The following is a 210,007-nucleotide window of genomic DNA, read 5'->3' as shown; positions in this document are numbered from 1 at the left end:
TTAAATTAGAGTCTCATTGTGTTTTTTTGGATTAAAGTTGAGAGTGAGGATTTAGAGTAGAGTGTAGTTTGGGGAAAGGATTTGACGTGTTTTAAAGGGTATCTTTAGGGGAAGAATGTAGTTTTAGAATGAAGAGTGAGAATATTGGTTTTTTTTTAAGTTGTTTAGTCCTATACAGTGAAAGTTGTATTTGAAGATAAACCCCCGTTATCCCACATTTTCCCCATTTCATCGTATGGAATAAAAGAACCTGGGTAATATAACTTGTGTCGTCTGCTTTAGTGTTTGAGTTCAGTACGAAAGAGGAAAGTAGATGGGCGCACGGTTACATTAGCATAATGTGTAATTGCCACAATTTACAGAGTTTAATTAAAAAAAAATGATGCGATAAAAATCAAAGTGAAAACATTTGTTTTTATACTGATACCTTATTTACCTTGTGGCTTGTGTGCCTCAGGTTTAGGAGCGGCTCAAACGTCCTCTGCTCCTCAGTCTGCAAGAAATTAAGCGATGGCCTGAAGGAGAATAGAAAAAGATCCTTTGTCAGCACCCTGTGTATGTGTGTGGGTGGGTGTGTTAGATAAATAGGTGGGGTGGGGGGGAGGTGCAATAGCTACCACGCCTAATGCAGTCTGCAAAACAAGTGCAACACTTCTACAGAGCTTTTATGATACAAACTACAAAGCTTCAAATAAGAAACACATTACAATCAAATGAAAGCTGAGCCTGTCATTGCAAAATAAGGAATATACAACAATCCAGTGGCATGTAAAATATTGTTCCTTCAGAAAGATGGCTCTGACAGCAGAAACAATTTAACTTGAAGTTTGAGTCCAAAATTATTTCTCTACATTAGTGAACGTACTTGCAGTAATACCCCTCACACATGAACTATTCACAGACTGAATAACAGTGTGTTCCCAATGTTGCTTCCGTGTATCGGTTAGATCCATCTCGGTTAGATCCATCTGCAGAGTACGGATTGTCATCCGTTTAATATTAAAAAGGAAAAACAATCAGAACTTGTCATCAGTGATCAACCTACCTTGCAAGAGTGGGGTGAAACACTCACTTCCTGCCAACATGTCTGCAAAAAAAAGAGGAAACAATACCAATGGAAGCTTAAAATGGTTCTTTTGTTCAATATGTGTACACGTGCTTCATTTCTGGGGTGAAAGTGTAAAATATATTGTTGGATTGATAGAACAATATTGCCTCAAGTTCACCGCACCAAAAAATACTTATCAATCAACATTGTCATCACTCGATCAGCTGTTCCATCTCTTTCATAAGTGTGTGTGTGATGGTGTGAGCGTGTGTGTGTTTGTGTACGTGTGTGTGTGTTTGTGAACAAGCGTTGAAAAACGTATGTTTACCTTGCTCTAGATCTACCGACTTTCGTAGGCGGAGACTTCTCTGCCGTGACAGCGGCTTCGTTTCCAGTGATGTTCCTAGGACTGGAGGGCAACAGGACAAAATGTCCTGAATCAAAAAACTAATAGGACATCATGTCCTGACTACAAAAAAACAATAGGACATTCAGATCAAGCGAACCAATCATGGCACCTAACCTTTTTAGATGACTGAGAATATATGAATAAAGGCAAATAAAAACTGAACAGTTCCAAATTTATTTTAATATTTTAAATGCAACAGTGTTCAGTAGGTATAGGGTTACTTTCACACACACAAACACATGCTTCAGAATGTCATAAGTGATCTTTCACACACGCACTGACACACACACACACACACACATACACACACACACACACACACACACACACACACACACACACACACACACACACACACACACACTGCTTCAGAATTAATGTCACAAGTGACAAGTGATCTTTCACACACTTCAGAATGTCACGCGTGATCATTTTCAGTGAGCTTGAACAGCTACTTTCGTTTCTTGCGTCTCTTCCTGAGGTTGTAGATCTATTGGCTCACCTTCTGAGGCTTCAGTCTCCGACGGGGCCGAAGGCCCTGCAACTTGACTGTCCGTGTCGTCCTTTTTTAAAAAAAAAGCCACTCAAAAGTGTCTGCCCTTTTCCCACGCAAACCTTTTTCTTCGGCGGCATCTTTGCAGAAATGTGGCGGCGGAAGTAAAGTGTCGCTGTCAAAAGTAGCGAGAGTTGTGGCTCTTGTAATATTGTTCGGTCGAGAGTTGCGTCCCTTGTGTTATTGTTCGACCGAGAGTGAAAATTGAAGTTCAAGTAGACCCCGATTCGAACTCGTTTTAACGGGGTTTGATACTTCAGTTTGTACAGATTCTTCTTGCAGTGACCGCTCTAGACGTAATACTATCGGACAATGACCGCTGACTTCGCGATCGGATCGGACATTTGACGGGACAGAGGTGTTTGCAATCGGTCATTTTACAACCTAAATCGGTCTATGACCGATGACCGAAGCCTCGGAACATCACTGGTTTCCCTGGCAGAATTCAACATCTTGTACAGATCTGCCGGTGATTTTCATTTCCTCCGCTTCTAGAGTCACTTGATCCACAGATTTAACGAACATTGAATGTTCTTTTAGTTCTTGTGACGGAAGTAAAATCAAGGAATTAAGTGGGCATTCCTGAGTCCTCTGCTGGCTTCATGTCCACAAAGTAAATCGCACAAACTTGCAGGGTTTGGGGGGTAGTTTATTACTTTGAAGAAGAACAGCTAGTCGTCGCTGCCCGTTCAGCATTCTTCGCGCGACTTTTGTTTTGCAGAGGAAGGCATATGCAGTTTTTTTCCTGATGAATGTTGCCAGGGTGCACAAACTGAGAAAGCATTCCCGATTTTCCACAATTTTCTACTTCTTTACAGTCTTTTGCACAACATGATTTATAACTGCCGGTGTACGTCTAATTCATGATGCCAACCAGCTGGGTCAAAAGTTACGTTCGAGAAAATACTCGTTGAACTAAGTTCCAAACGAATGTCAAGGCCAGTTCTTGACTGGTTTTGAACTGAAGTTGGGCTCCAAATGAAAATAAACACTTCCTCCAGCTGCGCGACCCATTGATAACAACAGTTGGAACTGGTAGGAAGATGAACAGGTCTTGCGAACTGGCTACACACTGTTACGGTTCAAGTTTAAGTTCAAAGTAAACACTCAACTGAGGTTGCAGGTAATGGCGGACTTGACTTCCTTCATAACCAAATTTCACTCTTCTGACAAAAAAACGCAAATGCTATGTTAAACCGGAAAATACGTAAACCGGAAAAGGAAGCGCATCAAAACCAAAATGGCAGCCCCCATGAAATACGAAAGGTCACGGAAAAAAGTCGTGAATATTGGACATGAATTGGTTTATACGATTTGAGTTTTTACGCCCTCACGGCTTTTGATGTATGCGTGTTTAGGTGGTATCAGCCATCTGCACTTATGGTAGAATGACCAAGATCTTTAACGTGCCATTGTGGTGACACGGGGGTGGGAGATGGATACCGTCTCTGGGTCTGCACATAAAGTTGACCCGTGTCCGTCCCGGCACGGATTCGAACCAGCGACCTTTCGATCACAAGTCCAGTGCTCTACCACCTGAGCTACCCGGGCCCCCATGACGCCATTCCAGCCCTTTTTTCTATGGAATGCCTTTTGTGTCTAAACAACAAAAATCAACATTTGCTAATTTTCCTATAATTAATTTTTTCTCAATTTGTTCAAGGATTTAAAGATGTCATCCTGCGGATTTTTAAACTTCACGAATTAAACTACCCAAAACCATTAAAACATTTTCCGAGGTATTTTTCAAGGGGTTATTTCCCTGCCGTAGGACTAAAATAGTAATATTATGAGTATGTTTGGCTTGTGATGGTGATGGGAAGGTGGCAATTGGTTTGAATTTGTGAAATATTCTTAGTGGTGAATGGATTGATACAGGTCACATAAGGATCAAGTTTGTTTCAATCATTTGGACGTGAACGTTTTCTTGAGCATTATTTTATAAAGCTGGAGCAATATATTTTTTTTGGAGGGGGGGGGGGGGTCAAAAGTAGTGGAATCCTCCTTTTGAGACTTACAAAACTCATGGACATGACGAAGGAGAGTCGTATAAAGCATTTGATTTTCTTGTTAAATCTGTTGGTGAAAAATCGATTTTGATGACAAATTTAATGAGCAAACTAATTGACTAATATTTACGCTGCCAAGCTGAAATCAATCCCATACTTTAGACTTTGTCGAGATTGCTTGACCAACATTTCAATCAATTTGATTGAACAAATAAGGGCGTGACAGCGCTGCCTCAACTTCACAAAAAGACGGATATGACGTCATCAAAGACATTTATCTAAGAAATGAAAACACACGTCTGGGGATGTTTGTGAAATTTCATGAAGATCCGTCCAGTAGTTTTCTCTAAATCGCTCTACAAACACACACACATACACTTACACACACCACCACGACCCTCGTCTCGATTCCCCGTTAATGTTAAAACAATAAGTCAAAACTTGACAAAATGTAAAAAGGCCTCAGGTTCTGGGGGGCGTTGCCCCCCAGATTTCCCTGCCGCCGTGGACTCTAGCCTTTCAGGTTTTTCTCTTTTTTGTTGGTTTTAGCCCTGTGTGCTGCATGACCGCAAAAGTCAGATGTCTGTTCTGTGGCATAACATTCCGGTAGTGTGTGTGCGCGCGCGTGTGTGGGTGTGTGTCTATCTCTGTGTGTGTGTGTGTTCGTGTGTGTGTGTTTAATGTGTGTGTGTGTGCGAGAGTGTTTATTGTGTGTTTATATGTCTTTGAATATGTGTTTGTGTGACAATGTTTCTGTGGTGTGCGTCTATGTATATATATATATGTTTGTGTGTGTGTGTGTGTGTGTGTGTGTGTGTGTGCTTGCATGTGTGTGTGTGTGTTTTGGTGGTTGATTGGACGCTTGCGTGCCTGATTGTGTGTTGAGCAGCTCCCCAAGACGGCCTTACCGGCGGGCGTTGCACAAGTCCAGCTAATACATGCATTGGAGATCATGCTGTTTGCAATAGCATACACCGGCGATGTGTCTGTCAGAACGGCTCTCAAATGGAACCACACAATCTTCAGTGCAGTGCGTACACCCCCTTGCTTTCAATGCTGAGGCATTCAATGTGATTGTAGCTTCTCATGATTTGACTTAGATATTTTCTGTAGATGACTTCGAGTGCATTGCGATACAAGCAGTCAATTATTTACCTGATGATGATGATGATGATGATGATGATATTTTGTACTGTTTTATATGACATTCCAGAAAAAAAGGCAGGGGAATCATGCGAGACTGATGATGAATGTGCAGCTGGTAGATCTTGTGACTCTGCTATATATGAAGTCTTATATCGCGGGCGTATCTTCAGACTCGGACTCAAGGCGCAGGGACAATGCAGTGAGTGAAGTAGGCCTACTCGTGTGTATAGTTGTAAACACACTCTCACTCACACAACCCCGCCCCAACGCACAATCTTGGGAACAGTGGTTCACACACATATACACACTCACACACGCTCGCGCGGGTCCAAGCGCACATACATTGTTTAAAAAAATAATCTTTGTGAATCACATTCGGAGGATACAAAATTAATGATTGCCCAACTAGTAAATTAAGTGGGCCTATCAGTAAATGTGCAAAATGCTTAACTGGGCACACAAAATTCAATATATTTGTTCAGGGATATGGTCCATATGTTAAACATCAGTATTTCAGTTGTGCATTTAAAGATGTTTTGCCCAGTAATGTTTAAAAAAAAATTTGGAGCAATATTTTGACATTTTTGAGGGTTTTGTGTGCAGTGGTCTGAGATTTACATAACGTCATGACCACAATCAAGTATTCTTATTTTTGAGGAGAAGAACGACAGATCTTTAATTGCATGTATGTTCCTGGTCAAAACACTGCTGTTTAGGTTTTGCTTCATTCTCTCTAAAAGCATACAAGCTTCTTTTATTTTTATCGATTTTGAGCAGAAATCCATAGCTAACAGATTTGAATTATTCTCAATGCATGAATAACTAAAATATATGTTTGATGTCGTTGTAGACGATCCAAATACATGAACTCACGGTACCAACGTTTGATGATGGTCAATACAAAAAAAGATGCTAGGTAAGCACACAATAAATCTACCAGCAGTTACTTAGAGAAAACTGCTTATTTACAGTAACGTGGATTATGTCACAAAGAAACTTTGTTTTATCCAAAGGCAGCTAATTGCACTTCAAACCTTGTTAGCGAACATTTGTTTCAGGTTTGCTGTTGGGAGAATCCTGCTTTGGTCCGCTCAGTAATAACTGTGGAACAGAGGCTACATGCGACACTAACTATGAATGTAGTAAGTAGCATTGACTTTCTTTACTTTAGTCTTTCAGACCCACCTGAGCAATCAGGAAAGTCTTAGTAATGAGCAGTGTCAGGCTGTCAGTAATGCAGGTTAAAAAAACAAACACACGTTGAGGTTTTCTTAGATTTGTTATAATGTAAACCTTCCAATTGCTGATGACTGGTGAGTTTTCATGATCTTCAACCAAGGCAATAATGTGGTTTATTCTGTTCAATTTCCAAAGTAAACATTTGAGTGTTTGAAAATATCCATTGAGCTATCAGTAAAATACTGTCCTTTTTTTTTTTAGTGACTTCATCAAGGTATGACGTCATAGTGTCTGATTTGATTTAAAATCCTATTGTCTAGGGTATTAAATTTTAGTCTGAACTAGCCTATTATGGAATCATCAAGTATGTCATTGTGACATGTCAGTCACAAGAGGTCACTCGCTCAAGCGTTTAGGTACACTTTTTGACTCACATTAGTAATCGGTAATTCCTCGTAGGGAGCAGTGTCTGTCTGTGAACACACACAAACTAAACGTTCAAGTTATCACGAATGCTTTTGATGCTAAAGATTTCATACTTTTAGGGGTTCACGATCTCCCGACAAAACCAGTCAGTTAGGTCGACCCTAGTCTAAATGTGGTGTCACAGCGAGGTCATGTTCGATTTATGAACTCGCATGGTTTTGAAGCTAGAGCTTCAACACCGCGCATTTCTAGGGTGTCATGTTATCTGACCCAGCTTTGGTTGAAATTCGTGACATTTTCCATTTTTTTCGAGAAAAACAAAACAAAACAGAAATCGTCGCTAGAGTGCTAATGATTCACGGCCTTCAACTTACGCAAAAAATTATGACAATTGATAATACAAGTACCCTTGTGTCCTTGACTCTGATAATTAGGTAGTGCCTACCTGACGTGCTTTTGTGTGTGTCTTACATGATTATCCGTGTGCTGTTACAATATATTGTCCGGATCTTGGCAGTAAGTGTTTGAAATATGTAGAAAAAACTTAAAAGCAATGTCCCTTTTTGGGAATGTATTTCAGAACTAAACATAGATGGAGACTGCAGTGACGAACGAGTGGTACTCTGCAAACAAGGAACCTTCTGTGACTGGCTGAAGAAATGCCGTGAGTATAACTAACGTCTAGCTTGTACAGCAACAGAACGTCCAGGGGTGAACTTTAATCCTACTACCTCTCTATGAAATCATAAGTTCAACATTACGTAGCTTTTTGACTTTGGTTTGGAGGGTAGCGGCGATGTTGTTTGTTTTGTTTTTTGGTCGGTTGGTTACGTGGTTTCTGTTGTTTGAACTTACCGGGGGTGGGGGTGGGAGGAGGGTCGTTAACAGAGAAACGAACATATTTATGCACAGCTCTGTGGTGGTATTCTCGTTTCATGTTGTAAGTTTGTGTTATAAGATGTGTTTATCCTACATGCGTGAATGAGACTACTCATAAGATAACAATATCGTCCAATATGCGTGATGCCAAATGTGACCGTAGGCGTGCTGAGCGCAGGTATCTCAAGACTGGTCTTACTGTTCATAAACAAATATTTCAAGGAGCAAAGGACATTGTAACTAAGTTAGTACACGCAGCAAAGACAACCTTCCTCCAAACCCAGATTATTGCCTGCGATTCAAGCAAAAAACTGTTCGATATTTGCAGCCGGTTGACCGGCCGCAGTAAGGTATCCCCACTTCCCACTGTTTTCCCCGCTAGTCAGCTGCCAGATGATGTATTTAGTGAATACTTTATCAAGAAGGTTTCAGATATTCGTTCTGAACTTGATCAGATGGGTGCACATTCTGCTTCCTCCAGTCATGTTGATGTTCCCACTGATTGTTCTTTTACATCATTTCAGCCAATCAGTGAAAAAGACCTTAAATCCATTATTCTGAAGTCAAAACCAACAACTTGTCCACTTGATGCCATACCCACACCACTGCTTTGTGAGAATCTTGATGTGTTGTTGCCAACTCTTACTCAAATTGTCAATGATAGCCTGTTATCTGGTGTTTTTCCATCATTGTTCAAAATTGCACTTGTCAAACCACTTCTCAAAAAACCTAGTCTTGATGTCAATATTTTGAAAAACTATCGTCCTGTATCTAATTTATCATTCTTGTCCAAAGTTTTTGAAAAGGTAGTTTTGAAGCAGCTGTTGTCATATTTGAACACCCATGATTTGATCTCGCACTCTCAGTCCGCTTATCGCCCTTCTCATTGTACTGAGACAGCCCTACTTAAAGTAATCAGTGACATTCTGTCTGCTCTGGATGGTGGTGATGTGTCAGTGCTTACCCTACTTGACCTTTCTGCAGCGTTCGACACGATTGATCATGTCACGCTTCTCCATAGACTTCAGACTCTGTACAGCATCTCCGGTCCACCGCTGGCATGGCTCGAGTCCTATCTCATTGGCAGGACTCAGCGGCTGTGCTTGTCGATGATGGCCAGATGTCTGCTCCAGCCCCACTTTCTTTCGGCGTTCCTCAAGGTTCAGTACTCGGTCCCATCCTTTTCATCATGTACACTAAGCCCCTCTCCACACTGATTCAAAACCATTCTGTCTTAAATCAGTCTTTTGCTGATGACACCCAACTGTATAAACCCAGTCCCCCTGCAGAGACACATTCCGCCATCCAGACCATTCAGGCATGCATCACTGATGTTAAATCTTGGATGATCGATAACAAACTTAAGCTGAATGATGATAAGACTGAAGTCTTACTGAGCAAAAAGAAGAACACTACATTTCCCTCTCCCCAACCCGTTTCTGTTCAAGTAGGCGACACCGACATTCTTTTCTCCCCATCAGCTAGAAACCTTGGATTCACCCTTTCATCTGACATGACCCTTAACAAACATATATCTTTAGTCTGTAGAGCAGCTTATTTTGAGCTTCGTAAGATCAGCACCATTCGCCACACACTCTCCTCTCAAACAACTAACACTCTTGTCTGTGCCTTTGTTCTTTCTAAACTCGACTACTGCAACTCTCTTCTCTCTGGCTGTCCTCTGTATCTCCTGCATAAACTACAAAAAGTCGAAAACTCGGCAGCACGCCTCATTCTGAAAGCACGAAAACGAGATCACGCAACACCACTTCTTCACACACTGCACTGGTTACCTATTCAAGCCCGCATTGACTACAAACTGTCCACCCTCTGCTTTAACTTCTTTTCTGGCTCGTCTCCTGCTTACTTCTCTGAACTCCTCACCGTCTATTCTCCAGCAAGACAACTCCGTGCCTCCTCTGACTGTCGCATCCTCACCATTCCACACACCAAAACCAAAACATACGGACAACGCACTTTTACTTTCTGCGCACCCACACACTGGAATTCTCTCCCTTTTCACATCCGCCACTCTCAGTCACCCCAAGCATTCAAACGAGCACTTAAAACGCACCTCTTCAAGAAATACAACCCCTGATTTTGTTTTCTCAGTCCATCAGTAGGCTACATGTAGTGTATTTGTTGTTTTAGTGATAATGTGATAATGTGTATACACATTTAGGGCTGTTTTTCAGTATTAATAACATGTTCTGTTTGATTAAGGGTATTCAGCTGGTATTTCCTTGTTTTTACTACCTATTTTATTCATGTTTTTATTACTTAATTAGTGGAAGAATCTGTTGTAATGTATGTTTGATGGTGTATGCTTTTAGTCAAGCGTTGCTGACTATGAATGTAGATGTAAATGCTTGTATAACTGTGTTTGAATTTTAAATGTGTCAAGCGCAAAGAGCATAATTGTAAAGTTATGATGTTGCGCTATATAAATGCTCATTCATTATTATTATTATTATTATTATTATTAAACCACACGTGTGGATATCATGTAAATGAGGTCATGTCAAACTAGTTTGGCAGGGACCTGCTTTTCGACTGCTAATAATGCTAGTCACCAAGACAAAAGTCATTGTGGAAACCCTTCAACGCTGTGCGTTTTCTCCTGGTAAAAGTTTAAGAACTTTCACGTCATGCTACACTTTCTAGAGTGACGTGTCTTTGCTTTGACGTCAAAGATTGGCACGAGGGTTTGGAATAGAAGAGGTTCCAAAAGAAGCGTATTCAATTTGGACGCCTCCACTGCGGTACGTTTTGAGTAAAATACACGTAAGTACAGTATGTGAATAATGAATGCTACATGGCTTGTTGTGTCGAACCAGATTTACACTCCTTGCTATATCGAATAGTAAACAGCTCGCTTTCGCTCGCAGTTCAATATATTCCAACATTTTGATGATGAAGTATCAAACAAAATGATTGAAAATAATTCAAATCGGCAGATATAGCGGACATACTCATAGTCATCATGTTCGTCTTGTGTCCTTTTAAATTAGGATTGAACATTGGAGCGAATTGCAGCGAGAACGCCGAATGTCCAACAGGAGCGTTGTGTGAACAGCAGACATGTGAATGTCTGCCAGGCGCCGCTACGGCGTTTGAGGTCCTCTGTGGTAAGTAGCTCACACACGCACGAGCACACACACACACACACACACATCCACGCAAACACACACACACACACACACAGGGCCGGACCAAATGAGTTGTAAGGGGGGGGGGGGGTTCCTCCTTTTTTGGGGGGGCAAATCAGCGAAGTGGCAAAGCCACAAGCGCGCGCCTGCAAAGCAGGCGCGTGAACTTGGGGGGTTGAAAAATGGTTAAAATCTGTGCAATCTGGTGCATTCTGGGCCTTGTTTTGAGGGTTAAGAGCAGCATTGTTTTGGTGCTAAAACTAGTAAAAGTCAAAGCAAGGTACATGCTTTTTCCAGGGGTGGGGTTCCGGAACCCCTGGAACCCCCCCCCCCCCCCTGGATCCGGCCCTGACACACACACACACACACAGCCTGCTATGCACCACATTGTGTGGCACAATGAGACAACCTATTCTGTTGCAGTCCCACAACCTGCTTCAGTTGCAATTCCTGATTCTAATCTGACAACCAGCCTTCGTACATGGAGTGCGAGTGCTGTGCCGCGTTATACCGTATTTTGTTATTCTGTGTTGGTTTGCGTTGTACTGTACAACAAAACAAGCTTCATGTGCGGAACCAGTGTTAAATTGATTTGTGTTGAATTATATGTTACCAAACTGTTGTGTATTGCATTATATAGTATAATGAGTCTCCAATCAAACCTGTTTTACACGCAGAACCAGAAACAGGCAGAGTAGGAGCATCGTGTAATGCGGTCGACAGCCCCTGCAATTTAGAAGGAACTCAGTGTCTGGACGGTGTTTGCGCCTGTACGGGCGGTCTGAACACAACCCAGACTTTTACCTGCTGTGAGTACATCTGCATCAAGACAGGGCCCGGGTTAGACGTTTAACCTTACACCTTGAAGCCCGTCCTTAACTGGGCGAAGTCGACTACGCGAAGTATACTTCCCGAAGCTGGCCGCACGAAGCTTTAGCACTGAGTTTACGGTAAAAATCTTCACATAGCCGACTTTGCGCTCAATTAAAGACGCTGGCTTTAATCTATCAATGGGTGTGAAAACATCGCAAGATTTGAACTGAGAGAATGTTGTAAAAGGCAAGGCTAATAGCCACATACTGACGACCTTATGTTAAAACATGTTTTTGTCCCGATAGGCCCTTTAGTCTATGGAAGGTTATGAATATAACGCAATATATTAACTGAGGTAGTGCTCTTAAGTAAGCGAGACCGAGACACACAATCAAGCAGAAGCGTATGTCAAAGCAGTCTTTTGTCGTTTTAGGTCTTTTAGATCTCTGATCATTGGTTTTGATGAAAACTAGGCAGTATTTTAACCTACACCAAGAAGACAGGCATAGAAGCGACACTATGATGAACTCATTTTGAAACAGCCTGTTGTCGTTACAGGTCCTATGGATCTGTGACTGTTAAAGGTAGTACAAATTATTATGCAGGATTGCTATGATGTATAGTGAGAACTCCCATAGTGTAAAAGGATGGAGTTTGCCCAAGAATCCGTTGCCTGCATAGGTCTTATAGATCTGTGACTATGTATGGGCGATACACTTTGCGCAGGAGTTTCCTGCTGTCCGTACCTCTCCACCGTCTAGACTCAGCCACAAATATTGCACACATGTTAACTCATTGTCTCCCAGGTACGGATATATCTGTGCCCACTCATATGGCTCTATCTGCCAAGGTACGGATATATCCGCTCAGACTGTTAGCTTCAGTCGCTTCCTGTAACGTCGATCTAACGCCTGCATTCCAGCGTGTTGATACACAGTTACTACACAGTATCTACCCTTTTGACTGACCTGCTGCAGCACAGCTGGTCTGAGGTAAAAAAAAACTTGGTCAATATAGGTGGGTTAGAAAGTGTTAAAGAAGAGTTTAGCGGTTAAAGGCCCTTTTCCAATGTATGTGTTATTTTCGAAGTGTATTGAAAGTGTGCAGAGTTTGACGTATTGTAAATACATCTACATCAAAACAGGTCTGTTTTAAGGTCACTGTAGGGCAGGGTCAAGTTCAACTCATGACCTACATCTGGTTCAGCCTGGTCAAATGTGAAGGTCACTGTGGGGTCGAGTTGTGGTCAGAATGTAGGACACTATGATTTGTTGGAACATTTTTTATTGAGGTACAGAAGCAAATAATGTTTCCATCACTCCTAATCCTTTTATGTATAATGAAAGTGAGTAATATGAGCATTTGCTTCTTTTGTGTTGCAGTTGGTTTACGTGCTTTGAAAGCGACCAGTGAAGCAATTGGGACAAGTAAGTGCACAGAACTCTTCCCTGTTTTAAGAACATCATCTGGAGTCGCCAATTTTCTCCATAAACACCATATACCTCATTTGGGTGCCACAAACAGCCAGCTTTGTCTACTGGTGTGCTTAATTGAGAAACGAAAATGCAGAGACAGCCCCATAGAAAACCAAATACCTAGCTGGCTACAAAAAAGGTTTTAGCTGGGTTGGTTTTAAGCTGTAGTACAACAGGAGATATGAGCTTTAAAAACCTTTACACAGCCAGTCAGGAAACAAATCCGTCGATTAAGGGTTTCACATGGGGTCGCGCGTATTAACCTAACATTTTGACATCGCAGAAATGTGCAGAAGGAATTAAGAATCCCGTAACAGCTAGTGAGACCTGTATTCACGAAGCATAGGTGCACGTGTACGTTAGTCAGATTACATATTTTTTAATCCGTTTGAGCTGTTTTCAAAGATGTTTTTAATTGAAGGAGCACGCATACTTCTTGGTTTGAAACCTCTCAATTAATCTCTCACAGACAAGAAATAGGAGACCCCAAAAAAGGGATTTCTCGAACAATGTCTATCATATGGTTTATAAACAAAGATCTTGTTTTAATGCTTGAAATTTTAAATTATTTGGAATAACATTTATTTATGTCTTATAAAACGGTCATACACCGTACACGTAAAAATCCACTCGTGCACAAATACGAGTGTACGTGGGAGTTTCAGCCCACGAACGCAGAAGAAGAAAGAATGTATGCCTTATGAACAATTTGCCACCCATTAGTTTTTTACAACGTGTTCAATGACGTATGGTATGTATCAAATCAGACGAAGTTGAGAACTGTGAAAACCTAGAGCCGTAGATATCACTACGAAGCCGTTTTAAAGTGTAACTAAACAGACATTTTGAAGTGTCAGCTTTACTGAATTGCTTTATGTTTTGTCCAAGTATAGACCTGTAGAAGCGATACTGGACGATTTTTCCAACGTTTACTGTGTTTTCTGATTTACTACGATTTTTTAAAAGTGTTGAACCCATTTCAGATTTACCTGATTATCTGTTCTTGATTTGATACTTCCAAAGAACAAGTGGTACTTTGAGTTCCGGTTTTATGTTTTAACCAATCAGAATTTGGTTCCTAAATAAAATCGTCTGCTGCCTGTCCCAGCAGAGTCGGCAACAAGCACTGCTTGCCACATGTGTGATGTTACCAACAGAAATAGCCATAAATTGGGCAAGGTAGCAATGTAAATGAATTGGATCTGTGCTTGTACTGCATCTCTGGCCTTTGAATTCACTCCAAATGTACTGGCTCAGCGTGAGAGGCAACATCCTGTCGAAGTCGTAAGCACGAGGCTGACTGGGAGATTATTATTCGAAGAGCATGCTGAAACGGATTGTAAGTACAATATTTTACATGTTCTCGACATTTCTGTTGATCTTTCCTTAACTTTAATTGTTTCCTTGATTTAAAACCCTAGGGCTTGTATTTTCAGTTGTGATACTAAGCACGTATCTTTACCACAGTATCCGATCACTTCACACTTGAATTTTGGAATGATGAAGTGGAATTATTTCTGGATCTAATTTATTCCTTGTTCCCCCCCTCTCGATTCCTTTTTTCGCCACATATGTATTGTCGTGTAAGGGGGTAGATGCGTGTACTGGCTGATTTTTTTTTATTTTTTTACTTCGGTCAGATACAGATGATTGGAAAAAAAACTTGTCAAGGATTTCAGAATTTAATAGATCTGTTCGAAGTTTTTACGGGATGGGTCCTGTTACAATACTGACTGAATGTGCCCAAGATGAACTTTTGATTAAACATACACACACAAATGAATCTCTTGAGTTTGTTATACGGCGAATGTCCAGTATCCAAGGGCAGATCAATTCACTTTGGAGGGGGGGGGGTTACAAAATGACTGCGAAGATACAAGTTGACGGCGCCGAAGGCGCCCAAGCCTCTAGGGGGGTCCGGGGGCATGCCCCCCCGGAAATTTTTTTTATCCAAAGAAGCAAAATAGAGCTATCTGGTGCATCCTGAGCCAATAAATTACCTCTTTTTGGGGGGGTGGGGGGGGGGGGGTTACGTAACCCGTGTAACCCCCCCCCCCCCCCCCAGATCCGCCCTTGAGTATCTGTGGTATGTTTTTATACTGTTTGATTGAATAGACTGACGTGCATTCTCTCGCAAATGTGCGCGCGTGTGTGTTTGTCTGTGCCTCAGACTTATTAATCAAAGATGATGTTGCACATTGCAGATCTATGCGACAGGAGCAAGTGGACAAGACAGCTACATTTGTCTGAGCGAAGATCCAACGGTAAGCTCTTTTAGCCGAAGACAGCAAGCCTGGGTGCATGCATGCAAGCTTCTATCATGTTCGTGTGAGTGCTGCAGGGCTATTAGACGACTTTTCATTATTCTTGATTTGGAGATCCATGCAGGGTATTAGAAAGTGCAGAATATACACGTTTGAACAAATACGATGTGTGTTTGCTCTGAAAAAAAGAAAAGACGCAACAAACAAACATTGTATTTGTTTAAAGTATCACAAATATTAATTTTTATTACCTGTATCTGCATGTTTTGATAATGATGAAGGGTAAATTACTTTGACGTGTGCTTTTTTTTTTAACCACACTGATAACGAATGATAGAAACACAGACACACTTAATAACATATCCACAAAAATTGTGACAATAAATGTAAGCTGAACAATGCCTGCAACACATTTCAGGCCTCAGAAGGAAGTAATTATGAGATTCAGACAGAGAGAGAAAGCCCAACACGAAACCAGTTGTGACATTTTTTATTTCATTATGTAATATTAAAAACACGACAACAACGTATTTCCTGTACTTAGTTTCGTGCAATTATGGATTGCAAAGTATGTCTAATTGAGTGGCATAAAGAGGCACAGTTGCATGAAAAACCAACTCGGATCTTGACTAGGATCAGGATTTTACATGGACACAACCTAGAATTTAACATCCTGGGGGGAGGGGGGTACTGCGCCTTTCACATCAAGATGTAAAGATCTCTTTTAAATAATACTTATTAGAAGGGAACAAAATCAAACAAACTACAACAATCGTTCTGAGGGGAGAGAATTACCTCTTCCGAAGAAATTACCTCCCTTGCTTTTCTTGTCGTGACTTATGTAGAGTAAAGTGAATAGAAAGTGAATCAGTCAGTAACAAAAAAACCCACAACATTTCTTAAGATCAATGAGGAGTCTTGAAGTATTTGTCAATGTTAATCTTGTATGCATAACAAACAATATATTACGGATTGATAATTAAAGAAAATCGTCTCTTCTACAGGGTTGACCCCCCTAAAAAGGACACCCACAACCATGCAAATTACTTCTACATCTGTTGAACCAATTATTTTATATATGGTATTCATTAACTTCAGTTTATGTTCTGCCTTTCCAGTAAGTGGCAATTTTGTAAATTGAATGGTCTGACTTTTGTGCAATTTTAATTTTTTTCTCCAAATTCGGGGGTCGACTAAACAGAACGAGTTTTGACATTGAGCGGTAGCCATTTTTACCTAATTTAAACCCTTCAGGCTTTTACCTTTTTGATTATTTTGAATGTCTGAGTATGTAAAAACATCCCCTTCAACCCCCAGGCTATCGATGACCTGAAGAAAGCATGCAGTTACAGCTAGGTTCAGGGCAATCCTCAGACACGAAAGCGTTGGTGTCATTGGTGATGCAAAAGTTAGATAATTTAACCTACAAATTTGCCACTTTGTGAACTGCACATGCATAAAATCAAGTTTAAGTATGCTGAATATGAAGTTATCCAGTCAATTGGTGTAGAAGTTATAGCATTTCTGTCAGTTAACAGTATTTAAAATCTCTAAAGTAAAATCTGACATATTCGAAAGTTTTGCATAAACACCCAGACAATTTTTACGATACTCTCCTAAGCTTCTCCACTTCTCAGCCCTGTCTTGGAAATGAATTCGAATAAGGCAGTCAAAATAACTTAGTTTGGAGCACCCATCAATCAGAATAAGCATTAACTTTTGACACAGGAAATATCTTCTACCGAAAGCTCTCCTGGTTTTATTCTACATTTTTCCTGCATAATGGTAACAAATTTAATGATAAATCTAAACAACGAAGTGACTGTGGTAAGATGAACAAAGTTAAAAAAACAAAGGATTACTGTAAATGGTTTACGAATCGAAATCTAAACAAGTTTTAATGATAAGTAAAATGATAAAAAAATAAAATAAAAAAAAGCTAACGTCCTCGCATTTGTCCAGAATTATTCCATGTTTAACATGGGAACAGAGGGATAATTGGTCTAAAGAATTTTTAAAAAGGAGGGTTAGGGACTATCTGTATGCAATGCCCGCTATAGGTGAAAGACTTTTGTGGAAGCCATGGAAGAATGCATCGCTGTTGTGCTGGTTCAGCTTGAGGTCCTGTCCTAGGAATATCCTGCACACACAAAAACACGACTTTTTAAGCCACTTATGTTGCATTCCGTGACATAGCTTTGTTAAAACCGTGTGCCTGATAATAATGACAGATTTTGTTGATATACATTTTTTTTTAAGACACCCCATATAATATTGTTTGACAATCTCTTTCAACATAGTTTACGAATCACCAATGTGTATACAAACGCAAATAACCCACAGGTCAATAAATTACTTTCCAGAGAGAGAGAGAGAGAGAGAGAGAGAGAGAGAGAGAGAGAGAGAGAGAGAGAGATTAAAACTAGAAAATGAGTGCTATATAAAACAAGGATAATCTCTGTCAAATCTTCGCTTGTACCTGCATGGTGTTTACTGCGCTATATACACAACCTGTTTTATTTCATTTATTTATTTTTATTTTTTGGGGGGGGGGGGGGGATGTTTTGTGATGAGGGTTTTTTCAAAGCCTTTACTGCTTTAGTCATTGAATCCACCCGACTTCGATTTATTGTTCAGTGATGGGTAATTGTGTGACCAACTATGTAAGTTAGTGATTGTTCTGGCTTCATACAATGACATTGCATTAATTTTATAAGTGTATGTGTGTGTGTTTCAGGCAAAAGCTGATATTACAGTCCTAGTTGTATGCAGTACCTCTGCTTCTTCGTTCAGGAATCAAAGTATACAATCTAAACCGATTATTTTGTTCAATAATGTTCAGCTTACCATCCCGAAGAAGGCAGTAACGTGCCGAGATATTGATTATAGATATTAACGTACCTAACCTGGTTACTGGTGTGTTTTCTTTTTATTTCAATAATGTAAATGTGTGACAACTTGCAGGGTACTTGATGTTCAGAGCAATTTTTCTGGCAAAAGACCTTTTATGGATCAAAGAAAACTTTTGTCATGGTGCACAAGTCAATCAATTTGGTTGATAAATAATTTGTGCTGCATTTTCCCTGGTTCCAAAACGTAGTATGTATTACCACATGTCCTTACCTGTCATTGGCATCACATGATTCTCTGCAAGCAGTCTTTTGTGGAAATACGTCATTTAACACTTGCACTTATAGTAGGTGGCTGTGGAACGGTAGACATGCAACGACAACGAACAACAAAAGATAAAGTGTGGAGTACACTCATTTTTCTTAACATACGCTAAGTTCTCTGAGAATGCTCCAAGTGAAAATCAGGGGTTCCTAGGCCTGATATCACAATTAAACAGCTTCTTCTCAGAATCAGGAGAGAAAAAACTGTTATATGGCGAGATGTCGTGACAAGAACAGACAGCAGCAGCAGCAACAACAACATTGCTAAATCGTCGCTTTAACAAAATTTCATGTTTAGCATCGCAGACAAAGCACGGCTACTGATCCGACCAAAGCCACACTTCATGCACGATGGGCACATTGTTATGGCCAGCTTGTTAACGTGCGCATTGTGTATGTTTTACATAGAATTGAATGTGTTTGTCGTTGTGTCTGTCAGTTACTCTGTCATCTATCCTAGTCGTTTGATTTAGAATAAAGCAAACTTATTACAATGACGATTTTCTTCGGTTTTTGATGAAGGATTGGCATCAAGACTTTTCCTATTTTCCAACTCTGCCACCATACACTGGCCGTTCAGGTCTGCATGTCGACCACATGGTGTGTGATCAGATTTTTTGGACATGTTCACAATGCTTACATGACCACCAAATGGAAAATCAGTTGGTATTTGTTATGTTTTTGTGTTAGCACAATCTTCATACAAGTAAACAGAAACAGTTTTGTTGCAAACAGAGCCTTCATAAGAAAAAATGCTTCTAAGTCAAAATACATACCCTCTTTTTCGTATTGCGTAAAATATACCCATAAATTCTGGACATCATATTTTTATTTTTTTCACAACAATGAAACCAAACTTTGGCATATGTTTTAGCAATATATTCACAATAAAACCTATGAGTTTGAAGGCTGCATCTTTTGTTTATTTTTGAGAATTTTTTTGCAAACCCATGCAAATGGCCAGTTTCTGGGGAGAGACTGGGGAGATAATGGCCAGTATAGAAAGAGTTAATAAGTAAACTAATGTCAGAAGTAGGTATTTACCTTGTTTGCCTTCGCGTTCTTGATAGCCCGCTGCAGCATTTGTATCACTTCCCTTGACATTCAAAACGCCAATGTATTTCTGAAAGGAAAATAAAGATATTGACCGAAACATCACACAAGTGGTATATCATATGCTAGGTTTTGTTTACAGTGCCTGTTCTACGACCACATCTGACTGTAATTTAAATAAAGAAAAACTGTATCCATTTATTACTTCTCTATTTGTGTGTGTTTGTGTGTGTGCAGGGGCGGATCACATCATTTTTAAGGGGGAGTTTCCAAATTTCTTTTAGGGACAATTTGACGACGCGAAGCGTTTAGTTGAAGACGCGAAGCGTTCAACCTCCTTGGGGGGGGGGGGGGGGGGGGGGTTCCGACAAATGTTGATAAAAACAAGGAAAATGGATCAATCTGAGCCAAGAAACATCCCCCAATACACCTTCCAAAAAAGTAAATATATTAAGAAGAAAAATTTGAATCACAACAAGGACAATTGATCGATCTGGCGCAACCTGAGCAAACTAATTAGCCAACTTCTTTCCAAAATCGTCACTTGGAATACAAAGGCCGGCTCAGTCCTAAGTGGTCCGGAAACCCCGGAACCCCGGCCCCCTCCGGATCCGCCCAGTGTGTGTGTGTGTGTGTGTGTGACCGATGACCGTCTCTAAATTCTAATCGTTGCGTTTGCATGGTAATAAAGTTTTAATACTGGCTATGCCCATGAAAAAATATCATTTCTTGTTCATGTCATTGTGTGTGTGTGGCCAGGACCGTTACTTCTGCTTGCCTCGACGTCTTCAGAAAAGACACAAAATGCCAGCAGGCGTATGTTCTTGGAGCACTCAGTATGCCGTCATCTGCAAACAAATAAATACAAATTATTCAATTGTGTAAATAAAGAACAATCATTTTAATATTACAACAAAAAATTCATATAACTGTAGTCTTCACCAGAGACAGCATCCACTACACTATCTTTAAATAAAACTGCAGTACAAAATTGAAATACTATAAAACTTACCCCCACTCAGATCTATTTGGGATTATTCAAGTTTCAACCATGAAACGATGCCGGTTTGGACAGATCTGCTAGTTTGCCGCTGAAACTGAAATCAAAGGCGATCTTCAGAACTATTTCTAATCTTGTATTTGTGATTAATATAAAATACTGATCTTCCCAATAGAAGCTGATGTGTATACACATGACCAGGACAAGGTATTTTGTTACAGGGCATTTACGCAGACGTCGCAGTTCAAAATATCGTTTTAGATCTGATTTTGTACAGCAGCCTGTGTGATTCAGAATCGTCTGCCCTTTTTCGGTTTAACATTTTATGGACGATTCCTATGAGACTGCTCAATCATAACTGATGACAAATTCAGAAACAGATGATGGTTTCAAGTAGGCTACAGTAATGATTCGTTAAAAATGTCAAGCCACTCGTCGATCATTCACACTCAAAGAACCCAAGCCAAATCTGCTCTGGTTCCGAGCAGCTTTTTCCAACTGAGACCCTAATTGTTACGCATCTGCCGCGAAAAGATAGACCACAAACAAGCGGCACTGTACCATGCTTTCGTTTATGTTGCTAAACAGATTAAATGTGCATTGTAAATGTGCTTACAGCAAAGAAATGCATCCTTACTTACCACAAAAATACTGGTACCACATTCATCGCACTTGTGTCTTCTTACCAAAACCTATCGATATGTTTGTTTACGATATATTGGTAATTACTAACCGTTAACTATTTTTCAAAAATCTGAAATGACTTTTAAGAATCAAAGAAAGATTCGCTAAAACGGTTGACTTCAGAAAATAAGCAATATTTTTCTGAACCATGAAATAAAAATCGAAAACTCCGTTTGATCTTTTATTTTGGTAGATTGATGACAACAGCCGGAACTGAAAGTACCAGAACCAAAAATTAAGGGCATTAATCAGGTAAACTAAGAAGATTGTCGTTCCTGGCGCGCACTTCACATGCCCGTCAAATAGTGTCCGAGTGAGAGAAAAAAAATTTTTTTTTCGCAGTTCGACAGTATATGAGGCCCTTCTTCATATCAAAGTGTAAAGGTTGCTGAACGATGTTTTTCCTTTTTGCTTGTTTAGTTACACTTTAAGGAAATCAGTGATGCATTCAGCAGGAGAACCACTAGCTTATCTCTATGTCTCGGCTTGCCAAGCCCTTGGGGAGAGCTTCATAGCACCCCATTATTGCCGCTCAAAGTCTGTAGGCGCCCCCCCCTCTCTCTCTCTCTTTCATTCTCTTTCTTTCTCTCTCTCTCTCTCTCTCTCACACACACACACACACACACACACACACACACACACACACACACACACACACACACACACACACACTTAAAAAATACACGGGTTAACAGTTCTGAGGCTATATTGGAATTCGCGCGCGCGTGTGTGTGTGTGTGTGGGGTGGGGGGGCTGTTTGTGTGTGTGCGTGTTTTGTGCGTGTGTGTGTGTGCGCGCGCGTGTTCGTGTGTGTGTGTGTGTGTGTAGTTGTGTGAGTTATTTGGTGAACATGATTTTCTTCATTTTAAAAACCACATTGCTTCGCTTGTAGGCCACCTTAATATCATCATGATTTCCCAGGCCAATATTTGCAATCAGAGTATTCTTCAGCTTAGACACATCTCACAAGAAGTGTACAACCTGGCGTTCTGTTTTCTTGTTTTGTGTGTATAGATTAATTGCATACTGGACATCAGTTTTTACCAGTGACACCTTTACCCTTCCGTGACATTGATTCCGCAAAGAAACCCGCCCTTAAAAATACAATAACAAAAGGATGTTATAATAAATTATAATAATAAGAAGAAGAATACAAATAATAAACACTTGAATCGCCCCTTCTCGCCAGAGCTCATGGCGATATGCACTAGCAAACACACACACACGCACACATATACGTACACACACACACACACACACACACACACACACACACACACACACACACACACACACACACACAGGTGGAATGTGCCCAAGTAAAAGAAGCGGAAGGATATAGTATTACGTATGCAAGCCTTGACACATCTGTTGCGGTGCACAAGCTGAAAGGAAGGTATGAAACATTGAGATGAGAAAAGGATGCCTTCATGTTGCAGCCTGGCTTGTGACCAGCTTGGTAGCCGCTTTGATCTTGACCATTGCTTTTATGGTTGGTTTCGTACACTTCCGGGGAGAAAACAAAAAGAGTGAGTAATCAGTGAGTCATATTATAGTCAGCACATATCGATCTAGGTCCTTTGTCGCTGCCCTACACGCCACCAGGCGTGAAAGGCAGTAAGTAAGTACATATCGATCTGTTCATATGCGTATAACCAGAGACTGCCTACGTGACTGCGATGATATTACACAATTCCACGCAAAATACGTGCCGACCTAAATCACAGAAGCAGGCAGAGAAGCACAGTCGCTGGGCCTTCGTCCTTTCAATGTTGTGTGCTGCTCTTGTTCAAGAGAGCGTATTCTTCCGCCCTTTGCCACAGCGAGGCTTCTTTCGATTTGAGAAGATTCTTCTCATCCTCGGTGTTAGTGACATGTAGCTTATCTTCTCCACATTACCAAATGATGCTAAATTTCCTGCGGCCAAAGGCAGAAGTATTTTTCTGACAAAATTGCATGCGCCTGTGCCACAGTGACTGGGTCAGGCTGTACCTTCTTTCCACCTGAGAAGATTCTTCTAATCCTTCATTTTAAGTGACATGCAGCTCATCATCTCCACATTAACATAATGATGATTTAGCATAAAATTCCCAGCGGCCAACAGAACACACAAATGTTATTCCGATAAAGTACCAGCTAGATCAACATTTGGAAGTCAACTGATTCGATCGACTCTGTCATACGTAGCAGACGACACGGGAATGCGACTTTTCTTTTCTTTCTTTCTTTATTTGGTGTTTAACGTCGTTTTCAACCATTCAAGGTTATATCGCGACGGGGAAAGGGGGGAGATGGGATAGGGGAAAGGGGGGAGATGGGATAGAGCCACTTGTTAATTGTTTCTTGTTCACAAAAGCTGGGAATGCGACTGCATCAGCTCAGTAAATTAATGGTTTTCGCATTATTATTTCAAGGCAACAACTATCGGAATCGAAAACGTGTAGGGTTCAGAACGTTGTTACCATGTGATACACTTACTGCCAGCCTCCCTCATGAGTTCAGATGCAACACGACAAATTTACTTTTGGAAATGCGACTGGTTTGATTGCCCTAGCAGACGACATAAAACCCGCTTTCAAACGCTCAGCAAATTAACATGTTGGGCAAATGTGAATGAAAAAACGATGGGGATATAATACGTGTAGGGTTCAGTGCATTCTTACCGTCCATATTTATTACCAGATTCCCCGATGAGTGTACATAACACGAGAAACATTTATTTTAAAAATGAGCTAACACTCGAACAGGCCCGGGAGTCGAATCAGGAGGTGTCACTCTGCACAGTCAATCGGTCGAAGAGCGAAGGTTTCGAGTCGCAAACAACTAATCTCACAGTCATTTCTTCGAGTTTAAATGAGGTCTCTATGAAAGAACTTCACTTTTTAGATTAATGCTACACTGGAATTTACCAACAGAAATTAAAACAAGAGTTCGTGTGTGACAGAGAGCACGAGAAACTTGAGACAGCACACACACAAGTAGATGCAACACGACCTGGTTACACTGTTATGCCTATCCAAATGCGCGAAGCAAAATGTGCGTTGTAAATCTTGTTTTTTCTCTTGCGGTACTGACAATATCGTTATTGAAACTATCACAATGCACTAAGAGATTAGAGCAAATCTCGAAAATTATTATTGAACTCACCGCTACGCCTATAAATCTCTTAGCGCACTGTGATGTCTCAATAATTTTAATAATAATAATAATGATAATAATAATAATAATAATAATAATAATAATAATAATAATAATAATGAACACTAATGAATCGCCCCTTGTGTGTGTATGTGTGTGAAATAGTTTACACATACTATATCAGCACGCTGTATAATGACCTTATTTCCGTTTTACAGAAACAGAGGAATTGAGAACACAAAGGTAAGGCTGGCACGTACACACTGGTCAAAGCTGAGCTCACTCTACTCTAGTGATTATTTTTATCACCAGACAATTTTTATTTGATTTATCATATTCATCCCTTCATTATCCCATAGCTTGGAAATTAGAATCGCTCTCCTCCCAGTGGGAAGCAACAAGAGTTTTGCTACCCATGTATTCGCGTGTTTATGTGTAATCCGCACTTCTAGCAGAATGACCGAGATAGTTCGCATGCCACTGTGTTGACACGGGGATGGGACATGTGGCTGAGTCAGTCCATGGAGTTGACACGTTTTTGTCCCGGTCATGAATCGAACCCGTGACCCGAAGCTCACACGTCCTTTGTTCTACACACTCAGCTACCGGGCAGAGTCTTTGTAATGAGCAGTGCCAGGGCGTGTGTGCAGTACTGGCCATTGATTTGATCATACTTTAGCCTGTCACGTTTCAATATATCACAACAGGTGATTATGAACGGTTAGTTACTACTAACTAACTAACCACACCACGAACCACTCTCGCTGTCATACAAATAAATAGAATCAACAAAAGTATAAGTTTCTGACGCCTGTTTATATATTATCACCCCACCTCCCTCGAGACTTCACTCCAAAAGATGTTTTTACGTTCAAAACGTAAACATAGGTCACTGACAAAAAATGCCAGTTAAAGATTAGAAAATGATAATAACACGCTGATCCCGTGTATAGATAGGAAATATAGCTGTCTGTAAAAAGCGCTGGTTAAATGCAGTTATCACAACCCACGTCGTCACCACTCAAATATAATCACAAATAGTAATAGATGACTTGGTGATAAAAGGGCGCAATGGCACGGTACACTTAGCTTTTTGCCACTGAGTGGGCGACCCGTAAATAGTCCTTCCCCACTACTGCTTCGTTGATTGGAGTGCCGGCTGGCGTGAAACGAAGCAGGGAATCGTGGGGAAATCAGGCGCCTCACTCAGCTGCTGAAGACAACGGGTGGTCGTGTAGGTGACGTCACTGCCTGCCGGAAGACCCCTGCAGACGGTGACGGCCTCACCGGCTATCCCAGCAGCATACAGCAACACCGCATCACCAGGTTACAGCCTACAGCTCCGCGAAGACAAGTCGGTAGACGTTGGTACTGCTGAATCCCGCGTAGACAGGTATAAATGGGTAGGAAATAGGCTGCAACAAAAAGCATTGGTGCACTAAACATGCCACGCAACCCCTCACCCTCCACCTTCAAACATGTCACCTTTACATATTTCATCGAGCACGTGGCCTGCACAAACGGACTTTTAAAACAACAAATCAGCTATTTTCCTTCCTTCTCTCCATATCTGCAAAAACCATATACAGATTAGTATTTTAGCGTCACAAAGAGCAAATTATGCGCTAACCTGGAAAGAACAACAGAGAGTATTTCATTCCACAAACACAGACTCGTCAATCGCGTTAAATAACGATGTATTACCTCAACAGCCTATGTAGGTAGCTCTCCTTTAAGCGAATCCGCTTCCTTTGTATGGCTAACGTCCGTCAACGTTTTAGAAGCCACACCCCCGGTACTGAGTTTATCTTCTGTGTTGAAATTCTCCAACCCTCAGCCCAGAAACACCTGACGCCTACGTCGTCAAAACATATATTGTGGCGATAGGCGGTGACTCCTCCCTTGTCCCAAGAGCCCTCCTGTACTAATGCAGAGCAGGCACGATGACATCAAAAATATTACCTCGTGTTGAAATCCTCCAACTCTTAGACGAACAAGTACCGTCTCCTATGGTGCCTATGTTAACGTGGGCCGTTTCAAGTTCTCCCCAAATCACCTTGAAAACATCACGTGACTCCACGTGTCCCGTATCCAGTTCAGTCACAGTCGATTTCGCCAAGCAAGCAAAATCACGCACGTGGAACTCCTGCAAAACGAAATCCCCGTGGTTCGCTATGCTTTGTCAGCGGTTTCATACCGTCACCCCGACTCAAGCACAGGCGCTTTCCATCACAATTGGAGATAGGCACTCGACAGAGTGTTCTTATCTCCAATCCATGTCACTAAATCGTGACAGCCTTTCAACTATTTTAAATGACCTCTTTTTGATTTACTTCTCTTTGCCTCTGTTTAGCCTGTCTGTCTCTCTCCATGACTTTCTCTCTCTCTCTCTCTCATGACGTGAAGTCGTAAAAGGTAGCTTAGTTTGTCTCATAAGTGCAGTGCTTTACTCATTAGTTGTCCTTTGCTGATCGGCTGAATTAAAGAGTGTGCGAAAGGCAGTTGTAGCACAGTCACAACGGGCGCGTGGGTGTTACATAATCAGACTTGTCTTTTTGTGCAGGAGGGAGTCCATGGTACAGTTGAGAAAGCTGTCTGAGGAGGTGGATGCGCCGAATGATCCTCAAAACGTTGGATCAGCCTCAAGATTTGAGCCGGCAATGAGCAGTTCTGACGCATGGTCCGACACTGTCTGAGTCCAACATAGACCCGTCTGGTTCCGACTTTGCGTCCCAGACTACCAGCATGTTTGAGTCCACCACCGTCGATGATCATGATGAGAGAGCTCAAGTGGACGGACGTTGTTAGCAAACTCTTGTCAGAAGCATAGTTAGCAGGCGCTGGTTGGAGAAAACTCTTGACAAATGCTTGGTAGAGAACACCGTTTGCAAACACTTGTTTCAGTTCACTGTTGCTAAGCACTTGTTGCAGTTCACTGTTGCAGTTCACTGTTGCTAAGCACTTGTTGCAGTTCACTGTTGCTAAGCACTTGTTGCAGTTCACTGTTGCTATAAAGCACTTGGAGAAAGCTGTCGGCAAACACTTGTTATAGAAAGCTTTTTGCAGTACACTGTTGGTAAATACTTTGCTTCTCAACTGGAACACCAACCTTTTGTACAAACAATTTCTATCGTTTGTGGTTTTTGTCACGTTTCACTATATCACTTAAGGTGATTATGAACCGGTTAGTTACTTCTAACTAACTAACCACACCACGATCCACTCTCGCAGTCATACAATTTAATAGAAACAACAAAAGTATAAGTTTCAGACGCCTGTTTATGTAATAACTCGCCACCTCCCTCAAGACTTCACTCCCAAAATGTTCTTTTACGTTCAAAACGTAAAACCAATGGTCACTGACAAAATGCCAGGTAGAATATAGAAAATTATAGTAACACGCTGATCCCGTGTAAAGTTAGGAAGATATAGCTGATCTGCCCAAAAGTGCTAGTTAATGCAGGTGTCACACACCCCACGTTGTCACTACTCGAATATAATCACAAATAGAAAAGATGACAACGGTGGTCAACGGGGTGCAAAGACATGGTGCACTTAGCTTTGTTTTGCCACTGGGTGGACGGCCTGTAATTTGTTCATAGTCTCCACAACTGCTCCGTAGAATGTAGTGCCGGCTGGCGTTGTTACGAAGCAGGGAAAAGTGGAGACATCAGGCGCCGCACCCAGTCGCTGGTTAGCTGGTTAGCCGGTTTGCTGGTTAGCCGGTTAGCTGGTTACATCAGATGATCCCGGTTACAGCGTCTGCAGCTAACAGTGTCCCGCAGATAGGCAGCCAAACAGAAGATAGAAAGGCTGCAACAGAAAGCACCGGTGCACTAAACATGCCAGCTACCCAACAACCTCCACCTTTAAACATGTCATCTTTACATATCTCATCGAGCACGTGGGCCTGCACAAACGGACTTTTTACAACAACAAATCAGCCATTTTCCGTCCTTCTCTCCATATCTGCAAAAACCATATACAGATTAGTATTTTAGCGTCACAAAGAGCAAATTATGCGCTAACCTGGAAAGAACAACAGAGAGTATTTCATTCCACAAACACAGACTCGTCAACAGCGTTAAATAATGATTTATTACCTCAAAAAGCCTATGAATGTAGCACTCTCATGGAAGCAAAAACCGCTTCCTCCCTGGAATGGCCTCTGTTCGTCAACAGTGACACACCATCCAACCTCTTGCCGAATACTTTATGCGGTGAAGAACCATCCCCGCACGGCAAAGAGAAATTGACGACTCGTCCTCAGCAAACATGTAACAGCGAAAAGGTGGTATCTCGTTGAAGTTCCATTAGAGCCCTAACTGTGCTAGCAGAACGGCACGTAGATAGAAGTGAAATATCTAGTCGTGATGAAAACCATCATACTCTAAGGACGCAGACACCGACCCTTCTCCTCTTGCCGCTGATTGTCAAGTGTCCAGTTATCATGTCTCAAACAGACAACCTTGACGAAAACACGTGACTAACCTTGTCACATATCAAGTTCAGCTATCGACAATTCTGCCTCGACAGCAGAAATCACCCCGTGAAATCCGAGCGACACAATATCCGTATTTGTCCTGCGCTCTCAGCAAAACTCTGCCGTAGCCCAGACTCACGCACAGGCACTTTCTATCGTAATTGACCAAGAGAAGGCACCCCACCGAGTGACACTTTCTTGATCCATGTCACTAGATCGTGACAGTTTTTTAAGCACACTTAAGTTGTGCTGCAAATGAACACGCGGCCATAGCCACAGGCTTTACTGATCGTTATGCCAGTTCCTAACTAACAGAGAATTGTGCTTTGGAACACTGTTGACAAACACCTGTTGGAGTTAATTGTTGGTACAAACTGTTACAAACATTATATTTGCCAATAACTTCACAAAGATTTTTTCGGCGCAGTCTATTGCTTAAAACCCCTTCACTGCCACAGTATAACACCATTTTGGTATTGCTGTGGGCAAGGGCAAAATGTTGCTTTCTTCGGAAGGTTCACTTATCTGTTCAATGCTCGATCATTTATTGAGATATCTTAGATCTTTGGCATGTGTTTTGCTTATACCCTTGGCTATTATGTGATAACATGATCATTGGACTTTGTTTGTGATTGTTATAGTAAAAATTGATATAACCATTTTTGTCAAAAAAATGACTTTCCGGACTTACACACACACATTGCAGCACGTAAAACACTGCTAAAACTGGTGTCAAACATCATGTACTCACATTACACTTTTACAGCACATAAAAGTATTCTTCTGTGTGGTAATCTATAAATCACTTCTTGTAGAGCTTCCAGAACACTGTATCGCTTGAAAACAGGTCTACGAGTTGAGGTCCGACTTTCGGCCGCCATTTTGATTCCTATAGATTGGTTCGACACTTCTAAGAAAGTTTTCGCCATGTGGTACTAACTTATCCGAATGGACAAAGGGAAAGAACTGTGCTTAGTACCCCTACAAGCAGTTTTCAATAGTACCTCTCATTTTGTTTTCAGAAATTTCGCTGATGTAAATGCCACGTACCTAGTACGTGTATGGGCGTATGACAAACCGAAAATGACAACATACCTAGTACGAGCTGGACAGAGAAGGGGTTAGCTAATACGCCCTCACTCTGCCACGACCAGGTATATATGAGCTCGCTGTTCGGTAACGCTTGTTTGTGCACTTTATTTGTTTATACATCTGTAAGAAATGTTTTTGCAAACACTTGTTGCAGAGTACTGCTGTTATAACGTGAATTGATTTTGGACCGACTTCTGTCAGTGAGAATTAGGTGAAAAGCCGGTGAAATAAACTTGTTTAAAAGTGAACATTTTTGTGATCCATCGAGATGGTTGGTTGCTTGGTTGTTGTTTCTTATGTCTATTCAACCTATTTGGCTGTTCGGGCCGATTTATTTGTGTATCCTTTCTCAGTGGAGTGTGCACGTTAAAGATCCCACGATTGACAAAAGGGTCTTTCCTGGCAAAACTGTATAGGCATAGATAAAAATGTCCACCAAATACCCGTGTGACTTGGAATAACAGGCCGTAAAAAGTAAATATTCGCCGTAATGGCTTGAGATTTACAGGTCGATGTGAATGCGTGATGTTTTGTGTAAAAAATTCCATCTCACACGGCAGAAATTAATATGTAAATCGCCGTGAGCTCTTGTGAGAAAGGGCGATTAATAAATGTCCATTATTATTATTATTATTATTAGTGTCTCTGTGTTTGAAACTTGCATGCAGGTTTATCACAGGAAAGTGAAGAAGGTTCCAAAAAGCTAATTTCTTTACACACTTGTAGTCCGTGATCTGAGTGGACCAAGTAGGTGAATTGTTATCATTTGGAAATCCTCCATATGCTAAGCTGCTTTGTGAAGTAGAGTACCTCTGCTATCCTAAACAGGCCCCAAAAGAACTTCTAATGGCAGCCTTCATAACAGAATGTGTCTCCAAAGGGGGTCACAGTCACTGTCTGCAAAAATGCTCGACTTAGAAAAAGGGGGTTACTTTCTAAAAGACACATAATTCTGCTCACAATGCATTTTTGGTGTACAAAGTCTGAAGCAAAACTAACGGCATATGTTTGAAGTGTTGACTCATCGCAAAAAATAAAGTCAATGCCATGACGTCATTGTGCAAATGACGTAATGTTTGTGGCATGTAATGAAAAAACGAAAATCTATGTTCCCTTCTTTTTATATTTAGTCAAGTTTTGACTAAATATTTTAACGTAGAGGGGGGAATCGAGACGAGGGTCGTGGTGTATGTGTGTGTGTGTGTGTGTGTGTGTGTGTGTGTGTGTGTGTGTGTCTGTCTGTCTGTCTGTCTGTGTGTGTGTGTAGAGCGATTCAGACTAAACTACTGGACCGATCTTTATGAAATTTGACATGAGAGTTCCTGGGTATGAAATCCCCGAACGTTTTTTTCATTTTTTTGATAAATGTCTTTGATGACGTCATATCCGGCTTTTCGTGAAAGTTGAGGCGGCACTGTCACGGCCTCATTTTTCAACCAAATTGGTTGAAATTTTGGTCAAGTATTCTTCGACGAAGCCCGGGGTTCGGTATTGCATTTCAGCTTGGTGGCTTAAAAATTAATTAATGACTTTGGTCATTAAAAATCTGAAAATTGTAAAAAAAAATAAAAATTTATAAAACGACCCAAATGTACGTTTATCTTATTCTCCATCATTTGCTGATTCCAAAAACATATAAATATGTTATATTTGGATTAAAAACAAGCTCTGAAAATTAAATATATAAAAATTATTATCAAAATTAAATTGTCCAAATCAATTTAAAAACACTTTCATCTTATTCCTTGTCGGTTCCTGATTCCAAAAACATATAGATATGATATGTTTGGATTAAAAACACGCTCAGAAAGTTAAAACAAAGAGAGGTACAGAAAAGCGTGCTATCCTTCTTAGCGCAACTACTACCCCGCTCTTCTTGTCAATTTCACTGCCTTTGCCATGAGCGGTGGACTGACGATGCTACGAGTATACGCTCTTGCTGAAAAATGGCAGCTACTTGACTAAATATTGTATTTTCGCCTTACGCGACTTGTTAAGTTTTATTTAAGTCCCCACAAAACACTGATAAAGGAATCGTGTGCTGTCCCACGTTTATACATCAGTAGGCTACATGTCGTGTATTTGTGTATTTGTTGTTTTAGTGATGATGTGATAATGTATATAAACATCTAGGGCTGTTTTTGACTCACATGCGAAGCAAAAGTGAGTCTATGTACTCACCCGAGTGGTCCGGACGTCCGTCCGTCCGTCCGGAAAACTTTAACGTTGGATATTTCTTGGACACTATTCAGTTTATCAGTACCAAATTTGGCAAGATGGTGTATGATGACAAGGCCCAAAAAAACATACATAGCATCTTGACCTTGCTTCAAAGTCAAGGTCGCAGGGGCCATAAATGTTGCCTAAAAAACAGCTATTTTTCACATTTTTCCCATTTTCTTTGAAGTTTTTGAGATTCAATACCTCACCTATATATGATATATAGAGCAAAGTAAGCCCCATCTTTTGATACCAGTTTGGTTTACCTTGCTTCAAGGTCAAGGTCACAGGAGCTCTTCAAAGTTGGATTGTATACATATTTTGAAGTGACCTTGACCCTGAACTATGGAAGATAACTGTTTCAAACTTAAAAATTATGTGGGGCACATGTTATGCTTTCATCATGAGACACATTTGGTCACATATGATCAAGGTCAAGGTCACTTTGACCCTTATGAAATGTGACCAAAATAAGGTAGTGAACCACTAAAAGTGACCATATCTCATGGTAGAAAGAGCCAATAAGCACCATTGTACTTCCTATGTCTTGAATTAACAGCTTTATGTTGCATGACCTTGGATGACCTTGACCTTGGGTCAAGGTCACATGTATTTTGCTAGGAAAAAGTGTAAAGCATGTGAGTCGTATGGGCTTTGCCCTTCTTGTTCAGTATTATTGATAACATGTTCTGTCTGATTAAGTGTATTCAGCTAGTATTTCTTTGTTTTCACTACCTATTTTATTCATGTTTTTATTCCTTAGTTAGTGGAAGAATTTTTTGTAATGTATGTTTGATGGTGTATGCTTTTAATTAAGCGTTGTTGACTATGAAAGTAGATGTAAATGCTTGTATAACTGTGTTTTAATTTTAAATGTGTCAAGCGCAAAGAGCATGTGCGCGCCTTCGTGTGCGAGGCTGGTACTACAAATTGTTCATACGAAATGACAAACACAGGTTACAAGCGATAACGCGCAAAAATACTGGTTTATTACTTTACATCTGATACTAGGTATCGGTAATGTATATTGAGTTACAGTATTACGTATTGCGGTAAAAAACTAAACAGAAAGGAAAAGAGAAAAGAAAACAAATTATTAGACATCACATGGCAAAAGTATCAAAAAAGCATAAACAAAACGCAAGAAACAAAAAAGGGAAAAATAAACAATCACAAGACAGGCGAAAACAGACAAGAAAGTTACAATACCAAACACTCGTTGGTTAATCCTTTAACAGTAATAAAGGATTACGTTTCTTACGTTAAACAATACAATAAACACTAAGAATACTCAAGAAACTTAGCATAAATACGTTTAAATCCAAAATGGCTACTTTCAGGAGAATACAAAACGTTGACTCATCAGGCCAGGAAACAAAGCAAACCGTCATACTAAAAAGTCTCTAAACGACAACGTTCCTGCGTTAATCAAAGTCACAAACAAGATATTTCCTCATCCAATTTCCCCCAATAGCGTTATTAGAAATAAGCTCGTTTACAAACGATCACCATAGACCGCAAGCTCTTTTACCTAAATTCCTTTAACGTAAGGCTAGGGTAAGTCAGAGAAAACGTTTCACTTCGAACTTCGTTAACCATAGAAAACACAAGTTATCATTATAAATATTAGCGACTTTCTAGTGTCTACAAATCATTGCTGTACGTTTCACAAAACTAGAATAGTTGAACACACAATAAAGAAACACTACAACACGTCAGACTTCCAACTCACGTTATACATAAACAACTCACAAAGTCATTACAAAATGGCGACCAAAATACAACACAAACAAGTAACAACAAAATTACCTTATGCGCTGTGTGGGTTGACCAGAGTACCAAAACTGTAGCCTCTCAACGAAGGGCACAAAACAATTCACACTTGAGATACAACTGTCTCCAAAAACATTACGTTGACGTTCAAACATAACAAGAAAACACTCCATTGGTTTACTTGTTAACCTTCATACGTTTGTAGAACAAAAAACCATAAAACCCTCAGATCGACTGAAGAGAGAAAGTCAGACAGTAATATTTATAGAAAACAAAAACCTAACATGGAATAGTTATTCAAAGGTAAAAGGTCACCATATTGACCAACCAACAACATTCCTAAATCAGTAACCGATCACGCACTTCGTGCATGCTCAAAACTTAAAACGGTATATTTTACAGAAAGAAGATCAAGGAACTAGCTGACATTAAAAACTAAAAACACGTGAGTCACACGTATTCTAAAGCATACAACGCAGTTTCGCAGGGCTCACACCAAAACCAGGACACGGAAAAGAGCACGTGAATCTTACGCTATTCTAAAACTAACGACGCAGTTTTGCAACGCTCAGACCAAAACCTGGTCACAACAAGGAGCACGTGAGTCACACGTAAAAATAGTTAAATAACGCTCCACAAAAACAGGTCACAACTAGGTGCCAAGATAAAAACACGGTTTACTTGCTTTACACCGTAAAAGGGCTGAAGCAAACGTAATCACAATAAACAAGAGGCGAAGCCTTCAAGGCTCACGTAAGAAATCGACAAACAGTAACACAAACTCAATCACTCCGTCACACACACACACACACACACACACACACACACACACACACACACACACACACACACACAGTAAGCATAGGTGAAACTGTGCAAGAAAGCGAGACCCTGGATCTGCCAAGTAGTCTCGGCCCGCTCACAATAACAATGACCGAGACTTTCAGTAATTCCTTTGCGTGACGTCTAACCCTCTTACGTCATAATGTGACGTCTTCAAATAGTTTCTATCACACACGTCAAACACTTTTGACCGAGACTGACGTAATCCATAGACTCGGAAATGTTAAAGTTTCTATCACACACACACACACACACACACACACACGCACGCACAGACAGACAAAGTTTATCATCGCATAGGCTACACTTACGTGAGCCAAAAATAGATGAATGCATGCCACATCGGCATGCACAGAGCATAGTAAAGTTATGATGTTGCGCTATATAAATGCTCATTTATTATGATTATTATTATTATACATCAATTGTGACTAAAAGTATGAAGAATTTTGAAAGTCTGACCAAAGCGTTTCCACAGAATCGCCACTTCTTTAAAGCAACGGCTTGGTTAGAATTACATGCCTACATTTTGGAATTTCAATGAAAACTTGTTTTCACCAAAATAATAAGTTAAGAAATGTTTAGAGAGAAAATAATATATTTATTTATGTAGTAATGGTCAACTTGTTGCATGAGCTTTAGATTCTTCTGGTTCCTTAGCTGTTTAAGGCCAGAAATGGGACGGAAGTTTGGTTCAAAATCGTGTTTTGGGTTCTAAGCTTTATCAGGTAATTTGAACATCATATTATAATCGTTGTGTAATGTCATTTTGTCGTTGTCAAACTCTTTGCTGCAATAAAATGATTATTTTCATAATATGTTATAAACATTCGACACCATTTTGAACAAATGTTGACGCTGTTTTCTCAGAATCATTTTTTAAATCATCAGTGCCGTCATTCGACACCATTTTGAACAAATGTTCACGCTGTTTTCTCAGAATCATTTTTTAAAGCATCAGTGCCGTCATTGGGACATATTCCATCTTCTAGACTTACTGTCCAATCTTCTTGCTCTCTTTTGTATTTTCACCAGAAATAGTGTCTTTGTGCAGTAAAATAGAAACATTTTAAGAATTACCCAGGAATGATTTTTAGAAATCTGTCAAAGTACAAAAACTTGCCTATTTCATGAGATTTAATTTGTGCTTATAATATCAACCAAAAAATCAAATCTGTTCCTAAATTTGAAAACTTTGCTCTGATGTTGCATCCTGGGACCTTGTTAAAATAAAACAAACATTCTACAAAGTTCTCTCTTTATTTTTCTGGAAGAAGGATCGGTCTCAAAAAGTACATGTGTTATCAAAACAAGTCACAACAAACTTCCATTTTGACCAAAAATTCATACTAATATAACTTTTACGGACAGAACATTTTTTTCCTGAAGATTTTGATCAAGAACCTTGAAACAAAACTTAATTTCCGTGCCATGTCTGCCCTTAAGCTGCTGTTTTGTCCTTTAGTTAAGCTATCTTTAAGAGTCCTGTAAAAACAAAAGTGTGTGTGTGTTTGTGTGTGTGTGTGTACTTGCGTATGTGTGTGTGTGTGTGTGTGTGTGTGTGTGTGTATGTATGTGTGTGTGTGTGTGTGTGTGTGTGTGAAAATGAGAGAGAGAGAGAGAGAGAGAGCGAGAGAGAGACAGATAAAACATCATTCCTAATTCGTAACGTTGTAACAATATGAAGGAAATAGGGAAACGTATAGTACACTTTTGCTAGCAAACAAAGAAGGGCTAAAACCTGGGTTTTTTCTTTCTCGTTTAGTGTGTTGTCAATTTGGCAGTTGTCATCGCCTCATCATAATACATTGTTATAAACAATATCACAGTTTTTATAACCGCAACACGGTGGCCTAGTGGTAAGGCGTCCGCCCAGTGAGCGGGAGGTCGTGGGTTCGAACCCCGGGTCCTACCTAAGATTTTAAAATTGGCAATCTAGTGGCTGCTCCGCCTGGCGTCTGGCATTATGGGGTTAGTGCTAGGACGGGTTGATCCGGTGTCAGAATAATGTGACTGGGTGATACATGAAGCCTGTGCTGCGACTTCTGTCTTGTGTGTGGCGCACGTTAAATGTCAAAGCAGCACCGCCCTGATATCACCCTTCGTGGTGGACTGGGCGTTAAGCAAACAAACAAACAGTTTTTAGAGGGAATATGACACTTGCTTATTGTTCGGGACACTCGCTTATTGTTCGGAATCATCTAAATGCTGTTAAGATACTACATGGTGGCCGTCGCGATATAACCTTCGTGGTTGAAAACGACGTTAAACACCAAATAAATAAAGAAAGAAAGAACTACATGGTGGAACTTTAAAGGGTGGCGCGTATTAAATACCTATTTTCATTTCACTCCTATTTTTGTCATTCAAATTGTATTTAATGTTCATGCAAATTGTAGAAAATGACGAGTTCATCAGTTTCGAGATATAGGACAATAAAGTAATGAAAATGGGAAAACACTGAGAAACAAATGACAGACGCCAATTCGTTTTTGCAAGCGAAGCTTTAATGAAAGGCTGTTCAAATGAAAACTGCTCGTTGTGTGCATAAATGTATGTATATGTGTCACGTTTCAATATATCACATAAGGTGATTATGAACGGTTAGTTACTTCTAACTAACTAACCACACTACGATCCACTCTCGCAGTCATACAAATAAATAGAATCAACAAAAGTATAAGTTTCAGACGCCTGTTTATGTAATATCACGCCACCTCCCTCGAGACTTCACTCCAAAAGATGTTCTTTTTACGTTCAAAACGTAAAAACAAGTGGTCACTGACAAAAATGCCAGTTAAAGTACAGAAAATAATAATAACACGCTGATCCCGTGTACAGTTAAGAAAGTTGCTGATCTGCCTTAAAGTACTAGTTCATGCAGGTGTCACACACCCCACGTCGTCACCACTCGAGTATAATCATAAATAATTATAACAGATGACTTGGTGGTAAGAAGGGTGCAAAAGACATGGTGCAACTTAGCTTTTTGTCACTGAGTGGGCGGCCCGTGATTAGTCTATAGTCTCCACAACTGCTCCGTCGAATGTAGTGCCGGCTGGCGTAGCAACGAAGCAGGGAACAGTGGAGACATCAGGCGCCACACTCAGTCGCTGAAGGTCCTCCCGTAGTCTACCAGAAAAAGTAGAGTTGTAGCTGGTAGGACGGCGACAGCGACAGCAAATCACCAGTACATCAGGTTAGCAGGTTACATCAATGCCGCGGACGACCTGGTTACAGCATCCCGCTCAGCATAGCACGTAGTAGATATACGTAGGCAGTAGAAAACAGCCAGCAACGGAAGATATGAAGAAATGAAGAAAGGCTGCAACAAAAAGCATCGGTGCACTAAACATGCCACGCTACCCCTCAACCTCCACCTTTAAACATGTCAACTTTACATATCTCATCGAGCACGTGGGCCTGCACAAACGAACTTTTACAACAACAAATCAGCTATTTTCCTTCCTTCTCTCCATATCTGCAAAAACCATATACAGATTAGTATTTTAGCGTCACAAAGAGCAAATTATGCGCTAACCTGGAAAGAACAACAGAGAGTATTTCATTCCACAAACACGGACTCGTCAACAGCGTTTAATAATGATTTATTACCTCAACAGCCTAATGTAGGTAGCTCTCTCTTTTAAGCGAATTCGCTTCCTTTTGAATGGCTTCCGTTCGTCAACAGAAATACCGCCATCCACCCTCTTGCGCTGAATCCTTATGCGGTGGAAAACCTTCCCCGCACAACGAAGAAACTTTGACGCCTCGTCTGTCAGCCAGCATGTAAACAGAGAGAAAGTAGTCTCTAATTGAAGTTCCTTTAAGCCCTACTGTGCAAGCAGAACGGCACGTTGACATACAGTGCAGTAGTTAATGTGATGAAGACCATCAAACTCGTAGGAAAATAAGACACTGACTGCTCTCTCTAGCCGCTGAGTTTCGAGTGTGCCGTTAACTTGTCTCACACAAACAACCTTGACAATATCACGTGACTCACCCTGTCACGTACCCAGTTCAGTTACGGCCAGTTTTGCCCTGACAGCAGAAATCACCCACGTGAAATCCGTGCAACACGAAATACCCGTGTTCGCTATGCTCTGTCAGCTAAAACCCTCAGCCGTTGACAGAAAACAACAGGCGCTTTCTGTCGCAATTCGAGAAAGGCACCCGACAGAGTGACACTTTCTCGATCCATGTCACTAAATCGTGACACATCTCCCCTCTTCAAGACGAAACCTCGGTTTCGCTCCCAGTCATGTTCTCCTCTACAGCCCGAGAGAGAAAATCAGCTCCAACATTGTTGGCGCCCGGAATGACGCGTACCGTGAATTGGTACGGTTGGAGGATCAACGCCCAGCGCATAAGTCTGGCGTTTGCCAACCTTGCAACCTGAAGATATTGCAGAGGTTGATGGTCCGTCTCCAGACAGAAAGGTCGTTCGTAAAGGTACGCCTCGAACTTCTGGATGCCCCAGACGATGGCGAGACACTCGCGCTCAACCGTTGCATATGCTGCCTCGGCCGATGTCAGCTTACGGCTGGCGAAGCAAACAGGGTGCAAAAACCCCTCTGTCTCCTGAAGCAACACTGCCCCAAGTCCTTTCCCTGAAGCATCTGTCCTCAGCACGAAGTCCTTCTTCAGGTCTGGTTGCCGGAGTATAGGCTGACTGGTGAGTCGCCTCTTCAATGTGTTGAATGCGGAGCTGCATTCATCAGTCCACACTACAACGGTTGGTTGTAGTTTCTTGGTAAGGTTGGTAAGTGGAAGTGCGATTTCGGCGAAGTGCGGGATGAAGCGTCTGTAGAAGCTGGCAAGGCCCAGGAAAGACCTGACTTCTTTCTTCGTGCGCGGTGGCTCCGCCTCCCGAATCTTCTGAATCTTGTCGTCCTCTGGAACGAGCAATCCCTCGCCGACAACATGACCCAGGTAAGATAATTCCCGAAATCCCAAGTAGCACTTTGACGGTTTAGCTCCCAAATTTCCGTCCTTCAACCTTCCGAACACGTCGCGCAGGGTGTCGAGATGTTCAGACCATGTCTCAGTCGCGATCAGCACATCGTCGATGAAACTGCTGATGTCCTCGCGCTTCAATGGTTCCAAAAGTTTCCTCATCATGCGAGTGAAGACGGCTCCTGCATTCTGTAGCCCAAAAGGCATGATTGTCCACTGGAACTGGCCGAATGGAGTGGTAAATGCAGTCTTCGGGCGATCTTCCTTGGCAACCGGAATTTGCCAGTATCCCTTTGTGAGGTCCAATTTGGAGAAATACTTGGCCTTGGCCAAGTGACTGAAGAGGTAGTCTACATCAGGCATGGGTTCTGCATCAAACGCCGTAATCTTGTTCACCTTCCGGTAGTCAACACAGAACCTGACGCGACCATCCTTCTTCTTCACAAGTACGATCGGTGAACTGTAGGGAGAGTTTGCTGGCTCGATGACGCCTAACTTCGTCATGTCGGCGATTTCCTTCCTGACCACCTCCTTCTGTGCATGAGGCATAGGGTACTGCTTCGTTCTCACTGGCTGCTTCTCCAGCAAGTCGAAGGTGAATTCCTCCAGATGCATCTGCAGTGGTATGTCAGTTAGAACGCGTGCTGCATCCTCCAGGATTCCTTGCAGGTCCGTTTTCTGGTCGTCCCCAAGATCAGATGATATGTGTACATCGGTGTAGTCCTCACTGGTCTCCAGCGGACAAACTGGTACACGACATCATCCCTGTTCATCCGTCGTTTCGTCCATCATGACAGCAACCTTCTCTGTCTCTTTGTCTTTGTCCTTCTCCCTGAAGGCAGTCCTCTCTATGTAGGCGCGCAGCAGGTTGGCGTGGTACAGACGTGCTTTCCCGTTCATGACGATCCTGTAGTCATTCTGGCCCACCTTTGCTGTCACCTCAAAAGGTCCTTGCCACTGCAGTTGTAGCTTGTTGTGTTTGACAGGTAGAAGTAGCAACACTCGTTCTCCAATCTTGAAGCTGCGCGGCCGTGCCTTGCGGTCGAATCCTCGCGCGTAACGCTGTGCTGCTCTTCCCAGGTTTTCTTGAGCCAGTTTGCAGGTCTCTTCAATCCTGTTCCTGAGTTCTACGATGTAGGTCGCTGTCGTTTGCACCTCCTCGTCAGCTTCTTCGTCCGTCCAAGCCTGACGCAGGATAGCCATGGGACCGCGTACCTGTCTGCCGTACAACAGCTCAAATGGGGAAAAACCCAAGCTCTCCTGAGGAACCTCGCGGTAAGCGAAAAGCAGTGCTGGGATGTACCTATCCCACGTGCGTGGTTTCTCCTGAGCTAGCTTCCTCAGCATGGTTTTTAAGGTACCATTGAACCTTTGGGTACATCACGAAGCGTCCCGGTACCGAATCGTCCCGGTACCGAAGCGTCCCAGTACCGAAGCGTCCCGGTACCGAAGCGTCCCGGTGCCGAAGCGTCCCGGTACCGAAGCGTCCCACTTAGTGCTTCACATAGCCATGAGCCCCCATCACATTTTTGGGGGGGGATTTACCACTAGTTTTTCTGGAAAGCCCATTTACTATGAAGACTCATGGCACTTGTTTGCCATCTGAGCTCCTGCATTTTCTTTAGTTATGCCCTTATATGTAACCCTGCCCCCAAGCTGCTATTGGAAAATGGGGGTAGGTCTCGTCTGAAGCCCTTTTCACGACCTAAAACTGTCCTATATCAACAAAAATGATACCAATGGAAAGGAAATTGATGCACTGATAATGTTACATTACATTACATTATAATTCTGGCAGCAAATTCTGTTACTTCCGGTTTTTATCACCATCTTAACCAATATTTCGGAAAAAAATGAAGCATCAACCGCCCCGTGGGGTAGTCCAAGGATGCAATATGATTGTATCAATAATGTCTACTCTACTCTTTTTTTGGATTTGCATGTGAATAGGAACAATGCTATATGCAGTTTTGCAAAAAATACACATCATTAAAGTTCTGAGTTGTAACGACTGAAACCGATGATTCCTCCTTTTGACTTTGCATGTCTGTTGATAGTCTGTTCTATTGTTTGATCGACTGGGTTCCGGCATGCAGGTACGGGAGATCTTGAGACGCTGAATCCCCCAGCTTTCAGCAGCTGCGTGGCACTTGGGTGACTGCTTCAAGTTCAGCATTTGGAGAAAGTAGATTGTGACATACCTCGCGTAGTTTTGGTGATCTGTGGCGAAGAGAAGGGGTGCCATGTCTTGAACGCAGGTAAGGTGCAGGTCAAAATCATTTTCTTTTGTTGCACGGAGCAGGCGAAGTACAAGCCAGATCCTCTCAGCATACATAAGCCATAACTGGCTAGTTTTGCCCATCTCGCCATTTAAAATACACTGCCGGTACTTGGTGTATGAGTCGTGCAACTGAATGACAGAATCAAGTTGCATGATTGCCTCTAAGTCAGGTCTGCTTGGATCCTTCCCCATCTCAGCTACTTCTTCAAGCTGATCTTTTTCAGCCTGATTGTTCATGAATTTCTCCATCAGCATGCGTTCCAAGGCCTCCAGCACTGTCTTGTGCACTCGAAGAGCGCGATTGTAGTGCTTAGACATCATCACTGCCTCAATGGAGCCACTTGCGCATATTCCATGACGATCTCCTCGAGACCTGAACCTCTCATGAGTTTGCCCAAAGCACCCAGGAATGAGCAAATGAGGTGGAAAACCCCAAGGCGGACCACCACATTGTTGATGCGTTGATCTTGCCAAACAATCATGCAGGCTTTCTTTGCCACTGCCAAGTCAAACGTGACCAAGGTGCACTCCTGGTCTACTTCTTTGGTTGCGCACTGTGACAGATGAAGAATGTGCTGAACTGTCGCGTTGTCAGTGACTGGATGGAGGACTGGAGGCATGTAGTCAACAACAGACTGCTCTTGTATGGCTTGCACTTCTCTCCCAGTTAGTGATATCCATCCTGCCCATCCTGGAATGTGCGGGTCATTCGCACACTTACGCCGAGCAAGGATCAAGAGAAAGTCAGAGAGTGAAGCGTGAGTCACAACTTCTGACACAGAAATAGTTGTGTCCACCAAGGTGAGCTTAGGCTCCACTTTCTGCTTTGCATAGCAAGGAGGGAGATCTTCAGGGCTGAACTCAACACTGTCACGGCTTTGCTCAGGACGCGCATCTCCTGTAGGTGGGACTGATTCAGAGACCTCCTGAATGACAATGCCGTGTGCGGAATGTGTTGTACCAGATCCCGAAACTGTTTCTTCCTGCAAGTCAAAATTATCCCAACAGAAGTGGGTCACAACATTGTTCTCTGGACGAATGGTAGTTGGCAGCAGGCTGCTGTTTTGCATGATCTGGTGACACACGGCAGTTTCATCTGCAGTACGCCTCCGTGGGATATACAGTGCCTGAAACGATTCAGCATGCTGAGCAACTCTGCACTTCCTGTCAGATGTCTGACTGCTGTTGCGAGTACAATGTGTTTGGGCATTTTACACTCGTTGGTCGATACGGCATAACAGATGTCCTGAGCTATTGACAGCCCGATCCTCTCCTTTCTGTCTGAGGTTTCTTTTCGCCCAGAAAGCATGACCTTCAAGAAATTCAGCAGGACTGGAGGTGGCAGGATCTTCTGGGATGTAATGAATGAGACCGGTGGTGGCCAGGGACATTCTTCTGCTGAACGGTATGCCTGGATGATCAAACGCCTTAGGATATGGGCCGCCTCTTCTAGTCTCCTCTCATCAGATGCTGCCGCCTCAAAGGCTTGTTCAACAGCCTGCCCAACTGGCAACTCTGAGGAATAGACAAGCTCACTCCGAAAATTTGGCCTCCAGAATTTCAGACTCTCACCAAAATGGCCCACAGTTTTCTTCTTCAGGTGATGAGTTTGGAAATCAGGGTTGCAAAAGTCAGGGTGTTAGTCCTGCATATAGGTGCAGTATCTCTCCCGCAGCATGGTCATTCGTTCAACGTGGTGCCTGTTGATGATTGCATCTTCAATGTAGTTGCAGATGTACTGAAAGGCATCTGAGCATGCCTTCATATGTTCTTTGGAAGTTGCCTCTCGCTGTTCATGCCTCTTACGACTGCGCACAAGATCACGTCGGCATGACTCATGGAAGTATGCTTCTCTTGCCAAGAGATCCACCTGGACTCGTGCCATCAGTTCAACATCTTGTTTCTCACTTGCTGCCGTCTTGATAGCCTCCTCGGCAGACTTTGTTTCACATCTCACAAGTTTCTCATGATGTGCCTTGCCACTTCGTGCCCCCTTGTACTTTTGGTCACAGATTATGCACCAGTCACGAGGAAAAAGCGTTCTGGTAGAGTCTCCCATTTTACGTCGTTTTTTTCCGGGATGTTGAGGGCTGATCTGTGTCGTTATCATCACTCACATCCTCAGGGCTGCTTTGCTGGTCATCATGACTTCTCTTTCTCAAATACTTCAAGTTTGTGAATGACTGGTAGCAGCGTCTATGAAACCCATGAAGAGTATCATCTAGTATGTCAGGGAACGCATCCAGGACTGCTGCACATTTTGAATCAAGTCCTGCTGTCCTACGCAGGCGGCAACATTCCACAAGTTTCTCTTTTGTCTGCTGACTAAGTGGCTTCACTGCTGGGTCAAACCTGACCTCAGGGCAGTGGATGATACACACCTTTTGTGCAGTTTCTGTCCGTCTTGGCTTTTTCTTGCGCTTGAAAGATACTGGTCGTTTGTCACTCATTCTGATGTATTATATCTTCAGTGCATCAGACGAAAGAAGTATGATCTGCAACAAAAATCTCCTGCGAGTTGAAGAGAGGTGCTGTGTTGAGGGGGAAGTTCCTACTTTCTTTCTTTATTTGGTGTTTAACGTCGTTTTCAACCGTTCAAGGTTATATCGCGACGGGAAGTTCCTACTGCTCATTAGGGGATAAAATATATTACCAAAACGTAATACAAGTATGATGATGAGTTTAGATTTTCTATTAAAAAAACCCAAAAACATCCCCATCTTTAGAAATCAAAGTGCAGAGCCGACTCGATAAAGATGTATCTGCGGCTAAGTAAATCCACATCACAATAAAATGCCATATGCTGAAAATATTTGTTTATCTTAATAAGAATAACTTACAGCTTCCACATTGAAACAAAACCAAATGATTATTGATATTATTATGGATTATGTGATGCTAATTCTAGCCCTGCCCCGAGAGGTCAAACATAGGGCCCAAAGAGGGAACATTTGCTTACCGGAAGCGTATGTGGAAAACACAATAAAATGCATAATGAAACAAAAAAAACTCACTATATGACAACACTGATATACTGCCTTACTGACAATATAAAAACATTATAAATTAAATCATTTGTGTGGCTGTTGTGAGCTTCTGACTAACCCTACCCCCAAAAGTTAAATATAGGGTGCAAAGAAGGAAAATCCGCCTATAAAGTGTGATATATCTGAAAAAAATGCAGGAGCTCAGTTGGCAAACAAGTGGACTTTGACTTCTGGCATGAAATCCTTCCAGGAAATCCAAGTGAGAAATCCCCCCCAAAAAATGTGACCTTTCACTATGGCTATGTGACGCTATAACTATAACGCGTCACAGGGGTACCGGGACGCTTTGGTACCGGGACGCTTCGGGACGCTCCCGCGCAGTAGGGCACGAAGCGTCCCGGTACCGAAGCGTCCCGGTGCCGAAGCGTCCCGGTACCAGTCACCACGCACATCCTCGGCTCGCATGCCAATGTATTTATAAAGCAAAGGGAATGCCTGTAATTCACACAGAGCAATCACTTGGTCTTAAACGTGCACAAGACAAAAACTTTCATACTGGGGGAGCGAGCCAGTCTGAAGAGTACTCGGGTCCAGCGCGAGCGTTTTTTATTACCCAAATGAACCCAAACAAACCCAAATTAACCCAAATGATACAATTTAAAAGTCGGAGGCAGAACTGAAAAGACTGACTTTTTCCGACGCTCACGCTTAGTGAAGCCAGAAAGCGTGTGTGATAACAGACATATCCCTCTTGTGAACGGAAGCCTACGGACTTTTCCCCCGAACTTGTCCACACGGGTACAGTATTTCCAAATTGGTGTGTTGTGAGTACAGATCTAAAGTAAAGTTGGGGAAAAGTTGGACAAAAAGTGATTTTTTTTACCGAAAGCAAATCAAGGTCTGTGCAAAATTAAGAAAATCAGTGAAGTCAAGGTCAAATCAAGGTCAAGATTACATTTAAAAAAAAATAAATATGGTTAGTCAAGTCAAGGTCAAATCAAGGTCAACAAGGGCGGATCTGGGGGGGGGTTACACGGGTTACGTAACCCCTCCCCCCACCCCCCCAAAAAAGAGGTAATTTATTGGCTCAGGATGCACCAGATAGCTCTATTTTGCTTCTTTGGATAAAAAAAAATGCCGGGGGGGGCATGCCCCCGGACCCCCCTAGAGGCTTAGGCGCCTTCGGCACCGTTAACTTGTATCTTCGCAGTCATTTTGTAACCCCCCCTCCAAAGCGAATTGATCCGCCCTTGGTCAAGGTTTAAAAAAAAAAAAAAGTCTAAGTCCTGTGACGCGTTATAGTGGGACGCTTCGGTACCGGGACGCTTTGGTACCGGGACGCTTCGGTACCGGGACGCTTTGGTACCGGGACGCTTCGGTACCGGGACGCTTTGGTACCGGGACGCTTCGGGGTGTCCCCGAACCTTTCCACCAGTCCGTTGCACTGAGCATGGTAAGGAGTGGTAAAGTGCTGCTCAAGCGATAGCAGTCGTGCTGCCTCTGCCATCACTCCTCCCGTGAACTGAGTGCCTCTGTCGGTGAGAACTTCTGATGTAATTCCCAGCCGGGACCACATGGTAACCAGTGCTTCAGCTACTCGCGTAGCCTATTTTATGGCTGTTTTTTGCGGTGAAACACAGTGTTTCCCACAGCCGTGGTTAGGACAGAAGTCCTCGGACCCTTCCCCCCCAAATTCCAACAAAGTCAAAAATATGGAGAAAAATCCAAGTAAAACAAGACCGTAGAAATGTAACCTGTTACAGAATGCGAAACAACAAAGTAGAGAACACTGAGTAAAACGAATAACAAATCCGCTAACCCCGCTCAGCTCTCTGCAACGGAAAACTCTGAACGAACATCAACAAAGATTCACAAACAAAGGAAAGGGAAATAATCACAGTTAGCGCATACAGTAGCTCACAAATTACAATTTACATTTCCTGCAAGATGTGAATCGCATGATCAAAACTATACAGAACAAGAAGGGCAAAGCCCATACGACTCACATGCTTGACCTTGACCTTTACTTGACCTTCAGGGTCAAGGTCAAATAACTAAACCTAGCAATGACATCATACACTAAGAACTGCTTTACACATTTTTCCTACCAAAATACATGTGACCTTGACCCCAAGGTCAAGGTCATGCAAAACAAAGCTGTTAATTCAAGACATAGGAAGTACAATGGTGCTTATTGGCTCTTTCTACCATGAGATATGGTCACTTTTAGTGGTTCACTACCTTATTTTGGTCACATTTCATAAGGGTCAACCTTGATCATATGTGACCAAATGTGTCTCATGATGAAAGCATAACATGTGCCCCACATAATTTTTAAGTTTGAAACAGTTATCTTCCATAGTTCAGGGTCAAGGTCACTTCAAAATATGTATACAATCCAACTTTGTAGAGCTCCTGTGACCTTGACCTTGAAGCAAGGTAAACCAAACTGGTATCAAAAGATGGGGCTTACTTTGCCCTATATATCATATATAGGTGAGGTGTTCAATCTCAAAAACTTCAGAGAAAATGGGAAAAATAGCTGTTTTTTAGACAACATTTATGGCCCCTGCGACCTTGACCTTGAAGCAAGGTCAAGATGCTATGTATGTTTTTTGGGGCCTTGTCATCATACACCATCTTGCCAAATTTGGTACTGATAGACTGAATAGTGTCCAAGAAATATCCAACGTTAAAGTTTTCCGGACGGACGGACGGACGGACGACTCGGGTGAGTACATAGACTCACTTTTGCTTCGCATGTGAGTCAAAAAGGGTAGCTCCAAGCAGAAAATAAGTCGAGCACTGACAAGATTATCTGCTCTTAGATATCCTTAATTGGTGGTCTTTATCAGTTGGAAATTAACTGAGTAAATCCCGGCTTGGCCCCCATGTGTCACGTTTCAATATATCACATAAGGTGATTATGAACGGTTAGTTACTTCTAACTAACTAACCACACCACGATCCACTCTCGCAGTCATACAAATAAATAGAATCAACAAAAGTATAAGTTTCAGACGCCTGTTTATGTAATATCACGCCACCTCCCTCGAGACTTCACTCCAAAAGATGTTCTTTTTACGTTCAAAACGTAAAAACAAGTGGTCACTGACAAAAATGCCAGTTAAAGTACAGAAAATAATAATAACACGCTGATCCCGTGTATAGTTAAGAAAGTTGCTGATCTGCCTTAAAGTACTAGTTCATGCAGGTGTCACACACCCCACGTCGTCACCACTCGAGTATAATCATAAATATAACAGATGACTTGGTGGAAAGAAGCGTGCAAAAGACATGGTGCAACTTAGCTTTTTGCCACTGAGTGGGCGGCCCGTGATTAGTCTATAGTCTCCACAACTGCTCCGTCGAATGTAGTGCCGGCTGGCGTAGCAACGAAGCAGGGAACAGTGGAGAAATAAGGCGCCACACTCAGTCGCTTAAGGTCCTCCCGTAGTCTACCAGAAAAAGTAGAGTTGTAGCTGGTAGGACGGCGACAGCGACAGCAAATCACCAGTACATCAGGTTAGCAGGTTACATCAATGCCGCGGACGACCTGGTTACAGCATCCCGCTCAGCATAGCACGTAGTAGATATACGTAGGCAGTAGAAAACAGCCAGCAACGGAAGATATGAAGAAATGAAGAAAGGCTGCAACAAAAAGCATCGGTGCACTAAACATGCCACGCTACCCCTCAACCTCCACCTTTAAACATGTCAACTTTACATATCTCATCGAGCACGTGGGCCAGCACAAACGAACTTTTACAACAACAAATCAGCTATTTTCCTTCCTTCTCTCCATATCTGCAAAAAACATATACAGATTAGTATTTTAGCGTCACAAAGAGCAAATTATGCGCTAACCTGGAAAGAACAACAGAGAGTATTTCATTCCACAAACACAGACTCGTCAACAGCGTTAAATAATGATTTATTACCTCAACAGCCTAATGTAGGTAGCTCTCTCTTTTAGGCGAATCCGCTTCCTTTTGAATGGCTTCCGTTCGTCAACAGAAATACCGCCAGCCACCCTCTTGCGCTGAATCCTTATGCGGTGGAAAACCTTCCCCGCACAGCGAAGAAACTTTGACGCCTCGTCTGTCAGCCAGCATGTAAACAGAGAGAAAGTAGTCTCTAATTGAAGTTCCTTCTGTGCAAGCAGAACGGCACGTTGACATACAGTGCAGTAGTTAACGTGATGAAGACCATCAAACTCGTAGGAAAATAAGACACCGACTGCTCTCTCTAGCCGCTGAGTTTCGAGTGTGCCGTTAAAGGCACAGTGCAGCTCACAGCCTTCGTTTTGCGTTTTTGTTGCAGCTGACTGCATTTACAGTTCAAAAATCCTCCTATGGTAGTAAAACAAACCCAAAACTACCCAACGACGACATCTGTGAAGCTCGACAGTTTTTTGTTCACGCGAGTGCATAAATTAACCTAGTTATTATGGTGGTGTTTGGTCGGAGTTCGATTCAACTAAGTGATTCCGGCCTCCATTTTGTTTTACACAAACTCATGATGATGTCTGACATAGTTTGCTAGTGACGTGTCTTTTTGTGCATGATGTGATCTACCTGATCTAAATTTAGATCCAAAAATAGGTCAAGACCAGCCGGGTCCGAGTACGAAATTAATTCGTAAAAAAAATCGCAGTTCTTGACTCTTTGGGTGCAAGTCAATGAAACTTGGTAGTTCTTCTAACAGATAGCTGCCTGAGGTATGACTATCACGTGACTCACCCTGTCACGTACCCAGTTCAGTTACCGCCAGTTTTGCCCTGACAACAGAAATCACCCACGTGAAATCCGTGCAACACGAAATACCCGTGTTCGCTATGCTCTGTCAGCTAAAACCCCCAGCCGTTGACAGAAAACAACAGGCGCTTTCTGTCGCAATTCGAGAAAGGCACCCGACAGTTTGACACTTTCTCGATCCATGTCACTAAATCGTGACAATATGTATAGAGAGCGTTTGAAAAACTCGCAGTATACTGTATATTTGTTTGCAAAGGATTTACCAAGTTTTGTGAATGGCAAATGCTTCTTCCGCGAGAAAACCCAGAGCATTCCGCGAAGAAAGCCAAATCAAGTATCTACCCAGAAATTCATGTTTTGTTTAGCTAGCTTGCGTTATACACGTGCTATTCTATTCTTAATGATGCAGGTGTCGATCGCAAACGCGGTCAAAAATGGGAGTTTTTCGTCATTTGTAGGGGTATTATGACAAAAAGGGCTGTATTTCAACAATACATTAGTGGATTGCTTTGAAACTTTTAGAATAACATACTCGAGACGTACTTCGAGCAAAATTTGGGATCGTTGCATGTATTTGTGCAGATTTGACGCAATGTTATGGAAATTTTTTTAAACTCATCATTGGTTTGTTCCCCTGTATCCCAGAAAATCATGACTTTGCAGGTCTACAGATAAATGATTGATACAGATAATGTCGAAGTCTCATTTGTGTGTAACCACTGGCGTGAATTTGCTAGTCATGCAAACACATGAAAGAAACATAAACGTTCACGCTGTTTCGCACTGAGACCAGTTATACGTACTATTACCGCTGCGTGCCTATCAAAACATCCTGCGGTCACGCTTTGCTGGACATGGCTGTGACACTATCATCATCCCCAAAGTATCAAGCGTCTTTACATGCCTAGCAATCTTTCTTCAGTGCTTATACGCATCTAACACTTTTTCATTGTGTGCATCAATCATTTGTCTACAGACATGGGAAGTCATGATTGTTTTGGACGCAAGTGAGCAATCCAATGACGAGCTTAAAAATATGTTTTAAAACATTGCGTCAAATCTGAATAAATACGTGTAACGATCCCTACTTTTGCTCGAAGTACGTCTAGTACGTTGGTAAAATATTCTGCCAGTTTCAAAGCAATCCGCGAAGTTATTGCTGAAATAGGGCGCTTTTCGTCAAAAATCCCGTTTTTAACCGCTCGTGCGATCGACCTTTGCATCAGTGGGTATAGCATAGCACACGCAATACGCAAGCTAGCTAAACAAAACAACCTTTTCTGGGTAGATAATTGATTTGGCTTTCTTCTCGTATGTAAACGTTTCAAACAATTGTCTATTGTGATTTTTTTGTTCGATTTTTAATTGGGCCCCTTCATTTTTGTCCAGTCGATTTTGAGGGTATCCTTAATTGAGCGGCGGTCACGTGATACCTGTAAACGAAATCTGTAATCCGAAAGGTGATCCAGATGGTCAAGTGAACGGCCTTTACTGGCATATAAAGTTTGGATGAAATGACACTGGAAATAATGCTTTAATTTGTGTTCGAAATCTGTTGCAATCATTTTTTGACCAAGTTTATGAAAGCTATGAAGAGGGTCAGCATCTAATGTTGTAAGATTTAGGCAATATCTTTGACTTTTCGAAAGCGGCATACAACAAAGTATATATGAGTATGAAAAACTAACGTATGTGATGATTAAACACGATTGTATGGCAAACGTTTCTCCAGCTTTGGAACATATCCCTTGATTTGTATTGACGTTAAAGCCTGTGACGTCATTTGTAAGATTTAAGTAAAACTACGTTGACTCCTTTTTGTTTACATGTATTTGCGGGTTTTCGGTGATCAACAATAACTATAAACTGAAATTGTAGTCGCAAAAGTAACAGAGTTATTCCAGTTTTAAAAACTATACCCCCATTTTTTAAGACCATACCAGACACTAACATGACATCATTCAATGACCGAATTGCACATGATGGCTGCCATTACAATAACTAGAAATACCCAAACCTAACACATTGAAGGTTAAACTTGCTAAAAACAACAGAAACACTTTTTCGTTCAGATCAGGGACTATTGTTATTTCAAATCTTATCAAAAATCCTGATCTTTAAAAGTTGTTCAAGCGGTACTTTGCATGCTCTCATTGCGTATTAACGCTGCCCTACACGCCACCAGGCGTGAAAGGCAGTAAGTAAGTAAGTAATTGCGTATTAAAGCCTGGACAGAATCTATGATGATTGACACTGTATTTCACACGGGAGAAAGAGCCAGATGTAGGACAATTGAACCTGCCTTTGCGACCACCGCTCGATAACGACCACCTGCCCACAAAGACCACCCCAAAGGATCTCCGACAATTCTTTTGGTGCAGCCTTCAATATCCCTTTCATTAGCGACCACCTGTCTATAACGGTCCTGTGGGTGGTCGTTACAGACAGGTTTGATTGAAACGTAAGTGAGTGATTCGGCCGTTGATAGCAGGATAGCTACAAGCAGACTCTTTCATTTCAAGGGACGTAATATAGTATAGAAGGCACAACTTGTTTACGACAAAAAAAGAGTTTCTCCCCTTGGACTATTCAGCGCGCATGATTTCACAGCAGAAAAAATGTTTTTGCTTGATGAAGCCCAGTGACAGTACAGAAAAGAGAAGTGTCCCATGTCTCATCAAATACAATAGTCCACCAAACACTTTAAAATGTACCGGATTTCTGTGCGTGTGTGTGTGACTGTGTGTTTTGTTTTGCAAAATGGGGTTTAAACATAATGTTCTACACACACAAACAAATGTGCGCACACACATGCAGAACTTGAATAAATCAATAAATAAAATGTAATTTTTGTGGACAAAAAGGATGTTTAAACATAATGTACTGGAGCAAAAGACAAACATTCACTCACCATCATACACAAATAAAAAGTAAAATAAAATGTAAACTAAATAGCATGCTATCTTTCTATAGTTAAGGCATCTGCCCCCCCCCCCCCCCCCCCCTCTCCGCCAAATAGAGTATCATGACTTATGTTTCTTATTCAGTGTAGGAGATCAGGGGGACTGTTTCTGGTTGAAAGGTAACTGTATTGAAAATCAGCTGGGTTTAATTTGACTAATGGTGCGCGACTTGTCAACTAGCAATGAAGAAACAAATTCGATATTGAAAAAAATAGTGCATATTTAGAGAAAAATTGGTTGTTGTTTTCAAATTATTTGATAGCTCTATAGAAAACGGGTGGGTGCCTTGGTGCGTGTGTGTGGTTCTTGTGGGCGCAAAAGCCTGTCTACGATCATGAAAGAGGGGGGGGGGGGGGGGCGGCGCAAGTTTACAAATTTAAAAAGATGAGAAAACAGTAAGGAGCGAGACGGACACAAGGAAAACAGAAGATTCAGAGATAGTCATTGCGTGTAAGTATGAAAGTATGAATACACACAGGACCTCACCAATCGACTAAAACAACCCGGTTCCCGCGAAAGAACACCGAGACTAACAGGCCTGGAGCTGACTGAGAAGTGTCACCAGAGAGTCCAATGTCTGTGTCCAGTTCGCAGAGAGGTCAGGTTTGGGCGATGGACTTTTGACATCATTCCCAAGACCCCCCGACCGATTTCAGATTAGTTTCTATCCATGCACAGTTCTATGATTCCGCCCCAGATAAGAACCGACCGATATTGGGATGCTTGGTATGCATGTTGAGGAAAAGACGGTATGTAATTTTGAAGATTTTGATTGTTTAAGACAAGAGTCCTTCCGTTGAAATGATAAGCATGTCCTCAATCGACCACTGCTGCCCCTTAGGACGTTAAATCTCAATTTCATCGTGAAAACAGTTATAGTGACTACCTCGGATTTCTCAAGGATTTTACGTAGGGTAAGAACGGCGTCCTCCAACTCGGACACATACCAACAATCAAGAAGCCTGATTACTTCCTGTGCAGGTTTCCATATTTTGTTCATGAATTAATAACTGCTCCTTCTGTTATCATGTACAACACAGTAACCGCTCAAAATACTGATAACACTACTACTTATGTTACTGTTGAATATGTGATGCCTCTCCTGTCAAGACAATATGACCGTTTTCAGTGTTAGCGCTATTGTTATTGTTAGTCCAACACAACGTTTATGAAATGTGTGTGCATGGGCACTGCTGGTTCCGGTACAACTATTGTAAGCGCTGCCATTGTTTATCATATTCGTTAAACAAAAAAAAGAAAAGAAGAAGAAAAAGGATTGCAATAATTATATTTCACACGAAGGTTCTGCTCATAAACAGTACGTGTAACTCTTTGACATTGTTGTCGTTGTTTTTCATAATTGCCTGACATAACATTTTTGTATGGAAATCGCTTGTAGGCACTGACGTGACAAAAATTGTTTGTAATTCATGAGAAAATAAAAATAAAAAAAGAAGAGAGAAAGAAGAAGATAGAAAAGAAAAAAGAAAAGCAGAAAAAAAGTTAAAAAAAGAAATAAGAAGATAGAAAGAAAAGAAAGAAAAGAGAGAAAAAAAGAAGAAGAAAAAGAAAAAAAGAGACAGAAAAAAAAAGAGAGAAAAAAAAGAAAGAAGAAGAAAAGAAAAAAAGAGACAGAAAAAAAAAGAGAGAAAAAAAAAGAAAAAAAAAGAAAGAAGAACAAAAGAGAAAATTAAAAAAAAATTTAAAAAAATTAAAAAAAAACTACTGTAAGGGCTGCCATTGTTTATCATCTTCGTTAAAAAAAAAAAGAAGAAGAAAAAGGATTGCAATACCTAATTATATTTCACACGAAGGTTCTGCTCATAAACAGTACGTGTAACTCTTTGACATTGTTGTCGTTGTTTTTCATAATTGCCTGACATAACATTCTTGTATGGAAATCGCTTGTAGGCACTGACGTGACAAAATTTGTTTGTAATTCATGAATGTTTGTCCAACAATTTTGTTATGAAAATAACTTTATGGACGTGTTGTTGTCATCAGCATCACCATCGTCACTGGCTTGTAGCGTTGTTAATATCACTCGTCTCCATCTTTAAACACAAAGCCTTGCCCCGTTTCGTTTTCATGTGCGCGGTCTCCATGACGTCATTTCAAGGTCGTCATGCAGAGCTTCCGGTTACTTCATGGAATAAGGTAGCACCGAAACAACTGGTCTGGAATAATATTCCATGGTGTACCTGCGTCAGACCTGCCTACCCTTACGATTTGGGCGTAATTTACTACGATTTTTATTCCAAACTACGCCACTACGCTTTCCGCGATGGAAATACGATTTTTAAGAAACCGAAAGTACGATTTTTCGCATGAGACATTGGAGAGTCTGCTCCTCCTGAAATCAAGATCAGGAACCTTCGGCACCAGGCAGTACAGCCAAGCAGAACTTGGCAGATTTAAGTCATGCTATTACAAGTCTTTGAAAAAGCCCTCTACCTCCAAATAAACTCTATATATGCTCATTCAGCAAACTCTTGATTACACTAATGGTGGAGCGCTGGTTATGTGCGAGGCTGATTTTTTGAGATGTGTAATCACATGACATATTTTGCTTTCGTCATCCTAGATTGTTTCAATCAGTGTAGTTTCCCAGTGCTGTGTTCTAGGGTCGTTTTGATTGACTTCACATCCCCCCGCGGGTTAGGGGGAAGAATTTACCCGATGCTCCATCCCCAGCATGTCGTAAGAGGCGACTAACGGATTCTGTTTCTCCTTTTACCCTTGTTAAGTGTTTCTTGTGTAGAATATAGTCAATTTTTGTAAAGATTTTAGTCAAGCAGTATCATGTAAGAAATGTTAAGTCCTTTGTACTGGAAACTTGCATTCTCCCAGTAAGGTAATATATTGTACTACGTTGCAAGCCCCTGGAGCAAATTTTTGATTAGTGCTTTTGTGAACAAGAAACAATTAACAAGTGGCTCTATCCCATCTCCCCCCTTTCCCCGTCGCGATATAACCTTCGTGGTTGAAAACGACGTTAAACACCAAATAAAGAAAGAATTGACTTCACAATTTGAGAAAATCAATGACATTTTATTTTTGCGAAGCAACTGAATATGAACAGAAAGTGAGCAGAAGAATGTTTGTGTCCTGCAAGACTTTATGAACAACTATTTCTCCGTTGGGAGAAAAATGAGGATGTCTACAGGCAAGGTAGTGTCATATATATTCTTTATTTTGGGTTCTCCTTTTAGTCACACCCAACGATGGCCGTTACTCTTGGCAACAAAAAACTACTCTTTCTACCACCAGATTACTCTTTTTGGCTGGGCTCATTACTCCTTGTAATTTTTGGGGTAGGCAGGTCTGCTGCGTAGTTTTGTGGTCGAAAGCAGGGCCGGACTAGGCGAAGAGGAGGGGGGGGGGGGGTTGCCAGTGGTGGCCCAGGGGGATATTCCCCCTGGCGGCAGGGGCGGATCAGTTCATTTTATGACTGGTTTTTGTCAAAAGTATATTGTGAAGATATGGGTGTGAAGGCGCGAAGCGCCGAGCCGACGGCGCGAAGCGCCTAGCTTGCTAGGGGGGTCCGGGGGCATGCCCCCCCGGAAAGTTTTGAAAAAAAGGATGCAAAATGGTGCAATTTGGTGCATTCTGAGGATGATCATTACCAGTTTCAGGCAGCAGATTTTGTCACTGATTAATACCCCAAAAATTGAAACTCAATGTAAAATAAAGAAATGCCTACCTCATTCAATATTTTTATTTTTTGGCTGGGGGGGAGGGGGGTCCGGAAACCCTAGAACCCACCCCCCCCCCCCCCCCCCCGTTGTGGGGGTCAGGGGGCGAAGCCCCCTGAAGCTGACGGGTAGGTCATATTCTGAGATAGGAAAATGGTCGCTCCTTGCATAAAACGGCATAAAATAAGCAATAATAAAAAAAAATTAAATAAGTAAGGTACATGTTTAGGCTAGGGGGGGGGGGGGGGGGTTGCGCAACCCCCATAACCCCCCCGGTAGTCCGGCCCTGGAAAGCTCTAGATTATGCGTATAAAGGAGAGTACGGGGCATCTGTATATGTGATTGTTTGTGTGTGTGTGTGTGTGTGTGTGTGTGTTTGTTTCTGTGTGCTCCTGTGTGTTTGTGCGTGTGTGTGTGTGAGTGTGAGTGTGTGTGTGTTCGTGTGTATGTGTGTGTGTGCATGTGCGTGTTGTTAGCGTGTGTGGTGTGTATGTGTGTGTGTGTGTTTTCGGTGGTAGCTGCCAGCTCTGCCTTGAGCTTTTTCTTTGTCCATCTGACCTTAGCGTTGTAGTAATAACACTATAAACTGTACATGTCCAAGCGACACACTGTGTGGGAGTAAGGAAGTGAATCAGTTCAGAAGCATGGACGTATAGAATCTCTTGACTCTCCCAAATAGCTCGTCTTTTGTTAAGGAGACAAGCGTTGTATAACTTGACATTAGCCCAATACTATGCGGTTTGTGTGAGTCAGTTTTCATGATCATATTCATCTTGAAAAAAGTCCAAGTCTTGCATAAGTATGTGCATAGCCATACACGCTCCATATGTATGGAACCCAGATACGCCATGTCCCCGCAGAATTCCGGCCGGAATTCCGCGCGGACTTTTGAGCTATTCTCGTCGTTGATTGGTCAGAAATTCCGCCCGAACTTTTATTGTCCGCGCGCAATTCCGGCCGGAATTCCGCCCGGACTTTTGAGCTATTCTCTACTCACTAAAAACATGGAATGGGAATTTACCGGACACTCATATGTAATTGCTTTGAAATCAAGGGCGATAACTCAAATTCTTCAAATCGCAGGATTACAAATAGCAATGGATGTTGCGCTGTTAATGGTGATAGATGTGAATGCGATCATTGCCAAGACCCATGTATCATAGGTGCTTGAAGAAGACATTTTCTTACAGGCAGAATGTTTAAACTAAACAGAAAAATACAGATTTTAGACAGATCTGTACGCAATTTTGCTCGCTATGTGGGCATCTACTTCTTTAGATACGTACTGAAATCAGCAACTGTCCTGCTTCCTTTGCAGACATGAATTGGGTTGTTGTTGTTGTTTTTGGCTCACGTAAGTGTAGCCTATGCGATGCTAAACTTTGTCTGTCTGTGCGTGCGTGCGTGCGTATGTATGTATGTATGTATGCATGTCTGTGGTAGAAACTTTAACATTTGAAGACGTCACATTATGGCTTAAGAGGGTTAGACGTCACGCGAAGGAATTACTGAAAGTCTCGGTCATTGTTATTTTGAGCGGGCCGAGACTAGTTTTTTCTTCGAAATCGGCCATTGGCAGTCGTGTCCCTGTAAGTAGGCTACATGCAGACAGACAGATCTAGATCTAGTGTCTCGCTTTCTTGCACAGTGTCACCACGGACCTAGAATGTAGGTCCGTGGTGTCACCTATGCTTACTGTGTGTGTGTGTATGTGTGACGGAGTGATTGAGTTTGTGTTACTGTTTGTCGATTTCTTACGTGAGCCTTGAAGGCTTCGCCTCTTGTTATTGTTGTTGTTGTTGTTGTTGTTGTTGTTGTTGTTGTTGTTGTTGTTGTCAGAGATGTATTTTCTGGTTTATTTTTGGCTGGTATAGCATTTTATTCAAGTAAGGGTATGTATGTTTGTCATTCGATGTACACGCCTTGTCAGACCTTTTTTGACAAGAGCGTAAAGGAAGGACTGTTGTTATGAATGTGCGGCATCCTTTTAAAGTACAACTGGAAAGAGGTGTGAAACGACACAAATGACTCATTTCATGCGCCATCCGTTACTCATCAGACTGCTAGTTTGTTTGTTTGTTTGTTTGCTTAACGCCCAGCCGACCACGAAGGGCCATATCAGGGCGGTATCAGACTGCTAGATTTTCCTGTTAAGACCAAGGTCACAAAGAACAACACTGTTCCGAGAATATCTGCTCGGGCGTCAGAAAATACTGTTACAAATTATATTTCTTTCTTTTTCCAAATCGGGGAGAGGGTGAGGTGGGGGATGAGGCAGCGTTTCAGATGTGTGTGTGTGTGTGTGTGTGTGTGTGTGTGTGTGTGTGTATATGGGTATGTGTGTGTGTGTGTGCGCGCGCGCGCGATCATGAGCACTTTTCTGAAGTGTGTACTGTTTGCAAGAACCGCTTCCATGAAATAGCTGTGTTCACACTCACACACGCGCGCGCGCGATTAATGGTGGTTCTTTGATCCGACTCTCTTCCGATCCCACTGTGTTGATGTCTCTATCTAAAAGTCCGTGCAAAACGTGTGCCGAACGTTTGCGATAAAAGTCCGGGCGGAATTGCGCGAGGACATTTTAACATCGATCCGATTCTATTCCGTTTCAACTTTTTAAAATTTCTCGATCTAAAACTCCGGGTGGAAAGTGCCGAACCCATACGAGCGTTCCCGATAAAAGTCCGGGCGGAATTGCGCGCGGACATTCTATTCAATCAAAGACGAGTATAGCTCAAAAGTCCGAGCGGAATTCCCGCCGGAATTGCGCGATGAATTTCTGACCAATCAACGACGAGAAAAGCTCAAACGTCCGCGCGGCCGGAATTCCGCGGGGACATGGCGTATCTGGCGTTCCATACATATGCACCGTAAGTAATGTACCGTCTCTTTCATCTCTGCTTTCTGGCGGAGAGAGTCGACTTCATCAATTAGCATTCATTAGCATGTGATAACAATCTATAAGTCTCTTTCGTTTCGACTGGGAGAGAAGAGACAGAGACAGACTGAGAGAGGAACGTACGAGTGTTAGCAATAACATAACTTGAGCCTAAGCTAAAAGAAAAATCCTTGAAATTTGGTGCATTGGACATATTAAGTTAGCTCCATTTCTTGTGACAAATTCTAGAAAATTAATCAGCAGATGTAACTTAATCACTTTACATCCATGTGGGGGGGTGCAGTGGTGTTGCAAACAAATCAGAAGCTGAAGCCTTGTGATGTTAACAACTGATACTTTAAAGACAGGAATGATGAGGTATGCTTGCTAAGGAAGAGTTACCTCCCTTCCGTGTGTATATATTTGAAGAGTTATTGATGTGGGGTGACAGCAAAACCCCATTAAAGGTAAGTTTATGAACAGTTTAACGATAGACAAAACACAACCTCGCTTCACAAGAGCGTTGTAGTTCGAATCACTAGCCTTTGTAGTGAAGAAAAAGACGACAGTACTGTAGTTTGAAAACTTATCTCTTATCTCAGTCCTGGTGGTTTGATTTTGACCAAGGGAAACTGTTTTATTTGGATTTCTGACTGCATCTTTGCCAACGAGTGTGTTTACTGACTTGAAAGACAGGATGGGTCCACTCGCCATCGATTACAGAACTTGTTAAAAAAATAATGTCTCGACATGTATGTCTCTCTCTCTCGACTGTACACAGAGATAAGAACAGCCTCGCTTTCACCTAGGTCCTGCCTAAAAACAATGTTCAGACCTCATGTTCAGACTCGGCGTAATGATTCCGAAAGGACTACTTTTTCGCGGTCAAGTTCAGTCGTCCGCATACTCGAAAGTGAAAAAAAGATTAAACGTTTTGCTGCAGTATCGGAGGATGAACTGTCGAAGAAGAAAAAGAATCTCGTGCCAACCACTTCGCAGAAGACCATCCGAGTTGTCCAGAAGAAGTTCTGAAACACGTCACGTTCCAAATCAAAAGACGACATGCTATTCTCTTACGTCACTATTCTTGGTTTACGGTACCATTCGGCGGCTTTGCTACGAGTATGCCATGGTCTTGGTTGGCCGAGACCTTAAGGTGGAATGCGAGTGATTAGGTTTGTTGATTTTGCTCGGAGAGGTGGTCCGTGTTCAAGCAAGTTTCTTTCTTCTTTGAAAACAAAAACCCTAAGACCAGTGAATGTCGAGATATATATGTTAATTGGATCTGTGATCCAAACATGCCTTTTGGTCAATCTCGATGGCAGTTTATTCCACTCGCCCTACGGGCTTGTGGAATAAACTACCATCTCGATTGACCAAAAGCCATGTTTGGATCACAGATCCAATTAACGTATAATATTTACAGAGGAAGTGATCAGCAGTCACAAGTCACGTGACTGCTGAGAACTCAAGGAAAATCCTTTTTCTGACAAATACTCCCAGGCTTTCAAAGACTATGTCGTTCGGTTACCGTGACCAAGACTCGAACTCTCGAATATTTAAACAAACAATGACGTCAAGGTGTGAATTTTACTACTATTGCGTCATTATGCTCAACAACAATTTTCCAGTTTGCTGAAAGATGGCGGAACAAACTTCAGTCGTGTTTTTCGCAAGAAAGCAGTACGCTTTGATGCCATGAATTTAGGATTTTCGCCTGTACTGCTCGTCGGAGCAGCTATTCTGCTGAATGACTGTGCTGGTGAGTTTTGTTATGAGGGAGCAATTAAGCCTCCGCTAGTCTCTGAGATAATAAGAAACATTCAAAATGAACAAACGACGTTCTCTTTTTGCACTCCATTTCTACGCTTCTTGTTCTCTCGGGTGGGATGCTTAAATTGTTCCGCATTGTTCCGCATAACTCTAACTGGTGATTATATTAATAGCAGAAGTGAAAGGTGACTGCGCGTGAGAGCGAGAAATAAAAAGACGAAAAAGAAAATTGTACTCGCATATTAACGAAGGCAAGAAAGTCACGATTCTACTAAACAGTTTCCTTGAGGGGGACATAATAGTGGAAGGGCGCTGGTTCTGAGCGACGCTTAGTTCTCGAGATAGGTGTGACCACATGACGTCATTTATACTTTCGTCGTCGAAGATCTTTCGTATTTCAATCAATGTCATTTCCCAGTTCTGTGTTCTGCGGTCGTTTTGACTGACTTGACAAGTTCAAGTTGAGAAAACCAATGTCTTTTCATTTTTGCGAAGCAACTGAATTTAAAAAAGAAAAGAAAGCGCGCAGAAGTATGTTTGGGTCCTGCAAGACTTTATGAGGGCCCCAAAGGGGGGGTATCATCACGATCACGGGAAGGGAAATTTTAGCTTTCACGATCACAGTTACCTTGATTTTTGTTTTCACGATCACGAACACCAGTGGCAAATCACGGTCACGGTAAAAGTTGCATGTACAGAAAGCACGTGTCAAAGTAAACACAACCACACGCTCCTCTGGATCTATTGTTTATTCAACACAAAGTGAGAACTGTTGCACTTTTTTATTATTATTTTTTTTAATTCTCTTTCATACACACATAGAAATAAATATGATTTGTGATCAGTAACAAGAATGTTGTTTTCATTGTTTTCTCTCTCTCTCTCTCTCTCTCTCTCTCTCTCTCTCTCTCTCTCTCTCTCTCTCTCTCTCTCTCTCTCTCTCTCTCTCTCTCTCTCTCTCAGCCACAAGCCTGAGCCTGCGAAGCAGGCGAGCCAACTAGGGGGGTCCGGGGGCATGCCCCCCCGGATTTTTTTTCAAAAAACGGTTAAAATCTGTGCAATCTGGTGCATTCTGGGCATCATTTTCAGGGCTGTAATAGTGTTGTGATCTTGTTAAAAAATCCCATTTTAGCTTCCCCCCACCACCATTCACCACACCTCCAAACTGGTGAAAACAACACTACTGTGCGATGGCTTCATTGAGACCGGCGCCCGGTCGCGTTGCGCGATATTCACACGGATCGTTTTTGCGGAAATGTTTCAACTTCACCGGAATAAATTTGACTTTACTGGATTTTGAAAACGGCTTTATCGGATTTCCGGCAATTACCGGAAAAGTAGCATGCCTGACAAAATCCCCAACGAACATGACTTTGATCGTCTTTGACATGAGGATCAAGTGACCCAAACTGGCACGTCTCCCCGCCATTGTTTCTGAATTTAACCCATTGTTGATATTAAAGTTTACAGGCGCTAAAATAAATCCAAGCTTAATGCAAAGAAGCGACAATTAGAATCTATGCCAAGCGTGTCCACGTTGCTGGGATGAAAAACACATTTATAGTTTCGGTTTTGGCTACACGCAGACTCGATCTCGAGCCAGTCGAGGTCACACTGAGCGAGTGACAGCCGGACGTGGCAATGTCGACAATGTCAATGATCTCACTCCAACTCAAAGATCTTGAACAAATTTCAAGATCTTTGCCTACATTCAGAACAGTCATAGAGCAACATAGATCAACATACCTTGATATTTCGTCTTCGGAAAGACCGACCCGTAGCCTGACCTTTCCACCAAGTAAGGCATTCTCGCCGCCTGCTTTGGTCTGGCTTGAATCCACAAAATATAACAGAAGTTCGATGACAGTACCGCTGCACGCCTTTTTTGATCTTCGAATTCGAATTTGACTGAATGCACTCAAAACTTTAGCACGAAGCCCTTCCATTGGATGACGTTTGGCAGACTTTTGCAATTTGCCTTCTGATTGGATCTCTTTTTTGTGTGATTGGTTCTCTTAAAGGGAAGCAATCGCTGTCAAAATCATATTTCTGAATGTGTTGTTGCTTTCCTTCAATTGGGATTGGCTCCTTGACGAATAGAGGATCATAGAGTGATACAGCTGTGAAAAATGTACGTTGAAAATAAAATGCTTTGCAATAATGCCCATCACGATCACGAAAACAAATGACGATCACGATCACGAGACTTGATTTTTTTGTCATCACGGATCACGGACAAAGTCCCATCACGATCACAGAAATGGAAATTTCGGCAATCACGGTCACAGAAAGGTCAAAAAACGCCAATCACGATCACGATTTTAAACCCTTTGGGGCCCTCCTTTATGACCAACGATTTCTCCCTTGAAAGAAAATGAAGATGTCTGCATTTCGTCTGCTTTGAAGGTAGGTAGATTTTACAGCGCACAGGGTAAATTGCAAGTCGTATTGGACAAGAATGTTGTTATTCTTCTTTCTTCGAAGTACCATAGATTTGTTCTTGGCCATATTTTCGAGCTGTGCATTGTTATATTATGGGAAAAACACGTTTAAACGCAAATTCGCAAAGAAATTTTGATAATTTGCTCCGGAACTGCAACGTCGATTTGCCAAAACAAACAAATTCTGGCTCAATATGCGGTAACAGGCTGGAAATTGTTGTGTCCATTGTGCGAACAAAAGACTGTCAGATGTGACTGAACATAGGACAAACCAGGCAGATAAAATTGTGTTCACCTGTCAGCAGGGGCGGATCAGTTCATTTTATGGGGGGGGGGTTCAAAAGTATATTGTGAAGATATGGGTGTGAGTCGACGGCGCGAAGCGCCTAGCTTGCTAGGGGGGTCCAGGGGCATGCCACCCCCGAAAATTTTGAAAAAAAGGATGCACAATGGTGCAATCTGGTGCATTCTGAGGATGATCATTACCAGTTTCAGGCAGCAGATTTCGTCACTGATTAATACCCCACAATTTGAAACTAAATGTAAAATAAAGAAATGCAGACCTCATTAAATATATAGTCTTTGCTGTCACTCAGCACTAAGCACCCCCCAAAAAAACATTTTTTTTTGTTTGGCTGGGGGGGGGGGGGGGGTCCGGAAACCCAAGAACCCCCCCCCCCCCTCGTCCGCCCCTGGTCAGTGCCAGCACAAAGAAGAACTGTTCACATCAAAAAAGTGTGGAAAAGTGTATGAGGCAAACAGGCTGTTTCCACTTGCAATCTTCAATCAATCAATCAATATGAGGCTTATATCGCGCGTATTCCGTGGGTACAGTTCTAAGCGCAGAGATTTTTATTTTATTTTTTTAATTTTTTTTAAATTTTTTTATTTTTTATTATTATTTTTTTTTTTATGCAATTTATATCGCGCACATATTCAAGGCGCAGGGATTTATTTATGCCGTGTGAGATGGAATTTTTTACACAATACATCACGCATTCACATCGGCCAGCAGATCGCAGCCATTTCGGCGCATATCCTACTTTTCACGGCCTATTATTCCAAGTCACACGGGTATTTGGTGGACATTTTTAGCTATGCCTATACAATTTTGCCAGGAAAGACCCTTTTGTCAATCGTGGGATCTTTAACGTGCACCCCCAATGTAGTGTACACGATTTTCTCCCTTTGGAAAAAATGAAAAAGCAGCCGAGCGTTTCTTGGGTAACATGAACATGCCACACCCACCTCACAAAAAAAGTTGGGAGAATCACAAAAAGCAGATATTGAAAGCCACAAAGTCTGTCGCAAAGAAGTCGATGGAAGAAGCTGTGCAAGAATTGACTGATGCACAAGGAACAGATGTAACACTTTCAGTGGACGGCACCTGGCAACGCCGTGGTTTCATGGTGGCACACAAAACACAAATGAAGCCTTCCATCATCTCAATTTAGACATCGCCGCATTGATCTGGCCGTTGCAGATGCAACGATAGTCTACCATGATGAAGAGAGAAAGAGACTCGACATCTTTGAGGCACTTGCCATTGAACCAGGACATTATGCTACTTTGTGCTTCCAAAAACTTGATTCCTTTAGAATAACCGGCTACCAGGATCCAGCAGTTGCGGCGCAGCAGCGACGTTAGCGTCACGCTGCGTGCATTGGATAACGCGCAGTTGAACATGGATATTGAGGAGAATTACTTAGCAGGGGGTCATGAATAGCTGTGGTAAGGGAATTAAAATGATTTCTGAAGGTCCTTATTAAATACTGACAAGCATGTGCATGTTGTTCTTCTGTTGTTGCATTTATGACACCTAACACATATTTAACCACACTTTAGAGTTGATTTTCTCAAAATCGCGTTTTCGAACATGCACAACAGCATTGTCAAGATATTTCTAAAACAAATAGACAGAATTACTTCAAATTTTCTACAGATATTTGTGTGATGTTAATGCACAGTTTAGACCTCAGCCATGTGCCTAGCTGATAAATTGCACTTTTTTGAAAATGTACAATTTTGGGATTTCTTTACATGCAATAAGTCATTTTTTTGTCAAATCTCGACCAAAGCTGGTGGTTAAAATCATAGATATATTCATAATAAACATCCAGGCTAATTTTAAAGTGGCCAGTGCTATTAGTTTTGGAAATATCTTGACAACCCTAACACAATTTTTTTTAATACCGTTTTTCGTTACAATTGCTAACAGCCATTTAATCAATGTTATGGATGAAAATCATGTTTTGGCACTATATATGTGCTTGAACAAGTAATGAAACCATCATTTAAAACAATCAGAACCAAAATTGGAGTAAAAGTGCCATTATGACAATTAAAGAAAAATCGTGATTTTTAGTGTTCAAACATGGTAGTACCTGAACAGAAAGAAGAGCTGCAGGTGCCACATACCAAAACAAACGGACAGAGGGAGCAAGTTTGCTTCATATTTAGCGAATCATTGCTAACTTAATTGCCTTAAACAAAGAATGGTCCTGACTTGTATCTCCTTGCCTCCCTCGCGTTCAAGTGCGGCTGTAAACTTTGACATGGTTCAGTTTTAAAGTTGTTAAAAAGGGATAAAATCCAAGACAAATGGCCCTCGGGTTGTTTCCAAATGTATACCATAAGATTCTGCGTTACAAGTAATGCTACCGCGCAGAAGTGTCACCTACACTTTGCAAAAATAAGTGCCTCAAAAGCTTAACCAAATGTCGTAAATAGGACAGGAAAATCAATATTTGTGAGATTGGGTCCACTGTTTTACTTTCCTTGTTTGTGTACGCGAAGCGGTTACTAGGCAACGGCCGTCTTGCCGTCGGAACTACTTTTTGTTTCGAACACCGGAGCCTCGAAGCGCATTCACCCACTTTGATTAAAATAATTAATGATTGTGGTACGTTTTAAAGTTAGTCGTGCCGTGCCATAATTGTACTAATTTTCAGTCAGCGGTTTGGAGAAGGCTGACATGGAGGTCCAGCAAAAGCACGGAAAAGCGAAGGAGAGAATAATACCCTCAAACTATCTTTTCATTCTTTTTCAGTCGACGGGTTGGGCCACGCTAGCATGGCAGCCCAACAGACGCAGGGAAGAGTGGAAGGAAAACTAGATCCCAATATCACAGAGTTATCTCCGGCGCCAGTGGATTGGTATGGTCGGAAGAAAATCACTGCACGACGCCGTTCGGAAAAGGATCAGAGTGAGGTGTCACCCACTCCAAGGGCAGTAACTGAGAGACAATTGAACAAAAAACCGACGGTCAACACTCCTTCAGAGGTATTTGAACAAGACATCTGGCACGGTTGTTCCTCTTCAGCTTTAAAGAATCGCGGCCTAAGAGAGTGGTTTTCCCGCTTTTTAGACATCAGTGTAAAATGTATCTGCGTTCACCGGTGTAACACGAAATTTGTACTCCACGAAAAATTTACTCCGGAGTAAAAATTTCGTACGAAATTCTTACTCCGAGTAAATTGTTCGTACGAGAAAAGAACTCCCCAAGGCACGAACAAATTACTCCCTCCACGAAATTTTTACTCCCCATTTTTGGCTCACGTAAGTGTAGCCTATGCGATGATAAACTTTGTCTGTCTGTGCGTGTGTGTGTGTGTGTGTGTGTGTGTGATAGAAACTTTAACATTTCCGAGTCTATGGATAAAGCTCGCATAAGAAGATTACGTCTCGGTCAAAAGTGTTTGACGTGTGTGATAGAAACTATTTAAAGACGTCACATTATGACGTAAGAGGGTTAGACGTCACGCAAAGGAATTACTGAAAGTCTCGGTCATTGTTATTGTGAGCGTGCCGAGACTAGTTGGCAGATCCAGTGTCTCGCTTTCTTGCACAGTTTCACCTATGCTTACTGTGTGTGTGTGTGTGTGTGTGTGTGTGTGTGTGTGTGTGTGTGTGTGTGTGTGTGTGTGTGACGGAGTGATTGAGTTTGTGTTACTGTTTGTCGATTTCTTACGTGAGCCTTGAAGGCTTCGCCTCTTGTTTTTACTTCCAGTAAAAATCTCGTAGGCGAAAATGGGATGCGGGCGAAGGGATAATACCAATATGTGATCTCGCGCAAACGAGTGTCGCGCTACCCTCCCTCCACCCCATCTACCACCAAGACTAACAGGCAGGGGCGGACGAGGGGGGGGGGGGGGGGGGGCACAGGGGGCACGTGCCCCCCCCCCCGAAAAAAAAAGAAGAAGAAAAAAAAGATTTTTCTATGCTGATTCTATGACCATTTCTAAGTTCAAATGGCACCAGATGGCACCATTTTGCTTCTTTGGGCAAACAAATTTTACGGGGGGGCATGCCCCCGGACCCCCCTAGCAAATTCGGGCGCTTCGCGCCCATCACATTCACTTTCGATTCAAAGTGCCCCCCCCCCCCCCCCCCCCCTTACAAAGCAACTGATCCGCCCCTGACAGGGAACCAGGGAGTATACATATCGTACACCTGGCATGGGAAGTTAAATTGCTCGTGTTAGGGTGAAGTAATTTATTCGTTTTTTATTCGTCAGGGCAGTAACATTTGTGTACGAAATGTTTACTCGGAACTCACCTGTCGTGGGGAGTAATTTTCTCGTGTTATGGGGGAGTGCTTTTTGACTCACATGCGAAGCAAAAGTGAGTCTATGTACTCACCCGAGTCGTCCGTCCGGAAAACTTTAACGTTGGATATTTCTTGGACACTATTCAGTCTATCAGTACCAAATTTGGCAAGATGGTGTATGATGACAAGGCCCCAAAAAACATACATAGCATCTTGACCTTGCTTCAAGGTCAAGGTCGCAGGTGTTGTCTAAAAAACAGCTATTTTTCCCATTTTTCCCATTTTCTCTGAAGTTTTTGAGATTCAATACCTCACCTATATATGATATATAGGGCAAAGTAAGCCCCATCTTTTGATACCGGTTTGGTTTACCTTGCTTCAAGGTCAAGGTCACAGGAGCTCTTCAAAGTTGGATTGTATACATATTTTGAAGTGACCTTGACCCTGAACTATGGAAGATAACTGTTTCAAACTTAAAAATTATGTGGGGCACATGTTATGCTTTCATCATGAGACACATTTGGTCACATATGATCAAGGTCAAGGTCACTTTGACCCTTATGAAATGTGACCAAAATAAGGTAGTGAACCACTAAAAGTTACCATATCTCATGGTAGAAAGAGCCAATAAGCACCATTGTACTTCCTATGTCTTGAATTAACAGCTTTGTGTTGCATGACCTTGGATGACCCTGACCTTGGGTCAAGGTCACATGTATTTTGGTAGGAAAAATGTGTAAAGCAGTTCTTAGTGTATGATGTCATTGCTAGGTTTAGTTATTTGACCTTGACCCTGAAGGTCAAGGTCATGTAAAGGTCAAGGTCAAGCATGTGAGTCGTATGGGCTTTGCCCTTCTTGTTTCGTAAAGGGAGTAACATTTTCGTACGAAATTTTTACTCCGGAGTAAAAATCTCGTGGGAGTATTTTTCTCGTGTTACACCGGGACATTGAACAGATACTACAGCTCATCATGTAAAACCAAGCTGTTTGCTGCATACGGTGAGGATATAACTGACCTTTCTTGCATTAAAAGTAGTTTTCACGTGAACAGCTGCATCACAAAGAACTACACCTGAACGCGCCTGTCTAGTTTATTTTCACGTGAACGGCTGCATCACAAAGAACTACACCTAAACGCGCCTGTCTAGTTTAGTTTCACGTGAACAGCTGCATCACAAAGAACTACAGCTAAACGCGCCTGTCTGGTTTAGTTTCACGTGAACAGCTGCATCACAAAGAACTACAGCTAAACGCGCCTGTCTAGTTTATTTTCACGTGAACAGCTGCATCACAAAGAACTACACCTGAACGCGCCTGTCTAGTTTAGTTTCACGTGAACAGCTGCATCACAAAGAACTACACCTAAACGCGCCTGTCTAGTTTAGTTTCACGTGAACAGCTGCATCACAAAGAACTACACCTAAACGCGCCTGTCTAGTTTATTTTCACGTGAACAGCTGCATCACAAAGAACTACAGCTAAACGCGCCTGTCTAGTTTATTTTCACGTGAACAGCTGCATCACAAAGAACTACACCTAAACGCGCCTGTCTAGTTTATTTTCACGTGAACAGCTGCATCACAAAGAACTACACCTGAACGCGCCTGTCTAGTTTATTTTCACGTGAACGGCTGCATCACAAAGAACTACACCTAAACGCGCCTGTCTAGTTTATTTTCACGTGAACAGCTGCATCACAAAGAACTACACCTGAACGCGCCTGTCTAGTTTAGTTTCACGTGAACAGCTGCATCACAAAGAACTACACCTAAACGCGCCTGTCTAGTTTAGTTTCACGTGAACAGCTGCATCACAAAGAACTACACCTAAACGCGCCTGTCTAGTTTAGTTTCACGTGAACAGCTGCATCACAAAGAACTACAGCTAAACGCGCCTGTCTGGTTTAGTTTCACGTGAACAGCTGCATCACAAAGAACTACAGCTAAACGCGCCTGTCTACTTTGTCATAGCTAAAAAGAGCCCCCGGGGGACTTTTCAGGGCTATGCAGGGCCTCCGGAGGACTTTTTCAGCTCTAAAAAGGTCCGCCTTTACCGATCAAGCCTCGTTTTCGATTGGCCCCCTACAACAATTTTACCTACATCTTAGCTTCCGCTTCTTCGCCTTTGCAGCATGAACATCTCCACATTCTTTTGGTGACGTCACTATCCAACGTCACAAAGGCGTTGCGAAGCGGTCGAAGTCATGGACATGATCCCCGAGTATAGATCTATGGGTCGAAGTTCATATAATTGTTTCTTGACTCAATTTTCTCTCAGTGGTCATCTGGGCCACGTGATAATACAGTGTAATAACTAGCCTAAATTGCTTTGAAAAAAAAGGGGGGGAGCAATCTTGCTGTACGGGGGTGGGGGGGGGGGGGGGGGGGCAGTCGAAAAAGAGACTTCGTTGCTAAAGGCGGGCCTTTTTAGTGCTGAAAAAGTCACCCGGAGGCCCTTAATAGCACTGAAAAGTCCCCCGGAGGCCCTTTTTAGCTTTGAAAAGGTCCCATTGGGGCCCTTCTCAGGGTTGGGACGAAACGGGATATTACACCGGGTCCGACTAGGAAGGAACTTACGAGACTGGAAAAAGTTTACATTTGAACCTCCTCAGACTTGTTTTGATATTGGCAAACATGTGTCTGGCCACGGTAGTAAAATAATTGTCCTCCTCTGGACTAGATTTCTCTGGTGATACTCTCTCCCCATTTGGGGTAGTAGATTCCCTTTGAAATCTCGGTCTCGTCCGAGGAAGATCTCATTTTCCCAATAGGAGCTGTCTGTGAAAGGACACTTTTCTCTCTCTCTCTCTCTCTCTCTCTCTCTCTCTCTCTCTCTCTCTCTCTCTCTCTCTCTCTCTCCCCCCCCCCACCCCCGTACAGCAAGATTGCTCCCCCCTTTTTTTCAAAGCTCTATGGAATTCCATACCCCTACCCCTCCGAAATGCCTCTTCTGTGAAAACGTTTAGGCGCCAGTTTCATTCCCGCTTAATGGGTAAATAGAACACTTTTCATGTCTGATATTTTAGTGCTTTTTACATTTAGTCAAGTTATGTTTGTATTTTGATTTGTTCTTTATGTGTATGTATTGATAATGATATATACATGCGAATGATTGGGACAATTCCTCCCCACATTTGTTTTCTCCCTTTTGTTATTAGTTGTTTTGGATGTTTATATGCAATGCATTATTGCAACTATCCTGCAATTTCCAAACTATATTGTTTTTCCCATTTTTGAATGTGTATACAAAACCATAACCCTTTTCTTATTACTATTTACATTATGTACGTCTGTAAGTAACAATAACCTTGTCAAATTTACTATCTATATTATGTGCGTCTGTATTGAGTGTGTGTAGAAGGGACAGGTTGTAAGATTAGGCTTTGCCTAAACCCTGTATCCTTTTGTAGTAAAGTTCAGTTTCAGTTTCAGTTTCAGTTTCTCTCTCTCTCTCTCTCTCTCTCTCTCCCTCTCTTTCTCTCTCTCTCTCTCTCTCTCTCTCTCTCTCTCTCTCTCTCTCTCTCTCTCTCTCTCTCTCTCTCTCGTGCTTCTGCTGAGAGATTTTTGAAATCTCGGAAGTAAATCTCTGCTGACTTGCAGTTGTTTGTTTCACAACTTTGATTGTATATATATATATATACAGATTCTTGTTACAGGGTTATTCTTGTTCAGTGTTGCAATCGGCTCCGAAAGGGTTTGATTCTCCAGTAGGCTGTCTGTGAAGAGTTCTTTCTAGATCTAATTCTTACCCCCTCCCCACACCTCTTCCATTACCTCTAGTGTGCTCCCTGCTTTCAAAATTCCACGTTGGAATGTAGGCGGCGGAGACACACACAGAGTAAAGGATGACCTCCCTTGCTCATGACGTAATTTCTCTGCATTCTCGCTCTTGACGTCATTCTATATTTAACTTTTCTTCAAAAGTACAAGCGATCGAGTGCACATTTTGGCATTTTTAGCAGCGCTCTCATTATAAATTATATTGTAATTCAATCAAGTTTGCGTTTTAATGAAACAGATCCTGTGATTGGTCAGAATGCCCCAACTCATTAAAAATTACCGGTCATTAATTGTCGATAACCACTCGCTAAAAAATCCATTAAAGTGTAACTAAACAAGCAAAAAGGAAAAACATCGTTCAGCAACCTTTACACTTTGATATGAAGAAGGGCTTCATATACTGTCGAACTGCGAAAAAAAAAAAAATTTCTCTCACTCGGACACTGTTTGACGGACATGTGAAGTGCGCGCCAGGAACGACAATCTTCTTAGTTTACCTGATTAATGCCCTTAATTTTTGGTTCTGGTACTTTCAGTTCCGGCTGTTGTCATCAATCTACCAAAATAAAAGATCAAACGGAGTTTTCGATTTTTATTTCATGGTTCAGAAAAATGTTGCTTATTTTCTGAAGTCAACCGTTTTAGCGAATCTTTCTTTGATTCTTAAAAGTCATTTCAGATTTTTGAAAAATAGTTAACGGTTAGTAATTACCAATACATCGTAAACAAACATATCGATTGGTTTTGGTAAGAAGACACAAGTGCGATGAATGTGGTACCAGTATTTTTGTGGTAAGTAAGGATGCATTTCTTTGCTGTAAGCACATTTACAATGCACATTTAATCTGTTTAGCAACATAAACGAAAGCATGGTACAGTGCCGCTTGTTTGTGGTCTATCTTTTTGCGGCAGATGCGTAACAATTAGGGTCTCAGTTGGAAAAAGCTGCTCGGAACCAGAGCAGATTTGGCTTGGGTTCTTTGAGTGTGAATGATCGACGAGTGGCTTGACATTTTTAACGAATCATTACTGTAGCCTACTTGAAACCATCATCTGTTTCTGAATTTGTCATCAGTTATGATTGAGCAGTCTCATAGGAATCGTCCATAAAATGTTAAACCGAAAAAGGGCAGACGATTCTGAATCACACAGGCTGCTGTACAAAATCAGATCTAAAACGATATTTTGAACTGCGACGTCTGCGTAAATGCCCTGTAACAAAATACCTTGTCCTGGTCATGTGTATACACATCAGCTTCTATTGGGAAGATCAGTATTTTATATTAATCACAAATACAAGATTAGAAATAGTTCTGAAGATCGCCTTTGATTTCAGTTTCAGCGGCAAACTAGCAGATCTGTCCAAACCGGCATCGTTTCATGGTTGAAACTTGAATAATCCCAAATAGATCTGAGTGGGGGTAAGTTTTATAGTATTTCAATTTTTTACGGCAGTTTTATTTAAAGATAGTGTAGTGGATGTCTCTGGTGAAGACTACAGTTATATGAATTTTTTTGTTGTAATATTAAAATGATTGTTCTTTATTTACACAATTGAATAATTTGTATTTATTTGTTTGCAGATGACGGCATACTGAGTGCTCCAAGAACATACGCCTGCTGGCATTTTGTGTCTTTTCTGAAGACGTCGAGGCAAGCAGAAGTCACGGTCCTGGCCACACACACACAATGACATGAACAAGAAATGATATTTTTTCATGGGCATATCCAGTATTAAAACTTTATTACCATGCAAACGCAACGATAAGAATTTAGAGAAGGTCATCGGTCACACACACACACTGGGCGGATCCGGCCTTTGTATTCTAAGTGACGATTTTGGAAAGAAGTTGGCTAATTAGTTTGCTCAGGTTGCGCCAGATCTATCAGTTGTCCTTGTTGTGATTCAAATTTTTCTTCTTAATATATTTACTTTTTTGGAAGGTGTATTAGGGGATGTTTCTTGGCTCGGATTGATCCATTTTCCTTGTTTTTATCAACATTTGTCGGACCCCCCCCCCCCCCCCCCCCCCCCCCCCCCCCCAAGGAGGTTGAACGCTTCGCGTCTTCAACTAAACGCTTCGCGTCGTCAAATTGTCCCTAAAAGAAATTTGGAATCTCCCCCTTAAAAATGATGTGATCCGCCCCTGCACACACACAAACACACACAAATAGAGAAGTAATAAATGGATACAGTTTTTCTTTATTTAAATTACAATCAGATGTGGTCGTAGAACAGGCACTGTAAACAAAACCTAGCATGATATACCACTTGTGTGATGTTTCGGTCAATATATATCTTTATTTTCCTTTCAGAAATACATTGGCGTTTTGAATGTCAAGGGAAGTGATACAAATGCTGCAGCGGGCTATCAAGAACGCGAAGGCAAACAAGGTAAATACCTACTTCTGACATTAGTTTACTTATTAACTCTTTCTATACTGGCCATTATCTCCCCAGTCTCTCCCCAGAAACTGGCCATTTGCATGGGTTTGCAAACAAATTCTCAAAAATAAACAAAACAAGATGCAGCCTTCAAACTCATAGGTTTTATTGTGAATATATTGCTAAAACATATGCCAAAGTTTGGTTTCATTGTTGTGAAAAAAAATAAAAATATGATGTCCAGAATTTATGGGTATATTTTACGCAATACGAACAAGGGGGTATGTATTTTGACTTAGAAGCATTTTTTCTTATGAAGGCTCTGTTTGCAACAAAACTGTTTCTGTTTACTTGTATGAAGATTGTGCTTACACAAAATCATAACAAATACAAACTGATTTTCCATTTGGTGGTCATGTAAGCATTGTGAACATGTCCGAAAAATCTGATCACACACCATGTGGTCGACATGCAGACCTGAACGGCCAGTGTATGGTGGCAGAGTTGGAAAATAGGAAAAGATGCCAATCCTTCATCAAAAACCGAAGAAAATCGTCATTGTAATAAGTTTGCTTTATTCTAAATCAAACGACTAGGATAGATGACAGACACAACGACAAACACATTCAATTCTATGTAAAACATACACAATGCTCATGTTAACAAGCTGGCCATAACAATGTGCCCATCGTGCATGAAGTGTGGCTTTGGTCGGATCAGTAGCCGTGCTTTGTCTGCGATACTAAACATGAAATTTTGTTAAAGCGACGATTTAGCAATGTTGTTGTTGCTGCTGCTGCTGTCTGTTCTTGTCACGACATCTCGTTTTTTTCCCTCCTGATTCTGAGAAGAAGCTGTTTAATTGTGATATCAGGCCTAGGAACCCCTGATTTTCACTTGGAGCATTCTCAAAGAAACTTAGCGTATGTTAAGAAAAATGAGTGTTCTCCACACTTTGTCTTTTGTTGTTCGTTGTCGTTGCATGTCTACCGTTCCACAGCCACCTACTATAGCTGATGGGGTCTATGTCGACCAAAAGAATGGGATTCACTGTAGGTCGAGTTCCTGTAGGTGGATTCTCTGTATACCTAAGACTTTAAAATTGACAATCTTGTATACAGGGAATACCACAGGGTGTAGTTCCTGTAGCGTTTTGCTAATATCAATGAAAGTCACGTGATGCTTAGCGACATCGTTAGAATTTGATGTTTTTCGATCTTTTTTTTTAATATTTCTTAGAAATTCGAGTATGGTTTGCAAGTTTTATTGAAAAACTGCACCCTGTGGGATTCCCTGTATACTAGATTGCCAATTTTAAAGTCTTAGGTATACAGGGAATCCACCTACAGGAACTCGACCTACAGAGAATACCACTCTTTTGGTCGACATAGACCCCATCAGCCCTACTATAAGTGCAAGTGTTAAATGACGTATAATAATTTCCACAAAAGACTGCTTGCAGAGAATCATGTGATGCCAATGACAGGTAAGGACATGTGGTAATACATACTACGTTTTGGAACCAGGGAAAATGCAGCACAAATTATTTATCAACCAAATTGATTGACTTGTGCACCACGACAAAAGTTTTCTTTGATCCATAAAAGGTCTTTTGCCAGAAATATTGCTCTGAACATCAAGTACCCTGCAAGGTGTCACACATTTACATTATTGAAATAAAAAGAAAACACACCAGTAACCAGGTTAGGTACGTTAATATCTATAATCAATATCTCGGCACGTTACTGCCTTCTTCGGGATGGTAAGCTGAACATTATTGAACAAAATAATCGGTTTAGATTGTATACTTTGATTCCTGAACGAAGAAGCAGAGGTACTGCATACAACTAGGACTGTAATATCAGCTTTTGCCTGAAACACACACACATACACTTATAAAATTAATGCAATGTCATTGTATGAAGCCAGAACAATCACTAACTTACATAGTTGGTCACACAATTACCCATCACTGAACAATAAATCGAAGTCGGGTGGATTCAATGACTAAAGCAGTAAAGGCTTTGAAAAAACCCTCATCACAAAACATCCCCCCCCCCCCCCCAAAAAAAATGTAAATAAATAAATGAAATAAAACAGGTTGTGTATATAGCGCAGTAAACACCATGCAGGTACAAGCAAAGATTTGACAGTGATTATCCTTGTTTTATATAGCACACATTTTCTAGTTTTGATCTCTCTCTCTCTCTCTCTCTCTCTCTCTCTCTCTCTCTCTCTCTCTCTCTCTCTCTCTCTCTCTCTGGAAAGTAATTTATTGACCTGTGGGTTATTTGCGTTTGTATACACATTGGTGATTCGTAAACTATGTTGAAAGAGATTGTCAAACAATATCATATGGGGTGTCTTTAAAAAAAATGTATATCAACAAAATCTGTCATTATTATCAGGCACACGGTTTTAACAAAGCTATGTCACGGAATGCAAGATAAGTGGCTTAAAAAGTCGTGTTTTTGTGTGTGCAGGATATTCGCTAGGACAGGACCTCAAGCTGAACCAGCACAACAGCGATGCATTCTTCCATGGCTTCCACAAAAGTCTTTCACCTATAGCGGGCATTGCATACAGATAAATTCTTTAGACCAATTATACCTCTGTTCCCATGTTAAACATGGAATAATTCTGGACAAATGCGAGGACGTCAGCTTTTTTTTATTTTATTTTTTTTATCATTTTACTTATCATTAAAACTTGTTTAGATTTCGATTCGTAAACCATTTACAGTAATCCTTTGTTTTTTTAACTTTGTTCATCTTACCACAGTCACTTCGTTGTTTAGATTTATCATTAAATTTGTTACCATTATGCAGGAAAAATGTAGAATAAAACCAGGAGAGCTTTCGGTAGAAGATATTTCCTGTGTCAAAAGTTAATGCTTATTCTGATTGATGGGTGCTCCAAACTAAGTTATTTTGACTGCCTTATTCGAATTCATTTCCAAGACAGGGCTGAGAAGTGGAGAAGCTTTGGAGAATATCGTAAAAATTGTCTGGGTGTTTATGCAAAACTTTCGAATATGTCAGATTTTACTTTAGAGATTTTAAATACTGTTAACTGACAGAAATGCTATAACTTCTACACCAATTGACTGGATAACTTCATATTCAGCATACTTAAACTTGATTTTATGTTTATGCAGTTCACAAAGTGGCAAATTTTTAGGTTAAATTATCTAACTTTTGCATCACCAATGACACCAACGCTTTCGTGTCTGAGGATTGCCCTGAACCTAGCTGTAACTGCATGCTTTCTTCAGGTCATCGATAGCCTGGGGGTTGAAGGGGATGTTTTTACATACTCAGACATTCAAAATAATCAAAAAGGTAAAAGCCTGAAGGGTTTAAATTAGGTAAAAATGGCTACCGCTCAATGTCAAAACTCGTTCTGTTTAGTCGACCCCCGAATTTGGAGAAACAAATTAAAATTGCACAAAAGTCAGACCATTCAATTTACAAAATTGCCACTTACTGGAAAGGCAGAACATAAACTGAAGATAATGAATACCATATATAAAATAATTGGTTCAACAGATGCAGAAGTAATTTGTATGGTTGTGGGTGTCCTTTTTAGGGGGGTCAACCCTGTAGAAGAGACGATTTTCTTTAATTATCAATCCGTAATATATTGTTTGTTATGCATACAAGATTAACATTGACAAATACTTCAAGACTCCTCATTGATCTTAAGAAATGTTGTGTTTTTTTTTTGTTACTGACTGATTCACTTTCTATTCACTTTACTCTACATAAGTCACGACAAGAAAAGCAAGGGAGGTAATTTCTTCGGAAGAGGTAATTCTCTCCCCTCAGAACGATTGTTGTAGTTTGTTTGATTTTGTTCCCTTCTAATAAGTATTATTTAAAATAGATCTTTACATCTTGATGTGAAAGGCGCAGTACCCCCCTCCCCCCAGGATGTTAAATTCTAGGTTGTGTCCATGTAAAATCCTGATCCTAGTCAAGATCCGAGTTGGTTTTTCATGCAACTGTGCCTCTTTATGCCACTCAATTAGACATACTTTGCAATCCATAATTGCACGAAACTAAGTACAGGAAATACGTTGTTGTCGTGTTTTTAATATTACATAATGAAATAAAAAATGTCACAACTGGTTTCGTGTTGGGCTTTCTCTCTCTGTCTGAATCTCATAATTACTTACTTCTGAGGAGCTTACATTTATTGTTACAATTTTTGTGGATATGTTATTAAGTGTGTCTGTGTTTCTATCATTCGTTATCAGTGTGGTTAAAAAAAAAAGCACACGTCAAAGTAATTTACCCTTCATCATTATCAAAACATGCAGATACAGGCAATAAATATTTGTGATACTTTAAACAAATACAATGTTTGTTTGTTGCGTTTTTTCTTTTTTTCAGAGCAAACACACATCGTATTTGTTCAAACGTGTATATTCTGCACTTTCTAATACCCTGCATGGATCTCCAAATCAAGAATAATGAAAAGGCGTCTAATAGCCCTGCAGCACTCACACGAACATGATAGAAGCTTGCATGCATGCACCCAGGCTCGCTGTCTTCGGCTAAAAGAGCTTACCGTTGGATCTTCGCTCAGACAAATGTAGCTGTCTTGTCCACTTGCTCCTGTCGCATAGATCTGCAATGTGCAACATCATCTTTGATTGATAAGTCTGAGGCACAGACAAACACACACGCGCGCACATTTGCGAGAGAATGCACGTCAGTCTATTCAATCAAACAGTATAAAAACATACCACAGACGTGGTGGTGGGAACTGGACATTCGCCGTATTACAAAATCAAGAGATTCATTTGTGTGTGTATGTTTAATCAAAAGTTCATCTTGCGCACATTCAGTCTATATTGTAACAGGACCCATCCCGTAAAAACTTCGAACAGATCTATTAAATTCTGAAATCCTTGACAAGTTTTTTTTCAATCATCTGTATCTGACCGAAGTAAAAAAAAATCAAAAAATCAGCCAGTACACGCATCTACCCCCTTACACGACAATACATATGTGGCGAAAAAAGGAATCGAGAGGGGGGGAACAAGGAATAAATTAGATCCAGAAATAATTCCACTTCATCATTCCAAAATTCAAGTGTGAAGTGATCAGATACTGTGGTAAAGATACGTGCTTAGTATCACAAATGAAAATACAAGACCTAGGGTTTTAAATCAAGGAAACAATTAAAGTTAAGGAAAGATCAACAGAAATGTCGAGAACATGTAAAATATTGTACTTACAATCTGTTTCAGCATGCTCTTCGAATAATAATCTTCCAGTCAGCCTCGTGCTTACGACTTCGACAGGATGTTGCCTCTCACGCTGAGCCAGTACATTTGGAGTGAATACAAAGGCCAGAGATGCAGTACAAGCACATTAGTTAGATCCAATTCATTTACATTGCTACCTTGCCCAATTTATGGCTATTTCTGTTGGTAACATCACACATGTGGCAAGCAGTGCTTGTTGCCGACTCTGCTGGGACAGGCAGCAGACGATTTTATTTAGGAACCAAATTCTGATTGGTTAAAACATAAAACCGGAACTCAAAGTACCACTTGTTCTTTGGAAGTATCAAATCAAGAACAGATAAGCAGGTAAATCTGAAATGGGTTCAACACTTTTAAAAAATCGTAGTAAATCAGAAAACACAGTAAACGTTGGAAAAATCGTCCAGTATCGCTTCTACAGGTCTATACTTGGACAAAACATAAAGCAATTCAGTAAAGCTGACACTTCAAAATGTCTGTTTAGTTACACTTTAACAACCTGCTGGCGAGGCCCATTGATACAACCTCAACTAGTCTCGGTTAGCTTTGAGGGTCATTTTACAAGTAGGAAATATGAAGGCCAACGAAATACCGAGACCATAAGGTATGCGAAGTGATGACGTCGAATACGTGACGTAAGTTGATGCATGAATTCTTTCGGACTACGTCAGTCAATTCCAAAGATCGCTTTTGTGATGAAAAGAATTTGTTTTAGAGTTTGCTGTCCAGAAACCCGTCAAAAAAGAAGGGAAAATGTGTGTGAAAGAAAACAAAACAGGAGCAGAGTGATACGATAGGAATACAGAGACATATTTCTTGGGACTTGACCCTTGCAGGTAGGTGGACTAAAAGTAGTGTGTGAACAGAACAGAACCAATTCTGTCTGTTTACAACCGCATGAAAGCAGGAAAGAGATCGTCGTCAGATTGAATTACAATAACATTAACATGCTTCCATTTGAAACTTCTCGGTCTTCATCGTGGATTGACGCCCTCCCAAAGTCTAATTGAAGCCCTCCGTCGCTTCGCTCCGTCGGGCTTCAATTTACTTTTGTCGGGCGTCAATCCCCGATGAAGACCTCGAAGTTTCAAAATTAATGGAAGCATGTTAATGTGTAATTATCGCATTTTTGACTCACATGCGAAGCAAAAGTGAGTCTATGTACTCACCCGAGTCGTCCGTCCGTCCGTCCGTCCGTCCGTCCGGACGTCCGGACGTCCGTCCGTCCGGACGTCCGGACGTCCGTCCGTCCGGACGTCCGTCCGGAAAACTTTAACGTTGGATATTTCTTGGACACTATTCAGTCTATCAGTACCAAATTTGGCAAGATGGTGTATGATGACAAGGCCCCAAAAAACATACATAGCATCTTGACCTTGCTTCAAGGTCAAGGTCGCAGGGGCCATAAATGTTGCCTAAAAAACAGCTATTTTTCATATTTTTCCCATTTTCTCTGAAGTTTTTGAGATTCAATACCTCACCTATATATGATATATAGGGCAAAGTAAGCCCCATCTTTTGATACCAGTTTGGTTTACCTTGCTTCAAGGTCAAGGTCACAGGAGCTCTTCAAAGTTGGATTGTATACATATTTTGAAGTGACCTTGACCCTGAACTATGGAAGATAACTGTTTCAAACTTAAAAATTATGTGGGGCACATGTTATGCTTTCATCATGAGACACATTTGGTCACATATGATCAAGGTCAAGGTCACTTTGACCCTTATGAAATGTGACCAAAATAAGGTAGTGAACCACTAAAAGTGACCATATCTCATGGTAGAAAGAGCCAATAAGCACCATTGTACTTCCTATGTCTTGAATTAACAGCTTTGTGTTGCATGACCTTGGATGACCTTGACCTTGGGTCAAGGTCACATGTATTTTGGTAGGAAAAATGTGTAAAGCATGTGAGTCGTATGGGCTTTGCCCTTCTTGTTACTGATCACATGACAAAAACAGCTTTTGTCATTGGTCAACTAGGAAAATTGACATCGCGCAGGAAGTTCCTAGTGAATTTGACATCGCACAGGAAGTAGCTTTCCAATTCTAATTTTGAAGAATAAAATCTCACCTGAAGGAAACAAATGTCTCCCTTTATTTTAAATCACAAATTCATAAATGAAAAGTAATTGAATCAGAAAGATTAAGCTGTGCAATGAATAAAATCAAACTTTTCCCACCCAGCTTTAACAGAGAAGTAGTAGAAAAAGAATGTTACAATCTTACCGACTGAGGTAGTTGGAACAGCCATATAAACAAAGCTGACCTTGAAAGTACCAGTAGTGGCAGTACTTAGAAAACTGTGAGATCTCTTGCAGTGTTTCAGCGCACATCACTCACAAAAAGGCAGGAAATGAGCAGCCGATTTAAACAGTTCGCACCTGCATGAACCATTGTCCACCTTTCTTAGTCGTAGCCATACAACATCAACCGAACAACTTTCAGCATCTTTTACACAGTCACAGCGCCGTCGGAGGACGCCATTTTGGATGTGTCGTAAGCGAGACCCAGGCTGAGCTTCGTGACAACATTATTATGAAGTCCGCCGATACCGACAAATACCTGGAAGCTTTCTTGGGCACAAACAATGAGCCAGAGGACTTCGCTGATACTGCCTGGCGCACTTCAGTTCCTGCCATCGTTCAGAACTGCCAAATCGAACAGTCAAAAAGAGTACGACTGAGGAAGTAACTCAGTGGGACATTCTTCGCTGTTCCTTCAAACTGGCAACTCCACTGAACTTGTTAGCCTTTGTTGGTGATCTGTTTCGACCGTATATTTTTGTTCTTTTTTCATTATAAATGCCTTATTTTGTCTGAGAAAAAGAACCAGTTACTGAAAAATAAAAGTAAGAGTCCTAGTTACGAAAGCAGGAAAAGACAACCCAACATTTCCAACATTAAATACAAGGCAGTAGCCTCCCTTGCGTTTGTCTGACTTCTTAGCCTCGGCTACTGTTCCGAAATCGAATGCGATAAAATCGTTATCGTTAGATTTGACTGTGATATCAACATTTATCAGTCTGAATGTCTCGAAAGGCTGAATCATATCAGATCTCGGCTTACGCCTCGATCTGATATGATTTCAGCTTTCTCGACATTCAGACTGATAAATGTTGATATCACAGTCAAATCTAACGATAACTAATATATATTAATTCCTTGCGCCTTTGGATTCGTAATCCGATTATTAATGAAGTGAGAGGGGAGGGAAGCAAGAGAGAGAGAGAGAGAGAGAGAGAGAGAGAGAGAGAGAGAGAGAGAGAGAGAGAGAGAGAGTTTTGGTTATTGACTCACTTGAGTAATTGATGAGTCTTAGGATTCATATCATGATATATGTCCGTCCGTTTGGGTCACAGCGGGGTCATGTTTGTTTCATAAAAACTTAACGTTGAGGTGATCTCGGATGTTTTTGAAGCTAGAACTTTGATACTACAACAACACAGAACGTGAGGTAAGTCGGCAAAGAAGCTCCCAGTGTGCTTTCCCGTTTTGGGTCGCCATTTTTGCTAGCATTTTCACAGTAAATTTAAATATACCACATTTTTTGAATGATCGTGGTATTTTCTTTGATTTTGGTGATTTTACTATCTCTCTGTCATGTACTGGGTGCTTTGTGACGAGTTTCTCCCCTAGACTGTATTGAAACATGTGTCCGTGTGAGCCGACCCCCACTTATCACCAGTAGCAAAAAACAACTCACATAACAAGAATGTTTACTGTCAGTCAAATATTCTTTTTTTTTTAACCAGCTAAGTTGCAGACTTCATCATAAGTTTGATTGTAATAAGAGCTTATCGTGGCATGCTCTCTTTTAGGAGGGAACAGGGACCCCACCCGCGAGTAATTCGTCACCAGAGAACAAACAAACGAATAACCAAAACGACCCCAACAACGCAGTCTTGGCACACGGCGCTCCCAAGGTGCAAGCAGATACCTACTACAATGTGTCGTCGAAACGAGAGGGAATGACCTTGATCTGGACACAAAATCAAGCAGCAACTGCAACACCGGAAAGTGTCAGGGATGGAGGTCGTCATAAAAGAAGCCGAGATACATGTATGGACAACAGGGCTGGGCCTCGTGTATTTGCGGGAGCTTCTTCCAAACACACACACACACACACACACACACACACACACACACACACACACACACACACACACACATACACGCACACACACACGCATGCATACACACACACGTGCACGCGTACAAACACGCCTTTCACTGAGAGAGAGAGAGAGAGAGAGAGAGAGAGAGAGGGGGGGGGGTGCTGAGGTCAGGATGCATTAATGTCTAAAGATTAACAGGGGGGGGGGGGGGGGGGGGGGGGGAAGAGAATAAAGAAAGCAAATAATAAAAAGATGACCTTACTCGTGCATTTTGTCAAAGTGAAAAGTAATTATTAAAAAGTATTGTAGTTGTAAAATTGATTGATTTTTTGTGTGTGTGCAGATGGTCCATACGGAAGAAGTTGTCAATGCAAAAACTGTAATATTTACCGCTCGAATGTGCAGAGAGGCAATCTAGGTAAGGTTTCCAACACAAGTGTGTTTGTGTGTGTGTGTGTGTGTGTGTGTTTTGCTGCCAAGCACATTGAGCTGTTACAAGGGAAGAAATAATCTTAATTGTTAGTAACTCTTGGGCCGACTTAGGCACCTATAGGAGAGTATAAGTAGTGAGCAATCGGTCGTCTTGCAAGTTTGGTTGACCCTCGAAAGATTTCAAAGTCGTAACGGGGTCACATTTCCTAAAACATCATTATTTACCTGATGGAACACACACGCAGTAGGATTCAACAACATTAACATGGGTAGGATTCTTCCGGTATATGCCGGAAATCCGGATTCGATTAAGACCTTTTCTTTTTTTCTCTCTTTTTACATGATTTTTTGAGTAAATGTTTTAACATTGACGGGGAATCGAGACGAGTGTCGTGGTGTATGCATGTGCGTGCGTGTGTGTGTGTGTGTGTGTGTGTGTGTGTGTGTGTGTGTGTGTGTGACGAGGGTCGTGGTGTATGCATGTGTGTGTGTGTGTGTGTGTGTGTGTGTGTGTAGATCGATTCCGAAGAAAATACTGGGCTGATCTTCATGAAACTTAACAAAAACATCGTCCAGATGATATACCCGGACCATTTTTTTCTTTTTTAGGATGTCTGATGACGTCATATCCGGCATTTAGTGAAATTTGTGAGAAAACGTGCTATCCTGCTCAGCGCAACCACTACCGCGCTGTACTGGGTTGTCAATTTCATTGCCTTTTCCACGAGCGGGGGACTGACGATGCTATACGGTCTTGGTGAACAAATGCAGTGCGTTCAGTCTCATTCTGTGAGTTCGACAGCTTGACTAAATGTAGTAATTTCGTCTTACGCGACTTGTTCGTTGTTGTTGTGTGTGTATGGTTCGGTTGAGGTTGGAGGTTCTTCAAGATTCATGACATTTTTCAGTCCCACCCATGCATTAAATGCCTCTTTCAAAACACCAGCCCTGAAAGTCAAAAAAATGATGTACTAGCCTTGGGCTAGTAATTCTGAACATGTACTAGCCAGAGAGCAAACTTTACCAGCCAAACCAACAATGTTTCAGACACTTTACTCGCATTTGGCGGGTAGATGAACATTTCTACTCGCCAGTTACATGTTTCTACTCGCCACTTTCAGGCCTGAGCACTTGAATGGTTCTTTATCATGCGTAAAGCACACAGCAGTTCTCGTGGTTTATTCAATCACCGAGCCATCGGGGCCCCGTGTTACCCACTTTACGGCATACATGACCTTTTTGGTCGTTTTCGGTCTCAAAGCGACTCTAGATCTGAAATAGCACGTTTTTGTGTGCCTCTGCTGTTAGATATACAACTACGAGTGACACAAACCGAGTGGCGGCGGTTAACTTAGAAAAAATTAAGGAGTTTGCAAAAACTTCGTCTTCTTTGGTAATGGTAAGATGCAGCTCATGTGATGTGATAGTAGCCCTGTCGCGGCAGTGCGTTTTTAAGCGCAATCCTCATTTTACATAGGCAAATCAACAAACAATATCGCATGTTCGGAAATCGCAGTTGCGTGGCATTCCAAAAAAGGGGAAAGTTGCATGGTTTCCGGTACTTCCGCGCCATCACATCACTGAAGTAAAAAGAGCTGCATCTTACACGCACAATTCAACGTGTACACCCAGCTCGCATGACCTGCATCCAGGCTCCCTTTTTTCAAACGAATGGAACTGACCTTGTCCTGTGGATAATAATTTGTTCATGTTTGTCTCACATGCTGTCAATTTATTAGGTCTAGCGCCATATCGATCGAGGTTTCCAATCCGTATCTTTACGTCCAAGCAAAATAAATTCTTTGAAAAAGCTCGCTGTCAATGGAGAGCACCTAGGGTGTTCCCTAGCAGTAAACGTTTGAACTAAAAGGGTGTTTGTACTGAATGTAAAAGCCTTGCTGTGTCTGTGATCGGAAACTGATGGATTACGGGAGGCGGGGTGGGCCTTTAAATAAAAACAAGTCGCGCAACGCGAAATTACTACATCTTGTCAATCTGTCAAACTCACAGAATGAAATAGGCCCTTTGCCGCAACTAAATGGGAGACAACACAGCCCTAAAAAAAGTATAAGTTGTGAGTTATTTCCCCTAACTTCGGGCAAAAGTCTTCCCGAAAACAATGGCTGCTCATAGCGACAGTGGACGGGACTTTTCTAAATTAAACTGTGAATCTCTTCGGGAATACCTCAAAGCAAGAGGGATTAGTGCCACGGGTTATTGCAAACAATCTTTGGTCCGACTTGCCACCTGCGCCAGCGGATTATCGCTTGAAACTGACCCTGATTCGTCCAACGTTGACGTGGCCAGCCAGGTCAAATCAAGTCTACAGGGCTTGAATTTTCCGGTTCTTGACCCCTTCACGCTACCGTTTTCTGATGATTTTAGTTCGACACCAATGATAGGCCTGATCGACGTTTTCAACTATCTGATCGACAGTAGGACTGACTTCGATAAGAAAGCGACAAAGGCGTACAAAAGCTACGAAGATTACAGACTTTTTCACGATGGCCATGTTTTGGAACTCAAGTGCTGGAACAACGAAAGGTTTTGCTGCTACCAGTCCCGTGTAAAGCCTACTCAACGACAGAAGACCTACATCTTGACAGATGCATACAAGCTGTGGATCATCGCTGATCGTGATGGGGACATCCACTTGGCTTATTGTCAGTGTCCTGCAGGGTATGTAGCCTACTCAACTGATCTTGTAGCAGCCTTCATTGTACTGAATAGATCTACTCAAGTTACTGTAATGATTTAACATTACGCTGCTAAAATTAACAAGAAGGGCAAAGCCCATACGACTCACATGCTTGACCTTGACCTTTACATGACCTTGACATTCAGCTAAACCTAGCAATGACATCATACACTAAGAACTGCTTTACACATTTTTCCTACCAAAATACATGTGACCTTGACCCAAGGTCAAGGTCATCCAAGGACATGCAACACAAAGCTGTTAATTCAAGACATAGGAAGTACAATGGTGCATATTGGCTCTTTCTACCATGAGATATGGTCACTTTTAGTGGTTCACTACCTTATTTTGGTCACATTTCATAAGGGTCAAAGTGACCTTGACCTTGATCATATGTGACCAAATGTGTCTCATGATGAAAGCATAACATGTGCCCCACATAATTTTTAAGTTTGAAACAGTTATCTTCCATAGTTCAGGGTCAAGGTCACTTCAAAATATGTATACAATCCAACTTTGAAGAGCTCCTGTGACCTTGACCTTGAAGCAAGGTAAACCAAACTGGTATCAAAAGATGGGGCTTACTTTGCCCTATATATCATATATAGGTGAGGTATTAAATCTCAAAAACTTCAGAGAAAATGGGAAAAATGTGAAAAATAGCTGTTTTTTAGACAACATTTATGGCCCCTGCGACCTTGACCTTGAAGCAAGGTCAAGATGCTATGTATGTTTTTTGGGGCCTTGTCATCATACACCATCTTGCCAAATTTGGTACTGATAGACTGAATAGTGTCCAAGAAATATCCAACGTTAAAGTTTTCCGGACGGGGGGGACGGACGGACGGACGACTCGGGTGAGTACATAGACTCACTTTTGCTTCGCATGTGAGTCAAAAACAATAAATAGAACACCAACATTGTAAAATGGTTAAATTATATTATCCATTTCATTTTGCAGATCTGATGGTGCATGCAGACATATTGCAGCAGCTTTGTATGCTATAGAAGACCATGAGGTGAAGTCAGTCACAGATGGACCTGCTGTCTGGGTGAGGCGCAACACTGCCTGTGAAGAAGCTGAAAGGCTGAACATGCTGCCCCAGATTAAAGCCAGGTAGGTTAATATAATAATAACATCCTTTGTGTTTTACTTTTAGTCACATTGTGGTTTTGTAAAGCGTGGCTGGTTGCTGTGTGCAGACAGACACTGGTTAGCTTAAACATTTGCACATGTATGTTATGTATGCATAATATAGGAAGGTGAAGAAAGTAAATGCATACATGTACACATATACACATTCATTTTCCTTACTTGCAGGTATGATAACAGAGTTCCTCGTAAGCTTCCGTCTGCAGACAACTTTGATCCACGGGCTTATGAAGACAGAGTGCATACTGCTGAGAAGGAAGCCTTGTTTGCTGAATTACTTTCCAAGGTACAGTTGCATCTCTAGTTATGTTGTCAGGCGAAGCAGACAACATATTGGATTCACTTGTACAAAAGTGCATCATCACAAAAGTATGAAACGGGCTTGTAGATGCTTGGGATGCTGAAGCATTTATTAGGGTGTGGGGAATGCAGTGTTGCAGTGGATTCACACCCATTCAGCCCGATGTCACACAAATGAAGGCTTGTCCAACAGGTTTGGTTCCGCAAACGAGGTTTTAATTGGTTGTTGAACCTGTCGAAAACTGTTTCGACCAAATTTATTATCATGGCAAAAAACATCATTCATACAAAATCATTTACACAAAAAACAATCAACACTGGCAGCAGCAGCAATCAAAGGGTAAATTTCAGAAAACAAAATTGCGTTTCAAGTTCAGATAAATCAACCAATTTGGGTGAAAAAATATTCAATGTCCAGTTCAAGTGAAAATCATGTAATTGTTCTAAATAAAGGGTGAAGTAATCCACCAAACCGTCGACATGTTCAGTTGATCACTCCACAAAGCAAACACAACAAAATGCTACCAAACTGTATAATTTTCACTGTGTGTTCAATTTAATTCAAAAATAAATCATGGTCTGAAATTACAATGACATAGCAGTCATCCGTTCCAATATCAATATCAAGAACAATAAATAAATCAAATTATATTTTACCCCAATGATCGCATTTGCCGACAGGATGATATTTCAAAAATTCATTTCAAAAAGCGCAATAAAAGCGCAATAAATTCAGGCTGTTCAGTCACATTTCATATCAAATCACAAAAGGATACCAAAAAAAGGGTTCTCATTGCGGTCAGCAAGATTGTCTTTATCCTTTTTATAAAACTTTAAAACTGGCAATTAAAATTAGTTCATAAAAAGGCAGAAAAACAAGCACAAAAAAGGAATAACAATTTATCACAAAGAAAACAAGAAAAAATGTTTCTATAAAGAAACTTGACTCAAAAGGGTTTTAAGTTCAAAAGGTCAATTGAGAATTCAGAACTTTTCTTATGCCAATTCCATAGTTTTATACTTTGAGAGAAGCCAAGCATTCTTGTGCCAAACTTAGTTGAAAAACAAGTCAAATCATAACTTATGCGCTACAAGGCACAAAAACAATAGAAAATTCAACACCTTTGTTTTCATCATTCCTAAAGATGCTGACCACAATTTGACACTGTTCTACCACTAAATTCTAGCCTATTTTCTGTCAATTCGAGACTAGCCTAATAAAACTGGATTTTATTTCTAGGCTGCAAGGCTAAACTAAACGTAAAAAGTAAAAGTTTACCTATTCCTGGCCTGTGAGACTTCGGGTTTACGGAGATAACTTCTGAGTCTTCATAACTTCTGGAGATTCTTCTTCTTCATCTTCGGTGTGTTCTTCTAAGTTCTTGCTACTCTCGGCGAATTCCTCAGTGGGTTCTTCTTCAGACAATTCAACTTCAAGGGACGACCCTTCGCCTACCAGCTCGACACACCAACTGAATTCTAAGTTCGTTAGATGCAGAGACTCAGAATTCTTCACGTGACAGAGTTCACTCACAAAAAAATAGACCGATTTGGAAAGAGCGTGACACCGAGAGCGGCCTTGAAGGGGAGCGGCTATTTTTAGTAAAACGTAAGTTTGCGTAATGTCAAAAAACAAAGTCTAGAGGTCACAACTTCTCTACCAGAGGTTATAAAAAGGGTGCCGTTTCTACTAAAAATAAACAATTAATTAATGGTCAAGATATGCGCTGATCTAGATTTTAGGTTTTTACTATTTCCATACCACTCTCACTAACACCTCCCTCCGAATCTCTCCATTAAAAAATCTCGGTGCAGCGAACCAACATAAGAATCTCAAGATCCACGCAAAGCACGTGTGGCCACCACATGCAGTGTCGTCGAGCAGCAAGTTCTAGGTTACGATTCTATAGGCCTACTTTTGCAAAGGCCTACGATCCAAGGAGAGAGAGAGTGGAGGTTGGGGATGAGAGAGAGAGGGGGGTAAAGCGGGTTGCTATGCCGGCAGGCACAGGGCTTCAGTTTTTGAGTCACTTGAGAAAAAGTGACTCTATGTAATCGGTCAGTGTTAGTCTGTCCGGCCGGCCGGCCGTCCGGCCGGCCGTCCGTAGACACCACCTTAACGTTGGACTTTTCTCGGAAACTATCAAAGCGATCGGGCTCATATTTTGTTTAGTCGTGACCTCCAATGACCTCTACACTTTAACGATGGTTTCGTTGACCTTTGACCTTTTTCAAGGTCACAGGTCAGCGTCAAAGGAAAAATTAGACATTTTATATCTTTTCTCGGAAACTATCAAAGCGATCGGGCTCATATTTTGTTTAGTCGTGACCTCCAATGACCTCTACACTTTAACGATGGTTTCGTTGACCTTTGACCTTTTTCAAGGTCACAGGTCAGCGTCAAAGGAAAAATTAGACATTTTATATCTTTGACAAAGTTCATCGGATGTGATTGAAACTTTGTAGGATTATTCTTTACATCAAAGTATTTACATCTGTAGCCTTTTACGAACGTTATCAGAAAAACAAGGGAGATAACTAGCCTTTTCTGTTCGGCAACACACAACTTAACGTTGGGCTTTTCTCGGAAACTATAAAAGTGACCGGGCTCAAATTTTATGTGAACGTGACTCATTGTGTTGTGAATAGCAATTTCTTCCTGTCCATCTGATGCCTCATATAATATTCAGAACTGCGAAAGTGACTCGATCGAGCGTTTGCTCTTCTTGTTAAACGTGTGGTGGTAGAAGTTACGTCAGCCAAACAGAGGGTGATTCCCATCGCTATTTTTAACATTCTCTAAAACTGAGGTAGAAATTTCCTACCCAGCATTCCACGGGTCTAAAATCAAATCTGAGAACATGTTTGAGGGCTATGAGTATGACGCCTAATGGGTAAATTAGGCTGTGAAGGGAGGTAATCTGAGACACATGACGTTTACAGAGGATAAAGAAAGGGTTTGACTTTTGTTATGAAGCACTTTTGCTCGTATTACTATTAATGCTACAAAATTGACTATAATTGGTTACAAGGCTTGTTTAGTAATACTAGTTGTAACTTTTGTAATATTAGTGCATGTTGATGTTTGCTTCTGGGTTTTTGGGGTGTGTGCGGGGGGGGGGGGGGGGGGGTGTTGAAGGGTTGGAACATGGTTATTACTGGTACTGCAGGGTTTGTGACTATACTGTTGTTTGTTCCACAGTTATTTTAAACAATTAAAAATATAATATAAATTATATTTGTGTATTCTGTTGTCTCGCAGGAGCTGCCCGATGCTGCAGTGCTAGAGTGCTTGGTTGACAGTAGCCAGGATCCAAGTGAGACCACTGATGCAGATGAACAGCTTCTGCAGCATTCTGTTGCAGCAAGGACCAAGGATATCACTTCACAAGGCGACACAGATCGTGACTTTGATTGTGTTGTTGATGCTCTGTGTTCAGAGCAAGAGACGCTGCAGCGGATTGAGAAAGCAACTCGCGGACAGAATAACAATCCGCTGTGGTACGTTATGAGGCAGGGCCGTGTGACTGCCTCCGACATGAAGCGCGTCTGTTCTAGACACACCACCCTGTGTGGGAAGCCCGACACAGACTGTACAAAATTAGTAGATCACATCCTGGGGAAACGGACAGACTTTGACACTCCAGCTTTGGCTTGGGGAAGGAAGAAAGAGAAAAAAGCAAGAGAGCACTATTGTCGCGTGGAGAAAAAAAAGCATAAAAACGTTACACTCAGTGAAAGAGGGTTACAGATTTCCAGTAGAAAACCCTTCTTGGGATGCTCAGTAGATGGTCTTGTATCATGCTCTTGTACTGGTCACAGTGAGAAGTTGATAGAAATCAAATGTCCGTATGCACTAAGAGAGCTGTCACCCAAAGATGCCGCAAGGCAGAGAGGTTGCGAGCTGAACGTAGACAATGGGAGCTGGAGTCTCAATGAAAGGTCTCAGTACTTTCACCAAATACAAACACAGCTGTTCGTGTATGGTCTGAGTGAGTGTGATTTGGTGATTTACACAACAAAAGGGATTATCATTGTCCCTGTGCAGTACAGTGAGAAGTTTGCTGTGGAATTTGTCCGGAAGGCAGAAGATTTTTACAAATCCCAAATTTGCCCTGCATTATTGTGTGTTAAAGCCTGAAATTTGTGACCAGTCTGTGTAACCCTTGGTAATGATTGCATTCATAAAGAAAATGAATTGATTATTGTTCTTTTTGAGCGGTGTTTGCATTCAGATTCACTATAATTATAGACTTGATTGTTGAGCACACTGCTGGTTGTGCTTTATTCAGTCTCTGCAGCAGAAAGTAAATAAAGCTCCCTGTGAGCTGCACAACAGCATCACACTAATTTTACTATGTATTTCGCTGTTTTTGTTTGTTTGAGTGATTTGGTAAAAAAACAACATGAAAACTCCATTGTAGCGATAAATGTATAATTATGTAGTGTAGCGTAAGCAGTGAAAGAGTGTTTAGTCGTAGATTTTGTTTATGCATGTGTACATCTGAAATCCTGACCTGAGTATGCAATACATTTTACAGAAAACAAACAAGTGATAGTTTGCTTTTGTTTTGTTATTTTTTGAGTATTTAATCTGATCCGAATTTAATAATACACCATTTAATATAGCGCAATACACTGTACTATAAACTAAAGTTAAAACTGAAAGCATAAATTAATATAAGGCCTAAAAAAAAAAAGGTGTGGTTACGGTAACCCGACCTACCCTATTTTTAGGGGCCGACCCTATAACTTTTTATTACATAATTTGTCAACAACAAAAAAAACAACACAAGAAAACGAGTGCAGAAAACGCCATGAAAGCGAAAGCGCCCGAGTCGCACACTTATTTCCCTGTCAAGTAGGTTTAATTTGTACACATTAGAAAAAAAAAGTTAAAAAAAAAAAAGTGATTGCCTACCTTCCTACCCTATTTTTTTTGGCTATGTTACCGTAACCACACCTATTTTTTTGTTGTTGCCTAAACACAAAAAATAGTTCACAATAAAGCACTTTACAACTGCATCACAGGGACTCTTGGACCGAAAACCAGGGCAAAAATCTGTCCACATGGAGATGTTGTTATTCACAGGATTGTTGCTATTCGTAGGTGTGCTGTTCACAGGTTTCACTGTACATGTAGTACGTTTCAAGGCTGGGCTCCAGTATATTTTGTCTGGGTACGAGTCACGGCTACTGGTTCTGGTGCATGATCAAAGTCTAGTGTGCTTTCCAGACAACGCTTCTGATTTTACCGACACAGTGGTTTCTCAAGATTACACAAAGCCGCAGCTACAGTGACACACATGTGGACCAGAGGATTCAGGGGTGCTGGAATGGTCTCGCTAAGAAGTCGAAACTGCTTAAGACGGCCGATGGCCCGCTCTACGTGGATTCGAACAGCAGCTATCCTACGCGTTTTTGTCACTGCTGATTTTGCCATTTGTCTGCCATGAGCAAAGGGTGGGATGTTTAGGGTGGCTTTACGCAGCGTGACAAGGTCCCTAATTAGAAAACCCCTGTCGGCCATTACATCATCTCCAGCCTCTAGCATCTCCAGAAAACCAGACATCTCAACAACTTTTCTGTCAGATATGGACCCTGTCCATATATCAGACACAAAACTAAATGCCCCACGCGGTGTAACGCCAACAAGACACTTAGCGGTATTCCTGTGTTTGTAACTGGAATAAGTTTTTCTCTGCACAGAAGGTAGTGAGGGTTTCTGAAGCTGAAACTCTGTGCAATCAATAATCACACGTGTTTTGGGGAAAAATCTAAATGCTCGAGGCAGTCTGGAAAGAACACGTGCTCGTGTTGGCCATTTGATCAGAAAGCAAAGTTCCCGTGATAGCATATGAATCCACGTAATGAAAATCCTGCTTACCAATGATGAGGACACACCCATCAAGTCACTCAGCATGTTTACCTCTAGTGCACGTCGAAGACGCACCAAGACAACAAGAAGTTCTTCCTTTAAAGTCAGAAGTCTCTGTGTCCCCGTCTGGTCTCGGCGGTTGGGGACAACGCCATCAGGGCCAGTCTCTTCACCCCTCCAGTATGTCATCCTGGAGGCAACATTACTGACAAAGTTAAGAAGAAGTCCAAACCCCACCACAGTGAGACCCGTGTAAAATGTACACGTCTGGTCATCCCTGAACACGCTAGCTTTGAACACGGTCCTTTTCAGCTGTTTGAGACTGCCCATGAGATCGTCATCGCTGAGTTCATTAAAAACAACATCGCCTGCACTAAATCTCGGTGAAGATGTCAGGTCGGTCTGTGTTCCTGTTGTTGTCATCAGCTGCTTCTTGAGGTTTGGTTCCCTTTGCAGCACGTGTCGCAAGAGAAATGGTGTCCTTGGAGCTGCTCTGTTGATGGGCTCCTTGGTTGGTGTGACATTCTGTTCCTGGTATGACGTGACATCACTTACTTGCTCCCCTTGTCCAGCAGTGGCACTGGTATTACTGGTCACCACAGGTTCTGAACACACACAAAACAAAGAACAACTATGATTATCATGCAATATATGACTAGGCCTATTGAACGAACTGACACTGACTTGCCACAGTGCACAATCGCAGCGGCAGTTCACAGTAAAAAAAAACAAGAGGCGAAGCCTTCAAGGCTCACGTAAGAAATCGACAAACAGTAACACAAACTCAATCACTCCGTCACACATACACAAACACACAGTAAGCATAGGTGACACTGTGCAAGAAAGTGCGACACTAGATCTAGATCTGTCTGTCTGCATGTAGCCTACTTACAGGGACACGACTGCCAACTAGTATCGGCCCGTTCAAAATACCAGACATATACACACACACATGCACATACATACAATGATACATACATACGCACGCACGCACAGACAGACAAAAGTTAGCATCGCATAGGCTACACTTACGTGAGCCAAAAAGAGGACAGTTTGACTTTGTTTTTCTCCTCGGAAAGGTTAGCCCTAGGCTAATCTGTGTTGATCATGGGTTTTCTTGACGGCCCCATTTGAGCATACTAATTTATACAGGCCTACAAACAAACACAGACAAATAATAGATGCCATATAATCCTGACCTGTCGGTGAAAGCACTGCAGATGATTCAGATCTGGACTTCTTGCTGCTAAAAACACCGATGTCACTGGCAGTAGGCCTACCAGTCACCACAGATTCTGAAAACACACAAAACAAAGAACCATAAACATCATGCAATATGAAATACCCTAAATAAACTGCCATTAACTCGCAAATGTGGACTAACCTAGCATGCTAGTAAACAGTTATGAAATTAATACAGAAAAATAAAAGCCTGACCTGTCGGTGTGAGCACTGCAGACGGGTTTGATCTGGCCGGTTTCTTGCTGCCAGAAGCTCTGGCATACTGTCGTTCTTTAGGGCATGGCCGCTTTTTGACTCACATGCGAAGCAAAAGTGAGTCTATGTACTCACCCGAGTCGTCCGTCCGTCCGTCCGTCCGTCCGGACGTCCGTCCGGCCGTCCGGAAAACTTTAACGTTGGATATTTCTTGGACACTATTCAGTCTATTAGTACCAAATTTGGCAAGATGGTGTATGATGACAAGGCCCCAAAAAACATACATAGCATCTTGACCTTGCTTCAAGGTCAAGGTCGCAGGGGCCATAAATGTTGTCTAAAAAACAGCTATTTTTCACATTTTTCACATTTTCTCTGAAGTTTTTGAGATTGAATACCTCACCTATATATGATATATAGGGCAAAGTAAGCCCCATCTTTTGATACCAGTTTGGTTTACCTTGCTTCAAGGTCAAGGTCACAGGGGCTCTTCAAAGTTGGATTGTATACATATTTTGAAGTGACCTTGACCCTGAACTATGGAAGACAACTGTTTCAAACTTAAAAATTATGTGGGGCACATGTTATGCTTTCATCATGAGACACATTTGGTCACATATGATCAAGGTCAAGGTCTCTTTGACCCTTATGAAATGTGACCAAAATAAGGTAGTGAACCACTAAAAGTGACCATATCTCATGGTAGAAAGAGCCAATAAGCACCATTGTACTTCCTATGTCTTGAATTAACAGCTTTGTGTTGCATGACCTTGGATGACCTTGACCTTGGGTCAAGGTCACATGTATTTTGGTAGGAAAAATGTGTAAAGCAGTTCTTAGTGTATGATGTCATTGCTAGGTTTAGGTCAAGCATGTGAGTCGTATGGGCTTTGCCCTTCTTGTTTTTCTTTTCAAATGCTATTTTTTCCACTTTTGATGCCAGAGCTGGTACTGGATCAGGATGAATTGGCGTTGGTCCATTCCCCGCTACAAAATGTTTGGAACAAATATAGGTGTCTTTCGTCACGGAATCCTCGGTGAAACAACCGGCGCCTTCTGCTGGCCGGCCGCACGCTCTCACCCACCGTTTACATTTCTCTTTATCCTTTCTTGGCTGAGGAAAATAAATGAAAGCGACTCCTTCTATCTTCGACCGGCCATAATGCCTTGAGTCGCTTTTGCACAGTCCATACGCACACGTTTTGTTGACCATCTCTTACCGCCCGCCACGACACTTTGCCCGAAAGCGGAAGTGGAAGGTCAACTCTCAAGGCCGCGGAAAGAGGCCTATTGAACGCAAACTTTTATATTGACCGTTTTGTGCTGAAAGGATGGAAGTGAAGAACAAGAAATGTATGTGTTGGTATTGTTCAATGGAACCTTGTAAGGGCGATGTTTCTCACTTTTCATCTTTTTCCTTGGTATCGTCAAAACGTTTCCTTGTGTTGCCTCTGCGGGTTCATCTTGTATTAATTACTGCATCCGCCATGTTGATTCATAGCTTAACCCAACACGTTGTGCTTGTAACTTTTAAAATACCCCAAAATTAATACGCAGACATGAAAAATATCCACGCAAAAAAAAGAAAAAGAACAAACGCTTCCATAGTAACACAAAGTGACAGCACACTCGAGTCGATGATAATACTAACCTTCCCCGAAGGATGTCTTCAATGGCGGACGCGACATTCACGTTTTTGTTCAACTGTGCATGTGCAAGCACATCTAGTATATTTTGCAGTTCTCAATTCAAATGAAATCCCTCATTTGGCAAGGGCCAGATGTAAGAAGCAATTTTGCTTTCTCTATTGCCCTCAAAAATGAACATTCTTACAGTTTGTCTGTCTGTCTGCCTCTCTTTCTTTTTGAAACAAATATTCTTAAGAAACGATCTTGTCGTTTGACCTGGCATGCTTAGATATTTTATACGTTGTATGTTTTGCAGTGAACATTGCTGTGAACCAACCTGCCACGAGCAGCTCAATGTATGGGACACAGGAACCATGCTTTGCGGTGAACGGCCGAACAAGTGGAGATATGCGTGACAGGGGAAATAATTACCCAAACTGCTTCCACAGTGCATCAAACGACAATGCCTTTACCTGGTGGTCAGTCGACTTGCAAAGCGAGTACACCATAGCAGAAGTGGAAGTATACAGAAGAACACTGGATAACTATCGTAAGTATTTGACGTCATACGCGTACTAAGCTCCCATTTCTTTCATTTTAGAGCACAAGGTCTGGACTTATTTTGTGCAGTGTCGCTTACTTAAGAAGTGTGCAGCGTGATATTTGCAGATTACAGTACATACAAGTTGTGATCAAATGATCGAGAATTAGTATTTTACTTGTAGAAACTATAAAATTAACAACACAGAGATGGTTTTGGTATGAAATAAACGAAGACTGTTTCATTACTTACACAATCAAACAATATGACTGTAAACCGTCTCCCCTATTCTCAGTTTGACAATGACCGCAAGAGACATCGGGGCTCCAAAAAATTTCAGTGTCACACTTAGCTGCGCGTAATATTTTTTGATTAATCATTATGCCTTTTACATTTAGTCAAGTTTTGACTAAATGTTTTAACGTAGAGGGGGAATCGAGACGAGGGTCGTGGTGTCTGTGTGTCTGTGTGTGTGTGTAGAGCGATTCAGACTAAACTACTGGACCGATCTTTATGAAATTTGACATGAGAGTTCCTGGGTATGATATCCTCACACGTTTTTTTGGATAAATGTCTTTGATGACGTCATATCCGGCTTTTCGTGAAAGTTGAGGCCCTCATTTTTTAACCAAATTGGTTGAAATTTTGGTCAAGTAATCTTCGACGAAGCCCGGACTTCGGTATTGCATTTCAGCTTGGTGGCTTAAAAATTAATTAATGACTTTGGTCATTACAAATCTGAAAATTGTAAAAAAAAAAATTTTTTTATAAAACGATCCAAATTTACGTTCATCTTATTCTCCATCATTTGCTGATTCCAAAAACATATAAATATGTTATATTTGGATTAACAACAAGCTCTGAAAATTAAATATATAAAAATTATTATCAAATTGTTTTTTCGAAATCAATTTAAAAACACTTTTATCTTATTCCTTGTCGGTTCCTGATTCCAAAAACATATAGATATGATATGTTTGGATTAAAAACACGCTCAGAAAGTTAAAACGAAGAGAGGTACAGAAAAGCGTGCTATCCTTCTCAGCGCAACGAATACCCCGCTCTTCTTGTCAATTCCACTGGCACTGCCTTTGCCACGGGCGGTGGAGTGACGATGCTACGAGTATACGGTCTTGCTGCGTTGCGTTGCGTTCAGTTTCATTCTGTGAGTTCGACAGCTACTTGACTAAATGTTGTATTTTCGCCTTACGCGACTTGTTTTTTGGTTCCAGTGGTTGAAAAGAAGCCGAATATGGCAAAGAACGTAAATTTGTTTATGTTGTTACATTTAAGCTTTTTTTTAACTGGGATTTCTCGAGAAATGTGGTGACATTTAAGTGTTATGATCTATGTTGGCATATTAAGCTACAGTGAATCCGGGTTAATTTCATACACAGTTTATACTATAAGAAAGGCCGCTGAATAAGCACTTAAAAAGAACATTTTATTTTTATATTTTGCCAGGGATGTTCATACTAATTATGATTTGCTTCTTACTGGTGGCACCCCTGCTGGAGAAAGATATTCTTAATTTGGCCTTAAATATGGACTGACAGGCTCAGCAGTTTAGCTGGTGGTAAATGCTGACAGCATTACGGAAACAAAAACCCGTGAACTTTCTTTTATAACTATATTATTGCACAATTACTGCTTCTGAAGATTACAGTTGACGAGCAAAAAGGCATTTTGTATGTTATTGCTTTCAGTACATTTGACGAAATAGTTGAATGTTCTTCCGCTTTGACCTTTTATTTGAGTTAAGATTATTATCTTGCATACTGCCACACTTGTTTAACATACTCAATCCACTAGCAATCGACTAAATGTCCTGGCTTTGTCAGAGCGCAACAGTGATCCGTGGTAATCTGGGTCACTTCCCTCCTGTATTGTTTCATGCGCGCGTGTTTTCACAAAATCGGCTCAAAAGGCATTGTTCTCTAAGGAGAAGGATGTCGTAGGCTGAAATTGCAACCTTTTATTCTAAAATAGCTCCATTTGCAGATGTCAAAAAACACAAGTTTGTTTCAAAAACTTTTGTTTTCGAAAAAAGGGCAGTTACTCTCGTCTGGTCAGCGCTGAAAGTCCACGAAATGGGGCACTGGCCTTTGGCTAGTACTTCTCATAATTTACTAGCCAGAGAGCAAAGTTTTGTATTTTTACTCGCCAAACCAACCATTTGTTTCAGCAACTTTACTCGCATTTGGCGAGTAGATTTACATTTCTATTCGCCATTTACATGTTTCTACTCGCCATGGCGAGTCAAATATTCGCCACTTTCAGGTCTGCTGGTTCGACCAAAGGGAGTTACTTCACAAATGAAACACGTTCCTCAGATAGAGCAATTAATAAGCTTTACATTGATATATAATATGCCATAACTTATCTGTGTTATTAACATATACCACATGTTTGAAAATTCTCAATAATTACTTCACAAACTGTACGCACTATCAAAATGCAACTCCTGGGAATGCCAACTACGTTTTATCAATGTTTACAGGAGACGCTCTCCGCATGCAAGGGATTGTTATTACCATCAACGGGATGGTGTGCTACACATACCCAACTTTAAACAACAAAGCAGCTTTAGCGTCAATACCACGTACGTATGAAATGTAATAGACACGATAGGGGAGATTGTTATGAAAATAACAACACCGATTAGAGTAATATAACAATCATTGGACAGTTGTCAGCAAGCACAGGGTGACTTGACTAAATGTAACAAGTGTGAAAAAATGAGAGAAATCAATCGGACAAACTTTATGATACAGAATGTTTGTTATGATGACATGCAAAGCATATCTTGTAAACCAGGGGTTGGAAATTAAATGTGGTTTCTGACTAATGGTTTAAACAGTGTTTATGCAATAATTCATAGATAATTCAACATAATACATGTAAAGGATCAACAACAAGCTGACAACAACTAATCATGGACAATCACATGACCTCTTTTGCCAGTGCTATTAATCTCTGGTTTACGTTTGTTGTAATGATGTACGTGTTTCAATTTGAATTATTGTCACGTGTCTTTGGAGGGTTCCACTGTAATGAAATATGACGAAGGCGAATCCCTTAAGCATTTGCGTTCCCTGTGGGTTTTTTTTTTTTTATTGAGTCAGAAAATTGGTGTCACTTTACAGGTCTTAAAATCTGAGAAAACCGGGTCTTCAAAGAGAGGGACTCTTTTATCGGGGTTTCTTAAAAGGAGGGTTCCACTGTAATGGGACATGATATAGAGGAGTGTATAAGCTTTTGTTGACTCACCTGAGTAATTGGTGAGTATTAGGATTCATGTGTGTCCGGTGGTATGGTCTGACCCTGGACAGAAACTTAACGTTGGAAGTTTTGTAACCTAGACTTCTGAAACTTTGCAGGCTTTTAGAGTTTGATGATCTCTCGAAGTGACCCCAGTTTGGTTGACCCTCGTCAAAGTTTGGGGTCACAGCGGGGTCATGTTCGTTTCATAATAACTTAACATTGACGTTATCTCAGGCGTTTTCTCTCTCTGGTTGACTCTATTCACATTGTGGGGTCACAGCGGGATCATGTTTGTAAAAGCTTTACATTGCGGTTTCCTAAATTGTTTTGGGTGCAAAAGCTTCCAAATTTCAGGAAATTGTAGGTGTTGTTAAATCAGCAGACATAACCATAATTTGGCTTGTTTTCATCAAATGTTAGTGTCCCAGCATGAAAATGTTTGCTGGAAAAGATGTTTTGATGTCATTCTTTGATTTGGTCAGTCTTGGCTAAAGGCTCTTGGTGATGACATCATGTTATGATGTCATAGTGTCAATAATGAGGTCACTCAAGTGTCTGAGTATACATATTTTGTCTGGGCTAGCCAAAACTCAATTTGGGAAAGAAAATGATTAATTATGATGATTCTGTTAGAACAAAATCTCTTTTTTCAAAAAAAAGTTGGTGGATATTGAGTATGTCAGGCTAGTGATGGTGGTGGGAAGGAGGTAATTGGTTTGAATATATGAACAGCTCAGATCATGGCTCCATAAAGTGTTGCACTGATGGTCAAAAATAAAGTACAAGATATTGCACTGTAAGTGGTACTACACTGCATTTAGGAACCTACGCTAACATGATGGCGCGAGCTTCCATTCAAATTTAGTGAAGGCAACGAAGGTTCGATGACGTCATCCAATAGTCACATCACAGAAGGAAATGTACAAAGGCTGAACGTAGCCCATTTTAGCTCGACTTATTAGACAGATAGGCTTGAGGAGAATGATAATAACAAAGTTATTACCAGAGTGCAGACCTCAATGGTCGTAAGAACGCACAATTTATTGTTTCCGGAAGTATCTTTCGATAATGGGGCAGACAACTCCCGTAAACCCTTCGAGGCTTACTTCCCTTCTTTGTTGTTAGTTTAATGGCAGCGTAGAGACTTACCATTTTGTTCTTCGGCCATGCCATATGCCGCTCTTCAGACAAATCTGCTTCAGTTGTTTGTCTCCATCTAAATAACTATGCCACTTGAATTTAGCAGAGAAACATTTCATTTTGGCTAAGTGACAGCAGTCTGACGTCCGCTCGATAGCTGCATGTGAACGTAAGTAACAGCTGTTCGTCAGCCATGAAACTAACGACAATAGAAGGGAAGTAAGCCTCGAAGGGTTTACGGGAGTTGTCTGCCCCATTATCGAAAGCAGCTTCCGGTTATAACCATCAGAAAACAATAAATTGTGCGTTCTCACGATCATTGAGGTCTGCACTATGGTAATAACTATGTTATTATCATTCTCCTCAAGCCTATCGGTCTAATAAGTCGAGCTAAAATGGGCTACGTTCAGCCTTTGTACATTTTCTTCTGTGATGTGACTATTGGATGACGTCATCGAACCTTCATTGCCTAAGCTAAATTTGAATGGAAGCTCGCGCCATCATGTTAGCGTAGGTTCCTAAATGTACTACACTGTTGCTTAGTGTCTGTAGAAAGCTACAAGGTGAAAATAGAGAAAGAAAAACACGATTCTTGACTTTGATGGGCTTTTTCTGCTCGTAAACACACATTCTTCTCAGCATGCCCCATTATTGAGTTTAAAACACCAATTAAATTTGTTTTGAATAAAACTCACAAGTTTACAATAAGAATTTAGAGACCTGTATCAATTAGGTATATCATACTTAGTTTGACTTTTGCAAAACTAAGTAATTACACATTTGATTGAATCAGTCAGACAGACGGAGACATAGAGAGACAGACAGAGGGCAAACAAAAATCTGAGAAAGAAACCCCTTTAAAAATTTTACCATGTTAGAAATAAAAGGTCGCAAGGGGAAGCCATAATTTATCACCTTTCAGTATGACGTCATGAGGGTGTTCCACACTTGAAATGACGTGTTTTTATCATCTTATCGGCTGCAGGGAGCTTGGAAGTATAATTTCCATTCAACGATCCAAATTGTTTAAGTTTGGGCATATTTTCGACGTCAAACACCATGAAACTATATATTTTTGGAATCAGAAAATGATAAGGAATAGACACAAGTTAATTTTAAGTGTCTTTTTCCATAAACAAAGATAGTGGTTATTTATCGGTTTTCTTAATTTTTAAGCATAATTTTCAATACAATACAACAAAACTATATAGTTTTAGATACAGGACGCAATAGGGAATACGCCAATATGATTTTTCTGTTTCAAATATTAGTTTTTACAAAATTGAAAAAAATGACATATTTTGAACGAACATTTCAATAACAAAAATTTAAGGTACCAAGTTGAAATGCAATCCCATAATTCGACCTAGATCTAAGATTATGTGATAAGAATTTCGATCAAATTGATAAAAAACTGTAACGGTGAAAGTGCTGCATCAACTTTTTGGCAAACGGGAAACTATGACGTCATAAACTGTCCTATCAATAAACGGAGAAACTCTTCATGAGAAAATCCCCTCAACAATATTCATATCACATTTCATAAAGATCCACTCAGTAGTTTTTGAGATATGATCCGCAGTGTGAGAAAAAAATAGTCTAAACAATCTCACGCCCATAACGCTGTGATATGACACTCATTTGGTTGTGTTCTGCCGATACTTTAATGTTTTTTCTTCTTAAAACACACTATGATAGTAGCCCTACCCAATGTCTATGCTAAGAATGACTGGTCTGTTTTGTCAATGATTTTGCTACAGTGTGAGAACAAATAAATCTAAAAAATCTCACGCCTATAACGCTGTGATACAAAACTCATTTGGTCGTGTTCTGCCGATACTATAATGTTTTTCTTTCTTAAAGGCTGACATAGTCCTATTTAATTAGTTTAAGTACTTCCATGGCTTTTCCCATCGTTGCGGGGATGTATAAATTAAGCTTCCTGCAAAGTTTTAGGTTTGAAGTCCTTACCAATTACGAGAAATAATTAATTCTTTATTGCATTGTTTAGCAACAGTTCTCCATGACTTGGGCTATTTTTAGACCGTTGACGTCACTTCGTGACGTTTCGTAAACCAAAGATGGCGTTTGAGACTGTTCTGTTTACATTCGACACTATCAACACCACTTTCCAATACTGAAATAATTTGTTCTGTGTTCGAAAGCTACAGCCAATCGTTATTACATCCCCTTATAGGTACAGTTTTATAACATTTTGGCACATGTAAACAATATGAACTAATTAATGAACGCTACGAATATGGCAGCCTTTAATTAAAACACACTATAAAAGTAGCCATTCCCAATTGCAATGCTAAAAATGACTGGTCTGTGTTGTCAATGTTTTTTTCTGCGAGAATGCGATCTATCTCTTTGTCGCAAAGACCGTATGACACGAAAGTTTTTAGCGGAAGAAAAATCTGCTGAGTGCAATTACGTTTCAGAAGATAGTTGGTTAAAACAGTTTATCACTCAGACACACAAAAGGACACTATAACTTTATTATTCAGGCCTCATTTGCTTTCCTTTGTCATGTATGAAAGTACTGGCCTTGGTTGAAGAAGGGGACCCGTCGCGCTGCAACACATTGGTCTCCATGTTCCGCCGTGTTTTGTGAATAAAACGTGTTTACTACCCACACATACAAAACGATGCTGTTGGTTCTTTTTATTTTCTTATTTTTTGTGTTATGCTTAGCAGTTTAATATGCTTTGTTTTCTTCTCAATTCAATGGATGGCTATAAAATAAGCATTTAAATGTGAAGGTGGTAATATTACCCATGATCTGAGCCGTTATGTGAAATATTCTTAGTGTTGAATTGATTGATACAGGTCACATAATGATCAAGATTGTATCAATCAGTTGGAAGTAAAAGTTCTCTTGAGCATCCGTTTATGAAGCTGAAACAGCTTTTATTTTTGTGTGTGTGGGGGTTATAGGTAGTAGAATCCTCTTTTTAAGACTTACATAACTCTCATGGACATGACAAAAGAGAGTCGTATAAAGCATTTGCTTTTCTTGTTTTTCTTGTTCTAATGCAGATCAACAAACAGTGAGGTGTGTTGAACCCCTGAGAGGCCGACACGTGATGTTACAGAAACGGGTTGGGATACCAACAGAGAATGATTACAAATTTATACAGATTTGTGAAATACAGATCTATGGTAAGTCGATGAAAACATTTTGGAATCATTCACTGTACTTTGCACACTTGACATCAAGGAATCAACAAATGTTAGCTTTGAGTGGTATGTCGATTTAGACGTACATCTAAATGACTACGACTCCAGTGTGGTGTATCTAGTGTACACATTGTTATAAATGACCCAGGGTTCGGTTGATTCTAGTCATATGTCAAGGTCATCGTGTGGTCGATTCCGTGTCTGTAAGTGGAAAATTATCATTTTCGTGAGACTCCATCGAGCTAGAGCAGCAGATAATGTGTTTCTGATCAGTATTCCACGTACAGAAGGACAGCGGAATGAGCATTTGCCCTTCCTACTTTAAAGGCACACGGATCACTGTCTCAGATATGTCCATGCTATTTCTTGGGATAAAACCATCCCTGCACGTGTGACTGCATAACAAAATCCAACAGTCGGTATTCTTTTTGTTAACAGTGGGAAGTTTTTTGTGAATAGATTTCTCAATAGACACTTGTCCAGTTTGGATTTTGAGTTGTGGAATATGTCAAAGGGGAGGGGTGGTCTTATCCTGGACAATGCCTTGGCAGATCTGAGATAGTGAGCCGAACGTATTTTGTGGGAAACACGATCCTTCGTGACAAAGACCGGCTGGTAAATGCAAGTTATTTGGAGGATACATGCCGAGTCTCAGTGAATATCAAACATAATGGTTAGCGGATCATGGAAAATGCGAGCTTCAGCGATTTTTGACTCACATGCGAAGCAAAAGTGAGTCTATGTACTCACCCGAGTCGTCCGTCCGTCCGTCCGTCCGGACGTCCGGACGTCCGTCCGTCCGTCCGGAAAACTTTAACGTTGGATATTTCTTGGACACTATTCAGTCTATCAGTACCAAATTTGGCAAGATGGTGTATGATGACAAGGCCCCAAAAAACATACATAGCATCTTGACCTTGCTTCAAGGTCAAGGTCGCAGGGGCCATAAATGTTGCCTAAAAAACAGCTATTTTTCCCATTTTTCCCATTTTCTCTGAAGTTTTTGAGATTCAATACCTCACCTATATATGATATATAGGGCAAAGTAAGCCCCATCTTTTGATACCAGTTTGGTTTACCTTGCTTCAAGGTCAAGGTCACAGGAGCTCTTCAAAGTTGGATTGTATACATATTTTGAAGTGACCTTGACCCTGAACTATGGAAGATAACTGTTTCAAACTTAAAAATTATGTGGGGCACATGTTATGCTTTCATCATGAGACACATTTGGTCACATATGATCAAGGTCAAGGTCACTTTGACCCTTATGAAATGTGACCAAAATAAGGTAGTGAACCACTAAAAGTGACCATATCTCATGGTAGAAAGAGCCAATGAGCACCATTGTACTTCCTATGTCTTGAATTAACATCTTTGTGTTGCATGACCTTGGATGACCTTGACCTTGGGTCAAGGTCACATGTATTTTGGTAGGAAAATGTGTAAAGCAGTTCTTAGTGTATGATGTCATTGCTGTAAAGGTCAAGGTCAAGCATGTGAGTCGTATGGGCTTTGCCCTTCTTGTTTGTAATATTAACTGAGACTATGTGTGTATCATATTCATTCCTCCTTTCAGTTTGTTCAGCTTTTTAAAGAAAAAAATGTGTTTTTATGCCACAGTTTGACCGAATCCTAATCACTCTGCCAGTCTACCTGCAAGTGAATAATGCGTGGATGTATATCCATGAAAATCATTCAATTCTGCCAAGGCTTCACAGCAGTTTATTTGGTGTGCAATAAAATCAAGTACACATGTATGCCGTTGTTCTGCTGAGGCGACAAAGACAGATAATGTCGGGTTCTTTTCATGCTTTGGTATCGCTAAGGACATTTTCATTCGTCGTATGCCTTCAAATTCAAGGATGTGTGCATTTGCTTGTGTGTGTCCTGAAACGAAATATAGTCAATGGTTGACCGACGGGTTGCAGTCTTTTTATCGAAGTAACCCAGTGTGTAGAAATCCAGAAGGGGAACAACTCTAGTCTCTACACAAAGAAGGAGAGTAACTTGCCTTGAGACCTAGCTCGCGCCGATGGTGCAGTTGCACAAGGTAGATTTCGATCAAGAAAACAACCGCACACATGAATTTTACATTATATTTCGTGTGTTCAAACCTGTAGTTGTTAGTTTAATGCGGTATGTCAGTTTAAATGCGGTATGGTAGTTTAAATGCGGTATATTTGTGTTGTCTGCTCTAGAGATGTATATTTTATTTTGAGCGTTTGGACATTTTCAGTGCTAAAACTAGTAGTGTCCACAAAGTGGTAGCTTCTCAACCCATGAGCTATCGAGGATTCAGGCTTTTTGCTGGGTGGTTATTGTTATGGTTATTATAAGGTTATTGTTTTGGTTGCTTCCGGTTTACAGAAGAAAAGAAGCAGAGGGGAGAATAATGTAGCAATAATTGCTTTCCCCCAGTGTTTGATAAGTCTTCGCGACGGTACGGGGATCCACGAGACAGCAAGGGCACCGCATGCCCTAGGGATTGCCTGTGTGATAACTTCTACGGATGTAGCAGACGCGGTGAGTATATATTACTTGCCGAGTCAGACTGTCTCTCTCTCCCTCCATCTCTTTTTCGCTGTGTGTGAAGCCCTTTGATGCAGGTGTGTTTGTGTGGTGTGTGTGTGTGTGTGTGTGCTGTCTCTCTCTCTCTCTCTCTCTCTCTCTCTCTCTCTCTCTCTCTCCCCCCCCCCCCCCCCACACACACAGGGGGGATCTCGCGAGATCTTAGAGCAACGGGGCGGAACATTTAGAGCTCCCGATTTAACTGTGAGTAAAAAATTAATATTCCCTCAAAATGCCAGCTGATGGACTCCCAACAGCTCTGGAAGGTACCCTGGAAGCCCTGCACAAAGAAAATAGCGTCTGTTCCCGGAAAGTATCCGCTGAAGGAACGAAAACAACAGTCGTCCTGCGACTTGTGTCAGCCTCTGACTCGGACCGGCCAGCCATGACTCAACATTTTCGTCGAAAACCGCCAAGCCAGCTTCAGCGCGACAGGCTGCGAGCCGAAGAACGAAAGAAAAATAAAGAAGAAGATAACCGTGTCAACACATTAAAGGCAAGTCATGACATTTCTTCACTGATAAATCCTACCCTTGTTTCGCTATCTGAAAGAAATCAACAACAGCATCGGCTCGAATGTGAAAGTGACACGCAACACTGTGACAGTGACATTTTTGCACGTGCTGCACGCACTGATGACAACACGCCCTCTGAACGTAATAACAATAAACAGGGTGAGGCTGAAGCTGTGATATTGTCGCCACGGGCCACTGAGTCACGTGGTGTGTCTGTTTTGGATACCTGGCTGTTGAAAACACAGTCTCGGACCAGAGAAGTCACAGAAACACAGGATACATCGGAGAAAAAGGCATCTGACCTAGGTTACAGTCTGTCGGCCGTAAAGGAGTATGTGTCGGGACTGAAGGACCGATGAGCTGTGCGTGCAGTGAAACATGTTATGTACACAGAAACAACTCTTTTCGAAGGATGGTTGGTGACAACACAGATGACAGACAATCACTGCTATGTGAAACTGACGATTTCGTGTTGGTCACCGATTGCAGCACCGACAAAAGTCCAGGCACGTACTGGATGATCAAGCAAGCAGCTCGCCACATGATACGAGAAGAGAAGGAGTACCTCGACAAGCTTCGCCATGGGTCACCCGTCGACAGGAGAAAATTCGCCGATCAACTCCGAACTGCGCTACACGAAGTGTCTGTTCTCCGGCTATTCGATTCGGATATCGTATCGATGTTGTGGGTGTGACTCGGGACTTTTGTTCTCATCATGACATTTTGGAGAACGGTGTAAATTGAATTACACAGAACAAACGGACAATACGAACACTGACGTGGAAACTACCGTGTCGGGAAAGGGATGGAAACTGTAAATCATCCCTATGATCGGTGCATCGTTAAACGTTTCATGTTTTCGAAACTATGTGTACACCGAGTTCCCTTCCCCTCCTTCCCCATTGCAAGGGGCCGATGGCCTGGCAATTAAACTTTCGTATTCTCACACACACACAAACACACACTGTCTCTCCGTCTGTCTGTCTGTCTGTCTCTCTCGCTCTGTCTCTGTCTCTATCTCTCTCTCTCTCTCTCTCTCTCTCTCTCTCTCTCTCTCTCTCTCTCTCTCTCTCTCTCTCTCTTCTGGCTCGCGGATTCAAACACTGTTCACGCCCCAGGTAGTTTTACCAATTCTTTAATCAGAAGTGAAGTTAAGTGAAGACGGTAAAAAACTGAAACATATGTAAACAAAAGAAACCATAAGAAAAAGTACAAACTAATATGAAAAGAATCAAAACACAAAATCGCAACCTCTAAACCACCGCAGTCGCGACCGAAAAAACCAACGCTTGGTGGCAAATGGGGTACACAAAAAATCGAATTATCCAATTACACAACTGGAGCACTGGGGCCTTCGTTCCGAGTCGTTTTCTTTTACCATAACTTAAAACCAACAAAATACTACATCGACCGAAGTCGGCACGCTTCTTACTTCTACTATAATTCCTACAACAACACTAACAACACTCTCAAATGAACAAAATCACAAATTCAGAAAAGTAAACCAGATCTACAACAAGGAAAAAATGGCGGAATAGCTCGACAACCACGTGGAAGACTGCAAATCTTACTCTACCAAAAAATGTATGTCAAGAGTGATCACACAAATGATTACAACCTCAAAACCAATGTAAATCATACTATAGTCGGATCCTTTATTAAAAGAAATGAAAATTACTCACACTTCGTGGGCCACCAGACCTCTTTAAAGAGAGGAAGAGAGAAACCGTCCCGCCAAGGACAGATTCAGGGGAAACTACTAAGTAAAAATTTACAAAGCACAATGATCTCCCTTATACTTCTAGAAGTACATATTCTTTCAACTGGAATAAACGAAACGAAATTAAAAGAAGATTAAAAATACTGTCGGAGACAGAACTCTCTCTCTCTCTCTCTCTCTCTCTCTCTCTCTCTCTCTCTCTCTCTCTCTCTCTCTCTCTCTCTCTCTCTCTCTCTCTGTGTGACTCTCTCTCTCTCTGTCCATCTGTTGCTCTGTGTGTGAAAGGGATACTACCTGAAATAAATGCACTCAGATTGCGCCCACTATCCAAAATCCGTTGGAGCGGAGGGCACCTTCGGTAAAGTGACGACCCTGGTGGTTAACTTGGGCATGATAGTGTCGGACAAGCAGAGTGGTGACATGATGGTTCTTAGGCATGATCAGAGGGTGCGTGCTCAAAGGTCCAAGGATCACTGTCGCTTCACGCAGTCTGCCACCCACTCGAAGCAAGCCGTCTTGGTCCAAAAAGGGGCAAAGGGAGAGGATTTGACTTGATTTTGAGAGTTTCTTTCCCTGCCGCAGACACTGTATCTCCTCCGGAAAGATGATTGCCTGAACACTGTGGATGATGAAATTCTCTGTCAATTTATCGTTTTTGACACCACCATGGTGAGCGCAGCGATGCCAACCCGTGCAAGTGCCGTCAGGAGAGTGGAAGCTAGCGCTGATGTGCTTGAGAGTACTGAAGGCTCTCACCAATGCAGTCCACTCCGAAAACTTTTCAAACCGGGATGAGAGGGTTGAGGGGTGAGGTTTGGAAGATACCTCGGTCTTGCAGACCTGTGGTCTAATCTCCTTGTCAGCATCAGGTGAGATTAATGGGGAGGTTTGTAGATCGACGGGTGTGGGTCTATTTTGTAGGAACTCACTAGGGCCGCCAAGCCAGACCTGCAGTTTCTGACCCAGGTTCTCCGGTGAACTCCTTGTTGCCGCGTCGGCAGGGTTGAGGTTGATGGGCACATGATGCCACTGGTCTGGGGATGTCAATCGCCTGATCCTTTTCTACTCTGTTAGTGACGTATGTGAAGAAACGTCTCTTCTCATTCTTTATGTAACCGAGCACGACGTTGCTGTCAGTGTAGAAAGTCACAGTGGGCGAACTCAAATCAAGCTCTTGTTCAATCAACTGCCATATCTCTGTGGCAAGAACCGCACTGCAGAGCTCCAGGCGAGGGATGGTGTGGCCGCTAAATGGGGCAAGTTTGGCTTTTCCCATCACAAACCCAAGGTGAAAGCCTTGTTCATGGGGCACCTGAACGTAGGCCACCGAAGAGATAGCCTTCTCTGAAGCATCGCAGAAGACGTGGTATTTAGCATCGGGTGACTGGGTAAGGGATGTTGGAAGAAACATGCGAGGTGTTTCGAGCCCTTTGATGTCTTGGAGGGACTGCTTCCACAGATCCCAACGGTGGTGGAAGTTGTCTGGGATGGGTTTGTCCCAGGCCTTGCCATCTGGAGATACCTCTCGCAGGAAAATCTTGCCACTGATGGTTGCTGGAGCGAGGAAACCAAGAGGGTCATAAATCCCGTTGATGGTGGATAAGACCCCTCTTCGAGAAAAATCTCCATTGGAAACCTGGGGGGAAATGTCAAATGTATCTCTTTCCAAGTTCCAGCTCAAACCCAAACATCCATGAGTTGGTAAGGGGTCAGTAGGCTGGAGGTTTTGCAGCTCCGTGGACAGTTCTTCTCTGGGAAAGGCTGCCAAAACACTCCTGCTATTTGAAACAACCTTGTGGAGATTGATCCCGCCGGTTTTTTGAAGCTCTCTTTGCGTGCGCTGCATGAGGTGGACAGCTTGGTCGACTTCAGGAACGGAGGTGATCCCGTCGTCAACATAGAAGTCCCGCTCGACGAACTTCTTCACATCTGGCGCACTGTGGGCAATGCTCTTCCGGAGGCCGTAGGTAGCAACCGCTGGAGATGGACTGTTGCCAAAGACATGGACACACATCCTGTATTCCACGAGGGGTGCGTCAAAGTTGTTGCCTCGGTACCAAAAGAAGCGTAGGAGATCTCTGTGTTCTTGGTCAACGAAAAACTGGTAGAACATCTGTTCTATGTCCCCAGCTATTGCCACTGCATCTCTGCGGAACCTCAGCAGAATGCCAAGGAGGCTGTTTGTCAAGTCTGGCCCAGACAGCAGCAGCGAGTTCAGAGAGACGCCTTCGAAGGTCGCTGACGAGTCGAATACACCGCGGATTTTGTCAGGTTTTTTGGGGTGGTACACTCCGAAAAGTGGAAGGTACCAGCAGTGTCCAGCTTTACCCTGGGGGACCTCTTCAGCGGAGCCACTCTTCAGGATCTTCTCCATAAACTGGAAGAAGTGTTCTCTTTTTACGTGGTTCTTCTTCAGTGATGCCTCCAAGGCCTTGGCACGACTGACAGCTTGGGACCGATTGCAGGTGGGGATTGGTTTTTCCGATCTCAGGGGGAGAGGAGCCGACCAACGCCCTTCTTCATTTTGCTTGAATTTCTCATCCATGAGAGCCAAAAATGCTTTGTCCTCCACGGACAGCCCAACCTTGTCATCTTCTGGCGTTCGCTGGAAAACTTCAGCTCCGACATCTTTGGCGACGTCGACCTTCAAGCTGAACGGGCAAGGTTCAAAAATGGTCGTTCTTCCATCAATGACGTTCGTCTTGGCAACTCTGATGGTCGATGGTCGGTGGACTTTGTTGAGGCACACATCCCCGATGATTACCCAGCCAAGAGGCAGTCGCTGTGCAAATGGCGATTTCGGTGGGCCAACAATTTGCTCCAGCACGTGGTGGGCTTCAGGGAGGTCCCGTCCAATCAGCAGTGCGATGGGGATTTGTTGGTCGAGAGGAGGGATTCTTTTCCTTATGCGTTTGAGATGGTCATGATGTTGGGCCACTTCAGAAGAAGGGATTTCTGATCGATCGCTTGGAATGGTGTCGCATTCAAGTACGTGGGGCAAGGTCAAGGACCTTCCGTCAGTGGACTGGACAGTGATGTTCCGGAGCTGACGACCACTCATCGCCTGTGTTCCGCCGCAAGACGTTAGCTGATATTCAATTTCACTGGGGGACGAGCCTAGCTGATCCATCAGCTCCGGCGTTGCCAGGGAGGCATTGCTTTGGTCATCCAAGATCGCATAAACTTGGATCCCCTTGGTCTTTTCAGGGGGAAAAACTTTGACCTTCACCACCTTACCGCATGATCTGCTCAGGTGACCCCCTTTGCACAAGGTGGTGCACTTTGCGGACACCTCTCCGCCATGCTTTTCGATGGGATCCAGGGATGCTGATGGTCTGTCCTGATGCATGGTGGTGTGGTGCCTTCCAGAGCAGACACTGCACTTGACCGACATATTGCAGTCCTTTGCCCTGTGGCTGGTGGAAGAAAGGCATCTGTAGCACACTCCTTTCTCTTTCAGGGTTGCCTTCTTCTCACTAAGTGATTTTGCTGCGAAGCCTTTACACTCCAGCAAAGAGTGCCTTGCGGTTGTGTGGATTGGGCAAAACTCGGGTTTTGCTTCAAGGTTGGTCTTTCTGGAGAGCACTGGCTTGGCCTTTTTGTCATTCTCCAAATTGAAGGCCGGGTCGTTCTGAATTGTGGCGCAAGTTTTAACGAAGTCCACAAAAAACTCAAAGGGGGGGAATGGGACGCGGTGATCGCTTTTGTATGTCGCTGCACGCATGACCCACTTCTGTCTGAGGTGGTGAGGAAGCTTCCGTACCACCATGTTGACCCCTGTAGACGAGTCGTAAAGGGCAAACAGAGGGGCGAGGACAGGGTTCATCTTGGCTGACAAGATTTCTTCGAGGAGGTCGCTCAACTCGTAGAGGCTGCGCTGATCTTTAGAGATAGGTGGAAACTCCTCCAGCCTTGCCTTCAGGCATGCCTCAATGAGCTCAGGTGAGCCAAACCGCTCGTCCAGGCGCTTCCAGAGGAGTTGGAGTCCTCTCTGAGGATTCCCGATGTTGGCAGACCTCAGGCTCTGGGCATACCTCTTGGACTCTGGTCCAAGGTACTTGGCCAGGAGGTCCAGCTCCTCGGCAGGAGAGACATCCAAGTCGAGCATGATGGATGTAAAACAGTCTTTCCAAACGTGGAATGACTCCGGGCGTTCATCGAACGGAGTCAATCGATGAGTCAAGAGATCCCGCTTTATCCAAAACAATGAGGCAGCGTCATTTGATGACTGAACTGGTAGGGACGTGTGGTTCTGCCTGGGTCCAACTGCAGATCCCTGTGTATTGAGGCGGGAAGAGGCTCTGGAAAGAGTGGGAGATGATGCGTTAGACGGCTGGCTGTAGGCATCGTCGTTCGACAATCTTGGCTCGTGCCATCGACGTTCGTGCGTGGTAGACGTGGAGTAGTCCTGGAGGGCGGGCTCCTTCTTGATCGTTCGTTGAACAGTGTGGAGGCTGGGCTCGTCCCTCAGCCTGAGGGCGCTCAGCTCCGCCAGTTCCTTGGTAAGATAGGCTTTCCTTTTTGCCAGCTGGTACTGTTCCTCTGCAATCTGCAGCTCGAGTTCCACCTCTGCCAGTCGTTGGTTGGTGACGGAGAGGGTTCGGGCTCGAGCAGTCTTTTCTTGAGACATCATAGTGGCGAAGTTTTTTTACTATCCTGGCTCGCGGATTCAAACACTGTTCACGCCCCAGGTAGTTTTACCAATTCTTTAATCAGAAGTGAAGTTAAGTGAAGACGGTAAAAAACTGAAACATATGTAAACAAAAGAAACCATAAGAAAAAGTACAAACTAATATGAAAAGAATCAAAACACAAAATCGCAACCTCTAAACCACCGCAGTCGCGACCGAAAAAACCAACGCTTGGTGGCAAATGGGGTACACAAAAAATCGAATTATCCAATTACACAACTGGAGCACTGGGGCCTTTATTCCGAGTCGTTTTTTTTACCGTAACTTAAAACCAACAAAATACTACATCGACCAAAGTTGGCACGCTTCTTACTTCTTAGTCAGTCGGCTAAGGACCGTTTTGGTTACTTTTTGGCGTCACGTTAGCAAACACTTTTTTCTGATAGATTTTAACACCACAACACTAAATCGAAAGTTTTGGGGCAATATTCCAAACCACCGGTGAGAAAAACGTTGGTTTGTGTGTATGTTTTCCTTCTTTGGCGTTACTATTCTTGTTTTGAGGGTTGGGTTCATAAAACGGACATAAAACTTAAACCGCTTGACAGAAATTATATAACTGTAAATCATTCGAAAGGGAAGGCATTCATGTACACGTTTGTGCCACTTAAAATGACGTCATTATCTGTTTGTTTTTGTGAAATTGACAAGAAGAGCGGGGTAGTAGTTGCGCTGAGAAGGATAGCACGCTTTTCTGTACCTCTCTTCGTTTTAACTTTCTGAGCGTGTTTTTAATCCAAACATATCATATCTATATGTTTTTGGAATCAGGAACCGACAAGGAATAAGATGAAAGTGTTTTTAAATTGATTTCGAAAATTTAATTTTGATAATAATTTTTAAATTTTTAATTTTTAGAGCTTGTTTTTAATCCAAATATAACATATTTATATGTTTTTGGAATCAGAAAATGATGGACAATACGATGAACGTAAATTTGGATCGTTTTATAAAAAAAAATATTTTTTTTACAATTTTCAGATTTTTAATGACCAAAGTCATCAATTAATTTTTAAGCCACCAAACTGAAATGCAATACCGAAGTCTGGGCTTTGTCGAAAATTACTTGACCAAAATTTCAACCAATTTGGTTGAAAAATGAGAGCGTGACAGTGCCGCCTCAACTTTCACGAAAAGCCGGATATGACGTCATCAAATACATTTATCAAAAAACTGAAAAAAACGTCTGGGGATATCATACCCAGGAACTCTCATGTCAAATTTCATAAAGATCGGTCCAGTAGTTTAGTCTAAATCGCTCTACACACACACACACGCACATACACCACGACCCTCGTCTCGATTCCCCGCTCTACGTTAAAACATTTAGTCAAAACTTGACTAAATGTAAAAAGGAGGAATAATTGCAATCACACACACACACACACACACACACACGCACGCACACACGCTGGCACTCATACACACACACACACACACGCGCGCGCACGCACGCACGCACGCACGCACGCACACACACACACACACACACACTCACACACACACACACACACACACACACACACAAAGACATACACAAACATACCGACAAAATGACAGACATACACACAGTGAGACAAACCGACACAGAAACCCCCACACATGCACGCACGCACTTATGTACGCAAACAAAGACGTAGAGATGCTTATAGAGAAACACTTACGCAACCAAAAAAACACGCACACAAACACACAGACAGACAAACTTCATTCTTGGTAGAGAAATGCATTTCTTTCTGTATTGCTTTCTCTTTAAGTGCACCTACCTCGCACAGAGAGAGAGAGAGAGAGAGAGAGAGAGAGAGAGAGAGAGAGAGAGAGAGAGAGAGAGAGAGAGAGAGAGAGAGAGAGAGAGAGAGAGAGAGAGAGAGACACACAGACAGACAGACAAAGACACAGAGAGAAAGAGATAGACAGACAGAGGGAGAGACAAACAGACGAACACACAGACAGACATAGACAAACACACAAACAAAGACACACAGACAGACTTCACTATTGTATGTGCAAGTAATTTTGTTAAACCACACGTTACGTTCACCACTGAACGTGAAACCATGTAAAACGTTACTATCTCAGATAACGGCACTGACGCTACCGGAAATAGAATTTATCAGTGAAATTCTACCATCAATTTAGTAATCGATGCGATGTAAATTATCCTAAAACTGTGGTATGATCACGACATCGTTTAGCATTTAGGATCAAATGGTGCCAATGTGTACACAATGCACTAATCACAGACAACAGTTATACACTTTACGTACATGTAACTCTCCAACTGACATTGTCTGCCACTTGAAACAAATGACTTTCGAAGGAAAATTAACTCCAATATATAAATATTATGTATGATTTTTAATAATTACTTGCACTTTTTGAAAATAAAGCTTTTTCTACGATAAGGTGTTTACCCCCTAAATGTATAAGTCATCCGGTAGAAAAACCGGAAGTATCGTGTACTAAGCATATGTATATGTTTAAAAAGTTAATTGTGTTAATGTAGAACATCTTGCCTATGTATATGTTTAGGTTTTGAATACTTTAGGGGAAAACCATAGCCATTATTCATTCATCTTCAACTAACACCCCTAATCTCAGGGCACATTTTGTTAGTGGGGGTAGGGTTTCAATCAGTCAAAAATCACTTTCATTCAATATTTTCTGCCATTTCAAATACATACACGTAATTGCACAATTTCTTGAATTTTAAGATGCTTTAACTGACTATACCAAGAAAACCTGCACTTTTTGTAGAATTAGTTTTTTGTCCATGATTTATGTTTAAAAATGTCAATTTTTACGACAAAAAATGCTAACGGTTGCCTCACCAGAGGACACGTACCAACGACGTGAATCGTGTCTGCCAATTAAAATGCATATATTTTGAAATAAGGGGAATCATAACATATTTCACTGTAAAGTGTCTCACTCTAATACCTTCTGGGTTCATTGTGTATTTGGTTAAGTGAATTGCAGATAAGTTTTTTTTGAAAATGAGAGCTATACATATATTTTATTAAAACTGAAACTGGTGGAGTGAAAAACAGACCTGTTTTGAAGAAGTCGTACTAAAATCATTTATGGGCTTGAACTTCACAGTTTGCATGTTATCTTTTAAAGAAAACCCGTTTTCATCACTAACAATGACCTAATTTACACATACATATCGGTCGGTCATAGTCGCGGTTTTTTTAGAGAGGTAGTGTACAAAATGTCGTTTTGTACGTTTAAATTACATGTCCATTATTTTAGTCATATATCAATCAATAAATAAATGCGCATACTTTTATTAAACGTTACTTTCACTTTAAGATCGCTTCTAACATTTAGTATAATTTCTGACAAATGCACGCTATGTAATAAATTGATAATATTATGGACGCCATGTGGTAAAACCGGAAGTTGAATTATTTTGCGATAGCAAAATCCTTTTACAATGATCACTTTCCTTTTATATTAAGCTGATCTTTAACGTTATGGGTAAAAATCTAACAGATTGAACCAAATTATCCTTTTTCAAGCCTGTGTATGTGTAAACTCTTTTTTGCTTCGACCCGGTTCGGTTTTCGGAGTTGATTCAAAATCATCCATTATGTATCTTATGTGACTGTTGTTTTCCTCGGTAAATTAACAATTGTTGATGTAAAATAATTCTAGCTGTGAGAATAAACAATTTTCAAGATGTTTTTGATTGCGGTTTCAACCAGGCGTTCAGTTAGCTATACATATCGATTGAGAAAATGGCATTTCCTGTTTTGTCGTCCGCATGTTATACAGATGTTGTTAAAAATAAAACTGTGTATACGAATTAGGCATTTTACTTGCTGTCTGATGGCAAAAATCTTTAGCTTTCGTTTAAGGTATAATTTGCTTATATCCGTATGCAGTCAAGCGGTACATGACGGTTTGTTGTAACCTACCCCCTGCGTCATGGCTGCATTTTTGCAGAATATGGGTCATGTTACAAAAACGCTTCCCATTCTTAGGTGGTTGGGTTTAGCCATTTGTCGTTTACCGAACTGTGGCTGCAAATAAAACGAACTTTCCAAAAAACATAATATCTAATGTGACCACCAAAAGTAACCTTTCCACTATAGCCAGCCAGGTGACTATACTATAATTCCTACAACAACACTAACAACACTCTCAAATGAACAAAATCACAAATTCAGAAAAGTAAACCAGATCTACAACAAGGAAAAAATGGCGGAATAGCTCGACAACCACGTGGAAGACTGCAAATCTTACTCTACCAAAAAATGTGTGTCAAGAGTGATCACACAAATGATTACAACCTCAAAACCAATGTAAATCATACTATAGTCGGATCCTTTATTAAAAGAAATGAAAATTACTCACACTTCGTGGGCCACCAGACCTCTTTAAAGAGAGGAAGAGAGAAACCGTCCCGGCAAGGACAGATTCAGGGGAAACTACTAAGTAAAAATTTACAAAGCACAATGATCTCCCTTATACTTCTAGAAGTACATATTCTTTCAACTGGAATAAACGAAACGAAATTAAAAGAAGATTAAAAATACTGTCGGAGACAGAACTCTCTCTCTCTCTCTCTCTCTCTCTCTCTCTCTCTCTCTCTCTCTCTCTCTCTCTCTCTCTCTCTCTCTCTCTCTCTCTGTGTGACTCTCTCTCTCTCTGTCCATCTGTTGCTCTGTGTGTGAAAGGGATACTACCTGAAATAAATGCACTCAGATTGCGTTCAAAGTTATACCATGGGATAATGCGTTACAAATGATACCGCGCAGGAGGGCTGTCTTGCCTTTGAGTTGTTCTTTGCTACTGGTGACAAGTGGGGGTCGGCTCACACGGACGCATTTGTCAACACAGTCTAGGGAAGAAACTGGCCACAAAGCACCCAGTACATGACAGAGAGATAGGAGAATCAACACAATCAAAGAAAATACCACAATCATTCAATAAATATGGTAATCAGGGGTGGATCAGTTAATTTTATGGGGCGGGGTTTCCAAAAGTATATTGTGAAGATATGGGTGTGAAGGCGCGAAGCGCCGAGCCGACGGCGCGAAGCGCCTAGCTTGCTAGGGGGGTCCGTTCACACGTTGCAGCGTTCACTCGAAGATATTATTTTTCAGATTATCACTTCTGCATTGTATCGCTCAGATCAATGTAGCCTACGTACTTGGGGCAGATCTGAATTTCACACTGGAAGATGACGAAGCGGTCTTCTGAGTTGAGAACCACATGTTCTTTGCCGACAGAAATCACGATGGGACAATATAATGTTACGCAGATTGTGTTGAAGAGATGTTTGCAGATTATCGCATCTACATTTTATTGCTCAGATCAATGCACGTAGATGGGGTAGATCTGAATTTCACACTGGAAGACAACAAATCGGTCTTCTGAGTTGAGAACTACATGTTCTTTGCCAACAGAAATCACTATGAGACAAGATTGTGTTGAGGAGGTTAAATACTGACTGACTTTATATGCAGCGTTTCTGGCTCCTATACCTGGATTTTGTAGAGAGGCCATTTGATCGTGATGATATCCGTGTGTTTTAACTTTCGGATGTAAAAATTGTAAACTATCATTCAGTTTAAGTTACCGTTTCGACGGTTGAAAGTGAATCACGCCGTCAAAAAACGCAATTTTTGAGGGTAGGCGTGGTCACGGACTTGTGACGTCATACCCAAATATTGCTCAGATCAAAGAAACACATTTCTGAGCAGAAGAAAGACTGATCTTCAAATACACGTATATTTCTGACCCAAAACCTGCTGTTTAACATCTGGGCTAAACCACTGAAAAAATATCCTTAACTTTTGGTGCTCAGTGTATTCGAAGTCATGGTTTTTTTTTTTAATGGATGTAAGTCGCCAAAATGATGGGTTTCATAATATTTCCGTGATTTTTCATAACATCTGTGTCAATACCTTAAATGGTACAACATTCTACTGCCATTTTTTAAAATTTGTACCTTCCGTTTTTGTCAGGTCGATTTTTGGGTTACCCTTATTTGGAAGGCGGTCACGTGACCCCCGTAAAAGAAATCGTTGAGCCCAAAAACGTGCCAGACAACCAAGTTGAAAACATTTCATGACATAGAAAGCTTGAATAATATGACACGGGAATTAGTGTTTTAGTTAGGTACGAACATGTGTGCGGAGCTTCTATATAAAGTTGGCCAAAAAATTATTGCAACAAATTTCAAACCCAAATTAAAGCATTAATTCCTGTGTAATTTAATTAAAGCTGTATATGCCAGAGAAGGCCGTTCACTTAACCTTCAGGATCACCTTTCGGATTAAATATTTATTTTACATGGATCACGTGACCGCCGCTCAAGTAAGGGTACCCTCAAAATCGACCAGACAAAAAAGGAAGAGCCGAATGAAAAATCGACAAAAAATCACAATAGGCAAAACTTTGCAACTTTGACATACGAGAAGAAAGTCAAACCAATTATCTACCCTGAACAGATTATTTTGTTTTGCTACATTGTGCATTTCGCGTGCCATGCTATTCCCACTGATGCAGGTGTCGATCGCAAGAGCGGTCAAAAACGGAACGGTTTACGTCAATTTTTATGGGTATCATGTCAAAAAGCGCTACATTTTAGCATTGACTTGGTGGATTGCTTTGAAACTTTCAGAATATGTTACCAACATACTAGAGATACTTCGTGCGAATGTTTGGATCGTTAAGGTTATTTATCCAGATGTGATGCAATGTTTCGGAAAATGTTGTTTAACTTGTCATAGGATTATTCACCTGAATCCCAAAAAAATCATGACTTTGCATATCTATAGATAAATGATTGATACAGATTCTGTCTAAGTTTCATTTGTGTGTAGCTGCTGGCGTTAATTTGCTAGTCATGCAAACTCATGAGGAAAAAATGGAACGTTCACGCTGTTTCGCGCTTACAGCTGTTATCGCTGCGTGCCTCTTAAAACATGCTACGGTCACGCTTGGCTGGGTATCGCTGTGGCACCAGAATCATCGCTTAAATATGTAGCGTGTTTACTGGTCCAGCAAATTTGCGTCAGTGCTTACACGCACATAACACTTTAGCAGTGTGTGTATCAATCATTTTTCTAAAGACATGCAAAGTCATAACTTTTTTGGACCCAAGGGAACATTCCTATGACAAAATGAAAAACTTCTTTCGAAAAGTTGCATAACATTTTTACAAACACCTGTAACAATCCATCATTCGCTCGAAGTATCTCTAGTATGTTGGTAAAATATTCTAAAAGTTAGTTTCAAAGCAATTCACCAAGTCATTGCTAAAGTGCAGACTTTTTTTGTCATGATGCCCCTAAAAAATGACGCAAAAAGTCACGTTTTTGACCGCTCTTGCGATCGCCACTTGCATCAGTAGGAATAGCATGGCACGCGAAATACGCAAGGTAGCAAAACAAAACAATCTGTTCATGGTAGATAATTGGTTTGACTTTCTTCTCGTATGTCAAAGTTGCAAAGTTTTGCCTATTGTGATTTTTTGTCGATTTTTTATTCTTCCGTTTTTGTCTGGTCAATTTTGAGGGTACCCTTACTTGAGCGGCGGTCACGTGATCCCGGTAAAATAAATATTTAATCCAAAAGGTGATCCTGAAGGTTAAAAAGGCCTTCTCTGGCATATAAAGTGTTAATAAAATGACACGGGGATTAATGCTTTAATTTGGATTTGAAATTTGTTGCAATAATTGTTTGGCCAAGTTTAGATGTGTTGGTGGTTTCATTGATAGGTTATACTATTTTGCATGCAGATGTACTTATATATATATATATATATATATATATATATATATATATATATATATATATATATATATATATATATATATATATATATATGTCAGTTCTTTAAGTTTAGTGCTCTAGTGTGTTGTGCATACAAATATTAGGGGCGGATCACATTATTTTTAAGGGGGGGTCCAAATTTGTTTTAGGAACAGATCGTCGATGCGAAGCTCTAAGTTGAGGGCGCTTCCGAACCTCCTAGGGGGGAGGGGAGGTGAGGGGGCAAGCCCCTCCCCCCCCGGAAAATGTTGATAAAAACAAGGAAATTAGAGCAATCTGGTGCAATGTGAGCCAAGAAACTTCCCCGAATACACCTTCCAAAAAGTTAATTTAAGAGGACAAATTTGGATCGAACAAAGAAAATTGACCGACTAGGTCAACCTGAGCCAACAAATAACCGAACTAGCTCCCAAAACCGTCATTTAAAAAACAAAGGCCGGCTCCCCCCGGAATTTGTTTGATAAAAACAAGGAAAATTGATAAATTTGGTGCAATCTGAGCCATCATTCTTTCTTTATTTTCAAATTCCTTTCTTGATTTGTGTTTAATTTTTTTGTTTTTTACAATTTTTGTATATTTTTTAGGCTGGGGGAGGGGGAGTGTCCGGAAACCCCGGACTCCCCCCCCCCTGGATTCGCCCCTGTATATGCCTCTGGACGTGTAGGATGATTCTTTTCAGTGCTGTACGATTGTTTAAACACACACACACATGTACACATGCAAACACACACACACACACAAACACACAAGCAAACACACACACACACACACACAAGCAAACACACACACACACACACACACACACACACACACACACACACACACACACACAAACACAATCACTGCATACATAATTAAGTCAATGGTTTCATTTCAGTGCTGTTCAATGTGGCGCACAAGAAGATGGCCACAGCAGTGTGTGACCGTGATAGCCAAGTCACTGTTAACGGGTTCGTGGATTATCCGTCGTACGCTGATGTGCGCAGGCACTGCATTACTTGCTCAGTCTCGGCAACCCAGAAAAAGTAATGATACAGTTAATACTATTTTCTCATATAGCTTTATTAACATACCACAAAATAATAGTCGCAGGGCGCTTTACAAATATCCCAAAAACAACATTGGACATTCAAAATCAACTATTAGCATATATATACAGGTTGGCTAATAATTATTAAGAGTTAGTATTTCGCTTGTACAAGCTGTAAATTTAACAGCACAGAGATGTTTTTGGTACTGCAATGAAAGAAGGCTATTTTCTCTGCTTACATTACAAAATATGACTGTATCTCGTCTTCCCTTTTCTCAGTTTCACAAGGACTGCATGAGACAAAGCGGCTACAGAAATTGTGTGTTACACCAACTGAAGTAAAGACAGCTAGTTGTTACTTGAAAATGTGAAAAGCGGACAGGCAGGCTGGCCTTGGGCCTGGGGCCCGGTAGCTCAGTTGTTAGAGCACTGGACTTGTGATTGGAAGGTCGCAGGTTCGAATTTGGGCTGGGACGGACACGGGTCAACTTTATGTGCAGTCCCAGAGACGGAAGCCATGTGCCACCCCCGTGTCACTTAAAAGATCTTGGTCATTCTGTCATAAGTGCCAGATGGCTGATACCACCTAAACACGCATACATTTGTGTATCTTGTCAAAAGGGCGTAAAATTCGAATCATATTACCCATATCTTTGTGGCATTCCGTTTGTCAAATAATTATTTGGATACTTTTTCATGTTTTTTTCACCAGTTTTAGCTAAATAATCATTATTTAGAAGCTCATGTGCTAAATAAGTAATTGTTTATAAACAATGTAAAAAAAATTCTAAATAATTTTTTGTTTACGTAAACCATTCATTGTTTACGTAAATAATTCATTGTTTACGTAAATAATTCATTGTTTACGTAAATAATGTATTGTTTATTTGTTTACACAAATAATCACTTATTTCACAAAATAATATTTTTTGGGTGGATAAAGTGAGCAGTTGCTAAATAAATCATTGAGATATAATGCATTATTTAGCAGATTCGCTAAATAATTAAAACTGCTTTCCCTAAACAATTCATTGTTTAGGGAAAGCAGTTTTCATTATTTAGGGGAATCAAGAATTGACTTCTAAGCTTCATGTTTACATTTAGTCAAGTTTTGACTAAATGTTTTAACATAGAGGGGGAATCGAGACGAGGGTCGTGGTGTGTGTGTGTGTGTGTGTGTGTGTGTGTGTGTGTGTGTGTGTGTGTGTGTGTGTGTGTGTCTGTCTGTCTGTCTGTCTGTCTGTCTGTCTGTCTGTCTGTCGAGCGATTCAGACTAAACTACTACACCGATCTTTATGAAATTTGACATGAGAGTTCCTGGGAATTATATCCCCGGAGGTTTTTTTTCCTTTTTTCGATAAATACCTTTGATGACGTCATATCCGGCTTTTTGTAAAAGTTGAGGCGGCACTGTAACACTCTCATTTTTCAACCAAATTGATTGAAATTTTGGCAAAGCAATCTTCGACGAAGGCCGGGGTTTGGTATTGCATTTCAGCTTGGTGGCTTAAAAACTAATCAGTGAGTTTGGTCATTAAAAATCGGAAACTTGTTATTAAAATTATTTTTTTATTAAACGATCCAAAAACAATTTCATCTTATTCTTCGTCATTTTCTGATTCCAAAAACATATAAATATGCTATATTTGGATTAAAAACAAGCTCTGAAAATTAAAAATATAAAAATTATGATCAAAATTAAATTTCCGAAATCGATTTAAAAACAATTTTGTCTTATAGGTTCCTGATTCCAAAATCATATAGATATGATATGTTTGGATTAAAAACACGCTCAGAAAGTTAAAACGAAGAGAGGTACAGAAAAGCGTGCTATGCAGCACAGCGAAACCACTTCAGCGCTGAACAGGCTTGTCAGTTTCACTCCGTTTTGCACAAACGGCGGACTACGGTCATTGTGAAAAAATGCAGTGCGTTCAGTTTCATTCTGTGAGTTCGACTGAGCTTGACTAAATGTTGTATTTTCGCCTTACGCGACTTGTTTTTCTTTGTGTATATATATATACTATAATTCAATACAAGGTATCTCCAAACATTATTTATCAGAAAATGTTCGTAAATTTGTTTATTTTACAAGCTGAAATTGCCGTACGAAAAGAACTGAATGCGAAAACAAACAAAAGGTCAAGGTCATGACCGGGAGTGTTTAGTGTTTGCATTCTCTCCCTTGAAGTTGTTGAAAAAAAGTTTTCCGTCCTAAGTTTTCTGTTTTGTCTCAACAAAAACGTTCTCTTTCCGCAGCAGGACCAGGTCCGCCAGACAGAATGCCGCATATGGCATCAGCAGCAGCGCGTGAAAAAACTTACAAAATGTCTCTGGTTTCAATATTATCGTTCCTTTCTGCTCCCTCGGCCATTTTGAATTCCTTCGTGACGCAAAAATTCTCCGTAGTTTCGAATATGTTTTTACTTTTCTCTTTGAAATGAAACGATTAAAGGAAGAGAAATGGAAAGACAGGCATGTTCTTGGGACATAAACAGAACAGAGAACATAAGGGGAAAAAACTGTGTTTCAACAACTTCAAGCAAGAAAATGCAAACACTAAACACTCCCGGTAAGGAAAAACCTTAATTGACCTTGACCTTTGACTGTGTTTGAGATCAGTTATTTTCGTACAGCAATTTCGGCTTGTAAAATAAACAAAATAATATCCAAACAACAGCTATTTTAAGATAAGAGTGTGTGGAGAGACCTTGTATTCAATTATAGTAATCACTGAAAGACATAAAACTTAGTTCAGAAGCGAATCCTAGAAACCCCTAAATAATGGAAAATGTGTTGGCTAAACAATTCATTGTTTACGTAAATAATTCATTGTTTACGTAAATAATGATTTATTTAGCAACATTGCTGATTGTTTATAAACAATGTAATATAATTCTAAATAATATATTGTTTACGTAAACAATATATTATTTAGACGTATTTTACATTGTTTGTAAACAATCAGCAATGTTGCTAAATAAATCATTATTTACGTAAACAATGAATTATTTACGTAAACAATGAATTGTTTTGGTAAATAATGAATGGTTTACATAAGAATTTGTTTATTTAGAATTGTTTTACATTGTTTATAAACAATTACTTATTTAGCACATGAGCTTCTAAATAATGATTATGTAGCTAAAACTGGTGAAAAAATCATGAAAAAGTATCCAAATAATTATTTGACAAATGGAATGCCATATATCTTGTCCTTAAGAGGCGATATAATTAGCCAGTAGGACATAAAGCATTCTCTTTCCTGCAGGCAGGCTTCTCCTATGTGTTAAATGCAATCTTTCATCCATAGGGCCTGGGCTATACTTCTTTTGGGAGTTTTCCATATCTACTACCTGCTGGTCAAGAACAGACACCATACGCTTGGTGAGTACTTGGATAAAATGTACTGCTTTAATTAACATTGTGTCTGTACATAGATGTTCAGACTACATAAGTTTTCATCATGTCTCACACCGGGGACTGTGTTCCGCCTTATTTCAGCTGGGCTCGTTGTTACTCCGTTTTCAGCTGGGCTTGGTGTCACGCAAACGTACGTGTCTGCACTAAAGTACAAACTATGTCTTCTAAAAACCTCATTTCCAGAAACGGATGTTTTTAGCACTAACCTAAGTAATTATTTTGTCTCTCTATTGTTTTTTTTGTTTTTTATCTGACTAGGTTTATTATGTGACCCGCATCGTGCGGGTTGTCGCTTTTTGGGCACAAAAGCTGATCAAACTGAAGAAATAATAACCAACGGTATCATGTTATGGCTTTTCTGTGTCATAAGTTTGTTCTATAGTTTCTTGCTGTAATGCTGATGCATTTTCCCGAGCCTGCTTCAAGGCGTTGAGGCACGAGAAGTAAAACCCAAACCCATGGACACCCAGAACAAAAGCAAGCCCAGCGCGGAACGCAGAAAAAAATGCAGGGGGCCGAGCGCGGAACAAAAAGTACACCACTTGCTTGTTTTGATTGCTTCTTATGACATAATGAGGACGCATTGAAGCACGCAATTGATACAGATGATCATAGCTTTACCCAAAATAGTAAAAGTAGAGGAATATTTGTTGTTCAAATCCATGGTTGAGAGAAATTTACGTTCAACCTTCATTGTTCACTAAAAAAACCCGCATGCACGCCTTACATTCGGCCACTGTCAATTAACCAGGTAAGCAAAAGACGTTTTTAGCTGTCTACAAAGAAAACAAGTATTCCCCTTTCTACTGACATTCATCAATTTTAGCTTAGATCAGTGTGAAAGTCATAGTTTGTGCTTTTATGAAAACACTTACGTTTGCGTGACACCGGGCCCAGCTGAAAATGGAGTAACAACGAGCCCAGCTGAAATAAGGCGGAACACAGTCCCCGGTGTGATGTCTGAATATATATATGAATTATATAGCTTGTATTAATCGTTATTATTATGGGGGCCAGGAGGCCCCCATTCTATACGGATAGTTTCGAGGTTGACCATGGGCAGCGCCATCTTGTTGTGAAATACGTCATCAGTTTGTGTACACAGGAAGTTGTGACATCCGTCACTCTATGGGAGCTGTGAAGGCAACATTGTTCATCAGTTGAAAGTTGTGAAATCCGTCACCCCATGGGAAGGGTGAAGGCAAAATTGGTCATCACTGAGTTTGTGCAATACAGGAAGTTGTGACATACGTCACCCTATGGGAGGGGTGACGGCAAAATTGTTCAACTAAAACATCATTGGTCGAACTGTGCAGGGTCAACCGCAACAAACTCAAACCATTCATACTTTGCTGTATTTGAGTGACTTATATACCGACCTTTTTATTTCTTATTTTTAGCACTGATGTAGAAAAAAACATGAACTAAAATGTTATTTATTTTCTAATGTAACATTTGTTTTACAAATATGACCATGGTCTTTCAAACATACAGTGACATTAAACATTGTTATGTTAAACAAAGAAAAAAGAAAAAAAGCTTTTGTGCACAAATAAAAAAATACATTGTACATTTTACCTACAGGCCAAACCGTTAGTGTCTGTGGCAAAGCCCGACCCAGGAAATTGCACTGATTTTATTTTTAGATCAGTGGGAAATATTGTGAAGAACAGGCGCTTGCATTTGGATGTGTCCAATGATAGTAGGTTTGGTTGTGATCAATCAGAATAATGTAGGAATACAAATGTATGACAGTTTGGTATGATGACATGTAATTCACATATGCTGAACTGTAATATTATATATGATATAATATTATTATGGCTGTTGCCATGACCATGAACCCCAAGAAAGGTTTAATGTTATGTAAATCAAAATACCAAAATCAAGCACCTATTAATTTGGTCTACGGCGCGGGAAGATTGAGGCCTTCGCAAACGTACAACGTTGGCCAATAATGATTTTAACAATGTTGTGTCGTTCTGTATTATGTTTTATTTTGTTGATCAATTGATAAATATGTCTTCCCAACTTATCACAAATCAAACAGAAATAAAGTCTTAGACAACTACAATAATTATTGTTGCCGTCAAAACCATGCAAGGCCTCAACCCGGTTCTCACGAGATCAGTTACATTTTTTTTCTCTCTCTCTCTCTCTGTCTGTATGTATGTCTTTGTCTGTGTCTCCCTCTGAGTCGCTCCGATTCTGTCTTTCTATGTCTGTCTCTGTCTATCTGTGTGTGTGTGTGTGTGTGTGTGTGTGTGTGTGTGTGTGTGTGTGTGTGTGTGTGTGTGTGTAAGTGTCTCTCTCTCTCGCTTTCTCTCTCTCTCTCTCATCTGACTCTTGGCACACAGGTCAAAGCAGAGGTTAACTTGAGTGCACGTGTACCTTGCAGGAGGGGGTGAGGGCGGTGAACATGTGTCTCAAAGCAGAGGTTAACTTGAGTGCACGTGTACCTAGCAGGAGGGGGGGGGGGGGGGATTTCTTGAATTAGCTGAGGGCGGTGAACATATGTCGTTGTTTGTCGTTGTCATAAGAACAGTTACTTTTGTTTTGTTTCGTTTTTTCCTCCAAATTTTCCCAACAGGCTTTTCTGTTTCATCTCCCATACATAGTGTCAATTGAAAAGAAAAAACCCGGAACAAAACAGACGTAACTTATCTCGTGAGAACGGTAGTGCACTAGGTTTGGCAAAAAACACACGACAGTACCTTATCTCTTTCAACCCGTATGGGGCCCTTTAACATGTGACAAATGCACCGAACCCATTTGGTTCTTGGAGAGAATTTTTCCGTGATAACCTTTTCGGTGCCTCACGGTCAGCTCAGGGTCAGTGTCATAAGAGCCGGCCATACCGGAAGGGATATAAGACCGTTTTCAGCGGATTTTCACACTGCTAAAACCTGACTTTCTTGCAGTTGCTTTGTCTGCAATGCCTTAGAACTCTACAAATAGTTAAGTTTTTCGCGTTTGTGTTGTAATTTGCAAGCAAACATCGTACATTGTAAAGTTAATCGAATGCTACAATTTGTAAAAACTAGGGCATTACCTGATACCAAAAACAATAACATAAATCCCATGCTGTTTTCAAATACAGCGTTTTGCTATTCACTTCAATATCAATCAATCAATATGAGGCTGATATCGCGCGTATTCCGTGGGTACAGTTCTAAGCGCAGGGATTTATTTTTTTATTTTTTAATTTTTATTTTATGCAATCTATATTGCACACATATTCAAGGCGCAGGGATTTATTTATGCCGTGTGAGATGGAATTTTTTTACACAATACATCACGCATTCACATCGGCCAGCAGATCGCAGCCATTTCGGCGCATATCCTACTTTTCAATAACAATCAATAAATAACGAAGTCTTTTAACCACAATTTCCCAGATATTTACACTTTTCATTTTGTTTCAATTCACACCACAAAACATACACTTCGCCTTTTGCTGTTCAGTCTCAAGTCTAAATAATAATAGTATAAATCATAACTAATTTTCTTCACACCATCATAGACATAATGTTGCCTCACATGTTCTTTGTACGATCGTTGGTTTTCACAATAAATATTACATTACTGTACTTGTCTTCTTTTTATTTATATTTAGTCAAGTTTTGACTAAATATTTTAACATCGAGGGGGAATCGAAACGAGGGTCGTGGTGTATGTGCGTGTGTCTGTCTGTCTGTCTGTCTGTCTGTCTGTCTGTCTGTGTGTGTGTGTAGAGCGATTCAGACTAAACTACTGGACCGATCTTTATGAAATTTGACATGAGAGTTCCTGGGAATGAAATCCCCGAACGTTTTTTTCATTTTTTTGATAAATGTCTTTGATGACGTCATATCCGGCTTTTCGTGAAAGTTGAGGCGGCACTGTCACGCCCTCATTTTTAACCAAATTGGTTGAAATTTTGGTCAAGTAATCTTCGACAAAGCCCAGACTTCGGTATTGCATTTCAGCTTGGTGGCTTAAAAATTAATTAATGACTTTGGTCATTAAAAATCTGAAAATTGTAAAAAAAAATAAAAATTTATAAAACGATCCAAATTTACGTTTATCTTATTCTCCATCATTTGCTGATTCCAAAAACATATAAATATGTTATATTCGGATTAAAAACAAGCTCTCAAAATTAAATATATAAAAATTATTATCAAAATTAATTTTTCGAAATCAATTTAAAAACACTTTCATCTTATTCCTTGTCGGTTCCTGATTCCAAAAACATATAGATATGATATGTTTGGATTAAAAACACGCTCAGAAAGTTAAAACGAAGAGAGGTACAGAAAAGCGTGCTATCCTTCTTAGCGCAACTACTACCCCGCTCTTCTTGTCAATTTCACTGCCTTTGCCATGAGCGGTGGACTGACGATGCTACGAGTATACGGTCTTGCTGAAAAATGGCAGCTACTTGACTAAATATTGTATTTTCGCCTTACGCGACTTGTTATATTTAGTCAAGTTTTGACTAAATATTTTAACATCGAGGGGGAATCGAAACGAGGGTCGTGGTGTATGTGCGTGTGTGCGTGTGTGTAGAGCGATTCAGACTAAACTACTGGACCGATCTTTATGAAATTTGACATGAGAGATCCTGGGTATGAAATCCCCGAAAGTTTTTTTTCATTTTTTTGATAAATGTCTTTGATGACGTCATATCCGGCTTTTCGTGAAAGTTGAGGCGGCACTGTCACGCCCTCATTTTTCAACCAAATTGGTTGAAATTTTGGTCAAGTAATCTTCGACGAAGCCCGGACTTCGGTATTGCATTTCAGCTTGGTGGCTTAAAAATTAATTAATGACTTTGGTCATTAAAAATCTGAAAATTGTAAAAAAAAATAAAAATTTATAAAACGATCCAAATTTACGTTTATCTTATTCTCCATCATTTACTGATTCCAAAAACATATAAATATGTTATATTCGGATTAAAAACAAGCTCTGAAAATTAAATATATAAAAATTATTATCAAAATTGAATTGTCCAAATCAATTTAAAAACACTTTCATCTTATTCCTTGTCGGTTCCTGATTCCAAAAACATATAGATATGATATGTTTGGATTAAAAACACGCTCAGAAAGTTTAAACAAAGAGAGGTACAGAAAAGCATGCTATCCTTCTTAGCGCAACTACTACCCCGCTCTTCTTGTCAATTTCACTGCCTTTGCCATGAGCGGTGGACTGACGATGCTACGAGTATACGGTCTTGCTGAAAAATGGCATTGCGTTCAGTTTCATTCTGTGAGTTCGACAGCTACTTGACTAAATATTGTATTTTCGCCTTACGCGACTTGTTCTTTAACTATGTCTTTCCAAAAACAAAACTCAAAGACCACACAAGCTATTGCAACCTACTCCTATCTCTGGTCTCTCTTCCTGGGTACAATGGTACCTAAGACTTACATTCAAATGCTTACATTTCCATGCTACCCACATAGTCAAAATACCAATAATTATTCAAAACAAATGTTAGAGGCACAGTGCAGCTCACAGCCTTCGTTTTGCGTTTTTGTTGCAGCTGAGCGCATTTACAGTTCAAAAATCCTCCTATGGTAGTAAAACACACCCAAAACTACCCAACGACGACATCTGTGAAGCTCGACAGTTTCTTGTTCACGCGAGTGCATAAATTAACCTAGTTATTACGTGGTGTTTGGTCGGAGTTCGATTTAACTGAGTGATTCCGGCCTCCATTTTGTTTTACACAAACTCATGATGACGTCTGACATAGTTTGCTACTGACGTGTCTTTTTGTGCATGATGTGGCGATCTACCTGATCTAAATTTAGATCCAAAAATAGGTCAAGACCAGCCGGGTCCGAATACGAAATTAATTCGTAAATAAATCGCAGGTCTTGACTCTTTGGGTGCAAGTCAATGAAACTTGGTAGTTCTTCTAACGGATAGCTGCCTGAGGTATGACTAAAAGCCCCAGGGGCTCCGTGCACCTGGATTTGACAAGTTCAGTACCTACTACCTAACTTCATTTCAGACCCACACCCATTATTATACACACATTCCACATTTAAACCATTAGTCGGCCCCCTGTCGATATTTATCGACTAAGTTCCTTGTTATATCTGTGCATGGATGTAAGTAGACTGTGTCAGTTGTCATCGTGTCTGTACATGGACTGTATCAATCGTTAAAGGTACCATCCGACTCCCGTAAACCATTTGTTCCTGATCACAGAGCACCCCGAGCAGTCAAGTACATGACCAATTACTTTCATTTGCCATTGACAAACATCTCGGCTGCTTCCGTTTATAGAGAGAAATTGTATTTCGCGTCGAGTTACTTGTGTCAAAAAAGCCTTGTTGTAGCGCTAGAGCTAGAGGGAACTTTTCAAGAAGAGTTGTTCCCAACTTAGTGAGTCAAACAACAACAGGCGGTCGACGAATTAAAACCAGCAATCTCAGCAAATAACTGATTCCGATGTGTATGTGAAGGCTGGTCTTAATATACGCAGTAAGCCGCAGTGCAGCGCGCAGCGATTAGTCTGATCACTCAAATACTTGACAACTGCAACTCATTTTACAAAGTCATTAAACACATTTCTCCACGGTCCGTCATATTTCGTGTAATCCGACATGAATTTGCACAACAAAAAACACAAAATTGAGCCAGAGATCCAAACTGGACCTCAGATTCGAAGACATATTGTCAGACTTGTGATGTGGTCAAGAGGTTAAAATGTGTCATGTCAATGCGTCATTGCCAGCCAGCCAATTAGCCTCTACTGCTGGAGACACAGCTTGCTTCGCAGTAAAATTAACTCCATTTTGCTGTAACTACGATGCGCGCAGTAGTTCCTCTTAGGGGCAAATTACATCAGCGCAGAGTCAGCGGCACAGACGGCGCACTGCAGATTATTGGGTTTGTTTTCTCCTCCAGCCCGCTACACGTTGCCTGAAAAGAACACAGGCCAAGTGCTCGTCATAATCCCAATCGCAGCATGCAGCGCCGCAGACTGCGCAGGTGTAATTTGCCCCTTTTTGGCTACGCCCATCTGCTCTGATTCGTCGATGGTGCACGACGCGCTACGAATTATGACGAGTACGTGGCCTGGTTTTCTTTTCACGCAACGTGTAGTCAGAGGGGGAAAACATGAATTCGGCGTCGCGGCAGTGCCGCTTGAGAAATGGGCTGGATTATATTTTTGACGCATGCAGTGTGATTGCAGCGTGAGACCAACCAACCAGAGCAATGTATTTCAAGGGGCACAATCTACTCTTTTGTCAAAGAATAACGCATGTATCTTCATGCCAAATAATGTCAACGCTTGTAGACGGCCATTTATAAATAAATGATTCCCAGGTGTTGTGCGTGTGTTCATGTCATGCATAGTCATGTTATTGAAACGTTTTAAACACAGTCATTTTAGTCAAAATAGCAGATAATGGCAGAGACTGTACAGTACACAGGTACGCTTCATACGGTGCTAAAAATTGAGACCGGAAGCCCTGTGCCGCCACCATGCAGAAACATGGGACAACCTACTTTCGCTTTCCACAGCAGTAGCGATATCGTGCAGCACAACCACGGCCGCGCCAACACGAAAGCACAGTGGGGCATGGTGTTCGGGCATCAATTGCTCAAACTCACATGCCAAAGGCTTCAGGATGTTCAAATTTCAAAATTGTAATCCTGTGAGGTTATCCTCAACTATGTTTCAGACATGCTGCGCCTTACTCTGACAACATTCTTTTTGGATCTGAAATCTGAAAAAATTCCATATATGGAGGAAGGGCCCCACATATGGGGACCGACTTTTGTTCTTCTGCTAAGGCTCATAAATATGGACAAGTTGTGATTTTGTTTTTGTTTCTATTTAATGCCTTTAAAAGCTAACTCGCTGCAGCGAAACCGAACGGTTAACTGTACAGATCACAACCACCAAGCACAAAATGAAACTTCTTCACGAGGAAACAAGCATGAAACAAAAACTAGTCCATATTCGGGGCCCTTCTCATAAATATATCTTGTGTAAATGTATCTCCATCTCGCCCTGGTATAAAAGACTACAGCATATTTACACAAACCGTTCTTATTGTTATACGTCTATCTTACTTGTCGTGTCATTGGTGTTGTTGCTTATTGGTGTTTGTGTGTGTGTGTGTGTGTGTGTGTGTGTGTGTGTGTGTGTGTGTGTGTGTGTGTGTGTGTGTGTGTGTGTGTGCGTGCGTGTGACTGACAGAGAGAGAGAGAGAGAGAGAGAGAGAGAGAGAGAGAGAGAGAAAAGAGAGAGAGAGAGTGAAAGAGCTTTCGGAACAAGAAAGAAGCAACTGATAAGAAATAAGAAAATCATCGATCGATCAAGATTCTTTAAAGTCAGCTTGGTCACAAGAATGTTGTTTAAGTTGCTGTATTTTACAGTTTTCCTTACATGATAACTTAGAACTTATCTCCGTGTAATTGACTACCCATTTCAGTTTCGAGGTGATGGGACGACACCAAATTGACTAAATGCCGTAGTTACCGATTTAACCGGGAACTATTTCGTTAAACGATTTATTCCTGACATATTTTCTCAGGCTTAATTGACCATGTATTCTGTATGTATTTGTATTTGACTAAAACACACAAAAATAACGACGGTTAGTTCGTGAAAAGACACTGACTTGCATCATGTTTGCATAACTACAGCGATGCAGCGGATATTGCGTAAGTAAATTTGATTTAATTTTAATCTACACCATTTTCTGCGGTGTTTTTATGGTCATTTAAAAAGGATGTTCACAAACAAACATTTTTTCATCCAGTTACTTTTTTCAGCACTGTCAGCCGGACAGAACAGACAGTATGTTGATACAAACGTGATATAAACACAGCCGACAGCAGCCGCTTTACGCGAGCTACCTTGTGCGGCAGTGGCTCTTTTCCCGCGCGCTGGCTGGCCGGTCTCGGTTTTGCACCGCAGCGCAAAGAAGGATGAAGCGTCTCTGTGTACTCTACAGTCTCTGATACTGGTCACCAAAGATTTCAATCGCTGTCAGATCCCATCCATGCGTTCAACACTGTATACCTCTTCAATTTAATTTTCTTGCCATGCCTCGTTGGTGTTATGGATACGAAGTTGCACGGGCAAGCTGGCGGTGGCAGGTTCGATCCCCACATGTGTCTAATGTTTTTACGTTTTTTTCTTTTTAAAACTGATAATTTTGAACAGGAATTCACAAACACAGAACAATACAATTTTGACACATGCTTTGGATATGATTCGTAATTAATGGGACATATTTATTCTTTATTTATTCTAAATTTCTCTGCACCTACCCCACAGAACAACTAATACATTTTAAACAAACACTACAATAAAAATACTTCAAATTGTCTTTAAGATTGGACAGTTTGTTGTTTCCTAAAATGTCAATCACTTTTTTAACGAAAACAAATCCGAATTATGTCAAAATGCTTGGTAATAATGTTCAATTTAACTGCTTGAAAAAACTAAACTTTTTTTTTGTATCACACCCTTTACACATTTAAATGTCAACTCGGAGTAAGCTCCCATGTTTTTCTCACAACAACATTAAAGGCACAGTAAGCCTCCCGTAAACCATCACAGAGCTCCCCGAGCGTCTACATACAGTACAAGCATACTTCCATTTGAACGCTCACCGAACGGGAACATCCTGGCTGCTTTCTGTCGAGCGTGAGAAATTTTCAAAGAATTTATTTTCGTGGACTTGGGCTGGTACAACAATGGCGCCTCGTTTTGGTGCTGGACGGCTGTTATGATACCGGAAATCACGCCCGGACAGTAAGCCTCCCGTAAACCATCACAGATACTGTCAGGCTTTTACACACAGTACAAACACGCTTCCATTTGAACACTCACCGAACGGGAACATCCTGGGTGCCCTATGTAAAGAGCGAGCAATTTTCAAAGAAATAATTTTTCGGATTGTCTCCATCTCAATCGGACCCATCCTGAACTCAGGTCAAAAATGAGTTACTTCCCTTCAACTGGCGATAGCCGTGGAGCGATGATTATCAGAATGATTCGGACCGTGGTGCGTTTTGGCGCTTGACGTAACTTTTAAAATCTAAATAATAAATTCTCAGCTTGTTACACAAACATTCTTAAATCATAAAAGAATTCTTTTTTCATCAAGACAAGATCAGTACAATCGGAAGTTTTGAAAGTTTGAAAAGCCCGAAAGCAGGGTCACGCAAGGTCGTGATTTTCGACGGTTTATAGGCAGTCAAAAGCCATCGTTAGAGTTCTTATGAATCACATTCGGTTTTTTTCGTGAAAAGTCAGAGGTACAAAACGTGCTATTGCAGATAAGCTCACAGCGAGCCCCATTCAAATTACAAACTGACGACTGCATTGTGAAAAAGGGAAACTGGATCACACGGGTTCACGATGGCTCAGGGGTAAAATAAACCACGCAAAAATAAATTCTTTGAAAATTGCTCGCTCTTTACGTAGGGCACCTAGGATGTTTCCGTTTGGTGAGCGTTCAAATGGAAGGGTGTTTGTACTGTGTGTTCGTCGCGATATAACCTTCGTGGTTGAAAACGACGTTAAACACCAAATAAAGAAAGAAAGATGTACTGTGTGTAAAAGCCTGACAGTATCTGTGATGGTTTACGGGAGGCTTACTGTGCCTTTAATGACACGCGCGGCATTGACGCTGTGTGTGTGAACTCAGTCTCAGGTACACATAGCACGCATCCTAGCATTTAACCACGTCATGTCCCAAAACAGACACTAGTTCTGGGGACAGAAAAACCAAGTTATGGGCAGAATATACCGCTGTGCTGCCTTGCTGAAGTTGCGTAGGTCCTGCTGAAGTTGCGTAGGTGAGCGGAGCTCCGTACAATACGAGCAGCTGCATTCAGTTGCACGCACCGTATATTCAGAACATGCTTAACGTAGTGTTCGCTCAATATAATGACGTTTTTCACCTCGAAAATGTCCATATCGGAGCCCCATAACAATGCAACCCCCCCCCCCCCCCCCCGATAACATTCGCCACATGTACCCAAACCCTGTCTTTATACCCGCTATGAAAACCCACCTGTTTAAACTCTATCTGGAATAATAAACAACTCTTTACCTGTCTTGTTTAAGTGATGTGTGTTGTGGCACTGTGAGTGTGTGTGTGTGTGTGTGTGTGTGTGTGTGTGCGTGTGTGCGTGTGTTAAGTTGAGATTTTACAATGTTCATTGTACATGATTTATTGAGTTGTGCATCTATTTTATGGTATTGACTTGTCCATACGTTGATAATGTGTTGCTGTAAGTTTATTGTTACGTTATTTAGTTAGAATATATATGTATTTGATGTTTGAATAGTATGTTTATATTCATAGTTAATGTGTAAAGCGCGGAGAGCAAAGTTTACTGTGGTTCGCGCTAAATAAGCTTCATTATTATTATTATTATTATTATTATTATTATTATTATTTAAGTTATTGAGACATCCCAGTGCACTAAGGGATTTATAGAGCAAATCGAGAAAATTCATTATTGAAGGAAGCGCATAGCGCTGAGTTCAATAATTATTTTCGAGATTTGCTCTATAAATCCCTTAGTGCACTGGGATTGTTTCAATAACGATATTGTCAGTACCGCCAGATAAAAAGGAAGATTCAAAAAGCACATTTTGCAACGCGCATTTGGATAGGCGTAACTGTGTGGTCAGGTTTGTGTCAGATCTACTTTTGTGTGGGCTGTCTCAAGTGTATCGTGCTTTCGTCACACGCAAACTCTTGTTTTAATTTCTGTTGGTAAATTCCAGTGTAGCGTTAAGCTAAAAAGTGATGATCTTTCATAGAGACCTCATTTAAACTCGGAGAAAGGACTGTGCTCTGAGTTATTTGCGATTCGAAACCTTCATCGAGCTTCGACGGATTGACTGTGCAGAGTTTTGCCCCTTGCCAAGGTCGAACGGAAAGCACATTTTCAAAATAAATGTGGCATGTTTCTCGTGTGGTATTTTCTGTTGGTAAATTCCAGTGTAGCGTTAAGCTAAACAGTGATGATCTTTCAGAGAGACCTCATTTGAACTCGGAGAAAGGACTGTGTTCTGAGTTATTTGCGATTCGAAACCTGTAGTCGAGATTCGACGGATTGACTGTGCAGAGTGACTCCCCTTGAATTGGCTGACCCCCAAGGTCGACGGTTAGCGCATTTTCAACTGAAATAAATGTGGCATGTTTCTCGTGTGGTATTTTCACTCATCGGGGAGTCTGGTACTAAATATGAACGGTAAGAATGCTCTGAACCCAACACGTATTATATCCCCATGGTTTTTTTCGTTCACATTTGCCCAACATGTTAGTTTGCTGAGCGGGGTTTATGTCGTCTGCTAGGCTAAGGCAATCGAACCACTAGTACTGCGGCATTCCAAAAACAAATATTGCTCGTCACGTTGCACTGAGTCTGCACGCATGAAGCAGGCTGGTAATAAGTCTTATATATGTCACGGACGTACTAAACCATACACGTTTTCGATTCCGATTGTTGTTGCCTTGAAATAATAATTCGAACTGACGCAGTCGTATTTCAGTGTAGTCTGCTACGTATGACAGAGTCGATCGAGTCAGTCGACTTCCAAATGCTTGTCTAGCAGGTACATTATCGGAATAACACTTGTTTTTTGTTAGCTGCTGGAAATTGTATACTAACTCATCATTTGGTAAGGTGGATACTAAGCTACATGCCACTTAACACGGCATTTGAGAAGAATATATGCAAGTCGAAAATGAGATGAGACACAGTGGCTTCTATTTTTAGATCAGTGGGCTTTACTGTGGCACAGGCACATGCAATCTGTCAGAAAAAAACACTTCTGCTTTAATTGAGCCGCAGGAAATTCATGGTCATTTGGTATTGTGGAGAATGTCATAAAGTGGTTTGCATGTGAAATAAATGAAATTGCTTTCATATGTACGTGTTCTGCCCTATTGCACTGTCTCTACCCTTTTCACACCAAACACTTTAACAACAGAATTTGGGAGGATACAGGCTCATTATTTCCTCAACCAAAAACAACATACTTCTTCACTTCAAAAACATCAATACGAATCAACTTTTCGACACACAGTTCACACAATCTTTTAGCTTTCACTCAATGCATGTAAATACATATTATAAAGATACTTTCTCAAATATAGATTAACGCACACCAGAAGGTACTGACAGACACTCACGAGTTCGAATCACGGCTCACTGCATGTCGCCAGTTTCACTTCCTTGTGTCGCTGAATCCTCGTAGAATAATGAATTCCCAAAAACTCTTATTGTAGATGCCAACACACACCTTTCACGTTTCTCCCCGAGAAACCCTTCCGCCATTAGCGAAAGCAACCGTCGTCAGCTACGACCGGTAACGATGAAGACTCCCTCGTCTAGTCATCCAGCGCCAATGTGGTCCCTTGCTCGCCACCATCGTCCCGCGCTCTTCCCGTGTAAGGTTCCTCCCTCGTACACGCCATGGAAAACCCTCATGGAAACTCCTAAAGAATTTAACCAAGTCTTAATATAACATTCTCTAAAACCATCTCTTCTTCCAAACGTTCATGTACCAACTCATACATTCTCGTTCATTCTACGTTCACATTCCGTCCACATTCAATATCCAAACTAATAGTTAATCTATGAATAACACTCCCATACAAAGCATGACCGTCTTAAACATAACATAAATGCGTAACATTTATGTTCAAGAAATTCCCCATGAAAAACCGTGATACAATTACATCAAGAATTCTCTCAAAGCTTCACACTAAGATTTGGTGCACTTTGTATACACGTAGAGGTTACACGCCGAGTCTCAGTGATTATCAAAAATAATGGTCGAAGTTAGCGGATCATGAAAAATGCGAGCTTTAGCGAGCTTTTTCATGACCGCGAACTGAGACCATTATTTTTGATAATCACTGAGACGAGGTGTGTAACCTCTTTATTCCTCCTTTCTTCAGTTATTCAAAGAAAAGAGGAGTTTTTTTGCGAAAGTTTGATCGAATCCTATTCTCTCAACCAGTCAACCTGCGCAGGCGATCGATTAATGCGCGGTTGTATAGTTCCGTGCAAATTATTCCATTCTGTTAACACTTCTTGTCAGTTTTCCTATTTTGGGCTAAAATCAAGTACACAGATATGCTGTTATTCTGCCGTGGCGGCAAAGGCAGATATTGTGTGTTCTGTATATGTTTTAGTATCGCTTAGGATAATGTTTTTTCGTCAAATGGGACTAGCAGACGAACTTTTGCACCCGTGTTCCAACGTTAAAAACTGTATGAAGTTCAGTTTTCTGGGGAAAATAGTGTATGAAACCCCTTTATGTTGTTTAAATTGATGAGATGTGTGCATTTGGTTGCGTGTGATCTGTTTATTAAATGAAATATTGTTGAAAACTGACCGTCGGATTGCAGTCTGTTGTCGAAGGAACTGAGTGAAAAGAAGGGGAACTACTCTTGTCGCTAGACAAAGTATGAGTTACTTGCCTTGGGAAATTGCTTGTGATGAACGGCTTGACGGCACGGCAGATGAGATTCAGAAAACAACCGAACTCATGGATTTTATATGGAGATTCATGTGTTCAGGCCTGTAGTTGTTAATTTAAATGCGGTATGTTTGTATTGTTTGCTCCAGAGATGTATACTTCGTACATTAGAGCGTTCGGAACTTTTCAGTCGCAAAAAGTAGTACCGAAACAGAACAACCTCTCAACCCATTGCACTATCGAGGATTCAGGCTGTTGCTGGGTCGTTATTTGTTTGGTTGCTGGGTCATTATCGAAAAATAACTACCCCTACAAGTTTACAGAGGTAAAGAAGCAGAGGGGGGAATAATAACATTTACACTCCAGCTATGTATTCCAACGTTTCTTTCTTTCTTTCTTTCTTTGGTGTTTAACGTCGTTTTCAACCACGAAGGTTATATCGCGACGAGGGAAAGGGGGGAGATGGGATAGGGGAAAGGGGGGAGATGGGATAGAGCCACTTGTTAAGTGTTTCTTGTTCACAAAAGCACTAATCAAAAAATTGCTCCAGGGGCTTGCAACGTAGTACAATATATGACCTTACTGGGAGAATGCAAGTTTCCAGTACAAAGGACTAAACATTTCTTACATACTGCTTGACTAAAATCTTTACAAACATTGACTATATTCTATACAAGAACCACTTAACAAGGGTAAAAGGAGAAACAGAATCCGTTAGTCGCCTCTTACGACATGCGGGGTGCAGAGAAATAAGGATGTGGAAAAGAAGACTTTTGGTAAGTGAAATAAAGGTGATGGATCCAGTCAGGTAGAAATAAGACAACAAGAAAAGAATTGGAAAACTGCAGGGAATAGTAGGGAGAGTTTTCTTGGAAGGAAATATAGATGAAAGGACTGGTAAGGCAGAAATAAGACAAAAGAAGAGAAGTAAAGGGGTGGGGTAGCTCTGTTTAAACGCTCCCGCCGCGTGAAGGCGACCCCATGGGAGCGTATTCCAACGTCAATAATATACAACATAGTAAATCATTTACCTTGAGATACCCGTCTCTTGAAAGAGTACTTGTTCCCAGAACAAGACCGACACGCGCCGACAACCTTCCCGGTTGAAAATCTCAAACGCTGTGACGTTATTAACCCCAGACCAGCTACATGTCTCAAAACACAGCTCATCTCAAGCTAAAGCCAGTTTTGCGTGGAACGCACAAAACACGTGAATAACGCTCTCCAGTCTCTACGCCTCGCTCTAAAACATTTAGGGAGGTTAAAATCACGACGTTGTTCACATCACAAATTATGCTACTCACATCTTTGTGACAGAGAATATAAGCTACATGTCCCCGAGTACGCAGTACTAGGGTCCTGCAGACTTTAATTGTGTGTGTGTGTGTCTGTCTCGACTTAACAGCTTATTGCTGGGAAACTACTGGGCGCAGTTCGTTCAAAAGTTGATACACTAACTTGATAATAGGTCCAATTGGTCGTATTAAAACTTCATAATGTTACCTGGGACCTATAATGCAAAATAAATCACAAAAGCCACTCTTAACGGTGGGAGTTTTTGCGGTGGGAGGCTGGTCGCTTTGCGAACAGCCAGTCACTGAACTAAAGGGGAGACTTGGGCGGCTGAGCCGAACACGTCACGCAGTGACGAGAAAAGCATGATTTGCAAGACAGCCGACGGGTGGGGATTTGGTCTCCGCAAAGAAACTATTGGTCTCGGTGAAAGAGAGGCAGAGAGCAGGAGAGAGTCTATGGCCAAAGTGATCCGGGTTCGATTCCCGGCATGGGGGGTCTTTTTTTTAAAAAAATTTAAATTCTTGTTTACTATTGTTTATTATGAACGTTTTAATGTTTTATTTTACTCTAATAGTTTTTTTAATTGTGTAAAATAAATTAAAAAAAAATAAAAACATTTTTAAATCCAAGTGATCGGGGTTCGATTCCCGGCATGGGCGGTCCAATTTTTTTTTTTTTAATTCTTGTTTACTATTGTTTATTATGAACGTTTTAATGTTTTATTTTACTCTAATAATTTTTTTAATTGTGTAAAATAAATAGATATTTTTTTTAAAATCCACGTGCACAAGACAGAAACTTTCATACTGGGGGAGCGAGCCAGTCTGAAGAGTACTCGGGTCCAGCGCCAGCGTTTTTTATCATTAATTAATTCTGAGGATGAGAGTACAGTCTCGCTTAGTCAAAGGGCGGATGAATACGCTCTGTGGAAAAGTTAGCGCACTCCAAGAGTGCACTAACAGTTTTAAGCGCATCGCCATTAGCCAATCAACTGGTGCACATCAGTCATGTGACACCAGTACTTAATGACAATTATTATTATTACAATTAATATTATTGTTATTATTATTATTAGTAGTAGTAGTAGTATCTTTCTGAACCCAAAACTGCTGTTTTACATCTGGGCTATCCACTGAAAATATATCCTTAACTTTGTGTGCTCAGTGTATGTCATGTTTACTCAATATGATTAGTACTACGATTATAGCTTAAGAAATCGACCCTAAAAAGATTTCATCTTACTCTTTATTATTTCCTGATTTCAAAAACATATAGATAAAATTATGTTGTATTTAAAACAAGCTCAAACAAGCTCAGAAAGTTAAAAAGAATACAGACAAGGAACTTAGTCGATAAATATCGACAGGAGGCCGACTAATGGTTTAAATGTGAAATGTGTGTATAATAATGGGTGTGGGTCTGAAATGAAATTAGGTAGTAGTTAACATTTGTTTTGAATAATTATTGGTATTTTGACAATGTGGGTAGCATGGAAATGTAAGCATTTGAATGTAAGTCTTTGGTACCATTGTACCCAGGAAGAGAGACCAAAGATAGGAGTAGGTTGCAATAGCTTGTGTGGGCTTTGAGTTTTGTTTTTGGAAAGAAAAAGAAGACAATTACAGTAATGCAATATTTATTGTGAAAACCAACGATTGTACAAAGAACATGTGAAGCAACATTATGTCTATGATGATGTGAAGAAAATTTGTTATGATTTATACTATTATTATTTAGACTTGAGACTGACAGTGTTGTGACGAGCGTTGGCTAATGGTAACGAGTACATATGTGTGTAGTTGTGGTGTGTGTGTGTGTTTGCGCGTTGGTTTGGATTATGGGTGTAATTTGTAAAAAAGATGTGACAGTAATAATGGAGTTCACATCAGTGAGGTTAGTTTGAAATGGAACACACGCACGTTTTTGAAAAAAACAATATGAAATTTTGAACCATGAGATCTTTATTAAATAATAAACTGAACATAACAAAACATCAAAGCAATTATTAATAAGGTTTGAAAAGCTTGACTTACTATGTTAAATAGTGGATTGAAGGCTGAAAACGTAATTTACAAATTACATCTGAGATAGGGACGCGGGTGGGGGAAGTGCTGAAAGTGTGGATGAGAATAAAAAATTAAAAAAATGCTGAGTGACAACAGGGAGGTTAAAGGCTGCCCTTTTCGTAGCGTTCATGAATTAATTCCTATTGTTTACATGTGCCAATAATGTTATAAAACTGTACCTAAGGGGACATAATAACGATTGGCTGTAGCTTTCGAACACAGAAAAAAATATTTCAGTATTGCAAAGTGGTTTTGATAGTGTCGAATGTAAACAGAACAGTCTCAAGGTGAAAGTGGATATTTTCCGGAAATTGCGAAGTTAACAAGAATACCGGCAGAAAAGCGCGCTTTCCTGCTTAGCACAATACGCTACCGCACTAATCTGGCGTGTCAATATCACTACGTTTTGGACGTGGAAGGTGAGCGATTTCCTTCCGCCCTCAGCTAATTCAAGAAATCACCCCCCTCCTAGGTACACGTGCACCCAAGTTAACCTCTGCTTTGACCTGTGTGCCAAGAGTCAGATTTTTTGTTTGTTTGTTTGCTTAACGCCCAGCCGACCACGAAGGGCCATATCAGGGCGGTGCTGCTTTGACATATAACGTGCGCCACACACAAGACAGAAGTCGCAGCACAGGCTTCATGTCTCACCCAGTCACATTATTCTGACACCGGACCAACCAGTCCTAGCACTAACCCCATAATGCCAGACGCCAGGCAGAGCACCCACTAGATTGCCAATTTTAAAGTCTTAGGTATGACCCAGCCGGGGTTCGAACCCACGACCTCCCGATCACGGGGCGGACGCCTACTGATCTCGTGAGAACGGTTGAGGCCTTGCAAGGTTTTGACGGCAACAATAATTATTGTAGTTCTGTAAGACTTTATTTCTGTTTGATTTGAAATATGTTGGGAAGACATATTTATCAATTGATCAACAAAATACAACATAATACAAAACGACACAACATTGTTAAAATCATTATTGGCCAACGTTGAACGTTTACGAAGGCCTCAATCTTCCCGCGCCGTAGACCAGATTAATAGGTGCTTGATTTTGTTATTTTGATTTACATAACATTAAACCTTTCTTGGGGTTCATGGTCATGGCAACAGCCATATTAATATTATATGATGTATGATTTTATATTTCAGCATATGTGAATTACATGTCATCATACCAAACTGTCATACATTTTTATTCTTACATTATTCTGATTGATCACAACCAAACCTACTATCATTGGACACATCCAAATGCAAGCGCCTGTTTTTGACAACTTGCCATTGATCTAAAAATATATTTTTAGATCAGTGCAACTTGCTTGGATCTCTTGTTTGGCCTGTAGGTAAAATGTACAATGTATTTTCTGATTTGTGCACAAAAGCTTTTTAAAAATTTTTTTTTTTTAACATAACAATGTTTAATGTCACTGTATGTTTGAAAGACCATGGTCAAATTTGTAAAACAAATGTTAAATTAGAAAATAAATAACATTTTGGTTCATGATTTTTCCTACACCTGTGCTGAAAATAAGACATAAAAATGTTGGTATATAAGTCACTCAAATGCAGAGTAGTATGAATGGTTTGAGTTTGTTGCGGTTAACCCTGCACAGTTCGGCCTATGATGTTTTTGTTGAACAATTTTGCCGTCACGCCTCCCATAGAGTGACGTATTTTACAACTTCCTGTGTTACACAAACTCAGTGATGACCAATTTTGCTTTCACCCCTCCCATAGGGTGACGGATTTCACAACTTTCTACTGATGAACAATGTTGCCTTCATATGACGGCTTACTAGTGCCAAAACCTGGGGTTACCCATCATCACGCGATAATTACTAATTAACGCTGTCAGTTAGTTATTTTCACGGGAAAATGACTAATTTTTAGTTTTGGCACTAGCAATCCGTCAGGAAGTGAGCCAAAACTAAAAATAAGTAATTAACAGGTGAAAGTTAGTAATTTTCCCGGGAAAATTAGTAATTAACACGTGAAAATGGTAATTATCAAGGGAAAATTACTAATTTTCCCTTGATAATTACAATTATGAGGTTTTGGCACTAGTAAGCCCTATGACGGCTTACCAGTGCCAAAACCTGGGGTTACCCATTATCACGTGATAATTACTAATTAACGCTGTCAGTTACTGTTTTCACCTGTTAGTTACTTATTTTCACGGGAAAATTACTAATTTTTAGTTGTGGCACTAACAATCCGTCAGGAAGTGAGCCAAATGTAAAAAATAGTAATTAACTGGTGAAAGTTAGTAATTATTCCGGGAAAATTAGTACTTTTCCCGGGAAAATTAGTAATTAACACGTGAAAATGGTAATTATCAAGGGAAAAATACTAATTTTCCCTTGATAGATACAATTATGAGGTTTTGGCACTAGTAAGCCGTCATACCTTCACCCCTCCCATAGGGTGACGGATGTCACAACTTCCTGTGTACACAAACTGATGACGTATTTCACAACAAAATCAACCTCGAAACTATCCGAATAGAATGGGGGCCTCCTGGCCCCCATAAAAAGCGCGCTTTCCTTCTTATACCGCAATACGCTATTCTTGCATGTCAGTTTCACTTCGTGTTGCACGGGATAAGTGAGCGACTGGCCTTGCTGCGGGGATTGACGAAGCTGTTTTATCTTGGGAAAAAAATAAGTGCGTTCAGTTCTATTCTGTGGGTTCGACAGATTGACTAAATGTTGTAATTTTGCCTCACGCGACTTGTCTTTTTGGTTGAGGTCAAAATTGGTAAATTACAAACTGACTGCAAAGGTGTTATCATCTACAACAGTTGCAAATTACACTATAACAAGCCACAAATCAAATTCTGATCTTTGGCAGGTGATATGAACGAGCTCTACATCTACATCTACGAACGCTCCGAGAGATTGGGCCAGATACCCAACAACTGGACGTTGTGTAACCATTTCCAAGGGGCGTTCCGGACAAACACGGAAAAGAATTTCACCTGCAAAAATGCGCCCATTGTGGGCGTTTACGTTTCTATTGTAGCTCCCCCGGGAGTGAGGCTCAATCTGTGTGAAGTGCAGATCATTGGCCAGCCTGTATATTGTGAGTGCAAAATCCTCGTGCCTAAAGGCACAACCCTTTCAGACTTCAGACTCACCTGAGGAAATGGTGAGTATTAGGATTCATATGTGTGCGTCCCCATGTCCGGCCGGCCGTCTGTCCGTGGACAAAAAACTTAACGTTGAGGTTATCTCCGATGTTTTTCAAGCTAGACATCTGAAACTTTGCACACTTTTAGGGTTTGATGATCTCACGGGGTCACAGCGGGGTCATGTTCGTTTCATAAAAACTTGACGTTGAGGTTATTTCAGGTGTTTTTGAAGATGGAGCTTTGAATCTTTGAACACTTCAAGGGTTTAATAGTCTGTCAACATGACCCTAGCTTGGTTTACCCCCATCACATTTTGGGGTCACAGCGGGGTCATGTTCGCAAAAACTTTACGTTGAAAGTTTCTCCGTTAGTATAGGAGCAAAATTAAGCCTCCAAATTGTAGGGGAAGGGCCCCTAATATGGACCACTTTTTGTTTCATGCTGATAAGTTTGTTTTCTTGCAAAAGAAGTTTCATTTTGTGTTTGGTAGACCTTCTCTCTTTGGTTAACCGTCAGGCCTAATTAGAGTGAAATAGCTTTGATAGACATTCAGCAAAAATTACATACAGAAAAAATCACAAAAGGTCCATATTAGGAGCCTGGGCGCCTAATATGGACCAGTGAAGCGGCCTTCACGAATCACTGTAAATAGCCTCCTATATTTCAAAATAACATAAAACAACTTAGTGTACAAGTCAGCCTAATTAAAATATGCTCTAGATTTATCTGTTTCGGGTTGATGAGAGCATTATGTGAAGCACACCAGGAAACTAAAGAAGCTTATCAAAAACAGAGTGAAAATAAGTGAAATTATCAACTTCCACGAAAAGAAGACTTTTTGTTATATTTTTGTTAAATCTGGAGGGCTAGTTATGCTGATGGGGTCTATGTCGACCAAAAGAGTGGGATTCCCTGTAGGTGGAGTTCCTGGAGGGGGATTCCCTGTATACAGGGAATCCCACAGGGTGGAGTTTTTCAATAAAACTTGCTAACCATACTCGAATTTCTAAGAACTATAAAAAAAAGATTAAAAAACATCAAATTCTACCGATGTCGCCAAGCATCACGTGACTTTCAGCGATATCAGCGACACGCTACAGGAACTAAATCCTGTGGTATTCCCCGTATACAGGGAATCCCCCTCCAGGAACTCCACCTACAGGGAATCCCACTCTTTTGGTCGACATAGACCCCATCAGCGCTAGTTATAGGTTATTTCCAGCAAGCTTCTTAATGAATTAATAAAAATAGCCTTTAGCTTTTATTTTCTTCGATTTGTTGAAGGTGGTCCATATTACGGGACTCGCACATACTTTGAGATTTTGCTATTATTTTTTGTTTGCAGTAGAAACTCGGAGTCAACACTGCTAAAATGCAACAAATGCGGTCTTAGCTGTCATAAAAAGCAATTTTTGTGTGATAAAAGCTTTGGCTGTGGACAGAAACTAGTCCGTTTTAGACGGCAAATTTAGAGTGAATGCTGCCAAAAATGAAAAAAAGAGAAAAAGCCCAACGGTTTTGAGATTTGTGATTCTGCAACTGTTTTGACATGTGCAAGTTATCCAGAGAGGGTGAATACAGCGAATAAAACTTTTTTGAGCGCTCTAGCGCCGTTAGTTTGTCAGAACAGGAGGTGGTCCATATTAGGAGCCGGTCCATATTAGGAGCCCTTCCCCTACACCATACACCAGTTAACAGTTTCGGCACTTACATGGTACAAAGAAGGAAAACTCACGTGATACCCAAAGCGATTCTGTTTGGACGAGAAATTTCGACGAGCAACCGCTGCATCGTCTGCTCAACGTGATGGAAGCAATTGAACAGGACGATGTGTTTTCCTCCACGTTATAACAAAAACCTCACGTTATATCCAAATTAGCGATGGTGTCAACATGCTGTGTTATTGGTTGCAGTAACCGACTTAAAAAAAATGGTGGTCGGAAGATTGCAAAATTCATTACGTGCCTCGACGGTCGTTAGTGTGTGGTTGCGAACCACAAGTTCAGGTGGACATTTGTTATCGCCTGTGTGTGGTGTTTTGACAAACTTTTAGTACGACTGATGTGAGCCAAATTTATTGGGGAAAGTTCAATGAATGCAAAAAGGTATGGGTTGTGGTGAAATACACAGCGTTTATCTGTTTGCGAGTTGCCTGGAACACGGTTTTTGACTCACATGCGAAGCAAAAGTGAGTCTATGTACTCACCCGAGTCGTCCGTCCGTCCGTCCCCCCCGTCCGTCCGTCCGTCCGTCCGTCCGGCCGTCCGGAAAACTTTAACGTTGGATATTTCTTGGACACTATATTCAGTCTATCAGTACCAAATTTGGCAAGATGGTGTATGATGACAAGGCCCCAAAAAACATACATAGCATCTTGACCTTGCTTCAAGGTCAAGGTCGCAGGGGCCATAAATGTTGTCTAAAAAACAGCTATTTTTCCCATTTTTCCCATTTTCTCTGAAGTTTTTGAGATTCAATACCTCACCTATATATGATATATAGGGCAAAGTAAGCCCCATCTTTTGATACCAGTTTGGTTTACCTTGCTTCAAGGTCAAGGTCACAGGAGCTCTTCAAAGTTGGATTGTATACATATTTTGAAGTGACCTTGACCCTGAACTATGGAAGATAACTGTTTCAAACTTAAAAATTATGTGGGGCACATGTTATGCTTTCATCATGAGACACATTTGGTCACATAAGGTCAAGGTCACTTTGACCCTTATGAAATGTGACCAAAATAAGGTAGTGAACCACTAAAAGTGACCATATCTCATGGTAGAAAGAGCCAATAAGCACTATTGTACTTCCTATGTCTTGAATTAACAGCTTTGTGTTGCATGACCTTGGATGACCTTGGGTCAAGGTCACATGTATTTTGGTAGGAAAAATGTGTAAAGCAGTTCTTAGTGTATGATGTCATTGCTAGGTTTAGCTGAAGGTCAAGGTCATGTAAAGGTCAAGGTCAAGCATGTGAGTCGTATGGGCTTTGCCCTTCTTGTTTAATAACATCTCTCGATCTTCACATATTTTGTCATGTGAATAAGAACAGAACAAGTTCGTCAAACATATTTCTTATTTTATCTGCATTTAATGAGTTTACAACGTCCTTCTTGTTAATTGATTATTCATAAAGACTACTTGTAGTGAAGAAAATGTTTCCCCCTTTCAACGGGTGGAGTGGTGCGTCGGAGTAGTGTCCCTTGCGTAGAAACGTGGGCGAATAACACGATCTGCGCATGCGGTGAAATCAACCGGAAAAGGAAAAAGACATAAACATGCCGAAAAACGATATGCGCATCACCCGGAAAAAGAAATGGGTCGAATCTGCTCGCGATAAAAGAAGTGCGCATGTGCGAGAACTAAAATGGCCGCGGAACTGTTAACTGGTGTATTGTAGGTGTTGATAATCAGCAGACAGGAAAATGTCCACTGAGCTACAAAGGATATAAGTCTTAACCCACCCCCCCCCCCCCTCCCTATTAAGCTGTGACGTCATTGTTTTGATTTGGTGACAGTCTTGGCTAGTAGACTATTGGTGATGACATCATATTATGACGCCATAGTGCCAGAAATGAGATCACACAAGTGTCTGGGTATAAAAAAAATTTCTGGGCTAGGCAAGACTCAATTTGGTCAAAATATTTAGCAATGTCTAATGATTATGATTCTGGTAAAAAAAATAAAAGAATATATTCTTTTCAAAATTTGGTGGATGTTGATGAGTATGTCAAGCTAGTGATGGTAGTGGGGAGGAGGTTGTGGGTTGTGCCAGTTTAAATATGTGAAGTATTTTTGGGGTTGAATAAGTAAATGGATTGAAACAGGTCACATAAGAGTTCTCTTTATTTTATGAAGCTGAAACAGCTTTTTTGTTTTTGGAAGGGGGGGATGGGGGTCATAGGTAGTGAGGGCGTCCTCTAAGGTTAAGGTGGTTCAGGGAGGGGCAGGGGTATGGTTTTGATTTTCCGATTTGAAGCGTTGAGCCTGATATTGATTGGACGACGTCGACTTCTAGAAGTCTGCTTCACGCTTCTGATCGTACGAAAATGTGGGAGTTGAATTCCGGTAAATAATTTTCGCGAAGTCACCGTCGGGCTCAATTAAGCAGGGCCTTTGAGTTTGAGGATAAAACCACAACAACATAAAAACAACAGTAAACAAACATGTAAGCTTATAATCGTATATAAAGCAGTTTATTCTTTTGCAGTATTTCAAAACAATTATTAATGAAATCTGATGAATTGGATTGACAACGTTTAAAGCAGTTGTTTTGTTGTTTTAGTCCAGGACTTGACCGCGGTTGGCTGTTCTCGCTCGACCAGTCTTATCTGCAAGAATCCATTCATTTGTGAACAAAACAAATGCAGTAAGTATGCATTATACTTTATCTTCAACGTTTGGTTTGTGTTACCTCTGTACGAGTAGTTTACATTTTGCACACTCGTTTGTGTGATGAGAGTGAATTATGCCCTTGGCATGAATAGAGGCAGTGTAAATTGGGTCTGGTTATTTTTACTCAGCGTTTTGTTGTGTAATGCTGTGTGAGGGCTTTGGATTTACATGGCAGGGACGTTGTGTAACGTTGGTGTGATATTTCGTGATCTTGAAGATTGTAGCATGTACTGGTAGCGGGGTCATGTTCGTGGAAACTTTACGTTGATATTTACTCAGTTATTTTGGAAGCAAAAGCCTCCAAATTTTACACAATTGTTGGTGTTGATAATCAGCAGACATGACCAAAATTGCTTTTCTTGTTATAATGAGGCATGATTGAAAAGAATTTTAAAACAGATGCCACACTGCATTTGACTAATATTTCTTTGTTTGTCTCCTCAGAGCATCGGTTAGGAGCTGGGTGCAGTAACACGATAACAAATTTATGTGCAAATGGATCTTTTTGCGACGACTCTTTATGCAGTAAGCGTTTTCTTTTTGCTGTTTGGTCCGGCATTCGATATCCGTTGCTTTTGAATTTATTGAGATGGTATTGATTGCAAGAAGTGAAATAAATCAAGACTTCTGGCCCAAGTCCATTTGTTCCTGACTGACCTGAGTAATCATGAGAGTTTTGGCAATGACTATTGATAGGTCGTCTGAGTTGATGTAAACGAAACTAATTGACGGAGAGTTTTTGTGTGCATATTATTGAAACTCCTATGGAACTTCACACTCTTCTAGAGTTTTATTAGCTTTATACCCGACCCATGTCTGGTTGACCCTTGTTTATTTGAAGGATATATTTTGACAAGGTTTTTTGAGTGACTTTATTGAAGGTGGATAAATCCTTCTCCAGTAAAGAGACGTTGTGGTTCGGTTTATTGACATACAATTTTTGTTTGTTCACTCAGGATTACCTTTAGGGGCGTCTTGTAAAGAAACGCCAGATAGCTGTGTTAAACATGCAGAGTGTGACGCAAGTCAAGGCCACCTTTGCAGTGAGTATATTTAGTTGTTGTCCAAGTGGCATGTTAGCATGTCATGTTTAGATTGATTATCACAATATCTTGTGTATTTAGTGAGTAAAAATTAATTTGTTTTTCGAATATTTTTACAAAAAACGCAAGGTGTAAACAAAGCGTTGTTGCTAACTTCAATGCAAGTGTCCCCCATTCAAAACAAACCACTTTCAGCTTAAGTTGATAGTTGTGGAAAGGAGTAAGATGTTAATCTGGTACATGTGTGGTTTTCAGCGAGAAATATACAAGTAAACGAACATACGAACCGACTTACTGTAGATCTATCATCACTCAAGCATATTCGCCCACTTTCATCCCATCCCACTTGCCTCTTTGTCAATAAAGGGACTGACAAGCTAAACAATTATGTTCATTGATGTGTCCTGGGTTGATATGTGAAATATCACCATTCAAAACGGTCTGTATTGTGCACAATTCAAAAAGAAATGAAGCAGTCAAAACTGTGTGGTAGTGCAACGTCTGGATTTGAATAAAATCGCCTCCGCACGTTGGAAACCACACATCATTAACACACCCAAACCAACAATCACTTGGCAGTATGGCGGCGCACGCTATATAAAGACTTGAATGTACGAGGTGGATATGGCTATGACATGATTTCCACGCCATGCGCCCTTTTAAAATGGAGTGAGTCTTCAATCGAGGTAAGCATTTGATTGTCAGAGAATTTCCAAGCAAGCACGTTTACCAAAAAATAATAGTAGAACTCGAATTGGGTTTGGATAAGTTCCTTTCTTGGAAGGGACCTTATCCAAACCACATTTGACACCCCCCCCCCCAATCCTTCCCGTCATTTCTGCTGTGTTATCGTTAAATGCCATTAAATGGATTTCGGTGAGGGGTGGTACGGGTGGATTATAATGCGGATTATTGGGATAGTAATAGGGTTTCAAGAGGGTTTGTGTGCACTTTTTATTCACAAAATAATCAATAAATCGAAAGCAATATTGTGAGAGCGGTGGTTTAGAGCCACTTTAGAGATACATTTCTTACCCTTTAAAAATAGTCATGCATACATGTACAGGCTTTTAAGACGCTCGCTTTTTTGTACGCACGCACACACAGACGTACACACACTCCAACACACACACATACATACCACGTCTTACACAAATAATGTATTACATAGGATAAGACCAATACGAGACACGCCACATATATGTAATCTGCCTATATATATTTCTTGCAAAAGGAGTGGATGTTCTGATGAATTTAGTTTGCGGCTGACATGTCTTGTCAATCTGTGAAAATAATTCAGCGAAAGACGTCCCACTCTGCAACATATGCTCTTCAATTTTGGTAGATGTCCAAGTAGAAAGATGTACAGTGGAAGGGACCATTATCTTTAAATTTCAGGCAACGAGGGTCTGTTTGGCGATTTCTGCGAGAGTTTGACAGGAAGTCGTCTGTTTCTAATATTCCAGAAATGTCCAGTGGTGGACCGTGCGCGAATACCGGACAGTGCGCAAACGTTGCTTCCGGTTACGTTTGCGACAGCTTGAAGCGGTGCAGTAAGTACTACGCTTAAGCACGTGCCACAAATGTTAATTTATATGTTAGTATTTGTTTATATTTGCAAAGGTTCTTCAGCAGGTGTAAAGTCCGGTTCTTTCTGATAAAATAGTTCTGATATGAAAAGTTAACACTTTTTTTTATCAAACAAAATGCATAATTCATATCTGTGCCTCTTAATAAATCAAATGGCTGTTTAAGCGGTGTATCTATTTAACTTATGTTTGACACCCCTGAGCAACCAGAATAGTCTGTTGGTGAGACACTGTAAAAAACCAAAAGAATCATGTACTCGCCAAGACAAGAACAGCACAAAGATAAAATGTTCACATATGGGCACGAATAAAAATTGAAACCAAAAAGGAAAAGCAAACACCTTTGTTGCCTCTCTCTCTCACTTACCCCATCTTCTAACGTCAAAAGTTACCGGTGTTTTTTTCGAAGTCGCCATGTTTACACCAACTCAACGAGTTAAAATGAAGACAGAGAGCTTTATGACAATACCAACAACCATGCAACACAAATATCCCCCCTCATACTAAGGGGGGATAATCAATAAAAACACAAGGCTTATGATCACTCATCAGTCAAGTTCATTTTTACTAGACTGATAAAAAGATATATAGGTAAAAGTTTGGCATGATATGGGCACGGATTGGCGGAAGATAAGCATGGTTAGGGGGGTAACTGCTTTATCATGAAATTCAACACCTCCTTAGGGAGGGGGGGGGTAACTGCTAAATCATGAAATTGAATCCCTCCAAAAGCTGGCCCATGTTAGCTGGCAACAACGTGTCTGAGCTCCCGCTGCAAACCTTCATTTACCCCTGAGTCAGCATGGTCGGGGTGTGAAACCATTACCATGTGCTTACTTTACGGCACCCATGCTGCTGTTTTGCGGGGCTTTGCTACCAGCCCCAGGCTTCAGATCTTCTGGAGGGAGCAGGATCCAGAACCGGCCACGGGGTAGACAACCCCCCGTGGTTACGCTGGCCACATCCCGTGGTTCGCTTGGGCTCACTTTGTGGACGCTGCCTAAGTCAGGTAAAATTCACCAAAATACAACAGAATGCAGTGTCCCCCTTTACCATGCTTATCTCCCGCCACACACAGCTATGCAATAGATGTTCCGCCAATCCTTATTCTAGGGCGTTTTAGTTTAAAATAATTTTAGCAATTTAATCTCCGAAGTTTGATTTAAAGAGTTTGTTTCTCCTTTGGTTGTGGTGGACACAATCCGGGAGGAGGCAGAGTCAATCCTCCAGATGTTAAGATGGTAGACATTTCTGCCATTCTCGTTTTGAATTCGGCACTTTGCCCTTTGATTCAGCCTTAAATGGCGATGTCGTTGGCACCCAAGTGCAGGACCAGGTTGCTCGGTGGTGTTCCTCTGAGCGGCTTGGCAAGGACCTGGGAAAACCCTAGACCTGGCTATTCCGCGAGCCGCAACGGCAGGAGTAGGTCCTGTCGCGTCCTGTCCAGGTGCTGCCGCAGCCTGACGACAAGATTGGACCTCGAGATCATGATTCCTGGAACTCACATGAGAGAGTGGATTTAAAACATCTTTTAACACGCCTGAAATATGCACTTAACTACCTCGCTACTGCTGAATGTGTATACTGTCCGCCTTGGGGGTGAAAACCGTCCCATGGCGAGGCACACACCCAGCCATCAAGATAACTCTCTAGCATTATAGCCGGATTAAGATTAATGTTTATTCAGCCGAATTTAGATTAATTTTGCAGCCTGCAAAACCACAAACATGAGCCTGACAAGTTGCGGCTGTGTGCAGCACTACCTGCTCAGCCCTCCTGCCATGTTGTAATCCAATCTGCAAAAAACATGAGACTGAAACATAATTGTGCAAGGTGACAGCTCTACCTGTTCAGCCCTGCTACCGCTGTAAACCAATCTGCAAAAGCAAACATGAGACTGCCTATAATTGTGCCAACGGGACAGCACTTTCTGTTCGGCCCTGCTACCATGTTGTAAACCAATCTGCAAAATCAATCAGACATGAGACTGACACATAATTGTACCAAAGTGACAGCACCATCTGTTCATCCCTGCTACCATGATGTGAACCAATCTGAAAAAAAACCCAAAAAAAAACAACCTGGGACTGACACCTAATTGTACCAATGTGGCAGCACTATCTGTTCGGCCCTGCTGCCATGTTGTAAACCAGTCTGCAAAAACAATTGGACATGAGACTGACACCTAATTGTGCCAATGTGACAGCACCATCTGTTCAGCCCTGATACCATGTTGTAAACCAATCTGCAAAACAATCAGACATGAGACGGACACATAATTGTACCAATGTGACAGCACCATCTGTTCGGCCCTGATACCATGTTGTAAACCAATCTGCAAAACAATCAGACATGAGACTGACACATAATTGTGCCAATGTGACAGCACCATCTGTTCAGCCCTGCTACCCTGTGGTAAACCAATCTGCAAAACAATCAGCGTGAGACGTGACAAGACTACTATTACTGCCTATTAGTTCGCATTACATACTGCGGCGTTGTTAACCTATCTTGCGTAGTTTTACATACCATCAAAAATGCAGCAATCAATCTAAATATATAAACATACCCCTATTTGCAGAGGTGTAAACCAATCCGCAACACTATTCACACAACATAAATAAACAACGGAGGTGAAAACCAATTCGCAACACTATTAACACGACATAAATAAACAACGGAGGTGTAAACCAATCCGCAACACTATTAACATGACATAACTAGACTACGGAGATGTAAACCAATCCGCGTAACTAAATTTTACAACCGCAATGCTTCTGTATGTGCGTCCCTTCCAAAAGTAGGACACAGGTATGGAACCGTTTGAGAATTAAGCGCGTGCTTAAGCTTTCCTCAAACGGACCATTTGCAGTGGTTGTCTTGCTTGTCATAAAATCATTTATGGCTAAAGCCGAAATGTGTTTAATAGATAACAACTCACAAAGAAGTTGTCAATGCCAGGATAATTCATTCGCTCAGTTGGCGAGCACACAATCACAGAACACGTACACAAACAAACACGCCAAACAAGCCAAAATAATGCTAGCGGGTCTGCAAGCAGAGCAGCATCCACTTATATATTCATGATGGGAGTTGTTTTTCAAATTCCCACCCGCTTTCTTGGTCCCCCCACTCTACTCCGAGGGCAGTTCTTCAATTGTGAAAGCAAAAGGTAAGGCGGGGGCTGCTGACCACACCTGGCTCATATAGGTCTGCGTGACTAATGAGGGGCGCGTGCTGTGTGTACTGGGTACTTACAAACTTTGACACTCACATGTCGTTAAGGATCCTTGGTTTTTAGGTCGGTCGGCTGAAAAAGGAGGGTGTCGCCATTCAGAGGATATAGTTACAGTGTAAAAGGCATCCGTGCCCAGAAAATCGAAGTTTTGAGCGGGTGAACGTAGCACAGTTTAGCTGCATTTAAATGTTATAGACGAAGAGGCTTGAATCGAAAATGTTAAAAGTAAATTTTCATTTGATAAATATACTTACTCAACTCACATATATAGCAATAAACTTCCGTTTGTTGATTAGACATTAAAACAGTACTGAACCTAATAACAGGGAAGGTAACCCACCAAACAAAAACAAATGCCCAAGGGCATAGTCTGTGGATAGTTACCTCCCCTACCGGTACCTCAGCCAATCACAGGCTTGTACCGATGACCTTCATTCTTCCTTGAAACACATAACCCTTATAAACATAAAAGTTTGCGGGGACGGCTGAGAGGGTATTTGGTATGTGAGTTGAGTAAGTATATTTATTAAATGAAAATTTACTTTTAAATTTTCGATTAAATTACATATTCTTACGGCAACTCACATATATAGCAGATTGCTTATTAAGGAGGTGGGATACTTCCGTCGCGATATAACCTTCGTGGTTGAAAACGACGTTAAACACCAAATAAAGAAAGAAAGGTGGAATACTCACTCAAAGAACGAGCCAGTATTTGACCAGCAGCCACCATGGCTGGAAGGGCTCGGCTGTCGTCCAGACGGACTGCCGCAATGTCCCTCAGGTAAAAATTTAAAAAGACGTCTTCAGACGCCCAGTAGGCTGCACGCAGGACTTCTGAGATCCTGCCAGAGCGCAGGACCGCCATAGAAGCCGCCCAGGCGCGCGCCTCGTGAGTCCTTGCCGAAGCTAAGGGAAGGGCTGACCGCCCCCCCCCCCTTTCTCTCTCCCACCACTGGTACGCTTGTGTGATCAGTGTGGAAGACCAACGAGCCAACGTCAAACGAGCAATATCTTTACTTCTCGTGGTGTTAACAGAAATGAAAAGTAATTTTTGTTCCGGAGCTCTAATGCGAGCTGTGCGCGCAAGATAAGCGCGGAGAACTCGAACCGGACAATTGGCAAAATCGGGGTCTCCGGGGTCCAAGATTTGACTCAGTGACATAATATGTATAATCGGAGACGGCTGATCAGGTTTCTGATTCTTTGCTAAGAAACTCGGCGCGAACCGTAGAGAGACGGAATCATCCTGTTTGAACGAAATATCTCTAGATAACCCGGAGAGCGCATGCACTTCACTACCGCGTCTGCCAGACGCCAGTAGTGTTAACATAACTGCCTTACGTGTCAAGTTCGGCAAGCTGGCCTCTGACAGAGGCTCAAAGATTGGTGATCTCAAAAACTCTAAAACCAACAAGAGATCCCAAGATGGAATAACTGTTTAAGACTTAATTGCACCCAGCGTGGCACCCTTAATCACACTAGAAATGACCCCGCCGAGGGAGATCGTGTGACCAAGTTGCTTCAACGTCGCTGAAATAGCAGATCGCCTGACCTTCAGAGAAGAAGGGGAATAGCCCTGTGCAGAGAGCCATGAAAGATGGTTTGCCACGTGCATCGATCTTGGCGCAACGGGGTTCACCCTGTTGGACTCGCACCATTTGACCCATGCCAACCCGTGTGAAGCATACACCGAAGATGTGGACTTCCTGTGTGCTTTCTGAACCAGGCTCAGTGTTGCATCAGACGCACCAGAGCGCTTCAAAGACTCCCGGACAGTAGCCACCCGTGAAGGGAGAGCCACTGAGGGTTGGCGTGAGGAACGCCTGTCCTTGGTTGCAGAAGTTCGCCGTGAACGAGATTGAGCGGAATGGGCGGACCGCTGGCTAACTGCAAGAGGTCCGGGAACCAATGTTGGGATGGCCACAGAGGGGCCACTAGAATCAGCGAGGGCCTCTCTAACTCCACTTTTCTCAGCACCTTGCTGATCAGAGGGATCGGAGGAAATGCGTACGCGTTGAGTCCTATCCAGGACACTGACAATGCATCCACTTTCCAGGCCTCTGGGTCTGGGAAGGGCGACACAAATATCGGCAGTCTCCTCGAGAAGTGAGTAGCGAAGAGATCGATGAGAGGCTTCTCTGTCTGCGCCCAAAGGCGCAGAAGAGCGTGATGAGCGATCGTCCATTCTGAATGGAGAACTTTCTTTGCCCTGCTTAGAGAATCTGCTAGAACATTCAACCTCCCTGGCAGATAAATCGCTGAAATGCTGATGTTGTGTTCCAAACACCAAATCAGGATTTGACATGTTCTGTTCGACAGCGAGGGGGACCGAGATCCGCCCTGCTTGTTGATATATGCCGCCACAGTAGTGTTGTCGGTATGTATCAGAACCTGTTTGCCGCTGAGAAGGGGCAGAAAGGTCGAGAGACCAAGGAAAACCGCCTCCAGCTCCAGCAGGTTGATATGCCAGAGAGCTTGGTCCGGGGACCACTGACCTGAGGCCGTGTGACTGGACAGATGCATCCCCCGAGGGAAGCGTCCGAGAAGAGAGATACTTCTGGGGGCGGTGGAACAATCAGTACACCCTGAGTCAGCCAGGGTGTTTGCAGCCACTGCTGAGTGGTGGACCGAAACCAATCCGAGATCGGAACAGACACCTGCCAGCCCTGAATCGCTGGGTCCCATGACTCTTTCAGTGCGGCTTGGAATGGGCGTTTGTGAATGCGTCCCAACGGGATGAGCGTGGCCATAGATTCCATTTGCCCCAAGACTGAAGCCAAGACTCTGACAGGGGCGGACCGTCTGTCGATCAGAGAGAGCGGGAGCTCCTGCAGCTTGTTTATCCTCCGCAGAGAGGGGCGTACAGTCCATTCCTGGGTGTCGAAGAACATCCCGAGATAAAGGAAAGTTTGCGAGGGGACCAGTTCTGACTTTGCGTGATTGATCGAAAATCCCAGCTGATCCGCCTGGCGGAGAACAAGCTGAGTATGAAGAAGACAAACATCCCGAGACTGGTTTAGAATTAACCAGTTGTCGAGATAGGTCCATAACCTGACACCCTGTCCTCTGATTATCCCGCAAAACTGACGAATGATCATGGTGAATATCCACGGGGCCAAGGAGAGACCGAACGGCAGGGCCCTGAACTGAAACACCTTGTCCCCCCAAACAAACCGTCGCCACTTCTGGTCTGCTTGGTGGATTAAAATATGGAAATACGCGTCTGTGAGATCTATGGAAGTCACCCAGTCTGAAGGACGTAGGGACTCCCTGACAGACATTGGCGTTTCCATAGAGAACCGAATTTTCCTCAAGTACAAATTGGGAGGAGAGAGGTTTAAGACCGGACGCCACCCCCCGACGCCTTTGGGACTACAAAGAGTCTCCCGTAGAACCCCGGAGAAGTGGAGTCTCGAACCTCTACGATCGCTTCCTTCTTTAAGAGAAGAAGCACTTCTGCTTGAATAGCAGCCTTGGCCTCTGGTCTTGCCGGAAATTGGAAACCAGCCGGTTTCCGAGTCAAAGATGCTTTGTCCCCTGGCCAGGGGAGCCGAAACCCCGACTGAATCACCCCCGCAATCCATTGGTTGTTCGTCCGTGACAACCATTCTGGAAAGGCACTGGAGAGGCCGCCCGCCATCGAAAGGATGGGAGCCGCAGGGATGATCAAGTCGGGGGCGTCTCATTGGGGGTTAGGCTTGTTGCCGGACCCCTTCTTGCCAAAGGAAGGCTTTGACTTGGGGTATGGGCGAGACTTGCCACCGCCCCGAGACCCCTGTCCAGGTTTCGAGTTCTGCTTGCCCCTGTTCGATGCAGCAAACGTAAGTGCGGAACCACCGCCACGTTTTGAATGCTGTTTGAACGCCATCTCAGACAACTGGACAAAATGCAAGTCCTTCGTCTGTTGGTTTTGCTTGCGCAGAGCCTCCAAAGACTCTTGCCCCAAAAGCCTAAAGGGCACCCTCCATGAACGGTGAAACTCGAAGGGAATCGACAAACGATTTGTCCTTAAGTCTCGAATCCGACAGCAACGACGGTTTGAGCGTACAGCCTGGCCGACAAGGCCATTTGTTCGGAAGACACCTTAGCGAGTGCAGCGAAAAGACAAGCAACGTCCTTCTTATCCGCATAGTCTCTGAATGTGAAGGGCTCAAAAGAGGAGGTCACCGACCGAGAAAGAGACCGAATCAGGGTCTCAGAGAGCGAAGACAGCTCTAAAGACTGTCGACCACACTCCTCGACCATCAAAATATGCTTCTCAGTGCACGCAGACGGTCTTTCTTTAGAATAACCATCTTGCCGTAGACCGGCCAAGTCCGGAGTCACCGGAAGGGTAGTCTTTGGCAGAGCAAACGAATCAAGCAGATTTTGAGGTTTCTGCGGCAAACAAACTTTGCGCAAAGACATGCCAGATGCGTTGAGAGCCCTGCCCGGAGTAGCTAACCAAGGTTGAGCTGAGACTGGGGCAGGACCATATGCAGTGAGGAAAGGCAGCGAGGAAGCAGCCTCTGTGCCAAAGACCCTTGCCATCTCGAAGGAGATTGAAGGCGATTCTCGAAAACGAAATCGTGAAGATCGCTCGGCGTGAAATCAGCAAAAGCTGAAGAGGGAGGAGCATTGGAAGCAGATACCTCTGACACCCCTTCCTCGAAATACCGGGATGTGACTTCAGCGGCTAAGTACAGAAGATCTGTCAACCTAGTCGGAATGCGGAAACCAGACTCATCGTCCTCCCCGGGATTAGAGTCTGCCATGTCATCATCAGAAACTTGATCTGCCGAAAAGGCATCCGGTACAGACCCGGCATCACCGTCCGCTGAAGCAAAATCAGTCGAAGCCGGAAACGCTTGGTTCACAGAACCAGCCACAGGAAGTCGACCAGCAGTCGTGTGGCTAGCTGAACCGCAACCAGCGGAAGCAGCTGTTGCCTGTTGCCTGAAACCCCCGACCGGAAACCACTGGTGTGGAACGGTAGGATGAATGCTGACCAACGTCCCCCATACTCGCCGAAGCGTGTAAAACGGAAGACACTGTGCTCTGGTCACCGACAACCCCACGCCCCGAGGCGGAAGCAGCTGTGGCGGCAGAGCGGAAAGCGACAGGAACAAAAGGATGGACACCATCTTGGTGGCGATCAGAATGCCCTGCTGTTCAATTACTATGTCCCGGAACTGCCGAGGCGGAACCGGGAGTAACGAATGTACGCTCTTCCCAACTACCCCCCCGTTGTGGTCTGTGCCACAGACGAACGAGCAATCGGGGAAAAAACCGTACGCCTGGCGTGCAGTTCCGCCGAAGCGGAAGCCAAAACCGTAGGCTGGCGGATATTATCGAGATAGGCCGGAGCCCGCACATCCGATAAATCCACCCCAACCCCATCCTCAAACACCTGAGTGTCGTAAGGACCGGACGGGGTTGCAGTTGTCCGAGAACCGGACAGGAAATCGTCAACCGACATGCGAGAAGACGGATCTTCTATGGTCACATTTTCTGCTACCACGTCAGCGGACGTGACCGTAGCAGAAGGTAAAAGTAGAACTCTCAACAAAGACGAAACATATCCCACCCCTGGCGGGAGTACAGCTTTAGCACTTGACGTTATACGTTCGAACGCTAACAAATCATGGACTTCTGACTTAAAAGAAGACACAATGGAAATTAATTCTCCTTTAATAATAATAATAATAATAATGGACATTTGCTATAGCGCATAATCATATATATGCTCAATGCGCTTTACAATATTAATTTCTGCCGTGTAAGATGGAATTTTTTACACAATATATCACGCATTCACATCGGCCAGCAAACCTCAAGCCTATTAGGGCGAGCATTCACATTTCACGGCCTTTATTCCAAGTCACACGGGTATTTGGTGGACATTTTTTATCTATGCCTATACAATTTTGCCAGGAAAGACCCTTTTGTCAATCGTGGGATCTTTAACGTGCACACCCCAATGTAGTGTACACGAAGGGACCTCGGTTTTTCGTCTCATCCGAAAGACTAGCACTTGAACCCACCACCTAGGTTAGGAAAGGGGGGAGAAAATTGCTAACGCCCTGACCCAGGGTCGAACTCGCAACCTCTCGCTTCCGAGGCAAGTGCGTTTACCACTCGGCCACCCAAACCTCTTTAGTTAAAGACGGAGTGCCCGGTTGTTCAATGGGAACAAGCAAAGTCTGATTGGTGTCTGGATTGACAATGCTAACAATCTTAGGCTTCTCTGACATAGTGGTAAAAGCTCTAGTTTTCTCACTCTGAGAATGCGAACTGCCCTTCTTGGACCGCGCTTTTGCCTTCTTGTCCGGTGATACCGCGCTGTCCACCACCTTGGTAGAGCTACGCGGTTTACCCTTATCTTTCTCATTATCAGCCATGGTGAACAAAAACGAAAGTAGACGAACACGGCTGCAGAAAAATTTTGACAAGAGAGAAACGCTAAAAATTCTAATGAAAGGTAAAAAAACAGAACGTTCTCACCCATAAGCAGTAGAGAATGCCGCGAGGCAGGTTAACTGGCCTTCCACGAAGACCAAAACACTTGAAAAATCCGGAGTACTGTCAAAGACGTCCTCACTCAACGTGTTGAAAGAAGAGAATGAAGGCCATCGGTACAAGCCTGTGATTGGCTGAGGTACCGGTAGGGGGGTAACTAGCCACAGACTATGCCCTTTGGGCATTTGTTTTTGTTTGGTGGGTTACCTTCCCTGTTATTAGGTTCAGTACTGTTTCAATTTCTATTCAACAAACGGAAGTTTATTGCTATATGTAATTTAATACACTAATTAACAAGTCGCGTAAGGCGAAAACACAACATTTAGTCAAGTAGCTGTCGAACACACAGAATGAAACTGAACGCAATGCCATTTTTCAGCAAGACCGTATACTCGTAGCATCGTCAGTCCACCGCTCATGACAGGTTTCACAGTCTTCAGAGTCGGGTATGTCCCTGACTTTGATATTAAATAAAATGTTTCGTTTTGTTTAGTCGTGAATTTTCACTGGTCTGTGTCGAATGTCTTCGGAATTTACATATGAAAAATAAACTTTGATCGAATTTAAGTCAAGTTTGTATTCCCCACCAGCGAAAAAGGTAGGTCGGTCGTGAGAAATGAGACAGACACGATTTCCCTTTTTAGCCACATTGCAATAGACAAAGGCACCAAGTACAAAAACACACAAAGAAATCCAGTGAAAAGTACATTAGAAACCAAAGAACAGAGATAGATGAACACACTTAGTTAAAAAAAACAATGAATGTGTTTATGTTTAGTCGATACAATCGCATGTGAAGTAAACGGTCTTTTTTCTAAATGTGTCTGTCTCAAAAACGTTAATTACAAATCTGTTCAGTTGGAATGGCTGTTAAAAGGTTTGGACGTAACATGCTTTTAATAAGTAGCAATTTCCATCAAATCACGACATGAAAGGGTTTTGAAAGGCTAACTACGGCTTATTCTACTTGCGCTTGGTCATTTTGTCACTCGTGCAAGGTGTCTGTCTCATTTTTTCTCACGACCGCCCTGCAGACAAATCGTCTGCTATAACCGCCATACACAGCAAATTGTCATGATGCAACCAATTTTACACTTCCTATCCGTTGTCAGGCAGATAATCAACTGGCTGACTAAAGAAATTTTCGGCATGTGTTTATTTCAGAGCACGTTATTTACTGTCTAGTCACTCGGGCAAGGTGTCTGTCTCATTTTTTCTCACGACCGCCCTGAAGACAAATCGTCTGCTATAACCGCCATACACAGCAAATTGTCATGATGCAACCAATTTTACACTTCCTATCCGTTGTCAGGCAGATGATCAACTGGCTGACTAAAGAATTGTTCGACATGTGTTTATTGCAGAGCACGTTATTTACTGTCTAGTCACTCGGGCAAGGTGTCTGTCTCATTTTTTCTCACGACCGTCCTGAAGACAAATCGTCTGCTATGACCGCCATACACAGCAAATTGCCATGATGCGACCAATTTTATACTTCCTATCCGTTGTCAGGCAGATGATCCACTGGCTGACTAAAGAATTTTTCGGCATGTGTTTATTTCAGAGCACGTTATTTACTGTCTGTCTCTGAAAACCTTGAATTCTCACGACCGCCCGGCACTATTGACGGTCATTTCTTACCAAATGTTAAGCAGATTCATTTGTAAAATAACAATATTCAGTGACTGTGTCTGATCAACGCCAGTGGTTTTTTTCAATCCTTGAATGCACTGCATTGTGAATGTTGTGGTCAAGTGAGAGTTTTATAGACATCGCCGTACGTTTTTCAACACTTTGATGACGTCAGACAGCAGATTGAAAACGTTCCAACTTGGAAAGAGAGCCAGTCACGATCATATAATCGTAGGGAATCAATAGTTGCTTTGTTTATTAACTTTCAAGTGCTTTTAAAAGTTTGATTTTTGTCATTGTTATTGTTGCATATGTGCGTGCGTACGTGCGCGCGCGCCTGTCAGTGTGGAAGAGTGTAGGGTAAGTGTATCCAATTCCGACCGACTTCGGGGATACCTAAATCCGACCGATTTTCCAAGTCACTAATGATGAGGTTCACACGTCATCCCAACAGAAAGAATGCCATTCATACAAGGGCCATTCATGAACGGTTGATGACGCGACGTCACGAACCAATCGTTTCGTCACGAGAGTTAGGCCCTAATTGCGTCATCTGCACCGCAGCGCGAAATGTGCCTTCGCCATACGTTTCTTGCAAAGGGTGAGATAATTTGATAAACAGAGTTGTGTTTCTTTTACATGGATGTTAATAAGTGTTTTTGGAAGAATAATGTTATGGTTCTGACTAAATCTCATTGTACTTTTTAATCGAAAAGGGGAAAATCTTATCGGTCGTGATTAGATACCCAGTTTTTGAGAGAGTATTTAAATCCGACAACAACGCAGATAATACAAAATGCTGCACAAAATCACAGTAAAACCATTCATTGTTTACGTTTATGACTTGAAAAAAGCATATGAACAAGGAAACATATCAGATGATGTATTATCTAGCTGTGTGTGTGTGTGTGTGTGTGTGTGTGTGTGTGTGTGTGCGTGCGGCCGAGCGTTGCGCGCACGTGTTCGTTTGTGTGTGTGTGTGTGTGTGCGTGCGTGTGTGTGTGTGTGTGTGTGTATGTGTGTGTGTAAGCGTGCGCGCGAGCGTTGTGCGCACGTGTTCGTTTGTGTTAGCTTATGTGTGTGTGTGTGTGTGTGTGTGTGTGTGTGTGTGTGTGTGTGTGTGTGTGTGTGTGTGTGAGAGTTGATGCGTGAGTGTTGATGCGTGCGTACTTGCATGTGTGCGTGCGAGAGGGGTTGGGTTTTCTTATGTGTGCAGAGTAGTTGTTGTAGAAAATGCAAGACATTAAGGTTCAGTCTGTAGTGGATATACTGGGACAGCGTCCATGTACTATGCCACAGTTCAGTCTGTAGTGGATATACTGGGACTGCGTCCAGGTACTATGCCACAGTTCAGTCAGTAGTGGATATACTAGGACTGCGTTAAGGTACTCTGCCATAGTCTTTGATGACGTCATTTCCGTTTTTGTGATAGTTGAGGCGGACCTGTTAAGTAATCTTTGATTAAGTCGGGACTTTGATATTGCATTTGAGCCAGGTAGCTTGAAAATAAGTGAATTAGTTCGCTCATTAAAATTGTCATCAAAAACGAATATTTCATTACAGATTCAAACACTACTGCATTGTACTTCTTATCTTCTCCTGATTTAAAATATATATGGCCAAGAATCTGTCATGGCGTCGAAAGAAGGAAAGAGCCCGCTTGAATTATTTGGCAGGCTCCTGCTTCTAATAAACTTTTTTTGCAAAGAACATTTTTGTGTTGGATGAAAGAGGATGAATGGACGAACGTTTTGGTATAACATGGTGGCAAATTTATGCCGTAAGCAATGAATAACGGACTTGTGATTCCAACCTTACCTAGTCATTCTGGAGAAAAAAGCGTTACGCGATTTTGGGTGCTTTCAGTTTTGTAAGAACTGTACTCCGAACACGTGCGCGACCGGTAAATCCTTCATACAAACCAGACAGGAAATGAATGCAGTGTTTAATGGGACCAAAAATGAGCTCGACGGAGCTGCCAACTTCGTTCATTTCGCTTGGAAAAGTGATGCGAGATGTACGTTATTATCCTTGTGTAAATTCGGTATCGGTCAGTCAAACGGTCGTACAGTCCGCGGTAAATGTAAGATGGCCGCCAAAGATCGATTTCGAGGTTCACACAGTCTACTAAGTCTAAAATAATATTTAAAAAATTGCTTGCAATGCATGCTTTGCCTGTGATTCGTGAAAATCTACACGATTTGTTGATTTTGTGTAAAGAAAAATTACTTATAACCAAAATAAAACGTTCTCGTTTTGCCGAGATGTTGTGACAAGCGTGACCTAACTAGTCTCCCTTGGTCATTTGCATATGATCTATCAATGACAACAGGACTTTCACACCTACGTGCGAGATGGACGAGCCCAGCCCCATGGGTAAAGTGTGCATGGTCGTCATCCAAATAGTAACGTACATCACTTTTGAGAATGAAACTGCTATAAATCGAGTGATTTCTTACGAAACATGATAAAAAGAATGTTTGAAAGGAAAAAGTATTCGTACCTGAATGATTCAGTCGAAAATCGAATGTTGTTGAATTTTTTTTTGGGGGGGCGGTGGTTTTGTGTAGGTGTTAGTGGTGCTTGGTTACCCATAGGTCTGTGACATTCTTAGTTTATATGATCAAAGCTCATTGGCAATTGCAAATATTCTTAGGGAGGTAGGTTAGTCATGCTATCTAATTTTTACATTTAGTCAAGTTTTGACTAAATGTTTTAACATAGAAGGGGAATCGAAAAGAGGGTCGTGGTGTATGTGTGTGTTTGTGTGTGTGTGTGTGTGTGTGTGTGTGTGTGTGTGTGTGTGCGTGCGTACGTGTAGAGCGATTCAGACCAAACTACTGGACCGATCTTTATGACATTTTACATGAGAGTTCCTTGGATTGATATCCCCGATTTTTTTTCTCCGTTTTTTCGATAAATGTCTTTGATGACGTCATATCCGGCTTTTCGTGAAAGTTGAGGCGGCACTGTCACGCTCTCATTTTTCAACCAAATTGGTTGAAATTTTGGTCAAGTAGTCTTCGACAAAGCCCGGACTTCGGTATTGCATTTCAGCGTGGTGGCTTAAAAATTAATTAATGACTTTGGTCATTAAAAATCTGAAAATTGTAAAAAAAAATAAAAAATTATAAAACGATCCAAATTTACGTTTATCTTATTCTCCATCATTTTCTGATTCCAAAAACATATAAATATGTTATATTTGGATTAAAAACAAGCTCTGAAAATTAAAAATATAAAAATTATTATCAAAATTAAATTTTCGAAATCAATTTAAAAACACTTTCATCTTATTCCTTGTCGGTTCCTGATTCCAAAAACATATAGATATGATATGTTTCGATTAAAACACGCTCAGAAAGTTAAAACGAAGAGAGGTATAGAAAAGCGTGCTATCTTTCTCAGCGCAACTACTAAACCGCTCTTCTTGTCAAATTCACTGCCTTTGCCACGAGCATGAGCGGTGGACTGACGATGCTACGAGTATACGGTCTTGCTGAAAAATTGCATTGCGTTCAGTTTCATTCTGTAAGTTCGACAGCTACTTGACTAAATGTTGTATTTTCGCCTTACGCGACTTGTTATTATTATTATTATTATCATGAGAGCTTATATAGCGCGAACCACAATTAACCGTTGCTCTCCGCGCTTTACATATTAATTTCTGCCGTTTGAAATTGAATTTTTTTACAGACAAACAGACATTTTTTACACACAATATATAACGCATTCACATCGGCCAGTAAACCTCAAGCCATTACGGCGAATATTTACTTTTCGCGGCCTATTATTCCAAGTCAAACGGGTATTTGGTGGACATTTTTTTTATCTATGCCTATACAATTTTGCCAGGAAAGACCCTTTTGTCAATCATGGGATCTTTAACGTGCACACCCCAATGTAGTGTACACGAAGGGACCTCGGTTTTTCGTCTCATCCGAAAGACTAGCACTTGAACCCACCACCTAGGTTAGGAAAGGGGGGAGAAAATTGCTAACGCCCTGACCCAGGTTCGAACTCGCAACCTCTCGCTTCCGAGCGCAAGTGCGTTACCACTCGACCACCCAGTCCATTTCAGGCTGTTTTGTTTTCCTCAGGCAAAGTGTAATTAAAACTAATGAAAAAAATGTGTTTCAATTTGCATCCGGCAGTTAGGGTTAATTATTTTGCGTTTGGGGATGTGACTTTTTTTTTTAGATGGGATATTATATTTGGTTTGGGGTTGTGGCTCCATTTTATCTGTGGGCAGGTATTTAAGTGTATAAAAGACATTACAATTCCAGGCAAGGGTTTCGTTACAATGGAACTTGGAAGAAAAGTGTTGTTCGGCAGTACAGTAAAACCTGTCTCTAAAGGACACCCTTGGGGTATGGTAATGGTGTCCCTATTAGACAGGTGTCCTTTCTTCACAGGTGGAGGGGCTGGGGCAATATTTTACAAAGAACACGTAAAATGTACACGACACTTTTTGTCAATTCTGGAGTATGTATTTATTTTTCAACACAAAACACAAGGTAAAAACTTAAATAAAATTAATTAAATAAAATAAACTTAAATAAAATTACCAGATCATTGGACAAGGCACAGATTGAGGGCGGTGACAGGAATAGAGAGAGAGAGAGAAAGAGAGAGAGAGAGAGAGAGAGAGAGAGAGAGAGAGAGAGAGAGAGAGAGAGAGACTGACTGACTATTAGAATTAACGTCCTCTTAGACCAACTGGTCTATGTTGGGACAGGTATTGGTAATACGCTGAAGATATGGTGTGATACTTTGATTCGAACAAGCCCGCTGTGGCTGTCTCCTTCGACACACCAGCATTGGGTTTGTCTCGTTGAAATGTTGATGCTTGCATATGTTTTTGTGTGTGTGTGTGTGCGTGCGTGCGTGTGTGTGTGTGTGCGTGTGTGTGTGTGTGTGTGTGTGTGTGTGTGTGTGTGTGTGTGTGTGTGTGTGTGTGTAACTTAGAAAAGGGACAGGAATGACTGATGCACAGACACTTTGTTGGGATTTCCTGGTTTTGTCATTAACATCCTCGTCCTAAGCGCGTAAGCCACGATGCTAGCTCAAAAAGCCTAACGTCATGCTATTATCACTCACTGCTCTTACAAACGAACACACACAAACCTATGAATAAAGTAGATCTTACGGGATTTAACGTTTTTTTAACTGCCAAAATTTTACTTTTTATTCTTGTTGAAATTCACAACATTTCATAAAGATCGGTGAAAAATTAGAAAATAACGGTTTATAACTGACAAAAGCTTGTTTTTCTTCTGAAAAGTACGTATTGAAACTCAGTTATGGACAACGGACCTACTCACAAAATTTCATAAAGATTGGTGAAAAAACGGGATTTAACGGTTTTTTAACTGCCAAAAATCAACTTTTTATTCTTGTTGAAATTCAGTTAGGGACAACCAACCTAACCACAACATTTCATAAAGATCGGTGAAAAATTAGAAAATAACGGTTTATAAAGGTTTTTTTAACTGCCAATAATTAACTTTTTCTTCTTGAAAAGTTTGTATTGGAGATCAGTTAGGGACAATGGATCACTGTGCCAATGTTGGTGTAAATCCGACGATTAGGGACCAAGAAACAAGGAGCAGAGTGTTTTTTGGCGGTTAAACTGTCATTTTAACAGTTTAATGATTTGGTGAAATTTCTTCCACCACAATACTATACAATGTTTTATCTACCCATTATTGCAAGAACCCCAAAATCACATTTTTTTGGAAAAATCGCTTTCACCCATGCTAGAACCTCCCCTTAAGTGCTCAAGACACTATACTGAACCCCCCCCCCCCCCCCCAGGTGGCCCATACCAATAAAAACAGTTTTATTCTGCTAAAAACCACATCTCCTTTCTTACCCACAACAACATTAATAAGATAAAGCAAGTCTAAAAAATGGTGTTTGTGTAACACTTTTTGGACACACTGACAGATTCCTGAAAAAAACGGGATTTAACGTTTTTTTAACTGCCAAAATTTTACTTTTTATTCTTGTTGAAATTCACAACATTTCATAAAGATCGGTGAAAAATTAGAAAATAACGGTTTATAACTGACAAAAGCTTGTTTTTCTTCTGAAAAGTACGTATTGAAACTCAGTTATGGACAACGGACCTACTCACAAAATTTCATAAAGATTGGTGAAAAAACGGGATTTAACGGTTTTTTAACTGCCAAAAATCAACTTTTTATTCTTGTTGAAATTCAGTTAGGGACAACCAACCTAACCACAACATTTCATAAAGATCGGTGAAAAATTAGAAAATAACGGTTTATAACGGGTTTTTAACTGCCCCAGGTGGCCCATACCAATAAAAACAGTTTTATTCTGCTAAAAACCACATCTCCTTTCTTACCCACAACAACATTAATAAGATAAAGCAAGTCTAAAAAATGGTGTTTGTGTAACACTTTTTGGACACACTGACAGATTCCTGGCCATATATACATATGTTATGTTTACTTTAAAAACGCGTTCAGAATTAAAGAAAACAGGTTGAGTATGCTTCGCGGAGATGAGTGTGATCCGTGACGGTTTTCGGGTATGGTTAGCCGAGACTATCTGAATTTAGTCTCGCCGATCGGACTGTTTTTTTTTTTTAGTTTATCCTTCAATTTGATGCCTATAGATTGACTACATGTTTTTATATCGCTTTACGCGACTTGTTTTACATTTCGTCAAGTTATGAAATGTATTATAAAATTTGGTACATAACATTCTAAAAATTGCAAATAACAATAACACTTTTGATTACAGATTCAAAAGTTATTGCATTGTATCCTTTGGATTTCCTGGATCCCAATGTATAAACAGATATGTCATGCTTTGTGTGAAAATCTGCTCAAATGAGAAAAATCGCCCGTTTTGTTCATATGCTTCGCGGAGGCAACCCGTCTCGGTCTTCTGGTTTCGGCTAGCCAAATCTCACTAGCATTGTTAATGACTCGTCCCTGATTCCAATGTTGATCTTTTAGTTTCAAACCAACTTAATGTTTTATTATCGCTTCACATGACTTGTTCTGTATATTTTTTTTCGCTGTCATGATGTCACCATTTAGAGGGTAGGGTTACATTTTCAGGTATTTATTCCCCAAGAATATGCAAAAAAAATTCCAAACTCGTTTTTTTCTATTGGTCAATGATTCTACTTTTTTTTAAAGTGAGAAATGGAGTGCAATTAACATTGTTACTTTTGAAGGTATGCTCATGACGTGCATCACAGCGAAATAGCAGTTCAGAAGAACGGAATTCCCATAATTAGTCCTTATTTGCTGCTTTTTTCACTGAGCTCGGAAATGATATTTTGCTTGCATTGTTATTGCTTAATTTATTAAAGCCTCTGGACAATATTCTTTGAATAAATCGTTACCCAATTCTGTTTACGTCTATCCCTTTGTTTGATAGAGTAATGTAACAAGCTATCACATTATGTCGACAAGAATGCGTCTCCATACAAGTTTTTGTCTTGATTCCATCCAGGAGGATGTAAGGCTTTAATAAAAACACTATTTCAAAGATCTCTGTCAAGATTGATTTTGTTGAAAAAAAAGGAAGTCTGTGATTGAAGATTGTGAAACCTGCCTCATGGCAAAGGCAGTGAAATTGACAAGAAGAGCGGGGTAGTAGTTGCGCTGAGAAGGATAGCACGCTTTTCTGTACCTCTCTTCGTTTTAACTTTCTGAGCGTGTTTTTAATCGAAACATATCATGTCTATATGTATTTGGAATCAGGAACCGACAAGGAATAAGATGAAAGTGTTTTTAAATTGATTTCGACAATTTAATTTTGATAATAATTTTTATATATTTAATTTTCAGAGCTTGTTGTTAATCCAAATATAACATATTTATATGTTTTTGGAATCAGAAAATGATGGAGAATAAGATGAACGTAAATTTGGATCGTTTTATAATTTTTGACTCACATGCGAAGCAAAAGTGAGTCTATGTACTCACCCGAGTCGTCCGTCCGTCCGTCCGGACGTCCGTCCGGAAAACTTTAACGTTGGATATTTCTTGGACACTATTCAGTCTATCAGTACCAAATTTGGCAAGATGGTGTATGATGACAAGGCCCCAAAAAACATACATAGCATCTTGACCTTGCTTCAAGGTCAAGGTCGCAGGGGCCATAAATGTTGCCTAAAAACAGCTGTTTTTCCCATTTTTCCCATTTTCTCTGAAGTTTTTGAGATTGAATACCTCACCTATATATGATATATAGGGCAAAGTAAGCCCCATCTTTTGATACCAGTTTGGTTTACCTTGCTTCAAGGTCAAGGTCACAGGAGCTCTTCAAAGTTGGATTGTAAACATATTTTGAAGTGACCTTGACCCTGAACTATGGAAGATATAACATTCTGGGGGATTACGAAGGGATTTTGCTGAAATTTTATTATAGTCATATCCAGATTATTTCAAAAATTAATTTCGCAAGCGTTACCCTAAAGTTTGACAGTTGTAACAAAGAAGTGTTCCTAACTCCAAATATAAATATAATAAACAAGATCTGCTTCGTAATCCCCTAGAGCATACCCAGAAGGATAAAATAAAACAATAATTAGAAGTGTGACAATCACATCTGATGAAAATCCGTGTATCTCCTGTACTCCACTTTTGTCTGTATTTTGACTGTTTTTGTCGCGTAAAACAAAAACCAGCAACCGAAAATACAAAAAGTGACTATTCTTTGTCATCATTTGTTCATTTCTTTCATAAAATAACATTCAGACACAATAAAACATTCAAAATAAAAAAAAGGTAGTGCACTGGCCCACCTCCCCTTCTGGAGTGTCAAAAATTCGCTTTTATATCTTATTATATCGAGGAGATCCAGACGACGAAGATAGTGCACGGTTTCTCTGCTTACAGGAGGATTGAAGAGCTGTGTTTTCATTTCGTGGTCAATGGTCCTGCTCTCACTTGCTGCTGTTGTCTACATAATTTAGTGTGCTTACTTCCCTTCTTTTTGTTGGTTCTCAACCTCACTTGAGTTTCTTATTATTATTATTGACTCACCTGAGTAATCGGTGTTAGCCTACTATTCGTCAATGACCGTCTGTACGGCCGTACGGCTGTCAGAATACAGAATACAGTATTTATTGAGCCAAGTGACATTAAAAAACATTTAAAGCACAAGGAATTTAGCGTAGTGTTGGTAAAATCACGCACACACACACACCCACACACACACTGACACACACACACACTGACACACACACACACATCCATCCGTGGACAACAAAATTAACGTTAAGATTATTGCGGATGTTTTTGAAGACAGAGCTTTTAACATTTTGCATACTTCTCGGGTTTGATGATCTCCCGACATTGGGTTCGAACCGCGGCCAAGACTTTAAAATTGGCAATCTAGTGGCTGCTCCGCCTGGCGTCTGGCATTACGGGGTTAGTGCTAGGACTGGTTGGTCCGGTGTCAGAATAATGTGACTGGGTGAGACATGGAGCCTGTGCTGCGACTTCTGTCTTGTGTGTGGCGCACGTTATATGTCAAAGCAGCACCGCCCTGATATGGCCCTTCGTGGTCGGCTGGGCGTTTAAGCAAACAAACAAAAAATCTCCCGACATGATCCCAGTTTGGTTAAACCCTCGGCAGATTATGGGGTCACAGCGGGGTCGTGTTCGATTCATACAAACTTAACGTTGAAAGTTATCTCGGATGTTTTTGAAGCCAGCCCTTTGAAACCTTGCGCACTGCTAGGATTTTATAATCTGCCAACTTGACCCCAGTTTGGTTGACCATCGTCAAATGTTGGGGTCACAGCAGGGTGATGTTCATAAAACCTTTCAGTTGAGGTTTTCTCAGATATTTTGGGAGCAAAAGCCTCAACATTTCACACAATGGTAGGTGTTGATTATTTGCAGAAATGACCAAATTTTAGCTTGTTTTTGTCGAATTTCAGAGTCACAGCATACACATATTTGATGGAGAAGGTTTTCACCCCTGAAAATATCCACTGAGCTATCAAGAAAATAAGTTGCTAGCTCATCAAGCTATGATGTCATTGTTTGATTTGGTCACAGCTTAGTCTTGGCTAGAGTATTGGTAATGACATTATGTTATGAGATCATAGTATCAGAAATGAGGTCACCTGCTAAGTGTCTGAGTACACATGTTTTGTCTGGGCCAGCCAAAACTCAATTTAGTCAAGAACATTAGAAATGTATGGTTCTTGATTACAAACCTCTTCCAAAATGTTGTTGATGTTGAGTATGTCAGGCTAGTGATGGTGACAGGAAGGAGGTTGGGTGTGGTGCAGTTTTGTATTATTATGTGAAATATTCTTAGGGATGAACAACTAAATGAATTGATTTAGGTCACATCAGATTGAATCAAGTTTGTGTCAATCAGTCTGACGTGAACGACCTCTTGAACCTTATTTTGTGGAGCTGGAACAGCATTCTTTTAATTTAATGAATTTGTTTTTTTCGGGGTTGGGGGTAATATACAGTGGAATCCTCCTTTAAGACCTTAAACAACTCTGAGAAATTCGTGTCTTAAAACAGGAGTCTTAAAATGGAGTTTATGAATAGAATTTCTGAGAAAACTGGGTCATGAAAGGGCGGAAGGTTTAATCGCAGGATGGGGGTCTTAAAAGGGAGGAAGGCTTCAGTTGGGTAGGGTGGTTGGGGGAGGGGGGGTGAGAAGAGAGGGAGTCTTCTATCGGGTGGGGAGGGGGGAGGGTTTTACAAGGGAGGGAGTACGTCTTATTTGTGGGGAGAGGGGGAGGGGTGTTAAAAGGGGGATTCCACTGTAACGGGAAATGACGAAGAGTCGTGTAAGCATTTGCTTATCTTGTTTATTATTTGTGTGTTTTTGTAGATATTGGAGCGGGAAGGACGTGCAGTTCGTTTGCAGTGTGTGGAGCTGGTTCGACCTGTATGACTTGGAGATGTGGTTGTATCCCTGGAATATCCCACATTTTTCAGAGCGACCAGTTCTGCTGTGAGTTATAATAATAATAATAATAATAATAATAATAATAATAATAATAATAATAATAATAAATGAGCATTTATATAGCGCAACATCATAACTTTACAATTATGCTCTTTGCCCTTGACACATTTAAAATTAAAACACAGTTATACAAGCATTTACATCTACATTCATAGTCAACAACGCTTAATTAAAAGCATACACCATCAAATATACATTATAAAAAATTCTTCCACTAACTAAGTAATAAAAACATGAATAAAATAGGTAGTGAAAACAAGGAAAAAACCAGCTGAAAAATACCCCTTATCAAACAGAACATGTTATCAACAATACTGAAAACAGCCCTAGATGTTTATATACATTATCACATTATCACTGCATGTAACATTGTGTGTTTGTATATATGTACAAGACAATATCAGTACAATTCGAAGTTTTGAAAGAAAGGAAGACAGGATGAGGTCATGCGAGGAGGGTGTGTGAGTTGAATATTAAGAGTAAGATGCAGCTCTTTTTACTTGATTTTGGGGAAGTATGCTACTGAAAACCTTGCATCTTTCCAGTTTTTGGAATGTCAGTCGACTGAGATTTCCGAACATTTGATACTGTGCCTGTGTAGAATGAATATTGCGCTTAAAAACACACTGCCGCGATAGGGCTAAAATCACATCTCATGAGCTGCATCTTACCATTGACCAAGCAGACGCATTTGTTGGCATATTGCTAATTTCTTTGAAGTCAACCACCGCGGCTTAGTTTGTGTCTCTCTCAGTCGTTTCTTGTATTTTAGGTTCAGAGGTACACAATGACGTGCTATTGCAGATGTAGTATCGCTTTGAAACCGCAAGTGACTCAATAGGTCATGTATCGCTCGGGGGTTGCATAAACCACGAGAAGTACTGTGTGGTTTATAACGCGTGCTAAATAGCCATTCAAGTGATTTGTAAGTGGCATTTATTGTTGTTGAATGCTTTTGTGAGTGTGTACCTTTAGGTAAGTGAAGCTGTCTTTGTGTATAGTTGTCATCGTTCTGTAAACATGTGAGGCAGAGTGGGCCTTTAAACTTACCTTGCATTTATTCAGCTCCGTTAAGTGGACGTGTCGGGAGCAGTTGCAACAGTATTCCGCCAAAGTGTACCGAAGACGCTTCCTGCGATACCAGCTTATATTGCAGATGTAACACAAACTACACAATTGAGAGCACCGATTTTAGCTGTAAACGTGAGTTGTTTTGAAATATGCATGACCAAAAATGAAGTGAAACAAAACTGGCACTGCATGAACCCATCTGACTTCTGGGAGAAGAATTCACTTTTCATTTATTGCTATATTTGTTTTTCTCTCAATGTATTGGTTTTTGTGTAAATGTGCGTGCGAATTTCTGTGAGTGTGTGTGCGTGTGTGTGTTAGCAGTTGACAATATTTTAAGGTTTGACAAATGACTGGGACCTGTGACAATGAAATTTACTATTTCAGTTGCTGACGTCTTTAAGCCTTGTGACAGAGATCGGCATTGCAAAGCTGGTCAAGTCTGCCAGAATAGGCATTGCAGTAAGTTCTGTTTATCTGTCTCTCTGACCATCCTTCCATCTGATTGTTAATATATCTATGCACCTAGCTCTCTATCCATTTGCTGGATTGTCTAGGCCTTCTATCTGCCAAAGTTCGTGAGTGTTAGCGTGCGTTAATGTGTGTGTGTCTGTGTCTGTGTGTTTGCTTGTGTCTATTTGAGTGTATGCCTGTTTGAGTGAGTTTAATTGTGTTTGGTTAACAAATAGCTGTCTACACATATTCTGACTCCTCATGGGTCATGAGCGCACAGTTTATCTGCGAAGAGGGCTTCTTGGAGGAGATTCTGGCAACTCTTTGTTTTTGCAGTGAGACGGCGAAGATCGAAGAGGGAGCCATCCAGGCGGTATCGGATGTATACCCCTTTCCCTGGACTGCTTGTGACAGCAAGCACGTGAAGGAGATGTTGAAGAGGACTGGGGCTAGTACACAACCCTGTTTTACACCATTGCTTATATTGAAAGGTTCTGTCACATCTCTGCTGGCAAGGACCTGGCCGGTCATGTCTTCAAGGAAGAGCTGGATGATCGTCACAAATTTCTTTGGGCATCCGATGCGTCCAAGAACTGTCCAGGGAGCCGTTCTGTTGACTGTGTCGAAGGCTTTTGTGAGGTCAATGAAGACAGAGTAGAGAGGCATATGTTGCTCAATGCATTTCTCTTGTATTTGTCTGAACTCAGACGGCAAATATCATGTCAGTGGTACTTCTACCTGGCCTGAAGCCACACTGTGCCTCAGGGAGTTTTTTTCGGAGACAGCAATAAGTCTGTTGAGGATGACTCGGGCGAAGATCTTTCCAGCAATGGAGAGGAGTAAGATGCCCCTGTAGTTTCCGCAGTCTGCTTTGCTTCCATTGTTTTTGTAGAGAGAAACGATCAAGGAAGTCGTCTGGCATTTTCTCCATTCCCATATGGTTCTGCAGTACATCATGAATTTGAAAGGCCTCGAGGGCGTTGGGGCCTGCTGCCTAGTATATTTCAGCAGGGATACCGTCCTTTCCTGATGCTCTGCCTGAGTTAGTCTGGAGGATGGCTTTCTTGATGTCGACGATGGAGGGTGGCAAGTCAAGCTCTTCCTGGATAGTCTGCTGTGGGATTTGGCTCAGCGCCGCAGGGTCTACAGTGGAGGGTCTGTTTAGCAGATTGTTGAAATGCTGTGCCCAGCGATCTCTTAATCCCACCTTGTCTTTGATCAGGGTTGTGCCGTCTGAAGACATAAGTGGAGAGCAGCCCGATCTTGAAGGGCCGTATACTGTCTTCAGGGAGGTGAAAAACTTCTTGGCGAGGTTGAAGTCGGCGTATCTCTGCCACCACTCGTCCTGCATGTCTCTGAAATCAGATTGGACTTTAGCCTGGAGCTTCTTGAACTTCTCTCTCTTGGAGACAGACGAGGGGTCATTCTGCTATTCTGTGTAGGCTTTGTTCTAGGTGTCTAAAGCTGCCTGTATAGACTCATTGTTCTCATCAAACCAGTCTTGATGTGTTCTCACTTTCGGCCCCAATGCCGCCTTGGCAGTCTCACTGAGGATGTCCTTGAATTTGGTTCACTTTTGGATGCTGTCCCCAGAAAAGGTAGTATTATCGTGAAACTTCTCGTCCAATATGCATTGGAATAGGTCAAGGTGGAGTTAGTTCTTCAGTCTCTTTGTGTTGTAGGACGCCCTGACAGTCTTGGGTCGGTTTCCGTGTGGCGGTGGGATGTGCAGGTTCATTGTAGCCCTGACCAGTCTGTGGTCTGTCCAGCATTCAGCGCCTCTCATGGCGCGGGTCACCCGGACGTCCCTCATGTCCCGCTGACGCACAATGACAAAGTCGATCATGTGCCAGTGTTTCGACCTCGGGTGCATCCAGATGGTCTTGTACTTATCTGCCATCCTGAACAAGGTGTTGGTGATGCATAGACTGTATTCTGCGCATTTGCTGAGGAAGAGCCGGCCGTTGTCGTTTATCTTGCCTACTCCGTGTCTCCCAAGCACTCCTTCCCAGCTGCTGTGATCTCTTCCTACTCTTGCATTGAAGTCTCCAAGAATGACAAGCTTGTCACTCAAAGGGGTTGTCTTGATGACCTGGTCAAAAAGTTCATAAAACTGTTTGTTGACGTCATCAGAGCTTGTGATGGTGGGTGCGTAGGCACTTATGATGATAAGGTATCTGGACATCTGCTTTTTACATTTAGTCAAGTTTTGACTAAATGTTTTAACATAGAGGGGGAATCGAAACGAGGGTCGTGGTGTATGTGTGTGTGTGCGTGCGTGCGTGCGTGCGTGCGTGTGTGTAGAGCGATTCAGACCAAACTACTGGACCGATCTTTATAAAATTTTCCATGAAAGTTCCTGGGATTGATATCCCCGAACGTGTTTTTCTTTTTTTGGATAAATGTCTTTGATGACGTCATATCCGGCTTTTCGTGAAAGTTGAGGCGGCACTGTCACGCTCTCATTTTTCAACCAAATTGGTTGAAATTTTGCTCAAGTAATCTTCGACGAAGCCCGGACTTCGGTATTGCATTTCAGCTTGGTGGCTTAAAAATTAATTAATGACTTTGGTCATTAAAAATCTTAAAATTGTAAAAAAATAATTTTTTTTATAAAACGATCCAAATGTACGTTCATCTTATTCTCCACCATTTTCTGATTCCAAAAACATATAAATATGTTATATTTGGATTAAAAACAAGCTCTGAAAATTAAAAATAAAAAGATTATTATCAAAATTAAATTGTCCAAATCAATTTAAAAACACTTTCATCTTATTCCTTGTCGGTTCCTGATTCCAAAAACATATAGATATGATATGTTTGGATTAACACACGCTCAGAAAGTTAAAACGAAGAGAGGTACAGAAAAGCGTGCTATTACTGGTATCCTTCTCAGCGCAACTACTACCCCGCTCTTCTTGTCAATTTCACTGTCTTTGCCATGAGCGGTGGACTGACGATGCTACGAGTATACGGTCTTGCTGAAAAATGGCATTGCGTTCAGTTTCATTCTGTGAGTTCGACAGCTACTTGACTAAATGTTGTATTTTCGCCTTACGCGACTTGTTCTTGTTTACATTAACGACATAGTTGATAACGTTGAATCCATTATTAAACTGTTTGCCGACGATACAAGTATGTATTTAAGCCTGGAAAATTCTCAGATGCGAACAGATATTTTTAACTCAGATCTTGATAAAATCGACCAGTGGGCTAGACAGTGGAAAGTTAAATGTAATCAAAGTAAAACAAAACTTCTGAATATAATAATAATAATAATACGAGAATTTATAACGCGCACATATCTCACCACAAGGCGACTCAAGGCAGGAAAAGAAATCCAGATTACATCCCTTTAAACTTCGGTGGCACAATTTTACAGGAAACTGAAAGTCATAAACATCTTGGTATTATTATTATGAATAACGGTAAGTGGGAGTTACATATTAAATCTGTTATAGCAAAATGCCGTACACTAGTAGCTTGCTTACGATCTTATAAATATAGACTAGACAGAAAAGCTTTAGAAATAATGTACAAATCCTTCATATTGCCACATTTTGATTATGCCGATGTTCTCTGGGATAACTGCCCTAAGGAGTTAGCCACCGAGCTCGAAAGTATTCACTTAGATGCAATTCGAACCATTGTTGGAGCAGTCCGCGGTACAAGCCATCAAAAATTGTACGATGAGTCAGGCTTTATTTCATTACTAGAGAGGCGTAAACGTCATAAATTGATATTATTTCACAAGATCGTTCACCGCAAGGTGCCAAACTACTTATTTGCGATATTGCCACCATTGATATCAACTAATAACCCATATCACCGGCGCAGACCTCTAGACAAGAAAGTTCCATCGTTTAAATCTGAATTATACAGAAACTCATTTCTCCCATCTACTACACAACTCTGGAATTCTTTACCAGACTATATAAAACTTAGTGACTCCCTAAGTGAATTTAAGCACTTTTTGTCAAAAAACGATTTAAGTCCGCCGTGTTATTTTTATTCTGGAGATCGCATGTCACAAATAATTCACTGTAAGCTCAGGTTATATATAAGTGATCTTAATAACGATCTAGTGAGACGTCACGTTGCTACAGATGCATCTTGTGACTGCGGATTCCCGACCGAATCCGTAAAACACTTCATACTCGATTGTCCAAATTATCGCGAAGCACGTCAAGAAACTATACATACCCTCCCTAATCACACAATTCACCTCCCCCACATTTTAAACGGAGACAGACAGTATTCTTTAGATTTGAACAGGAAAATCTTTTCCACCGTACACTCGTTCATTGAACGTTCAGGCCGCTTTGGGCAAACCAGAATAAATGCTCTACAAGCCGGACAACAACTTTAACTTCTGCACATCTCCTACCCATCCCTCTTCTTTTATTCATCTTCTTTCCCCCCTCCTTCCTTTTACTGTCTTTCTTTATAATCATTATGCAACGTTTATTACGTTATTAATAGATTTGGTTTATTTAGACAAATTGTTCAGCCGTTACCGCCTTATGTTGTACTGTCATGCAGGAACACCACTATAAGCTTCTAGCTTGTTGCTGTTTCTGTGAACTTTGTATACATGTCATGATTGTAACCTTTGTTAAAATAAACTTATGTTTAAACCAAGTCTCCAAGAATGACAAGCTTGTCACTCAAAGGGGTTGTCTTGATGGCCTGGTCAAAAAGTTCATAAAACTGTTTGTTGACGTCATTAGAGCTTGTGATGGTGGGTGCGTAGGCACTTATGATGATGAGGTATCTGGACTTGTTGAGGGGGATGCGTAAAGTCATAAGGCGTTGGTTGATGCCGACAGGGAGAGCAGGTATGCTTTTAAGCAGTGCTGTCCTGATGGCAAAACCTACTCAATGGATCCTATCCTCAGCTTGAGGCTTTCCCTTCTAGAAGAAAGTGTATCCGCCTCCTTCCTCTTTTAAAGAGCCTTCGTCGGCAAGCCTGGTTTCACTAAGTGCAGCGATGTCGATCCTATATCGCTGGAGTTCCCTGGCAACAAGTGCTGTTCTTCTCTCGGGTGGGTTTGTGCTCGCTCTGTCTAGTAGTGTCCGGACATTCCAGGCTCCCATGATCAACTTCTTTTGTTTTTACACCCCTGGTGTAGGGGTGTGTATAGGTTTCGCTCGATGTGTTTGTGTGTTTGTGTTCGCATATAGATCTCAAGAATGAACGGACCGATCGTCACCAAACTTGGTGAACAGGTTCTGAGACGGTCCTTACTAAAATTGGGACCAGTCACACACACGGTTAGGGAGTTATTGGTGGATTAAGATTCTACAAGGACTTATAGAGAAACATATTCATGGTCAAAGGGAAATAACCTTCTCAGTTGGTGGCAGTGAGAATGGGTGCAGTGAGAATGGTTATTTCCCTTTGACCAACGGGGGTGTTTTTCCTACCTCGAAGGAATTTCTTGTTTTCTTTGATTTCTTCGACCGCTGAGGGATGAGTCTTTAACATATATGGGGGGTAAAGACACAGGTGATTTGTATTTCTTGAAACCGGTGTCTTGTACCTTTGCTTGTCCTAAGCCGTAGTGCAACAAGGGTCTGTCAGTGTCTGTTGCTTCAGTGAATGATTTAGGGCAGTCCGTAACTCGGTTCGATATTCACGAGAAAAACGTAGTGTGACTCTCCTTTTTATATTTAGTCAAGTTTTGTTTTCTCTCTTTTTGTTGTTGATTTTGCCGTCTGGTAGACACTCAGTTTGATATGTGTGTGCGTGTGCGTGTGTGCGCCTGTGTGTGTATGTGCGCGGGTGTGTGTTTGTGTGTGCGTGTGTATGTGCGCGCGCGTGTGTGTGTGTGAGTGCGTGTGCATGTGTGTGTGTGAGTGCGTGTGTTTGCGCCTGTGTGTGTGTGTGTGTGTGCATGTGTGCGCGAGCATTGTGTGAGTGCATGTGTATATGTGCGTGTGTGTTTGTTTTGCAGAACTTGCAATTGGAAAGCACTGCTTTGAAGCGCGGGAATGTGTGGACGAAGCAATTTGCGACATCAAGGTTTACAAATGTTGTGAGTTAAAATGTGTCTGTGACAAAAATGTGTTTGTTCTCACATTGCAACGTGCAGAGCATATTTACATTTACGTTCTCTGTCGGTGTCTTCTGCAAAGACAGAGCACACCATCAAGGCCATAACTAAATCACAAATAGCTTTTCCACGAGGATATAAAACTCGAGGATGATTTTCTCTCAGAAGAAAATATACATTAAATGACACTGCTCGTTCGCTCGTCGTTTGTGAGACGGGAATAAAATCGAAATCTGTTGCCAAATGCACAAAAATCAAATGAGAAATAAGCAGGTTTTTTTCGGCAAAGAACAGTGATTGCAGTGCTTCCTGAAAAAAGAGGCTTACATGGCTAACAATAATTTAATTCACAATTAAACCACGCGTAATTCAGTGCGAGAACCGCTTTCCCCTTTCGCTGATAATGGATTTATAGATTAAAAATATGGAATGGCATGTGTCGATTTTACATCAATAACTTTCCAGCTTAGAAAGATCATGTTGCAACTTATTGATTGGATAGAAAAGCCAAACAATAAGCTAATGAATGATAGTTATTGTTCAGGTAAGTCAACACAAGAAAAGAAACAAACTTTGGTTATCAAAATTTGGTAATCCTTGAAAAGAATATAATATATTATAAGACATTGAATGAAGAAGAAACAAATGTAAAACCTCCTAATTTTAATGAGGATTATCCCTTTTATGATAAAATACACCTTTCATTATTTTGTCACGTTAAAGGCACAGTCAGCCTCCCGTAAACCATCACATACACTGTCAGGCTTTTACACACAGTACAAACACCCTTACATTTGAACACTCACCGCTTGAAAACATCCTAGGTGCCCTTCATAAAGAGCGAGCAATTTTGAAAGAATTTATTTTTGCATGGTTTATCTTGCCCCTGAGCCATCGTGAACCTGTGTGATCCAGTTTCCTTTTTTGACTCACATGCGAAGCAAAAGTGAGTCTATGTACTCACCCGAGTCGTCCGTCCGTCCGTCCGTCCGTCCCGGCGTCCGTCCGTCCGGAAAACTTAAACGTTGGATATTTCTTGGACACTATTCAGTCTATCAGTACCAAATTTGGCAAGATGGTGTATGATGACAAGGCCCCAAAAAACATACATAGCATCTTGACCTTGCTTCAAGGTCAAGGTCGCAGGGGCCATAAATGTTGTCTAAAAAACAGCTATTTTTCACATTTTTCCCTTTTTGAGTCACTTGAGAAAAAGTGACTCTATGTAATCGGTCAGTGTTAGTCTGTCCGGCCGGCCGTCCGGCCGGCCGTCCGTAGACACCACCTTAACGTTGGACTTTTCTCGGAAACTATCAAAGCGATCGGGCTCATATTTTGTTTAGTCGTGACCTCCAATGACCTCTACACTTTAACGATGGTTTCGTTGACCTTTGACCTTTTTCAAGGTCACAGGTCAGCGTCAAAGGAAAAATTAGACATTTTATATCTTTGACAAAGTTCATCGGATGTGATTGAAACTTTGTAGGATTATTCTTTACATCAAAGTATTTACATCTGTAGCCTTTTACGAACGTTATCAGAAAAACAAGGGAGATAACTAGCCTTTTCTGTTCGGCAACACACAACTTAACGTTGGGCTTTTCTCGGAAACTATAAAAGTGACCGGGCTCAAATTTTATGTGAACGTGACTCATTGTGTTGTGAATAGCAATTTCTTCCTGTCCATCTGATGCCTCATATAATATTCAGAACTGCGAAAGTGACTCGATCGAGCGTTTGCTCTTCTTGTTCTCGGAAGTTTTTGAGATTCAATACCTCACCTATATATGATATATAGGGCAAAGTAAGCCCCATCTTTTGATACCAGTTTGGTTTACCTTGCTTCAAGGTCAAGGTCACAGGAGCTCTTCAAAGTTGGATTGTATGCATATTTTGAAGTGACCTTGACCCTGAACTATGGAAGATAACTGTTTCAAACTTAAAAATTATGTGGGGCACATGTTATGCTTTCATCATGAGACACATTCGGTCACATATGATCAAGGTCAAGGTCACTTTGACCCTTATGAAATGTGACCAAAATAAGGTAGTGAACCACTAAAAGTGACCATATCTCATGGTAGAAAGAGCCAATAAGCACCATTGTACTTCCTATGTCTTGAATTAACAGCTTTGTGTTGCATGACCTTGGATGACCTTGACCTTGGGTCAAGGTCACATGTATTTTGGTAGGAAAAATGTGTAAAGCATGTGAGTCGTATGGGCTTTGCCCTTCTTGTTTTTTTAATGAATATCAGCCTTAGTTCTTAGTCAGGAAAAAATATTGGGCAACATTATATTTTTGCATGAAAATGCTGTCAGGCTTTCATTCTAATTCATAAAATAAAATATTGGTAATGTTTTTTTTTAAAAAGCGCTCCTGTAACTACTGGGATAATTCATTAACAATGATTGGGGGGAAAAATTAGTAGTCTACCACAAGTAGATGGGAAATGAAGACCATCATCGTGTGGTTACCGTCCTTGAAAATCATTCACATTCTGAGGAAATTGCATTTGAAAGTTTTTGAAGTGTTTTGCTGCGCACAGTGAAGACAGATTGACAAACCAAGAGTATGATTGTGTGCATTCGGGTACTTTTCACTGACATTTTCCCATACTCCAAGTACTCTTCACAATCCCCTATCAGTCCAAAGTTGCACTTATGGACATTAGACTGATGCTACACTCAATAAAACATCAAGTACAGTGATTATGATCAGCTGGAAATAAGGCGTTTGGAATTTTATTTGCAACTCTCGATGTTCTCAGTTTTATCGCAGGAGCAGGCATATGGTTTCTGCTAATTCTTGTTTCCATCACACAAAAACTGGTCGAGTTTTGATCGGAAATTGCTTCGAAGTAAGCATTATTTTTTTCCAAAACTCATGCAGCTATAGGTAGGACGTCAGTCGAGCTTCTGCCAAAATAAACTCTAGACAGAATGCTTCCCTGACAAGTTCAAGGGATTCAATGATCTAGAGGGAGAACAGAATATCAAGTTCCTATTGGTAAAATAGATTCGGGATGAAATCCGACAGATTTTAGCCCAATATTCGAGTCACTCGAACATGCACCGATCAGTTGTTGCGTTCCTTGAATGAGAAAAGTTGGATTTTGCAACGAAGCAAATATCTTTGTCATCATTTTCACGAGTTTTCATTCACAAGCACCTGGGAAATAAATCTCATGTTCCCCGGGGAATAAATCCCCGGTTACCATAGTTGCAGGAAGCCCTATTACATGGATAATCAAAAGCAAACCCAATAGAAACGCTCGAGGATTCTTCGGCTCTTTTCATTGGCGTTTCCCCAGACCTAAACAGACGACACTGCTTCGCCAAGTTCCAAATACGAACTGGCAAACTGGCAAATGTAAACAAAAAACAAAACTACCTCATCAAAGGTCATACATTTATGCTTTATCGCAAACAAATGAAACCTATCGATATGTTTTATCTTCTCACAAAGTCATGGAGTGCGTGTATCTCTGGAGAAACACGAACGTCAAGTTTAAGTCAAACCAATGACACACACATTTTGACACGTGCACAAGACGTTGTATCGATAAACTAAGCGCAAATAAAAAAAATAATAATAAAAAAGCAAAGAACATAGCAACAAGAAATGAAGACATCTGACAAAGCCGAGCAAGCAGAATGACAAGTCTAATGAAAAACAGAGAGGCAATGAGAAACAAGATCGCGATTATCTTTCCTTCGCGGCACGACGCAAATCGTTTGTGTCCTTTGACCCAATTCGTGCAGTGCTGCACGATGCAAATCTTCTGTGACCTTTGACTCAACGTAGCTTCAATATTCAATTACTAATATTTACCACTGAAAACCGAGGGGTGGAATACCGAGAGGGGCAGGGAGGTAGGGCGATGGTGAAATGTAATGAAGAGACACGTGTCAGTAGCAATAAGAGAAAACCGATTCTGCAATAACACAAACAAGAACAAAAAACCCAACACTGACCTACATGAATATTTAATCAATAATATGATCGTCTGCGTTGCAGGTGTGCAAGTGAAGGGTTGGGGGGGGGGGGGTAACTTGATCATTAATTTGTGTGTGTCAGTGTTTGTGTTCATGAACTGATTGTGAGGGAGGGGGAGGGTGGGGTGGGGTGTGTTTCAGGTTTTGGTGTGGGTATGAAACGAGCAAAACAATACCCACACCACAAAATCTTGGAGGCAAAAAACACTCGCCGTCGCATCATTTTGTCCGCACAATATTATATGCACCAACAACCGGAAAGAAAGGTGACAATGGAAAAAGACTCATCTTTGCTTCCTGCGATTCCTTGCCCCCGACTCGAACGTCGCACGATAATCCACATAACAGATCTGTTGTGAGATGGTCAACGCTGACTGTGCAAGCAAATCACCTCGTTTGAAATACGACAATCCCATCGCTCGAATGCAACATGAGGGCACTATCGTCTCAAAGGCGCTTACTGTTGGTTTCACACACCACTGGTCACCACTCTGTAGTCGGAACCTACAGAACTTCGCATCCTCAAACCTGACATACTTGTCTCAACATTATAAACTCAAATCACACACAGTAAGTTGCTTTCGCACGCCAGCTTTGAACAACGTGCTGGGGCCCCGAACATGCATTATGATAACAGAACTCGCGTTTCAAACCATGGCTCCCTGTGTTGATTTTGCACTCAATGTTGTACCACCAAAATGATGACAAAAACGATGTTTGATGGTTTGTTGCCAGACCAGCTTTTTTGTCGGTCCTGGGGGGGCATATCGACTTTTGTTTCATATTTAATGACCGCGGCCTTCGGCCTTGGTCAATAAATATGAAACAAAAGACGATATGCTCCCCCTCGGACCGACAAAAAAGCTGGTCTGTCAACAACCCATCAAACATCTTATAAAGTCAAAATATCATTTTCTCACCAAGAATTAGATACATGAGTGGAAGATGGGTCCGAAGTTCGATTAGCAGTAGTTAGGGTGTAACTGGGACAAGGCTTGACGTCCTACCTGTTATTCAGACATCGCGGACTCAACATTCACACCGACCGCTAGCTTATTCTTCTTCGCTGCTCGATCTGCCGCAATTTGTAACTTCCTCTGCCTCTTGCATGATGGATACCCGCCGAATTTATCTTTTAGAGGCCGAGTTGAGAGAAACATTGCTGTCTGAGACGTCGAACCGATTCGAAATAACGTTCGCGTGTTTATGCGGATATGATGTGGTAATGACCAATCAGCGAATAGATTTTAAAAGGTGAAGGTCACTTTTCCAAACATGGAACATTTTGCCTGTGAAAGTATCCTTCGCTAGCTCTGTATTGTGTCCGTTGAGCGGTATAAACAGACTTTATTTTCATGACTGTGACATCGTCAAAAAAACCGGGAATTCCCGCTGAGTACGGTGCATGCAATAAATCTGACAAACTGATCAATATGTTGCTGCTGCTCTGCCGTGACAAAATCGATTTTTCACAAAGTTTGCCGATTTTTAGCATTCACTCACTTTGCAAATCATCACTTTATTGAAAAAAAGAGGATGCAATTGACAATATAAACAACATGCAGTTATTCTAGGGTGTTCAAAGTACCTAAATATGCTGAAAACCCAAATCACATCATGGTACTATTTTGGATCAAAATTCCGTGCCACCTCTGCCCTTAAATTAAAACAAAACAACTAAAACATTCGCTTGTTTGTCATAGCACAGAACTTCTTGGCACCTTAACATTAACTGGATTTTTGACTCACATGCGAAGCAAAAGTGAGTCTATGTACTCACCCGAGTCGTCCGTCCGTCCGTCCGTCCGGACGTCCGTCCGGAAAACTTTAACGTTGGATATTTCTTGGACACTATTCAGTCTATCAGTACCAAATTTGGCAAGATGGTGTATGATGACAAGGCCCCAAAAATCATACATAGCATCTTGACTTTGCTTCAAGGTCAAGGTCGCAGGGGCCATAAATGTTGTCTAAAAAACAGCTATTTTTCACATTTTTCCCATTTTCTCTGAAGTTTTTGAGATTCAATACCTCACCTATATATGATATATAGGGCAAAGTAAGCCCCATCTTTTGATACCAGTTTGGTTTACCTTGCTTCAAGGTCAAGGTCACAGGAGCTCTTCAAAGTTGGATTGTATACATATTTTGAAGTGACCTTGACCCTGAACTATGGAAGATAACTGTTTCAAACTTAAAAATTATGTGGGGCACATGTTATGCTTTCATCATGAGACACATTTGGTCACATATGATCAAGGTCAAGGTCACTTTGACCCTTATGAAATGTGACCAAAATAAGGTAGTGAACCACTAAAAGTGACCATATCTCATGGTAGAAAGAGCCAATAAGCACCATTGTACTTCCTATGTCTTGAATTAACAGCTTTGTGTTGCATGACCTTGGATGACCTTGACCTTGGGTCAAGGTCACATGTATTTTGGTAGGAAAAATGTGTAAAGCAGTTCTTAGTGTATGATGTCATTGCTATGTAAAGGTCAAGGTCAAGCATGTGAGTCGTATGGGCTTTGCCCTTCTTGTTTTCTTTTATCTGACTTGAAAATCATGTGAACACATCGTCACAGTCTCGGACGTTAGTAGATCTAGTATCGAAGACGAACGACAGCTTCAAATTGACAAAAGATGTACGTCAAAGATCGTGTCAAATCAGTTTGTTCAATTGTCTGTTGATTTTTCTCCGTGTGCATTTCAGAGTTCCATCGGCCATACGACGAGAATAAATGTCTCATTACGCTTCACACGTAGTTTCTAAACATGATTTAATGGTCATCTTGTGTGTTTCTCTTTCAGTGATAAACAGTGGCCGCTCGTGTGCAAACAACACCGAATTGTGCAACACAAGAGCAGATTGCATAAACGGCACTTGCAGTATGTACTTGTCACGTTGTTGGGGCAGGTTTCTTAGAATTTTAAAAAGGAATGAAATGATGTACATGCTGTTCTCAGTCCGAGATTATAATATATCAGTAAATCTGTACACAACCTAGCTTTTGTCCTGTTATTGTCGGTAGGGGTTGAGTCTGCCCTACAAAAAATCAGTAAAAATAATTCCAAAATTATAAGTATTGTTTTCTCTGAGTTGTTTAAGATTGAAGTGCTTAATGACAAGAATTTGCAAAGTAGAGTATGCTTGAATATATCAGACTTTTCACAAAGAACATTTGAATAAATATTGAAGACTACTTTGGAAAGGAACAAATCAACAATACAATTATTACACCTGAAGAAGACTATTTGAGGAGTAAAATAGAACGATCATGCACCATGTACACTGCCCAAAATAAGTTAAGGACCTAAAGCCATTTTTCGATCCCAACGTTGATTGTGCAAAAATCACACAAATCGGCGACAATCACCCTCTACGCTTTGTGGTCGTCTTGACAGCTTTCCTGCCTTTGCTTTGACAGCAAAAACCGGTATTCAGACTTTGCCTGTTTCTCTGTGCAGGCGAGCAAAGAATCCGCAATATTGCGAAAAACGCACGTGAAAGTAACCCTCCTGCAGAGCTCAGCACAGGTGATTTTGCCCCAATCAATCTTTTTCACGTGAACCATTGGTCCTCTGAGAGTGAACTGTCATCACCAGAAATGCTTTATAAGCCTAGGCAAAATCACAGCAGGCCACCAAACAACCATGCCCCCAAGACTTCATCTGAACCTTGTCGACCGCGGACGAGCTCTAGCCTGGATTCAAGAGGGCATCCGGCTCCGAGAGATTGCTGCAAGACTTGGCTGCTCCCATTCCATCATCGTGAGGCTGCGGCAGCGCTTTCTGGCCACTGGAAGTGTGGAAACTAGACCCTGGTCTGGGCGCCCTCGAAGCACCACACAACGTCAAGACCGCTACATCACACGCCAGGCGTTGCAGACCAGGACGACCACTGCCAGCACCATCAGACGAAGGCTTGGGGTGGCAACCAACACTGACATCAACGAGCAGACCGTCCGCAACCGCCTTCATGACCAGACGCTGCACGCAAGGCGTCAACTTGGCCGCATTTTACTGACGCCACGTCACATGATGGCAAGACTGGCCTGGTCCACCCGCCATTTGAGATGGAATCGACAGCAGTGGGCCCAGGTACTGTTTTCCGATGAATCGCGATTCAGTCTGGAGCATGATGATGGTAGGACCAGGGTCTGGAGGCGTCCAGGAGAACGCATGATCCCTGCATGCGTGAGGGAGAGAAGAGCCTACCGGGGAGGGTCAGTGATGGTGTGGGCTGGGATCAGCGAGCACCACAGGACCCCACTGTACCATGTACGGAGCAACTTGAATGCCCTTGTCTACAGGGACCAGATCCTTAGGCCCCAAGTCCTGCCCATGCTGCGTCAGATTGGGCCCCATGCAACGCTACAGGACGATAATGCTCCCCCACATCGAGCACGGCTTGTGGACGCCTTCCTGCAGCAAGTACAGATCAACAGGATGGATTGGCCAGCCAACAGTCTTGACATGAACCCTATCGAGCATGCGTGGGAGATGTTGGGCCGTCGTGTTCGCGAGAATCATGCTCCACCTGCAAACCTTCAACAGCTGCTCGTTCTTTTTCAGCAAGAATGGCAGGCCATCCCCCAGGCTGATCTGGCAAACATTGTCCACTCAATAAGGGGTCGCTGCAACGAGTGCCGCCAGAATCGTGGGGGTTATACTCATTATTGAACTTTGGGAACCGGTGAAACATTGGAATTGACAATCTGCAAAGACTTGCGACTTTTGATTTTGACCCCCCCTTCACTTAAGAGACAGTAACTCAATTGTTTATAAATGGAATTCAATGCACTTTGGCGTTATTGTTGCTGAATGATTTGACCACAACATATTACAAGTTCCATGTTTTTGGTTGATCGGTTTTTGCGTAATTTGTGTTTGGATTTTTGGTCCTTGACTTATTTTGAGCAGTGTATAATAAACAATTTGTTGTGAGATCATGTCCTCAAACAAATGTGGGTAAGTAACACAGGACAATGCTCGAATACTTAAAACATCAATAATGTTATTCTAGCAGTTCAGTACATTGTGATGACGTTCTTAACATTGCTTTTAAGACTCTATATCAGGGATGCTTAACTTTTTGGCACGAGTTTATTTTTAGAGAAATGTAAGTTGTATGCCATCTCAGCAACGCCATTAGAGGCATGTAAAACGGGGAAACCCCGGTTTTGTATGAAAAAAGGAAATTAAGAAAAAACAAATTAGAAAATAAGGATAAAAAGGTAGCAATCAAACGGAAAGAAGGGGGGGGTGGGGGGGGGGTTGTCAAGTAAATGCAGACAGCTGTCTGCTGGCGGCTAGCGGAGACCTGGAGTTAGCTTGGGGTAGAATCCACGCACGGGTTTATTTTCTTGTGCTAGAGCTTATAAAATTCACATACTTACTGGAGTGTGATGACCTCCCGACATATCCAAGGCAAAGTAATGCAAGGAATTTGAAAAACGAATAACAATTAAAACAACAACAATAAGAATATAATTCCAAGACACAACACTCAATAATTGCTAAACATAAATAGGTCAAACTGGACAAATAACCAACGGTCACCGGCCCCCGTAGCGCAGTGGTTAGCGCATCGGGCTGTGGGCCGGGAGGTCGTGGGTTCGAATCCCATCAGGGTCATGTGGGTTTTTCGGGCTACGGTCGGCTCCTACCCAGAGTGGAAGTGCTATAGTTCTCATGGGAAGGCTGGGATCACACAGCCGAGTGTCATTCACTTAACGAATGCGACTTTTAGGGTGCTCAGGTTCTGTATACATGACCAACACCGCAGGTGCATCAGTTCTCGGGCCTGGTGGACGCCAGAATATATTATGACAGTAAGTGTAGAGTGCTGCCCTGTCACGTAGTCTCAAACCAAATTGGAAATCCAAAGCATCATCATTATAATCATCCTCATCTCATTAATCATCCAAAATATAAATTGTCCTTGCTCTTGTGGCCCTTCATGCCCGGAGCTCTCATGGTGACCTTGGTCTCAGTGTTCCTGTTCCATCCTTCCCTGATTAATAGTTCTGCTGTCAGTCTTCAACGTGTGACGTTCTGGGGGGTCGACGGAGGGACGTGGTGGCGGTCTGCTCTCTGGAGGGGACGCTCACTCAGTCTGGCTCCGCGACTTGAAGTCAATGTCGTTTGTAGGGGGCATAGTAGGTGGTGGGCTGCGTTCGTTAGCTCGGGACAGACCCACTACTGAACACCGTCGAAATGACTCAGCAGAAGTGCAGTGTCATCTTCCGAGGGTAGCCTACCGCAGCGACCCGACATCCCCCCTGAAGCGTCTGTAAAATCGACAAGTCTGGCAGCGGAACGAAATTCAGAGGTGGTTGGAGCAGCGAGTGCAGGGACGGGGTGGTGTGAGAGCACAACGGGACAAAGGAACAGGTGTAAGGAAAAAAAAAGAAAAACCGGTCACACGTTCTATTCTATATTTTTTAATTGACAATTTATGATTTAGTATTCTGAAGAGTAAAAAAAGGTGCTAGGTTCTGGGGTAAAATTTAAATACTTTTCAAATGTGAATGTATCTTTGAACATTCTATTATTAAATTTTGTTTTACATTTAATTCCAATAACAACGACTGTATATATTGATCTTTTAGGCATTGCAACGTTTTGAATTTAAATTCATTTTCGAAACATTGTAAATTAACCTGTTTATGCCAAATACCCAAAGTATTCAAATTATTCCAATATGTTTTAAATAGGGTGCTTTGTATTTGTATGCTATTTACATAAAGACGATATACAAAAAACAAACCGTACAATACATTTGAAAACGTATAACTATTATAACAGTCCACCAATTGAAACCATAACCTGAACATTCTATTTTTAACTTGAAAATATAATGGGAACTTGCCTAATTCACCAAAAACCATACTAAACTATACATATATTGTTTTCGATTTTCCTAATTTCAAAATAATCTTTCAAAAACGAAGCTGCAATTTTGTTGCTAGATTATACAACTTTGTGCCCTGTACTTCGCAACCATATAATAAAATCGTCCGGCTGATCCTGGCCAAATATCAAGGTTAAAGTGGGATCGGTATGCAAGAAATTATTGTTTTTAACGTTTTTGAAACCAAATCAGCAGTTAATTTGCATCTATTTCATATCATGTATGTGATTCGTACGTGCATTTGCTCTTCTTGTCTTGAACCTTTTTAGGCTAGTTCTTCAAAACTTTTCTTCCGTCCAGTGTAGGGTTATGAAACCCCGGAAGCCCATATCAGAAGGTCACACACACACACACACACACACACACACACACACACACACAAACACACACTCTCTCTCTTTCTCTCTCTCTCTTTTTACATTTAGTCAAGTTTTGACTAAATGTTTTAACATTGAGGGGGGAATCGAGACGAGGGTCGTGGTGTATGTGTGTGAGTGTGTGTCTGTCTGTCTGTCTGTGTGTGTAGAGCGATTCAGACTAAACTACTAGACCGATCTTTATGAAATTTGACATGAGAGTTCCTGGGTATGATATCCTCAGACGTTTTTTTCATTTTTTTGATAAATGTCTTTGATGACGTCATATCCGGCTTTTCGTGAAAGTTGAGGCGGCACTGTCACGCTCTCATTTTTCAACCAAATTGGTTGAAATTTTGGTCAAGTAATCTCCGACGAAGCCCGAACTTTGGTATTGCATTTCAGCTTGGTGGCTTAAAAATTAATTTATGACTTTGGTCATTATAAATCTGAAAATTGTAAAGAAATTATTTTTTATAAAACGATCCACATTTACGTTCATCTTATTCTCCATCATTTGCTGATTCCAAAAACATATAAATATGTTATATTTGGATTAAAAACAAGCTCTGAAAATTAAAAATATAAAAATTATGATCAAAATTAAATTTTCGCAATCAATTTAAAAACACTTTCATCTTATTCCTTGTCGGTTCCTGATTCCAAAAACATATAGATATGATATGTTTGGATTGAAAACACGCTCAGAAAGTGAAAACGAAGAGAGGTACAGAAAAGCGTGCTATCCTTCTCAGCGCAACTACTACCCCGCTCTTCTTGTCAATTTCACTGCCTTTGCCATGAGCGGTGGACTGACGATGCTACGAGTATACGGTCTTGCTGCGTTGCATTGCGTTCAGTTTCATTCTGTGAGTTCGACAGCTACTTGACTAAATGTTGTATTTTTGCCTTACGCGACTTGTTCTCTCTTTCTCTCTCACTCTCTAGAACAACAGATTATGCTACTGTCAGAATTACTTTCTAAGATAAACCCAAGAAGAGACTGTGACAGATATTCCCTTTCCTTGTGTACCAATATCAGAGTCTCGACTGGGAGAGCGTTGCGAAGAGGGCCAGGACCAGTGCGTTGAGGATGCTGTGTGTAGCATTACATCGGATAACCAAACCAGATGCCGTGAGTGCTGTTAGCTCTCTTTTTCATTTCCATTACGGGATATCCCCAAGGAAAGGTCAAAGAGCATATAAAAAATTATGTATCATCACGTGTCGACTGCTAGTAATAGTAGTAAGTTACTTCTAGTATAATAGACTTCTGATGAGCATTAATTGTGCTCTTCTTGGAAGACCATCCTCACGCATATTTTATGTTCACGATCCTTGAATAATGTATTGTCGTTTAATGGGAGGCACTGGTGTTAAAAGTGATCATTTTTGTTTCATAACTCTTGGGTAAACAACTGTTTTAGAATTTAAGTACTCAGTCCATCTCCTGAAAAAAAAAGAAAAACAATTGGACCATCGGTTGCCATGGTAGCAATCCAAGATGGCCGCCAAACTGCCCCTTTTTTAAAACCCAAAGGCTTTTTTAAAACTGCATGAAATTTTGTTTTGATGCTTGTTATTTATACTTTAGCACAATGCCGAGAAACTGATAGAGGGCCCCCCGCGGGTTAGGGGGAGTCCCATATTGGTTGGGACGAGAAAGAATTTACCCGATGCTCCCCAGCACGTCGTAAGAGGCGACTAACGGATTCTGTTTCTCCTTTTACCCTTGTTAAGTGTTTCTTGTATAGAATATAGTCAATGTTTGTAAAAAGTTTAGTCAAGCAGTATGTAAGAAATGTTAAGTCCTTTGTACTGGAAACTTGCATTCTCCCAATAAGGTAATAAATTGTACTACGTTGCAAGCCCCTGGAGCAAATTTTTGATTAGTGCTTCTGTGAACAAGAAACAATTGACAAGTGGCTATATTCCATCGCCCCCCTTCCCTCCGTCGCGATATAACCTTGAATGGTTGAAAACGACGTTAAACACCAAATAAAGAAAGAAAGAACTGATAGAGGCTTTTTTTGATATCTCAAGTCATAGATATCAGTGATGAAAGTGAGTGATGTTGAATTTCATGAAAAAACGCCCCCCAAAATGGTATAACTTCTCAAGAATTTTTGTTTCTCAACAATTCACTCTATCAGTTTCTGCAAAATAACACACTCAAGATGTATGCAAAGTTTCAACAACGCAAGTTTATTAGAAAAAAAGCCTTAGGCGTTTGAAGTGACAAAAAAAATAGTTTTGAGAAAATGCACAAAACGTGAATAAAATGTATTTTTTGTACACAAACGTTCACGAAACATGTAACAAAACGACACTGACAAAACAACAAGTCTTGCTTAGTTCCACAAGAACAAAAGGCGAAGCCTTCAAGGCTCCCGTAAGAAATCGACAAACAGTAACACAAACTCATTCACTCCGTCACACATACACACACACAGTAAGCATAGGTGACACGGTGCAAGAGTGGGAGACACTAGATCTAGATCTGTCTGTCTGTAGCCTACTTTCGGGGACACGACTGCCAGATCGACACTACGCATTCGACAGCGCTTCCTCGCGCACACACTGGAAACACGCTGTGCAGATCAACCTGTAGGAAATCTTCTTTATATATTTTTCTGGGGCTACGAAACCGAACACTGTGAAATCGTCTTCCCCGAATCGGTGAACTGCAGCTGGGTGAGAACTGTATCTATACCACAATCCTTCACGCAGGGTTCCACATCACGTAGAATTTAGGGTATAATACCCTTTGACCCTCCAAATCACGTACGAAATGCTCTCTGAAGAGGTATAAATACGTAACTCTTTTCTTCCAAAGAGGTAAAAAAAAACCCGTACGAGTCAAACACTGAAAGGGTATAGCCTTTGCTAGTTTACAAGCAACAGCACGCAGGCCGCCTGCTCTACTGATCATCTCGATGGCACTGTTCGCTTTAGCCTATCCGGTGCTGTCGTCTGCTCAAAAAAATGCCTCGCAAAACGAAAGAACAAAACCCCGACCCCAAACAGACAAAATTGTCGTTTGGCGGTTGCACCCAGAGCAGCAGTGAGTCAGTATCAGTCAGTATCATTATGGGATGCAGCAAGAGCAGCGCAGACTTGAATGCATTGATACACTATGATATACATGTATTGTCACAACGTCAAAATGGCAAAGGTGATCACTACCAGACAGGCAATCATATGGGGAAAAAAATGACATTTCATGGATACACCGATTGTCAATCATACCCTGTGAAAAATCTGGAAGGGGTATAAAAAGCCTGAAAGGGTATGAATACCCTTGACTTTTGGGGTTGTGTGGAACCCTGCTTCACGCGATCTGACTTAACCTTGACCCCTGACCCGGTCTACATACCACACACGACACAAACCAGTCACCTGTTTTTACCCCCGCCCCCCCACCTCCCGTTTTCTTTGGATACACATTTTAACTACATACGTGCCGACGAAATGTTGATCATTGCTTCAATACTTTGAACCTGTTGCTTGGATAATAACCAGGTAAAATTAGTATTTCGGTGTTCAGTCAAATGTTAAAGTTTCTATCACACACATACACACATACACACGCACAAACAGACAAAAGTTAGCATCGCATAGGCTACACTTACGTGAGCCAAAAACGGAAACTAAATTTAACAACATTTGACAAAACAACAGCCAGTGTTCTGCAAGCACCAAGAAACCTGTTCCAAGGTCACAATGATCAACTCTCATCCGTTATGTGCACGCTGCATAAAGTATGCCCATCCATAATTCCCAACTTGTTCCCAACTTGAATAATCAGGAAGTCATACAACGGTGTCCTTTACCTTTTATACTACAGTATTTGGGTTGACTTCTGTGAATTGCCTTGCAAAGCCGTACTTTGGAAGCTCCTCTCCAGCTTCCACCTCTGCATCTGTAGAGACAACATAAATTCAAAATCAATATGTCTATGACAAACTCAAATACTGCTATTCACATTTACCCAACAATGACCCCCCCCCCCCCCCAACACACATTTAAAAACAGGTATTGTAATGTGATAACACGATATTTGGGCGCATGCTTATGTCAGTGCTGATAGTCCAGCAGTGAACAAAAAGATGTTGAAAAATCATGTGAATGGTGCAAAGGCAGTGCTGGTCTGGTCTACAGCTATTGCACATACATTGCATGCAAAAACCATTTGGTCTGCATGGGAAGTATGACCTCAAGCAATGCTCACTCACTGGGCCATGTGAATGCATGTTTGTTTGTGCCACAAGAAAACTGTGATCACAGGAAGACGCAATATATAATATGCTCAAGAAAATAAATGAGGAAAGAACAGATGTTTTGCCCCAACACGACAAACCTTGTGACAACCAAGCTTCACAGTAGCAGCACATTACAGACTTTGCATCCTATTTAGTTTGTTTGCAATCAGGGTGTTGTTACTTAGATTTTGTTCTTCAGCATATAACAGTCACACACACACACACACACATGCACGCACACACACACACAGAGCAAGAGCCGCACACAGAACCAAACACATGTATACACTTCTACATTTGTGTCAAAAGAAGAAAAAAATAATTGCCTACTACCAGCTTATCAGCTGCTTGGAATTAATCTTCCCTGCTCTGCTTGGGCTTGTATTCAACTGCAAAAGATTTCGCAGGAGATGCATGGTGTTGCACCATGGCTGAACAAAGTCATTTTTGTATTGATTGTTCTTTTTGCGAGAAAAGATATAGGGTCTGCCTTCTCGTTGCCATAAATGGTGAACTCCGTGTTGTCCGTATTGCCGTACGCATTCCGCTCCGCAACTCTAAAATAAGTCGTAGTTCAAAACACTCATGGAAACGTGCTTCAAACGTACACCACCGATGGTGATTTCTTGCTCCATCCCAGCTGTTGCAAGGGAAGCAGCATAGTTTTCAGCCAATTGTCATTCTGGACGAAGAAAAATGCACAAACTTGATCTTCCGATTCGTTCGTAGCAATAGCAGACGACACTATCGACTCGCACTTTCTTTTTAAACTTCTGTCACGCCAACCTCTGCAACTGATATGATTTTACCCGATAATCATCCTTAGCGTGTCTAGCACTGAAATTGGGGTAACACGTGTGATAAACTGAAGTTTTCACAAAGATATCCAAGCAAAATTGCAGCTGTAGATATTTCACATCGCCTTTGGCAAGATCTGGCGAAAATCAAGAATACTGCATTCTGGAAAGGCCGAACCGAACCGAACGAGACCGAGCATAAACGAAGTTTAATATCCGCGATTCGATTGGTCAGTAGCGAAAATTGTTCATACGGAATCTACCGGAATCTTCATCGGTTCTCTTCGGCTCATTGGAATGTCTTCCAGTTGCTGTTACTAACGGCGCTAAATCCGTAAACGGAAATTCCCGTTGTCCGCGCGCGGTATGAACTTAGCAAAGAAAAGACAACTCAATCCAGTCATGCTAACGTGACCACCGTTGACGATGTGTTTGACTCACAGTCACCTCTCAAACATACGCATTTTTTTGCTGTTTTGTGTTTGGTCAATACACAATAGCACACACATACATTGTTCATTTAGCCGTTTTAACCGTTTATGATTAATTCTGATCTAAAATCAGTACATCAGAGTAACCAGAAGAGGTTCAAAATCCAGAATCAGAAAGAAAACGGAAATGACCAGGGAACAAAAAAATCACTTTTTTTCACTATGGTGTCTGCCCTTAATTAAAGATTGGATCAATCCATTTAAAGACCTCGTTTTCTAAGGTCGTCTTAAAATTTGATTGCTTCACTTCATTTTATGCTACAGTGCTGGAGGTTGGGTTAACCTGCGGACTGCGGAGGGACATGTGCAGGAGTGGTGCTTTCTGTGACACAGGAGCGGTTTGCCGTAAGTACAGTTTGCATGCGCAGAAAGAGTCCTTCTTTTGCGTGTGATTTATCTTGTGAATTTACCAACGATCCAGCCAGGCTTTTCACACGGAATCTGATGTGTGATTCTTTCTGTGTGGGGCTGAAACAATTGCGATGACGCTATGCACGCGGCTATTTCTGAACGAATCGGTCCCAAATTGCGTGTGTGCGTTCATTATAGTTATGGTCGGTTATAGCACTATTGTCATTGAGGATTTCTCTCATGTTTTTGAAGCTAAAGCCAGAATGTTTCAGTTTTAACCTTATCCCATTTACAGTGGAACCCGCTTATAAGAATGTCCAGGGAATTTTTGTAACGTTCTTATGTCCGAGGTTTTTCCTATCATGAGACTCCGGGTATAAGACATATTTCTTTTTCTTATAAGAGGACACTTTTGTTCATCATATTTTTCGGAAAGCATTGCATTTTATGCCATAAGGGAGTCGTGCGAATGTGAATTGTATAAGAATGTCTACGTTTGTAATTCATGTCCGTTAGGTTTTACTAAACTATGTGTAATCCCATGTGTTTTTTTGAAACCATAGGTTAACAGTGTTAGATTATTCTTTCAGGAATACACACTGAGACCATTACGTGTATACCTAGCGTATAAAAACAAATCCAGTAAGTTCTTGTTGATTGTTTTATGTACTGCTTGTCTGAAATCGACAAGAACTTACTGTATGGTCAGATAAACGGAATTTGTATTTTAACGTATCTAAGTGTAACGTCCTGCATGTGGGCAAGAATAATCCTGGACATGATTATATAATGAAGGTGAATGATGAAATGAAAACAGTTCTGAAGTGTGAGGAGAAGAGAGATTTGGGTGCAACATTTGTAGAACACCTGAGATTTAACAAACATAATATTATTCAAAACATAATTAATAAAGCGAATTAAATTCTTGGCATAATAAAGAGAACATTTTCCTATCTTGATAATGACAAATTTACAGAATTGTATAAAGCACTGGTTAACCTTCGCCGGTCGTCGTGGGTCCGTGTGGACCCAGAAAGGTGTTTAATTGCAAATATCTCTTAAACCAGTTGCAATTTGTTAATGAACTTTTAAGAATGCCTCAGACACCTAAAAAGCTCATATTTTATGTCTTAAAAGATCATTAAATATCAGCGAGAAGTAATTAAAAAAACAAAGGTCAAATTTAGACTACACATGGAAGACATCGTGGGGCCGTGCGAACCCATGTTTCTAAAACTGAAGGACCTTACGTAAAAACTAGGGAGAGAAGTCACAAACCGTCAGGTATTGGCTCTAAACATCATTTTCTACGATCTGTTTAATTTTGGAGTTAATAAGCAAGTCGCGTGGAGCGAAATTAATACATAACAATGTGGGTCCACACGGCCCCACGACGTCTACAGAAGGGTATTCACGTTTTTCCTTTTTTGAAAAGCTTTAGTCCGTACGGTTATAATTAAATTAATAATTTAATTTTAGTACTTCTCGCGGAAAGTTAACCACGGCGTCTACGGAAGGGGATGCACGTTTTTGCTTCTTTGGAAAGCATGGGTCTACAGAATGGTATGCATATTTTTCCTTCTTTGAGAAACATGGGTCCGCACGGCCCCACGATGTCTTCCGTGTGTAGTCGATAACCCGGTCGGGCGAAGGTTAAACCACACTTAGAATATGACAACGTCAAATGGCATCCATATCTGAAGCGTCAATCTGCAGCCATTGAAAGGCTGCAAAGGAGAGCCACAAAACTGGTAAAAGCTTTAAAAAACATGACATATGTTGAAAGACTGTATACACTCGATCTCCCGACTCAAATCAAGAAGGCTCAGAGGTGACTTGCTACAGATTTACAAACAATTTCAGGGTATTGATAATGTCAAAGTCGAATCATTCTTCAAGAAGTCTACCACTGATGCAACAAGGAATAATACGATCAAAAGCTTTATTGAATTTAGTAAAACCTATAATCGGAAACATTCGTCTTCTAACAGAGTTGCATCATCACACTGTCTGATGTCATTAAAAGTGCACAAAACACTAACACCTTCAAACATCTCCTGGACAAAGAAAAAATTATGATTGAGTCACTAATTCGTGAACGAAACCTAAAAGCAAATCATTAAAGAAATCCAATTGCTTTATTGGTTGGTAACAAATTATGTGACTCAAGTGAAAACTGAAAAGTTCTGCTTCATAGAACTGGGGTAAGACAACACCGAACAATATCACAAACAAGCACACAAGCAGTCAGTTCATTTGCACTGTTTCAAGCCATCAAATCATTTTCAACTTTAGAAGAGCTTTTAAAATCTCAATTCTCAGCTGCATTACGGTGAGAGTATAAATCAACGGTATGCCTTTATAAAAAGCATCTTGTCATTAGGGTGAATTCTCTGTATACCGCATGCGGAAATTAACAAACACTAAAAACAAATGTTCCAAAATAATGTTCGTGACATCATATATCCAAAAGTTGGGGGTGGGCGTTTACTAGGTAGTAGGCCCAATGCACAGCTTTCGGCCCAAAGTAGGAGGTGGGCGTTTACTCGATACTGGGCGTATACAAGGTAGTTTACTGTACTTGTCTGTCGCGTTTTCCGTCTACTGCAGGGGTGCGTTGCTTAGAGCTACCGATCTGTTCGCGTAGAGACAAAAAGTCATCATGTTGTAGGCAACGCTATGTTCGCGGCGAACTGTTCTACCCTCTCTACCTACTTTCAACTAAATGGACCCGTCTCTTCGCTGACGGCCGAGTCCATGCATGCTTATTGGGGGCGATTATGCAAACAGACGCTTTGTACTTGGAACAGCATTTGCCCTCAGGATATCTGTGTGAGTGTGTGTGTTTCGTACCCCACGTTGAGAAGCAGGGGCTTTCCTTTTTTACATTTAGTCAAGTTTTGACTAAATGTTTTAACATAGAGGGGGGAATCGAGACGAGGGTCGTGGTGTATGTGTGTGTGTGTGTCTGTCAGTGTCTGTCTGTCTGCCTGTGTGTGTGTGTAGAGCGATTCAGACTAAACGGCTCGTCACTTTCACTGCCTTTTGCATTAGCGGCGGACTACGTTCAATTTCATTCTGTGAGTTCCACAGCTTGACTAAATGTAGTAATTTCGCCTTACGCGACTTGTTTTTATATTTAGTCAAGTTTTGACTAAATATTTTAACATCGAGGGGGAATCGAAACGAGGGTCGTGGTGTATGTGCGTGCGTGCGTGCGTGCGTGTGTGTGTGTGTGTGTGTGTGTGTGTGTGTGTGTGTGTGTGTGTGTGTGTAGAGCGATTCAGACTAAACTACTGGACCGATCTTTGACATGAGAGTTCCTGGGTATGAAATCCCCGAACGTTTTTTTCATTTTTTTGATAAATGTCTTTGATGACGTCATATCCGGCTTTTCGTGAAAGTTGAGGCGGCACTGTCACGCCCTCATTTTTCAACCAAATTGGTTGAAATTTTGGTCAAGTACTCTTCGACGAAGCCCGGACTTCGGTATTGCATTTCAGCTTGGTGGCTTAAAAATTAATTAATGACTTTGGTCATTAAAAATCTGAAAATTGTAAAAAAAAATAAAAAATTATAAAACGATCCAAATTTACGTTCTTATTCTCCATCATTTGCTGATTCCAAAAACATATAAATATGTTATATTCGGATTAAAAACAAGCTCTGAAAATTAAATATATAAAAATTATTATCAAAATATTTTTTCGAAATCAATTTAGAAACACTTTCATCTTATTCCTTGTCGGTTTCTGATTCCAAAAATATATAGATATGATATGTTTGGATTAAAAACACGCTCAGAAAGTTCAAACGAAGAGAGGTACAGAAAAGCGTGCTATCCTTCTCAGCGCAACGAATACCCTGCTCTTCTTGTCAATTCCACGGGCACTGCCTTTGCCACGGGCGGTGGAGTGACGATGCTACGAGTATACGGTCTTGCTGCGTTGCGTTGCGTTCAGTTTCATTCTGTGAGTTCGACAGCTACTTGACTAAATATTGTATTTTCGCCTTACGCGACTTGTTTTTTTTTTTGGTGGTCAAATTCACAGTTGGATTTCTTGTTGATTCCGTGAAAGAATGAGTGTGTGTGTGTGTGTGTGTGTGTGTGTGTGTGTGTGTGCAGGTGTGTGTGTGTGTGTGTGTGTGAGAGAGAGATAGAGAGAGGAGGGAGGGACAAGAGAGCGAAAGAGAGAGAGAGAGAGAGGAGGGAGGGAAAAGAGAGCGAAAGAGAGAGAGAGAAAGAGATAGAAAGAGAGCAAAAAAGATACGAGAGAGAGACTTTCAGACGGACACAAAGAGAGACAGACAGATATAGAGAGAGAGGTAAAAAGAAAGAGAAAGACATAGGAAGAGGGACATGGGGGGTGGTGGGGGGAGAGAAAGAAAGAATGAGAAAGAAAGAGAGACAGAGACGTAGACAGAGAGACAGGCACAGAGGGACAGAGAGAGCGAGACAGAGAGAGAGAGACTGTGATAGAGAGAAAGAGAAAGAGAGTCAAACAGCAAGCTCAGTACAGTGCAATAGTTTCTGGCGAGCCACCTCCCAGGTTACAGGTACGTTACAGAATGCTCGGCACAAACCCCCGTTGCCTAGACCATTCTCGGCGAGCGGTCGCCTTTGTTACGCTTCAGTGACCCCAGACAATGGTACTCGTGCCGAGCGCATGCTAACGTTCGCGAGCGTTAAGGCCCGTCCAGACACTCCCGGCCGACCCTGTCCACATTAGCGAACGATACGACAAAACTATGCGTTGCCTAGAAATCGTTTGCAACCGTTCTGTTACGGTCTGCCGAATCAACGCGCCTCAGGTGTCAACAATGCAACTGTAGAACTGCTGTCTAAATTTTTCTTTGTATCCACAAGGCTGCTGAGAGTGGTTGGGTTAACATGAAAGTCATCGGCAATGATTCCCTTTTCTTTGCTAGTTGACATTCAACAACATCGTTAATTTCGAACTTTCTCTTTAAACAAAAAGAATTGCGCTTTGCGCGTCCCGCCATGGCGACTGCGGGTGAGAATGAAATGATTAACAGGCACTTGAAGCGGCAGTTCAAGTGTTGGAAGTATTCTGCACAGTAATTTAACATGCAAAGGAGAAATTTGAACACACCAAATTTTGATTCAGGTGCCTGTCTATCACTTCCAGTTCGTCTGGGTCACATCCGGTGCGAGCATTGCAAAAAGTGTAAATCTAAATTGAGTTGTCATTTCCTATATCCGAAGATGTTGTGTAAAGAGAAATAAAAACTCCTTTCTTATAACCGGTGCCTTCTGAGAGAGTTTCTCTTATCCGGAGAATTTTAAGTGGACGAAAGAAGGCAGGGAAATAAAAATTCCTTTCTTGTAAGCGATGTTTCTTATAAGCGATGTTCGACTGTAGATACCTTGGCAGTTATGAGATTGTGAGCCTACTCCTTTACACGCGATGTGCCTGTAATGCGGGCGATACGACATTTAGATTCTAGATAGGTTTTAAACAACATTCTGTCTGGTCAGAATAACATTATAATTGGAAGTTGTTTAATGACCAGCTTTAATATCGCATTCAATATGTCAGGAAATACAAGTGTTGTGTTATGTACAGGCTTTCGGGCTGGAGAATATTGTGATCAGTCTTCTGCCAATCTTTGTCAGTATCGATCCAAGTGTCAGTACGGACAATGCAGTGAGTATAGCAGAATTTAATTCGTCGTCTGTCATCACCGTGTGTGTGTGTGTGTGTGTGTGTGTGTGTATGTGTGTGTGTGTGTGAGAGAGTGTGTGTGTGCGTGTGTGTGTGTGTGTGTGTGTGTGTGAGTGCATGCGTGCGTGCGTGCGTGTGAATGTTTAGAGAAAAATGTTTGAGCATTTTTGACTCACCTGAGTTTTTGGTGAGTATAAATACACGCATATGAAACTGTTAGGGTTTGAAGATGTCATAAAGTGATTCCAGTTTTGTTGACCCTCGTCAAATTTTGGGGTCACAGCGGGGTTATGTTTGTTTCATAAAAGCTAGAGCTTTGATACTATGCACACTTCTAGGCTCTGATAATCTCCCGACTTGACCTAAGTTTGATTGACCCTCGTCAAGTTTTGGGATCACAAGGGGTCATGTTCGATATATTAACTTAACATTGACGTTATCTTAGGCAATTTTGGAGCTAGAGCCTTACAACTTTGAACACTTCAAGGGTTTGATAATCAACTGACGCTTGTTTGGGTGACCCCAGTCACATTTTTGGGTCACAGTATGGTCATGTTCGTAAAAGTTTTAAATTGAGGTTTTCTCAGTTATTTTGGGAGTAAAAGCCCCCGGAGGGAAAGAAAGACGTTGGGAGGAGGACAGGAGTTTCGTACTGAGAATATGTGTTTGTCTTTCCGCCTGTCTCTCTGTCCTACCGTTCCATCTTTTTTCTCTCTCTCGCCTAACAGAACTGATTGTGGGCGCTGGCTGCACTGGCAACGAAGACAAATGTGAAGGGAATGCCACGTGTGACATTTTCAAGACGTGCAGTAAGTTTTCTGTCTTACCACTTGTATGATTATTTAGTAATAGAGATTACGTCAATTTTCTATCCCATCACTTGCATGGTCATCGAGTGTACGAGATTACGTCAGTTTTCTATCCCATCACTTGCATGGTCATCGAGTGTACGAGATTACGTCAATTTTCTATACCATCACTTGCATGGTCATCGAGTATACGAGATTACGTCAATTTTCTATCCCATCACTTGCATGGTCATCGAGTGTACGAGATTACGTCAGTTTTATATCCCATCACTTGCATGGTCATCGAGTGTACGAGATTACGTCAGTTTTCTATACCATCACTTGCATGGTCATCGAGTGTACGAGATTACGTCAGTTTTCTATCCCATCACTTGCATGGTCATCGAGTGTACGAGATTACGTCAGTTTTATATCCCATCACTTGCATGGTCATCGAGTGTACGAGATTACGTCAGTTTTCTATACCATCACTTGCATGGTCATCGAGTGTACGAGATTACGTCAATTTTCTATCCCATCATTTGCATGGTCATCGAGTGTACGAGATTACGTCAGTTTTATATCCCATCACTTGCATGGTCATCGAGTGTACGAGATTACGTCAGTTTTCTATACCATCACTTGCATGGTCATCGAGTGTACGAGATTACGTCAGTTTTCTATCCCATCACTTGCATGGTCATCGAGTGTACGAGATTACGTCAGTTTTCTATCCCATCACTTGCATGGTCATCGAGTGTACGAGATTACGTCAGTGTTCTATACCATCACTAGCATGGTTATCGAGTGTACGAGATTACGTCAGTTTTCTATTCCACCACTTACATGGTTATCGAGTGTACGAGATTACGTCAGTTTTCTATACCATCACTTGCATGGTCATCGAGTGTTCGAGAGTACGTCAATTTTCTATACCATCATTTGCATGGTCATCGAGTGTACGAGATTACGTCAGTTTTATATCCCATCACTTGCATGGTCATCGAGTGTACGAGATTACGTCAGTTTTATATACCATCACTAGCATGGTTATCAAGTGTACGAGATTACGTCAGTTTTCTATACCATCACTTGCATGGTCATAGAGTGTACGAGATTACGTCAGTTTTCTATTCCACCACTAGCATGGTCATCGAGTGTACGAGATTACGTCAGTTTTCTATACCATCACTAGCATGGTTATCAAGTGTACGAGATTACGTCAATTTTCTATCCCATCACTTGCATGGTCATCGAGTGTACGAGATTACGTCAGTTTTCTATCCCATCACTTGCATGGTCATCGAGTGTACGAGATTACGTCAGTTTTCTATACCATCACTTGCATGGTCATCGAGTGTACGAGATTA

At 41.4% G+C, this 210,007-nt stretch overlaps 3 protein-coding genes and 3 long non-coding RNA genes across 6 annotated transcripts in view; 3 read left to right on the top strand and 3 right to left on the bottom strand.

Moving 5' to 3' along the window:
- Window positions 1-361: 361 nt before the first annotated feature.
- LOC138979200 (uncharacterized) lies at window positions 362-1,442 on the bottom strand. The gene is made up of 3 exons (XR_011459930.1): window positions 1,377-1,442; window positions 1,046-1,087; window positions 362-515 (listed from the first exon to the last, which is right to left on the bottom strand). It is a non-coding gene; the product is annotated as an uncharacterized lncRNA (long non-coding RNA).
- Window positions 1,443-4,909: 3,467 nt separating this feature from the next.
- On the top strand, window positions 4,910-30,221 carry LOC138978208 (uncharacterized). The gene is made up of 10 exons (XM_070350870.1): window positions 4,910-5,049; window positions 5,233-5,364; window positions 6,224-6,307; window positions 7,351-7,434; window positions 10,661-10,777; window positions 11,476-11,607; window positions 12,994-13,038; window positions 22,700-22,789; window positions 24,617-24,641; window positions 26,962-30,221. Exons 1-10 carry the CDS (start codon window positions 5,025-5,027, stop codon window positions 27,092-27,094), a joined length of 867 nt encoding a protein of 288 aa, XP_070206971.1. The 5' UTR covers window positions 4,910-5,024; the 3' UTR covers window positions 27,095-30,221.
- A 30,755-nt stretch (window positions 30,222-60,976) lies between these two features.
- On the top strand, window positions 60,977-202,730 carry LOC138977778 (uncharacterized). The gene is made up of 23 exons (XM_070350383.1): window positions 60,977-61,088; window positions 66,590-66,822; window positions 83,351-83,591; window positions 83,991-84,065; window positions 97,490-97,723; window positions 100,215-100,316; window positions 105,161-105,283; window positions 107,720-107,824; window positions 123,464-123,611; window positions 126,930-127,003; window positions 147,734-147,964; window positions 152,299-152,382; window positions 152,853-152,933; window positions 153,365-153,451; window positions 154,918-155,004; window positions 177,269-177,391; window positions 178,472-178,609; window positions 178,865-178,939; window positions 184,891-184,971; window positions 191,801-191,878; window positions 197,304-197,396; window positions 202,076-202,156; window positions 202,726-202,730. Exons 1-23 carry the CDS (start codon window positions 61,025-61,027, stop codon window positions 202,728-202,730), a joined length of 2,643 nt encoding a protein of 880 aa, XP_070206484.1. The 5' UTR covers window positions 60,977-61,024.
- On the bottom strand, window positions 74,054-78,886 carry LOC138978205 (uncharacterized). Its single transcript, XR_011459603.1, has 2 exons — window positions 78,827-78,886; window positions 74,054-76,126 (listed from the first exon to the last, which is right to left on the bottom strand). It is a non-coding gene; the product is annotated as an uncharacterized lncRNA (long non-coding RNA).
- On the bottom strand, window positions 94,415-95,638 carry LOC138979199 (uncharacterized). The gene is made up of 3 exons (XR_011459929.1): window positions 95,546-95,638; window positions 95,308-95,403; window positions 94,415-94,713 (listed from the first exon to the last, which is right to left on the bottom strand). It is a non-coding gene; the product is annotated as an uncharacterized lncRNA (long non-coding RNA).
- Window positions 202,731-207,756: 5,026 nt separating the features above from the next.
- LOC138977777 (prion-like-(Q/N-rich) domain-bearing protein 25) overlaps window positions 207,757-210,007 on the top strand; it is a 42,888-nt gene continuing 40,637 nt past the window's right edge. Inside the window, exons 1-2 of the mRNA XM_070350382.1 lie at window positions 207,757-207,831; window positions 208,578-208,658. The gene's annotated coding sequence lies outside the window, so the exon portion shown is untranslated. The remainder of the gene's footprint in view (window positions 207,832-208,577; window positions 208,659-210,007) is intronic.

The sequence above is a fragment of the Littorina saxatilis genome, linkage group LG10, assembly GCF_037325665.1.
Source record: "Littorina saxatilis isolate snail1 linkage group LG10, US_GU_Lsax_2.0, whole genome shotgun sequence".
NCBI classification, from domain to species: Eukaryota; Metazoa; Mollusca; class Gastropoda; order Littorinimorpha; family Littorinidae; genus Littorina; species Littorina saxatilis.
Note: the sequence above shows the minus strand (reverse complement) of the source record. Positions and strands in the feature narration are given on the sequence as shown.

Coding starts and splice junctions, on each gene's coding strand:
- LOC138978208 (XM_070350870.1), top strand. CDS start 5,025: ATGGAACCACACAATCTTCAGTGCA. Junction 11,608..12,993: donor AACCCAGACTTTTACCTGCT/GTGAGTACATCT, acceptor TTTGTGTTGCAG/TTGGTTTACGTGCTTTGAAA. Junction 13,039..22,699: donor CAGTGAAGCAATTGGGACAA/GTAAGTGCACAG, acceptor TTCATGTTGCAG/CCTGGCTTGTGACCAGCTTG.
- LOC138977778 (XM_070350383.1), top strand. CDS start 61,025: ATGAATTTAGGATTTTCGCCTGTACTGCTCGTCGGAGCAGCTATTCTG. Junction 66,823..83,350: donor CGGTCAACACTCCTTCAGAG/GTATTTGAACAA, acceptor GCTCTCTTTTAG/GAGGGAACAGGGACCCCACC. Junction 152,934..153,364: donor TTGCGACGACTCTTTATGCA/GTAAGCGTTTTC, acceptor TTGTTCACTCAG/GATTACCTTTAGGGGCGTCT.